This window comes from Rhinolophus ferrumequinum, chromosome 14, assembly GCF_004115265.2.
Source record: "Rhinolophus ferrumequinum isolate MPI-CBG mRhiFer1 chromosome 14, mRhiFer1_v1.p, whole genome shotgun sequence".
Classification (NCBI taxonomy): domain Eukaryota; kingdom Metazoa; phylum Chordata; class Mammalia; order Chiroptera; family Rhinolophidae; genus Rhinolophus; species Rhinolophus ferrumequinum.
The window spans coordinates 24,433,828-24,722,185 of record NC_046297.1 but is presented as its reverse complement, the minus strand read 5'-3'; the positions used below and the strand labels follow the sequence as shown (position 1 = coordinate 24,722,185).

Below are 288,358 nucleotides of genomic sequence, written 5' to 3'. Positions count from 1 at the left end.
TGTGCTCTGAGACTTTTGCTGAGTAGCACTGGGACCAAACCAGTGTCTACATTAACCTGGTGACCACAACTCTTCCCACTCTACCAACTCCTTGAGACCCTGCCTCACCCAAATCATGTATTGCATAAGGTTTAGTCAGTGACTGAACATAAGGGAGACAGCATGTGGCAGCAGGCCTTGAGGTGTCCTGTCTTTTTGTAGAGCTACCCCAGGCCTGGTACTGGTGGCAGCCATCCTTGGTTCACAGTGTGGCCTCTCCTACATGCCTCCAACTTTAGCATAGGCAGAAAACAACTGTGGATCACTTTGTAACTCCTACCAGGTAGTCCCTGGCCAATTGCAGACAGTGTGTGACCTGGGCCTGCCACAGAGCCCCTCCCAAGATGCCCCAGAACCAACCCATGAAGGTTAGCTTCCAGCAGAGCATCATCCAATTAGCCACATAGGTGGCACACATGGCGGGGAGGGGTGTCTCAACAGGCACCATCTGCTGGGATCAATCCCACTCAGTGAGGTAAGCCACACACACAGCAGCCTGTAAGCTGTGGACATGGTCAAAGCCCACAGCCAGTCAGCCTGAGGGCCAGTCCCACCCACTGACATGCCAATAGCAATCAAGGCTCAACTATAACAGGAGGGCACACACAACCCACTCAAGGGGCACTCCTGGAACACCTGGAGCAGGTGACCAGGGAGGCTGTGCAGGGCCCCACGGGACAGCTACTACATAAAGCCACCAAGCCAAGACTGGAAGACTTAGGAGATCTACTTAATACATTGAAATAAACACACAGAGGCAGCCATAAAGAGGAAACAAACAAACAAAAAAAGTCCCAATTGAAAGAACAGGAGAAAACTCCAGAAAAAGAATTAAATAAAATGGAGGCAAGCAACCTACCAGAGACAGATTTAAAAACGATGGTTATAAGGATGTTCAAGGAACTTAGTGAGAACCTCAACAGAGAGATAGCAAGCATGAAAAAGGACATAGTAACCTTGAAAAAGAACCAGTCAAAAGTGAAGAATACAATAACTGAAATAAAGAATGCTCTAGAAGGAAACAACAGCAGACTAGATGAAGCATAGGATCGAAACAGTGATTTGGAAGTCGAGGATAGCAGAAAACACCAAATCAGAACAGCAAAAAGAAAAAAGAATTAAAAAAAAAAAAAGAGGATAGTTTAAAAGACCTCTCAGACAACATCAAGCATAACATTCACATCATAAGGGTACCAGAAGAAGAAGAGAGAAAACAAGGAATTGAGAACCTATTTGAAGAAATAATGACTGAATACTTTCCTAACCTGGCAAAGGAAATAGACATACAAGTCCAGGAAGTGCAGAGTCCCACACAGGCCCACACCAAGACACATTATAATTAAAATGGCAAAAGTTAAAGACAAAGAGAGAATGTTAAAAGCAACATGAGAAAGACAACTACTAACTTATAAGGGAGCCCCCACAAGGTTGTCAGCTGATTTCTCAAGAGAAACTTTGCAGGCCAGAGGGATTGACATAAAATATTCTATGTGATGAGAAGCAAGGACCTACAACCAACAGTACTCTACCCAGCAAGGCTATTATTTAAAATGAAAGGACCGATAAAGAGCTTCCCAGACAAGAAAAAGCTAAAGGAGTTCATCACCACCAAACCAGTATTACACGGAATCTTAGAGGGATGTCTTTAAGATGGGAGGGAAAAAAGATCAAAATTATGAATAAAATGACAATAGCTACGAATCTATCAACAATTATGTTCAATGTTAATGGATTAAATGATCCAATCAAAAGGCATAAGAGGGCTGAATGGATAAGAAAATAAAACCCTTATATATGCTTCCTACAGGAGACTCACTTCAGATTGAAAGACACACACACACAATGTAAAGGGATGCAAAAAGTTATTTCATGAAAATGGAAATGGAAAAAAAAAATAAAGCTGGGGTAGCAATAATTGCACCAGACAAAATAGACTTCAAAACAGTTTATAACAAGAGACAAAGAAGGACCCAGTAACCCCACATCTGGGTATTTATCCAGAGAAACCCAAAATGCTACTTAGAGGGGACCTGTGCATCCATATGTCTATTGCAGCATTGTTTACAATGGCCAAGATGTGGAGACAGCCTGGGTGTCCATCGATGGATGAATGGATAAATAGGAGGTGGTACTTACATAAAATGGAATATTGCTCGACCATGGAAAGGAATAGGTTCTTGCCATCTTTGGCAGCATAGAGGGGCCTGGAGGGTATTGTGCTGAGTGGAGTATGTCAGACAAAGACAGATGCAATATGATTTTGCTTACATGTGGAATCTAAAGAACAAAATGAGTAAACAAACAAAACAGAGACAGGCTTATAGATACAGTGAACATTTTGATGGTTGCCAGATGGAAAGGGGGTTGGGTGTAAGTGAAAAAGGGGACGGGATTAAGAAGTGCAAGTTGTTGTTAAAAAATAGTTATGGGGATGAGAATATACGAGGTCTGACAATTAAGTTCGCGAACTTGTTGCAACAATGTTGCTAACCTTTTTTTGATATCAATGGGATTATTCATTATGAATTTGTACCAACTGGACAAACAGTTAACCAAGTTTACTATTTGGAAGTGCTGAAAAGGCTTCGTGAAAAAGTTAGATGACCTGAACTTTTCACCAACAATTCATGGCTCTTGCAGTACGACAGTTCACCAGCTCACACAGCACTGTCTGTGAGGGAGATTTTAGCCAGTAAACAAATAACTGTATTGGAACATCCTCCCTACTCACCTCATCTGGCCCCCAATGACTTCTTCCTTTACCCAAAGATAAAGGAAATATTGAAAGGAAGACATTTTATGACATTCAGGACATCAAGGGTAATACAACAGCTCCGATGATCATTCCAGAAAAAGAGTTCCAAAATTGCTTTGAAGGGTGGAGTAGACACTGGTATTGGTGCATAGCTTCCCAAGGGGAGTACTTCGAAGGTGACTGTAGTGATATTCAGCAATGAGATATGTAGAACTTGTTCTGGGATGAGTTTGAGAACTTAATTGTCTGATTTTGTAGCATAAGGAATATTGTAATAACTATGTATGGAGTCAGATGTGTATTAGACTTGTTGAGGTGATAGATGGGAAAGGATTGGGGAGCTGGGTGAAAAGGTGAAGGGATTAAGAAGTACAAATTGTCATAGGAATGCATAGGGAATATAGTCAATGATATTGTAATAGCTATGTATATTGCCTGGTGGGTACTAGACCAGTCATAAGGATCACTTCTTAAATTATATAAATGTCTAACCAGTGTGCTGTACACCTGAAATTAATAATAAAATAATATTGAATGTCAACTGTAATTTAAAAATTAAAAAGAAGGGGTTGTTGAGGGGAATAAGACATCCAAATTTTGAGGTATAAAACAAATAAGTTATGGGGATGTAATATACTGCATAGGGAATATCGTCAATAATATTGTGATAGCAAAGTAGGTTGTCAGATGGTTGCTGGACTTATCATGGTGATCACTTCTTTAGGTATATAAATGTTAAGTAACTATGGTGTACCCCTGAAACTAATATAACACTGTATGTTAGCTATATTTTTAATAAATATCTTTCAAAAAGGATAATTATAAAGCAAACCCCTCTGTAACTACCACACATGCCAAGTAATTGTGCACCAGAGCCCTAGAAGTAACCTCTCCCTCCTGCATCCTTCCCAGACCAGTACTTTCCTCCTCCCGCTTGGAGGTTACCATTATGCTGACTTTTGTGATGTTAATTTCCTTGCTGTCTTTAGTTTTGTTACCTCTGTGTATATCCCTAAATAATGTCCTCTGACTTTTCCTGGTTTTGAAAGTTGTATAAATAGAATTATACTATATAATTTTTGGGTGCACATGTGTTAGTGTGGGTCTTGCTAGTGTCACTCAACATTATATTTGTGAGATTTATCTATGTTAAAACCACATAGTTTGCTCATTTTTATAATGTATAAGATTTCATTGGATAAATTTATGAATGAACTTGTTGGGTATTAGGTGTAGGGATATTCAATTCAGGAAATAATGCCAAACTATTTTCCAAAGTAGTTGAGTAAATTTATCATGTCACCCAGCAGTGTATGAGAGTCCCTGTTGCTTTATATTTTCAACACTTGGTATTATCAGTCATTTTAATTTTGCCTATCCATCCAGTGAGTATATAATAGAATCTCATTGTGGTTTGAATTTGCATTTTTCTGATTATCAATTAGTATGATTTTCTTTTCCTCTGTAGTAGCTATTTATATATCCTCTGGCAAAATACCTGCTCAAGTTTGCCCACTTTTCCTTTGGATTTTCCATTCTATTTATTTAAAGGAACTCATTATATATTCTTGATACAAGCTCTTTCCAGATATATATACACATATAACTTTTCATTCTTGGTGGTTTGTGTCTTCACTATCTTTAATGGAGTCTTTTTAACTTTTGATGAAATCTGTGCTGAAGTTTAATGTATTGAATTTTATCAATTTTTATTTTTGGGCTAATGGATTTTGTGTCTTTTTATGAAATCATTCCCTATGCCCTAGGTTATAAAGATTCTCTCTTAAGATTATCTTCTAAATATTTTTATTTACTTTTTACATTTAAGTCTTTAATCCAGCCAGAAGTGACTTTTTTATACAATGTGAAGTAGAGGTCCATTAGGATATCCAATTGCCCCATCATCATTTACCAAAAAGACTTCTTTCCCCACTGCTCTGTAGTTCCACCTCTGTCATATGTCAATGTACTCCAACTTTTTTTTTTTTTTTTTTTAAGGAGGGTGCAGCTCACAGTGGCCCATGCGGGGATTGAAACAGCAACCTTGGTGTTATCAGTACCATGTTCTAACCAACTGAGCGAACCAGCCACACCTCATATATCAATGTCAACATGTGCCTTGGCCTCTTCTGGGCCCTCTATTCTGAATTTTTAGTCCACGTCTCCCATTTTGACTGACTGACAGAGGTAGTTACAACATACCTCAAAACCATGTTATACATCTTGAAAACTTGCCTAAGTGGTTATAAGTCTGCCTCTAAATGAGTTAAAATATATGTAGAACACAATATATCACTTCTCTTCCCTTGCCCAGGACAAACAATATCTGTCCATTTCCTCTCCACCCTCACAAAGCTTCAACCATTGCTTCCTATAGGGAGCTGTCCAAACCCCCCCCCAGATCAGATGAGATGCTTAACTGTACCCATACCTGTACTCCTACAGCATTGCTACCTCTAATGGAATAACTAGATTAATTGTTTTCATTTCTAGGCTCTCAATTCTCTGAGGGCAGAAACAGGGATGTTCTCATCTGCCATCTTCAATATCCTCAATATCTAATGCACTGCCTGAATATCGTAGGTGCTCAGGTAAGTTTTTTGTGGTGAATGAGAAGCACCAATCTCAAATGCCCATTTAATACAGTACTCCAGGCAGCCTTCACCGAACAATTAAAGTTGACACAGGAGTTGAAATCTCCTTACCATGAAGCAATTAGTACACCTAATGAGAAGGCAACTCTCACTAACTGTGGTTGGCATGAATTTATCTTTCAAGTATTAATATTTCCAAATAATACATGTGGTGATAAATTAAATTTGTCTTCTAGAAGAGCAAATGGCTTATTGTCTGCCTCGTTTTGCTTCCCCTGAGAAAATCTATTCTTCATTACAGTTATAGATGCAGAGGCAATATAAATATATTCACATGTTCACCTGAAAGATAGTTAGATCTTCACACACATGCTCTAACTAATAAGCAGGTTTAACTGCTTCATAATAGTCCCCAGAATTAGTGAGTTCTAACACAATTGTTGCCTGGATTTTCAAATCTTATTTAATGTTATTAAGTTCCTTTTACTGCTAGGGGATATTTTCATATTTCCAAAGGAAAGAATTCAGTATCACCTTAGAAATGGAGAAATGCATACTTAAAAAGGGATAGAATGGTAAATTTTACATTATATGTTTGCTGCAAGAAAACTGGGCAGAAGAGATGAGCATAAGGAATTTTCAGCATTATTGTTGCCTTCTTTGTTGCCTTCCTTGTTGCCTAAACTAGAATTTACTCATGTGAAAAATTTGAGCCTTGGTTTCTTCATATACAAAATATTAATCATAGTGCCAGATTCACAGTTATTTATTTGAATAGAAAAAAGGCGGGAGATGTATATAATTGAATGCACAATCTAATTCCTTCCCAGGGACTTGGACACTTCTAATTAATCTGAGTGCTTAATCCGCTGGCCAGGAATTTATCTAAGGCAAGATAAGACCAGGATGCTGCTAGATCCTATGTGTGTGTGTGTGTGTGTGTGTGTGTGTGTGTGTGTGAAAAGGGGGAGGGGTTAAGGAATTGAATCATGCAATCATGGGGTCTAAATCCAAAATTTGTGTAAGCCAGTAGGCTGTAGACCCAGGGAAGAGTTGATGTTGCAGCTCAAGTCCAAAGGCAGCCTTTGGGCAGAATTCCTCCTTACTCTGGGACCTCATTCCTTGCTCTTAAGGCCTTCAACTGACTGGATGAGTTGCATCCGCATTGGGCAAACAGTAGGTTTTATTCAAAATCTGCTGATTTAAATATTAATCTCATCCAAAAAGTACCTTCACAGTGACATCTAGACTGGTCTTTGACCAAAAAGTGGGTACCATTTTTCAAATAAAATTAACCATCACCACATGGTACAGGTGTAAGCAACTATTATGATTCCTGGTAGGATTCACTGAGCATAAGGTTTGCTACAGGTCTTGGAAGTCCTGAATTTTATACTTTTTTTTTAAATTAAAGTTTATTGGGGTGACAATGGTTGGTAAAGTTATATAGGTTTCAGGTGTACAATTCTGTAATATATCATCTACATATCACATTGTGTATTCACCACCCAAAGTCGGTTCTCCTTCCATCATCATATATTCTATAGTTTTAACTCAACCTCCCCCTCTTCCCTTCTCCAAGACCCTGCTCCATGGTAAATAAGCTGCAATAAATTATTCTCCAAATTCTCCCACTCACTCCTTTTCTCTACTGAGACCCAACCTTCCTGAGTTTCACACCAGCTATGAGACACTTGAGCATCCTGCTTATGCTCCAGTGCCCATAAGCCTAGGAGGCAGGGTATATCTGGGTCCTTCTCAGTCCCCATTCCTCTCGCAGTTATGACTCCCTCACTAAGTGAAAAGCCTTGTTTCTTTTAGGTTCCTGCCATTCAGCCATACCACCTTCTGGTTCCACCCCAAAGACTGAGACACTCAGTTCAGACCATTCTTTCTACCCTCCTCTATCATCCTGGGTGTTTTTCATATGCATAAGGGCAACCATCCAACAAGCTGGCTTCTCAGCCCTAACTTGCTAATTCCCATGCCCTTTGCTCTTCCTCTTCTTTCACCTTCATGCCCATGAAGACACCTGAGAATTGTCACCACTTAGAAGTGCTCCACATTTGAAACCATAAATTTAAACATACTTCCCTCTCACTGTGTTGACTTAAACTGCAGTGTTATTCATCCATTATTTCCTCTATATATACTTTATTATCTCATTACAACTTCTAGGTTGCTGACCACTTTGACTTAATCCAGTCTACGAATCCCCTCTCAGCTTTGCCTCCTTCTTTGTCCAGCTATGTACGTATTTCAACCCTTCTACTATAAGTCCTCCCACTCTTTCCTTCCCTGTTTTTCCCTAACCACTTCTCAGTAGAACCACAGAAGCCTGCCGTCTTTCACCTGTGGAGATAAAGCCACCACAGGGACTCTCCTCAGCTCACTTGGACCTAAATCATTGATTGCTAGGGGTTTTATGTTTCCCCTGTTTCCATGGTAACTGGTTCAGATGCTTTCCTCTGGTCGGGTTATCCATTTGCAAAGATTCCTAGTTAAGTCCTATTTTCTCATTTTTAATAATTTTATTTATCTGGTTAACACTGTTTATTTGTTCTTAAGATTTAGTGTGTCTAACAGAAACAAGCTAAATTCTTTCTAGGTCAATTATCAATGCTATGTGAGAGAAGAAGAACATCTGCCAAGCTCGGGGTCGACAAGTTTTCATTATTAATGCATTATTATGTTATCTTGTAGGCTTGGACATCTAGCACTTTGTCTGGTTGACTCCATATGTGAAAAATAAAATTCACTGTGAAAATTGGGAGGAAGAGCAAGTAAAATGTGTTGCAAAGTTACATGAAAATACAAAGCACCAAGCCATTCAAAGCATGACAATTATTCTGCTGCTGTTGTCTCCCATTGTCCTCTCTGTGGTATTTGAAGAAATAATTAACCTTATGAACTCTGATAAACTCATAAAAGATGGAAAAGCTAATAGTTTGTATATCAGGGCTAAATGAGTATTTGAAGATAAGTAGCTAAAGGACCCAGAGCAATCAAAAGAAAAAATATATACCTGCAGGAAGAAATAATTATCTTGTATGCTTCAAGGGCATTGAAAATATCTGGCTAACCTATTTTAAGAGAGTCCTCTTTATCTGGATTTTTCAGCCAGAAATCATATCTGCTTTGTGCAGAAGCCAGTACCATGAGCTTCTATATGCTGGGATTTCCTTTCCACTCTTTCTGTTGAAATGGGTACAAAACTTACTCTCAATATAGGAGGTAGTTTATCCTGAATCAAGAGGATGCCAAGAAGATACATAATTCTCATGTGTTAGACTAATCAGAGACCAGGCTTCTGCCTTTACATTCCCATCAAAAATCACTCCCAGTGGCCTAGGCTGTCTCCCATAACCTCATTCATTCCCTCTGTGTGGTTCCCCCAACTGCATTTCCATCAGCTCACACTTCTGTCTCTACCTATGAGACAGAAATGCCTCCCTTATTCAATATACCAGACACTCATAGAAGCAAGTTCAATAGATCATAAACAATTTTCAGGCTCACTTTCTTGTCAACTCCTAAATCAGTTGGAAATTATAGAAATGAAATTTGACTAATACAGAAGGAATTTAGTAAATATTTAGTTGCTCAAAGTATCTCTAGGGGGTTGTAGAACAGGTGGCTAAGTTTACACAGCCAAGCAAATATTCCAGAATAATGCCACAAACTGTCCCATAGAGATCTCTCCACTGCCACTGTCTTCCTAGCTGCCATCCTCAACATCAGGCCCTGGACCCTTTGCAAGAACCCCCACTGCTATCCTTGGAAGTGGACACTTCTCATGCTGCTGCCCTTATCAGAAAGAATTCCCTGTGGCCCCTGATTCTTTGGGATACCGTATCCTGAGGCAAAGGCTGGCCCAAGGGCTTGTGATGGAGGGAATCAAGGTCATTGTGATGGATAATTTTGTGTGTCAATTTGACTAGGCTAAGTGCCCATTTGTTTGGTCAAACACCGATCTAGTCATTTATCTGAAGGTGTTTTTTTAGATGTGATTAACATTTAAATCAGTAGACTTTGTGTAAAGCAGTTACTCTCTGTATTGTGTGTGGGCCTCATCCAATCAGTAGAAGGTCTTAAGAGAAAAGACTGAGATTCCCCAAGGAAAAAGAAAAAGGAAGTCTGTCTCCAGATTGCACATAGAAATTCTGCCTAAGTTTCAAGACCTTGGACTCAAGACTGTAAGATCAGCGTTTACCTGAATCTCTAGCTACCCAATAGATTTTGAACTTGCCAAACCCCATAATCACATGAGCCAATTCCTTAAAATAAAAATGCTTTCTCTCAATCTCTCTCTCTCTCTCTCTCCTCTATATGTACACACACACACACACACACACACACACACACACACACACACACACGAGGTCTGACAATTAACGTTTAAGAACTCATCCTAGAGAAAGTTCTACATACCTCATTGTGAATATCACTAGAGTCACCTTTGAAGTATTCCCCTTGGGAAGCTATACACAGATGTCAACACCTAGTCCACCCTTCAAAACAATTTTAGGAATCTTTTTCTGTAATGTCCATCAGAGCTGTTGTCATATTACCCTTGACGTCCTGAATGTCATCAAAATGTCTTCTTTTCAATATTTCCTTTATCTTTGGGTAAAGAAAGAAGTCACTGGGGGCCAGATCAGGTGAGTAGGGAGGGTGTTCCAATACAGTTATTTGTTTACTGGCTAAAAGCTCCCTTTGCTTTTGTTCATAGGTGAGGTCCTTCGGGATCATTTTTACACACATCTTTCTCATGCCAAGATATTCAGTTAAGATATTCCTAACTATTTCTCTATCAATGTTTACTTGGTCTGCTATGCTTCTCACAGTCAGTCGATAATTTTGACACAATTCTATGAATTTTTGCAACGTTTTCATCAGTTCTGCTTGTTACTGGCCGCCCTGACCTCTCTTCATCAGTGACATGTTCTCTCCCCTCAGAAAAACGTTTAATCCATTTGTACACTGCTGTTTTCTTCATGGCATTATATCTATAAACTTGGACTAACATGTCCCTGATTTCACTCCCACTCTTGCCAAGTTTAACAAGAAATCGAATGTTTACTCTTTGCTCTAATTCAAGCTCAGACATTCTCGCAACCATACACAAAAACACGCAACAACAATAATGAACGCCACTCAGCAAGATACCACCACACGTCCACACAAACACAGCTGTGAGACACTGATATACCAAGATTGTGATACCTTACCGAACTGTATGTACAATGCTGCCAATGTAACTGCACGGTGGCAAGTTCACAAACTTAATTGTCAGATTGAGTGTGTGTATGTGTGTGATTGTGTGTGTAATATATATGATGTGTATGTATGTGTGTATCTTCCCACTAAGATTCTGAGAAAAGTATGCTAAGCAGCCAGAGAAAATAGTAAATTACACTGCTTTTATTCTCTTGTAAATGTCATATGCAAAAAAAAAAAAAACCTAAGAGTTTTTCACTGTGCAAGGTTTGCAGCTATAATTATTTTAAAAGTTTTTTGAGTATCCAGTTTTTTGGAAACTCAAAAACCTGGTCCCCAATGACTTTCTTGAAGCATGGATTTAAATTGCCATGAGGCTGCAGGATTCACTCAGCTGGAGGAGAGCATGACCTGGTCAATAAGTACATCTCAGTGTTCGCCCACTGTTTTTTGCAAATCACAAGATTTAGCAACTCTTGTGAAGGGAGGTTTGGCTTCTTTATGAAATAGCCTCCAAAAGAAAGTCAGCTTTTAGGTTGCTGATGAAAAAGATGAGGTAGAGTCATGAGATGATTCACATTTTAGAGCCAGAAAATGGAGGCTTTTTTTTTTCAACCACTTTAATTCCAGGCTTGTCATTTTCTATTTTGGTGAGAGAAAGACATCTGTGTGATCAGATAAAGTCCAAGTGTCTTAGCATGATTTAAAAATCCTTCTATGATCTGACCTCTAATACTTGCCCAGCCTATCTCTCAGCCTCCCCAAGCTCATACTCCATAGTTTAGCTTAGTAGGTGTCTCATAGTTCTTGGAAGGTTCCATGCTTTTTTGATTACTTCATACATTCATATAGTTCCTTCTGCTTTTGATAAACAAATAAAATCAAACAGACATTGAATACGTCTTACATTTCTCCCCTAAAGTCACCACACTCTCCATAAAGACAATAAAACAGAATTATTGAAACTGGCTCAAGAAGTTCTCAAGGCAAGGAAAAACCTGCTTATCAAATGAAAGATCAAAATTTTAGTGAAACTTGAAAGGTTCATCAATTGGTGATATAAGGAAGCACATGACTAATGACTGAAATGTATTCCCAAAGAAAGTCAAGGATCAAGTGTTCTGAAGTGTGGGATTAATGAGTGTTCAGATGTATTATGATAAGACCTACATACCAGGCGCTGTTTCTATGGGCTTAACTTGACTCATCTCATATAAGCCTCCAAACAAACATGGGACAAATATCACCATCATTATCATCACCATCATCATGATCAACATGATTTCTGGTGAAGGATCTGAAGTTCAGAGAAATTAATTCAATTTTCCAAACTTGTGAAGCTAATCAATTGTAGAGCCTGGATTTAAACGCATACAGCCTACACTCTGACCACCACACCATACTATACCATCTCTTTTAAAACATGTTCAAGTATCTCTAGTGAATGTCAACTATAGCTAGCTTTCTGGTTTATATCCTGTTCGTTTCATTAAGTGTAATTCTTAAATCAGTATCATCCTATATCTGAAAGTAATATAATTTCATATGTCAATTTTATCTCAATAAAAGTAAAATTTGAAAAATTAAATAAAAGACAGAGATAGAGGCTGTTTGTCCACCTTGAATCTGAGCTGACCTCATGACTTTGGGACAATAGAAGAAGTGACATTGTGTGAAGTCTGAGCCTAGGCCTCAAGAGACCTCACATATTTCCATTCCCTCTTTTGGAACTCTGCCCAGCCACCACGTGAACAGACCTGGGCTAGCCTGCTGGGTGATGAGACACATCCCACATTGCCCCAGCTGACAGCCTGACAATGGCAGACATGTCAGTGGGTCCATCCCAAATCATCCGATGGCCATTCCCAGGATCAATCAAGATTGGCCATCACCCGTAGCCATCCACCAGCTGACATGAGTGGGCCCAGCCGAGATCAGCAAAGCCTGACTCAGATCAGCAGAACTTCTAAGCTGACCCATAGACTCATGAGCAATGATACGTGGTTGCTGTTTACCACCATTTCATTTTAGGGTGATTTGTCACACAGTAATAAATGATACACAAATATAATCACAACTATTAAAACTGGCTCAAGAATATGAACTCTGCTGGCACCACCTCCTTCCTTCTTCCTTTTTCACTTTTGTTTCCCACTGTGTATATGGGCTAGGGATTTCCAGTCACCTTGCCACAAAGCAACATACTAAAGGTGATGGAGCAGGATGGTTGTGGTGGTGGTGGTGGTTGTGGTGGTGGTGGTATTAAGTTCTCTCATCATCCCTGGACTGCTCACCTCTTAACATTATGTGAGACAAATAAAACCTTTTATTTATTAAAAAAAATCACCACTATCCAAGTTAACTTCAATGTTTATTTAAGTTTTGATCCCATGTCATCTGTAGGTTATGCAACACTCCTCAGTATATGCAAAAGATACACTCTACATCTGTTAGTGGATATTGACCTCTACAATCAAAGATTTCTACCATTATAGGTATATTCTTACCACATGTGTATGTAGATATGCCTCTACTCTGAGGATGAATAGGTAAGTAGGTAGATAGATCAAGAGATCAATAGATGATAGATAGATAGACAGATGATAGATAGATAGATAGATAGATAGATAGATAGATAGATAGATAGATAGACTCCCCAACATGTGTTATTTTTAAAACTCCAGTCATGTATGCATGAATGAAGAAGGTGAAATTTATCCATTGGGGAGATTTGATCTCTGTCATGAGAAGGACTATTTTTGTGATCAATTTTGCTCATACATGTACTAGCTGGTGTTGAACTTTGGTGAGGTAATCCAAATGTACATGCCTCTGACTCTGTTTAGTTTATTATGGCTAAATGTGGAAAAAGTTACTTCTTTTGTGTTGGAATGCATCTTGATAAGATAATTATGAGGTAAGAGATTTGGTTCCCACTAACAGACATAATTAGGAGTCCTGGTATTCTGTGGGGAGGAAAGACATGATTAGGAGGCACACCATCCATACCTGCCACCCCTGCAGAGGAATTTGAGGGAAAGGGGGTTTCAGTACAAAAGGATTCTGAGGGTACAGTTAATAATTATGAGGATAAAGAGGTGTAACCCATCTCTTGTTCTGGGTTATAATTCTGCTGTATCACCTCCAAGCCTCCACACCAGCCTCATTCTATTTTGTTGACTAAGGGGATGGGGCTGGTTCAGCATTTGGGGCAAGAATAAAATAGATGGAGAGATTCACAGATACAGTGACATTGTACATGGCCAGAGATTGAAGACAAACAGCTAGAAGTCACTTGAAGTAAGAAGAAACAAGTGACAAACAGGAAGAAACCCTAAACATATCAAGAACCTTCAGAGACACTCTTTGGGATGGGACCAAACTTGCTGCAGTCATGCGAGATAAGGTCTCAATTATTTTGTTTAAATGTTATATGGGAAGTTGACTCCCAAGGGCTAGAGAGTTCAAGGACAGAGACACTGAAGTATATCTAAAGCACATGTTTTCAGTGAGGAGGCAAATAATGATTACTAATTAAAAGTTGATAATCAAATTTGAGAATAAAAGCAATAAGTCTAAACCTATTTTCAGATGTGTGAATGGGAAATAAGATTTTTAGATCTTTAGAACTGAATTTTCTCTAAAGCAATAATACCATGCCAAAACTCATTGCAATAACAAAATTCTCCCAAGTTATTGCTTTATTAGAGTATAATGTGTATCCCTAAGGAACTCAGCAATGGGATTACTGCTAAAATCACCTAAACGGTGATTTTAGGTGATTTTCATTTGGCATTAATGATTACAGCTGTGAAATATAGACATAACTTTAAAAGATTATGATTAGTCATTCAGGATTGTTTTACTAATGTGTCAAGACACTGTGTGGAAATAAGAAATTGAATGACTTTTCTTATCCCCCCTCAACCCAGAATCACTCAAGACACAGGGCTTTGCCTTGGAAAGTGTGATTTAAATAATGGGCAGTTCATCAAATGTCCTTTAAAACTGAGAGGCTGCAAGTGAGAAAGCAATAATAATAAGAAGAAGAATAATAAGAGAAAAAAAAACAATTAGAAACAAAACCGGGCATTTTCAGAGGGCAACATGAAAGCCTGAGTAAATATCCATTGCACTATTACTGTGCAATCATATGGAGGGATTTTTAGAAAAATCCATGTGGTTTTTAGAAAAGTGAAAAATCTTCATTTGGAAAGGTCTTTGAAATGAGGACATGATCAAGTATTGGAGGACAAGTGATCTCAGATTTCAAATGTAAGAAGCCGCTACATGAGTTTTCCCATTTGCTACTGAAATCTTCACAATGTCTCTGAGGCTCTACTCCGTGTCTGGTTCTGTGTCTGACCTGTTTAAGGTAAACATGGTCAGGATGTATTTCTCCAAGCCCTAGCTTAAAACAGTCCTCCAAACTGAGCTCCCTCGAGTCACCAAGTCCTCTTCCTCCAAATCAATGTTTCCTAATACCCAATAACTCGATGTGGCAGCCAAGATTTGAGACAAGAGTAAGAGGGTACGCCAGACCACATCGTGTCTCAGGAGCATCTAGATGGCTTTCATTAGCAAACTGATCTGCCCTGGACCTTGCACTGATTGGGAACAAGCATAGGTAATGATTTAACTTTGGCTCTTACTCACATGCTGAGAGCTCTCAATGGGACTGTCAGCACCAGGTGTAAACTACCAGTGGTGAAAACGAGGTCTTCACTCTACACAGGCTTTTTTTATAAGAGTGTTTACTGTAGCTTTGACATGATTCTTTTAACTCCTAGATACTAGAAAAGCCATAGAGTTGGATATCACCTATAAGGTCAACTTCATGAGTGTATTTTGATATTTGTAAACCTACGATTTCTTTAATGAGCATAAACATTTTACATGCAATTTTCTCTTACTTGCCCTTTTTATAAAGGAATCACTGTACATAATTGTAATAATGTAGTTAGTCCTGTAAATTAAACGTTAAATTGAAAGCATCCAACAGCTATTCTACCACCAACTATGTTCTGGGCAACCCTCATTCTTCTACCTATCAGAATGGCAGTTCTCACCCTCCTTTCAGTTAACCTTCTGTGAGGATCTATGAAGACAATTGCTTGCATAGTCAGGGTAAAGAGAGTCACATATTAAATGACCATCTCATCCACACTTTGCCTTTCTTACTGAGTTTAAACGGGTTCATAGATGAAATTGGCAATGCCCATTGTGCCTTCTGGGTGGCCGACAAAAACGAAATCTGAATACCAGATCATATCAGCAAGAATCTTATGAGCAGCCCTTTCTGTTTTTGGTTATATGTTTCCCAAATTTATTCATCACTTTGTAAATTTTAAATTTTCTTTTTGCCCTTTTCAAGATAGGTTCTAGGCAAGAAAACACAATTCAAAAGAAGCCTAAATTAGCCTCACTGGATCCCAAACTTAAGTGCATGTAAAGTAAAACCATTTTTTTTTTTTTTTTAGCTAGAGTTGAAGGCACAACTCTTTTTCTCATTTTGTTTGAGAGCACGAGGAAGGAAAACTAAGTGGAGGATTAGTCAAATCGTTTGCATGAATAAACTCTGCTAAAGGAAACATTTACATTTTATCTATATTGAATAACCCCACATTGGCAAAGTTAGACAGAAAAATGAATTAGATAAATTTGGAATAATCGAGAGCCAGAGCCTTTAATGATAAAAAGAGGTCTCACTACTTTGTACTCTGAAAATGTACAACTGATTCGTTTTCTAATACATTGTTTTATATTTTTATTGAGGCATAATTGACATATGAGTTCTGACAATTAAGCTCATAAACTCATCCTAGAACAAGTGCTATATACATCATTGCTTTTTCACGCAACCTTTTCAGCACTTGCAAATAGTAAAGTTGGTTAACCCATTGGTACAAATCCATAATGAATAATCCTCCCTCTTATACCAAAAAAGATTAGCAACATCATTGCAACAAGTTCGCAAACTTAATTGTCTGTCTTCCTATAACATTATATTTGTCTCAGGTGTACAACATAACAATCCAATATTTGTATATATTATGAAATGGTCACCACAATAAGTCTAGTCACCATACATACTTATAAACTTTATTTCTTGCGATAGGACTTAGAAGATTTACTCTCTTGGTAACTTTCAAAATGCAATACAGTATTATTAACTATAGTCACCATGCTGTACATTGCATACCCAGGACTTATTTATTTTATAACTGGGAATTTGTGCCTTTTAATTCCCTTTACCCATTTCACCGATCCCCATCCCTGCCCCTGGCAACCACCAAACTCTTCTTGGTATTTACCAGCTTGGGTTTTTGATGTTTGTTAGTGTATTACATTCCACATACAGTATTTGTCTTTCTCTATCTGACTTATTTCACTTAGCATAATGCCCTCAAGGTCCATGTATGTTGTTGCAAATGGCAAGATTTCATTGTTTTTATGACTGAATAATATTCCACTGTATACATGTACCAGGTCATTTTCTTTATCCATTCATCTATGAAGGACACTTAGTTTGCTTTCATATCTTGGCTATTGTAAATAATGCTGCAATGAACATGGGAGTGCATATATCTTTTTGAGTTAGCGTTTTTGTTTTCTTCGTGTAAATAGCAGAAGTGAATTGCGGGATCATATGGTAGTTCTATTTTTAATTTTTTAAGGAGCCTCCAATACTCTTTTCCATAGTGACTACACCAATTTACATTCCCACCTATAGTACACAGGGTTCCCTTTTCTCCACATCCTCATCAACACTTGTTATTTCTTGTCTTTCTTTTTTAGGTATAAGGTGATATCTAATTATGGTTTTGATTTGCATTTCCCTGATAATTAGTAGTTACTTTGAGCATCTTTTCATGTACTTGCTGGCCATCTGTATGTCTTCTTTGGAAAAATGTCTATTTAGTTCCTCTGTCCATTTTTTATTTAGACTGTTTGTTTTTGTTTATTTTACTACTGAGTAGCATGAGTTCTACTAATATCTTGGATATTAACCATTTGCCAGATATAAGATTTGCAAATATTTTTTTTTCCCATTCAGTAGGTTATCTTTCATTTTGTTGATGGTTTCCTTTAGTCCCACTTGTTTATTTTTGCATTCATGCCCTTTGCTTTTGGTGTCAAATCAAGAAATCATTGCTAAGACTAGTGTCAAGGAGGTTACTGCCCACAAGTTCTGACAATTAAGTTCATGAACTTCTTGCACCGATGTTGCTAACCTGTTTTGATATCAGAGGGATTATTCATTATGAATTTGTGCCAACTGGACAAACAGCTAACCAAGCACTTTCTATTTGAAAGTGCTGAAATGCTGTGTGAAAAAGTTAGGCAACCTGAACTTTTCGCCAAAAATTCATGGCTCTTGTATCACAACAATGCACCAGCTCACACGGTACTGTCTGTGAGGGAGTTTTTAGCCAGTAAACAAATAAGTGTATTGGAACACCCTCCCTACTCACCTGATCTGGCCCCCAGTGACTTCTTTCTTTACCCGAACATAAAGGAAATATTGAAAGGAAGACATTTTTATGACATTCAGGACGTCAAGGGTAATATGACGATAGCTCTGATGGCCATTCCAGAAAAAGAGTTCCAACATTCCTTTGAAGGGTGCACTAGGCACTCGCATTGGTGTTTAGTTTCCCAAGAGGAGTACTTCGAAGGTGACTGTAGTGATATTCAATAATGAGGTATGTAGCACTTTTTCTAGGATGAGTTTCAGAAGTCAATTGTCAGACCTCCTATGGTTTCTTCTAGAAATTTCATGGTTTCAGGTTTTACATTTAACTCTTTAATCCATTTTGAGTTATTTTTTGTGAATGGTGTAAGAGTGGTCCAGTTTCATTCTTTTGTATGTGGCTGTCCAGTTTTCCCAACACCATTTATTGAAGAGACTATACTTTCCTCCATGTGTATTTTGGCTTCTTTGTCAAAAATTAATTCACCATATGTGTGTGGATTTATTCCTGGGCTCACGATTCGGTTCCATTGATCTATATGTTAGTTTTTATGCAAATAACCTACTGTTATTAGCATCCAGGACTGTGATGCTTCCAGCTTTGTTCTTTCTAAAGATTGTTTTGGCTATTTATTAGGGGTCTTTTATGGTTCATTACAAATTTTAGGATTATTGTTTAATATATTTCTATGAAAACTGCTATTGGAATTTTTAAAGGGATTGCATGGAATCTCTAGATTGCTTTGGGTTATATGAACATTTTAATATTAATTCTTCCAATCCATGAGCATGGAATATCTTTTCATTTATTTATGTCTTCTTCAATTTATTTCATCCATGTTTCTTGGTTTTCAGTGTTCAGGTCTTTCACTTTCTTTGTTAAGTTTATTACTAAGTATTTTATTCTTTTTGATGCAATGGTAAATGGGATTGTTTTCTTAATTCTCTTTCTGATAGCTCATTATTAGTGTATAGAAATGCAACAGATTATTGTATATTGATTTTTGTATCCTGAAACTTTACTGAATTTGTTTATCAGTTCTAAAAGGTTTTAGTGGAGTCTTTAGGGTTTTTCATATATAGTATCATGTCATCTGCAAATAATGACAGTTTTACTTCTTCCTTTCCAATTTGGATGATTTTTATTTCGTCTTCTTAACTGATTGCTCTGACTGGCATTTCCAATACTATGTTGGGTGAAAAGGTTGAAAGTGAGAATCCTTATCTTTTCCTGAAATTCATGGGAAATCTTTCATCTTTTTACCATTTTGTGTGATGTTAGTTGTGGGCTTATCATATACGGCCTTTATCATGTTGAGGTACGTTTCTTCTATATCCACTTTGTTGAGAGTTATTTTCATAAGCAGATATTGAATTTTGTCAAATGCTTTTTCTGCATCTATTGAGATGATCATATGATTTTTGTCCTTCATTTTGTTAATATGATGTATCACATTGATTGATTTTTTTCAGATATTGAACCATCCCTGCATCCCCGGAATAAATCCCACTTGATTGTGGTGTATAATCCTTTTAATGTCTTACTGAATTCAGTTTGCTAATATTTAGTTGAGAATATTTGCATCTTTATTCATCAAGAATATTGGTCTGTAATGTTATTTACTTAAGGCATCCTTATCTGGTGGTTTTATCAAGGTAATGCTGTACCCATAAAGTGAGTTTGGAAATGTTCCCTCCTCTTATATTTTTTGGAAGATTTGAAAATTGGCATTAATTCTTCCTTGAGTGTTTGGTAGATTCTACCAGGGATACTGTCTAGTCCTGGACTTTTGTTTGTTGGGAGGATTTTTTTGTTTTTTTTAATTGGTGATTTAATCTCCTTACTAGTAATAGGTCTGTTCATATTTTCTATTTCTTCTTCATTTAGTCTTTGTAAGTTGTATATTTCTAAAACTGTATCCATTTAATTTAGGTTGTCCAATTTGTTGGTACGTAATTGTGTATAGTAGTTTTTTATGATCTTTTGTATTGTGGTATCAGTAATGTCTCGTCTTTCATTTCTGATTTTATTTATTTGAGTCCTCACTTTTTTTTCTTACTGAGTCTAAATAAAAGTTTGTCAATTCTTTTTATCTTTTCAAAAAACAAGCTGTTATTTTTGTTGGACCTTTTTTATTGTTTTTAGTCTCTATTTTAGTTATTGACACTGATCTTTGTTATTTCCTGCCATTTACTAATTTTGGGTTTTGTTTTTCTAGTTTCTTGAAGTGTAAAGTTAGGTTACTTACTTGAGACTTTTCTTGTTTCTTGATGTAGCTATTTATCACAATGAACATCCCTCTTAGAACTGCTTTTACTGCATCGCATAATTTTTTGTATGTTGTCTTTTTATTTTCATTTGTCCAAGATATTTTTTGGTTTCTCTTTTAATTTGTTCTTTGACCCATTGGTTTTTCAATAACATGTTGTTTGATCTCCACATATTTGTGAATTTTCCAGTTTTCTTCTTGTAATTAATGTCTAGTTCCATGCAATTGTGGTCAGAAAAGATGCTTGATATGACTTCAATCTTCTTAGATTTATTATAACTCCCTTTGTGGACTAATATATGATCTATTCTGGAAGATATTCCATGTCCACTTGAGAAGATTGTGTATTCTGTTGCTTTTGGATGTTCTGTATATATATCTTAAATTTATGTGACCTTATAAATGTATGTCATTTATGGCCAATATTTCCTCATTGATTTTTTTCTCTAGATAATCTATACACTGATGAAAATGAAGTAATAAAGTTCCCTGCTATTATTGTATTGCTTTCTATTTATCCTTTTATTTCTGTTAATATTGTTTTATATATTTAGGTGTTTCTATGTTGGGTACACAAATATTTATAAATGTTATTATGTCCTATTGTTGGATTGAACCCTTTATATTTATGTAATGCCCTTCTTTGTCTCATATTACAGACTCTGTTTTACAGTCTATTTTTTCTGAAATAAGTATAGCAACCCAGCTTTCTTTTGGTTTCCGTTCACTAGGAGTATCATTTTTCCATCACTTCACTTTTAGTCTGTGTGTGCCTTTATACCTGAAATGAGTCTCTTGTAGGCAGCTTATAGATAGGTCTTGTATTTTTATCCATTCAGCAATTCTATGTCTTTGGATTGGAGAATTTAGCCCATTTATATTTAAGGTAATTATAAATAGGTATCATTTATTGCCATTTTGCAATTCTTTTTTGGCTTAAGCCCCACTGGCACTAGAGCCAGGTGACCTAGAGGTGTCCCCAGCAGCAGCCACAAAAATTAGGGCATCACATAAGCTCCTTTCTGGAATATATTATATTGGCGAGCTAAAGCTAAACAGAAGGAAAGAGCAAAGATGTCGCCCCCTGTCCTCCATTCTCTGAGAGCACTCTCATAGGATCCTAGATGTATGCCAGACAAGAAACCTGCCCCTCAGGCTGAATCTCCTGAACAAATTGGCCCCTTTCACAGAAATATTAGGGGTGTGTTCCAGTCTGCTATCTGTGCAGTGCCCCAGGGACGATGACCTGCTAATAATGGTCTCTCTGAGATCATATCAAAGAGAGCTTGTGGGCTCAAAACCAGGCACTCTTAACACTGTGGCCAAAGATTGAAGTTCTCCATAGGATGTAATTGTCACTCAATAGTGCTATGTTTTCCTTAAGACACATAAGATTTATCAATGAATAGTGATATGGGAAAGTAAATAAATGTCTCCAAAGTTTTAAAAAAATTGTCTGTCTAATTGTTACAGTCCCATGAGACCCAGGACTTTCTTCACATACTTCAACCAAAACAACAAATTGCATCTGACTAAATGCAGAAGTTGATATGAGAATCCAGCTGCTTTCCATTAACACAGAAAGATTCAAGAGATTTGTAAAAATGTAAACAATGTCACTCTTCTCACTATTTTTTTATTTTCAAAAATGTAGTTATTTTCATTAAAATGCTATTCATGATAACATGTAAACAGGTGTATTATAGTTATTTTAAAATGAATTAATATTTTTAAATCATTCAATGTTAATTTTTGATATGGTAAATATTGCTAGATATAACCCACATAGGCAAATGTCCTTTCATCAATAATTTCTAAGAGCATGAAAATGTCCTAGAACAGGAAGTTTGAGAACTGCTGCCCTAGAGAAACTATTGCCCTATACACAGTATTTCTGGAAGTATATCCATAGCTGCACTGGTTTGAGGAGCAAGAAAATGGAATCAACCCCAATAACCATCAACTAGAGAAAAAAGTTAATTGTGATATATTCAACTAGTGGATCATTACACAGAACAGATTGGAAAAGAAGGAACTCAGCTATAATCATCAATGTGGATGAATCTTTGGAAAATAATATTGACATTTGAAAAATATGTTGCAGAAGAATAGTTACAGTGTGATTCTATTAATATAAAATGTAAAAGCATGCAAAACTGAATTTATTTATTGATTAGGGACACACCTGAAGTAAACCAAAAAGAAAATCAAGGAATGCTAAACACAAAATCCAAGATCATGGTTACTAGTACGAAAGTGAGGGAAGGGGAAGTTTTATAGAGAGGCCCAGGGATCCTTGAAAGACCTGGTAATGAGCTTTTCCTTAAACTGGTGTGTGGGGGGGTGAGGTGTCCAGGTGTTGTTATTTTTATTATTATTGCAATATTATGTATATCTTTAAAATATATATAAATATATTTTTGTAGGTATCCAATATTTGATACACAAAAATGTTTATGACTCAAAAACAGAGACAAAGAGAGATGTCAGACCCCATGCAAGTAAAGAGGTTGTGTTAGTTCTTAGTACTTCAGCTACATCATTAGAAAGGCAGAAAACACAAGTACCCTCTGCTTGGCTGCCCAGGCATCAAATCTTTCTGGCCTCTTGTTTTACAGACAAGTGAGATAGGGCAGGTGATGCTCCAGAAACCATGTGAGCCTGGGGAAGGGATGCAAACCCATCTCCCAATTACCAAGAACATTGTGAGTGAGCGCCTTTTGGTGGCTCCTGATATTGGCCTCCTCTGTACTTTAGGGAAAGTAAATATTAGACCACATATGACTTCAAAGCAGCCACTTTCCACAGAAGAAGCTATCTCATCAGTGCTCTGGCAGGAGGTGCCACCCTCAGCTTACCTGCAGGTTGGAGAACTGTGCAGTGAGCATAGCCTCCAGGTGGAACCAGAAGTAAAATGACTGCGTTGCGGCATTTGAGTTGAGGCCATAGCAGTTCCTGGGCTGAAACACTTATCTTCAAATACATCCATTGACTTTAACCTGACATTCTCCTGGGCAAGATCTAGGGACTTCTGAGCCAGGGGCCTCATCAGCAAGGTGCCTGCTCTCCCCCTCCTTCCTACTCGCACTAAGTCCAGAGATAGGAGATGTGCAGAGAAGATAGGTGGGGGAGAGGCTAAGGCGGTCCTCAGCACTGCCAAGGTGACAATGCAGCTGTTAGTGAGCTGAGCTTCCGCTCTGCAGAAACAGAACTGCCTTTCTGATCCCCCTGACTCAGCTGCCTGCTGCTTGGATCCTCAGAAGCTCAGGGCTTCCCAAAGTGTGGGGCCGGGACCGTTTCACTCCCCTCGACACTCTCTTTTTTTTTTTTTTTTATTTAAATTTATTGGGGTGACAATTGTTATTAAAATTACATATATTTCAGGTGTGCAATTCTATATCACATCATCTATAAATTACATTGTGTGTTCACCACCCAGAGTCAGTTCTCCTTCCATCACCGTATATTTGATCCCCCTTACCCTCATCTCCCACCCCCAACCCCTTTACCCTCTGGTAACCACTAAATTACGTTCCCCAGATTAATTTTCAAACCCCGTGGCCATCCTGTGGTCACCGACTGCCCTTCAATCCCTTCACCCGCCCCCCCCCCCTTGCTTTTGTGAACTGTGCTGTGCTTGGTTCAAAAGGAGCTCCTTGTACGGAGCTGAATGGGAAGAAGAACAAAAAAGGACAAAGAGAGAGAGTTCAGTTAAGTGTTGCTTAGCAGCAGCAAACAAAACAAGCCAATGTGATTAGAATAAATTATCACCGGAGGAAGTGGAAGATCATTCCCAGAGACCAGGGAGACAAATTACCCATTAGAAATGGGTTACAGGCAGTCGGGCTTGAAAGCAGAAGACGAAATAAAATGGCTGATGGAAATTTAGCCTTGGATTCTGGGGCTGTATGAACAAAACACAGCTTTATCTCCTGCTTAAATTCCTATCTTCAGCCTGTGACTCTCACTTATCATGCATCCTGGAAGAGTCAGCTGTTATTAATGATGCTGTGTTTCATTAGAATTCAAAGAATCAAGAACTGGCAGGGCCATCAGGCACTGATGGCTGGGGTTTATTTAGCACTTCTACAAGCTCTATTCTGAAGTCTTGTATTCTTGCATGTACTCCTAATAACAGCCCTATCAGTTGGGTACTCACATTATCACCATTTTACAGAAGCAAAAACAGTAGCACAGAGAGGTTTAGTCACTAGCCCAAGGTCACAGAGCTATTAAGTGGCACATCCTGGATTTACACCCAAGCTGACTGGCTCCGAAGCCCAGGATTTAAAACACACCACTTTGGCAAAGGATATAACAACATGTGATGGTGCACCATGAGAGTGAGGGAGGGGAAATAGATTCTCTCATGCAACATCCCTGGAGTTGATACAGTGGAGTCAGTACAAATGCAAATGCTAGCCTCCTGCAGGGCCACCAGTCACTGAATATTAGGATGGCTCATTGATGCCAATGAATGAATGCTCCTGAGTGTGCCCCAAGTGAGGAAACCCCTACACAAAGCAAGTAAAATATTTCTGGTAAACCTCACTTGGCTCAACAAAAAGACCCTGATCACAAGCATGTAGAATTTTTCACCTTCCAGCTGATGTAGCCTGGCCCACATACTGGCTTTTTGAGCATAACCATCCACCTCACCCACTTCCCTGCTAGGAGCCCATAGCAAACCCCACAAGCAATGCCTTATCCTAGGTGTCCTGTCTCTCCTTCCTGATTCTCAGTCTCTTGACTGCAACAGCTGATTTTTCTATATGTTTCCCTGGCCCTTTATTTTAAAGGTCCAGTTAGACTCCATTCCCTGCCTTTTGTGATCTGTCTGCCCTACCCCACCCCACCCCCCAACTTCTCCTAATCTCTTTATTACAGCAGCACCTACAGAACTGAGTAGGACATACCCCACCCACATCTCCAACGCTCCCCACTGTTGGCCTGGGGTCACCCAAGTGCATTTAAGGGAGCAGATGAGACTACAGTAAAACTACTAGAAATGCTCCATCAACTAATACTCTATGGTGCCAAGCATGGGTGTGAAAGGCTCAATTTGATGATTATGCTATACTAAAATATAATATGTGTTACTGGTTGTCCTCATTTTATCTATATTATTTTCTAGCATAAACAACTTGTCTTTATGAGTTGTTTGCTCATTTGTGAAACTGGTAAACAAGGGTTGTCAGAGCATTAATCAAAAATCTCAAGCCAGAACCAAAGGATTCAGCCAAAAGCCTGCAGTCTTTACCTCCACCTTTGTCTGCCGTCCTGTCTTTCAGATACCAATCTGAAAGGAGCGGGGGACAGAACTCAGTCACATCAAGCTCTATTATTTGTTTGCCCCATTTTCCCTTCTGTGCAGTGACAATTTTCTTTCCTCTATTGTGAAGATTGACTTGACAATTCAAATGATGTTTATCTTCAATGCACCTTTGAAAAGTATAAGAAAGTGCAGTTTTCCACTCTGCTTTCAATTTGTCCAGATGTGCACATAAAAGCAAAAAAGCAAGTGTACTAAGTGTCATTTTCATTGTCTTCTTCCCTGAAAGGAAGAGCAGAGATTTCACTTGTAGGTCAGGGTTCTAGAAAAAAACAAACCAGCTATTGGAAATGACATGTCACGATGTCCACCCACAAATCAGTGACCAAAACAAGGCCATGATATTCAACTCCAGGAACCCATTCACATTAGTAGAAATATGAAAAAAGATCCCTCTGTGTTTTATTCACCTAAATTAACATAGCAACAGTAATTGCTGAGTGGTATTCAAAGAGCAGATATTGGCAGGTAACTAGAAAAACAACCACGCAGCTTGAGAATTTAGGTCATGAGAAAGTAGTATAGAATTAATAATTACAGACCAGTGAGAGCTTCAAGATAATGGCTCCCAAATCTGATTCTAAACTAAATTGTACATGATGGTTGTGGAGGGCAGTCCAATCTTGGCAAGTCTCTCTTATAAGATGATCTCACAAACTTGCTCCTGGTTATTGGAGTAAGTAATTGAGTACTACCTATGTGTAAGGATCTGTATAAGCCCTTAACTCACATTCAAGGTCTCATTTCACCTTCATAACAATGCTATCATATAGGCATTAACATCATTTTATTGATGGAAAACTGCAGCTCCAAAAAGTGCTTTGCTCCAGGAAATGCAGTGCAAATTATCATCCTTTATTGGAGGCATCTCACTAACCCCTCTCAGGCCTCCCCAGCCCTCCTGCCTGTGAAAGGAGAAGAAAACAATGCATTTCCTACCTCTGGACTACTGAATAAAGAATCCAATTTCATCCCAAAGTGTCCCTTTTTTCCCATTGTTTAATATCTCTGCCAGTCAATAGCTGAATGCTCACCAGTCTGGCCCCTTCCACCCCTCAACTGCAAATTGGAGCCCACACCACTGTGTGGACCCAAACTCATCAAGATTTTCCTAAGGTTCTAAAAGGAGGTGGGCCCTGGAATCCCTCCCCTCTCCTTCTTCCCTGAGATGGCTTCATTTTTTAAAAGGCATTTCTTGATTACAAAAGTAATTAATTTTCATAAAGAAAAATTGTATAAAATATAAATGTATAAATAGCAAATTAAAATCACCCATGATCCAACCCTACAGAGATAAATGCTGTTGAACAACATGATCATTTATTCCTTGATAAGTTTTTTTTTCTTGTACGTTATTTCACACCACACACATTAGGCATCTACTGTTTACCTGGGGCTGGGTCAAAGGCATCCTCTGCTTTAAAGTATCTCATACCCTCCTTTAAAGCAGAGGATGCCTTTGACCCAGCCCCAGGTAAACAGTAGGCAAGCAAAAAGCTCACAATGAAAACATAATTATAGATTGTCATCAAGTTACTGAAGGAAAGTAGAGACTGCTGTGATCACGAATAATGGGAGAATACTAATTAGACTCGTGTCAGGGAAGTCCTCTTGGAGGATATCAGTCGGCTTTGAGGAATCTAGTAACAAGACTAGGGTAATGAGCAGTTGTCCCCAGGAGAGAAACGAGAGGCACCTAGCAGGGAGCTCTGGAGCTGGTTTGGTGAAAGAAGCCAATCTCCAGCCAGGTCAGCTTTGGAACTGGACCCTAGTGAAGCAGGGTGCATGGGAGAGTCTAAGCACAGAGTGACATGCCCAGACCCAGAAACTCTCAAGTGAATTGGACAGGGAACCAGGCAGGGCAAAGGGGGTGGTCATGAGATCAAGAGAAGCCACTGATTCAAACTACATTCCGTAGGCAAAATCAGAAGGAATGTAGAAGTGTATAAAGAAGGAAAAATGAGTTCCAATATTTAATATTCAGCCTTAAAGTCACCATTAAAACCTGTAGCATTAATTAAACAAGAAGACCATTAGACTGAGGTGGTCCTAATGCCTTAGCAGCCATGTAAACAAATCAAGTTCTAAGCCTGTAAATGCCTCAAGCTTAACAAATCGAAAACTAAGGACAACTAATCACAAACACCCTGCTAGGCTTTCCGCTATAGCCATTCAAAAATGTCTTTGCTTGCTCCTTCTCTGTATAAGCCTCTCTCTGAGCTCCTGTCAGCAAAGTGCTCCTCACCATTTCCAGTTAGTGCTGTCCTGATTCTGGAGCAGGAAAAAATTCAAGCATGAGCAAGACAAAAGACCAAAAGCAGTTTATTATGAGCTGGTCCACTCCACAGACAGAGTAAAGGCTGTCTTTAGGCAAGACGTAGCCCCGACCCTTCTTACAGTTGTGGTTTTTATTAGTTAAGCTTTTTAATATGGGAATGGGGGAGGAATATTCTTATTAGTTCTCTGAAGTGGTGGGCTTTTCCAGGAATTTGGAATATACCCCTTTTTTGTCTTTATTTGGCTCTCTACAGAGGTGTCATTGTGCTAGTGGGTGTATCATTTAGCATGGATACGTATTATAATGACCATATGATGTGGATGGAATTTACTTGGAGGTAACTCTTCGTTGCCATCTTGGTCTTGGCCAGTTGTGGCTGATTTCCTTGTCTCATCTTGATGTACTGGCCCTTTGTCTTCCACTGGCCATTAATGGTTTTCTTAGAGGCCCACCCACCCCATGTCAATTCCAAATGATTTTTGCTCAAATAAACTCTTAAAATGTTTAACATGTCTCAGTTTATCTTTTAACAAACCAAAGGACACAATTTCCAAAAACAATTAGTTGGAGCTTTATTACCTTCAGGATGCACTGACTTAGTTTTTATGGTCTGTTTTAGAGAAAAGAAAGAATTCTAGAGAACATGAGCAGTCAGATCTCCTGAAAACACTGAAGATTCTTTGAAGTCGTGTTTATTTTTCACCATTAAATGAAGTAATTTACTTAAAACAAATACTGCTGGAAGCTTATAGTCTAATCAAAATGGTTAACTGTTATTCAACTTTTGGTCTTGAGAATGTAATAGCCACTCTACTTGTTCGTGAGAAATTTTATTTATTGTATATGTGTTATTAAAACTTAAAGTTATTTGTGAAACATGTGGTAGCTAATTTAATTTTGACATTATTGGCCTTGTTTAAATTGACCCAAATGACAAAATAAAATGTATAGATTTTCTTAGAGTTATGAAAAATTATTTGTAAGGTTTCTTTCTTCCTAACATATGAAGGTTGGGCAATTAAGTTCGCGAACTCATCCTAGAAAAAGTGCTACATATCTCATTGCTGAATATCACTATGGTCACCTTCGAAGTACTCCCCTTTGGAAGCTATGCACCGATGCCAGCTCCTAGTCCACCCTTCAAAGCAATTTTGGAAATCTTTTTCTGGAACGGCCATCAGAGCGATCATCATATTACCCTTGATGTCCCGAATGTCATCAAAATGTCTTCCTTTCAATATTTCCTTTATGTTCGGGTAAAGAAAGAAGTCATTGGGTGAATAAGGAGGGTGTTCCAATACAGTTATTTGTTTCCTGGCTAAAAACTCCCTCATAGACAGTGCCGTATGAGCTAGTACATTGTTGTGATGCAAGAGCCATGAATTGTTGGAGAAAAGTTCAGGTCGTCTAACTTTTTCACATAGCCTTTCAGCACTTCCAAATAGTAAACTTGGTTAACTGTTTGTCCATTTGGTACAAATTCATAATGAATAATCCCTCTGATATCAAAAGAGGTTAGTAACATCATTGCAACAAGTTCGCAAACTTAATTGACCTCATACACTATAAAAGTAAATTGTGATCATACCAGATCCAAATTTTAAATACAATGCAAAAGCTGGACTTGTTTTTCTATAAATATACTCGTATGTATATAGGCATATATCAAATCACATAATTAAAATTATAATCCACACTTTTATTATTATTTTTGCACCTAAAATATCATGAAAAGTTGCCTTGCATCATTAAGAATTCTTCAACAAATTTCCAGTGATTGTGTAGTATCCTAGCATACAAATGTTTCTTGACTAACATATTAAATTTCCTATTAACTGTTTAGATTTTTTTCAATCTATTACAATAGCTATTCCATGAATCTCTGTGAGCATCACTTACAGTTTCCTTCAAATAGGCTCTTATAAATGGAATGACAGAATGACATTTATAAGATGTCATTGAAATTTCTTGATTTCAATGAAGATCTTGAAATTTATTGCTCTATCACTTTCCAAAGCAGGGTATCTAATTACTCCCTGCCTCCAACCCAGCAGTCAATATAAGTTCACTTTTCTCTTGCTTTCTCTTCTTTTCCCCACTTGGCCAGCACTTTCCTTCCATTCCTGAGAAGTCTGAGGGATGTTCTTCATCCTATGTCTTATGACTTTTTTTTCGGTTCTGTAGATTCCACATATAAGTGAGATTATATGTTATTTGTTTTTCTCAGTCTGACTAATTTCACTTAGCATAATATTCTCTAGGTCCATCTATGATGTTGCAAATGGTAGGATTTCATTCTTTTGATGTCAGAGTAATTAATACTCCATCGGATAAATATACCACAGTTTCTTTATCCAATTGTCTACTAATGGACATTTTGGTTGTTTCCATATCTTGTCTATTGTGAATAGTGCTGCAATAAACATAGGAGTGCATATATTTTTTTCTAAGTAGTGTTTTGGATTTCTTTGGATAAATACCCAGGAGTGGAATTGCTGGGTCATAAGGTAGTTCTATTTTTCATTTTTTGAGGAACCTCCATACTATTTTCCATAGGGGCTGCACCAATTTGCAATCCCACCAACAGTACCTGAGGGGTCCCTTTTCTCAACATCCTCGCCAACACTTGTTGTTTGTTGATTTATTGACTATGGCTGTTCTGACAGGAGTGAGGTGGTATTTCATTGTGATTTTTATTTGTATTTCTCTAATGATTAGTGATGTTGAGCATCTTTTCAAATGTCTGTTGGCCATCTGTATGTATCAAAATGGATTAAAGACTTAAATGTAAGACCCGAAGCCATGAGTCTCCTAGAAGGAAGTTAAACTTTCAGACATTACCCTCAATAATATTTTTACTGATACATCCTCTCAGGCAAGGGAAGCAAAAGAAAAAAATAAACATATGGGACTACATCAAACTAAAAAGGTTTTTCACAGCAAAGGAAACTATCAACAAAACAAAAAGACATCTTACTTAATGGGAGAAGATATTTTTCAATGAAACATCTGATAAGGGGTTGATACCCAAAATTTATTTAAAAAAAAAAAAAAACTCATACAACTCAACACCAAAAAAACAAACCAACCAATTAAAAAATGGGCAGATGACATGAAGAGGCATTTGTCGAAAAAGGCCATCTTAACTATTTTTAAGTATATAGTTTAATTTTTATTTTTAAACTTAGACAAGCTACTTAATGCCTATTACTTTGAAGAAGCTGAATCTTGAGAACACAGAGAAACTCAAACCCATCTCTAGTTTGCAAAACTGAGGAAGGACAGAAAAATATTGTGCCACAGAGATGTGAAAGCAGCTAGGTCTACATTGAGTTCAGGGGTATCCTGGGAACTCCTCTGCATCCTATGGCACCAGGATGAGCACAGAGGACAGTGATATAGTCCCCAGAGGGCAGGAAGACAGTTTAATACTACCTGCAATACAGCATGCCATGGAAGTTAAAATGGAGCAAGCCGAAGAGATAGTGACTGTCTTCTCCATGCCTTTCTTTCCATAGATTCTAGTCACTTTTCTGTTTTCATACTCGCAGTAAACTCAACTTCAAGTTCCTTTTTCCTGATAAAATTTTATTCTAGAATTTGTACCATCTTTGAGGTTATTACAGAGTGAAAAATTAATTTTATAAGCTAAAAACTTATAAATTAAACTATATAGGTTAGAGTTGAGAATAGAGTTAATAATTATCATAACTAAGAATACACTGGGATTTTAGGATAGGAATCGTGGCAGCAAGGTGGTCTATATGAGGTCTCCTACTGAACTTACCACAAATTGAACATCTATAACCCATCAAAGGAATCTCTGCTCATCACACAAAACAGCTAAGAGACTAGTACGAGGATTACTTGAAGGTGGACAAATTGGGCGAGCAAGAGAAGAGGGAAGAGAGCAGAGCAGAGACCCAAGCCCACTTCCCTGGCTGCGGAGATGCAGGGGGTGCCAGGACAGAACAGAGACCACAAGAGCCAGGAGGTGGGCTCTTTCTCTGTGTCCCACAGCTGACTTCTCCTACCAAGAGAGCAGCATATCCAGCATTGGAGGTAGTAACCTCAGCTGAGACCTCCAGCTGGGCCCTAAGTCAGACAAAGGATATAAACACCATACCTGGGCCTCTCCCCCACTCTCCCAATCCTACCCCTGCCTTTCCAGAGACTTAAACTGGCCACTAAACTGAGGAATAGTGTCAGATTACAGAGAAGCCCTAGCAGTCAGGAACTGGGAAGACCCAGCTTGCAGCTCTGACCCAGGAAAGAGGCTGGGAAGAGTGTGGTGATACAGCAGGGCTGGGAGAGAGAAGACTCCTCCATCCCATGTCCCCACTTTTTCTGGCCTGCCTAGGGCAGGGCAATTACAACTGCAGAGACACTCCCAAGAGTCAGCAGTAGGCAGCAGACGCAGCTCTGGGCTTTCAGCAGCTCAGAAATCTCCCAACCTACACACACACACACACACACACAGAAGAAGTGCCCTAAGACTCAGGAGACCTGGGCACAGGGCCGGTTGTGTTACTCTCAGTGCGCATATGTGCGGGCAAGAGCAGAAACTGCACTAACTTTGTAAAAACTACCATCCAGACCCCATAGCCCCATTCATCTAAAACTGCAGTCCCATGGTCACTCTGGGCACCAGGTGACAGGCTCTTCCTGCACAAGACACAGAGGACTGTTTGGTACAGTAGAGCACAACCTGGAGATTACTTGGTGGTCTTAAGCCAAGACTGGCCCTGCTTTTTCTGTTCTGTTTTGCTTTTGTGTTTTTGATATTTTTGCTTGTGTTGAGTGTGGGTTATTTGTTGTTTTTTACATGTGAGTGTATTTGGCTTTTTCCTTGTTGTTGTTGTTGATGTTGTTGTTGTTTTTGTTGTTGTGCGTGGTGATTTGCTTTGTTCTGAAATTGCCCTAAACCAGGGCCCAGCTCTAGAGACATAAGAATCAACACACCCAGAGGCCAACTCCAGACCAAACCAGAGTATTACCGGGTATGACCTACAAGTGACACACCCAGAAGAAATTCTCTACAGGCACAAGAGGCCATAGGGGCCAAGCCTCATTTGAGTGGTCAACCCTCACACAGCAGAACATCCACTGTGGGCAGAGTCAAGTCTCACAACTAGTCAGCCTAGGAGTCAATCCCACCTACTGAAAACACGAAAACAATTAAAGATCAACTGTAACAGGACAATATACACAACACAAGAGTCACCTTTGGAGCACACGGGCAGGAAAAGAAGGAAGTCATCATGCAAGTCAAATATAGAGGACACCTACTACATAAAATCACCCAAAAAACGAAGAACTCCAGGGAATCTACCTAATACGTTGAAGCAAACACAGAGAGTCAGCCAGAATAGGGAAACAAAGAAACATGTCCCAAATAAAAGAACAGAAGAAACCTCCAGAATTGGAACCAAATGAAATAGAGGTAACCAACTTATCAGAGACAGAGTTCAGAATACTGATGATAAGAATGTTTAAGGAGCCTAGTGACGATATAAAGAAGGATCGAGAAATCATAATGAACAATCAGTTAGAACTAAAGAATACAATAATTGAAAAAAGAACACATTTGAAGGAATTACCAGCAGGCTAGATGAAGCAGAGGATCGAATCAGCGACTTAGAAGACAAGTTAGCAGAGATCACCCAAACGGACCAACAAAAATAAAAAATAATAAAAACTAATGAAAATGGTTTAAGAGACCTCTGGGATAACATCAAGTGCAACAACATGCACATCATAGGAATACCAAAAGGTCGAGGGAGCAAGGGATCGAAAACATATTTGAGGTAATAATGACTGAAAACTTCCCTAACCAGGTGAAGGAAACTGACATACAAGCCTGGGAAGTGCAGAGAGTTCCAACCAGGATAAACCAAAACAGGTCCACACCAAGACACATTATAGTTAAAATGGGAAAGGTTAAAGATAAAGAGAGAATCGCTTCTCAGCCTTTTGGCTAAGATCAAGTGTAAAGACAAAGAGAGAATACTAAAAGCAAGAGAAAGACAGCGGGTTACATGCAAAGGAACTCCTATAAGACTATCAAATAACTTTTTTACAGAAACATTGCAGGCCAGGACGGAGTGGCAGGAGGTACTCAAAGTGATGGAAAACAAAGGCCTACAACCTAGAATGCTTTATCCAGCAAGACTATCATTTAAAATTGAAGGAGAGAGAAAGAGCTTCCCAGAAAAGAATAAGCTAAAGGAATTTATTACCACCAAGTCAGCATTGCAGGAAATATTAAAAGGGCTTCTGTAAACAGAAGAGATGAAAACAATCTAACTACAAATAAAAAAATGGCAGTATCTATGTACCTATAAATAATCACATTAAATGTAAATGGCTTAAATGCTCCAATCAAAAGACACAGATAGGGTGGCTGAGAAAGCAACACCCTTGCATATGCTGTTTACAAGAGACTCACCTCAGATCAAAAGACACACACACAGGCTGAAAGTGAAGGGTTGGAGTAAGATATTTCATGCAAACAGAAATGAGGAAAAGCTGGAGTTGAAGTACTTATATCTGACAAAATAAACTTTAAAATGAAGAATATATTAAAAGACAAAGATGGGCACTATATAATAATAAAGACGTTGATCAAATAAGAGGACATAACCCTAGTAAACATCTATGCACCCAACATAGGAGCACCTAAATATGTAAAACAGACATTGACTGACATAAAGGTAGAGATCAACAGTAACACTATCATCGTAAGGGACTTCAACACACCTCTGACAACAAGGGACAGGTCTTCCAGACAGAAAATCAATATGGAAACAATGGCCTTAAATGACACATTGGACTACTTGGATTTGATCGATATTTTCAGAGCATTTCACCCCAAAGCTGCAGAATACATGTTCTTCTCAAGCGCACATGGAACATTTTCCAACACAGAACACATGTCAGGCCACAAAACAAATTTTGATAAATTTAAGAAAATTGAAATCATACCAGTAGTCTTCTCTGACCACAGTGCTATGAAACTAGAAATCAACTACAGGAAAAAAACTGGAAGACACACCAATTCATGGAGAGTGAATAACATGTTACTACATAATGAATGGGTCAACCATGAGATTAAGGAAAAAATCAAAAGATATCTCGAGACAAACGAAAATGAAAATGATGACCGAAAATCTATAGGATGCAGCAAAAGCAGCCGTAAGAGGAAAATTCATAGCAATTCAGGCCTACCTAAAGAAACAAGAAAAATCACGAATCATCAGTTTATTTCACACTTAAGGGATCTGGAAAAAGAACAGCAAAATAAGCCCAAAGAGAGTACATGGAAGGAAATAAAGATCAAAATGGAAATAAATGAAATAGAGACCAAGAAAACAATACAAAAGATCAATGAGTCCAACAGCTGGGTTTTAAAGAAGATAAACAAAACTGAAAAACCTTTGGCCAGACTCATCAAAAAAAAAAAAAAAAAAGAGAGAGAGGACCCAAATTAATAAAGTCAGAAATGAAAGAGAACTGACAACAGACACCACAGAAATACAAAAAAATTTAAGAAATTACTATGAGCAACTATATGCCAACAAATCAGACAATCTGGAAGAAATGGACAATTTTCTAGAAGCAGACGATCTTCCAAGGCTAACTCAAGAAGAAACGGAAAACCTGAATAGACTGATTACCACCAGGGAAATTGAATCAGTAATCAAGAAGCTCTCAACAAACAAAAGTCCTGGATCGGATGGCTTTACAGGTGAATTTTACAAAACATTCAAAAAAGAATTATCACCTAGTCTACTCAAGCTATTCCAATAACTCCAGAAGGAAGGAAGCCTCCCAAAAACTTTGCACGAGACCACTATCACCCTGATCCCAAAATCAGACAAAGACACTACAAAAAAAGAAAACGACGGGCCAATATCTCCACTGCGCATAGATGCAAAAATCCTCAACAAAATATTAGCAAACAGAATTCAACAATACATTAAAAAGATCATACACCATGCTGAAGTGGGATTCATTCCTGGTATGCAAAGGTGGTTTAACATCCACAAATCAATTATGTGATACACCACATTAACAAACTGAAAAATAAAAATCATATGATCATATCGATACATGCAGAAAAAGCATTTGACAAAATCCAGCAGCCATTTAGGATAAAAACTCTTAAGAAAGGGGGAATAGGGGGACCATATCTCAACATAATAAAGGCCACATATGATAAACCCACAACTAACATCATACTCAATGGGGAAAAAATAAAACCATGCCCTTTAAGATTAAAAAAAAGGCAAGGTTGCCCACTTTCTCCACTTCTATTCAACATAGTGCTGGAAGTTCCAGCTACAGCAATCAGACAAGAAAAAGAAATAAAAGGAATCCAAATTCGTAAGGAGGAAGTAAAATTGTCACTATATGCAGATAACACGATACTATATATAGAGAACTCTAAACCAAAAAACTATTAGAACAGATAAATCAATTTAGTAAAGTAGCAGGATACAAAATTAATATTCAGAAATCAGTTGCATTTGTATATACAAATAATAAAACATCAGAAGGAGAAATTAAAAAAACAATCCCATTTACAATTGCTTCAAAGACTATAAAATACCTGGGAATACGTCATTGACAGCTATGGATAGATCATCCAAACAGAAAATAAAAAACGAAATAGCAACCCTAAATGACAAATTAGATGAAATGGACATAATTAACATTTGTAGAGCATTTCATCCTAAAGCATCAGACTATACATTTTTTTCTAGTGTACATGGAACATTCTCAAGGATAGACCATGTATTGGGACATAAAACTAACCTCAGCAAATTTAAGAAGATTGAAATCATACCAAGCATAGTCCCTGATCACAAGACTTTCAAATTGGAAATCAACTGCAAAAGGAAAGGATGAAAAACCACAAATATGTGGAGATTTAACAACATACTTTTAAAGCATAACCGGGTCAAAGAAGAAATTAGAGGAGAGATCAAAAGATACATAGAAACAAATGAGAATGAAAATACATCCTACCAAAATTTTGGGCATGCAGCGAAAGCAGTTTTAAGAGGGAAATTTATATCATTACAGGCCTATCTCAAGAAACAAGAAAAATCCCAAATAAATAACCTAATGTTACACCTTAAAGAACTAGAAAAAGAAAAACAAATGAAACCCAACGTCAGCAGAAGAAAGGAAATAATAAAAACCAGAGAGAACTAAATGAAATAGAGAACAAAAAGACAATAGAAAAAATTAATGCCACAAAGTGCTGGTTCTTTGAAAAGATTAACAAAATTGACAAACACTTGGCTAGGCTCACTAAGATAAAAAGAGAGAAGATACTAATAAACAAAATCAGAAATGAAAAAGGGGAAGTTATCACGATGCCACAGAAATACAAAGGATCATCCAAGAATACTATGAAGGACTATATGTCACCAAATTCAATAACCTAGAAGAAATGGACCACTTCTTAGAAACATATAGCTTTCCTAGGCTGAACCATGAAGAACTGGAAAATCTAAACAGACCGATCACCAGTAAGGAAACTGAATCAGTCATCCAAAACCTTCCCAAAAGCAAAAGTCCGGGACCAGATAGTTTCACTAGTGAATTCTACCAAACCTTCAAAGAGGAACTAATGCCAATCCTGCTCAAATTCTTCCAAAAAAATTGAAGAAGAGACAGTACTCCCTAACTCATTTGATGAGGCCAACATTACCCTGATACCATAACCTGGCAAGGACAACACAAAAAAAGAGAACTACAGACCAATATCTCTGATGAATACAGATGCAAAAATCCTAAACAAAATTCTAGCAAATCAAATGTAACAATGCATTAAAAAGATTATTCATCACAACCAAGTGGGATTCATCCCCGGGGCACAAGGATGGTTCAACATATGCAAATCCATCAATGTGATACATTACATAAACAAAACAAAGGACAAAAATCATATGATTATATTAATTGATGCAGAAAAAGAATTTGACAAGATACAACATCCATTTATGATTAACACACTTAATAAATTTGTATAGAAGGAAAATACCTTAACATAACAAAGGCCATATATGACAAACCCTCAGCTAATCTCATAATTAATGGTGAAAAACTCTACGTTCAGGAACATGACAGGACTCTCCCCTATCCCCTATGCTTTTCAACATAGTATTGGAAGTCCTCACCAGAGCAATCAGGCAAGAGAAACAAATAAACGGCATCCAAATTGGGAATGAAGAAGTTGAATTGTCACACTCTTTGCAGATGACACGATGCTGTATATAGAAAACCCTAAAGACTCCACCAAAAAACTATTAGAAACAATCAACGAATACAGTAATGTGGCCAGCTACAAAATCAACGTACAAAAGTCCATTGCATTCCTATATACTAACAATGAAATCTCGGGAAAAGAAATAAAATAAAACAATTCCTTTTGCAATTGAAGCATAAAGAATAAAATACCTAGGAATAAACTTAAGCAAGGATGTGAAAGACCTATATGCTGAAAACTATAAGACATTTTTAAAAGAAATGGAAGAAGACACAAAGAAATGGAAAGACATTCCATGTTCATGGATTGGAGAAATCAATATAGTTAAAATGGCCATATTGCCCAAGCAATATACAGATTTAATGTGATCCCCATCAAAAACCCAATGACATTTTTTAAAGAATTAGAACAAAAAATCATCAGATTTGTATGGAACCACAAAAGACCCTGAATAGTGAGAACAATCCTAAGAAAAAAGAACAATGCTGGAGGTATCAAACTCCTTGACGTTAGCTTGTACTACAGGGCAACAATAATCAAAAGAGCATGGTATTGGCAGAAAAACAGACATGTAGACCAATGGAATAGAATTGAGAACCCAGAAATAAAACCACATAAATATGGAAAGGTAATATTTGACAAAGAAGCAAAAAACATACAATGGAGAAAAGACAGCCTCTTCAATAAAGGGTGCTGGCAGAATTGGAAAGCCACATGCAAAAGAATGAAACTGGATTGCTATCTGTCACCATGTACCAAAAGTAACTCAAAATCGATCAAGACTTAAGGATAAGACCTGTAAAAATAAACTGCATAGAAAAAATATAGGTACTAAACTTATGGACCTTGGGTTCAAAGAACATTTTATGAATTTGACTCCAAAGGCAAGGGAAGTAAAACCTAAAATAAATGAATGGGACTATATCAAACTTAAAAGCTTCTGCAAGCAAAAGAAACCGTCGACAAAATAAAGACGCAACCAAGTGAATGGGAGAAGAGTTTTGCAAATAGTGCCTCCGATAAGGGGCTAATATCCAAAATATAAAAGGAACTCATGCAACTCAACAACAAAAAAACAAACAACGCAATGGAAAAATAGGCAGAGAACCTGAAGAGACATTTCTCCAAAGAGGACATACAAATGGCAAATAGACATATGAAAAAATGCTCAACATCATTAATCATCAGAGAAATGCAAATAAAAACCACAATGAGATCTCACCTCACCCCAGTTAGAATGGCTATCATCAACAAGACAAATAGTAACAAGTGTTGGAGATGTTGTGGAGAAAAAGGAACCCTCATACACTGTTAGTGGGAATGCAGATTGGTGCAGCTACTGTGAAAGGCAGTGTGGAGGTTCCTCAAAAATTTACAAATAGAATTACCGTATGACCCAGCAATCCCTCTCCTGGGTATCTACCCAAAAAATCTGAAAACATTTATCCATAAAGACAAGTGTGCTCCAATGTTCATTGCAGCTTTATTTACAGTGGCCAAGACATGGAAACAACCAAAATGTCCTTCGATAGATGAATGGATAAAGAAGTTATGATATATATACACAATGGAATACTATTCGGCAGTAAGAAAAGATGAAATAGGACCATTTGTGACAACATGGATGGATCTTGAGGGTATAATGCTAAGTAAAATAAGTCAGACAGAAAAATCAGAAAACCATATGATTTCACTGATATGTGGTATATAAACCAAAAATAACAAAAGAACAAGACAAGCAAATGAGAAACAAAAACTGATAGACACAGACAATAGTTTAGTGGTTACCAGAGGGTAAGGGGCGTGGGAGGTGGTAGGTGAAGATAAAGAGGATCAAATATATGGTGATGGAAGGAGAACTGACTCTGGGTGGTGAACACACAATGGGATTTATAGATGATATAATACAGAATTGTACACCTGAAATCTATGTAACTTTACTAACAATTGTCACTCCAATAAACTTTAATTAAAAAAAAAAGGAAAAGCCATAAGAAGAAAAAAAAATTAACCAAAGAAGTAAAAGATCTGTACTCAGAAAATGATAAGACAATGAAGAGAAAAATTAAGAGGATAAATATAGATGGAAACACATACCATGCTCATGGATAGGAAGAATTAATATAGTTAAAATGTCCATACTGCCTAAGACGATATACAGATTAAACGCATTTCCTATCAAACTACCAAGGACGTTTTTCACAGAAATAAAACATATAATCCTAAAATTTATATGGAACCATCAAAGACCCCGGATAGCCTCGGCAATCTTGAGAAATAAGAACAAAGTGGGAGGTATAACGATACCTGACATCAAATTATACTACAAGACTATAGTAATCAAAACAGCATGGTACTGGCATAAAAACAGACACATATATCAATGGAACAGAATAGACAGCCCAGAAATAAATCCATGCCTATATAGTCATTTAATCTACGACAATGGAAGCAAGAATTTACAGTAGGGTAAAGACAGTCTATTCAGTGAATGGTGCTGGGAAACCTGGACAGACACATGCAAAAAAATGAAGCTGGACCACCTCCTTACATCATATACAAGAATAAATTCAAAATGGCTTTAAGACTTAAATGTAAGATCTAAAACCATAAAATTCCTGAAAGAAAATATAGGAAGAAACTTTACATACATTAGCCGAAGTAAGATTTTTACTGGTTTATCACCTCGGGCAAGGGAAGTAAGAGAAAAAATAAACATGTGGGATTATATCAAGCTAAAAAGTTTTCCACTGCAACAGAAACCATCAATAAAACAAAAAGGGATCCTACTGAATGGGAAAAGATATTTGCCAATGATATATCTGATAAAGGGTTAATATCCAAAATTTATTAAAAAACTCACTCAACTCCACTCCTAAAACACAAACCCAATTAAAAATGGGCAGAGGACATGAAGAGACATTTTTCTAAGGAGGACATACAGATGTCAAAGAGACATATGAAAAAATTCTCAACTCCACTAACCATTAGAGAAATGCAAATAAAAACCACAATGAGATACACCTCACCCCAGTCAAAATGGCTATCATCAATAAATCAACAAACAACAAATGCTGGAGAGGATGTGGAGAAGGGAACCTTTGTGCACTGTTGGTGGGATTGCAGATTGGTGCAGCCACTATGGAAAACAGTATGGAGGTATCTCAAAAAACTGAAAATGGAACTACATTATGACCCAGCAATGCCACTCCTAGGTATCTATCCGGAGAAATCCAAAATTCTAATTCGATAAAATTTATGCACCCCTATGTTTATTGCAGCACTAAAGACAATAGCCAAGACAAGGAAACAACCGAAATACCCATCGGTAGACGACTGGATTAAGAAATTGTGGTACATTTATACAATGGATTATACGTAGCCTAAAGAAGAAAGAAATCTTACCATTTCCAACAGCATGGTTGGACCTAGAGAACATTATGTTAAGTGAACTAAGTCAAACAGAGAAAGACAAATGCCATATGATCTCACTTATGTGTGGAATCTAAAGAAAAGAATAAATGAATGAACTAATCAGAAACAGTCTCAGAGACATAGAGGAAAAATTGAGGATTGCTAGAGGGGAGGGGCAGTGGGGATAAGACGAAGATGAGAGGATTAGAAAGCACAGTCAGTAACCATTAGATTGCCACAGAGTTATGAAAGTCAATTTGGGGAACGTAATCAATAATGTAAAGATTTTGTAGGGTATCCGATGGACACTTGTCTCGTTAGGGAGACCACCTCAAGGAAGATGTAGATGCCTGATTACTACACTGTACACCTGAAGCTGAAACTGTACAATAATGAATGTCAGTTACAATTTTATATATATTTACAAGAAGTGGAGTACAGCATTAGGAATAGAAACAGTGGAAATGTAATGGCTGTGTGCCATGTCAGAGGAATAGTGGATGGCGGGAGGGGGTTTGACACTGTGTGAGGGATATAAATGATAAATGTCTAACTATTACATTGTTTTGTGCACCTGAAACTAATAAATAAATAAAAAGTAAAAAAAAAGAGAAAAAAATAGCACATACTGACTTAGCATTTAAGAATTATTTTAAATCGTCTATTGGCTGACAATTCATTTAGGTTCCATTTCAATTATGTTGAAAGCAAAGATTTGAAAATCACTTGACTTTCAAAATGACTTGTTACCAAATCATTCTTTTTCTCAATATGGGGAAAAAGGAAATTTTAAAAAAAAGGCTTTTTATAGACTTATCAAATGGCTTTATTGTCTAACTTAGAAACACCTAGTTTCTGTAGCTAATATAAAACTAGAATGAAAACAAAACATACAAAATTGAATACTACACATTTTAGAATTTTTCACATTAGATATGGACTAAAACATATAGCTTCATATTAAATTCCCATATTCTTTGTTGTGTGCATCTGCCTTAGAAAGAAATAATTAATGTAAAGAAAATACTTAGAAATTATTATATATAAATAAACAATAGTTAATAATTTTAAATGGTTAATTTTAAATAATGAATTTGACAGAATTACAAGAATGTGCCAAGACTTTAATTATATCAAGAATTAACTATAATTAAACTGGTTTTCTGAGGTTCAGGGTATTGATTGGATATGAGGGAGATTTTGACTCTATTCATGCTTAAGATGGTCTATTCTTAAGAGTATAAGATAATCTTCTCTGTGGAAATAAAGAGCAAAAAGAAGAGCTGCTACTGTGTTGCTGGTAGGTATGGAGCTTACAAAAGATATATTAGTGATTTTTATTAAGTGCAATGTTCTCACAGCCTCCAGTAATGTAGCAACATGAATGAAAATGTTTTTTCCTATGAATCTGAATAAAAGTTTGTGAAAATATAAAACAATTATGCATCTCTGCTGTATGTGTATTTTTTATAAACTTGCAACATTTATCCACCAGAAGTAAACATGAATCTTTTCACCTCTTCTTCCTTGAAATCATGCCACATTGGGAACTGAGATACAATCCAAGAAATGGGTTAATGAGGGTGGTCTCTCTCATTCCTGAGAGTGGTGACAATGCAGAGGGCTTGTTTGGGGGTGGATGATGCTTCCCAGCACGTTTTTCACAAATCTTTAATATTGGATGCTATGGATACTTCAAATACAGGCCAGAGTTTTGTTGTTAGCTTGTGTCTGGATGGATAAGATGCCTGGCATCATTGCCTTCAAACCTTTCATGATATTCTCCAAGCCTTGCTCTCAGGGAGCTCTCCCTAAGGAGGGATGCTTAGCAGTAGTCAGGCCATGAAAGACGAGGTCACAAACTAAAAATAAGCATCCTCACATTGCCTCATTCTCCAATATATCTGAATTCAGAACATCCCAATATTGACAAAAGTACTGTTTCTAATGTCATCTTCTTTCTTAACAGAATTATATTTAAGGCAGGGAATGCCATAAACCCCCACATGGGTTTATGGAACTTTGATGAAAAGAGCTTCGCCAACATCAATATCTCAGATGGTTTCTGTGTTTTGCGAAGGGGGAGAAAGGGGAAATGAGAATGAACAGTCATGGTTTCTAAGGCACAGCCCACGTGAAGGGTGCTGTCATAACAGGCAGGTGGGTGCTGAGACCACTGTCTGCTTCCTCCTCACCACGAACCCATGATGATCTCTCATCTTTTGTTCGGCTGGCCTGGTCTGGGTCCTCCTCTGTGGGTTCCAGGGTATTTATGTCCAGCCAGTCTGGAATGCCCATTTCTAGTTGAAGCATTTTTTTTCAAGGTGCCATTTTTAATAGTTGCATCTTTCTTAATGATCCCACGAGTGGTTGTGCAAGGCTACTAAGTGAGCTCTTTCATCTGAGCACAGTGGCTCCCTGTCTCCTGAGTGGGTAGGAGAGCTCTCTTCCTGCTGGGATTAGAGTCAAAGCTGAAAATGGACCATCCTCAAAAACAATGGGGTAGTTAAGAATGACAATGCTGTGAAGTCTATTTGTATGAGGGCCGACAAGATTTAGCAACAACAATGTCATATATAAAGTAATTGAGAGTATTTATATTGGGAGGAGTGCAGTAGGAAGCCAGGTGACAGTGAGCTGAGGACTTAGAAAAAGTCTTATGGAAATACTACAGACTTCAAATCTCATCATTTCCTCTTAAATGTTTTTCCCAGTTTCTCCAAACTAAAGCAATACAGTATTCCTGGCACCCACATTAACCGTTTTAAATTTTTCTTATAGTGTTCATCACGTTTGCCTTAATTCATTTCTTTATGAACTCTTTGAAGACAGGTACTACCTCTAACACATTGTTTTATTCATCCACCATACACACACACACACACACACACACACACACACAAGTGGTTAGATCAGTCTTGCACACAATAGTTTTTAATAACTGTTAGTTGATTTGAATTGAATTAATGTATTATACATCAAAAATTACTAACATTTTAAAAAATAAATATTCTATTCCACTGATTTATTGTCAGATTATATAGTGGTGATACAGAAACTCTGTTTTTTGTTTGTTTGTTTTTTAATTAAAACTTATTGGGGTGACAATTGTTGGTAAAGTTACATAGATTTCAGGTATACAAGTCTGTATTACATCATCTATAAATACTATTGTGTGTTCACCACCCAGAGTCAGTTCTCTTCCCATCACCATATTCCATCCCCTTTACCCTCACTTTCATCTACCACCTCCATACCCCCTTACCCTCTGGTAACCACTAAACTATTGTCTGTGTCTATCAGTTTTTGTTTCTCATTTGTTTGTCTTGTTCTTTTGTTGTTTTTGGTTTATATATCACATATCAGTGAAATTGTATGGTTCTCTGCTTTTTCTGTCTGACTTATTTTGCTTATTAGCATTATAATCTCAAGATTCATCCATGTTGTCACAAATGGTCCTATTTCATCTTTTCTTACTGCCGAATAGTGTTCCATTGTGTATATATACCGCAACTTCTTTATCCATTCATCTATCAAAGGACATTTTGGTTGAGAAACTCTGTTCTTAATCATTTGATTTATTCCCATCTCAATGTCATGTTTTCACTTCAAAATAAAACTTAATTTGAGTAAATCTGCACCAGAAATTAATCATATGCTTATTCAATATCCCTTTGAAGCTTCAATATGTACAAAATGTCTTTAGAGATCAATGCTTATGTTAGTTTCACTTGAATGTCAACTGAATTTTAATATACTTGGCAAACAGTGGTCTAAGGATGATGTGAAGATCGATCACACATGTCTCAGCTTGAAGTGGTTTTTGTCAAGGCAGCTGGGCCTCTCAAAGTTGCACCTTTCTCAGATACCCATATTCCAAGATCTGTTCCTCAACTTTTTAGTACCTAAACAATGATTTTACCAAAACATGGAAAGCTCATCAGCCTTTTGAATGACCATCATTCAAAATGCCAGTTCACCAGTTTAGAAAACCAAATGTCCAGGATTCAAGACATCCACCATTCTAGACCAACACATTTTCTTCTTCAGCCTACAGTATTACTCAATAGTTTTTCCATGATCTATAGCAGAATTTCTCTTCCACCTGGCATGGGACTGGTTGGGAGTGAGGGAAAGCCACCAGTGAGTACTCCCTAAAATTAGACTGGGCTATAATCCCTGTCAGCAGACTGAAAAAATGGTCTAGTGTCTGGTCAGCTGGTGAAGCCACTGTCCCCTGGATGATGCTGAGTAAGTCATCTCTGTTCACGCAGTCTGCTCCTTTATTCTCTCAGTAAATACGTTTAGACAGGTGCTGTGCAGCGCACAACCCAAATATCAGCCAAGACTATACCTTGGCCTCTTGAGTTCAGGACCCAGTTATGTATTATTGTTCAAAATTTAAATTCCTTTGCTGCCTTTGTTATTACATATAATATGTATTACTGATTTATAATTGGCCACTTATGCCCACAGTAATATCTGTATATGTATAAAGTTTCCTCTGTGAATTATAACTTCTCTTATTATAATATTTGAGAGACCAAAAATTTGTTGAGTTTTGTAGAAGCCAGAATTAAGTTGCAGGAAAGAGATTTAATAAAGGGAATTAGCTGCTTTGCCAAAAGTATGGCAGCAGCAAGTTCTTGGAAGAACCTTCAGGAATGACTCTTAGAACAAGAATGCCAGGTTGTCACCACCTCTGTCACTGTCAGGAATTTGGGGAGTCAGAGGCCGCCAGTGGGTTTATTGCATTCAAGAGCACACACTATACCTTCAGCCGGAGATCAGGAAAGCACTGTGCTCACTGCAGCGACCAGCTTTGAGAGCAGGATGTAGGTGCTGCTGCAGGAATGCCCAAAGTCCCCACAATGAGGACCAAAACACCAGGAAATGGGTCTGTTGCAACGGCATCTTTCAGATCACTTCTAATGGTAAATCCTCACTGTCATCCAGAACCCTAGCAACAGGTGCTTTAAAATATAGTGTATTAATAGAAAATTTGTAGTATGTGAAGGCCAACAGATTAGGAAATGACTAACAGTTCCCAAGAGGCTGGAGCACACTACACCAAGCAGTGCCACAGGGAAAAACAACAATGTTAGTTGAAGGCAGAGAGAAACAGTGTGCAAGAATGACCCTTTAGTGTGGTTTCCTCTGAAGAAATAGCCAAAGAGTAACCAGGATTAAAACTGACTGCTCTGAATAATTTCAGCAGGCTGTGGTGTTAGTTAGAGTCTATTTGTCCATAGTTGTCTAGGGTGATTAAGGCAGGTACACTGTGGCCCAGAATGTGAGTCCATTAAAGGAGGTGGTTAGGATCTAAGCTTTGGATTGGTTGGTTTGCACTTGAAAAGGCACAATGGTTGGTGAGTTGTTCACTATCTCTGAGAACTGGCTAGCCTTGAGAGGGGTAGTCCCTCCAAGTCAGCAAGGTCTCAGATGTCAAAGCATCAGAACACAAAAAAATAAAATACATGGTTAATACTGTACAGCAGAATGTCCAGAGAGAATAGACTTTGGCTTTCCAGCCTCTGCTGATAAGGAATTCACGCTAACAACTATCTCAAGTTGAAGGCAACGCACCGGCCGGCCCAAGGCAAGACCCTTTGCAAGGCAAAAGAAAGACATGACCCTCATGTTCAGGTGTTCACAGCCAAGGATGAGATGAGAGAGAAAGCAGCACACAATGCTAATCTGAGGCAAAGTCAGAGAAGGGACACCAGAGTGGCACATGTACTTACGTGATCTTAAGGGGGAAAGCACACCCATCTGGGGCGACCAGAAAAGGCTACAGAAGTCACACTTGGACTCGGCTTTGGAATATTGGCAAGACCTGAAAGATAGGGGCAAAGGATATTCCAGGTAAAAAGAAGAGCCAGAGCAGAGGCACCAGAGGGTTAAAATGGGATTCGTGTTTAGGGAACAGATCTTTTGTCATTAGGGTCATTAGCTGCCATATGAAAGCAGTGTGGACTCTGGGCTAGACTGGTAGCTAGAGACCATACTGTAAAAGCCTTTGGATACCAGGATTAAAAAGTGATAGGAGAAAAGATTTTGGGAGAGAAAAAAAAAATCTCTCTCTCTCTCTCTCTCTCTCTCTATATATATATATATATATATATATATAGAGAGAGAGAGAGAGAGATAGATAGATAGATAGATAGATAGATAGATATAGATTATGATCAGCTGTATTATGATCAAATACAGCATACAGAATTGATTTGAGTAAAGAAAATGACAAATTAGAAAGTCAAGTAAGCATCTTGGCAATTCACCAATTGAGATGTCATAAAACCAAATTACAAGAGCAGCAACTGGAATTGAAAAAAGACAGGCTGTGTTTTAACTTGAAGTGCCAGATCTTTGGGACTAGACTATGAATTCCTCAAGGCACAGATTAAATCTTATTTATCTTGGCAATGTCAGCACTTTGCACAGTGCCAGAAACATGTGCAGGACATTGTAAAATAGGTTCTACATGACTTGTTGGCCATGTGTGCTGGTAGGAAGTGGGCTAGAGATGCTTTTGTTTTATGCGAAACCCTAGGATAACAGTTCCGGCTCATAGGGGGATAGCCATGCCTAAGTTTATTGTGTGGTTGGTGTGAATGAGTGTGGTAGGAGCCCTAGTAGATTTGTCGAGCTGATAAACAGAATGAGAGATATTAATATTAGAGTTCAGTTCTGGCCTTTGGGGTTGTGAATAGCCATTACTTGTTTTGATGTCATGTGGATTAATCATTGTTGGATGGCAATAAGACAGTTGTTAATCGATTTGTTGAGGGGAATAGGATGCTGGGGAATATGATTAAGATAACAATGGGGAAACCCATTATCATCGGGGTAATGAAAGAGAATAAATTTTCGTTCATTTGGTTTCTCAAGTGGTGGTGTGTTTTGATGATTTGACTTATACGGGTTCTGGGTTGGAGTGGAAAGAGTGTTTTGAGACTTTCAGCTGTATTATGATAAATAGGGTGAGGATCATGGAGATGATAGTAATTAGTCATGTTGATGTGTCTAGTTGTGGTATTTCATTAAGGAGGGGTTAGGTTTTCAGTCTTTAACTTAAAAGGTTAACGTTGCTTAGCTTCTTAATGACTTTATGCTATTGATGATAACCATTTTTCAAAGTGTTTTAGTGGGACTAGCTCGAGGACAATTGGTATTAAGCTGTAGTTTGACCCACCAATTTCGGAGCATTGGCCATAGTAGAGACCGCGTAGGGTAGACAAGAGGGTTGTTTGGTTTAGGCGTCCTGGGATAGCCTCCGGTTTTAGGCCTAGGGAGGGTGCAGCTCATGCATGTAGGACGTCCTCGGATGAGATCAGCATGTGAATAGTTATTTCTATAGGTAGTACAACTCGATTGTCCACTTCCAGTAAGCGAAGTTCGCCTGGTTTTAAGTCAGATGTTGGGATTATGTATGAGTCGAAGTTTAGGTCTTCATAGTCTGTGTATTCATAGCGTCAGTATCACTGATGGCCCATGGTTTTAACGGTTAGGGATGGGTTGTTGATTTCATCCATTATGTATAGAATTCGTAGGGATGGGAGAGCAATTATAATGAGGATAATGGCTGGGGGAATGGTTCAGATTGTTTCTACTTCTTGTGAGTCCATTGTGCTGGTGTGGGTGAGGCTAGTTGTCAGTATAAGTGAGATAATATATAGCAATAGGGAGCTGATTAGGAAGACAATTATTGACGTGTGATCGTGGAATTGTAGTAATTCCTCTATGATGGGTGATGTGGCATCTTGGAAGCCTAGTTGGAAGGGGTACGCCATGGATATATAAAGGATTTTAACCTATAATTTAACTTTGACAAAGTTATGTAAATTTTACTAATATCTCTCTGCAGAGAAAGACATAATGTATATGATGTTGGCTTGAAACCTATATAAGGGGGTTCAATTCTTTCCTTTCTTATTTTGGGTTTACGTAGGTGAGCTCTTCGAATGTATGGTAGGATGGGGAACACCTGTGTATTCATTTGAGATTTGCTGTTGTTAGTTCCACTGTTGATACTTCCTGTTTTGACGCGAAAGCTTCTCATACCATGAATACTATGAGGATTACTGCTGTAAGTGAGATAAATGATCCTATAGAGGATACTGTGTTTCATGTGTGTAGGCATCTGGGTAGTCGGAGCATGGTCGTGGTATTCCAGATAGACCCAGAAAGTGTTGGGGGAAGAAGATCATGTTGACTTCTAAGAATATAATGAGAAAATGGATTTTTGCTCAGGTTATATCTAATGTGTAGCCCGTAAATAGCGGGAAACAGTGAACAAAGCCGCCTATGATAGAGAATTCGGCTCCTAAAGACAGGACATAGTGGAAGTGTGCTACGACATAGTATGTGTCATGGAGTACGATGTCTAGCGACGAGTTAGCTAGGACGATTCCGGTAAGGCCTCCTACTGTAAATAGGAAGATGAAACCAAGGGCTCATAGTATGGTGGGTGGTCATTTAATATTGCCTCCGTGCAGGGTTGCTAGTCAGCTAAAGACTTTTATTCCAGTGGGGATGGCGATGATTATAGTAGCGGAGGTGAAGTAAGCTCGTGTGTCGACGTTCAGGCCTACTGTGAATATGTGGTGGGCTTTGAGGTTCAAATTCTGAGGTTTTGAACCTTCGTGACTGAGAGAATGGTGTGCCTCACACAGACAGAGGACAGAGGTGCATTTGGATAAGGTGTGAGTCAATTTGTGCTGAGTCCAAGCTGCTGACATCAGGGTGGTAGCAAAAGTGGTACTAAATTTTGTAACAGAACAGGGTCAAAAGTTTGAATGCCAAATCTGCACGAATAAAGAGAGCAGTGGGAGCTTCAGGACACAGCCTTGAGGTGAAGGAGGAAGAAGAACTAGGAACAGAAAGAGCCAGGAGAAAACCCCAGTTCAAAGTCCTGGGCAAGAACTTCAAGCCAAGCAGGACATCCTGTACAATGTTGCGGAAGGATTGAGGGAGCTCTGGGGTAAAAGCAATTGATCTTGTGGTTAAGAGGGCATTAATGATTTCTGAGGGAGCAGTTGTAGTAAAGCAGTAATCCCCAACCTTGGCAGCATTATTGTCATCATCTGGGAGTTTAAAAAGGATCGACGCCTCAGGACGATCCCTAGAGATCCTGGCTTAACTGGTCTAAATTTTTAAAAAAGGACATCAGGATCTTTGAAAGTGTTCCAGGAAATTTTCATAAGCTGCCCAGCTAAGGTTGAGAATCACAGCACTAGAGTATTGAGAGAAGAAACAAATTACAAGCACTAAGGAGAGTATATTGGGGAAATGGAGTGCTCCCAAACAGGAGGATGCATCAAAATTGCCTAGAGAGATTGTTTACCACAAATTGCTGGTCTTACCTCCAGGGATTCTCATTCTATAGGAGGGAGTAAGACCCAAGAATCTGCATTTCTAACAAATTCCCAACTGATGATGATGCTCTGGTCTGGAGATCAAACTTTGAGAAACATTGGTATATTAACTATTCTTTCAAGAATTTTGATGAGAAGAAAAATTTTTTAATGTGGTCCGTGGATGGGAAGTTTGAATCAAAGTAATAACCCCTGCAGAAAAGGGCAAAATTGCATTACTCAGTAGGTCAGTGAGCTGAGGCAAGGCATTTCACCTAGATTTCCAATGTTGCCTGCGCCTCACTATCACCTGAGAAGCCTCTCATACATATCAATCCCCAGGCTTCACTTGCATAGATTCTGATCTCTGACCTGAGGTAGGGACCAGGGTTTTTTGAAGCTCACTAACTCAACTTCCAGTGGCGGTTTCTTACTGAATAATAAAAATGTCACTACTTGGTCAACTGTCCAAGTTGTTTGAAAGAATAAATGAGGTAATAGTTATATGCACTACACAAACCTGTAGAGTGCTATTCAAATGAGAGCTATTACTCACTTCTTTCAGACAAAAAGTTTTCAGACAAAAAAAAGTAAGCAGGGACATGGAGGAGTGGAAGACTTGAGCATATTTGAGGAATGGGAAGAGGTGGATAAAATATGGCCAGATTTCTGAGGCTTTAAAGGTAGGAAACAATATAGAACAAATAAAAGTTTTGGAGCAGGGAATGGCATGATGAAAGTGGTAATCAACGATGAGCACATCTAAATCCAAGTGGTCAATCAGGAAGCAGCTGCTATGTTGCAGACTTTGGATGACAAGGGCAGTGGCAAGAAAAATGGAGAGAAAGATAAAAGAAAAGGGGCAGCAACTAATGACTCTCTAGAAAGAGGATAAAAGTAAAAACACGAAGGCAGCATGCCTGGGTCCATGAGTGACTCTGAGACACACTGCTCTGCTGCTAGACTCCCTGGGGAAATAACCTGGTATCTTATGGTCTCTATTAAACCACAAGATGGAGAGGAAGGGTCTTAAGGTATAAGTAAAGTACATCTCCCAAAAAAAGATGTGTTCAACAACAATCAGGTCACCCTCATAATTCTTACCCCAGTAGCCTCCTGCTGAAGTTTGTCCTTCTCCCAATTCAGACCTCATGAAAACCTGACTCCTGGATCCATCAGGGAATAAGGCTCAGGCAATGACAGATATGATCTGGAAAGAAAAACAAAGGAATAAAAAGGACCAAAAAAACCCCATAATAAATCTAACCACACACTTCTAATTTTTTTTGCTAGGTTCATAACATGAAATGTGACTTTACCCCTGCAATTCATTTGAACTCCTAAATTGTAGCATTGTCCTGGGTTCACTACGGATGTAACCTGCAAGGGGTTGTACAAATAGATATTTACTGACAACTCCTATTTTCCTCTTGCCTTCTTCACTCAGCCTGAGGCCCTGACCCAGGCTGTTTCAATAACATGGCCTTCTTAGACTGCCACTTTGGGGAGATGGAGGAGATGTACTTTTCCCTATTCCTCTCACCAACTTCAACTAAAAATACTGGCCAATACATATTTTTTAAATAAAAAACTGTGAAAGGTGAAGAGAAGAAGGCAAGTCTTCCAGGGACTTCAGGATTCAAGGAATAACACAGTGGTGAGTTTCCTAAGTTTTGTTTTTGCCTCATAGGATTCAGTGAAACAGAATTCTTCATACCAGTAAGAGCCAAACTGAATGAAAAGGACAATCAATAGATGCCACACCAAGATGACAGAGCTATTATTATAATCTGATAAGATTTTAAAGTAGCTATCATAAATGTGCTTCAATGAGCAATTACAAAAACACTTGAAACAAATGAAAACCTAGAAGCTCTCAGAAAAGAAATTTAAAATATCAGCAAAGAAATAGGAGATATGAAGGAGAAACCATGAAAATTTTATAACAAAAAAATACAATATCTTAAATATATATGTAAAAAAAATCAATGGGTGAGTACAACAGCAGAATGAAAGGGACAGAGGAAAAATCAGTACACTGGAAAGTAAAACAATAGATATTACCCAATCTGATCAACATGGAGAAAATAAACTGGAAAAACAAAATTGAGCAGAGCTTCAGAGAATTTGGGGACTATAACAAAGATCTAGCATCCATGTCATTGAAGTCCTGGAAGTGGGGAGAAAGAAGACAGAGCTGAAAAAGTACTCAAAGAATTACTAGCTGAAAACTTCCCAAATTTGTAAAAATACATAAGTCTAAAAAGTAAAAAAGCTTATGTGAATTGTAGGACATCCAGTTAGTGTCAGAGAACTGTTGATGCAACACAAGGACATTATATAATTGTAAAAGGATCAATTCACCAAGAGAATATAGCAATCCTAAATTTGTATGCATCAAACAAAAGAGCTGCAAAATATGCAAAACAAATGCTAATAGAACTGCAAGGAAAAAGTAAATCCACTAAATTGTGGATTTGTCCATACTCCTTCCTCAACAATTGATAGAATAACTAGATAGATAATTGGCAAGGATATAGAACACAACATCACCAACAGCCAACAGGATCTAAATAACATTTGTAGAGCACCCCATCCCAAAACTGCAGAATACATATCTTTTCAAGTGCTCTTGAATTGATGTGCTCTGACCATAATGGGAAATAGAAATTAATAACAGAACTATAACAGAAAAATCGCCAACACTTAGAAACTAAACAACACACTTCTCAATAATCCATGGGTCAAAGAGAAAATATCAAGGAAAATAAAAGACGTATGGAAATACAACATACCATAATTTGTAAGACATTGTTAAAGGATTGCTGAGAGAGAAATTTATAGCACTAAGTGCTTACATTAGAAAAGAAAAAACCTCTCTAATCAATAATCTAAGCTTCCACCTCAAGAAACTAGAAAAAGAACATTCGAATAAGCCCAAAGGAAACAGAAGGAAGGAAATAATAAAGATAAGAGCAGAAATCAATGAAACTGAAAAGGAAAACAGTAAAGAAGATAAATTTTAAAAAGAGCTGGTTTATTGAAAAAAATCAATAAATCAGCAAACCTATAGAAAGATGTAATGACGAGCAGGGAAAAGAGAGAGGAGGGATGCATGCTAGAGTGGGGCTAATGAATTTATTGAATATCTAATCAATTTATTTAGCAATATGCAATAGCAAAAGACAAAGGCAATTAATAGAATGTCCTAATGACAGAAAGTAAAGGTGGTTAAGACTAAACTATATACATTGATGACAATGTCATGTCAAAGGAGTATACATACATAATTTTAAGAGATCCCAACATATGTTTACTATTGGTCAAAAATCACTTGGCTAAATACACAAATAACATCAGTAAGGAGTATCCAAAAGCAGTAATAAGCTTTATAGGATAGTAACAATTAACAGTAGATGTCAAAAGCTCACCAAACTGGGGGAGAATAGCACTGGAAAAGTCATAAATCAAAACATTGCCAGGTCTGTAGCTGAGAGAAACTCAGGTTTCTCCCACACTGCTGCTTGCTAGTTCCCAAGACTGCTTTTGTTGTTGTTGTTTTTGTTATTGTTGTTGTTGGAAGTTAGGAAGTCTTCTGATGCTGCAAGTTGCAAGCTGCATACAAGTTCCCAAAGATTCTAGAATGATGACAATTCATCAACAAAAGAAGTCTCTACTGTCCATTGAGGAAAGTTCCGATCTCTTACTCTGAAATAATCCAATCCTGAAAAGCAGTCCTGAAACAACAAATCTTCTGAATAGCAATCTCTTAAAACATCAATCAATATCAATATGCCACCTGAGGTCTGTCATATATATCTCTTTAGATGCACCCCAGAGCCAAGTTTTTGTTACTGCCTCCCCTCTCAAGGAATAGCCAGTTCCAGGAGGATTCAGGAGTTAATGATAAGAACGTTGCACATCCAGCTGATGAAAATAATACCTACTGTTTTCACCTGGGACCATCGGCCCAAGGCCTTCCAAACCTTGGCAACGTGCCTGTCATGTCATTCTGATATAACTTAGCTACTTCTTCACTTCATCTGTTGAGGCGGGCAAAACAGACAGAAAGCAACATCATCTCATATCTCCCCTACTTAGGAAAATGTGACCAAATGGGGAAGTTACTCAACCCCTAATCACAGCACAGAAATCTTTTAACCCTAAGCTAACCATCACCTCACATGCAATAACAGACAAAAGCTAATAGGTAAAAGCTCACATCAACCAGTGAAGGCAAATTTTCCTCAACATCTTCCCTACAAAAGACTAACAAAAAAAGTCACAAATTACCAATATTAAGAATGAAGCAAGGAATATAACTACAAATTCTTGAGATACCAAAAAAGAAAAATGAGGAATATTATGAATAAATCCACACACACACAAATAGATGAAATAGACCAATTTCTTGAAAAACAACTCATCCAACTTGAAATAGATAATTTTAATATCCCTATAACTATTAAGGGAATTGAATCTATGGAAAAATAAATCAAAACGTCCCCTAAAAAGAAATCTCCAGATCCAAATTTTTCAGTATAAAATTCTATCAAACAGTAATTACCACCATTTCTATATAATCTAATCCAGAAAAATTAAAGAGGAGGGAATGTTTCATTTTATCAGACTAGCATTACCCAGATTTCAAAACAAGACAGTTTTTTTAAAAACAGGAAGAAAATTTGAGTCTAATGTTCCCCATGGCCAAATTTCTTAACAAAATAATAGTAAATAGAATTCAACATTGTATAAAAAAGATTTGTATGCCATAATTAACAAGCTGTATGCTAGGAATGCAAATATAGTTCAATATTCAAAAATCAATCAATGTAATCTACCGTCTTAACGGGCTAAAGAAGAAAAAATCTTATGTTCATATCAATTGATGCAGAAAAAAACATTTCACAAAACTTAGAATCCATTCATGATAAAGACTCTCAGAAATTGGAAGGGAGGGAAATTTCATTAAATTGATAAAGTACATCTACAAACACAAACACACACTCACTCACTCACACACCTTAAAGCTAAATTTTACTTGATGGTGAAGACTGGATGGATTTCTCCTAAGACTGGAAACAAGACAAGAATGAGTGCTCTCATCACCTCATCATTCTTATTCAACAGGGTGTTTGGCATTCTAGTCAGTGCATAAAACAAGGAAATGAAATAAGCAATATATAGGTTATAAAATAAAAAATAAATCTGTCCTTACTTGCAGATTATATGAGTGTCTCCATAGAAAATCCCAAGAAATCTTTTGAAAAAACTTCCTTATATTAGTGTGATTTTTGACAAGGTTGCAGGACAGAAGATTGATATAAAAAAATAACTATATGTCTATATACTGGCAATGAACATGTGGAAGCCAAATATTTAAAATGCACTATACCATCTACTTTCACTCAAGAAAAGTGAAAGATGTAGGTATAAACTGAAGAAAATATATATGGAAATGTACAAGGTCAGACAAGTTTGAGAACTTGTTGCAACGATGTTGCTAATATATTTTGATATCAGAGGGATTACTCATTATGAATTTGTACCAACTGGACAAACGGTTAACCAAGTTTACTACTTGCAAATGCTGAAATGGCTGTGTGAAAAAGTTAGATGAAAATGACCTAAACTTTTCTCCAACAATTCATGGCTCTTGCATCACAACAATGCACCAGCTCACACAACACTGTCTGTGAGGGAGCTTTTAGCCAGTAAACAAATAACTGTATTGGAACATCCTCCTTACTCACCTCATCTGGCCCCCTATGACTTCTTTCTTTACCCAAAGATAAAGGAAATATTGAAAGGAAGATATTTTTATGGCATTCAGGACATCAAGGGTAATACAATGACAACTCTGATGGCCATTCCAGAAAAAGAGTTCTAAAATTGCTTTGAAGGGTGGACTAGGCACCAGCATTGGTGCATAGCTTCCCAAGGGGAGTACTCCAAAGGTGACCATAGTGATATTCAGCAATGAGGTATGTAGCACTTTTTCTAGGATGAGTTCTTGACCTTAATTGTCAGACACTGTATGCTAAAAACTACATGAAAAAAAATCATATGATACCAAAATAAATAGAGAGATATACCATGTTCATGAATTGGACAACTCAATATCACAAGATATTAATAATCCCAAATTGACACACAGGTTTAAAGCAACTCCTATCAATATCTGAGCAAAATTTTTATAGATGTAAACAAAATTATTCTACCATTTATTTGGAAAGGTAAAGGAACTATAATACCTACAGCAATTTTGAAAAAGAAAAATAAAGTGGGGAAATGAGTCTACCCAATTTCAAGACTTAATTTATAGTGCTAACAATCAAGGCTGTGGTATTGGTGAAAAGACAGACATATACATCAGTGGGATATAACAGAAAAAAAATGAAACAGACCTAAATAAATGTGCTCAACATTTTTTTTTGACAAAAGTGCAAAAACAAATCAATAGGGAAAGATAGCTTTTTAAACAAATAATGCTCAAGGAATTAAACATACATAGACCAAATTTTTAAAAAGAATCTCAATCTAAGTCTTATTTCATACGAGGCTTGATTAAAAGACATGGTAAATGTTTAAAAAAAAAATTACAATAAAAGACACATTGCCATTAATACCTGTCAAAATACTTCCCCTTGTTTGAACACACTTACCTCATCATTCTTGCCACTTTCTGAAGCAGGGAAGTCCTCTTTTATGAGTGTCTTTACTTCATCCTCCATCATGACAATGCTCTGTGTCACACATTGCTTCTGGTATGGTAATTTCTGTCAAATCAAAACATTATGCTGAGGGCGAAGCGGAGATCCACAGAGACCAGGAGGTGAGCTCTTTCCCTGCGTCCCACGGCTGATTTCTCCCACCGGGAGGGCAGCCAGAGGGCCCTAGGGCAAATAAGAACACAGTCTCCATACCTGGGCCCCTCCCCCGACCCGCTCTTCCAATCCTACCCTGCCCTTCCAGAGACTTAAACCAGCCCCTGAACTGAGGAGTGGCGTCAGATTACAGAGGAGCCATAGTGCTTAGGCTCTGGGAAGCCTGACGGGCAGCCCTGACCCAGAGAGACTGGGAAGTGTGTGTGATTTTGGCTGCGCTAGGAGAGAAGAGACTCCTCCACCCCCAGCCACCACCTTTTCTGGCCTGCGGGAAGAGGGCGACGCGCGGCTGGGCTGGGAGAGTGAAGACCACTCCAACCCCAGCCCCCACCCTTCCTGGCTTGCCTAGGGCGGGGTGGGTGCAGCTGCAGAGACACACCCGGAGATCAGCAGTGAGGCAGGCGCAGCTCTGGGCTTTCAGCAGATCAGAAATCTCCCGCCCGCACTTATACACATACACAATAAAGAAGTGCCTTAAGACTCAAGAGTACTGGACACGGAACTGGTGGTACCACTCTCAGTGTGCATATGTGCCACCTCTCAGAGACAGAGACAGAGAGGCAAGGGCAGAAACTGCACTGACTTTGTAAAAACTATCATCCAGACCCCTCAGGCCCACGCAATTAAGTCTGCAGTCCCAAAGTCTCTCTGGGCACCAGGTGACCAGCTCTGCCTGCGCAATAAGCAGGGGGCTCTTTGGTACAGCAGAGGACAACCTGGACATTGCTTGGTGGGCTTAGGCCGAGACTGTCGCTGCTTTTTGTTTTGCTTTGTTTTGTTTTGTTTTGCTTTGTCTTTATATCTTTGATATCTTCGCCTGTGTCGAGTTGGGGTTATCAGGTGGTTTTGCATGTGAATGTATTTGATTTTTTTTCTTTGTTGTTGTTGTTGTTGTTGTGCTTGGTGATTTGCTTTGTTCTGAAACTGCCCTGCCGGGGCCCAGCTTATGAGGCACGGTCAGCAGATCAGAAATCTCCCACCCGCACCCATACACACACACTGAAGAAGTGCCCTAGGACTCAGGAGTTCTGGACAAGGGGCTGGTGGTGCTACTCTCAGTGTGCATACGTGCAGACAAGGGCAGAAACTGCACTGACTTTGTAAAAACTATCATCCAGACCCCTCAGGCCCACGCATTTAAGTCTGCAGTCCCAAAGTCACTCTGGGCACCAGGTGACCGGCTCTGCCTGCGCAATAAGCAGGGGGCTCTTTGGTACAGCAGAGGACAACCTGGACATTGCTTGGTGGGCTCAGGCCGAGACGGTCGCTGCTTTTTGTTTTGCTTTGCTTTGTTTTGATTTGCTTTGTCTTTATATCTTTGATATCTTTGCCTGTGTCGAGCGGGGGTTATCAGCTGTTTTTTGCATGTGAATGTACTTGATTTTTTTCTTTGCTGTTGTCCTTGCTGTTGTGCTTGGTGATTTGCTTTGTTTTGAGGCTGCCCTGCCGGGGCCCAGCTTGAGAGGCACGGGACTCAGCATATCCAGGGGCCAACTCCAGACCAAACCGGAGTGCTGCCGGGTTTGACCTGCAGGTCACACACCCAGAGGGGGTTCTCTGCAGGCATTGGAGCCCATAGAGGCCAAACTACATTAGGGTGGTCAACCCTCAGGCAGCAGAGCAACCTGCGGGGGGCAGAGCCAAGTCTCACAACGGGTCAGCCCAGGAGTTAACCCCACCTACTTACAAGCAAAAAGCAATTAAAGATCTTCTTGAACGGGACAGTGTACACAACACAAGAGTCACCTTTGGAGCACACGCAGAGGAGGACGATGTGGTGCGAGTCAAATATAAAGGACACATACCACATAAGATAACCTACCAAGAACTAAGAACTCTAGGGGATCTACCTAATATATCAAAATAAACACAGTCAGCCAGAATGGGGAAACAAAGATACACATCCCAAATAAAAGAACAGAAGAAGCCTCCACAACTGGAACCAAATGAAGGAGACGTAACCAACTTCTCAGAGACAGAGTTCAGAACACTGCTGATAAGAATGTTTAAGGAGCTTAGAGAAGATATAAAGAAGGATGTAGAAATCATAACAAACGAGCTTAGAAAAAACATAAAGAGGGATGTAGAAATCATAAAGAACAACCAGTTAGAACTAAAGAACACAATTACCGAAATGAAGAACTCACTTGAAGGAATTACCAGCAGGCTAGATGAAGCAGAGGATCGAATCAGCGACTTAGAAGACAAGGTAGCAGAGATCACCCAAACGGAACAACACAAAGAAAAAAGAATAAAAAACAATGAGGATGGCCTAAGAGACCTCTGGGATAACATCAAGCACAACAAGATGCGCATCATAGGAATACCAGAAGGTGAAGAGAGCAAGCAAGGGATTGAGAATATATTTGAAGTAATAATGTCTGAAAACTTCCCCAACCTGATGAAGGAAACCAACATACAAGTCCAGGAAGTGCAGAGAGTTCCAGCCAGGATTAACCCAAACAGGTCCACAACAAGACACATTATAGTTAAAATGGCAAAGCTTAAAGACAAAGAGAGAATCCTAAAAGCAGCAAGAGAAAGACGGAGGGTTACATACAAGGGAACTCCCATAAGGCTATCAAATGATTATTCTACAGAAACATTGAAGGCAAGGAGGGAGTGGCAGGAGATTCTCAAAGTGACGGAAAACAAAGGCCTACAACCTAGATTGCTTTATCCAGCAAGGCTATCATTTAAAGTTGATGGAGAGATAAAGAGCTTTCCAGAAAAAAATAAGCTAAAGGAATTTATTACAACAGAGCCAGCATTGCAAGAAATACTAAAAGGACTTCTGTAAATAGAAGAAAGATCAAAACAACCCAACTACAAATTTAAAAATGGCAATAACTATGTACCTATCAATAATCACTTTAAATGTAAACGGATTAAATGCTCCAATCAAGAGACATAGGGTGGCTGACTGGATAAGAAAGCAAGACCCTTGTATATGCTGTATACAAGAGACTCACCTCAGAACAAAAGACACACACAGGCTGAAAGTGAAGGGTTGGAGTAAGATATTTCATGCAAATGGAAACGAGAAAAAAGCAGGAGTTGCAGTATTTATATCTGACAAAATAGACTTTAAAATGAAGAACATACTAAAAGATAAAGATGGGCACTATATAATAATAAAGGGATCGATTCGACAAGAGGACATAACCCTAGTAAACATCTATGCACCCAACATAGGAGCACCTAAATATATAAAACAGGTACTGACTGACATAAAGACAGAGATCAACAGTAACACTATTATAGTAGGGGACTTCGACACACCCCTGACAACAAGGGACAGGTCTTCCAGACAGAAAATCAATATGGAAACAACAGCCTTAAATGATACATTGCACCACTTGGATTTAATCGATATTTTCAGAACATTTCACCCCAATGCTGCAAAATACACGTTTTTCTCAAACGCACATGGAACATTTTCCAAGATAGATCATATGTTAGGCCACAAAACAAGTCTTGAGAAATTTAAGAAAATTGGAATCATACCAATTGTCTTCTCTGATCACAATGCTATGAAATTAGAAATGAACTACAGGAAAAAAACTGGAAGACACACCAATTCATGGAGGCTGAATAACTTATTACTAAATAATGAATGGGTCAAGCAGGAGATCAAGGAAGAAATCAAAAGATATCTCGAGACAAACGAAAATAAAAACACGACGACCCAAAGTCTATGGGATGTCGCGAAAGCAATCCTAAGAGGGAAATTCATAGCTTTGCAGGCCTACCTAAAGAAACAAGAAACATCACTAATCAACAGTTTATCTTCACATTTAAGGGATTTGGGAAAAGAACAGCAAAATAAGCCCAAAGGGAGCACAAGGAAGGAGATAATAAATAAAGATCAGAGCAGAAATAAATGAAATAGAAACCAGAAAAACAATACAAAAGATCAATGAATCCAAGAGTTGGTTCTTTGAGAAGATAAACAAAATCGACAAACCTTTAGCCAGACTCATTAAAAAAAACAGAGAGAGGACCCAAATTAATAAAATCAGAAATGAAAGAGGAGAAGTGACAACGGACACTGCAGAAATACAAAAAGTTTTAAGAAGTTACTATGAGCAACTATATGCCAACAAATTTGACAATCTGGAAGAAATGGACAATTTTCTAGAGGCGTACAACCTTCCAAGGCTAACTCAAGAAGAAACAGAAAACCTGAATAGACTGATAACCACCACGGAAATTGAATCAGTAATCAACAGTCTCCCAACAAACAAAAGCCCTGGACCAGATGGCTTTACAGGTGAATTTTACAAAACGTTCAAAAAAGAATTATCATCTATTCTCCTCAAGCTCTTCCAAAAAATCCAGAAGGAAGGAAGACTCCCAAACACTTTTTACGAAGCCACTATCACCCTGATCCCAAAATCAGACAAAGACACCAAAAAAAATAGAAAACTACAGGCCGATATCTCTAATGAACATAGATGCAAAAATCCTCAACAAAATATTAGCGAACAGAATTCAGCAATACATTAAAAAGATCATTCACCATGATCAAGTGGGATTCATCCCTGGAATGCAAGGGTGGTTCAACATCCGCAAATCAATTAATGTGATACACCACATTAACAAAATGAAAAAAAAAATCACATGATCATATCAATAGATGCAGAAAATCTTTTGATAAAATCCAACAGCCATTTTTGATAAAAACCCTTAAGAAAGTGGGAATAGAGGGATCTTATCTCAACATAATAAAGGCCATATATGACAAAGCCACAGCTAACATCATACTCAATGGGGAAAAGCTAAAACCATTCCCCCTAAGATCAGGAACAAGGCAAGGTTGCCCGCTATCTCCGCTTCTATTCAACATAGTTCTGGAAGTTCTTGCCACAGCAATCAGACAAGAAAAAGAAATAAAAGGCATCCAGATTGGTAAGGAGGAAGTAAAGTTATCATTGTATGCAGACGATATGATACTATATATAGAGAACCCTAAAGACTCCACCAAGAAGCTATTAGAGCTGATAGATGAATTTAGTAAAGTAGCAGGATACAAAGTTAATATTCAGAAATCAGTTGCATTTGTATATACCAATAATAAAACATCAGAAGGAGAAATTAAAAAAACAATCCCATTTACAATCGCTCCAAAGACTATAAAATACCTGGGAATAAATTTAACCAAAGGATTAATTTTGGTTAATTAATTACTCAGAAAATTATAAGACACTGAAGAAAGGAATGAAGGAAGATATAAATAGATGGAAACACATATCATGTTCATGGATAGGAAGAATTAATATAGTTAAAATGTCCATACTGCCTAAGGCAATATACATATTCAATGCAATTCCTATCAAACTGCCAACGTCGTTTTTCACAGAAATAGAACATATAATCCTAAAATTTATATGGGACCATAAAAGACCCCGAATAGCAAAGGCAATCTTGAGAAATAAGAACAAAGTGGAAGGTATAACAATACCTGACTTCAAATTATACTACAAGGCTACAGTAATCAAAACAGCATGGTACTGGCATAAAAACAGACACATAGATCAATGGAACAGAATAGAGAGTCCAGAAATAAATCCACGCCTATATGGCCATTTAATCTACGACAATGGAAGCAAGAATGTACTATGGAGTAATGACAGTCTATTCAATAAATGGTGCTGGGAAACCTAGACAGACACATGCAAAAAAATGAAGCTGGACCACCTCCTTACACCATATACAAAAATAAATTCAAAATGGCTTAAAGACTTAAATGTAAGATCTGAAACCATAAAATACCTAGAAGAAAATATAGGAAGAAACTTCTCAGACATTACCCGGAGTAAGATTTTTACTGATATAAACCCTCGCTCGAGGGAAGTAAGAGAAAAAATAAACATGTGGGATTATATCAAACTAAAAAGTTTTTTCACAGCAAAGGAAACCATCAATAAAACAAGAAGGGATCCTACTGAATGGGAAAAGATATTTGCCAATGATATATCTGATAAGGGATTAATATCACAAATCTATGAAAAACTCACTCAACTCAACTCCAAAAAAACAAACGATCCAATTAAAAAATGGGTAGAGGACTTGAAGAGACATTTTTCTAAAAAGGACATACAGATGGCAAACAGACATATGAAGAAATGCTCAACCTCACTAACCATCAGAGAAATGCAAATAAAAACCACAATGAGATACCACCTCACCCCAGTCAGAATGGCTATCATCAATAAATCAACAAACAACAAGTGCTGGCGCGGATGTGGAGAAAAGGGAACGCTTGTGCACTGTTGGTGGGACTGCAGATTGGTGCAGCCACTATGGAAAACAGTATGGAGGTATCTCAAAAATCTGAAAATGGAACTACCCTATGATCCAGTAATTCCACTCCTAGGTATCTATCCGGAGAAATCCAAAACTCCAATTCAAAAATCTTTATGCACTCCTATGTTTATTGCAGCACTATACACAATAGCTAAGACATGGAAACAACCAAAATGCCCATCGGTAGATGACTGGATTAAGAAACTGTGGTACATTTATACAATGGAGTATTACGCAGCCATAAAAAAGAAAGAAATCTTACCATTTGCAACAACATGGATGGACCTAGAGAACATTATGTTAAGTGAAATAAGTCAGACAGAGAAGATAAGTACCATATGATCTCACTTATTTGCGGATTCTAAAGAAAAGAATAAGTGAATGAACTAATCAGAAACAGTTTTGGAGACAAAGAGGAAAAACTGAGGCTTGCTAGATGGGCGGGAGGGGTGGGGGGTGGGGGGGGGGAGGGTGAGGGGATTAGAGGGCAGTTGGTGACCACAGGATGGCCACGGGTTTGAAAATTAATCTGGGGAACGTAATTTGGTGGTTACCAGAGGGTAAGGGGGTTGGGGGGTGGGGGATGAGGGTGAGGGGGATCAAATGTATGGTGATGGATGGGGAGCTGACTCTGGGTGGTGAACACACAGTGTGATTTATGGATGATGTGATACAGAATTGCACACCTGAAATCTATGTAATTTTACTAACAATTGTCACCCAATAAATTAAAAAAATAAATAAATAAAATTTAAAAAAAAAAAAGAAGAAGAAGACAGAACCTGGTACTTCATCTAGCTAAGAAAACAGGTTGCTTTTGTGCTATTTGCAAATAAATGCTTGTATTTTATCTGCAAAAAGAAAAAAAAAAAACCTTATGCTGTGTCTTCATTCACCTTATTCATCAGATCTGGCACCCTGCAACTTCTGGCTCTTCCCCAAAGTCAAAATGACTACAAAAGATAAAAGGTTTGAATAGATTCAGGACATTGAGGCAGCCTCGAAAGCAAAACTAAAGATACTTATGAAAGAGGACTTCTAGAACTGCTTCAGAAAGTGGCAAGAATGATGGGATAAGTGTGCTAGAAATGAGGGGGAGTATTTTGAGGGGGATTAATGGCAATGTGTCTTTTACTGTAATAATTTTTTTTTTATTTAAACATTCACCATAGTGTTTGATCATACCTCATATCTTATACAAAAGTTAACTCAAAATGGATCATGGACTTAAATGTAAGTTTTTCAGAAAAAAAGCATGGGGGAGCTATCACAGAAAATAGTGGAATAGGGAGCACCAAGATTTAGTCCTCCACTGAAACAACATTAAGTTGCCAAAAAATTACAGAATCAATTTTTTCAGAGCACAGGACATCTAATAAAACTCTTACAGCAACCAGGGAATTGCTAAATAAAGGAATAGGGTGCTAATTTTGGCAATTAAGGAAAACTGTCAGGTCACTGGCTGATTGCTAAGATAACTGAACAGAGACTTCAGTGATCACATATGACAAGGAATACAGTCTTTGCCAAAGTATTTTGGAAAAGTTACTAAACAGATAATTGCAGCTCTCAACAAGTAGAACAGCAAATGCTGGGGAAGAGGGAAAATCTGATTTCTATATTTACCACATTATAAGATTCAAATGTCCAATTTTCAACAAAAATGATGAGACATAAAAAGAAACAGGAAATTATGGTCGCTGCACCGGGAGGAAAAAAAAAAAAGAAAGAAACTGCAGGTACCATCCTGAGGAAACCTCAAGGACGTTATTGGACTTCCTGGATGAAGACTGCCAATTAACTGTCTTAAATATGCTCAAACAGCCAAAGGAATTTATAGAGAAGCAACTAAAGAAAACCAGGAGAATGATGATATATGAACAAATACAGAATATCAAATAAAGAAATAGAAATTATGAAAAGGAACCAAATAAAAATTCTGGTGCTGAAAGTACAATAACTACAATGAAAAATTTGCTAGAAGAGTTCAATAGCAGATGTGAGCAGGTAGAAGAAAGATTCAGTGAATTTGAAGATATGACAATTAAAATTATCCAATCTGAGGAGCAGAAAGAAAGAATTTTAAAAAAGAAAAGAAAAAAAAAGCAAAACCTGAGGAACTTGTGCAAATCCATAAAGAGAACAAAAATACATATAATGAGAGTCCAAGAGGAGAGGAGGGGGCAGAAAGAATATTTGATGAAGTAATAGCCAAAGATTTCCCAAATTTGATGAAAAACATGAATCTACACAACTAAGGTGATCAATAACCTCTAAGTAAGATAACTTCAAAGAGATCCACAATGAGACACATTATAATTAAACTTTCAAAAGACAAACATAAAGAGAGAATCTTGAGAGTAGCAAGAGACCAGTGATTCACCATGTACAAGGGATGCTCAATAAGACTAACAGACAACTTCTCATCAGAAACCGGAAGTCTGTTGACCTATTTAAAGTGATGACCTATTTAAAATGCTGGAAAAAAAAAATCTTAATCATGCATTCTATATATTGCAAAACTATCCCTCAAAAATAAAGGACATCATAGAAATGGCACTGGTGAAGTGGGCTTTTTGAGTTCTCCACTGGAATTAACCACAAACTGAACATCTATAACTCATCAAAGGATTCTCTGCTCATCACACAGAACAGGTAAGACACACAGGAAGATTACCTGAAGGTGGGCAAACCAGACGAGCGAGTGGGGGAAGAGGGAAAGGAGAAATGTGGAGATGCAGCCCACATCTTCAGCTGTAGAGATGTGGGGTCCCAGGATGAAGACTGCAGATCACAACAGCCAGGTTTTGGGCTCACTCCCTGCCAAGGGATCAGCATGAAGGATGGCTGTGCCCAGCATTCCAAACAGAGACTTCAGCTGGGAACTGCAATCAGAAAGAAAGCAAAGAAAACAGCATACCTGGACCCCTCTCCCATTCACCCACAGCTCTCCTTACCCTCACCCTTCCAGCGTTTTAAACTAGTCCCAGATTAGGAAGAAGTAGTGTTAGATTACAGAGAAGCTGCAGCCCTCAAGAACTGGAAAGAGCTGGTTTGCAGCTGTGACCTAGGAAAGAGGCTGGGACCATTGTGACACTAGTGGACTGGCCAGGGAGACAAAGGCGACTGCCTACCCAGCCCCCACCTTTTCTGGGTGGCTCCCAGTAAGACAATTAGAGCTGCTGAGACACACTCAGGTGTCAGCAGAGGGTGGCAGAAGCAGCCCTGGGTTTTCAGAAGCTCAGAAATCTCACACCCTCCACACCTCCTGACAGAAAAAGGTATCCTAAGACCCAGGAGACCTGCAAACAGGGAAGAAGCCCACCTCCCGGTGGCTGGCTATGGTGTTTCCCATGCCCATTTGTGCAGGCAAGAGCAGAAACTGCAATGACTTTGTAAAAACTACCAACCACACCCCATAGCCCCACCCATCTAGAACTGTATTGCCAGTGCCACTCTGGGTACCTGGTGGCCGGCTCTGCCTCCACAAGGCACAGAGGAGTTTTTGCATAGCAGAGGACAACCTGGAGATAGCTTGGTGGACTCTAGCCAAGACTGGTGCTCTTTTTTGTTTTTTTGTTTTTTTAATATATATATATAGTTTTCTCTCTCTCTCTTTCTTCTTTTCTTTTTTCTTTTCCTTGCGCTATTTTTCCTCCTTCTTTCCATTATTCTGCACTGATTTTTGTGTGTATGTATTGCTATTTTTTGTTTTGTTTGTATTGTTTTTTGTATTTTTAATATTTTTGTGTGTGTTGAATGTTGGTTATTGGTTGTTTTCATACATGAGTGTATTTGTTTTTTGTTGTAATTGTTGTTGTTATTGTTGTTGTGCTTGTTGGTTTGTTTAGTTCTGAAGTTGCCCTGCACAATGGCCCAGCCCAAGAGTCACAAGAATCAACAAACCGAGAGGCCAACTCCAGACCAAACTAGAGCATTGCCAGGTTTGACCTACAAGTGACACACCTAAAGGGATTTCTCTACAGACACAAAAGCTCATAGGGGCCAAGCCTCATCTGAGTAGTCAAACCTCACAGAGCAGCTCATACATTGTGGATATAGCCAATTCTCACAGCTAGTCAGCCAGGGAGGCAATCTCACCCACTGACAAGCCAAAAGTAATTAAAGCTCAACTTCAACAGGAAAATATACACAACACAATGGACAACTCTGGAACAGAAACACAGGAGAATAGGAAGACTGTGCAATTCAAATATAAAGTACACATACTACATAAGTCAATCCAGCAAAGACTGAGAGACCTAGGGGATCTACCTAATACATCGAAGCAAACACAGTCAGCCAGAATGAGAAAACAAAGAAACATGTCACAAATAAAAGAACAAAAGAAACCTCCAGAAATAGAGGAAACCAACCTATCAGAGACAGAGTTTAAAACACTGATTATAAGAGTGTTTAAGGAACTTAGTGAGAACATAAAAAAAGATACAGAAATCATAAAAAAACAACCACTTAGAACTAAAACATACAATAACTGAAATAAAGAACACACTCAAAGGAGTTACCAGCAGATTAGATGAAGCAGTGGATTGAATCAGTGATTTAAAAGACAAGATAACAGAGATCACCCAATCAGAACAACAAAAAGAAGAAAGAATAAAAAAGCAATGAAAATAGTTTAAGAGATGTGTGGGTAAACATCAAATGCAACAACATTCACATCATAGAAATACCAGAAGGAGAAGAGAGGAAGCAAGGGACAGAGAACATATTTGAAGTAATAATGACTGAAAACTTCACTAACCTTATGAAAGAAATCGACTACAAGCCCAGGAAGTGCAGAAAGTTTCAACCTAGATGAACTCAAATAGGCCCACACCAAGACATATTATAGTTAAAATGGCAAAGGTTTTGGCTATGAATCCTAAAAAACAGCAAGAGAGAATCCTAAAAGCAGCAAGAGACAGACAACAAGTTACTTCCAATGGTGCTTCCATTATATTTTCAGCTGAATATTCTACAGAAACTTTCCAGGCCAGAAGGGAGTGGCAGGAGGTATTCAAAGTGAAGAAAAACAAAGGACTACAACTTAGATTGCTTTATCCAGCAAGGTTATCATTTAAAATTGAAGAAGAGAGAAAGAGCTTCCCAGAAAAGAATAAGCTAAAGATATTCATTACTACCAAGTGAGCATTGAAGGAAATGTTCAAACGGATTCTTAAGGCAGAGGAAAGATGAAAGCAATCTAACTAATGAGGAGCAGAAATACAAATAACAAAATGGCAATAATAACATAGATATCAATAATCACTTTAAATGTAAATGGATTAAATGTTCCAATCAAAAGATATAGGGTGGCTGAGTGGATAAGAAAACAAGACCCTCGTATATGCTGTATACAAAGGACTCACCTCAGATCAAAAGAAAAACACAGGCTGAAAGTAAAGAGATGGAATAAGATATTTCACGCAAGAGAAAATGAGAAAAAAAGCTGTAGCAGCAATACTTATATCAGACAAAATAGACTTTAAAGTGAAGAATATAATAAAAGACAAAGAAGGGCACTACATAATATTAGAGGGATCAATCCAACAAGAGGACATAACCCCAGTAAACATCTGTGCACACAATATGGGAACATCTAAATATACAAAACAGATACTGACCGACATAAAGACAGAGATCAACAGCAACACTATCATAGTAGAAGATTTCAACACACCACTGACAAAAAGGGACAGATCGTCCAGACAGAAAATCAATATAAAAACAGCAGCCTTAAAGGACACATTAGACCAGTTGGATTTAGTAGATATTTTTAGAGCATTTCACCCCAAAACTGCAGAATATACATTCTTCTTCAGTGCACATAGAACATTTTCCAAGATAGATGACACGTTATGCCACAAAACAAGTCTCAATAAATTTAAGAAAATTGAAATCATTTCAAGCATCTTCTCTAACCACAGTGCTATGAAATTGGAAATCAATTAAAAGAAAAAAATTGGAAAACACACAAATATATGGAGGCTGAATAACATGTAATGAAAATTTTAATGGATCAACAATGAGATCAAGGGAAAAAATCAAAAGATACCTTGAGATGCACAAAAATGAAAACACAATGACCCAAAATTTATGGTATGCAGCAAAAGCAGTCCCAAGAGGGAAATTCATAGCAATGCAGGCCTAACTAAAGAAACATGAAAAATCTCAAATCAACAGTTTATCCATACACCTAACGGAACTGGAAAAAGATCAGAAAAGTAAGCCCAAAAGCAGTACAATGAAGGAAATAATAAATATCAGAGTGGAAATAAATAGAGACCAAAACAAACAAACAGACAAAAAAAACAATACAAAAGATCGATGAATCCAAGAGCTGGTTTTTTGAGAAGATAATCAAAATCAACAAACCTTTAGCCAGACTCATGAAAGAAAGGAAGAAAGAAAGAAGAAGAAGGAAGGAAGGAGGAAGGAAGGAAGGAAGGAAGGAAGGAGGAAGGAAGGAAGGAAGAAAGAAAGAAAGAAAGAAAGAAAGAAAGAAAGAAAGAAAGAAAGAAGAAAGAAAGAAAGAAAGAAAGAAAGAAAGAAGAGGAAAGGAAAGGAAAGGAAAGGAAAGGAAAGGAAAGGAAAGGAAAGGAAAGGAAAGGAAAGGAAAGGAAGGAAGGAAGACAGAGAGAAAGAGACAGAGAAAGGACCCAAATTAATAAAATCAGAAAAGGAAGAGGAGAAGTGACAACAGACAACACAGAAATACAAAAAAAAAATTTAACAAAATACTACGAGCAACTATACACCAACGAATTAGACAATCTGGAAGAAATAGATAATTTTCTAGAAGCATACAACCTTCCAAGGCTACTCAAGAATAACTGGAAAATCTGAATAGACTGATTACTACCAAGGAAATATTGAATCAGTAATCAACAAGCTTCCAACAAACAAAGGCACTGGACCACATGGCTTCACAGGTGAATTTTGCCAAACATTCAAAAAAGAATTATCACCTATTCTACTCAAACTATTCCAAAAAGTCCAGAAGGAGGGAAGCCTCCCATAATCTTTTTATGAGGCCACTATCACTCTGATCCCAAATCAGACAAAGACATTACAAAAGAAGAAAACTACAAGCCAATATCCCTTATGAACATAGATGCAAAAATCCTCAACAAAATATTAGCAAATAGAATTCTCCAATACATGAAGAAGTTCATACAGTATGATCAAGCGGGATCCATTCCTGGTATGCAAGGTAAGTTCAATATCCACAAATCAATTAATATGATAAACCATATTAACAAAATGGAAAATAAAAATCATATGGTCATATCAATAGATGCAGGAAAAGCATTTGACAAAATCCAGCAGCCATTTATGATAAAAACTCTTAAGAAAGTGGGAATAGAGGGACCATATCTTAACATAGTAAAGGCCATAGATGATAAACCCAAAGCTAACATCATACTCAAAGGGGGAAAGCTGAAACCATTCCTCTTAAGATCAGGAACAAGGCGATGTTTCTCACTTTCTCCACTTTTTTTCAACATATTTCTGGAACATCTAGCCACAGGATTCAGACAAGAAAAAGAAATAAAAGGCATCCAAATTGGTAAGGAGGAAGTAAAATTGTCATTGTATGCAGATGACATGATACTATATAGAGAGAACCCCAAAGACTCCACCAAACAAACTATTAGAACTGATAAATGAATTTAGTAAAGTAGCAGGATACAAAATTAATATTTGAAATCAGTTGCATTTGTATATACCAATAATAAACTATCAGAAGGCAAAATTAAGGAAACAATTCCATTTACAATTGCTTCAAAAACTATAAAATACTTAGGAATAAATATAACCAAAGAAGTAAAAGACCTGTAGTCAGAAAATTATAAGACACTGAAGAGAGAAATTAAAGAAGATACAAATAGATGGAAACACATACCATGTTCATGGATAGGAAGAATTAATATAGTTAAAATGTCCATACTGCCTAAGGCAATATACAGATTCAACACAATTCCTATCAAACTACCAAGGACATTTTTCACAGAACTAGAACATATAACCCTAAAATTTATATGGAACCATAAAAGACCATGGATAGCCATGGCAATCTTGAGATATAAGAACAAGGTGGGAGCTATTATGATACCTGACATCAAATCACACTACAAGGCTATAGTAATCAAAACAACATGGTACTGACGTAAAAACAGACATATAGATCAATGGAACAGAATAGAGAGTCCAGAAATAAATACATATCTATATGGTCATTTAATCTACAACAATGGAAGCAAGAATTTACATTGGGGTAAAGACAGTCTATTCAAGAAATGGTGCTGGGAAATCTGGACAGACACATGCAGAAAAATGAACTTGGACCACCTCCTTACACCATATACAAAAATAAATTCAAAATGGATTAAAGACTTAAATGTAAGATCTGAAATGATAAAACTCGTAGAAGAAAATATAGGAAGTAAATTTGCAGACATCACTCTTAGCAATATTTTTACTGATATATCCCCTCAGGCAAGGGAAGTAAGAGAAAAAATAAACATGTGGGATTACATCATAGTAAAAAGTTTTTTCACAGCAAGGAAACTATCAATAAAACAAAAAGGCACCCTACTGAATAGGAGAAGATATTTGTCAATGACACATTTGATAAGGGGTATATTGTCAAAATTTATAAGAAAACTCATTCAATTCAACACCAAAAAAACAAAAAACCCAATTAAAAAATGGGCAGAGGACATGAAGAGCCACTTTTCTGTAGAGGACATACAAATGGTCAACAGACATGAAAAAATGCAAATATGAAAAAAAAAATGACATAGAGAAATGCAAATAGAAACCGCAATGAAATACCACCTCACTCCTGTCAGAATGACTACTATCAATAAATCAACAAACACCAAGTGCTGGCGAGGTTGTGGAGAAAGGGGATCCCTCATACACTGCTGGTGGGATTGCAGATTGGAGCACCCACTATGGAAATCAGTATGGAGGTACCTCAAAAAACTAGAAATGGAACTACCTTATGACACAGCAATTCCACTTTTAGGTATATATCCAGAGAAATCCAAAATGCTAATTTGAAAAAATTTATGTACCCCAATGTTTAGTGCAGTGATATCCACAATAGCCAAGATGTGTAAACAACTGAAATGCCCATTGGTAATGACTGGATTAAGAAATGTGGTACATTTATACAATGGAGTATTATTTGGCCATAAAGAAGAAGGAAATCTTACCATTTGCAATGATATGGATGGACCTAGTGAACATTATGCTAAGTGAAATAAGTCAGACGGACAAAGACAAATACCATATGATCTCACTTATATGTGGAATCTAAAGAATAGAATAAATGAACAAACTAATCATAAACAGTCTCAGAGATATAGAGAAGAATTTAGGGTTGCTAGATGGGAATGCGGTGGGGATGAAAGAGAAGGTGAGGGGATTAGAAAGCACAAATTGGTAACCACAAGATTGCCACGGGAATATGAAAGATAGTTTGGGAAATATAATCAATAGTGTTGTTAAGATTTTGTAGGGTATCCAATGGACACTTGTCTTATTAGGAAGACCACTTCAAGGATGGTGTAGATGCCTGACCACTGAGCTGTACACCAGAAGCTGAAGCTGAATAACAATGAATGTCAGCTATAATTTAATATATATGTGGTCACAGGATGTGGATACAGCATAGGGAATAGATTCAATGGAATTGTAACAGCTATATATGATGTCACAGGGGTAGTAGATTGGGGCAGGGGGCTTATCACTTTGTGAGAGGTATAAATATCTAACGATTACATTGTCTAACTATTACCTGAAATTAATTTTTTTTTAAAAAAAAGGAGGACAAATTAAGATTCCCAGATGAACAAAACTTGAAGGAGATGATTACTAAGAAGACTGCCTTAAAGCAATACTAAAGGGACTCTTTCAAGATTAAATGATAAGACACAATACTATAATTCAAATCTACATGAAAAAATATGTAAGACCCATAAAGGCAAAATATGTAAGACCCATAAAGGCAAATACCAAATATTGGTAAATATAAAGCCAATATTATTATATTTAAGGTTTTTAACTGCTAGTTGTGTTTTCTACATGATTTAAAAAACAAATATTTAAAAAGTATCCAAAAAACAAATTCAAAAAGAATAATTCAAAAGAAAAATTATAAATTGTATGTTAATTAGTACACAATGTATAAAGATAAATTTGTGACAATAACTTAAATGGAAAGTGGATGAAGCTCTGTAGGAGCAAGGTTTTCTTGTGTGTTTGTTTTTTTTTTAACTAAAGTTTATTGGAGTGACAATGGTTAGTAAAGTTACATAGGTTTCAGGCGTACAATTCAGTAATACATAACATTGTGTGTTCACCACCCAGAGTCAGTTCTCCTTCCATCACCATATATTTGATCCTTTTTACCCACATCTGCCACTCCCCTGCACCCTTATCCTCTGGTAAACACTAAACTATTATCTGTTTCTATGAGTTTTTGTTTCTTCATTTGTTCATCATATTCCTTTGTTGCTTTCAGTTTTACATCCCATATATCAGTGAAATCAGATGGTTCTCTACTTTTTCTGTCTGACTTATTTGACTTAGCATAACAATCTCAAGATCCATCCATGTTATCACAAATGGTACTATTTCATCTTTTCTTATGGCAGAATAGTATTCCATTGTGTATATATACCACAATTTCTTTATCCAATCATCTATTGGAGGACACTTTGGTTGTTTCCATGTCTTGGCCACTGTAAATAAAGCTGCATTGAACAATTGGACCACGTATACCATCCTGGGTAAATGTAAATATTTTCAGATCTTTTGGGTATATACCCAGGAGAGGGATTGCTCAGTCATATTGTAATTCTATTCTTAATTTTTTGAGAAACCTCCACACTGCTTTCCATTGCGAGTGCACCAGTCTGCACTCCCACCAACAGTACCATGTATCCTTTTTCTCCACAGCCTCTCCAACACTTGTTATTATTTGTCTTGTTGATGATAGCCATTGTAACTTGTGTAAGGTGATAGCTCATTGTGGTTTCATTTGCATTTTTCTAATGATTTAGTCATGTTGAGAATCTTTCCATATGTCCATTGGCCAATTGTATGTCCTCTTTGGAGAAATTTCTATTCAGATCCTCTGCCTATTTCTTAACTGAATTATTTGTTTTTATGTTGTTGACTTGTATGAGTCCCTTATATATTTTGGATATTAGCCCCTTATCGGAGACGTTGTTTGCAAAACTCTTCTTCCATTCAGTTGGTTGCCTCTTTATTTTGTCGCTGGTTTCTTTTGCTGTGTAGAAGCTTTTTAGTTTAATGTAGTCCCATTCATTTTTTTTCCAGTTTTTACTTCCCTTGCCTTTGGAGTCAAATTCATAAAATCCACTTTGAACCCAGGTCCATAAGTTTAGTACTTATGTTTTCTTCTATGCACTTTATTATTTCATTTCTTATGTTTAGGTCTTTGATCCATTTTAAGTTAATTTGGTACGTGGTGACAGATAGCAGTCTAGTTTCATTCCTTTGCATGTGGCTTTCCAATTCTCCCAGCACTATTTATTAAAGAGGCTGTCTTTTCTCCATTGTATGTTTCTGGCTCCTTTGTTGAAAATTATCTGTTCATATTTATGAGGGATTGTTTCTGGGTTTTCAATTCTATTCCATTGGTCTGTGTGTCTGTTTTTCTGCCAACACCATACTGTTTTGATTATTGTTGCTCTGTAGTACAAGCTCAAGTCAGGGACTGTGATACCTCCAGAATTGTTCTTTTTTCTTAAGATTGCTTTTTCTGTTTGAGGTCTTTTCTGGTTCCATACAAATCTGATGATATTTTATTCTACTTCTTTAAAAAATGCCATTGGGATTTTGATGGGGATTGCATTAAATTTGTGTATTGCTTTGTGTAATATGGCCATTTTAACTGTGTTGATTCTTTTCAATCCATGAACACAGAATGTCTTTCCATTTCTCTGTGTCTTCTTCAAAAAAAAGTTCTTCTAAAAATGTGTCATAGTTTTCATTGTATAACTTTTTCACGTCCTTGATTAATTTTATTCCTAGGTATTTTATTCTTTTTGTTGCAATTGCAAAAGGAATTTTTTTAAATTTCTTTTTCTGAGATTTCATTGTTAGTATATTGGAATGCAATGGATTTTTGTATATTGATTTTGTAGCTGGAAACTTTACTGTATTCGTTTATTGTTACTAATAGCTTTGTGATGGAGTCTTTAGGGTTTTCTATATATAGTGTCATGTCATCTGCAAAAAGTGACAATTGAACTTTTTCATTCCCAATTCAAATGCCTTTTATTTCTTTTTCTTCCCTGATTACTCTGGCTAGGACTTCCAATACAATATTGAAAAGCAATGGTGATAGGGGACAGCCTGTCTTCTTCCTGAACATAGAAGAAGGGCTTCAATATTTCACAACTAATTATGATAGTAGCTGAGGGTTTGTCATCTATGACCTTTATTATGTTAAGGTATTTTCCTTCTACACCTACTTTATTAAGTATTTTACTCATAAATAGATGTTGTATCTTGTTAAATGCTTTTTCTGCGTCTATTGATATAATCATATGACTTTTATATCTTATTTATGTGGTGTATCACATTGATCGATTTGTGTACCTTGAACCATGCTTGTGCCCCTCCATTTTGTCATGTTGTATAATCTTTTTAATACATTGTTGAATTCAATTTGCTAGAATTTTGTTTAGGATTTTACATCTGTATTCATCAGAGATATTGGTCCGTAATTTTCTTTTTTTGTGTGTGTTATCCTTATCAGGTTTTCGTAACAAGGTAATATTGGCCTCTCTAAAATGAACTTTCTAAACTCCGTAAAATGAGTTAGAGAGTATTGTCTTTTCTTCAAGTTTTCAGAAGAGTTTGAATAGGAAAAGTATTAAATCCTCTTTTAATGTTTGGTAGAATTCACTAGTGAAGCCATCTGGTCCCGGACTTTTGCTTTTGGGAAGGTTTTGGGTAACTTGTTCAACTTCCTTACTGTTGATAAGTCTATTTAGATTTTCCAGTTCTTCATGATTCAGCCTAGGAAAGCTACATGTTTCTAAGTACATGCCCATTTCTTCTAGATTATTGAATTTTGTGGAATATAGGCCTTCATAGTATTCTTGGATGATCATTTGTATTTCTGTAACATTCGTGTTAATTTCCCCTCTTTCACTTTTGCTTTTGTTTGTGTCTTTTCTCTTTTTACTAGCCAAGGGTTTGTCAATTTTATTAATCTTTTCAAAGAACCAGCTCTTTGTCACATTAATTTTTTCTTTATTAATTAATATTAATTAATTAATATTAATAATTAATTAATATTGTCTTTTTGTTCTCTATTTCATTTAGTTCTGCTCTGATTTTTATTATTACCTTCCTTCTGCTAACTATGGGTGTCATTTGTTCTTTTTCTAGTTCTTTAAGGTGTAACGTGAGGTTGTTATTCTGGGATTTTTCTTCTTTCTTGAGATAGGCCTGTAATGATATAAATTTCCCTCTTAAAACTGCTTTCGCTGCATCCCAAAAATTTTGATAGGATGTATTTTCATTGTCATTTGTTTCTATGTATCTTTTGATCTCTCCTCTTATTTCTTGTTTGACCCAGTCGTTCTTTCAAAGTATGTTTTTTAATCTCCACATATTTGTGGTTTTTCCTGCTTTCTTTTTGCAGTTCATATCCAATTTCAAAGCCTTGTGATCAGAGAATATGCTTGATATTATTTCAATCTTCTTAAATTTGTTGAGGCTCATATTGTGTCCCAATATATGGTCTACCCTTGATAATGTTCCATGTACACTAGAAAAGAATGAATAGTCTAATGTTCTAGGATGAAGTGCTCTATAAATGTCAATTGTGTTCATTTCATTTAATGTGTCATTTAGGGCTGATATTTATTTATTTTCTTTTTGGATGATCTATCCATAGCTGTCAATGATGTATTTAGGTCCCCTACTATAATTGTGTTTTGGTCAATTTCTCCCTTTAGTTCTGTTACTAGTTTTGTTTTGTTTTAAATATATTTTGGTGCTCCCTGATTGGGGGCATAAGTGTTGATGACTGTTATGTCTTCTTGTTGTATAGTCCCCTTTATCATCACGAAATGTCCATCTATGTCTCTTGTTACTTTTTTTATCTTTAAGTCTGTTTCATCTGATGTCACTATGGGTACACCTGCTTTTCTCTGAATACCATTTGTTTAGAGTGTCAATTTCCACCCTTTCACTCTGAGTCTATATCTGTCCTTGTAGCTGAGATGCGTCTCTTGGAGGCAGTATATGGTTGGATTTAGTTTTTTGATACAATCTGCTACTCTGTGCCTTTTTTGGTGAGTTCAATCCATTTACATTTAGTGTAATTATTGATATATGAGGATTTCCTATCATTCTATCTTTTATTTTGTGGCAGGACAGTGTCTCCACTGTTTCTTTGCCTTTTTGTTTCTATCTGTTCCTTCAGTGTGGTGGTGTTCTATGACTTTCCCCGTTTCTTGTTTTTTTGTGTTATATATTTCAGTTTTCTTTTTTTATTTTTTTGAGTGATTACCATTAAATCTATATAAAAGAAAGTTTCATATTAATAGTATATCATTTTTTCAGCATACTTCCTTTCTCCATTCCCCTTTGCCGGTTCAGACCTTTTACTCTCTCCCATTTTATGTTTTTGCTGTCACAAATTATCCCCCATTTATTCTGTGAGTTGATTTCTGCATTGCAGTAGCAAGTTGTATTTTTCCTCTCTTTTTGTTGTTTCTTAGTTTAGTTTTTTTTTTTCTTTTTTAGCCTATATGTTTAAATGTATAGTGTCATATTTGGTGTAAGGGTTGCCATTTTCTACTTCTGTCTGTCCATAATTCCACTCATGGTTTTGTATTCTTTTGCTTTTTTGTTTCAGATCAAATAGCCTCCTTCAATATTTCTTGTAGTGCAAGTCAGGTGTAAGAAAATTGCCTCAGCTTTTGTATGTATGGAAATGTCTTTATTCCTCCTTCATATCTAAAGGATGTCTTTGCTGGATACATTATTCTTGGCTCATAACTTCTCTCTTTCAATAGCTTGAATATTTTATTTCACTCACTCCTGGCTTGCAGAGTTTCTGCTGAAAAATCTGATGATAATCTAATGGGCTTTCCTTTGTAGGTTACCATCTTCTTTTCCTCGGATGCCTTGAGGATTCTTTCCTTGTCGTTAATATTTTACAGCTTCAGTACAATGTGCCTTGGAGAAGGACTGCTGGGATAGAGGTAATTAGGTGTTCTATTTATTTCTTGGATTCGAGGGTCCAGTTTTTTCCACAAGTTTGGGAAGTTCTCATTGACAATTTGTTTGAATATGCCTTCTGTTCCTTCTCTCTTTCTTCTCCTTCTGGTATGCACAGTATTCTTATATTGCTCTTTCTGATGATGGAGTCAGAAAGTTCTTGCAGAGTTCTTTCATTGCTTTTAATTCTCAAGTCTCTCTCTTCTTCCATCTGTGTCATTTCCAGATTTCTATCTTCAATGTCGCTGATTCTTTTCTTCATCTGGTCAGCATTATTACCTAAGCTGGCTATTTCATCCTTCAGGTTTTATTGAGTTGTTAATCTCCAGAAGTTCTATTTGGTTCTTTTTTAAAATTTCAATCTCTTTGGTAAAATGTTCATTTTGTTCTTTGATTGTGTTCTTTGAGTTCATTAAACTGCCTGTCTGTGTATTCTTGCATCTCATTGAGTTTTTTCAGAACTGCTAACTTGAATTCTTTGCCATTTAAGTCACATATTTCCCTGTCTTTAACTTCATTTTATGGAGATTTTGAATTTTCTTTCTGAGCTGCCTTGTTACCTTGGTAATTTATGGCAATTAATGAATTATTATTTCTCTTCCTAGGCATCCACAGAAGTGGGTTCTGCAGCAGGTTGATAGGAAGAGGTCTCTCATTTGTTTTCCAGTAGGTGTTGGTGGAATATTTTGTTTTCTCTCCTACTGCAGCCTTTTATTCTCACACTGTAGTGTTATATTTTCTCTTACACTGTTCTGGCTTCTACACAATGGGCGTGTTCCCTGGAAGGTGGGCTTCTTTTCTGTGAACAGTTCACTTCAATGTCAGGGTACTACCACTGTGGGGAGATATGGAGTGCTTCTGAGCCCCAATGCTCTTCCTGCAACCATATTCAGAGCCTGAGTGTTTCTGTGGTTCTGTTTACATAGGCAGGGGTCCGCCCAGATAGGTGGGTACAGGGGCAAGGTGAGTTGTGAGAGATGGCTCTGAGCAATGGTGGCTACAAATAGCACAGTTATCTTGCACCCAAAGTTCTTTCCCCTTCATCAGAAATATCTAGGCTGTGAGTCTCAGGCTGTGAGGCTACAGCCCTCAGAGCTGTAAATATTCTTTTCTTTTGATCTAACACTACTACCATTCTGCCTCTAGCACTGGGAGGGAGAAGAAGGTAAATTATGGGAGGGTGGTTACGGGTCAGCTAGGCTCCGTGCCTATGTCTTCTGTCCTCTGCTTGGCAGTAAGGGCTTTAGCCACCATTCTCAACCTTCTTCCCTCAGTCTTTGCTCCAAGGTCTCTGCTATGAGCGTTGTGTTTATCTGTGTTATATGTGGATCCCTCAGGCAGGACTGTGGGCCATAAGGGGAGCACTAGCAGTCTGGATTCTTCCCTCTCCCATGACCACTGTAGCTCCAGAATGCAGAGAGCTCTGAGCTCCCGTCCACGTCTCCACAGTTCCCCCTACACTCCTCCCCTGCTAGCCCAATTTGCCCACCTTTAGATGATTTTAATTGCACAACTCTTGGGCTTGGCTGTCTGTTGCGCAGTGAGTCCTCTGTGGAATTATAGCTGTTCAATTTGTTGTAAATTCCAGGTATATTTCAAGGAACTCACCTCATGCCACCATCTCTGTGATGTAACTTGTAGCAAAGTTTTTTTACTATTGAAGATAACTTGGTACCAATGCAAACTAGATTGCTATAAATTTAGGATATTAATTATAATGTCCAGTGAGTGTGTGTGTGTGTGTGTGTGTGTGTGTGTATGACTATGTATAAAGCAAATATATATATATATATATATATATATATATGAAAAATATATATAAAGGAAATATACATATATAAAGGAAATATATACATATGTATAAAGGAAAATATATATGAAATATACATATGAAAAATACATACGTAGATATAAAGGAAACACACACACACACACACACACACACACACAAAGTTCTGACAATTTAGTTCGCGAACTTGTTGCAACGATGTTCCTAACTTTTTATTCATGTCAGAGGGATTATTCATCATGAATTTGGACCAACTGGACAGTTAATCAAGTTTATTTGGAAGTGCTGAAAAGGCTGCGTGAAAAAAATTAGATGACCTGAACTTTTCGCCAATAATTCATGGCTCTTGCATCACGACAATGCACCAGCTCACACGGCACTGTTTGTGAGGGAGTTTTTAGCCAATAAACAAATGACTGTATTGGAACACCCTTTCTATTCACCTAATCTGGCCCCCAATGACTTTCTTTATCCGAAGATAAAGGAAATTTTAAAAATATATACATATTACATCACACACACACACACACACACACACACACACACACCATGAAGTTCTGACAATTAAGTTCACGAACTCATCTGAGAAAAAAAATTCTACATGTCTCATTGCTAAATATCACTGTGATCACCTTTGAAGTACTCCCCTTGGGAAGATATGCACTGACGCCAGCACCTACTCCACCCTTCAAAGCAATTTTGGAACTCTTTTTCTGGAATGGCCTTCAGAGCTGTAGTCATATTACCCTTGATATCCTGAATATTATCAAAATGTCTTTCTTTAAAAATTTCCTTTATCGTCGGATAAAGAAAGTCATTGGGGGCCAGATTAGGTGAATAGGAAGGGTGTTCCAATACAGTATACAATACTATATATATATATATAATATGTTACACACACACAGGCAGAGGGTGCCAAAAAAATAAGTACACATTTTAAGAAAGGAAAAAACTGTATTAATTGTAATACTCAGTATATACCAATAATACAAGATGAATACAAGTCATGTTTGACTTCTGCAATTATAAAATGTGCTCAAAGTAGTTACCATCAACATCCAGACACTTCTGATTATGGCGAATTACTGGTTGAGCCTAGGTTACATCTCTTAAAATGTATATACATTTTTTGGCACCCCCATTTTATATATATGCTGGTTGAGCCTAGGTTACATCTCATAAAATGTATATACATTTTTTAGCACCCCCATTTTATATATATAAAATGAGGAGGGAATCAGTGTGGTATACTAGAAAAAAAATTAATCAAACACAAAAGAAGGCCATAGGAAAAATTTGAAGAACATCAAAGATATATAGAAAACATATACAAAACATATAGAAGACATATAGAAAACAAAGAGCAAAATGTCAGAAGCAATTCTGTTCTTATCAATACTTACTTTAAGTGTGAATGATTTAGACTCTGCAATTCAAGGAAAGACTTTGGCAGCATGGATGAAAAGTATTGTCCAACTATATGTTATCTACAGGTGACTCACTTTAAATCCAAAGACACAAATATGTTGAAAGTAAAAATATGGGGCAAAAAACTTTTCCATGTAAACAGTACTATTTTTTACCATGCAAATAGTAATTAGAGAGCTGAGGTAGCTGTATTTATATCAGACAAAATATATTTTTCATCAAAAATGTTTTAAGATGACAAAGAAGGACATTATATATTGATAATTATAAACATATATTCATCACACAGTAGATCCCAAAATATTGGAGCAAACATTGACAAAATTAATGGGGGGAAATAGACAGTTCTAAAATAATAGTTGGAGACGTCGATACCACACTTTCAATAAATGAATATAACATCTAAATAGAAGATCAGTAAAGAAATAGAGTACTTGAACAATACTATAAACCATCTAGAACTAACAGACATTTATAAAACAACCCACCTAACAACAACAGAATAAACATTCTTCTCCAGTGCACATGGAACATTCTCCAGGACAGATCATATGTTAGGTCAGAAACAATTCTCAGTAAATTTTAAAGATTAGAATCATACAAAACACGGTTTCCAACCACAATGGAATAAAGCTAGAAATCAATTACAGAAGAAAAACTGAAAAATTCACAAATATGTGGAAGTAAACAACATGCCCCCAAATAATTAAGAGGTCTAAGGAGAAAACAGTCACAAAGGAAAATAGAAAATGCTTAGAGATTAATGAAGATTAAAACACAACATACTGAATGTATGAAATGCAGAAAAAGTAGTACTCAGAGGGAAATTCATAACTGTAATTATCCACATTAAAAAGAAGAAAGATCTCACATCAGTAAGCTAACTTTACACCTTAAGGAACTAAATAAAAAAAAAGCAAACTGAATGCAGAGCTAAAAGAAGAAAAGAAATAATAAAGATGAAAGCAGTAATAAATGAAATAGAGTATAAAAAAATAATACAGAGAATCAACGAAAACAAAAGTTGGTTCCTTGAGAGGATCAACAAAACTAACAAGCCTTTAGCTAGAATGACTAAAAATAAGGGAGAAGACACAAATAACTAAAATCAGAAATGAAAGTGGAACATTCAACTTTATAGGAATAAAAAGGATTATTAAAGAATACTATGAACAATGATAAACTAGCAAATTAGATAAACTAGGTGAAAAAGATTTCTAGAAACACACACATTACCAAAACTGACTCAAAAAGAAATTTAAAAATCTCAGCAGACTATAAGAAGAGGTTGAATCAGTCAAAAACCTCCCAACAACAACAACAACAACAACAAAGTACAGGACCAGATGGATTCATTTGTACATTCTACAAAAAATTTAAAGAATTAACACTAATCCTTCTCAAACTCTTCCAGAAAATGGAAGAGGAGGGAACACTTCCTAAACTACTCTATGAGGCCAATATTACCCTTGTATGGAAGGCAAACAAAGACACTACAAGAAAAGCAAACTAAACACCAGTACCCCTTATGACAATAGAGGCAATAATCCACAACCAAATACTAGCAAATTAAATCCAGCAACATTTATACAACAATGGCTAAGTGAGATTTTTCCCCAGAATACATGAGTAATTCAACACAAGAAAATTAATAAATGGAATACACCACATTATTGAAATAAAGAGGAAAAAAAAATGTGATCTTTTCAATTGACCCAGTAAAGACATTTGACTAATTCAACAGCCTTTCATAATTAAATCACTAAGCAAATAAAGAATAGAAAAGAACTTCCTCATCATGATAAAGTCAATTAAGACAAATCCACAGTTAACACTGAAAAACATAAACCCTATGGGTTAAAGACTGAAAGCATTCCTCTTAAGATCAGGAACAAGAAAAAGATGGTCCCTTTCACTACTTCTATTCAACATTGTACTAGAAGTTATAGCCAGAGCAATTAAACAACAAAAATAAATAAATAAATGGCATTCAGATAGGGGAAGAAGAAGTAAAACTATTTTGATTCACAGATGACATGATCCTACACATAGAAAATCCTTTAGAATGAATCCACACAAAAAAATTATTATGGCTAGTAAATAAATTCAGCAAACTTACACACTATAATATCAACACATGAAAAAACAGTTGTGTTTCTATACATGTCCAATAAACAATCCAGAAAGAAAATTAAGAAAGTAATTCTATTTACAGTATTACCAAAAAGAAATAAATGCCTAGGAATAAATTGAGCCAAGGAGGTGCAAGATTTATAAAATGAAAACTGCAATATATTGCTGAAAGAAGTTAAAGAAGACTTAAACAAATGGAAAAACATCTCATATTCATGAATTGAAAAATAAGTATTGTTAAAATGGCAATACTCCCCAAAGTATACCTCCAGATTCATTGCAATCCATACCAAAATCCCAATGACCTCTTGTAGAAATGGAAAAGTTGCTCCTAGAATTCATGTAAGATTATAAGGAACCCCAAATATCCAAAAGAATCTTGACAAAGAACAACATTGGAGTTCTCACACTTCCCATTTTCAAAACTTACTACATACTGACAGTAATCAAAACAGTGTGGCACTGGCATATGAATAGACATATAAATCAATGAAATAAAATTGAGAGTCCAAAAATAAATACATGTATATATGGTCAACTGATTTTCAAAAAGAGAGCAAAGACTTATTCAGTGGAGAAAGAATAGAGTCTTCAACAAATGAGATAACTGGATATTCACATGCAAATGAACCAAATTGGACCTTTACGTCACACCATATATAAAGATTAAGTTTAAATGTACCAAAGAGCTAAATACTGTAAGAGCTAAAATCATGACACTCTTAGAAGAAAGGCTAGCAGAAAATCTTCAGGACTTTGGATTTGGTGAAGGTTTCTTAGATATACCAACAACACAAACAACAAATAGTAAAATAGATAAATTGAACTTCACTAAAATTAAAAATGGTTTGTATCAAATGATTGTTAAAAATGATTTAAAAAGACAAAATTGGGTGACATAAACAAACCTTGTTGAATACTTCATAAGGTGGACAGTCTCCTTTCAGAGAACTGCAAAATGCAGAGGAAGGCAGAAAGCTTTTGTAGGATAATGAATAAAGAACAAGAAAGAGAAAAATAGAAAATATCTGATTGCTGGGGCCACATACTCAACTTTGTTTTGGGTGAAAAGGAACAAAGAGATAAGTATAAAGCACAGAGTTGGTTTGGCATTGGTGATTGGATGACTGGGTACACTGCATTTCTGGTCAAGCAGAGCATTTACAGGGATGTGAATGTTATCTAAGTTTCAGAGTTTATTGATATGTCACCACAGCAGGAGCAGCTCCATGTTGGCCCTCGAAAGTTATTTGAACATGACACTATCAAGAAAATGAAAGGAAAACCCACAAAATGGAAGAAAATATTTGAAAATCATATGACAAAGGGTCTAGTCTATAGAATACATGCAGAGTTCTCACAACTCAAGAACAAAAATACAACCCAATTTAAAAATGAGCAAAGTACTTAAAAAGACATTTCTCTGAATAAGTTATGTGGGCACACAAAAAGAATTAAAAACAGGTGTACAAACAATACTTCTGTGAATGTTCACAGCAGCCCTATTTACAATAACCAAAAGATAGAAAGATCATTCAATTGATGAACAAATAAAGAAAATGTGGTATATCTGTGCAATTGAATATTATTCAGCCATAAAAAGAAATTAAGTATTGACACATACTACAATGTAAATGAACCTTGAAAACATTATGCCAAGTGAAAAAAAAATAACACAAAAGGTCACATATTGCATTATTCCATTTATATGAAATATCCAGAGTTGGCACATCTGTTGATATAGAAAACAGATTAGTGTTTGCCAGAGGCTGGTGGAATGGAGAGAGAATGCTTAATGGACATGTGATTTCCTTATGTAGTAATAAAAATGTTCTGGAACTAGGTAGCAGTGATGGTTACATTATGAATGTACTAAATGTTTAGAGGAAAAGAATCCCGTTTTGCATCATTTCACATAATATTAACTGTAGGTTTTTAAATAAATGCCCTTTATCAGTTAAGGAAGTTTCCCTTTACCTCTAATTTGTCAATTTTTATAGTAAAATGGTATTGAAGTTCATCAAATTCTTTCTTTGTATACACTGAAATTATCTTTTTTTTTCATTTAGTCTGCAAATTTGGTGAACTACATTGATTTTTGAATGTTAAATCTACCCTAAATTTCTGCAATAAAATAAAATAAAAATTTATTGCTATGTTTTCAGGATTGCTGTTCTTTTCTGCACTGTCTAGTGTGCTGTTAACGAATCAAGTATGTATTTCATCTCTGATATTATATTTTTTTATCTCTGCAAGTCCCATTTGGATCTTTTTTAATATCTTTGCATTGTCTCTTCATTGCATTTGTGTTTTCCTCTACATTCTTGAACATTTGAAAAATATTCTAAAAATTTTTGTTTTTTAAATCTTTGTCTGCTAATACTTTTATCATTGCTGTTTTTTTTGTTTTGTTTTTTTGTTTATTTTTGGTTTTGTTTCTTCACTGAATGATTTTTCTTGTGGTCCTGGGTCATTTTATTCTTTTTTAAATTTTTTATGATTTTTTAATTGGATGCCAGATATTGTGACCTTTACGTTGCTGTGTACTGAATTTCATTTAAGAGGGTGGCACACAGGATATTTGGGAACAGTGATCCTTTTAAAGCTTCCTTTGAAGATTTGCTCGGGTAGAACTAGAGAAATCTTTAGTCTAGGGCTAATTTAACCCCACAACTAAAGTGTGACGCCTGAGGACTTGACCTGATTTTCCACATATTACAAGTTCTCTCCCTCCTGCAGCAGGGAACACAGACTCTTCCCAGCCCTGTGCAAGCCTTGGGAACTTCCCAGCTTCCTGCCTTAACAGCTTCCTGCCTTGTGGAGCTGTACCTCATACACTTAGTGAAAACCTGAAGGGATCCCTCCATAGTTCTTCAGATTTCAGATTTTACTTTACTTAGGTCCCTCCTCTCCAGTATTCTGCCCACACTTTCTAGCTGCTTTGGTCTCAACAAATGCTAACCTTTCTCTTCAATTAAGTAGAATTTCTGGTCTTTGCACTGTGGCCTAGAAACTGCCTCTAGTCGTAGGGCATACCTCGCTTCCTTGTCTCAGGGGTCATGTTCCTGTAGAGATGTTTTATATGCTTTTGTCTCATTTTCTAGTTGTTTACAGTGGGAGAGTGTGGTGAGAAGACTCTAGCATGGTCCCCATGATTCCCACATCCTGGTTTTACACTGTTGTCTGATCCTTTCCGTTTGAGCATATACAGGACCTGTGACCTTCTTCTAACCAATAGGATTTGGCAAAGATGATGAGATGTATGTGATCTGTGTCACATAAGATTGTAACGCCTATCTCTCTCCTCTTATGGCTTTGAATAAACAAGCTGCCAAGTTTTCAGCAGCCAATTGAAGAGAGCCACATGTCAAGGAGTTGAGGAAGTCCTCTGGCCAAGCCATCAAGAAACTGAATCACTCAAACCAGAAGCATATAAGGAACTAGACTTTTCAAAAACCCATGTATGTTTGGAAGTGGGTCCTTCCCCAGTCACACTTTGGACATCTACTGCTCCGGACAACACCCGCTTGTGAAACTCTAAAGCAGAAAACCCAGCTCAACCATACCCAGACTTCTGACCCATAGAAACTGTGATATAATAGCTGTGTGTTTTTGCAACCTGCTGAGTTATGGTAATGTTGTTACACAGCAATAGATAACTAATAATAAATCTAATTCCCAAAGCAGTTAATATTGTAGGGGCAGAAGCAGAAATCCTATTCTACTTTTAAGAGGAAAAAGAATATACATGTTAGGGTGGCCTGGTGGCTCAGGCAGTTGGAGTGCCATGCTCCTAATGCGGAAGGCCACCAGTTCGATTCCTACATGTGCCAGTGAGCTGCGCCCTCTATAACTAATACTGTGAACAATGACTCCCTGGAGCTGGGCTGCCATGAACAGCCAGAAGTTGCCATGGGTTGTTGTGGGCTGCTGTGGGCTGCTGTGGACTGCCGTGGAATGCCATGGACTGCCGTGGACTGCCATGGGCTGCTGTGGGCTGCTGTGTGCTAGCGTGTGCTACTATGAGTGGCTGGTGGTCATGCTGGTCGGCAGCTGGCGTGAGCGGCCAGCAAACATGAGTGGCTGGCAGGCGGCGTGAGCGGCCAGCAGCCCACAAGAGCTACCATGAGGTGCTGTGAGCAGCTGACCCACGACTGGCGACCGACTGCCTCAGCCAGGGCAGCACAAGTCTCATAATACCACATGGGCCAGGGAGCTGCACCCTACAACTAGACTGAGAGAAACAATGGCTTAAAAACTGGGGGAGGGAAAAAAGGTGGGGGGCGAGGGAAAAAAACGAAAAGAATATATGTGTTTTTCTATTTCATCTAAAATAATCCAAAAGTCCATAAACATACTGTTTTCTGTAGAGGATGTAATGAGTCTCATTAAAATAAGAACAGTATGTGTGAGGAAGTGATTGATGAATACTTCAGATATAAAAATCTTTACAGGGTAAAGATCAGACATACTGACTTGAGTTTAAACCCCAGCTTTGTGCCTTATGACTTGCTACATCATTACCTCTCTTAACTGTAGTCTTCTTATCTCTGAAGTGAGACTAACACTTGCATTCTTGTGGGTGTACAGATGGGGCAATTCATGTAAAACATCTAGCACAGTGCCTAGTACATGAGAGTTTAATACATTTTAGTTTCTATTTTTGTGATTTCTAGCAAAGTTATCAAAACTACTTGACATTTTCATAATCTGTAGTAATCAATAGTAGGGACAGGATAGATCCAGAGGACAATTCCATCAACATCCATGCAGCAAATATTTATCAAGATTTTCTTGGACTTAGCTATAAATTGGTGAATAAAACAGACTTGGTCTCTAATCTCATGATGCTTACAATCTAGTGTGGAAAAGATAGATAGATGATAGATGGATGGATGGATAGATAGATAGATAGATAGATAGATAGATAGATAGATAGATAGATGTTAGATGATAGATAAGTAGATAATAGATAGGTAGACAGATAGATAGATGACATGTGATTGGTTTGATTGAGGAATCCCACTGAAATACATAAATAAGATGATATAATTTTTCCAGAAACTGTTCCTATATAAACAACCTGATCAACATGTCAATCTCACAGTCAATTAAAATTACTCTTCGCTTCTCCCCAGTGCCCCCTCCTGCGGAGTGCACAGCTCCTATTGCTGGAGGGGTGGGATGCAGATTCTGCTGTGTCTCACCCCTTTCAACTGCTTGCCGCTTTATTGTTGGAAAGAGGAAGGTGAAAAATGATACTTTCCTACATGGTTCTGCTCATGTTGAGTTTGCCAAGTTACTTTTTACTGCTAATCCGTTATAAAAAGAAGTACATGGTGAGGGTGAGACAGCTGCTACATTTTATTGATTATAATTGTCTGAAATTAGTTAATTGTCTGTAGAATTGATGAGGATGGTTCCCCCAAAAGACCCATGGACAGATGAATCCTCAGCAGCTCCCCTATTTATAAGTGATTCTTTAAAAGATTTCATGTATCTTTCAGCTGGCCACACATGGTCGCATCATGCAAAAAGTCTCTGCCTACTTTTCTGTCTACCTACTTTTCCAACACTGAGACAATCTCCAGCAAACCTGCAGCTTCTATCTCACCTGCCTCCACGGAGCCAACTCCTTTACCCTAAGAGAATCTTGCTCCTCTTTCTACTTGGCCAAACTCTCACCTCATTTCTCAAGCCCTTTGCCCAGGTCCAGTAGTAAAAGGGATGATCATCTAGTGCAGCAGTTCAGGGGACATCCAAATGGAAAATGGAAGTATTCCCTCCTTTCAACACCCACAAACTGTTTAAGCTGGTTTTAGAGAAAGGAACCCTCTCACCTGCCCTACGGGATAACTTCTTTTCATGAACACTACAATCTCCCTAAAGGCTGCTTTTCTCTTGTGTCCTCTTCCAGACTCCCATTTTTATCTCTCATTTCAGAAGGCTTCAATACGTGGCCTTCTTAGTTGCCAAACTAAGGGAAGAGAGGCTAGAGAAGCTACCATGGGCTTTTTACAGCCTCAGTATGGAAGTAATATATCATTTCCCCTCAGCCCATTCTATTTACTCTCTCCAAACAGGGAGAGGGCTGGGAGGAACAGTCTTCCATTTGCTCCAAACGTGACCACCTCAGGGGTGATGTAGATGCCTGATCATTGCACTGTACACCTGAAGCTGAAGCTGAACAATAATGAATGTCAACTACAATTTATATATATATATATATATATATATTTACAAGAAACGGAGTACAGCATTAGGAATAGAGACAGTGAAAATGTAATGGCTGTGTACAATGTCAGAGGGATAGTGGATGGGGGGAGGGAGGTTATCACTGTGTGAGGGATATAAATGATAAATGTCTAACTAGTACATTGTTTTGTACACCTGAAACTAATTAAAAAAATGTTATAAAAAACAAAAACAAAATGTGAGATAGTGTCTACCTCTAAAAGGAAAGGAAGGAGCTAATTTCCATGTTAAAGACCCTGGATGTCAGTCTTTATTGATATCTCTAAATTCTAATAATTGATTTCTGACGTTTTAAAATATATTTTTAGACCGCTTGTTGGGATTCCAGAAATAGATATTTACATAGTTTCACAGAGGTCAATCATTTTCAGATAGACAGATTATTTTCCTTTTCATATATGTAATTTCCCATAATACAAAGGTTCACAACATCCTAACAGGTAAGATTCATCCCATCCCCTGTTGATGAGAATGCCCAGGTGTCCACCAGGGTTGAGGAACAGCAGGGTAGACAGGCCCTAAAAGACAGAAAAAGCCAAGGATGTGGGATCCAGAAAAATGAAAGAACAAAGAAAGTGTAGAGGTGAGGTACTTTTTCAATTTGGTCAGTCAATAAGACACTTCTTCTAGTAACTATTAACAGTGATGTAGAGCCACTGCACAGCTATGGTTTTCTAAAGGTCTCATCAGAGAAAGAGCCAGTTTTTTGAAAGCCCTGGTCAATAATCTTTGATTTTCTTAAATCAGTGGCTTTTCCACACCACCACTTCTTCTGGAAAACCATGGATTTGAGGTGCATGTGGCTCTTACTGCATCCAGAGCATCAAATAGCTTCAGAATGGAGATGGGCATAAGCTTTTTGGCAATGCTCTAGACCTTCGGAATTCATCTCTATTTATAAAAGATACTAGTGATGTTCTGATCAATGGCCTGGTATGAACCAAACCCAGACTCTTAAATCATGGGAGCTCCTAAGGAATTGTTTTCTCATTCTTGCACTTTAGTAAAAATGTTAAAACTGTTATTGTCTGAGAGGTTAGGTGAGGTTGATTCTTATTGAGACAAAAACAGAGAGAGAAGGCTTCAAACTGAATTGGATGCTGAGATTTCTGAACTGATGGGAATGCTGACATCTCCTTATTAACAGGAAGGGTCCAGCAGCAAGCTGTCTATAGGGATTTATGAGTCACTCCAACTTCCATTTCAGGCAGCCCCGCAGCTCAGTGTAGTTACACACAACATAGTGTCAGTAGTAGCATCTTGACAACTTGAAGTGTATATAAAAATCTTTTAATATTTAGCACAAAAAAACTCGCATACAGCAAGACCATTTCACTGCCCTAATGTACAGCTCACACGAAATGCTCTGTCATCTTAATGTAACAATTCAGAAGTGAAGTGCTAGATAGTAAGCCACTCTTATCTCTTTAGCAGTCAGTACACAAATAATATCTTTTGTTGGACTTGTTATTCACAGAAACCACATATGATTATTTGCCAAATTATAAATTAACAACAACAAAATAATTGGCATACTTGAGTGATTTGGAAAGGCAGTTACAACTTCTATTTCCAAAGGAAAAAAGAAGGTTGTTTCCATGAGCAAGTAGACATGTTTTGCCTGCAATGGTTTGTTATTTTGTTTGTTTGTTTGGGTTTGGGTTTGGGTTTGGTTTGGTTGATGTTCTTGTTATGGTTGCAGTTCCCCAACAACTAGTGGAATCAAACCAGCTTCTACTATTAAAATGCAAAGACACAAAGTAGATGTTGGGAATATTTGCAGAGGAAGAAAGAGCCAGAAGAAAAGGAAATGGGACAGCCCAAAGAGGTCCCGAAAGACTCGAAACCAATTTCTGGATTTTTAAACTCAAGGTGGCAGCATCATCATTGATGCTGAATGCATGAAACCTACTTTCTTTGACTAGAGATATGTGTCTTCTGTTATAAACACTTAACACTAAACTAATCCAGGAAACAATGGCATAATTCCTGATAGGAGTATTTATTATAAATTCTAATAATAGTATTACTAGTATAATTTCTAATAATACTATTTCTATGCTTATCTGGGAGACATTTTGTGACTCCCTACCTCCAAGATGTGGTGTATATACTTGTCTTGAGTTCTTTAAGTAAACGAGAGAGAAATTACTCCAATATGCAAAAGAGTACTTGGGTTTATTTTATGCCATTCTTCCTGTTAAAGCCAATAAAAAAAAAAAAGGAAAGAAAGAAAGAAAAAGAAAAAGTGACCTCATGCTGCTCTGTGGTAGGAGGGACCTGCTGGCTCTGCTCAGCCAACGGCTGAACACGAAATTACTGACAGCTTCACCAGGAAAGTACTTCACTCTGAAATTACCTGTGATTTGGATTTGGCAAGAAGATATTTCGAATACACATATTTCATGTGCTGAAATCTCTTTCCTCCCAAACATGGAATAAAAGCTGAAAAATATAGAATTAAGACTTCTGAATCTATACCAAGTGATAATCACCTCTCAAACTTTCCCAGGATTCAGGAAGATCGAATTAGAATAAATAAATAAATAAATAGAAGCACAAACATTCGTGAGACACACCCCTTCCCTCACATCGCTGCTCTCACAGTCTCCATGGCAGATAAACCAGCTCCCTTCTCTACTTGCCACATCTGATTCTACTTTTAAATCCTACTAAACCAACTCCTGCTTAATACCTGCATCAGTTCCTGTTTCTCCTACTTTGAGTCTTCTCCCAACAGAGTGTCATAAAAATGTTTACTAGAAAAATACCAACTCATCAGAAATACCCACTGATTTAGTCAATGGAAAGGGCAGAACCTTGCATGGACTAGACACCAAGAGAGCTGGGGTTTGGAATGAGTGAAGATAGTCCTGCCTGGAGAAGTTTGAGTGTAGTCAGGAAACACACACACACACACACACACACACACACACACACACACAATCACAATATCGAAACTTCTGCCAAACTCTGAGCTCAAGTTCCTGAAAAGACTGGCTGGCAAAACTTTAGCTGGTAAGATAAAAGTTTTAAAGAAAGGGAGGTAGGAAAAAAATTAAAATTATATAACATATATGTAATATGTATATATATATATATATACACACACACACACACATTATATAATACACACACACACACACACACACACAGATTTTATATACGGTTATGCAGATTTTTACCACGCCATGAAAATTTGAACTGTTGCACATATGCTAGCAAATACACAAAGAGGCACTCCCATCAGCTACAGAATTACTCTTGTAGGTAACCTTTCTCCTGAATTAAATTCTCCAAAGTCCAGAATATTGCCCAACGACTGACTGCTTCAAGCTTCTCTGCCATACAGACCTCTTTTGAAAGTCTCTGAACAAAATATTCTTGGTTTTGAAATTTCATTTATTTTGCCCTTTTATTCTTCCTTGTTTCTTTTCCTCTCCAAAATGACTCTCATCAGTCTGTGGGGCCACCACTCTCCACAGTGCCCATGGGGAGTGGACTGGGCTCTGGGCAGTACAGGAGGGGATTTATGTGATCTGCACAAACCAGTTTCAGAAGCTTCAATTTGGCATGCAAATACTTCAATCCTATAAAACTCAAGGGGGAAAAGGTACTGGAAGCCCAGGAGTGTTCCAGAGAAAGGAATCAGTGGGCACCAGATGTGTGCGTGTTGTCAGGGGTGCCACAGATAGTTCAACATGGAGCATGAAGTTCAAGGGATCCTACCATCACCCAAGTATCGACATAAAACCAACCTGAGACTAGTGTATGTTGTATTTAATGGAGGACAGCAATAATTATATTGCATACAAAGAAAAAAAAAGCATTATTCTATTTCTGAAGCCAACCTAACTTCTCCAGATGAATGGGTGCTCCCAACTCTGAAGAGCTAAATTTGGTCTGTGACTGACTCTATATGCTTACTTTGCCTTTTTGGAGGTTCTTAATATTCCATATATCATTTCTCCTTCCTGGCTTTCAACAGGGTGGTAGTTTTCTTACAAGAAATGATTGTGCTTTCTGAATTTTTTTATATGCCACTTGGTCTTTGACACAGTGAAGTGGGAGTGTTTTTGAAGCTGGGGCCCATTTCAGAAAGCCACTGCTGACACTGGACCCAGCCCCAAATATCAAAGTACAGGACAAAAGCAATTGTAGTCATCAGCTGTCGATAAACTCCACACCACTTTATTCACAGGTGTTAGCACGGAGCAGGGCCATCCCAGGCTCACCCAGACCTTGTGGGTTCTGCAGCCCCAGCGCCACACCAGGTACCAGTGTTAACACCTCTCTTGAGTTCTAAGCAAGACAATGTTGGCAGGCAGCCCATCATGGAAGTCATCTTTTATGGCCTTCTTCTTGTATCTTATCATTGAGGAATGAAGTAAGTTTTTTAATAAAAATCTGTGCATGTACCTGATATTTTGTGAGGTTAAACACATCCTATTTTAGGTTAATGGGTATTGGAAAGTAAGTTCCAGCCTTCTTGTTTGATTTTTCCTGTTCAAATTCAGCAAGGTGCTTAGTGTATGATAAATATTCATTCCTTGATAATCATTTATATTTAGCAGTAGTTTAGGAGACTTATTTCTTACTTTGAAAATTTAAATGTACCAATAAAAAACGCATAGTAACTGCATAATTATGTACAGTCATTCAGACAGCTTCCTCTCAGAACAATTTTTATTAAAATGGCATTTTATAAAATGGGATTTTCGTTTGTAAATATGGCTTCAATATTTATATTCTAAGAGATTGTTTTTTGAAGGGCTGTATTTTATTCAGTCTTATTAGAAAGTCTGCAGCCATCATGGAAGGAGACCAAGCCCCACCATCTCTTTAATCCCTGGGTACCCCAACATGGTGCTAGGGGCATGTGCCACCCACACCTGTGCTCACAATGACAAACGACAAATATTTAAGAATGGAATCCAAGGCTGTGAGGAGACAGGATTGCTTTTAGAGGAAACTCATCAAAGTAGTACCTACCAAGAACATCATATCTTTTGTACATCTAAAAATATTAAGACCCAAATCCAGTAAAACATCTTAATGTTTGTGGATTATACTCGCCTAGCTTGAAATGTACCTCTGAGTTCCTTCCCAAAAGCCAGGAATAGATTTCCCTCGGTATAAGTGCACCATGTAAAAGACTGAAAGTTCAGACGGGTGCTTCCAAACACAAAGCTTCAGCCTCAGGAATACACAGCCGCCCCTCACAGACATGTATTCATGGAGCATCCTTCTATGGTTCTGTCTTGTTGGAAAATGTGTTTGGAAAAGAAGGCCAGGGTCTGCAGCATTGCTTTTCTAAGGTTGTCACATTAGGTTCTGCAAGTGATGAGGAGAAGACTGGGTGGGTATTCCAGAGACAAGGCTGAGACAGCTGCAGTCATTTTTAGGATAAGCTTTATGTATGGCCCAATCAACTTCCATTTTAGCGTCATCCTTCTCAGAGTCTCTTCTTCTTGCAAACTCAACACTTCACTTCCTTAACCACTGGTTCCCCAACAGCTCTGCCTGACAGAGAAACTCATGATGGAGAGCACCTTTTGGAAAGCCCCAAGTATCAGGCTGATGGGTTCTGGATGCAGACCATGGATTCCACACTTGAAAACCTGCTCACATTAGGTAAGAACAGTGCATACTGAATAAATATAACCCAAAATAATGATTATAGATACGAATACAAAATGATGATTTTTATCTGAATTACTGACAACATACCCTTGTTGAGGAAGGACAGGTGAACACACAGTAGTGGCTGTACTGATAACTCTTTTCTTATACTGGCAATTATGTAACTAAAATTCCAGGCCTATAAGAAGAATCCTGACAAGGGCCCTAACTTCCTTCTGATCCTCCAAGCCTTCTATGTGGGTTACTCTGCCTGACATCCCATAAGCAGGAGTCCTTCTGCTGTGCACCTGGGTACCAGCCCAGTCCTCATTCATTTCCTCACTTCTCCTTTGCCAGTGAAAGCTTCATTTTGTTCAAGACAAGATGGTAGTAAAGATAAAACAAAAAAAGAAAATGAAGACCAATACCTCTGATGAATACAGATGCAAAAATCCTAAACAAACTTCTAGCAAATTGAATGCAACGACGCATTAAAAAGATTACACTAAGTACGGTTCATTCCCGGGGCACAAGGATGGTTCAACATCTGCAAATCCATCAATGTGATACATCACATAAACAAAATAAAGGACAAAAATCATATGATTATATCAATAGTTGCAGAAAAAGTGTTTGAAAAGATGTAACATCCATTTAGGATTAAAACACTTAATAAAATAGGTATAGAGGAAAATACCTTAGCATAATAAAGGCCATAGATGACAAACACTCACCTAATATCATAATTAATGGTGAAACCCTGAAGCCCTTCGTCTAAGTTAAGGAACATGATAGGGCTGTCCCTAACACCTCTGCTTTTCAACATAGTATTAGAAGTCCCAGCCAAAGCAATCAGGCAAGAGAAAGAAATAAAAGGCATCCAAATCGGGACTGAAGAAGTTAAACTGTCACTTTCTGCAGATGGCATGATGCTATATAGAGAAAATCCTAAAGAATCCACCAAAAACTATTAGAAACAATAAACAAATACAATCAAGATGCCAGCTACAAAATTAATGCACAAAACCCATTGTATTCTCATATACAAACATTGAAATCTAAGAAAAAGAAATAGAAAAAAAACAATTCCTTTTGCAATTGCAGCGAAAAGAACAAACTACCTAGGAATAAACTTAACCATGAATGTGAAAGACCTATACGCTCAAAACTATTTTTAAAAGAAATTGAAGAAGACACAAAGAAATGGAAAGACATGTTCATGGATTGGAGAAATCTACATAGTTAAAATGGCCATATTACCCAAGCAATATACAGATTACTGCTATCCCCATCAAAATCCCAATGGCATTTTTTAAAGAAATAAAACAAAAAATCGTCATATTTGTATGGAACCACAAATATACCGAATAGCCAAAGCAATCCTAAGAAAAAAGAACAATGCTGGAGGTATCACACTCCCTGACGTCAAGTCACATCGTGCTACAGGGCAACAATAATCAAAACAGTATTGGCATAGTATTGGCAGAAAAACAGAAACACAGACCAATGGAATAGAATTGAGAACCCAGAAATAAAACCACATAAATATGGACAGATAATTTTCAACAAAGAGCCAAAAACATACAATGGAGAAGTGACAGCCTCTTCAATAAATGGTGCTGGCAGAATCGGAAAGCCATGTGCAAAAGAATGAAAGTAGAATGCTATCTGTCACTGTATACCAAAATTAACTCAGAATGGATCGAAGAACTAAGCATAAGACCTGAAACAATAAACAGCATAGAAGAAAACATAGGTACTAAACTTATGGACCTTGGGTTCAAAGAGCATTTTATGAATTTGACTTCAAAGGCAGGGGAAGTAAAAGCTAAAATAAATGAATGGAACCATATCAGAAATAACAAAGAGGCAACCAATCCAATGGGAGAAGATTTCTGCAAACAATGCCTCTGATAAGGTGTTATTATCCAAAATAAATCAGGAACTCATACAACAACAAAAAAACAAACAATCCGATTGAAAAATGGTCAGAGGACCTGAATAGACATTTCTCCAAAGAGAGCAATAGACATATGAAAAGATGCTCAGCATCAATAAACATCAGAGAAATGCAAAGAAAAACCACAATGAGTTATCATCTCAAACCAGATAGAATGGCTATCATCAACAAGACAAATAGTAACAAATGTTGGAGAGGCTGTGGAGAAAAAGGAACCCTCATACACTGTTGGTGGGAATGCAGATTGGTGCAGCCGCTATGGAAGGCAGTGTGGAGGTTCCTCAAAAATTAAAAATAGAATGACCATATGACTCAGCAATCCCTCTCCTGGGTATCTATCCACAAAATCTGAGAACATTTATCCATAAAGATATATGTGCTTCAATGCTCATTGCAGCTTTATTTACAGTAGCCAAGACGTGGAAATAATCAAAGCGTCCTTCAATAGATGAATGGATAAAGAAGTTGTGGTATATATACACAATGGAATACTATCGGCCTTAAGAAAAGATGAAATAGTGCCATTTGGGACAATATGGATGGGTCTTGAGATTTTTTTTTTTTTTAAGTTTACTGGGGTGATGATTGTTAGTAAAGTTACATAGTTTTCAGGTATACAATTCTGTATTACATCATCTATAAATCACATTTTGTGTTCACCACCCAGAGTCAGTTCTCCTTTCATCACCATATATTTGATCCCCTTTACCCTCATCTACCACCCCCCTCCCAACTTCCCTCTGGTAACCACTAAACTATTGTCTGTGTCTATGAGTTTTTGTTTCTCATTTGTTTGTCTTGTTCTTTTGTTGTTTCTGGTTTATATACAACATATCAGTGAAATCATATGGTTCTCTATTTTTTCTGTCTGACTTATTTTGTTTAGCATTATAATCTCAAGATCCATCCATGTTATCACAAATGTTCCTATTTCATCTTTTCTTACGTCCGAATAGTATTCCATTGTGTATATATACCACAACTTCTTTATCCATTCATCTATCAAAGTACATTTTGGTTGTTTCCATGTCTTGCCCACTGTAAATAAAGCTGCAATGAACATTGGAGCACTCTTTTCTTTATGGATAAATGTTTTCAGATTTTTTGGGTAGATACTCAGGAGAAGGATTGCTGGGTTGTATGGTAATTCTATTCATAATTTTTTGAGGAACCTCCACACTGCCTTCCATAGCGACTGCACCAGTCTGCATTCCCACCAACAGTGTATAAGGGTTCCTTTTTCTCCACAGCCTCTCCAACACTTGTTACTATTTGTCTTGTTGATGATAGCCATTCTGAGTGGGGTGAGGTGATATCTCATTGAGGTTTTTGTTTGCATTTCTCTGATGATTACTGATGTTGGGCATTTTTTCATATTTCTATTGCCCATATGTATGTCCTCTTTGGAGAAATGTCTCTTCAGGTTCACTGCCCATTTTGCAATTGGGTTGTTTCCTTTTTTGTTGTTGAGTTTCATGAGTTCCTTGTATATTTTGGATATTAGCCCCATATCGGAGACACTGTTTGCAAAAATCTTCTCCCATTCAGTTGGTTGCCTCTTTATTTTGTGGATGGTTTCTTTTGCTGTGCAGAAGCTTTTAAGTTTGATATAGTCCCATTCATTTATTTTAGCTTTTACTTCCCTTGCTGTTGGTGTCAAATTCATAAAATGCTCTTTGAACCAAAGGTCCATAAGTTTAGTACCTATGTTTTCTTCTATGCAGTTTATTGTTTCAGGTCTTATACTTAACTCTTTCATCCATTTTGAATTGATTTTGGTACATGGTGACAGATAGTAGTCCAGTTTCATTCTTTTGCACGTGGCTTCCCAATTCTGCCAGCACCATTTATTGAAGAGGCTGTCTTTTCTCCATTGTATGTTTTTTCTTTCTTGTCGAAAGTTATCTGTCCTTATTTATGTGGTTTATTTCTGGTTTCTCAATTCTATTCCATTGGTGTATGTGTCTGTTTTTCTGTGAATATCATGCAGTTTTGATTATTGTTGCCCTGGAGTACAAGCTAACGTCAGGGAGTTTGATTCCTCCAGCATTGTTCTTTTTTCTTAGGATTGTTCTCACTATTCAGGGTCTTTTGTGATTTCCATACAAATCTGATGATTTTTTGTTCTAATTCTTTAAAAAATGCCATTGGGTTTTTAATGGGGATCACATTAAATCTGTATATTGCTTGGGCAATATGGCCATTTTAACTATATTGATTTCTCCAATCCATGAACATGGAATGTCTTTCCATTTCTTTGTGTCTTCTTCAATTTCTTTTAAAAATGTCTAATAGTTTTCAGGATATAGGTCTTTCACATCCTTGGTTAAATTTATTCCTAGGTATTTTATTCTTTTTGTTGCAATTGCAAAAGAAATTTTTTTTTTTATTTCTTTTTCTGAGATTTCATTGTTAGTATATAAGAATGCAATGGACATTTGTACATTGCTTTTGTAGCCGGCAACTTTACTGTATTTGTTTATTGTTTCTAATAGCTTTTGGTGGAGTCTTTAGGATTTTCTATATATAGCATCATGCCATCTGCAAAGAGTGACCATTTAACTTCTTCATTCCCAATTTGGATGTTTTTTATTTCTTTCTCTTGCCTGATTGCTCTGGTGAGGACTTCCAATACTATGCTGAAAGCAGAGGTGATAGGGGACAGCGCTATCGTGTTTCTGAATGTAGAGCAAAGGGTTTCGGTTTTTCACCGTTAATTATTATATTAGCTGAGGGTTTGTTATATATGGCCTTTATTACGTTAAGGTATTTTCCTTCTATACCTGTTTCATTAAGTGTTTTAATCATAAATAGATGTTGTATCTTGTCAAACGCTTTTTCTGCATCAATTGATATAATCATATAATTTTTGCCCTTTATTTTGTTTATGTGATGTATCACATTGATGGATTTGCGTATGTTGAACCATCCTTGTGCCCCTGGGATGAATCCCACTTGATCGTGATGAATAATCTTTTTAATGCATTGTTGCATTCGATTTACTAGAATTTTGTCTAGGATTTTTGCATCTGTATTCATCAGAGACATTGATCTGTAGTTTTCTTTTTTTGTGTTATTCTTACTGGGTTTTGGTATCAGGGTCCGTTGGCCTCATAAAATGAGTTAGGGAGTATTGTCCCTTCTTCAGTTTTTTTGGCAGTGTTTGAGTAAGACAGGTATTAGATCCTCTTTGAAGTTTTGGTAGAATTCACTAGTGAAGCCATCTGGTCCCAGACTTTTGCTTTTGGGAAGGGTTTGGATGACTGATTCCGTTTCCTTAGTGGTGATCAGTCTATTTAGATTTTCCACTTCCTCATGGTTCAGCCTAGGAAGGCTATATGCTTCTAAGAAGTGGTCCATTTCTTCTAGCTTATTGAATTTGGTGGCATACAGTCCTTCATAGTATTCTTGGATGATCCTTTGTATTTCTGTGGCATCCGTGATAACTTCCCCTCTTTTATTTCTGATTTTGTTTACTAGTGTCTTTTCTCTTTTTATCATAGTGAGTCTAGCCAATGGTTTGTCAATTTTATTGATCTTTTCAAAGAACCAGCTCTTTGTCACATTAAATTTTTTCTATTGTCTTTTTGTTCTCTGTTTCATTTAGATCTGCTCTGATTTTTATTATTTGCTTTCTTCTGCTGACCTTGGGTTTCATTTGTACTTCTTTTTCTAGTTCTTTAAGGTGTAATGTGAGGTTATTTATTTGGGATTTTTCTTGTTTCTTGAGATAGGCCTGTAATGATATAAATTTCCCTCTTAAAACTGCTTTCACTGCATCGCAAAAATGCAGCCCAAAAATGGTAGGATGTATTTTCATTGTCATTTGTTTCTCTGTATCTATTGATCTCTCCTCTTGTTTCTTCTTTGACCCGGTCATTCTTTAAAAGTATGTTGTTTAATCTCCATTTGTGTTTTTCCCTGCTTTCTTTTTGCAATTGATATCCAATTTCAAAGCCTTGTGATCAGTGAATATGATTGGTATGATTTCAATGTTCTTAAATTTGCTGAGGCTGGTTTTATGTCCCAATATATGTCTATCCTTGAGAATGCTCCATGTACACTAGAAAAAAATGTACAGTCTGATGTTTTAGGATGAAGTGTTCTATAAATGTCAATTATGTCCATTTCATCAATGTGTCATTTAGGGCTGCTATTTAATTATTTATTTTCTGTTTGGATGATCTATCCATAGCTGTCAATGATGTAGTTAGGTCTTCTACTATAATTGTGTTTTGGTCAATTTCTCCCTTTATTTCTGATAGTAGTGGCTTGGTATATTTTGGTGCTCCCTGATTGGGGGCATAAGTATTGATGACTATTATGTCTTCCATATGATATAGTCCCCTTTATCATTATAAAATGGGATCTTGAGATTATAATGCTAAGCGAAATAAGTCAGACAAAAAAAGTAGAGAACCGTATGATTTCACTGACATGTGGTATATAAAACTGAAAACAACAAAGCACAAGACAAACAAATGAAGAAACAAAAACTCATAGACACAGATAGCAATTAGTGGTTAACAGAGGGTAAGGGGGGAGGGGAGTGGTAGATGAGGGTAAAGGGGATCAAATATATGGTGATGAAATGATAAATGACTCTAGGTGGTGAACACACCATGTAATATATAGATGATGTATTACAGAATTGTATACCTGAAATCTCTGTAACTTTACTAACAATTGTCACCCCAACAAACTTTAATTTAAAAAAAAGAAACATATAAAAAAAGAGAAACGTAAGAAAAATAATAAGTGCTAAATAAATAAACAAATCAGCAACTGAGTGTATTGTACTGCAAAGACTAACTGATTTTTCTCAATGCATCCCAACTCCAATGTCCCTGGGAGTGGTTACCATAGGAGCCTGTCATCTTTGGGCAGTGTGACAAGATTGTGGAGTACCCACTTACATGCCAGGGTTCCTTTGTTGGGTGGGAGTAGGGGAAAGCTCTGGAAGAGAGGGAGCTAGAAGTCATTGCTATGGTGTATCTAATGAGGCAAGTAGACTTAACAGTCACTGGGATAAAGCTCTGTATTTAGAACTTGTCAGAAACTCCACCTTCTCATAAACCTAAGGAGAATGGAGGCCATTCTCTACACAATCACTGCAAAGTCTCGGAAGCACTTAGGTCTCAGTAGCAATAAAAAGAACTGTGATAAGGTAATTCAGAAGCGGGATGGGGGAATGGATTGACGGGCGGAAACATGGAAAGAAAGATGAATTGACAAAAACATAAGCCTCCCTTGATGGCAAGGAAGGGTTTTGAACTCTTCTGCTGTGACCCTGCAAAGTTCACTCTCAAACAAAACCATCCTGGACTCTTGCCTTTGCAAATGACAAGAATCTGGTTTTCCCTGAACAAGCTTATCCCATTTTTCATTATGCAAACCTGATTGCAGTATCTTCTAGTCAACCTAACGTGGATTAAGTCCACACAAAAGACACTGCACATCTTCCAGTGTGTCAGGTTCCTTACGAAGGAACGCTCAGGTTAACTAGGTCAGTGGGAACAGGTAAGTGTACCCTGAGAGGCAAGCAAGGCAGGAGACAGCCTCTGCAGAAGCCAGGTAGCACTCAGGAAGGGCCTCGCCAGAGCAGCTCCAGAGGTCCTCAGTCAGCTTGGTTCCCAAGGACATAGATTTTCTGCCAGGCTGATGACTCAGCACCTCTCTACCTCCCTGCTGTTCTCACCCAGCTGTCACCCAACTGGCCTCTTCACTCGTCTCTCTGCCTCATGGGTTTTTGTTGAGGGTTTTTATACTGCCTCTTTATCTCTCTAGGTATCTCTTCTGTTTAACGTCATCTCACTGCCTGTCGCTTTAGGTAAGTCTTATATGCCAATGACTCAAAAGAGAGGTGTGGGTCACTCAAAAAAGAGGTGTGATTCATCTCCTGAGCCTGCACCTGGACTGGGCCACCCGAGATGGTGGTGCCACAACTCCTGATTAAAATTTAAGTTTTTAATTTTTAAAAACCTAAAAGTTATTAGGTTTATAAGACATTCAATTTCTATAAGTTCTGGTAACCAGAGACACTGCCATCTTCTTAATTTTATAAGTACACATTGATTCTTTCATATCATTCTGATTTTAAATATGTATTTTAAATCTAACTACATTTTGATTTTAGTTTCATTTTGCATAACCATGTAGTTTTAAAATAGTTATCAGTGACAATCATTCTGGTGGAAATTGTTAGTGTTTCATTCCCAAGAAGTGTTTTTGTACATGGGAAGCAGTACTCCCATGTTTTTGTGTTTTAATTATTATCCCATATCAAAATTAACTATTTCTAGTCATCTTTTTTTTCCTTTAAATCTTTACTCAGCTGACAGAACTTAAAACAGCTATAACCACAGTCACTTTTATTTTTTTGTTTAATGCTTTTTATTAATATTCAATGATTAAATCCTTCTAAAACTTTAATACCACTTACATGTTCAACTAAACTGCAAATACCTAACAGAGTAGACTTATGAATCTGACAAAATCAAAATAGTTAATGCTTATAAATCTAATCAGGAATATATAGTACTAATAGAATAAGTTTTGTTAAGCATCTTAAAAAACAGCCTAAACAAAGACCACAATGATTACAAAATGTGTTATTCCACCTGTATAAACACAATTTACACAAAAAATCAATATTATAGTTTTGAAGAGTTTCTTCATTTTCTCTGTATGTCTTTTTATATATTTCTCTTTTAAAATCCTTTTGTGTCTCATTGACCATCAATCTGTTCTCAATTTGTCAGAAATAATTTCACAAAAAGTTGAAATATACTAGAGAAAACTGGGTGTAGTATTTAGGTATTGTTTGATTGGATTTCTTGTGGAGGGAACAATGGGTTCTACAAAGTTTGACAGGAAACCCATCTAAATAAACCACTTTCTAAAATATCCATTAATCATTTATAATAAAATTAACCTTGAGTAGATATCCACAGCAATTTAAAGCAGGGAAAAATCTTTGGATTTTCAGACCTTGAGAGACACATAAACATTCACACTAAAGGGAAAACGAAATAGTGCCTTCCTTTTTAGAAAACTCCTTTTTGGAGTCTTGTTGACCCTTATATTTTAAAAGATGTGTGAGAAGAGCCTTCCCATTTGCCAGTGAAGCTTGTTCCCACACATTGCACCTGCTCAGTCACAAATATCATATTTATAGAATGTATCCAATTAAAAAAACTTCACATTTCCTTTCTGTTTAGTCACAGTAGAGTAATTGAGGTTAATTTTCATATAATTAAAATTTAAATAACTTTACAACCTCTAGATGTCACTTCTTGGAAAGCACAGAACCAAATTTTAATGCTTTTGGTTTATTTTATAATTGTTTAAAAGATTCTCTGTTCTCATTCTTTGCCTTTGAAAATAAAGAATATTTGAGACTAAATTTTGGAACCAGTTAGTAGGTGTTAAATCTGAACCTTGTGATGAAATCACTTTTTAGTTTGAAAGTCCTCTCTTGCTGTACAAAATGTTCTGTTCTACTTAAGAAATGTGGCTTCTTTAACTTTCGCAAGAAGTTTCCAATGGAAAAGTCAGTTGGCAAGAAGAATGAGCTGTGAATAATGTTACTTCAATATTTAGGCAAATCTGACACCACGTTCTCATTCTCTTTCAGTTTTTAAAAGAGAAAGTATTGAGTACTCTTCCAAAAATAAAATAAAAAATGGAAGATTTCTATGATGGAAGGAATACTGATTGTCGATGCTTTCCCTTCCATTAACTATACCTTTGTCTTTTCTCCCCTCTCAAAAGAAGAAAGGCAATAGCAGGTTGAAAGAACCAATGTACAAAGATTACAGAATCCAATGTAATATAGGTAGAAATAAAATATATTTGCAACAATAGCACAGATGTTGCAGGGAGGAGGAGAAACTTACTTTTGTAAGTTTCTTACATTATACATAAAGTGGGATAACAATGTAAAGTAGATTGTGAGGAATTAAGAATGCATATTTAATTCATTAGAGCACCCACTAAAACAATAAACAAAGCATAGCTAAAGAGCCATTAGTGAAGATAAAATGGAATACTGTAAATAGATTGATTAACCCAAAAAGGACAAGAGAAGAGGAACAAAGAAGAAAGGGGACACAGAAAATAAGTAGCAAGAAAACAGACTTAACCCAACAATAAAAACTACACTCATGGGAGGAGTCTAAGACTCTCACCGTTACATATCCAGAATTTGAACTGTTCAGCACTGCCACCTCCAGGAAACCCATTGCTTCCAGTTCCCAAGATATGGGGAGAGGGGATGTTCTAGAGTGCTAAGTAGCTTGTTTCTGTCCCTTCCCCATTTTACCCCTTTGTAGACAGTTAACAGTGGAAAAATCAGCAACCTAAGTCAGTTACCATTTGTCCATCCACTCTTCAGCTTCCAAAATGTTCTTGATAGCATTTGCTGTCATCTCTTTTGTTTACTATGTCCTTGTGGGTTTATTGCTTTCTGTTTGTTCTTTGTTTATTCTTTTTTGTTTGTTCCCTTTTTTATTTTGTTTATTCCTTTATAGCCTTTCAGGTAGAGTTGGGGAAGAAGCAGAGATAAATGTATGTGTTTAGTTCACCATGTTTAACCTAAAGTCCCAAAAGTGGTATTTTTAATCAAAGTTGATGTGAAGGTCCATATTAGAATAAGTCTAGATTAAATTTGCGGGAGTAAGAGAGCAGATGTGACAGAGTCTGTGGATTCAGAGTTGCAAGAATTTTAGAGGCTGTCTATTCTAACAATACCTAACATCGGAGTTGTGAGAATTAAAATTAGTTTGTGACAAGGATTGAAATGTATCGTAATTATTACATGTGATTATGTTCCTTGATAGACAGATGGGGTATCCTGTCTCTTAATTTATACCAGTGACAGACAACCTGTTTCATTGCAAACAACTCTAGTTAGAATGTTTTCTTTCTTTGAGCCAGTATTAGTTTCTAGTAATTTTCAAAATTTGGGCCAAATTCTATGTTTGGAATAATGTGCAACAAGTCTTATTCTTAAGATTCTACTTTCTTTTAAAACATTTATTCTAAAATAGTAATTCCTTATTTTTGTCATTTAAAATGCTCTTATTTGAATGCTAAACGTTTTAGATCACCTTTTGGCAGAAAGGTGAAGCAAATGTGGGCCACGTGACATGTTAATCAGCCAGTGTGACTGTGACTCTCCTCCCCAGAGAGCTTAGACCTTAGGAGGAACCATTTGGAGAAATGATTGCAAAAGTGAGGTTTTCAATTGGTTGGTGGTAACAAAACCAATTTTTTTCTCTCTCTTGGGAATTGAGTGTTTTATTTTTATTTATTTTTTAATTAAAGTTTATTGGAGTGACAATTGTTAGTAAAGTTACATAGATTTCAGGTGTAGAATTTTGTAATAACAAAATCACTTTCAGGCATTTGCGTATGTTCCACGTGGCCCTCTGTGGGCCTGCTCTCTAAAGAGAGCAGCTGTACCCTTAATCACCATGAAAGGAGTGGTCTTGATAGGCTCTGTGCACAGTTGTTGCTTTGGTAGTGCTCCGCAACCTCTGCACAGCACAGCTAACTGGACCTGAGGTCGGAGTCTGACCCAGAAGCAGCAAATCAGGAGATGTGGCACCACTATCTCGGGTGGCCCAGTCCAGATGAGGGCTCAGGAGATCAATCACAGTGACCCACACCTCTCTTTTGAGTCATTGGCATATAAGACTTACCTAAAGCGACAGGCAGTGAGATGACGTTAAACAGAAGAGATACCTAGAGAGATAAAGAGGCAGTATAAAAACCCTCAACAAAAACCCATGAGGCAGAGAGACGAGTGAAGAGGCCAGTTGGGTGACAGCTGGGTGAGAACAGCAGGGAGGTAGAGAGGTGCTGAGTCATCAGCCTGGCAGAAAATCTATGTCCTTGGGAACCAAGCTGACTGAGGACCTCTGGAGCTGCTCTGGCGAGGCCCTTCCTGAGTGCTACCTGGCTTCTGCAGAGGCTGTCTCCTGCCTTGCTTGCCTCTCAGGGTACACTTACCTGTTCCCACTGACCTAGTTAACCTGAGCGTTCCTTCGTAAGGAACCTGACACACTGGAAGATGCGCAGTGTCTTTTGTGTGGACTTAATCCACGTTAGGTTGACTAGAAGATACTGCAATCAGGTTTGCATAATGAAAAATGGGATAAGCTTGTTCAGGGAAAACCAGATTCTTGTCATTTGCAACGGCAAGAGTCCAGGATGGTTTTGTTTGAGAGTGAACTTTGCAGGGTCACAGTAGAAGAGTTCAAAACCCTTCCTTTGAACTTGGCTTGTAAAATGTTATAGTCTGCTCTTCTGGTGTCAAATGGCAACATGAAGTCAATTAAAAAATTCTGGAGGTTCACCCAAGGCTGCCTATGAACTCTCTGTGACCCAGGCATCAGGAAACCCTGACAATAGTGCCTGTGGCTGGGAATACAAAATGCTTGTTGCGTTCCACACTTTAGTAGAAGCTATCATGGAAACATTGTTGGAGGTATGTCTACACATTCACTTTCATCTTGACAGCATCACTATAAAGAGGGAGAGGATGGAGCCAGGGAAAACAATAACTTGCTCAGGTGCAAGGTGAGCAAATTGTCTGGCCAGGGCTCAGATCCTATTCTTTTTCCATTGTGATGTGCCTAGCCTCCAATAAGAGCCTAGAAGCTGCAGAAAGCAGACACTGTTCCTGTTTTTATAGATCAGAAAATAATTAGCAGGTGTGAACAATTTTTTCAGGTTAAAGTTATGTCACTGTCAGGCAAAAAAAAAAACACATTAATATGTTAACATGAAAACTGATCCTTTGCTAATGCAGAACGTGTAATTACCACAGAGGAAAGTTCTGTATAGTTTTTTTCCCATATGTTGGAAAGTAAAAAGATCTAGGTCTAAACAATTTAAAGAATTTAAAACTTTCAATCAAGAAAAATTGGTTTGATCAGATTACCTATTTTCTTGGCAAATATGAAATCAACTCTTTAAGAAAAATCACAGAAAAATCACATGAACTTACTGACCAAGGAAAACATCCATCATTGTAAATAACTTGTCCCACACAATGTCTACGTTGAAAATGAAACAATTTTTGATCCTCAAAATAAGTATCCTTCTACAGAAGAAAAAACTTACCAAAATAGTTTATTAGCCTTAATACATTTACTCAACTTGACAGCCCGAAAACTGCTAGGAATGAGAACTGAAAATAAAATGAAACTCAGAGAGACCAGGTGTTGAGGTTAAAAAACAAAAGGCTTAGATTTGGGATGGAGGGGATCCCATGTATGCCCTGCTGAAGGCCTGAAGCTCCAGAATAAAGATGGGAGTGATAGAAATAAAATATCGATTGGCAATACTTAAACAAAAAAGTATTAAAAGAAAACAGATTTGAGGTACTAAAATCCAAGAGTAAAAGTACAGGAAATAAATGAAATAAAAACAATCTAACTAAAATTCTTCATTGATGTCCATAAGCAAATCTTTTGGACCATAGCACCATATTAAAAATTAATTTGATATTTCAAAGCTTTCTAAATATTAGCAGAAGCCTGCAGCAATGTGTATGTATGCACGGGTGGGTTGGAGGATGGATGGATGGATACATACAGATCCATATAATTTCAAAACATATTTGCCATTCATTACTTTGCAACAATTCTCCCAATTTCATTGAGACAACAGAGATATTTGTTAAAGTCCAAGCAAGGAACTAGTAAAGAGAAAACTATATTTGGAGTGAGAATCCTTTAATAACTGTATTAACTTCCAGAGAACAATAAATACAGAAATTACAAGCAGTATATGTAACAGTAATATTTTCCTTAGATAGAGAAAGCATCTACTTTTGTACAATTTAATGGACACTTTTATCATATCAACAGTGGGAAAAGCTATATACCAGAAGAAAATTATAAGTAAAATGAAAAATTATGTAACTACTGAGATTCACACTCCAGGTGTTCTGTCACAGATTAAATGGTAAGGTTGGAGAGCACAGTTCAGCTTCGGGCAGCAGCAGTCTGAGGCTGCTCAGATTGGAGCTGTTTCCCAAGATATTCCCTAGAGAAATAAGAATAAAATAACAAGGTAAATTAGAATTTAAACGACAAAGAATCTCTTTCAAAATCAAGGCACAATATACACTGTCATATACTTTAATACCTAAAAATTAATCAACTAGCTCTAGAAAACTAATCTTTTCCAAATTTCAGAAGTGTCTATATTATATGAATTTCAAACACTCTATTTGCCTTACACACACAAACAAGTAATTCCACGTACGATTACAAGGCAATGTAATTGTTTCTTGGGTAGTCTACTTTACTGTTTAGGTAAAAACCTGGTTTACTGCTGCTGCCACATCTGTAATTTAAAAATCAACTTAAGTATGATTCCAAGTAAGTGGACTGATACAAGAAAAACAAACTTCCTGATGTTAGAGAATACATGTATTTATACCTAAGGATGAATGCCAGAGCACAAACCACCAAAACAAACCACCAAAAATAACATGGGAGCTGCTTGTTACGGAGCACTGACTCGGCATGGCAGACTAAAACCTCTCTAGGGGGTATCACAGCTGGGACATCGTGTTGTCCTTCACAAATACACTGAATGTGTACCCACTACTGTATATGTGTACTTCTCTCTAAATTACACACACATCACTGTTAATTCCAGGATAAAAAACAGTCTTTTCCCTATTTTTCTGCAGAGGACTTGCCCAAACTTTTGTTTATGAACTACCTAATAAAGACAAGAAGCTATTTTTAAAATAATATTTTAAAGGATCCCTCCTATAAAAAGAAAAAAGCATGAGTTTTGGAATAGAGACCTGGGTTTGCATTCCAACTCTGCCACTTCGTGGATGTGCTGGCTCTAGAGGTTGTCAGACAAGACACTGCATAGTATTAATACGAGACCTACCAAGGCACTGAGCATGCGGGCACTGGGCCCAAGGACAGTCACGGGGTCTATGTCAACCCTTCCTCTCCTCATCAACTGGTCTTTCAACCTATCCTGGTCTGAGCATCTCCAGGAAACGACCTTTGGGTGCCACCAGCATCTACTAATAAGTGTGATCCTGCCTTTCGCCACAGAGGTACAAACTAAGGAGAGAGGGATCTAAGTGTTTCACTGCCCTGGTCTCCCTGTGCTGTATCATACCTTAGCCCAAAGTAATCAAAGATGTGAAGCAAGAGTAGACTAGGAAAGTGAGAGGGAGGTCTGTGAACTCACGTAGGTGAGGGGTCGGGCCCTCCAGAAGGCATACAAAGGTGAACTATGATTTGAAATACTGAGACTGACTGAAACTTTCTATGGCATGAAAACGGTTTATGGTCTTTTTTTAAACCTTACAGGACAGTTCTTGCCACTGACTCATTAATTATTACGTTAACTAGGAACTACTCTGACATAATTTGACCACGGGGATCTTATTTTCAACCAACAGTAAGTAAATAATTCTAATTTATGCAAAGGCCAAAGGGAAAGCCATCGTATAAATTTTATCAGACAGGAAAAAAAAACAGGAGTTTATGTTCTCTAGCCATGCCACCACTCTGGGAAGCCCGCCACTAGGGAATATTTGTGACTGCGTAGGTTTGGTTTGGTTTGGTTGGGGGAGTAGGGGCGCGGGAATGGGGGTGGAATATAATATTACATAATTTCCAGATCTTATATTTTCCTACATATACCTAAGGAAATAAAATATCTGAAATCAGTTATGCTTCATTTCAACAGGGCCGTCAAATATTCCAGTTTTGAACATTAGACTATTAAGTGTAAAGGGCAGCAGAACATGTCACCCTCACACATGCCACTTTGGCATGTTGATTATTTTCAGCTGTAGGCACTTGAAACACAGCAAATGCAGGGAGAGGTTTTCTCTGAACTCCCCTTATCTGTTGACTATAGACAGATCCTTCATACAGGACTCAATTGTCATAAACCCCTCCTCAGGAGTTTCATCATCCAGAGAAGACTGACTCTTATGAGAGAAGAGACTAGAAGTCCACAGCACACCCAGACAAACTTTGTCACAAACTATCATTCCTCCCATTTATTCTTCTAAGGGCCTATCCATCTTCCCCAAAACCATTAAAAACTGTTCCCCTTACCCCTATTAAAATGGAATTTAAGCTTAAATTCTAAATCTACCTCTTAAGAGTTCATTTATTTCCTGGGTATCTCCCATGTGTATAAGAGATATACACGTTAATAAATTGTTTTTCTCTTGTTAATCTGCCTTTTATTACAGAGGTCTCAGCTAAGAACTCAGAAGGGTAGAGGGGAAATTATTTTTCCTCCTATATAGAGTGATTTCTTAGAAAACATTGAAAAGGTGTACTCAAAGACATCATGCCATCCTTCAATCATAATCAGCTGTAATTCTTTCAGTAAAGGACAAATGTCAAGGACCATGTTGTAAATGTAAGTTTCCAAGACAACTGGTGAGAGAATGTGGCTAAGCCTCCCAGAGCTCTGTGCTGTGAACTGTTAAGTGACCGGAAAAGGTCTTTGTGGAATTGGTCACACACAGAGGGTCGCATCTGCTCAATTCTTTTCAGAGACATGAAGATTGATTCATTTCCTATACCAGATTTAATTTCTGTTTCGGAAAAACAGTGAACACCTGGAGGTGGGGACAATGACTAATTTCTTCACAAAAGAAACATGTTGAAGTAGACTCAAAGTAGAAGGATATTAAAACAGAGTAAAGGTGAGTTGTTCTAGCAGAGAATTTAAAAACATGACCAACCATGGCTTCTTACCCACCCATCTTCTGCTCTGTTGTTTTCCTGGTCAAAGGTATTTATCACGGATAATATGCTCTACTATACTCTTTTACCTACATGCAAAATGGCCATGAGGTATTCACTTCTTACCGACTTTAGGGCCTGGCTGTAGATACCATGGCCTCCTTACCTCTGTTTGCTAAATAGGGATTATGCAATCTAGGATTAAGGTAAAGGACAAGCACACATGTTGATGTGAAGTGTTCAACTGGAAACTTGCACATCAAGAGTCACAGATGGAACTCTGTGGACCTAACTTGAGGTATTGTAGGTAACAAAAATCTAAAAAGACTTTCGCAGGCCAAAAGTCTAACAGGAAAAGAGCCCATATGGGATTTGTGGAAAAAAGAATCAATTTTCCTCCTCAGGCTTTCTTGAAATTAGTATGTCTGCTGTGGCATGTGGGTTGTTAAAATATCAGAGCTGAACCATGGCTCAACTGAAAAAAGATACCGTATTATAGAAAGAGAACCTCGACTATACAAAGCTTTGGGGAAAATGTGCTCCTTTGAACTTGGCTTGTAAAATGTTATAGTCTGCTCTTCTGGTGTCAAATGGCAACATGAAGTCAACTAAAACATTCCCGAGGATTACCCAAGGCTGCCTATGAACTCTCTGTGACCCAGCCATCAGGAAGCCCTGACAACAGTGCCTGGGGCTGGGAACACAGAATGCTTGTTGCATTCCACACTTTAGTAGAAGCTATCATGTAAACATTGTTGGAGGTATGTCTACACATTCACTTTCATCTTGACAGCATCACTATAAAGAGGGAGAGAATGCAGCCAGGGAAAACAATAACTTGCTCAGGTACAAGGTGAGCAAATTGCCTGGCCAGGGCTCAGATCCTGTTCTCTTTCCATTGTGATGTGCCTAGCCTCCAATAAGAGCCCAGAAGGTGCAAAAAGCAGACATTGTTCCTATTTTTATAGATCAGAAAATTATTAGCAGGTATGAATAATTTTTTCAGGTTAAAATTATATTACTGTCAGGCAAAAAAAAACTATTATGGATTTTGTTTCAGGGGATTATAATGTATCTATAACAAAGGACTCAAGAAAAGTTATTTTAAATGAATTAATGTGAATACTCAGTCCTCCTCTCTATACATGAAGATCAATATACAATAATAAAAATTAAACTTAAAATTCACTCATAAAGTGCCCGATTTGTACCAGCAATTTACAGGAGTTTTACATTAAATCTTTGGTTCTACTACCTACAAACAAAATTTTCTTCTCTTTATCTTCATTCATAACTTAAATCACTTGGGATTCAACTATGTCTGAAATTGAAAAAAGAGGCACTCTGAAGATCCACTCCCCTTTTTAAAAACGCAAGTACAAAACAGCTCACAAAAGAAATTATGATGTATGCTGGGAAAGAGTTTACATGTAATTAAGAAATACTTATTTCATTCTCTTATCAGTGGCCTTAAAAGATCTATACTTCAGCTTCTATTATAATACTGCTCTCCAGTTCCTATGAGGCACCATGGAGAAAGCTGAGATTTGAAAGAAGTGGTCTGAAGATGATGTTAACTATCTAGATTCTATTCTATCTAGGTTAGAAGCTAGGGCACCAGGAAGCATTTACCTGGCCTATATTACCTCTTAGAACAACAGAAAGGCCTTCACCACATTACAATAAAGTGCCAAACCTTCACTATGCTAAGGGTTGTCAAAAATTATTATTCTTTCTTTAAAACTGTAGTGGAAGGCACCACGTTATTATTAAACATGCTAATTTCACTTGTATAATTTAAACACATGGTAATTTCAGCTACATAATTTAGTGCCAGAAACCACATGGTAATTTCACCTACATAATCTAGTGCCAACAAAAAAGTGAATATTAATCCATGAAACATATTAATCTATGAAAACTATAATCTCCTTCATTTTTCCTTTTTGCCTTGGCTGCCAAGAAGCTAAACAGAAAATCTGTTACTATCATATTTGTATTATTTTCTCTAGTCCTCTTTTAGTGTGTAAATTTTCGTAACTCAAATTATAATGAACCTAGAATTCTATATCCCATGTTTTTCTTTGAGTCTTTCACAATAATTACTAAAAGTAGAATAGGGTAAAAGGGGTCAAATATATGGTGATGGGAGGAGAATTGACTCTGAATGGTGAACACACAATATGACATATAGATGATGTATTACAGAATTATACACTTGAAACCTATGTAATTTCACTAACCATTGGCACTCCAATAAATTTAATTTTAAAAAAAAGTATAACTGAGTCATAATTATATTTCTCTTAGCCTTTACCTAACCTGTTTTGGAAAACAAGTGGGTATAATATTAATCATAAATGAAATATTTCTCTCTGAATGTATTAAAACAATTTATCTTTAACTATAGACTTTATAGACAATACAGATTTTTATTTGGTAAAGAGAAAAAATAAACTTTAAATATTTTATACAGTCCTGTTTTCTTTAATGCTAACTCACTATTGTTTATGTATAAACTTTTATCATGATTTTGAATATTACACACAAACAGCAACTTTTCTTTTTATGAACTGATTTTCCTATGTAACAACTGAACCATGTAAAAATCACAATGCTCTCTCTCATCTGCATCTAATTTACAGAAACATATTTAAATTCCAAAAGTAAGTACATATAGTCAAACTGTTTCCACAATACTTTAAAATCTCAGCCTAGGAAAAGCAGTGATCAAAAGTAGTGATCACAGTCACAAAAGGTACCATATTTTAGTACCATATTTTAGGTACCATATTTTAGCCTGCTATTTACTAAGCACTGTACTGCTAACGGCTTCGTATATATTTTTTAAAATTTACTCTTCACAATAAAATCCATAAAAGTTTCAGATGAGCCCCATTTTATAGACAAGGAACTCGCGTTTAGCAATGTTAAATGACATGTTATAATGTTAGGAGACCAGTGGCAGGGAGGGTATTTGTACTCAAGTCTGTCTGACTTTAAAACTCAAGAGTCTTAATCACTATACATTACTGCCTCAGAGTACATTATTCTACTGCCCAGTGGCTGAAGATATATTATTGTAGAGATGAGAAAATAAAGACCTTAACAAAATCACAGTGTGACTCCTCAATTTATTTTCTCAAATATATTTTCATAATCATTAGCCATTTATTTTCTTTTTCTTTTAACACAAATGGACACCTTTATTAATAGCATATGATTTAAATAAATAAATCCCTTCAACTTCCTGTACCCTGAGGGCTCTTTCTCCTTGCAATGTCATTCTCTCCATAATTAACTCTGGGCCCCCAAAAGTACTCTAAAGCATGCTGGCAGAATTTTCATAGGAGTTAAGGGGCAAGGTGCACATTTAAATGACACCTCCTTTTCTATTACTGTGGCAGAGATTCTGTAAGAGTTCAGGAATTGGATGTCCCCATCAGAGAGATTCTTTCCCACGGCAGCACCTTTTTAAAAAATTGCTATTATTAAGTCTCTGGAGAGCCATTGAGCTAGCACCCCCCCATGAAAAACAGAGAAAGGTCTTGTCCTATCTATGTCTTAAAGCTAACAATGCACAGAGGATACTTAGTCCTCTAAGTATATTCATTTGGAAAATCTGCCTTTAACAGCTGTAAGGTGCCACTTCATTTTCTAACAGTACCTAAATTCAAAGATTAACAGATTAGCAGTATCCCTAAAGAGGTGATCCATGGAAAAAAAGCCAAAGAGGTCAGTGATTCTAAAAGTGCAGTCTATTTGTATGAGTTCTGGTTCTAAGGGGGGCAGGGAGAATGTACATTTTAAAAGCAATTGCATCAAAGTCTGTTATAAAAGCAATTTAGGCAGAATTAGAAATAAGTTATTTCTCCTATAGGAACTGCAATAATAAAAATCTTCTTAAATTAGTTATAAAATCTAAATATTAGCTAAATTCTGTTTCCTTATCTCTAGTTTATGATCAAGAATAGTCCCTATTTACCTATCACTACCAGCTTTACCATTAGATCAGCAGTGTCTTGCATACTTTATCATTTTTCTAACATATGGTTATGATACGTGTACTTTTGGGCCACTCAAAGCATCAGCAAATGCTCCTTTTCCTTTTATTTATCCTTTATATTTTAAGACTATTTTTAAGAGCCATTTCACAACAAAATTGAGGAAGGTACAGAGATTCCCATACGTACCCAGCCCCCACACATGCACAGCCTCCCCTATTAGTACCACGAGAGTGGTACATTTGTTATCAAGGATGAACCTACATTAACACAATCACCCAAAGCCCATAGTTTACATTAGGGTTCGCTCTTGCTATTGTTCTTTCTATGGATTTGGACAAATGCATAATGACATATATCCATCATTAAAATATCATACGGAGTATTTTCACTGGCCTAAAAATCCTCTTTGCTCCACCTGTTCATTCCTCCCCCAACACCCGCTGCAATAATTCATCTTTTTACTGTCTCCATAGTTTTTTTTTTTTTTTTTGGTTTTTGCCTTTTCCAGATGTCATATAGTTGGACTCATACAACATGTACACATTTCAGATTGGCTTCTTTACATAGTAATATACATTTAAGGTTCCTCCATGCCTTTTCATGGATTGCTAACTCGTTTCTTTTTAGTGCTGAATAATTCCACTGTCTGGATGGACTACAGTTTGTTTATCCATTCACCGACTGAAGGACAGCTTAATAGCTTACAAGTTTGGCAACTATGAATAAAGATGCTATAAACATCTGTGTGCAGGTTTTTGTGTGGTTCTAACTTTTCAGCTCCTTTGGTCAATATCAAGGCACACAACTGCCGGATCATATGTTAAGAGTATGTTTAGTTTTGTAAGAAACTATCAAACTGTCCTCCAAAGAGGCTGCCCCATTTTGCATTCCCATCAGCAATTTATGAGGAGTTGCTCCACATCTTCACCAGCATTTGGTGTCGTGTTTCAGATTTTGGCCAATCTAATAGATGTATAGTAATACATCATTCTTGTTTTAATTTGTTTTTCCCTTATGACATACGATGTGGAGCATCTTTTCATATGCTTATTTATCATCAATATATCTCCTTTGGTGAGATGTGTGTTAAGTCTTTGGTCAATTTTTAATTTGGTTTTATTAAGTTTTAAGAGCTCACTGTATATTTGATTAATAGTCCTTTATCAATGTGTCTTTCAGAAATAAATATTTTCTCCCACTCTGTAGCTTGTCTTCTAACTCTCTTAATGTTGTACATCACAGAGCTGAAGATTTTAATTTTAATGAAGTTCAACCTCACAATTATTTCTTTCACATATCAAACTTTTGGTGTATGTAAAAGACAACACCATACCTAAGGTCACCTAGATTTCCTCCTATATTTTCTTCTGAGTTTTATAGTTTTGTGTTTTACATTTTGAGTTAATTTTTGTGAAAGATGTAAGGTCTGATTTTTTTTTTTTTGATGTGCAGTTGTTCTACCAACATTTGTTGAAGAAACTATCTTTGCTCCATTGTACAGCTTTTGAAATACAGTTATAGGGCCGGTCTGGTGGCTCAAGTGGTTGGGGCGCCGTGCTCCTAACACCGAGGTTGCTGGTTCAATTCCCATATGGGCCAGTAAGCTGCGCCCTCTACAGCTAAGACTGTGAACAACGGCTCTCCCTGGAGCTGGGCTGCAGTGAGCTGCTGTGTGCTGCTGTGTGCTGCTGTGTGCTGTGGTGGGCCTGTGCTGCCGTGGGCTGCCATGAGCGGCCAGTGGCCAGCGTGAGAGGCCGGCAGTTGGCAAGAGCTGCCATGAGCAGCCGGCTGGCGACCAGCGACTGACTGCCTCAGCCGGGGGGGAAGAGCAAGGCTCATAAAATCAGCATGGGTCAGGGAGCTGTGTCCTACACAACTAGACTGAGAAACAATGACTTGAACCGGAGTGTGGAGGGGGAAGCAGAAGAAGAGGAAAAGAAAAAAGAAAAGAAATACAATTATATTGCCTTTGCAATAAAATTGCCTTTGTTAAAGATCAGTTGACTATGGTTATGGGTGTCTATTTCTGGGCTCTCTATTCTGTTCCATTGATCTATTTGTTTATTCTTTTACCAGTATCACATTATCTTGATTATGTAGCTTTGTAGTCAGTCTTCAAATCAGGTAGCACCAGTACTCCAACTTTGTTCTCCTTTAATGTTGTGTTGACTATATACTATCTTTTTTGCCTCTCCATGCAAACTTTACAATCAATTTGTCAATATCCACAATCTGCCAAAACTCTTTGGTAGAATGTTCATTTTATTCTTTGACTGTGTTTCTGAGTTCATTAAACTGCCTATATGTGTTTTCTTGCATCTTGTTGAGTTTTTTTCAGAACTGCAATCTTGAATTCTCTGTCATTTAAGTCACATATTTCCGTATCTTTAAGTTCATTTTCTGGAGACTTTTCATTTTCTATCTGAGTTGTCTCCTTACCTTGGTTATTCATGGCAATTAATGATTTATTATTTCTCTTCCTAGACATCTACAGGAGTGGGTTCTGCAACAGGTTGATAGGAAGAGGTCTTTCTTTTGTTTTCCAGTGGATGTTGGTAGAATGTTTTATTTTTCTCTTCGACTGCAGCCTTTCACGCTCTCTCACACTGCAGTGTTATATTTTCTCTGCCCTATTCCAGCTTCTCACATAATGGGGGTATTCCCTGGAAGGCGGGCTTCCCCTTTGTGAACAGTTCGCCTGGGTCATAGGACACCGCGTCCCTGTGGGGATGCGGAGAGCTTTTCAAGTTCCAAAGCTCTTCCTGCACCAGATTCAGAGCCCGTGTGTTTCAGCAGTTCTGTTTACTCCTGCAGGGATCCACCCAGATAGGTGGGGACAGGGGAAGGGTGGATTGTGAGAGATGGCCCAGAGCCATTGCACCACCTCAGCCAGGCCTCCTTCCGCAGCTCCCTCCACTTTGCCAGAACTAGTTAGGCTGCGAATCTGTGGCTGTGGACCACAGTTCTCAGAACTGCAAATATTCTGTTCTTTTGATCTGACACTGCTACTGTTGCACTTCTAGCACTGGGCAGGTGGGGGCGAGGGAAGCTCTGGGAGGGTAGAGAAGGGGCAGCTAGGCTCAGTGCCTAAGGCTTCCGTTTTCTGCGGCAGTGAGGGCTTAAACCACTGTTTTCAGCCTTCTTCCCTCAGTCTTTGCTACGAGTTCTCTGCTGTGAGCGTTGGGTTCAACCGTGTTATATGCTGTCCCCTCAGCCCTGTGGGCCATAAACAGAGCCCTAGCAGTCCGAGTTCTTTCCTCTCTCGCAGCTGCGGTAATTCCAGGATGCAGCAAGCTCAGAGCAGTGAGCTAGGTCCGCGTCCTGTGCCCACGTGCACCGTCTCTGCACTTCTCCCTTCCCTCCTCTCCCGCTCGCGCAATTTGCCCACCTTTAGGTTATTTCAGTAATGTGCCTCTTAGTCTTGCCTGTCTCCTGCGCAGGGAGTCCTTTGTGGAGTTACAGTTGTTCAATTTGTTGTAAATTCCAGGGGAGATTTCAAGAGGCTCACCTCACGCCACCATTTTTATGATGTCACTCCCAAACAATATATTTTAATCTGGTATTTGCATTCCTCAATACCACTCTGGGGCACCAGCTGCCATGCTGCTGGAGTAGATCAGGTAAGCCATTTTGCACCTTGTGTCCCTTCTGGAAGTCAATCGTTGGCAGGGCACGTGCACACCATCTGCCAAAACTAAAACTGGAAAAAACAGATGATCCGAGCAGACAGATGGTATCTTTCAAAGAATCAGTCAATCTAATCTAGGTTATCAAATTCGTGGACTTAGAGAGTTGTTCACGGTATTCCTTTTCCTTTTTTCTTTTTTTTTAATTAAAATGTATTGGCATGACAGTGGTTAGTAAAATTACTTAAGTTTCAAGTGTACAATTCTGTAATACATCATCTATATCTCACATTGTGTGTTCACCACCCAGAATCAGTTGTCTTTCCATTGCCATATATTTGATCCTCTTTACCCCCGTCTACTACCGCTCTCCCTTATCCTCTGGTAACCACTAAACTGTTGTCAGTGTCTATGAGTTTTTGTATCTTTATTTGTTTATCTTGTTTCTTTGTTGCTTTCAGTTTTATATCCCATATATCAGTGAAATCTTATGGTCTCGACTTTTTCTGACTTGCTTCACTTAGCAAAAATCTCAAGATCCATCCACTTTGTCGCAAATGGCACTATTTCACCTTTTCTTATGGCCGAGTTGTATTCCATTGCGTATAGTATATACCACATATTCTTTACCCAATCATCTATCGAAGGACAATTTGATTGTTTCCATGTCTTGGCCACCATAAATAAAGCTGCAATGAACATTGGAGCACATACAAGTACATCTTTATGGATAAATGTTTTTAGATTTTTGGGGTATATACCCAGAAGAGGGACTGCTGGGTCATATGGTAATTCTATTCTTAATTTTCTGAGGAACCTCCATACTGCTGTCCATAGCCACTGCACCAATCTGCATTCCCAACAACAGTGTATGAGGTTTCCTTTTCCTCCACAGCCTCTCCAACACTTGTTATTATTTGTCTTGTTGATGATAGCCATTCCAACTGGTATGAGGTGATATCTCATTGTGGTTTTTGTTTGCATTTCTCTGAGGATTAGTGACGTTGAGCATCTTTTCATATGTCTATTGGCCATCTGTATGTCCACTTTGGAGAAATGTCTATTCAAGTCCTCTGTGCATTTTTAAATTAGATTGTTTGTTTTTTTTTGTTGAGTTGCATGAGTTCCTTATATATTTGAGATATTAGCCCCTTCCTTTTCTATCCTTTCAGCTTCCATGGGATTTGTAGTGATGTCCCCTCTTTCATGTCTGATATTAGGAATTTGTGTCTTGCCTTTTTTCCTTAGTTAGCCTGGCTAAAGGTTTATCAATGTTACTGATTTTTTCAAAGAACCAGCTTCTGGTTTCACTGGTATTCTCTATTACTTCCTGTTTCAATTTCTTTAATTTTTTTATTCTAATTATTTCTTTTCTTCTGTTTACTTGTATTTAATTTGCTCTTCTTTTTCTCATTTCCTAAGTTGGAAATTTATATTATTAATTTTCAAGCTTTCTTCTTTACTATTCTATGCATTCAATGTTATAAATTTCCTTCTAAGCACTTATTTCACTATATCCCACAAATTGATGAGTTGTGCTTTCATTTTCATTTAGTTTAAAATGTTTTTTTTTTTTTCCTCTTGAAATTTCGTCTTTGACCCATGTGTTATTTAAAACTGTGTTATTTAACAACCACGTTTTGGGATTTTTCCAGTTATCTTTCTGTATTGTTTTCTAGTTTAATTCTGTTGTGGTCTGAAAGCAAACATTGCATGATTTCTATTCTTTAAATTTGTTAAGATGGGTTTTATGGCCCAGAATGTGTTCTATCTTGGTAAATGTTCCATATAAGCTTGAGAGAAACGTGTGTTCTGTTGTCGTTGGATGCAGTAGTCTGTAGATGTCAATTATATACAGTTGATCAATGGTTAACTATGCCCTTAACGGATTTTCTGCCTCCTGAAGAATCTGTCCATTTCTGAGAGGAGTGTTGAACTGAACCAACTATGATAGTAGAATTCATCTATTTCTCTTTACAGTTCTTTCAGTTTTTGCCTCACATAGTTTAATGCTCTGTTGTTAGGTTTACACATGTTAAGAATTGCTATGTATTGACCCCTTACCATTATATAATGCCCATCTATACCCTGATAAACTTTTCCTTACTTTGAAGCCTGCTTTGTCTGAAATTAATATAGCTACTCCTGCTTTCTTTTGATTAGTGTTAGCATGGTATATTTTTCTCTATCCATTTACTTTTAATCTATATATATCTTTATAAGGGTTTCTTATAGAAAAAATGTATTTGGGTAGCGTTTTTTTGATCCACTCTGACAATCAATGTCATATAATTGGTGCAGTAAGACCACAGACATTAAGGTCATTATTGATATACTTGGATTAATATCTACCATATTCATTACTGTTTTCCATTTCTTGCCCTTGTTCTTTGTTTTTGTTTTGTCTTCCACTCTTTGTCTGCCTTTTATGGTTTTATCTGAGCATTCTATCATTCCATTTTCTCTCTTAGTATATAAGTCACAGATTTTTGTGTGTTTTTTTTTGGGGGGGGGTTTCTGTTTTTGTTGTTGTTGTTGCTATTGTTTTTACTTTTTTTAGTGGCTGCCCTAGAGTTTGCAGTATACATTTATAATGATTCCATGTCCACTTTCAAATAACACTATACCACCTCATGGGTAGTGTAAGTAGCTTATAATAACCAAATAACATAACATAATCCTAATTCCTTCCTCTACCCCTTTAAAACATTGTTGTTGTTTATTTCACTTATATATAAGCATAAATAAATGTATGTACATACACACACAAGATAGGCACACGTACTTGAATACACTGTTAGCATTTTGAACAAACTGCTGTTACATCAATTAAAAAAACCCAAAATTATACTTTTTCTTCATTTATTCCTTTGGGTAGATCCGAGTTTCTGCCCTATATACATCTTTCTCTCCAAAAAACTTCATATTTCCTGTAAGGCAAATCTACTAGCAAAAAATTCCCTCAATTTTTGTTTATCTGATAAAATTCGAATTTCTCCTTCACTTTCTAAGGATAATTTCACAAGGTATAGAATTCTAGGTTGTTTTATTTTCTCAAAACTAAATATTTCATATCTACTCTCCTCTTGCTCACATAGTTTCTGGAAAGTTGGATATAATTCTTATCTTTATTACTCTATACATAAAGTTTTGTTTTCCTCTGGTTTCTTTCAGGATTTTTTTCATTATACTTGATTTTCTGTAATTTGAAAATTATATGCCTAGTGTGGGTCTTTTTTGTTGTTGTGGTTTTTCATATTTATCTTACCTGGTATTTCCTGAGCTTCCTGGATCTGTGGTTTGATATCTGACATTAATTTAGGGATTTTCTCAATCATTATTGTTTCAAGTATTTCTTCTGTTCCTTTCTCTTATATTACTATTATATGTATGTTATACACCTTTTGTAGTTTTCCAAACACAGTCCTTGGATATTTTGGCTTTGTTTTCTTTTTCAGTCTTTGTTCCTTTTGCCTTTCAGTTTTGGAGCTAAGAGATTCATTCCTCAGCTATGTCCAGTTTAGTAATAAGCTCAGCAAAGACATTCTTCATTTCTGTTACAGTGTTTTTGACTTCTAGCATTTCTTTTTTGTTCTTTCTTAGGATTTCTATCTCTCTACTTACATTGCCTATCTGTTCCTCTATGCTGTCTGCTTTATCCATTAGAGTCCTTAGCATATTATTCGTAGTTGTTTTAAATTCCTGGCTTGATAATTCCAAAATCACTGCCATGGTTAATTCTGAGGCTTACTATGTTTCTTCAAATTATGCGTTTTGACTTTTTGTATGTCTTGTGATATTTTCTTGATAGCGGGACATGATTAATTGGAAAAAAGGAACTGAGGAAATAGGTCTTTAGTAATGTGGTGATGAGGTCAGAGGAGGGGAAACATCCTATAAAAGACTCAGTCTTTTAGTGAGCCTATGTTTCTGGACTGTGAACTTCATAAGTGCTTCTCAGGGCTTTTTTTCTCTCCCTTTGGGTAGCACAGGATGGCTAGATTCAGCTATAGTTGGTTATTTCCCTTCCTCAGGTCAATTAGAGTCTGATAATATCCCAGCAGATAAGGCTCTGGTCAACTAGTTTCCCCTAAAGACAGGCCGTGTTAAGAACAATAGAGTGCTCTGGTGTATTTCAAAATGGTTCCTTTTCCCCTTCCCAGCTAGTAGCCCAAGAGAATTTTTCTCCAATATTTATTGTGGGAACCTGGTCCAGCTTATGGTGATAAATCTCACTCTGGTGGGGACCCCTATGATTTGGTCCCCCTGGAGTTTTTAACTCAGATTTGTACACAGAGCTTCCTGCAATTCATCAACTATAGTTCAGGTTCTCCTACCCAGATATTGATTTTGTCATTAGTTTTCACATGTGAGTCTCTGCTCCAACAAGCCTCAACTCCCTTTACCCACCTGTCTCTCCAATTTTGGGAGGAGTGGTTTGTCCTGTGTCCTCTCCCCTCTCGTATGGATCCAAGAAGAGTTGTTTATTTTTCAGTCTGTTCAGCTTTTTACTTGTTACAATGGAGTGGCAACTTCAAAGTTCCTCACACACAGAACTGGAAACCACAAGTCCCTCCTTTTCCTTTTAAATGCTGGTACATGATCACCAAGTAGTTACAAACCAAAAAATCTACAATGCAGAGTATAGACCCTAAATGACCCCTTTACATAAAAATCTAGTTATGCAAGTGCAGTGTGGGAGAACTGTTTGTGTTGTTATGAGGACTTTTAAGAATAAAGTTTATTTTACATTAGTAACAAAGGTAGTATGCAAGCAAACTCCATATTTAATGCTGATAATAGACTCCTTTTTCTTGAATAATATTTAGAATGTAAGACTCTTCAGTGGATGTGAGAGGAGAGGATGTCTGATTTATCTTTCTCCAGTATTTAGATCAGTGCCTAACGTATTATAGGATCTCAATAACTGTCAAATGAAAAATAGTTGAAGAATCCTACAGGGAAGTTAGAACCTGAAAAAAGATGCGTTTTTCTCCTATGGAGAAATGTATTGAATCACCAGAAGACACAAAAAACGCCAGCAGTTAAAACTACCAAATATTCCATAATCTAAACCACTTACTTACTAGAAAAATGATAAACAAAATTTTAAATGATTTTAAATTAGTCTGCCTATAGCACAAGAAATCTCAATTAAATCCACAATAAAGAAACAATAATTTGGAAGACAAGTTAAATGTTTTAATGATATGTAGTGGAAAGTGAATTAAATCAACTTTATAATTAAGCTTAAAAGATCTCCTAGCTTATAAAATTATTTTTTAGAGAATTATTTCCCCACAAGATATGCAAAAACTAAAATAAACCAAAACATGTGCACCATTTGTTCCTCCAGTATGAACTGAGTCTCAGAGCTAACTAATGAATAAGCAGATTATACAAATTTGGAATGCTACATATAAGGAGATAAAGGCTTTTGGTTTGATTATGTTTGTAACTAAAAATATCAATTATATTGGATTTCTCATCAAGATGGCAGAGTAGGTAAATGCTGTGCTTGCCTGCTCTCATGACCACATCAAAATTACAACTAAACTACAGAACAACCATCATTCAGAATCATCAGAAGTCTAGCTGAACCAAAGTCCTATAACTAAAAATATACAGAAGAAGCCACCATGAGGCTGGTAGGAGGGGCAGACGTGTAATGGGCACTTGCATGTGACCACTAAAAAGTGGGAGGGATATCTCAACTGTAGACTGGTACCGCTGGAGGAGCTAGGAGTACCAGTCCTACACCAGGTTCCCCAACCCATGGTTCCAGGGCCAGGGAGAGAAATCCCCGTAACTTCTAGCTGTGAAAATCAGCGGAGACTGTGGCTGTATGAGATGGAGTGCTGCTGGAGTCCCATGCGCTCCCCTCAAAGGGCCCATGCACAGACTCACTTGCTCTGAGCTCCAGCACTGCAACAGCAGCCCAAAAGGCACCATGGACCTACAAGGAGGAACTGAGTTGTCTGGCTTCAGGGCAAGGGCTGGAGGGGTGGCTTTCTCCCAAACAAAAGTGCTGGCATAATCTATTGTTTCTTGTTGAGCCTTTCCCACTCCAGGCATGCAGACAGCAGGCAGATGCTATGTCTGAGTGTCCATGAACCTGGCTAACACCTGTTGTCCACACTGCCCTGGTGATTCCCTGAGACCCTACCATATCCAACATTCAGGCACACCCAAGCCACTTCCAGTGGCTTTTCCATACAAATGGCTTGTCTTGGATCATGTTTCAGATTTTCCTAAAAGTCTCTCAAAGGTTCACAAAATCCAAACAAGCAGCATCTGACTTCAGCGTGTCCCATACCTGATGCTGAGCAGCCCCAAGCATGGGACTAATGCCAGCCAGCCTCGGTTCATGGCTTGGCCTCTCCAGGCATCTCCAAGCCAGTACAGGTAGCTGTAATCTGCACAATGCTTTGTTACTGAAAACAGATGGCCCCTGGGCAGAGACCAGGCTAAGGCTGAACTTGGCTTGCAGCAGGGCCCCTTCCAGGAGGCCACAGGGCTGTCACACCCGGTGGCCAGCTTCAGACTGAGTTGGAGCATCACCAGGCAAACTCCAAGAACGTGCACACCCAAAGGGCAGACAGGGCAGGCACAAGAGCCCTGCTCTGTAGGGTCAGGCCCTGGACAACTGCTCCTCCACTGTAGTCATGGCCAGTCCTCACAACCATACAGCCTGAGGATCAATCCCTCCCACTGACATGGAAACAGCAACCAAGGCTCAATTACAACATGACTGCACACACAACTCACACAAGGAACACACCTGGAGAACCCGGCTCAGGTGACCAGGTACACTATACATGGCGCCATAAGATACCTACTATGTAAGGCCACTCTACTAAGAGAGGAAGACATAGCAGGTCTACCTAATACACAGAAACAAACACAGGGAAGCAGGCAAAGTGTGGAGACAAAGTAACATTGCAAACAACAGAACAGAAAAGAGCTCCAGAAAAAGAACTAAACAAAATGGAGACAAGCAATCTACCAGACACAGAGTTCAAAACACTGGTTATAAGGATACTCAATGATCTCAGGGAGAACTTCAACAAAGAAATAGGAAACATTAAAACACAGATAGAAAACATAAAAAAGAACCAGTCGGAAATAAAGAACACAATAACTGAAAGAATACATTAGTAGAAATCAACAGTAGATGAGATAAAGCAGAGGACTGAATCACAATTTAGAAGACAAGGTAGCATAAAACACCCAATCAGAACATCAAAAAGAAAAACTAATCCAAAAAAAAAAAATGAGCACAATTTAAGGGGCCACTGGAACAAAAACAAGCATACCAACATTCGCATCATATGGGGTACCAGAAGGAGAAGAGAGAAAGCAAGGAATTGAAAATCTATTTGAAGAAATAATGAGAGAAAACTTCCCTAAGCTGGCAAAGGAAATAAACATACACGCCCAGGAAGTGCAGAGTCCCAAACAAGATGAACCCAAAAAGGCTCAAAGACACATTATAATTAAAATGCCAAAGGTTAAAGACAAAGAGAGAATCTTAAAAGCAGCAAGACAAAAGCAGTTAGTTATCTACCTGGGAGCTCCTGTAAGACTATCAACTGATTTTTCAACAAAAACTCTACAGGCCAGAAGGGACTGGCAGGAAATATTCAAAATGATGAAAAACAAGGACTACAGCCAACATTAATCTACTCAGGAAAGCTACCATTAAGAATCAAAGGACAGATAAAGACCATCCCAGACAAAAAAAAGCTAAAGGAGTTCGTCAGCACCAAACAGTATTACAATGAGTGTTAAAGGGACTTCTTTAAGAAGAAAAAAAAAGGATAAAAAATATGAATAATAAAATAGCAATAACTACATATCTAAAATAATTACTTTAAATGTAAATGGATTAAATGCTCCAATCAAAAGCTATGGTGGCTGAATGGATAACAAAACAAAACCCTTCTTACATATGCTGCCTACAAGAGACTCACTCCAGATTGAAAGACACACGCACAGAAAGTAAAGGGGTGGAAAAAGTTATTTCATGAAAAAGGAAACAAACAAAACTGGAGTAGCAGTACTTATACCAGACAAAATAGACTTTTAAATCAAAGGCTATAACAAGAGAGAAAGAAGGACCCAGTAATCCCAGTTCTGAGTATTTATCTGAAGAAACCCCAAATGCCACTTTGAGGGAAGGTTTACATCCATATGTTCATTGCAGCATTGTTTACAATGGCCAAGATGTGGAGGCAGCCTAGTGTCCGTTGATGGATGAATGGATGAAGAGGAGCTGGTACATAAATACAATGGAATACTGCTCAGCCATGGCATGGAATGGGTTTTTGTCATCTGTGGCAGCATGGATGGACGTGGAGGGTTTTGTGCTGAGTGGAGTGTCAGACAGAGAAAGATAGATGCAGTGTGATTTTGCTTATATGTGGAATCTAATGAACAAAATAAACAAACAAAACAGAAACAAACTCATAGATACAGAGAACATTTTGATGGTTGCCAGATGGGAAGGGGATTGGGGGTGGTGTGTGAAAGAAAGGAAGGGATTAAGAAGTACAAACTGGTTGTTACGCAGTAGACATGGAGATGTAGGTACAACATAAGAATTATAATCAATAACATGTTAATAACTATGTATGGTGTCAGGTGGGTACCAGATTTATCGGGGTGACAGATGGGAAGGGTGTTGCATGGCAGTGCGAAAAAGGTGAAGGGATTAAGATATACAAATGGTACTTACAAAATAGTCATGGGGATATAAAATATAGGCAACATATAAGGTGTGATCAAACAATAGATAAATGTTTAAATTTTTAAAAATGTTTTACAGTAAAAGACACCTTGCCATTAATGCCCCTCAAAATACCCCCCTCTGTTGTTTTGAACACACATCCCATCACCCTTGCCACTTTGTGAAGCAATTCTAGAAATCCTCTTTCATGAGTGTCTTTAGTTGCCTGTCATGGCTGCCTCAATGTCCTGAACTTTTGACTTTGGGGAACAGCCAAAAGTCACATGGTGCCAGATCCAGTGAATAAGTGGATGAGGACACACCATAATGTTTTGATTTGACAGAAATTGCCATATACCAGAGTAGATGTGTGGCATGGAGCATTGTCATGATGGTGGATGATTTATGGCATACTTTAAAACACACCTTCTCTCAACTAGCTCACACCCAACTAACTGCACCGAACAAGTTGAAACAAGTCACGCACTGTTACTAAGGTTCAACACGCCGCTCCCCATATTGGAGATCCCTGTCTTTCTGTTGGATGGCACTCAGCAGTAGCATTCACTGTATGTTTTGATCACAATGGAAAGGCTTCATGTCTTATATCGCTCTGGTACGGAAATTCCTGTCAAATAAAAAGATTATGGTGTGTCCTCATCCATCTTATTCACCATATCTGGAACTGTGCAACTCCCGGATCTTACCCAAAGTCAAAATGACCATGAAAGGTAAATGTTTTGAATCAATTCAGGACATCAAGGCAGCCACAACAGCGGAACTAAACACACTCATGAAAGAACTTCCAGAACTGCTTCAGAAAGTGGCAAGAATGATGGGATCAGCGTGTTTGAAGCGAGTACTTTGAGGGGGATAAATGGCAATGTGTCTTTTACTGTAATAAATTTTTTATTTACACATTCACCATATTTTGTGATCACACCCTGTAGTCAACAATATGGTAATAACTATGTATAGTGTCAGGTGGGTACTAGACTAGTCAGAGGGATCATTGTTTAAATTATATAAATGTCTAATCACCATGCTGTGTACCTGAAACTAATATAAAATAATACTGAATGTCAACTGTAGTTGAAAAATTTGAAAAGTGAGGGGGAGGTGAAGGGGAATAAAAGGTTCAAATTTCCAAGTACAAAACAAATAAGTCATGGGGATGTAATGTTCAGCTTAGGAAATATATTCAACAATACTGTAATAGCGTGGTATGGAGTCAGATGGTTGCTAGAATTATCATGGTGATCACTTTAGATATTTAAATGTTGAATGACTATGGTATACACCTGAAACTAATATAATATTGTATGCTAGCTATATTTTAATAAAAAATTTAAAAAGATTATAAACCTTAAACAAATTATAAACCTATACATCAATCATAGAACTAAAAAAATAAAGTGTAACAACAAACAATATAGAAAATCTTGAGCAATCCAGAAAATAGTCAGCAAAATCAAAGTAAATTATGAACATATAATAATATGTTGATCTTCTCTCTTTTATTTTTTCCCCACCTCCAACTTGCCTCCAGGTTTTACAGATTCTATCCTCTTCCACCCCTGATTCTGCCTTACTAAGTGAACATCCTCATAACCCATGGCCTAAATTGAATCTGCAGTCTTCTTACTGGCATTTCTTCCTCAGTCTTACCTAACTCCAATCCACTAGCCCCTGCTGTCTCTAAAACAGTCTTTCTCAAAAGACCCTTACTGTTTTTTCTATCCCTCTATAGTTTTCCACAGTCATCTGGAAAGATTTCAAACTTCTGAGCAAAGCAAAGATGGTTTTTCATGATCTGGCCACTACTTATGCCTCCATCTCTATTTTTAGCTTCATAACCAGACTTTAGCTGTCCGGAAACACTGGTAATTCTCCAAGTGAATGACGATCTCTCTGACCTCTCTGTCACTGGAATCTCCCCCAACTCTCCACTCCCCTTTTATTGGCTTCCTCCTCCTAATCTGTTAACAGCTCCTACATCCTCTCTGCCCAGAACCTTCCCAGTTCCAGGTCTTCACTAGGCCCACTCTCAACATGGTCATATAACCTTTTCCCATGAGTATGACAATGAAGCATGTGCTTGTCATACTCTAACACAGGATGGCTGACATGCCTCACACATTACACAGGTGGCATTAAATACTTATTATTCAATGAGCAGTCTATTTTCCCCCCCAAAAGATAATCAGTAAAGTTAGCTGTTTATATTTGGAAGTTCAATATACATTTTAAAAATACATGATTAATGTACCTACCAATTACCATCACCAACCTCCTCTGTCATAAACTAGTCCATCCATAGCTATGAAGATGAGGGCCACACCCTAGGAATGGCAGCACACTGAGTTGGAAGAAGTCTGGATCCCTGAGCACTTACGATTCTGGACTGCCGAGCCCCACATGTTTAATGTGAGATAGAAACAAACATCTATCATGTTTAAGCTATAGTTATTTGGGGTTTCTCTTATATTGTTAGCTGAAACTATCCTACCAATCATTGCTTCTCTTGAATAAAAATACTAGAATCTATATTAAATGTACACTGGTTTTAATGCAAGTTTATTCAATCACCTGTCATTTAAAATATGCTTAAGTAACAGCTTCCCTACAAACTTAATTCCAGACAGATGGCAGTCGAACTCAATTTTTTTCAAATACTGACATTCTGAAACTTTGCTCAATATAAAGCAGTCCTGACACAATTTCCACTGGATAGCTCATCTATTATTTGTTGCCTCCACTTCTAATTCTCATCCATGTGGATGAGAAGAAAGGCTGTGATATCAATCTAGAACTAACAAAATAAACTTTAACAACAAACAATACAGAAAATCCTGAGCACCCAGAAAATAGTTAGCAAGGTCAAAGTAAATTGTGAGCATATAATAATATCATCTCCCACTGAGAGACTAGCACATTATCCAAATAATAGAGGACAGTAGAAAACAAAACAAACAGAACAAAAAGCTTTTTTAAAAGGCAGCATATGATAACTTACTTTTATATTATCCTTTGGAAAGAGATCTATGTTTCGAATTAAATGTTGATGTTTCTAAAAGCATAATATATGAACTTGGTCTGAAGAGCATTCTCCACTAACAAGAAATCATTTTAGTGGAGGAAAAATAGAATGTAGATTAAATCAAAACTCTCTGTTTTAAACATTTTAAACCACAACTTACATTCAAAACTATGCCAAAGATCATCCAAGTAAAAAAAGTAAAAAAAAAAAGTTACCTATTTTTCCAGAACTATGCCACAAATGAGAACATTTTAAACAACAGTTAATATTTTGTTCTGTAGACAAATCTATACATTTTCTTTTATACATAATAATCATGATTTAAAATAATTTCTACTAGTAATTTTCTCCAAATTGGGAGCTCTATTTTTCAATTTCAGGAAACTAATTAGTTCCTATTTGTCACAACATAAAAAGTCTATTTTTACAGTTCCAATTTTTAAAAAGTATATATTTAATATTTTAAATCCAAGGTACTTAATTCTTTTTATTTCTACACAGGTAATAAGTAAAAAAGGTTAAAGTAAATCATGGCTACCAAATTCTGGGTAGATATTATTCTAAGGCTACCAAGAGGAACTTCAGAATATTATTTAAAGAACAGAGGCCCAAACAACTGACATATTCTGCTATCACCCAACAAATAACTTCTATATACTAGAAATCCTAAAGCATTAAAAAAAATTAGAGAAGCATGAGAAATATTACTTCAAAGAGATTACAAGTGATAAAAGGTGTACTTTTTGTTTGTTTTAAAAGTATGATGATGAATAATAAAACAGATACTTCTAAATATAGGTACTTGGATTGGGGTAAGAGAAACAAGTCTTGAAATTGCCAGGTTATAAATCACTACTTGTATAAACCTTTTAAACGGCTATTTAACCTAAGCTTTTAAATGTTTTAAACTAAAAAAATAAACTAAAACCACTTTAAACTAACTATAAACAAAATTTATATTTAATATTAAGTTACATAAATCATTTTCTTGACTTCACCGTTAAATGGGCATAATGAGCAAAGTGATTGAGAGAAAAATCACCTACATGATTTAAAAAGCCAAGACACCAAAAGAATAAATAAATAGGATTAATTTAATCTGTAAAATTTAAAGGCTAAGAAGAAAGCTAGATATACCTTATTAAAATATTTACAACTCCTAAGACTTAGGAAGTCAAGCAAAGTTTTCCTTAGAAGTCATTTTCTTGACACCTCTGAATTAAGTCACTTTCCCTCTCAGTGGCAACAGTATCATCACTCTAAACCTTAAAGTCAGCTCAGGAAATGGAGGTGGAAAAACATCTCTTTCCATCAACAAAGAGCCAGGAGCAGTAGGCAGTGATTAAATGAAGCAAAAAGAAGGGAACGCCAGGTAATCAACCTACTGGGGCTGATCCATTAGTTCCCATGAGGAGGAAAGGAACATCTGATTGCTGGGCAAGATCCACACATAGCCGCACAAAAGCCAGAGTGCGGGAGGAACAAAAGGAGAGTAGAGATTTTTAAAAATTAAATAATTCAGCAAACTGCAGACATGGTAGCTGAAATCAGATAGAAATAGCAAGGACTTGAAGGGAAAAAGAAAAAGAATGACCTGGACAGTAAGCAGTAGACACTGACCATGAAAACAGGCAAAGAAGAGACAGAAGATGGGCCAGCTGCACAGCAATGCTACCTGAATACTAAAGCAAAGCCCTGACAAGTGTCTTGTAAAGAAGAATTTTTACTGTGGATGGGAAGTATGAGCAACTGCTCACCCATTAGGCCAAGTACGCCTTACTGAATAGCATGATAGAGAAACACCGCATTTGGAATTTGGGGTTACACAGACACACATTCAAATCTAACTGCTATAAAATGAAGAACGTGGGCAATTACTTAACCACATTTATGCAGTGGACTTCAGATCTGTAAAAATGAGAACAGTAACATCTATCGTGCAGAGATGTGTGAAGATTAAAAAAGATAACATATGTCCCTGGCTAATGTCTCAATAATGTTCATTTTCTTCCCTCTCATGGTCTTGGATAGGGTTGTTCCACTCCACCTCCATCTATTATCTGTAGCACTCCCAACAACTGATAAAGAGTGGGAAGTACTCTGAACATTTTTAAAGAATTGTACTGCTTCCTAACCACTACTATGCCCACCTCACCCTCAAATTAAAAGTTTAGAGCATAAAAAATTAAATCTTTAGTTATGAGGAAACATTTATTCAGCATAAATTGGATACCTACCATCCCCAATTTACCAATGCATGTCAATGAATATACGAGTATATTTGTTAAATTAGTCCAGATATCAGAGTTTTAATCTCATCAGTAGAAGGGTTATTTGGCAGGGAAGTTCATCAACATATTTAATAGTAGATAGTCCCTACCTAATAAGTAACAATCCAATCCTGCCTCTTCAGGGCCTTCCCTCCATTAATTACTCAGCCCTTGAATCTTCAATTTCTCCCACTCTAACTCGCTTAAGGTACCATTTAAACATCTCCTATTTTAAAACAAACAAATGATGACAACAAAAATCCAATCTCTACCTCAGGCCCTCCACTAAGCACTGTCCTTTATCCTCCCTCTACTAATGAAGCCCAAATGAAGCTTCTAGAAAGAGATGACCCCAATAACTTCCTTTTCTTCTTCACCATTGTCAGCCTGCTGCAATCTGCCTTCTGCGGCCACCAAGGGCCCTGGCCCAGGTCACCAACAGCATTTTTGCTGCCACATTCAAGGTACACTTTCAGTCCTCTTCTTCTCTGTCCTCTTAGCTATATTTTACACTGCTCACCACTTACTCAATTCTTCTGAAATATACCCCCTTTCTTGTATTTCCCTAACAGCATATGTTCCTGATTTTCTCCTAAATTTCCAGCCATTTCTCCACTGAATCAGCCAGTTTTTCATCAACCCCACCCTCCTTGTGTAAAATCTACTCTTCTTCTGTTGGGCCCTTAAATGTTTTGTCTCATTCTCTAACAGTGGTTCTCAACCTTTTCTGGATCACAGACTTCTTTGAGAATTTAATGAAAAGCATGGAACCTTCCCACAGAAAATATTTACGCATGCATTTTTGCATATAATTTCAAGGAATTAATCAAAAAACCTCCTAGGTGAAGAGGCCCTATTCTACACATGCTTGTTTGGGGTAATCTCATCCACTTCCATGTCTTCAATCCTCTCTCTATAGATTACTTTAGAGCTATCTCTCTAGCTTACATCTTGATCCTCATTTCCAAACCTATATTTCTGACTATCTTTTTTATTTCTCCTTGGATATAATTCAGAGACATCAAATTCAATATGTCAAAAAAAAACAAAAAACAAATCAGATCCTCACTGCCATTCAAATCCTGTTCCTCCTTCATCAGGTAAAGGAGAGACTAATGACCAAGGAACTGGCCTGGCAGGAATTAAAGGAACTTCCCACGCCTGGGTATCTGGAAGGGCATACCCAAACTGAGCCAGCCAAATGCAGGAAGCGCAACTAGAAAATCATGAACACACTGAGGTTTAGCATGCTTCTGTGGAGCAACATGACAGGGTTGTAGGGCAGGAAAGCCAGTGTACAGAAAAGAAATAAGCAGAAGGACTACAGATGTGAGAAACCATATGGCCAGAAGGGAAGGGAGATGGAAAAAGTTGCTGCCTTGCTTCCTACTAGCTTTCTGGTTCCCAGTTTCAGTGGAACTGTGTGACTTCACCTAGCATCAGATTCTGTGAGCTACACTGACATCCTTATATCTTCTTATATTTAAGCTAACTTGAACAGGCTTCTGTTTCTTGCAAACACACCATTCCTGGTGAAGATAAGGAACAAGAAAAAAATGTTCAGACCGTAGTTTACTAAGGTACTCTTTGACTAGTAGAACCAAGTATATTCCTGTTTTGTTCTGGCAGAACTATCTAGTGGCTAATTTATTTCTACAATTTTATCATTTACATTACTTCATGTGTAGCTTCTACTTAAATGTGTAGCTTCTATAAAAACAATGAAAAGATTTTTTTTTATTATCATTTTAGGATAATTTTTTACCATCCCTTCAACTTCATCAAAAATGTAAGTTAATAAATCAGAACACACATTCTTAGTTAAAATATCAGTTCTGACTATTAGGTTTGCGAACTTGTTGCAATGATGTTGCTAACCTTTTTTTTTTTTTTAACTTCAGAGGGATTATTCATTATGAATTTGTACCAACTGGACAAACAGTTAACCAAGTTTACTATTTGGAAGTGCTGAAAAGGCTGTGTAAAACAGTTAGACGACTTGAACATTTCGCCAACAATCCATGACTCTTGCATCACAACAACGCATAAGTTCACAGGGAACTGTCTGTAAGGGAGTTTTTAGCCAGTAAACAAATAACTGTATTGGAACACCCTCCCTACTCACCAGATCTGGCCCCCCTATGACTTCTTTCTTTACTTGAAGATAAAGGAAATATTGAAAGGAAGACACGAAATTCAGGATGAAATTCAGGACATCAAGGATCATATGATGACAGCTCTGATGGCCATCTGGGAAAAAAGAGTTCTAAAATTGCTTTGAAGGGTGGACTAGGCGCTGGCATCAGTGCATAGCTTCCCAAGGGGAGTACTTCGAAGGTGATCATAGTGATATTCAGTAACGACGTATGTAGCACTTTTTCTAGGATGAGTTTGCAAATTTAATTGTAATACCTCGTAACATACTCGAGAGAAAAACAGCAAAATTGTCCTAGGTTGTTAAAAGACGATTAACTGGATATACTTTATTTTAAACATGCATAATATACAAAAATCTTAGGGGAAAAAAAGACCTATGTATGTATACACACATACACACACACACACACACACACACACACAATTTTCTTATGTAGGCAGAACAAAATTAGACAAATGGAAAAAGTGGAGTCTCAAAATATGCTAATTATTTTACTAACATTACTAATATACTAACCATGAACATAATCACCTTATCAAATAAGATCTCATTCACTTACATGACTAATAACTGAAGAAAACAACCTTATGATTAAATTTCTTTAAATTGTCTTAATGTTGGAGAACACTCACTCTTGCTATGCCAAATAAAACCTCTAGTACTGATTTCTGATGAAAAGCATGGTTAGGAGACATTTTTCTATTAGTTTTATAACATCTATCATAAAAACACTCTAGAAGAAATCAAAGATATAATGTCATTTTCAGAAAATCATAACTTAGAAAGCTGATATTGACTCACGTTTCTCTCAAGATTACTACCTGAAGTGAAACTTACCAAATATTACTTAAATGCTAGGAGGAAAGAAGAAACAGAAATAGATAAAATTTTTACTGGCTCAGGAAAGCTAAGCTCTGGAATGCGAAGTGCCTGGCCATTCTCTCCTCCTCCTCCAGTCTCCCAACACAGCCTAGACAAAATGTTTTAGTGATTGTTACATTATCTCTTCTTAAGATTCAGTTTCCTATGCACTGATGAATACACACTGCTGATGCAAAAGCACTACCCCTATGAAAAATAAAGTCCTCCAAAATATTTTGCAATCTTTATAGTAATGATCGACTCAGGTAAGAAACACCAATGGATGCTAAAAAAAACCAAAAAAATAAAAACAAAAACACAGAGTGAAAGTTTGTTGGGAAGCACAAGTACTTAGTCCCAAAATACCTTACTCATAACAAAAGGGGAAAAGTTCATTACAATGGAGAAACCTAAGATACCACTTGAAGCAGGTGATCAAAGTTAACACCATCAATAATAGGGCCAACTGATTCAAGAGCTTCCTTTATAAAAACACTGAGAAGGATACAAATCACTTTTGTGGTGTTCTAGCCAAAAATGCATGAATGACCTGAATCCCATCAGAAAGACACATCAGATTTATGAAATTGAGGGACATTCTGTGAAGCAATCAGCCTGTACTCTTTAAAAATATCAATGTTAAGAAAGACAAAGAAAGACCAAAAAATTATTCTATTTAAAGGAGACTATTTAAATGATAACTAAATGCCATGTATGATCGTGGATTGGACAAAAAATATTTGCTATAAATAAGGAACTTGAATATGAGCTATACATTATAGTATTGCATCATTATACCACTGTTATGTAAGAAAACTTCCCTGTTCTTAGGAGATATATGCTTAAGTATTTAGGGCTGAAGGATCATAAGGTCTGCCACTTAGTCTCAAACAATTCAGAAAGAGAGGTTGAGAGAGAAAAGACACAAATGTGGCAACATGTCAACAACTGGTGGTGAATCTAAGTGAAAAGTATACTAATTAATTGTACTGTTCTTGCAGCTCTTCAGTAGTTGAAATCCTTTCAAATTAAAAAATTTAAAAAAAGGACAAATCCTCCTAAGAAAACCTTTTTCTTTTCATACTCCCCTTTTCCATTGCAAGCAGGAGGAGAAAAGCTACATACTAAGGACAGAAGAGCAAGAAGGCTGAAGGATCCCGGTTCTTTTATAAGCTGAGTTGTACCAGCTCTGGATTTGCCAATATATACTATAGTTTACATGACATGAGAAAGAGAAATCCCTTACTTATTAAAATTTTTAAAAATCCTACAAGAAACAATTGATATTCAGATTACTGTGATGTTAAATCTTCCTGAAATACTAAGATAAAGCACATGACTTCAAAGATGGCCTTTTAGTATTAGTTCAGCCACTCGCAGATTCCCAATTTTGGTTGTGGTGACATTGCTGTGCTTTCCACAAACAGCATGCTCACAGACTGCAATTATCTAGAAGTCCTTCCTATAGTCCAACCTCATCTTCACCAACTAACTCCTTCTTGATCTTTCAGACTCAGTCTGAGCATCACCTCCTCAGGAAACTTTCCCTTTTGAAGGTACAGGGTAGATGAGGCACAGTCCCCAAGCTCCTCTGACACCTATTCTTACTTCTGTCATCACCCTCATGACACCACACTGAACCTCTGTGCTGTGCCTTTATTTTCTACTTCATATCTCTACTTTAGTACATATTGAAGTATCTAATAAATATTTCTGTCCCTGCCTAAATTTGAGAGGGGAGGGCTAATTACAGGGATAAAAGTAAACACTCCTTAATTGTGAAAGTAGATACAAATGGAACACCACAATGTTTTAAACAAATACTAAAATGTTTTTTCATAAGGTATTTCTGGGCTGTTTAAGCAAGGTAGGAAAAACTGTCATACAAGAGACTATTTTCATTTTCAAGCATCTACAAATACCTAAACCTGAAGATACGAGAAGTACAGGGAAGTGTTCTAGAGCTTTGATACTGTGTAGGTGTAAGAAATATGATCTTTTAGTAAAACATCTGGCCCTCATATTAACACTTTGATACTGCTGTACTAAATTCATTTTTTAAAATATAAGTAAGGACTGACAGTAAACTTTAACTCAGATAAGGGGATTTAAATTTAGGGTAGGTACCTACTGCACCACTGTATAACTCTTTTAAATGTAAATTTAATTAAAATTCAAGTAAAATATATTTACATCAAAAGATGTCTTTCTTAAAATGACAGGCTTATCACCAGTTTTTAAGTTGATTCCTCAAGTTTTCAGGGGTGACAGAAATTTATCAATACATTTTTGTGAACCCATGAGATTTTTTCCCCCCATCAAAATGTAATATCTGGGTGACATACATAAAAAGAAACGAAGAAAACAATTCAAAAGAATCACTTAGATGAGTAACTATAGTTTGCTTAATTTTTAATTTTTAGCATACTCTATTCTATTGAGGTCTATTTGATTATTTAAAGCACATGCACACACACACATGCGCGTGCACATACACAAAGTCCATTAAATGAAATATTCATGTGTGACCACAAATATAATTGCCCTGACCACTGAAAGGGAAAGGAGAGAAAGCATTTAAAAACAAAGCAAGTTAGTTCATTTTTCTCTGTCTCTTCATTCTAGACAAGACTTTTGTCTGTGCTTAACCAATCCTTCAAAACGCAATTCAGGTATCTGTACATCTAAGAAGCCAATCCTAATTGAACAAATTCACAACATAAACTTGATCCACAGATACTTACATCTTAGTGACATGCACCTACATTGAAATCTAGATTTGATTTTTTTATTCAATTATAAAGTACACAGACTCTATTATCCATCACTGGGTTTATTTTCTTTACTGTTGAAATGCTCATTATTTAGGCTGGGACTTTGAATCTAAGATTTATGTTTTGCTGGTATTTCCAAACCAATTGTAATTAAGTGATAGACAGTATCCAGAAAAATAAGTTACTACAGCCTCAAAACATCTCTACCAAAGTACAAGCAACTATAGACTGAGGGGCCCGGAGTTGCTCAAGTGATAGTGAGACAATAGCCATAAAGATTCCTTTTTACTTGTAATCAGTTTTGATATATTTTTAAAACTCAAGTTATATTTGTTTTTGAAAAATACACAAAAGATACGTCCTTAAAGACATTTTCAAAGGTTCCTCCACTAAAAATATCCTAAGAATAATGTGGAAAATTCCAGGTACTGAAAGAGAAAATGCACTTCTCTAAATTAATTCTGAAAAATGTTAAATCTGGAAATGTTATATGTTTATTAAAAATCACATGGGATGTTTTAGTAACATGATTATTAATACTAAAAAGGTTTTTTTGCTTCAATTCAGTTCATAAGTAACTATTTTATTCACTATACTTATGGTAATATACTTACAGAATAACTAAAATATCCTAAGCAGATATAAACATCACGGAATAAAGCAGTATCACCCATACACATAGCATGGTGAGTTCTTCTCTGTTACATTATTTACCTACACATGAAAGATCTAGAGAAGGTTAACACTCTTATAACTTATTATTTTGCTTGAAATGAGGGTGGAAAAGAATCTAAAAATAAATTGAAAATTCTACAAAATATCCTCTACCTACAAAATTCAGTGTTTCTTTCTTGAAGTCCTGAGCTGTCCATATGCACATATGGTTGCTTCTGAATTAGAGGCTGATACATTTAAAATCATTCTGTAGGAAAAAAATGATGACACTTTATTATGTTAAATTATAAAATATAAACTGAGGGTATATATAAAAGTTCTCTAGAGTAAGCTGTCACTGTTAACAAAGTGTGATCAAACAATATAGTGAATGTTTAAACAAAGTAAAATTTATTACAGTAAAACACATTGCCATTAATCCCCCTCAAAATATGCCTCCTCTCTTCGAACATACTTATCTCATCATTCTTGCCACTTTCTGAAGCAATTCTAGAAGTCCTCTTTCGTGAGTGTCTTCAGTTGTGCTGTCATGGCTGCCTCCGTGTCCTGAATCATTTTGACTTTGGGGAAGAGCCAGAGGTCACACTGTAACAGATCTGCTGAATAAGGTGGATGAGGACACACATAATGTTTTTATTTGACAGAAATTGCTATATAACAGAAGCAATGTGTGACATGGAGTGTTGCCATGATGGAGGATGATTTACGGCACACTTTAAAAACACACCTTCTGTCAACGGTAGCTCACACCCAACTGACTGCACCGAACAAGTTGAAACTTGTCACACACTGTTACTAAGATTCGACGTGCCACTTCCCATATTGAATATCCCTGCCTTTTCATTGGATGGCACTCGGCAGCAGCATTCACCATATGTTGTAATCATAACAGAAAGGCCCCATGTCACACATTGCTTCTGGTATGGCAATTTCTGTCAAATAAAAACATTACAGTGTGTCCTTATCCACCTTATTCACCAGATCTGGCAAGGTGCAACTTCTGACTCTTCCCCAAAGTCAAAATGACCATGAAAGGTAAACGTTTGAATCGATTTAGGACATCGAGGCAAATACAATAGCACAACTAAAGACACTCATGAAAGAGGACTTCCAGAACCGCTTCAGAAAGTGGCAAGAACGATGTGATAAGTGTGTTCAAAGCGATGGTGAGTATTTTGAGGGGGAATAATGGCAATGTGTCTTTTACTGTAATTAATTTTTTTAAATTTAAACATTCACTGTAGTTTTTGATCATACCTTGTATATATTCTGCCAAGTTTATGAATATAAAAGTTCAGCACTGCTCAAAAGAACAATGTGGCTACACAGGAATGCACAGTGGCTACAGGGAGATCAGAGCTGCGTGTATCATTTAGGAGGGCTGTGAGTAGTAATGACCTGCCCCAGGCCTCCTGAACTGAGGAGGAACCAGTATGCCAACCATTCCCTTCCTCCCTAGCAACTCTATTCTGCCCCCTCTACCCCTCCAAATCACTTAGGGTTACTTGTAATCCATTATTCCATCTAAATACAGATGTCACGTGGAAGGGGAGAAACACTAGTTACTCTATTAGACTTGTAATTCACAAAAATAATTTTGAAATTAATCATAAAATTGTGAAAAAGAATTAAGTATTTTCATATGATACATAAGGGTACTCTGTATTATATAAACCAGAGATAAATCCATCTCTACATTATCAAGAAACATAATTTTTAACTCCTTAAAACAAATCAAATCCAGATCCAGAGACAGCCCAGTTCTATAATTTCAAAAGTATCCAATTTACACTTAAAATGTAATTTTAAACTTACACTTAAAACAAAACAAAAAAAATTCTCTGCAATAAAAAATGTGAACCTTATATCCAAAATTATAATTAGTTTAATAACCAAAAAACTAGGAATAATGCAATATCAAAAATCTAAAAATCATTAAAGGTAGAAAAGTAAAAGAAAATCAAGAGTGTGCTATAAATCTGAAAGCATGGCCTAAGAGCAAAACAACGATGACAGATAACGTGCAAAATTTTCACGAAAAGCTGTGGCTGCTTTGCCATTCAGGTGGACTTTTATTTTACTTTTATCCCTGATTATATTTTAATTACTGTCAACTAATTTATTTAAGTGTATAGTGCTAAAATATATCACTTATAAAAACTCATTTTAATTAAATCAAAACAAAATGTTAAGAGGAAACAAAGTCAACTGTGTTTTCATATTTTTTTACTTGGTATAAAACATCTTTAGAACACCAGTACCATATTTTAGGTTAAAAAAGAAACCTCTACTTTAGGTAAGTAGAAAAGCAGTCTTTACCAGCATGATTTAATAAAGACAACTTGGTTACCTGCATAAAGATATTGATTTAAAATCCTTTTACATTTGGGGATAACACAGAAAAAGATTTATTTTCCTATGGCACTCTAATTGGTCTCATACTGATCTGATGTTGAAATAAATTGCTATAATTTGAGCAATTTTCATTCTCTGGCACAAAGAGCCATAGAAATGTATGGCACAACAAAATCTATAGGTCACATGTGAATTCTAGTCTTTCTACATATGAAAATTCCTTTATAAAGAAAGTACAGGAAAATACTGACACTAACCTTCTCCATTAAATGGATTTACCATAACGAAAACATTGAATTAAAATAGCTGGGTACATAATTAGAGAGGAGGGGAATTAGAGAGCTATTCTCTCAGCTAGTCATTGATTAAGAGCAAATAAACCATTTTCTGGCTATAAAGACATTTACTTTTCCTTTTGTACTCATACATCAAAAAATATACTATGAGACTAAATCAAGTTCCTAAATTCAAAGAAAAAAAATCCAAATTTTAAATGTTTCACCTTCAATGCACAATCATGTGAACAACAAAAATATTTTCTCCACTGGCAATGGGACAAGGTCAATATCCTTTCATAACTATCTTTTCTTTCACATCAGAAATATACATTTTTTTATAAAAGCTAAACCCAGCAATAAATTCTTCAAGATAATTATTAAAATGGAATTGGTTTTTATTAACGAAACAAGAAAATTATACTCCAGCAACTCTAATTTCAACAAAAAGGGGAAATGAAATTGTGTTTCACAGAAACTTTAGAAAAACACCTGGCAAATATAAGCTCGTTGGTTGCAGCAATCTCAAACTCTATTAAATGCGAACATTCTTTAAACTAATTTCATGAAAGAGACATAAATCAAGAGATATAAACTTACTAAATCATTTATGTTGAAAAATGTGGCTCAGGGTAAAGTGAAACAAGGGGGGAAATCCAGGTGGAACAGTCTTGTAGGGAAGATGTTGAAGAAAATTTGCCTTCATTGGTTGATGTGAGCTTTTGTCTATTAGCTTTTATCTGTTTCTGTATGTGAGGTGATTTTTGTGCTGTGATCAGGGGTTGAGTAAATTCCCCTTTTGGTCTCATTCTCCCGAGCAGGGGAGACATGAGATGAGGTTTTCTGTTTGGTCTCATTCTCTCCAGTAGGGGAGATATGAGATGATGTTTGTTGTTCTGTCCGTGTTGTGAGGTGATGGTTAGCTTAGGATTAAATAAATTCTTGATCAGGGATTGAAAGAATTCCCTCTTTGTTCTGTTTTGCCCGCATAAGCAGATGAAGTGAAGAAGTAACTAAGTTATATCAGGATGATGTGACAGACACGTTGCCAGGTTTTGGAAGACCTTGGGATGATGGTCCCAAGCAAGAACAGTAGATATTGCTTATCCGGATGAATTGGCCCTTTGGCTGGATGGGCAACATTCATGTCAGTAACTGCCGGACCCTCCCAGAACTGGCCATTCCCGGAGGGGGAGGCAGGAATAAGAAACATGGCTCTAAGGTAAATCTGAGAAAATACGTAAGACAGACCTCAGTTGACAGTGTAAATAATTACTGTTTCATCATTTGGTCATTTTGTCATTGATGATTCCTCATTATTCTAACATTTTGAAGACTTCCAGCAACATGCAGCTTACAACACCAGGGGATGTCCTGACTTTCGGCTGTGAACCTGGTGAGATCTGGCTGGTTCCCGGCCTCTCCAGTGTTGTTCCCCACGGTTAGCCTTCTTGAGAACTTGTTAGCATCTAAAAAACTTGTATGCAGCTTACAGCTTACAACATCAGAAGACTTCTAACAACAACAACGACAACAGCAACATTCTTCATTGTTAACACCTTGAAAACTTATATGCAGCTTGCAGCTTATAGACTCCTTGGTTTCTAACAACAACAACAACAACAATGCCAACAACAGCAGCAGCAGCATTCTTGAGAACTTGTAAGCAGCAGTGTGGAAGACGCCTGAATTTCTCTCGGCTACAGACCTGACAAGATTTTGATTTATGACTTTTCCAGTACTGTTCTCCCCCAGTTTGGTGAGCTTTTGACATCAATTGTAACAGTTACAATCCTATAGAGCTTATTACTGCTTTTGGATACTCTTTACTGATGTTATTTGTGTATTTAGCCAAGTGATTTTTGATCAATAGTAAACATATGTTGGGATCTCTTAAACTTATAAATATGTGTACTCCTTTGACGTGACATTAGTATCAATGTTGATATTGAGATGTATGACTGGTTTTTTGTCATTATTATCTCAGCTTAGTTATCTGGGCCTACTCAGAGAGGCCTTCTTTAATCATTCTATATAAAGTTACACCCACTTTCATCATATCAATAGCCCAGGACTTCACACAGTGCAAAGTAAGTGCTCAAAAAGTAGTTATTGAAAGAATACATAAATGTCAGTATTTATGAGAAAGAGCTTAAGTTGCAAGATCATAAAAATTTAACACGTAATGCCACAGCAGCACCTCCTGGACACTCTCCTATACTGTATTTGCCTGCATCTTTCCAATGCACATATTCTAATGCACATTAATTCTTTTGTACCATAATCCTTTCAAAAAACTGGTAGTATTATTGTCAGTTATAGGCAATATATGAGGTGTGATTAAAAAAATACAATGGCTGTTTAAGTAAAAAACAATTTATTACAGTAAAAGACACATTGCCATTAATCCCCCTCAAAATATTCCTCCTTGCTTCTAACACATTTATCCGTCATTCTTGCCACTTTCTGAAGCAGCTCTGGAAGTCCTCCTTCGTAAGTATCTTTAGTTGCGCTGTCGTGGCTGCCTTGATATCCTGAATTGATTCAAAACATTTACCTTTCATGGTCATTTTACTTTGGGGAACAGCCAGAAGTCACATAGTGCCAGGTCCAGTGAATAAGGTAGATGAGGACACACTGTAATGTTTTGATTTGACATAAATTGCTATACCAGAAGCAGTATGTGACATGGAGCCTTTCCATTGTGATCAACAAATAAGGCGAATGCTACTGTAGAGTGCCATCCAATGGAATGGCAGGGATCTTCAATACAGGAAATAGCATGTCGAACCTTTGTAACAGTGTGTGACAAGTTTCAACTTGTTTGGTGCAGTCAGTTGGGTGTGAGCTACAGATGAGAGGAGGTGTGTTTTAACTCTTTTCCTGCGTTGATTTCAAGTTTTTTTCCCCAAAAGTGTGTCAGAAATCCACAAAAAAACAAAAAGTTGATATTTTGACTATTTTATGCATTTAATAATAACAACTTGAGCTGCTTTGCATGCAAATTACATTATTTTTATATAAAAATTTACGGAAATATTCATTTGGATACATCTGACCATCGCGGCAAAAGGGTTAAAGTATGCCATAAATCATTCTCCATCAGGACAATGCTGTGTCACACATTGCCTCTGGTATACGGAAATTTCTATCAAATAAAAACATCATGGTATGTCCTCATCCAGTTTAGTCACTGGCTCTTTCCCTAAGTCAAAATGATTCAGGACATCGAGGCAGCAATGAGAGCGAAACTAAAGACACTCATAAAAGAGGACTTCCAGGACTACCTCAGAAAGCGGCAAGAACAATAGAATTGAATGTGTTTGAAGCGAGGAGTATTTTGAGGGGGATAATGGTAATGTGTCTTTTACTGTAATAATTGTTTTTTTAAACAAACACTGTATTGTATGATCATAACTTGTTTATTTGTTCATTGTGCCTTGACAAAAATAGTCCAACATTAGAGTATCCTTCCACAAGGTGGGGAACAGAGAGTCATTTGAACTATTCAAAAAAGTGCTGAAAGCACCGATCCTTCAACCTACAGATAAAAATGCAATGGCAAAAGGAATCTGGTATGAACCATCATGTATACAAATAGCTCACCATTACATGTAAACGGTCACTCTTTATCTTCCTTAAAGTGGGTACAAAAAGATTAATAATTTTTATTTTTAGAAAGTGACAGAAAAACATGACTTTGGTTATTTCAAAAGCAAGAGGCTATAATGAATGAAATGTGAGAGTTAAATCTTAATAGATCAATTACTTTTAGTGTTTTCATGTGAACTGGTAAAAATCCACGAAGGTTAACCATACGCTGAATACATCTTGCAAAATCATAGAGTCTCTAAATAGTATAGTCCAACTGAATTTCATTCAAATCCAAAAAAGATTGATTCACTTATGTCACAAGGGTCCTTTCAGTTACTTCTGGAGTGTGTTTGATATAAGTACTTTGAATATACATACATTTCTTCACAACATTAATGTAGTTGTTTTTTAAGTTATGTCATTGCTCTGGATTGCTAAAATATATTTCTAGATATGTAATCAAAATAACTGATTTTAAAAACTATCATTCATCAGAGCATTAACATAAGAACTTTCGGAATCGATAAATGAGATCTCTCAGACCAGTGCATGAGTGGGAAGAGAAAGCTGAAACATACCAGTTGTGCACCATGAGCTTCTGCACGGCCAGCAGAGCATTGTAGCGAACTTGCTGGTCTTCATGGTGCATGTGGTTCATCACCAGTTGCTTCCCACCAAGCTGTTCAATAACCCTGCAGGACAGAAGCCACTTTGTGAAGATACTGCAATTATTTTCAAACTCATGCTGTTAGTCAACAGAAAGCCCAAAACCCAAAGTGCCAAGGGATTTTAAAAAGAAAAGTTACAATATGGTAAGTAAACAAACAGGTGTCTTTTTTTATACCCTTTTCTCCAAATCACAGATTTAAAGTATTCAAGTATTTTCTTTTGACTTCCTAATAATAAATTCAATTGCTATTCTTATTTCCTAATTTAGGCAAATATCATCTACCTGGACATCTCACAGATTAATATAGTATTTTAGACTATAGTTGAGTATTAAATTCTTTATTACCAGTATTTCTAGCTTGTTTAAAATCAGTATACTGAATGTCACCCAGTATCCGTAATGATATCAGATCAATCTTATTGTATTTTGCCATGTATAATGTGATCCCATATATAATGTGCACCCATGTTTTTGGCCAAAACTTTCAGGGGGAAAAAAAATCATTCGTTTTAATATTTTAATTCAAATTTTTATTTGTTTATATTTAGGTACTTGTTTTTTGTATTATAAAGGAATTTTAGCATTCATTTTTTAACACATGTGGTATAGATATTTTAGGTAACAAATAATTACAAAACACAAGAACAGATACAACATCATAGGAATGGCGGCAGCGAGGTGGTCTTCTTGAGTTCTCCTCCGGAACTTACCACAAATTGAATATCTATAACCCATCAAAAGACTCTGCTCAGCACACAGAACAGCTAAGAAACTCTTACAAGGATTACTTCAAGGTGGGCAAATTGGGCGAGCAGGGGAAAAGGGAAGGGAGTGGAATGGAAACTCATCCTTGGCTCCAGAGATGCAGGGGGCCACAGGAAAGAAAAGAAACGACAAGAGCCAGGAGGTAGGCTCTTTCCCTGCATCCCACAGCTGATCTCTCCTACCCAGAGAGCAGCATATCCGGCTTTTGAGGCAGTAACCATAGCTGAGACCTCTAGCTAGGCCCTAGGTCAGACAAAGGACATAAATACCTTACCTGGGCCCCTCCCCCCACTCTCCCAATTATACCCTCGCCTTCTCGAGACTCGAGCTGGCCCCTGAACTGAGAAGTAATGTCAGATTATAGAGGTGTCCTAGCACTCAGGATCTGGGAAGACATGTTTGCAGCTGTGACCCAGGGAACAGGCTGGGAGGAGTGTGACACTGCAGGGCTGGAAAACTCCTCCATCCCCAGCCCCCAACCTTTCTGGCCTGCCTAGGGCAGGGCAATTACAACTGCGGAGACACTCCCAAGGGTCAGCAACAGGTGGCAGAGGCAACTCGGGGCTTTCAGCAGCTCAGAAATCTTGCTCCCTCCACACACACACACACACACACACACACACACACACAGAAGTGACTTAGGACTCAGGAGACCTGGGAACAGGGCTGGTTGTGTTACTCTCAGTGAGCATATGTGCAGGCAAGAGCAGAAGTTGTACTGACTTTGTAAAAACCACCATCTAGATCCCATATCCCCACTCATCTAGAACTGCAGTCCCAGGCTCACTCTGGGCACCAGGTGACCGGCTGAGCCTACACGAGACACGGAGGACTCTTTGGTACAGGAGAGGACAACCTGGAGATTATTTGGTGGGCTTAAGCCTGGACTGGTGCTGCTTTTTTTGTTTTGTTTTGGTTTTGTATTTTTGATATTTTAGCCTGTGTTGAATGTGGGTTATCAGTTGTTTTTACATGTGAGTGTATTCGGTTTTTTCTTTGTTGTTGTTGTTGATTTTGTGATGGGTGATTTGCTTTGTTCTGAAATTTCCCTACACCAGGGCCCAGACCAAGAGGCACAACATTCAACACAACCAGAGGCCAACTCCAGACCAAACCAGAGTATTACCAGGTCACATCCTGAGGGAATTCTCTACAGGCACAAGAACCCATAGGGACCAAACCTCATTTGAGCAGTCAACCCTCATACAGCAGATCATCCACCGTGGACAGAGCCAGGACTCACAACTAGTCAACCTAGGAGTCAATCCCACTTACTGACAAGCCAAAAGCAATTAAAGTTCAACTTTAATAGGACAATATACACAGCAGAAGGGTCAACTTTGGAGCACACGCACAGGAGAATAGGGAAGTAGTGCAAGTCAAATATAAAGGACACATACTACATAAGATCACCCAGCAAAAACCAAGAACCCTAGGGGATCCACCTAATATATTGATGCAAACACAGAGAGTCAGCCAGAATGGGGAAACAAAGAAACATGTCCCAAATAAAAGAACAGAAGCATCCTCCAATACTGGAACAAAATGAAATAGAGGTAACCAACATATCAGAGACCGAGTTCAGAACACTGATGATAAGAATGTTTAAGGAGATTAGTGATGACACAAAGAAAGATAGAGAAATCATAATGAACAACCAGTTAGAACTGAAGAATATAATAACCGAAATAAAGAACACCCTTGAAGGAATTACCAGCAGGTTAGATGAGGCAGAGGATCGAATCAGCCATTTAGAAGATAAGTTAGCAGAGATCACCCAAACGGAACAACAAAAAGAAAAAAGAATAAAAAACAATGAAAATGGTTTAAGAGACCTCTGGGATAACATCAAGCGGAACAACATGCGCATCATAGGAATACCAAAAGGTCAAGACAGGGAGCAAGGGATCGAGAACATATTTGAAGTAATGATGACTGAAAACTTCCCTAACGTGGTGAAGGAAACACACATACAAGCCCAGGAAGTGCAGAGAGTTCCAACCAGGATAAACCCAAACAGATCCACACCAAGACACATTAAGTTAAAATGGCAAAGGTTAAAGACAGAGAGAGAATCCTAAAAGGAGCAAGAGAAAGACAGCGGGTTACATACAACGGAACTCCTATAAGACAATCAAATAACTTCTACAGAAATTTTGTAGCCAGGAGTGAGTAGCAGGAGGTACTCAAAGTGATGAAAAACATAGGCTTACAACCTAGATTGCTTTATCCAGCAAGGCTATCATTCAAAATTGAAGGAGAGATAAAGAGCTTCCCAGAAAACAATAAAGTAAAGGAATTTATTACCACCAAACCAGCAATGCAGTAAATATTAAAAGGGCTTCTGTAAACAGAAGAAAGATGAAAACAATCTAACCACAAATTAAAAGATGGCAATAACTATGTACCTATCAAAGATCACTTTAAATGAAAATGGATTAAATGCTCCCATCAAAAGACATAGGGTGGCTGAGTGGATAAGAAAGCAAGACCATTGCATATGCTGTATACAAGAGACTCACCTCAGATCAAAAGACACACACAGGCTGAAAGTAAAGGGTTGGAATAACATATTTCATGCAAATGTAAATGACAAAAAAGCTGCACTTGCAATACTTATATCTGACAAAATAGACTTTAAAATGAAGAATATATTAAAAGACAAAGATTGGCACTACATAATAATAAAGGGTTAGATCTGACAAAAGGACATAACCCTAGTAAAGTGCTATGCACCCAATATAGGAGCACCTAATGTATAAAACAGATATTGACTGACACAAAGAGAGATCAACAGTAACACTATCATAGTAGGGGTATTCAGCACACCTGTGAGAACAAGGGACAGGTCTTTCAGACAGAAAATAAATATGGAAACAATAGCCTTAAAGGACACATTGGACCAGTTGGATTTCATCGATCTTTTCAGAGCTTTTCACCCCAAAGCTGCAGGACACACGTTCTTCTCAAACGCACATAGAACATTTTCCAAGATAGACCACATGTTAGGCCACAAAACAAATCTTGATAAATTTAAGAAAATTGAAATCATACCAATTGTCTTCCTGACCACAGTGCTATGAAATCAGAAATCAACTACAGGAAAAAATACTGGAAGACACACAAATACACGGAGGCTGAGTAACTTGTTATTGAATAATGAATGGGTCAACAATGAGATCAAGGAACAAATTAAAAAATTAAAATCATATGATCATGTCAATAGATACATAAAAAGCATTTGACAAAATCCAGTAGCCCTTTATAAATACTCTTAAGAAAGTGGGAATAGAGGGAACATATCTTAACACAAAAAAGGTCTTATGTGATAAACCCACAGCTAACATCATACTCAATGGGGAAAAGCTAAAACCATTCCCCTTAAGATCAGGAATAAGGCAAGATTGCCCACTTTCTCCACTTTTATTCAACATAGTGCTGGAAGTTCTAACAACAGCAATCAGACAAGAAAAGAAGTACAAGGCATCCAAATTGGTAAGGAGGAAGTAAAATTGCCATTATATGCAGATGACCTGATACTACATATATAGAAAACCCTAAAGACTCCATCAAAAAACTATTAGAACTGATAAATGAATTTAGTAAAGTAGCAGGATACAAAATTAATATTCAGAAATCAGTTGCATTTGTATATACCAATAATAAAATATCAGAAGGAGAAATTAAGAAAACAATTCCATTTTCAATTGCTTCAAAGACTTTAAAATACCTGAGAATAAATTTAACCAAAGAAATAAAGATCTGTACTCAGAAAATTTTAAGACACTGAAGAGAGAAATTAAAGAGGATACAAATAGATGGAAACATATATCATGCTCATGGATAGGAAGAATTAATATAGTTAAAATGTCCATACTGCCTAAGGCAATATACGGATTCAACGCATTTCCTATCAAACTACCAAGGACGTTTTTCACAGAAATAAAACATATATTCCTAAAATTTATACGGAACTAAAAAAGACCCCAGATAGCCTCGGCAATCTTGAGAAATGAGAACAAAGTGGGAGGTATAACGATACCTGACATCAAATTATACTTCAATTCTAAAGCAATCAAAACAGCATTGTACTGGCATAAAAACAGACACATAGATCAATGGAACAGAATAGAGAGCCCAGAAATAAATCCGTGCCTATATGGTCATTTAGTCTGCAACAATGGAAGCAAGAATTTACGGTGGGGTAAAGACAGTCTATTCAATAAGTGGTGCTGGGAAACCTAAACAGACATATGCAAAAATGAAGCTGGACCACCTTCTTACACCATATACAAGAATAAATTCAAAATAGATTAAGACATAAACGTAAGATTTGAAACCATAAAACTCCTGGAAGAAAATATAGGAAGAAACTTTATAGACATTACCCAGAGTAAGATTTTTACTGATATATCCCCTTGGGCAAGGGAAGTAAGAGAAAAAATAAACATGTGGGATTACATCAAACTAGAAAGCTTTTCACAGCAAAGGAAACCATCAATAAAACAAAAAGGGATCCTACAGAATGGGAGAAGACATTTGCCCATGATATATCCAATAAGAGGTTAATATCACAAATTTATAAAAAACTCACTCAATTCAACTCCAAAAAATCAAACAACTCAATTAAAAAATGGGCAGAGTACATGAAGAGACATTTTTCTAAGGAGGACATATAGATTGCAAAGAGATGTATGAAAAAATGCTCAATCTCACTAATCATTAGAGAAATGCAAATAAAAACAACAATGAGATACCACCTCACCTCAGTCAAAATGGCTATCATTAATAAATCAACAAACAAATGCTGGCGAGGATGTGGAGAAAAGGGAACCCTCGTGCACTGTTGGTGGAATTGCAGATTGGTGCATCCACTGTGGAAAACAGTATGGAGTTATCTCAAAAATCTGAAAATGGAACTACCTTATGACCCAGCAATTCCACTCCTAGGTATCTATCTGGTAAATCCAAAACTCTAATTCGAAAGAATTTATGCACCCCTATTTTTATTGCAGCATTATACACAATAGTCAAGACATGGAAACAACCGAAATGCCCATCAGTAGACGCCTGGATTAAGAAACTGTGGTACATTTATATAATGGAGTATTACACAACCATAAAGAAAAAAGAAATCTTACCATTTGCAACAATATGAATGGACCTAGAGAACATTATGTTAAGTGAAATAAGTCAGACAGATAAAGAAAAATACAATATGATCTCACTTATATGTGGAATCTAAAGAAAAGAATAAATGAGCCAATCAGAAACAGTCTCAGAGACACAGAGGAAAAACTGAGGGTTGCTAGATGGGGGGGCGGTTAAGAGGGAAGGTGAGGGGATTAGAAAGCACAATCGGTAACCACAAGACGGCCACGGGGATATGAAAGTCAATTTGGGGAATGTATTCAATAATGTAAAGAGTTTGTAGGGTATCCGATGGACACGTGTCTCATTAGGGAGACTACCTCAGGGATGATGTAGATGCCTGATCACTGCACTGTACACCTGAAGGTGAGGCTGAACAATGATGAATATCAACTACAATTTTATATATATATATATATGTGTGTGTGTGTGTATGTATGTATTTATTTACAAAAAGTGGAGTACAGCATTAGGAATAGAGACAGTGGAAATGTAATGGGTGTATGCGATGTCAGAGGGGTAGTAGATGGGGGAGGGGAGTTATCACTGTGTGAGGGATATAAATGGTAAATGCTTAACTATTACATTGTTTTGTACACCTGAAACTAATTTAAAAAAAAAAAAAGAACAGATACAAGGTACAAGAAATTTTATGTACCAGTAACAAATTTACGATTTTTACCCATCATAGACGGCCAAGAACTCATCACTGCAAGTTTGTCATAAGTTTAACAAAACTGATTATCATATTCCAGGGTATTATTTTGCATATGAATATTGTTATTGATTTCTAGAGTTACACTTTTAAGTCATAAGCATAAATAAAAGTATTGAAAACATTCACTATATAGATACAGAATTAGTACTACCCATGTATAATGTGCATCCTTATTTTTCCCTCACAAATTTTGGCAAAAAAGTGGATATTATACATGGCAAAATATGGTAAGTCCACCAGTTGCTATGCTGTGAGAATATTGCTTGCAATGCTTAAAACAATGGTTGACAAGGCCTTTCACAGTCTGACTTGGAGCCACTCCTGTGCTTCCTAGAGCAGAGTCACACACCCTGTGCTGTCTGCACTCTGACTCCACTGGCCTCCTTTCAGGTCCTCCGGCCACAGGGTCTTGGCACATGCTATTTCCTCTCCCAGAAGCTTTCCCACTCCTCTTCCTGTAGATAACTTCGATTCATCATTCAGATCTTGAGTCAAGTGTCACTTCCTCAGGAAAGACTTCTTTCTACCTATACTATATTAACCCCAATATGCCCTTTTCATGGCACTATGTATCTCTCCTTCATTGTATTCATCTGAATTGAAATTTTATACCTGCATGATTATTTTAAAAGTATTAAACTTATTTATCCCATTATATGGAGACATCCATGAGGGCCAAATTATGCTTGGTTTTGTTTACCCTATGTTCCCAAGGTTCAAGGCTGAAGGAACTCATCAAATACCTATTATTTTTATTGTTACATTAATATGTACTGTATCAATAACAATTATGTTTTATTGTCCAATTTGTTTCTTAAAATATCATCGTTAAAAGACAAGCAGCCTTCAAAAAAGACAGATCTTTACTACAGCAAAACTGCTGAGGGTAACCCTTCCTTAACCGCTATAGCATACTATTACTAGAATTCCAAACAATAATAATAGCAAAGATTTACATAGCACTTATTATCTACCAGGTAACTTGTCTTAGCACTTTCCATTATTAATTATTTTAAGAATTGTGAGTAGCATAGGATGGACATGGGAAGAAATGATAAGAGAATAGAGATTTAAAAGAAAAGTATACAAATAAGGAGTAACATTCAGAAAAAAGAAAGTCACAAGGTCCAACATGCCTCATTCTCATGTGCTTAGAATTATAATTATCTATTGCCACACTAGGAAATATTGATCTGCCCAAGCTGATGAATTATCTACCCTAAACATCAGTTTACCCAACATCTTTGTAATCATGTTAATTTTTTAGAACTGTTGAAACTGATATGTACACATGTAAATAACAAGCTAATAATATGCAATTCCCTCTGACTCAGTTTCAACTGAGATGACCAATTACAGATATCAGACATTAAAATCAACCTGTGAGAAAATATTATATGCTGAATTTACAAAGAACTCTAACAATTCCTAATCCCCTCGGGAATTCTATTGCAAATGTTAAAGAATCCAAGTAGGGGGAGGGTGATTTGTAAATGTTCTATAAAGGTCCACACACTGAAAGGCCCCGCCCCACAGAGAAGAAAAAGGTGGTGATGGCTTCTTACCACGTGCCAAGGAAGCCACATGCATAGGCAGGAGTGTATTCCCTGCAGTTGGGAGGACACTGGACTGTGCCTGACAGTGGCACAAGCCTAAGAGGTCACAGCTTTCAGAGGAGAAAGCACTGGAACAGTTTTATCCACATACACCATGTACATGTGAAAAGTAAGGCTAATGATAAGTTGTGTTTGTTTCTTGGAGATCATATTATAATCTTAAAGGTTATGGGTCCTTTACAAGAACTGAATTGGCCAGTACAGTTGGTAGGATAAATTCATTTGGATAGTTTATTTTCATTGTTACTTGCATTTATTGAGGATAATTATGAAATTGACAATGGGGGGAGCAATTACTGTTGTGTTATGCTCACCACTTGAATTTACAAAAACAGGTTAATGGATCAAAAGTGCCTCTCTGAATTATAAAAGGAGTCATGAAAATCACAAATATGTAAAACAATAGTGAATAGGACTCCATTTTGAATACCATTTATGTAAATCTGCATGCTGAAACAAATCTGAGTGTGATAAATAGAAAATATGATATTTAGTATCTAAAATTTTATCACTGGACCAGTAATATATTCACCTGTAGTCTCCAATATTTTTGATGCAAAATTTTGTCAATTGGTAAATTTTACTGTTTGAGATGGAAAAAGAGACAAAACTCAAAAAGAGACAACATTCTGAAAATGATCATTACTGGCTTTCTGATGAATGAGACAGCACTTTTATTGATAATACCAGAAAGGATTCTTTCCATTATTTTAAGCAACTTAACAATAAAGTCGTTACCCTAAATAGGTTAAAAACATCCATAAAAATATCTCCTGTTCCAATTATCAACATCAAATTTGAGATACCAAAATAATTTTTAGGATGACTGAATTGTAGTGAAAATGAATATATCACTGAAAGTTTAATTTTTTTCAAATCTTAATGTTTTTACTTTATTCATAGAGGAAAAACATAGTGAAGACTATAGTTAAAAACCACACCCACTTTTTTTTATTTCATTAAAAGAATTTAAAGAAATACTGTAACATGGCTGAATGCAACCACAGAGTAAGTTGGGAATCTTTTTGCCTGTATCTCACAAGTGGCAACATTCAGTTTTCTTGCTTCTACATAGAATGGCTGGTCAACTTAGTGTCTGATGAAATACTGAAGTAGACTTTAGTGAGAAGTTTTTCCGGGTCCACATGTGATCACAATATCCAAAACTATCTGCAAGAGACTCTAAACTCTTGTAGGCATTCCTGCCAATTTACAGTAATGAGTTAGCATTTTCTAATTTAGTAGCAATAAAGAATACGGAAAAAAAAACTGATTGAGTGTGGAACATAACTTATGTATGACTCAAACATTCTGTTCTAGAGTAATTTAAGCTGTAATTAATTTTTTTGAGTATTAATTAATCTTTTAAAATATTTATTTCAAATTGTTGCTCTGAAAACCCAGTGAAGACCTATTAAGCTGGAGACATACTCCTGTGAAGGGAGAGACAGGAATGACTTCACAGAGAGAAAATGCTACCTTTTTTCAAGAAGGGCAAAAGAGAATGAGAGCCTTCAAGGGGCTCTGTGATGAGGAGAAAATAATTTGAAAACATATCTCAAAGAAAGAGCAGGAGATTGCACAGAATTTAAATTACTCTTAGATATACTATTTATGGGCTTCAGAATAAAAATGAATATACTTGTCCATAGGTCCATATGAGTCACTGGAAGGGCAAAGAAAAAAATGTAACATGGCCAGTTTTAGGCAAAAAAAAAGACTGTTTTAGGAACTGTGTTAGCACTGAGGACTAAGTGCAGCGGATGATACCAGCGGTAGGGAGCCTGCAGAGGGTAAACCATGGCATGACAGATAATCCATAAGAGGGGAATAAGTAGGGAAGGGAAAAAAGAAGGGATGGAGCAACAGAAGTGGATTTTGTGAAGGCATAACAGGCTTCTGATTAGACAATACATGTGGTGCAAACAGTGTATCCAAAATATACATCTGAAACACTAGCTGGCTCCTGATGTAATAAGTCAGTACTGTGAAAAACTAAGTTCTTAAATAAGCTTTTCCTTTTTATGGTTTTTAGAATTAAGATATTTTATCTAGATTTCCTTTATACCTTCCATTTCCAGAGTACTATAAATAAGCCCACTTATACATCTAAGAAGGCTTTATGAATCATCGATCTTCCTGTCTGTTTGGCATGTTAAATATATCTTGGATGAGTTAGGGACCTTTGCTAATACCTACATTTATATAAAAGTAAAACTTATCTTTGTCTTACATAAAGGTCTTCAATTTTTCCATAATAAAATAGGCTATGTTTTAATGGTATTAATGTCAGATGGTTCTTGATATCACATTGTCAAGGACTATGAAAGATTTTAGCTTTTATCTTACTTGTAAGCTAACAAGTAAACCTGCTATAGTTTCATGGATGCTGGTAGAAGGCACAAGACTCCCGGGTCAGAGACAAATGATAGAGTATTACTCATAGCAATAACAGTAGCAAGAATATTAGCATTTTGTTTTGTTTCCCCAAGACTTAATTGGCAGAGGAAAATGTGAAGAGAGCCAAATGAGTCCTGCACACACAGTGGGCAAAGGAGGAAACCTGATCTTCAGGAACCTTAATCTCATTATGGGCAGTAAACATGCCTGCCCTTTGCTCCGAGGCAGACATAGCTCTTTGAAAAGGGAATTTATTCAGTGCCTCAATGTGAAAGAAGTGCAGAAAGGTGAGCGATATCTCCCCACATAAACACCCCTCAATTCTATACTATCTTGCCGTCTGGGACCAGACAGGATCCAAGCCCACCTGAGACCCCAATAACAAACCTGCCAACCATGGACCCCACTGTACATACAGTAGCACCATCGCAACCAGCTCTAATATGGTATGAATGCAATTCCAGAGGTAATCCGATCAGCCCAGGGAGCAGAGAGGAGGTCAGTACATACTGAAAACTGTCTTTAAAGACTAGAAGAAGTATTTGCTCCTTCAAATGCACAGACACCAATGCAAACCTACACAGATCACAAAGAACCAGATAAACTGACACCACCAAAGAAAATTAATAAAGCTTCAGTAAACAATGCCAAAGAAATAGAGATTTATGATATTTCCTGACAAAGGATTCAAAATAATTATCTTTCAAAAACTCTATGAAAGGCAAGAGAACACAGATAAACATTTAAACAAAATCAGGAAAACAATGCATGAACAAAATGACAAGTTTATCAAGAAATAGAAACCATACAAAACACCAAACAGAAATCTTAAGCTGAAGAATACAATGACAGAACTGAAAAATGGAGAGTCAACAACAAATGCGACCATGCAAAAGAATCACTGAACTTAAAGACAGATCATTTGAAATTAGCAAAATTAGAGAACAAAAAGAAAAAAGAATAAAAATGAATGCAGAAAGCCTATGTGAATTATAGGACACCATCAAGTAAGTGAACATTTGCATCATGGCATTCCCAGAAGGAGACCAGGATAGGGAGCAGAAAGCTTATTTAAAGAAACAATAACCGCATTATGTTATAAAAATGGCGCTGTGAGGTAAGTCCCCTGAAATCTTCCATCGAATTTACAACAAATTGAACAACTATAATTCCACAAAGGATGCCTTGTGCAGCAGACAGGCAAGACTAAGAGGCCCACAACTTAAATCACCTAAACGTGGGCACATTGGGTGAGCGGGGGAGGAGGGAAGCGGGAAATGCAGTAACACAGGCTTCACAGGCACAGGAAGCAGACCGGAGCTCCGAGCTCGCTGCATTCTGGAACTGCTGCAGCCACAGAAGGGGGAAGAACTCCGACTGTTAGTGCTCCGCTTACGGCCCACAGTCCCACCTCAGGGATCAGCATATAACACAGCTGAACCCAACACTCACAGCAGAGACCTCGGAGCAAAAACTGGGAGAAGAAGGGTGAAAACAGCCATTTAAGCCCTCACTGCTGTCAGAGGGCAAAAAGCCTGCCAAACGGAAGGTTTAGGCACTGAACCTAGCTGCCCTCCTCCACACCCTCCCAGAGCTCACCCCACCCCGATCCTCCCAGTGCTAGAAGCAGAATGGTAGCAGTGTCAGGCCGAAAGAACAGAATATTTGCAGTTCTGAGAACTATGGCCCGCAGCTGCAGACTCGCAGCCCAACTACTTCCAGCAAAGGGGAGGGAGCCATGGGTACAAGACTTGCTATGGTGGTGGTTGCCGTCATTGCTCTGGGCAACATTTCACGACTCACCCTGCCCCTGGACCAACTGTCTGGAAAATCCCTGCAGGAGTAAACAGAGCCATTGAAACACACAGGCTCAGAATCTGGTGCAGAAACAGTTTTGGAACTTCAGAAGCTCTCCACATCCCCCCACAGAGACGGTGCACGGTGACTCAGGTGAACTGTTCACAAAGGAGAACACATCTTCCAGTAAATCTCCCCATTGTGTAAGAAGCCTGAAGAGTGCAGAGAAAATATAACACTACATTGTGAGAGAGAATAAAAGACAGCAGTCTGAGAGAAATAACACATTCTACAAAAACCTATGCGAAAACAAAAGAAAGACCTCTTTCTATCAATCTGATGCAGAACCCATTCCTGTAGATGCCTAGGAAGAGAAACAATTATTCATTAATTGCCATGAATAACCAAGGTAACAAGACAGCTCAGAAAGAAAATGAAAAGTCTTCATGAAATGAAGATAAAGATATGGAAATATTTGACTTAAATGACAGAGAATTCAAGATTGCAGTTCTTAAAAATTCAGTGAGATACAAGAAAACACAGGCAGATTAATGAACTCAGAAACACAATCAAAGAAAATGAACATTTTACCAAAGAGATTGAAATTTAAAGAAATATAAAAAACCTAACAGAGTATCTGGAGATTAAGAACTCAATAAAAGAAATCAACAATGAAATAGCCAGCTTACGTAGTAGAGTTGACCAGATGGAGGAAAGAATCAGTGACATTGAAAGAATCAGTGACAAGATAGAAATCTGGAAATGACATAGATGAAAAAAGAGAGAACTTGAGACTTAAAAGAAACGAAAGAACTCTACGAGAACTTTCTGACACTATCAGGAGGAAAAACATAAGACTAATGGGCATACCAGGAGAAGGAAAAGAGAAGGGAACAGAGCGTGTATTCAAACAAATAGTCAACGAGAACTTCCCAAACTTCTGGAAAGAACTGGGGCCTCGAATCCAACAAGCAAATAGAAGACCTAATTATCTCAGTCCCAACAGGCCTTATCCAAGGCACATTGTATTGAAGCTGTCAAAAATTAATGACAAAGAAAGAATCCTCAAGACAGCCAGTAAAAAGAAGATGGTAATCTACAAAAGAAAGCCCATTAGATTATCATCAGATTTTTCAGCAGAAACTCTACAAGCCAGGAGGGAGTGGAATAAAATGTTCAAACTATTGAAAGAGAGAAATTAGGAGCCAAGAATAATATACCAAGCAAAGATATCCTTTAGATATGAAGGAGGAATAAAGACCTTTCCACACATACAGAACCTGAGGGAATTTTCTAATACACGACCTGCACTACAAGATACACTGAAGGAGGCTGTAGGATCAGCATAAATAGGGATAATTTGTGACAACAAAAACATAAAAGGGGGTGAGTAAAGGCCTGAACAAGAATACGGGAATTGAGAAAGTAAGCATGCTGAAGAAAATGGAATACTCTAAATATAAAACTATCTTTTACATAAACTTAATATTAACCATGCAAAAAAAATCCAGACCTGAAAGGCAGAACATAAAAAAAGAAGAGAGGGAAAAAAAATCATAGAATACCATTTTCTAAGAAAATCCACAGAAATAATAGATAGCAACAAAAAGGCAAAGAAACAATGGACACAAAGTCTTACCAGAAAACCAAAAACAGAATGGTAGGAAACCCTCATATATCAATAATCACCCTAAATGTACATGGACTCAACTCACCAATGAAAAGGCACAGAGTAGCAGACTGGATCAAAAAACTGAACACACATATGCTACCTGCAAGAGACACATCTCAGCTACAAAGAAATATAGACTCAACTGACACTCCAAGAAACTGACACTCCAAGCAAATGGTATCCAGAGAAAATCAGGTGTGGCCACACTGATATCACATGAAACAGACTTCAGGGTGAAAAAGGTAACAAGAAACAAAGACAGACATTTCATAATGATAAAGGGGACTGTACAACAAGAACACATAACAGTCATCAATATGTATGCCCCAATCAGGGAGCACTGAAATATACCAAGCAACTACTAACAGAACTGAAGGGAGATTGACCAAAACACAATTATAGTAAGGGACCTAACTACATCACTGAAAGCTTTGGATAGATCATCCAAACAGAAAATAAAGAAAGAAATAGCAGCCCTAAATGACACATTAGATGAAATGGACATAATACACTTACAGAGCATTTCATCCTAGAACATCAGACTACACATTCTTTTCTAGTGTACATGGAACATCTCAAGGATAGACCATATATTGGGACATAAAACTAGAGTCAGCAAATTTAAGAAGACTGAAATCATACCAAGCATATTCTCTGATAACAAAGCTTCGAAATTGGATATCAACTGCAAAATGACAGCAGGAAAAACAACAAATATATGGAGATTAAACAACATATTTTCAAAGAACGACGGGGTAAAACAAGAAATAAGAAGAGCGATCATAAGATACATAGAAACAAATGAGAATGAAAATACATCCTACCAAAATTTTGGGGACACGATGAAAGCAGTATTAAAAAGGAAATTTATATCATTACACTCTCTCTCAAGAAAGTAGAAAAAAAACAGATAACTAACCTCATGTTACACCTGAAAGAACTAGAAAAAGACAAATGAAACCCAAAGTCAGCAGACGGAAGGAAATAATAAAAATCAGAGGACAACTACATGAATTAGAGAACAAAAAGACAATAGAAAAAAAAACACATTTATGACAAAGAGATGGTTCTTTGAAAAGACTAACAAAATTGAGAAACCTTTGTCTACACTAAGATGAAAGGAGAAAATACACAAACAAAATCAGAAATGAAAGAGGGTAAGTTACCATGGATACCACAGAAATACAAAGGATCATCCAAGAATGCACTGAAGGACTATATGCCACCAAATTCAATAACCTAGAAGCAATAGAAAAGTTCTCAAAAACATATAGCCTTCCTAGGCTGAATCACAAAGAATTGGAAAATCTAAATAGGCTGATCACCAGTAAGGAAATTGAATCAGTCATCTGAAACCTTCTCAAAAGCAAAAGTCTGGGACCAGATGGCTTCACTAGTGAATTCCTACCAAACATTCAAAGAGGATCTAATATCTACCCTACTCAAACTCTTCCAAAAAAACTGAAGAAGAGTCAATACTCCCTAACTCATTTTCTGAGGCCACATTACCCTAATACTAAAACCTGGTAAGGATAACACAAAAAAAGAAAATTACAGACCAACATCTCTGATGAACACAAATGCAAAAATCCTAAACAAAATTCTAGCAAATCGAATGCAACAATGCATTAAAAAGATTATACATCACGACCAAGTGGGATTTATCCCAGGGGCACAAAGATGATTCAACATACACAAATCCATCAATGTGATACACCACATAAACAAAATAAAGGACAAAAATCATATGATTATATAAATTGATGCAGAAAAAGCATTTGACAAGATACAACATCCATTTATGATTAAAACACTTAATGGAATAGGTATAGAAGGAAAATACCTTAAGATAATAAAGGCCATATATGACATACCCTCAGCTAATATCATAATTAATGATGAAAAAACTAAAGCCCTTTGGCTCTACGTTCAGGAACACAACAACGCTGTACCTGATCACCTCTGCTTTTCAACATACAATTGGAAGTCCTAGCCAGAGGAATCAACCAAGAGAAACAAATAAAAGGCATCCAAATCAGGAATGAAGAAGTTAAACTGTCACTCTTTGTAGATGTCATCATGCTTTACGCAGAAAACCCTAAACAATCCACCAAAAAGTTATTAGAAACAATAAACAAATATAGTCAAGTTGTTGGCTACAAAATCAAGGTACAAAAGTCCATTGCATTCTTATATACTAACAATGAAATCTCAGAAAAAGAAATAAAAAAGAACAATTCCTTTTGCAACTGCAGCAAAAAAAGAAAAAAAAAAATACCTAGGAGCAAACTTAACCACGATGTGAAAGACCTATATGCTGAAAACTATAAGACATTTTTGAAAGAAATTGAAGAAGACACAAAGAAATGGAAAGATATTCCATGTTTATGGATTGAAAGAATCAACATCATTAAAATGGCCATATTACCCAAAGCAATGTACAGATTTAATGCAATCTCCATCAAAATCTGAATGGCATTTTTTTAAAAAAATAGAATGAAAAATCATCAGATATGTATGGAACCACAAAAGACTCTGAATAGCCAAAGCATCCTAAGAAAAAGGAACAATGCTGGAGGTATCAAACTCCCTGATGAAATACTTCAGCTTGTACTACAGGGCAACAATAATCAAAACAGTATGGTATATGGTATTGGCAGAAAAACAGACACACAGACAAATGTAATAGAATTGAGAACCCAGAAATAAACCCACATAAATAAGGACAGATAATTTTCGACAAAGAAGTCAAAAACATACCATGTTTCCCCGACAATAATACCTAGCCGGACAATCAGCTCTAAAGCATCTTTTGGAGCAAAAATTAATACAAAACCTGGTCTCATTTTACTATAAGACCAGGTATAATACAATATAATATACTATAATACCGGGTATAACATAATATGATATAATACAATACTGGGTATATAATATAATATAACATAATATCATATAACATAATATAATACAATACCAGGTCTTCTATTAATTTTTTCTCCAAAAGACACATTAGAACTGATTGTATTGCTAGGTCTTATTTTCAGGAAAATACGGTAAATGTCAAGATGTACCAAAATTCACTCAAAATGGATCAATGACCTAAACATAAAACCTGAAACAATAAACTGCATAGAAGAAAACATAGGTACTAAACTTATAGACCTTGGGTCCAAAGGCAAAGGAAGAATAAGCTAAAATAAATGACTGGGACTATATCAAACAAAAAAGCTTCTGCACAGCAAAAGAAACCATCAACAAAATAAAGAGGCAACCAACTGAATGGAAGATTTTTGCAAACACCACCTCTGATAAGGGGCTAATATCCAAAATATACAGAGAACTCATACAATTCAACAACAAAAAAAAACAAACAATCCATTAAAAAATGGGCAGAGGAGGGATCATATCTCAACATAATAAAGGCCATATATGACAAACCCACAGCTAACATCACACTCAATGGGGAAAAGCTAAAACCATTCCCCCTAAGATCAGGAACAAGGCAAGGTTGCCCACTATCTCCGCTTCTATTCAACATAGTGCTGGAAGTTCTAGCCACAGCAATCAGACAAGAAAAAGAAATAAAAGGCATCCAAATTGGTAAGGAGGAAGTAAAATTATCATTATATGCAGATGATATGATACTATAGAGAACCCTAAAGACTCCACCAAGAAGCTATTAGAGCTGATAGATGAATTTAGTAAAGTAGCAGGATACAAAATTAATCTTCAGAAATCAGTTGCATTTATATATACCAATAATAAAACATCAGAAGGAGAAATTAAAAAAACAATCCCATTTACAATTGCTCCAAAGACTATAAAATACCTGGGAATAAATTTAACCAAAGAAGTAAAAGATCTGTACTCAGAAAATTATAAGACACTGAAGAAAGGAATGAAAGAAGATATAAATAGATGGAAACACATATCATGTTCATGGATAGGAAGAATTAATATAGTTAAAATGTCCATACTGCCTAAGGCAATATACATATTCAACGCAATCCCTATCAAACTACAAACGACGTTTTTCACAGAAATAGAACATATAATCCTAAAATTTATATGGGACCATAAAAGACCCCGAATAGCAAAGGCAATCTTGAGAAATAAGGACAAAGTGGGAGGTATAACAATACCTGACTTCAAATTATACTACAAGGCTACAGTAATCAAAACAGCATGGTACTGGCATAAAAACAGACACATAGATCAATGGAACAGAATAAAGAGTCCAGAAATAAATCCATGCCTATATGGCCATTTAATCTACGACAATGGAAGCAGGAATGTACGATGGGGTAAAGACAGTCTATTCAATAAATGGTGCTGGGAAACCTGGACAGACACATGCAAAAAAATGAAGCTGGACCACCTCCTTACACCATATACAAAAATAAATTCAAAATGGCTTAAAGACTTAAATGTAAGATCTGAAACCATAAAATACCTAGAAGAAAATATAGGAAGAAACTTCACAGACATTACCCGGAGTAAGATTTTTACTGATATATTCCCTTGTGTGAGGGAAGTAAGAGAAAAAATAAACATGTGGGATTACATCAAACGAAAAAGTTTTTTCACAGCACACGAAACCATCAATAAAACAAAAAGGGATCCTACTGAATGGGAAAAGATATTTGCCAATGATATATCTGATAAGGGATTAATATCACAAATCTATGAAAAACTCACTCAACTCAACTCCAAAAAAACAAACAACCCAATTAAAAATGGGCATTGAAGAGACATTTTTCTATACAGGATATACAGATGGCAAACAGACATATGAAGAAATGCTCAACTTCACTAATCATTAGAAAAATGCAAATAAAAACCACAATGAGATATCACCTCACCCCAGTCAAAATGGCTATCATCAATAAATCAACAAACAACAAGTGCTGGCGCGGATGTGGAGAAAAGGGAACGCTTGTGCACTGTTGGTGGGATTGCAGATTGGTGCAGCCACTATGGAAAACAGTATGGAGGTATCTCAAAAATCTGAAAATGGAACTACCCTATGGTCCAGTAATTCCACTCCTAAGTATCTATTCGGAGAAATCCAAAACTCCAATTCAAAAATCTTTATGCACTCCTATGTTTATTGCAGCACTATACACAATAGTTAAGACATGGAAACAACCGAAATGCCCATCGGTAGATGACTGGATTAAGAAAATGAGGTACATTTATACAATGGAGTATTACGCAGCCATAAAGAAGAAAGAAATCTTACCATCTGCAACAACATGGACGGACCTAGAGAACATTATGTTAAGTGAAATAAGTCAGACAGAGAAAGATAAGTACCATATGATCTCACTTATATGCGGAATCTAAAGAAAAGAATAAGTGAATGAACTAATCAGAAACAGTTTGGGAGACAATGAGGAAAAACTGAGGGTTGCTAGATGGGCGGGAGGGGTGGGGGGTGGGGGGTGGGGGGGAGGGTGAGGGGATTGGAGGGCAGTCAGTGACCACAGGATGGCCACGGATTTGAAAATTAATCTGGGTCACGTAATTTGGTGGTTACCAGAAGGTAAAGGGTTTGGGGGGTGGGGGATGAGGGTGAGGGGGATCAAATGTATGGTGATGGAAGAGGAGCTGACTCTGGGTGGTGAACACACAGTGTGATTTATGGATGATGTGATACAGAATTGCACACCTGAAATCTATGTAATTTTACTAACAATTGTCACCCCAATAAATTAAAAATAAATTAAAAAAAAAAAGAAACAGTTTTGGAGACAAAGAGAAAAACTGAGGGTTGCTCAATGTGCGGGGGGGGGGGGGGGGTAACGGGGAAGGTGAAGGGATTAGAAAACAGTCAGTAACCACAAGATGGCCACGGGGTTTTGAAAATTAATCTGGGGAACGTAATCAATAATGTTGTAAAGTTTTTGTAGGGTATCCAATGGACACGTGTCCCATTTGGGAGACCACCTCAGGGAAGATGTAGATGCCTGATCACTGCACTGTACACCTGAAGCTGAACAATAATGAATGCCAACTATAATATTATATATATATATATATATATATACACATATATATATATATATGTATATATAGTTATGTATACACTTACAAGAGGCGGAGTACAGCATTGTGAGTGGAGACAGTGGAAATGGGTTGGCTCGGTGCGATGTCAGAGAGATAGTGGATGGGGGGAGGGGGGTCCACAGTGTGAGGGATATAAATGATAAACTAAGTATTATGATAAATGATAAGCAAGTCTAAGTATTACTTTGTCTTGTGCACCTAAAACTAATAAAAAAAAAATTGAAAAAAAAAAAAAAGAGCAGAGGACCTGAAGCAACATTTCTCTACAGAGGACATACAAATGGCCAATAGACATATGAAAAGATGCTCAACATCACTAATCATCAGAGAAATCCAAAGGAAAACCACAATGAGATATCACCTCACACCAGTAAGGATGGTTGTCATCAACAAGACAAATAGTAACAAGTGTTGGAGAGGCTGTGGAGAAAAAGGAACCCTCATACACTGTTGGTGGGAATGCAGATTGGTGCAGCCACTATGGAAGGCAGTATGGAGGTTCCTCAAAAAATTAAGAATAGAATTACCGTATGACCCAGCAATCGCTCTCCTGGGTATCTACCCAAAAAATCTGAAAACATTTATCCACAAAAACATGTGTGCCTCAATGTTTGTTGCAGCTTTATTTACGGTGGCCAAAACATGGAAACAACCAAAGTGTCCTTCGATAGATGAACGGATGAAGAAGTTGTGATATATATACACAATGGAATACTATTCGGCCATAAGAAAAGATGAAATAGTACCATCTGCGACAACACGGATAGATCTTGAGATTATAATGCTAAGTGAAATAAGTCAGACAGAAAAAGTCGAGAACCATATGATTTCACTGATATGTGGCATATAAAACTGAAAACAAGAAAAGAACAAGACCAATAAATGAAGAAACAAAAACTCATAGACATAGACAACAGTTTAGTGATTACCAGAGGGTAAGGCAGGAGGGAGCTTCTAAAAGAGGGGAAATGGGGTCAAATATGTAGTAATGGAGGGAGAACTGACTCTGGGTGGTGAACACATAATGTGAGATATAGATGAGGTATTACAGAATCGTACACCTGAAATCAATGTAAGTTTACTAACAATTTTCACCCCAATAAACTTTAATTAGAAAGAAAAGAAAAGAAAAGAAAAGAAAAGAAAAGAAAAGAAAAGAAAAGAAAAGAAAAGAAAAGAAAAGAAAAGAAATAATAGCCAAAAATATCCCAAATCTTGGGACAGCTATGGACATCAAGGTACAGGAAGCTGAAAGAATTCCAAGCAAGAGGAACCCAAAGAAGATTACTCCAAGACACACCATAATGTTAAAAAGACGAGGAAAGCAGTTTAAAGCAGAAAAAAAAACTCATCACATACAAAGGAACTCCCATGAGGCTATCAGTGGATTTATCTGCAGATACTGTAGGCTGGGAGAGAGTGGGATGATATAGTCAAAGTGCTGAAAAAAAAAAAAACAACTGCCAACGAAGAATACTATACATGGCAAAATTTTCCTTCAGAAATGAAGGAGAAATAAAGACATTTTCAGACAAACAAAAGCTAAGGGAGCTCTTCAAATGGACCTGTAGATCACCAGTAGACCTGTCTTGCAAGAAATGCTAAAGCGTTTCATTCCTCTTTATGGTTGAGTAATACTCCATTGTATAAATGTACCACAGTTTCTTTATCCAATCATCTATCAATGGGCATTTCAGTTGTTTCCATGTCTTGGCTATTGTGAATAGCACTGCAATAAACATAGGGATACATATATTTCTTTTTGAATTAGTGTTTGGGATTTCTTTGATAGATACCCAGGAGTGAAATTGCTGAGTTATAACGTAGTTCCATTTTCAATTTTTTTGAGGTATTTCCATACTGTTTTCCATAGTGGCTGCACCAATCTGCAATCCCACCAACAGTGTACCAGGGTTCCCTTTTCTCCATATCCTCACCAGCAGTTGTTGTTTGTTGATTTATTTATGATAGCCATTCTGACAGGAGTGAGGTAGTATCTCATTGTGGGTTTTGTTTGCATTTCTCTAATGATTTGTGACATTGAGCATATTTTCATAGGTCTGTTAGCCATCTGTATGTCCTCTTTAGAGAAATGTCTCTTTATGTCCTCTGCCCATTTTTCAATTGGGTTATTTGTTTTTTTGGGTGCTGAGTTGTATAAATTTTTAATAAATTTCGGATATTCACCCCTTATCAGATGTATTATTGGCAAATATATTCTCCCATTCAGTGGGATACCTTTTTGTTTTATTGATGGTTTCCTTTGCTGTGAAAAACATTTTAGTTTGATGTAATTCCACATGTTTATTTTTCCTTTTGTTTTCCTTGCCCAGGGCATTATATCAGTAAAAAATATTACTAAGTGTAATGTCTGCAAATTTATTTCCTGTATTTTCTTCTAGGAGTTTGATAGTTTTGGGTCTTACATTTAAATCTTTAATCCATTTTGAATTTATTTTTGCATATGGTGTAAAAAGGTGGTCCAGTTTCATTGTTTTGCATGTGTCTGTCCAGTTTTCCCAGCATCATTTATTAGACAGACTGTCTTTACCCAGGTGTAAATTCTTGCTTCCGCTGTCATAGATTAAATGACCATATAGGCATGGATTTATTTCTCGGCTCTCTATTCTGTTCCATTGATCTATATGTCTGTTTTTATGTCAACACCATGCTGTTTTTATTACTATAGCCTTGTAGTATGTTTTAGTCTCAGATTGTATGATACAAAATCTTACCATTTGCAATGACATGGATGAAGAATATTATGCTAAGTATAATAAGTCAGATGGAGAGAGACAAATACCATATGGTCTCACTTATATGTAGAAGCTAAGGAACAGAATAAATGAACAAACAAAACAGAAACAGACTCAGAGATATAGGGGGGAAAAACTGATGGTTGTCAGTGGGGAAAAGGGTGAAGATGAGGGAGAAGTGAGGGGACTGGAAAGCAGAAATTAGTAATCACAAAATTGTCATGGGGATATGAAATACAGGTTGAGGAATATAATCAATGATGTTGTAAAGATTACGTAGGGGGTCAGATGGGCAATGGACTTATTAAAGAGACCACTTCATAGACTGTGTAGATACCTGACCACTGTGCTATACACCTGAATCTGAAGTTGAATAATATTGTATGTCGACTATAATTAAATACACACACACACACACACACACATATATAGAGTCACGGGATGTGGAGTACAGAATAGGGAATATAGTCAATGGAATTGTAACAGCTATATACAATTTCAGATGGGTAGTAGTAGATTGGGGGAGGAGGGGGTTTATCACTTTGTGAGGGGTATAAATGTCTAATTATTACAATGTTTTGAAAACCTGAAACTAATTTTCAAAAAAAACTTCAAAACAAAGAAAAAAAATGTTAAAGAGAGTTCAAGTTGATATTAAAGGGCACTAAATAACAACATGAAAACATGTAAAAGGATAAAACCCACTGGTAAAGGTAATATGCGTATACGTAGTTGAATGCAGAATTTCCTAATACCGTAATGGCAGTGTATAAATCACTTTAATTTTTAGTATACTCATAAAAGTTAAAAAACAATAATATTAAAAATAATTATAGCTATAATAATTTGTAAATGGATGCACAATGTAAAAAGATGTAAAGTACGTCATCAATTACATACAATATGGGGGAAGAAGTAAAAGCACAGAGTTTCTATATTAAAGGTAATTTGTTATCAATTTGTTGCAATTAAAGGTAAGTTGTTATCAGCTTAAAGTAGATTGTTATATCTATAAGATGTTTTATGAAAGCCTCATGATAACCACAAAGAAAAACATATAATAGATACTCAAGAGAGAAAGAGAAAGGAATTGAAGCACACCACTACAAAAAATAAATCACAAAGGAACAAAGTTAGATTTTAAAAAGTCATAAAACAAGTAACAAAATAGCAACAGTAAGTCCTTTCCTATCAACAATTAAACGTAAATGGACTAAATTCTCCAATCGAGACAAAGTGGCTGAATGAATTTAAAAAAAAAAATCCAACAATATGCTGCCTATAGGATTCACTTTAGCTTTGAAAACACACATAGGTTGAAAGTAAAAGGACAAAGATATTCCTTGTAAATGGTAAAAGATAGTGGGAATGGCTATATTTATATCAGATAAAAGAGACTTTCAGTAAAAATCAATCACAAGTGACAAAGAAGGTGACTGTATAGTGTGATAAAAATTGATTCACTTAAAGGATATGAAAATTGAAAATATTTATGCACCTAACATAAGAGCACTTAAATATACAAAGCAAATATTAACAGAGTTGACGGGGGAAATAAACAGCAATACAGTTGTAGTAGGGGACTTCAATACCCCACTTTCAACATTGGACAGATCATCCAGACAGCAAAACTGGCAATCTGGGTAGTACGGGTTTGATCAGCGCTGCAACTGGTTTCCATAGTTCTCAACTTAAAGAGAGGTGTCTCTAATATGCTAGTCTACTCTTTTCCAAGCGGCAAACCAAGAAGCTAGACCACTGACAATAGTCCAAGAGTCTCAGTAAAAACGATAGTTCATCAAGAAGATGATGGGCAGAGCTACAGGAATGGGCTAGAGTCTGCCCACTGAGTGGAGCAACCATACCTAGGTTTGGTTCCGCATAGCTGGTACTAAGCTGTGTCAGGGAGGTGACACACCCCAAGGGTACCCATGGGTGGAGGTTGCCTTCTGCTGTCAGTGGTTCCAGTTGGCAAAATCATCAGCCACAGACCACTGATCAAAGGGGTCACATGGGTTATGGAGCCACAAAGGTAGATAACGTGTCACAGTGCCAACGGCTCTCAGTGCAACTAGCTGGTCTGGGCCCTCCTCAAAGGCTGCCCGTTTGCAGGTTAGCTGATATAAAGGACCAAGGAGAAAGCCAACGTGCAGCCCATACTGTTTCAAAACTCAGAGTCCATACCTTTTGGTAGTGGGAGTTGAAAAGACAGCAGTTTCTCCTTGAGTGCCAGAGGAATTAAGCACTGTTAATCTGTCTACATAGTCCTAAGAAACTACCTGGCAGGCAGGCCCCTGGTATTGGTGGGGGTGTATCACCCACCTCTGCTGTTAGAAGTGTAATAGCTTTGCATCAGGGCCATTGAGATTTTGGCTTCTGATTTGCCAACCAACACAACACCATCTGTACAGTGGAAATTTTTGCCATTACAGGGCAGAGGCACTTGTACTAAATCCTCACCATTCCAAAGGACAGTGGGAAGGATTTGTGTGTTCCTATAGCACTTTTCTACATATGTCTCTTCCCAGCTGCGAGTACCTTCTCCCATACTCGTGGCATAGGAATGTGCAAACATATACACATGAATTCTCCATATACATTTAGATATAGAAACAGCAACAACAGATCACTGAATTGGCCCATAAAATAGTTGTTTCCCTTTCCCATTTGCAATTAGGAAATACACAATCTATAGAGAAAATTGTAATCCTACAGATGAGAGATAGCCACTGTCAATACTTTTATTAATTTATTTCATGTAATATGTGTGTGTTCATATCTAATAACTGCTCAGCTTATTGCATGTAACAAGCATTTTCCCATCTCATCATCAAAAATTCCCATTATCATTATGTACGTATGTACCATAGTGTTTATCTATGTCATTAATATTGCACATTTACATTATTTTCAAAATTTGTTGCTATTATAAATAATGCTGCAAGAAATAAGTGCTGAATCCTTTTATGCTTTTCTTTTATACATATATGGAGTGAGGCATGAATCTAATAATTGCTTTTGGTTTTTTTGTTATTATTTTCCCCAAAAAAGCTTTTTGCATACCATTCTCCATTTGTTTTTGAAGCTTCTTATAATGTACTAAACTCTTTTACTCACACAGACTTATGTATCTGTTTGTATTTATGCCATCTGTCTTCTGAAGTGCACCTAAAATAAAGTCTATGCAAGATCTGCAACAAGGGTTTGCTGAGGCAGAATGAAAACATCCTGCAGTTCAAACACTGAGGAATTTAGTACACTAAATTATTTTCTACTTTCCCTGAAATATATACCAATATCCTGAGTAGTGTTCCATATGCCATTACCTAATGTTCCTTCTCTCATTTATCCCTAAGAAGAGCACCAACTGTGAGGTAGACCCATCCCTCCAAACCTAGAAGTTACCATGCTTCACTCTATACATTTACCCATCACGTGGAGTTGAGAGATGTTCATGGTCATTATTCCAACCCAGAAGAAATGCAAGAGAAACATTCCCCTTCGCTCCAAAGGGACCTGAATTATAACCTCTCCTCCTTACATCTGAACCCAAAAGTGGGTTGCATCTTACTCACTCCAAGCCTAGTTCTCCATATAATATTGTCAATCCTGATAACTCAGTATGTGACCAACATGATATTCCACAGCACTGGCAAATTCTGCCAAATGAAATTGTCATAATTTTGGAGTCTACCAATACAAAGCAGCCTGAGCTACCATAAAGCAAATATAGAAAAAACAAGATAAAAATATAAAATAACATATTCCATGGACACTTGGGAGAAAAAGGTAATTGTCTGCTTGAAGGGATGCATCCATCTAGTCATTGACATGATGTTTTATGATATTTAAATATTTATGCACAATAATGACAAAGAAGAAGTCATGAATTGTGGAATATTCAAGTCTATAACTACAACTGTGGCTCTGCCAATTCTTCTTCACATTCTAAGAAGTTCTGGGTTTATATGATACTGGTTTATGATAAATAAGATAAATATTATATATCTTCCTTATAGGTAGCTTCAATGAATATAAAATATTAACATTAATAATAATAATAGTAGCTAATATTTATTGAGAACTTAGTATGTAACTACTAGCACTGTTCTAATCACTGTATTTGGATTGACTCACATCAACTTCATGAGAAAGGAATATGATTATCATCCCTGTTTTATAAGTTAGGAAACCAATTAGCAAGTGGAAAAGCAACAACTGAAACCAAAGCACTATCCACTCCTGCTTTTTCAAACAACCATAAAACTGCCGCGTCCCATGTAATGTTTTCTCCCTCAATATTGGCACTTTGATCTCTTATTTAAAAAAGGTAAGGGGGAGGGAGGGTTTTAAAAGAGGGTAAAGGGGGTCAAATATATGGTGATGGAGGAGAACTGACTCTGGGTGGTGAACACACAATGCAAAAGATAGATGATGTATTATAGAATTGTAACCTATATAATTTTACTAACCAATGTCATTCCAATAAATTTAATAAAACTTTAACAAAAAGAAAAAAAATAAAGTGACTATTAGAAGATTTAAAGTTAAAATAAATAAATAAATAAAAAGCCTATCTTTTTGTTGTTAATGAATCTAAGTGATTTTAAATTAAATTATGTGGGCAGTATCACCTCTCTGTAAAGTCTTACCTGTCTCCTCCCACAAGGAATCTCTCTCTTCAATGTTCTGAAATACGTATATTAATTCCATTATTATGCACTTACTGTAACTTTTCTTTAGGTGTTGTATTTCCTTTTATACTTTAAGCTTATTTAGTTCAATAACAATGTCTAATTCATCCCTGTAACTATATATACAGTAGTTGAAAAATAACCAGAACTCACAAAATAGCTACTGAATTAAATTATACGAACCAAAGAAAATCCTGAACATTAAATTTCTAATGTGATCTCTGTTGGCTACTACACTATGGTATATTATACATGTGTAGTAGTATATTATATAGATGTACTTATATTTTTATACTACCCATTTTAATTAGGTTTATCATAATTCCTAGCATTATGGTAAGCTTGATTTCACATACTCCATTAGTTCCTCTGCTAAACTACTCTATTTCAGATAAGCACATTAGTTACGATTCTATACTGAGTGTTTCAGGAAACCCAAATGAAATTAATGGCTTGTCTCGTACCGTTTGCCTCGTGGATAATGCCGCACATATTCTCCAACATCATGAGCAGCAACAGCTAAGACTTGTGGATCATCTGACACCTCCAGAAGTTTTGTCAAAATTCTGAAATAAATTTAATCCAAAGAGAGATCAATTTTTGATTCTTCTATAGAGCACAACGAAGCATAGGTACAAGGCAGATATCTTCCTGAAAACAGACATATATGAAATATAAATAAAAATAGACATTTATAATCTTATTTCCTATAGATTTCACTATTACGCATAGCACATTACACATAACATGTTACATATAAGTGAGCACTTTTCAAATCTTTATCCATATATATAGCAGGTTACTTTCATGTTCATAATGTATACCACGTAAAGTTCCCAAAATATCAGGGACTCCCTCTCCTGCTCTCTTAAGAAAGACAACTCTAGTGTGAGTAAATGTTATTTTAATGTGTAACTACCAGCAGATCCTTGCTAATTATATTTTGAAAATAAATCATTTGTAAACCTTTTGTTAGTATTAACAGAAAATTACTTTCAGCTGTAATCAAGATGGAGCCTGAGCAATAAGCACACACATCTCTCCTTTCTCCTGCTCCAACTCTCACAAAAGACTTGAACATATACTTTAAAAACATAACTAAATCCACAACAGCAAGCAAATGTTTCTGAGAAAATGGCAGGTCAAATTCACAATCCTGACTCCCCTGCTCTCTTAGCTAATACACTTTCCAGAGTAACATACAAGCAGAGTAAAATGACTACTGATGCTTGATGGGTGCTTCTTGAGAAGAGGAGTCAACTACCAACAGCAGAGAAAGCTCCCCTCTACTGGGAGCCTAAATGAGAACACATCCCACGTTCATGGATCTGAACACTGAATATTGTTAAGATGGCAATACTGCCCAAACTGATTTACAGCTTCAACACAATCCCTAACAGAATCCCAACCAGCTTCTCTACAAACTTGACAAGGTTATTCTAAAACTCATATGAAATGGCAAGGGATCCCAAAGAACCAAAACCATCTTGAAAAACAGACTGCCAGTTTCCCGTTCAACATGTAAAGAGTTTGGACGTTATCACTCTTGTCTTCACAAGAAGAAAAAGCTGAACAAACTAAAAATCAACACCTCTTCTTAGATCCAAGTGAGAACTGAGGTCCCAGGGCAAACCACTACCACATAAGCTAAAGAGACAGGCAAATACAGCGACTCACAGATAACTGGAAGCAGAAGCTGTTGCTGGATCCATCAACTAGTAGGAATACTTAAAGGATAATTGACTAATTGCTGGAGACTGAGTACAGACTAGCTTGAAAGATAAAAACTGCTAGTGACCCAGCCATATGGGGGTCCTCACAGTGCTCATCCAAAGAAAAAAAACATAATCTAAATAGGTATCTTTAAAATATATATATATATATATATATATATATATATATATATATATATATATATATATATATCTGCTAAAGACATAGAAGCAATAACTGTTAAAGAAATTGAAGTAATAATTAATAACCTTCCAAAACAGAAAACAACAGGCGCAGATGATCTCACTAGTAAATTCTACTGAACAATTAAGGAAAAAATGATACCAATTCTCTACAATTTCTTCCAAAAGAGAGAAGCAAAGGGAACACTTCTTAACTCATTCTATGAGCAAGCATCTATAACACCAAAATCAAACAAAGACATCACAAGAAAGAAAAACTACAGACGATATCACTCATGAATATGGATACAAAAATCCTCGACAAAATAGCATCAAATCAAATATAACAGTGTATAAAAGGAATTATGTACTACAACCAAGTCGAATTCATTCCAGGTATGCAAACTGATTGAATATTCAAGAATATATAAATGTAACCCATCACATCAACAGACCAAGAATAAAAATCACATGATCATATCAATAGATGCAGAAAAATCATTTAGCACAATTAAATACCCATTAACGATTAAAAAAAAAAAACTCTCAGCAAACTAAAAATAGAATAGAACTTTCTCAACTTGCTAAAGAACATTTTTAAAAAACCTACAGCTAACATCAAACTCAATGATGAAAAACTAGAAGTTTCCCTGTAAGATCAGAAACAAGGCAAGAATTACCCCTCACCAGTCCTCAACACATACTGAAAGGACTCACCAATGCAATAGGAAAAGGAAATAAAAAGCATATAAATTGGGAAGGAAGAAATAAAACTGTATTTGCAGATGACATCATGGTCTAAGTAGAAAATTCAAAAGAATCAATTTTAAAACTCCTGGAATTAATAAGCAATTATATCAAGGTTGTAGGATACGAGGTTAATATACAAAAGTTGAACACTTTCTTATATTACCAGCAATGAACAAATAAAATTTGAAATTTAAAACGTAATACATTTCCTTAGCACTCCCCAAAAAAGAAATACTTAGGTATAAATCTAACAAAACATGTACAAAATCTACATGAGGAAAACTACAAAACTCTGATGAAAGAAATCAAAGAAGAACTAAAGAAATGGAGACAGATTCCAGATTGATGTCAGTTCCTCTCAACTTCATATATAGATAGATTCAATGCAATTCCAATCAAAATCCCAGAAAGTTATGTTGTAGCTATCAAGAAGTTGATTCTAAAGAGGAAAAAATGTAGGCAACATTGGGGTACGGCGATGACTTTTTGGATACAACAAGAAAGTGTAATCTGTGAAAGAAAAAACACTGATAAGTTGGACTTCATTAAAATTAAAAGCTTCTGCTCTGTGACACACTATGAAAAGATTAAAAAGGCAAGCCAGAGATGGGGAGAATATATTTGCAAAGAACATATCTGATAAAAGACCTCTATCCAAAATACACAAAGCACTCTTAAAATTCAACAAAAAATAAATAACTCAATTTAAAAGTAGTTAAAAGACCTGAACAGACACCTCACCAAAATAGATAAACAGATGGCAAATAAACATATGAAAATAGGATCAACACCATGTATCATTAGGGAAATGCAAATTAAAATAATGAGATATCACTACACTCCTACTAGAATGGCCAAAATCCTGAACACTGACAACACCAAATGTTGGAGAAGATGAAGAGCAACAGGTACTCTCATTCATACTAGAGGGAATGCAAAACAGTGCAGTCACTTCGGAAGACAGTTTGTTACTTTATTACAAAACTAAACATTATCTTACCATATAATCCAGCAATCAAGCTACCATGATATTTACCCAAATGATTTGAAAACTTGTCCATACAAAATCCTGTACATGGACATTTATGTCAACTTTATTCATAACTGCCATACTTTGAAGCAATGAAGATATGCTTCAATGGATAAACAAACTATCATACAGTCGTAGAATGGAATATTCAGCAATAAAAAGAAATGAGCTACCAAGCCCCCCCCAAAAAAAAACATGGAGGAACCTTAAATGCATATTTCAAAGGAAAAGACCGCAGTCTGAAAAGGTTACATACTATTTGATTTCAACTATTTGACATTCTAAAAAGGGCAAAAATATAGAGATAGTAAAGAGATCAGAGATTGTGGGGTTCGGGAAGGGGGAGGAAGGGAGTAATGAATAGGTAAAATATAGGGAATTTTTGAGGCAGTGAAACTATTCTGTATGATACTGTAATGGGGGATATGTAATATTATGCATTTATCAAAACCCAGAATGAACTGTACAACAGAAAGCATGAACTTTAATGTAAACTATGAACTTCATTTACAATAATGTATAAATATTGGTTCATCAATTGTAACAAATGTACCTCACTAAGGGAAGGTGTTAAAAATAGGGAAAACTGTTCGTGTTGGGGAAACAGAGGATATATGAGAATTCTATGTACTTTCACTATAAACCTAAAATTATGCTAAAAATTAAGTCCATTAATTTTTAAAAGTTACAGAAGTTGTATATTTAGTAATTCTTACATTGTTTGTAACAGCAAAACATGGCATCAATAAGAGACTGATTAAATAAATTAAGACACACACAAAAAGAACAAGAAAGTGGGGGATTCACACTTCTGGATTTTAAAACATACTATAAGGCAACAGTAATCAACACAATGTGGTACTAGTATCAGAATAGTTATATAGACCGATAGAATAGAATTGAGAGTCCAGAAATAAACCTGTGTGTCTATAGTCAAACTGATTTTTAATAAGAATGTCAGGACAATTCAATGAGGAAAAGAATAGTTTTTCAACAAATGTTACTAGGACAAATGGGTAGCCACAAGAAAAAAAAAAAAAATGAAGTTGGATCCTTACCTCACAAAATGGATCAAAGTCCTAAATATAAGGACTGACAATAACAAGTGTTGACAAGGATGTACAGAAATCACAACCCTCATACGCTGCTGGTGGGAATTTAAAATTGTGTAGCCACTTTGGAAAACAGTCTATCACTTCCTCAAATGGTTAAACATAGAGTTGCCATATGATACAGCAATTCTACTCCTGGATATCTACTCAATAAAGAAAAATAAAAACATATATACATACAAAAACTTGTACACAAATGTCTATCACCAGTATTTTCCATAATAATCCAATGTCCCTCAACTTATGAGTGGATAAATAAAATGTGACATATAATTGAATATTATTCGACCATAAAAAGGAATAAAGTACTAAGTGCTACAATATAAAGGAAACTTGAACATATTATGGTAAATTAAACAAAGTAACTAATATTATATGATCCATTCATGTGAAATTTTCATAATAGGCAAATCCATAGAAACAGAAAGTAAATTAGTGGTTGCTTAGGGCAGGGTGGATGGGTGGATAAAGATGTGACAAATGAAAAATCCAAGGTTTCTTTTTGAAGTGAAGAAAATGTTCCAAAATTTTGTTGATGGTTACACATATTGAGAATATAATAAAAACCACTGATCTGTACACTTTAAATTGTGAATTGTGTGGTATATAACATACATCTCAATAAAAAACAAAGACACTTGCATATATTTGGTCATTTTAATATGAAAAAGGGAACCCTGCATAGCACTGGGGAAAATGTTATTTTCAATAAATGCTGCTGGTTCAAGATATCTATGTAACAAAAACATGAATCTTGACCCCTACTTTATGCCTTATCCCAAAACCAATTCCAGAAGAAATGGAGATCTAAATATCAGAAGTTAAACAATAAAACTTCTAGCAGATAACACAGTCATATATCCTTATGACCTTGGGTAGGCAAAACTTCTTAACCAAGACACAAAAAAGCACTAGCCGTGAAGGAAAAGATTAATAAAATGAGCTACATTAAAATTAAAGAGTGAAACATCATGTGACAATAGGAAAAAAATAGTTGTGATGAATATATATACAAAAAAACTCACGTTCAGAATACATACAGAACTCCTTTAAATTAAAAAAATAAATAAATAAAATACTTGAACAGGCACTTCTGGAAAAAAAGATATCCAAACAGCCAATAAGTGTATGAAAAGGTATTCAACCCCACTAGTGAGCAAGAAAGTACAAAATAAAATCATGGAATATTTAAATTTAAAGAGTGACAAAAACGTGTTTGTGACAACATGGAAAAACAGGTATTAGAGTGTAAACTGGTATTTAAAACTTACTTCAAGAGCTCATAATTCTTCTCATTTAATCTCACAGCATTTTCTCTCCAAAATTTCTCAGATTTGTGCACAGGACTCCATTCCAATCTTCCAGATTTAAGTTCTGAACTGTATTCATCAAATGAGCTACAAAAAATTTCAAAGAAACCAAAGTTTATAAGCATCTGAGAGATCCTTCAAAATTAAGCAAACTACAACATCTTCTCTGATGATTTAACTACAAAGACTGACCATCCATGTACATTAATTAACAAACTACCACTAAATAAAGTTTAAACAGCTTAAATAAGCTTTATAAATCACATGAAATTTACTCAGGATAGGTATTATTATACCAAGGTCCAAAACTCCTGACAAATTTGAATGCTCATCATGAGATATTAAAGGGAGCACTTGTTTTCAAAATCCCTAACTTAATATGTACATAAATAAATGTATATCAGTAAAATATCTGATAATTGAGCAGAGTTTCTACCACATCACTTATAATACTGTATTTGCCAGATCACTAGATACATTAATATAAATTTAGGTAAAAGTACACAACTTGAACATAAAATAAAACAGTATATTCTCATATTATTACACAATAAAGGTCATAAACTAGGAAACTGTGACAAAATCAAAAACACACATATCAGTACAATATTTTACAATGCTGATTACCAACAGTGAAGAGGTAATTCGTTGGTTCAATTGACCTGCTCTAAATTAATTAAACACAAAAAAACCTCTGTACATATAAAAAACTGGAATGCACTTTAATTCAAAAATCATTCAGTATGTATCGAGTTACTTAAGTATTCAATTAGCTAGTGGATAAATATCACAAGATATACTTGGACTTTCACGTAAAAATTTTAAAAAGTAGCCATTTAATACAAAATGGTAATTTAATATAACCAGGGATTTAAACTGATCAGTGTCCTGTTGAATAAAGTAGTAATTGACTTTAAGGTAAACCTAGTTAGAATAAGAAGTACACTAGTATTGCTAACATTAATATCCTAAAGCTATAACAGCAAAAACAGAGACAAATCTCTTTCAACTATATCCCTATTTGCTCTACGTAATTAGCAATATTTTTCAAATTACCAAATTCAACATGAAAAATCAGTAAGTACTAACTGGCTAATGTGGATTAAATAATTTGGAATGCTAACTATTTTCAGTATTGTTTATTTTTAAAAAGGACCTTAAATCATTATTCCAGAGGAACTAATGATAAATTTCAAAATAAACATAATAAAATAGGATTTATAAAAACAGCAAGCCTATTGCTAACCTATTATATTAAAATCAACTTATTCATATTTGAAATTATAAAAGACAAAAAATCATGTCTCCCTCCACAAAACTCCATTACAAACCACTAATATGAGTGATACATCCCATCTCCATAAAAGATTTTGGGTATTGGGGTTATAGGCTACATTGAATTATCTGGTAAATACATTTCTAGAACACATACTATACTGAAGGCATTTGCTGGACACTTAAAACTTCACAACAATCCTACAAGGTTACAATTTTTATTGCTAATTGACCAAAAGGAAAACTGAGACTTTAAAATATCAAGAATCTTGTTCAAGGCCACAGATAGAGAGCGCAGCCAAACAATTCAAACTAGAGTCAGCCTGGCTCCCAAATCCAATCCACCTACAGAGAAAGACCTATTTCTAAAGAGTAATTTCTTTTAAAAATGTATCAATAGTTGAAAAATAAAAAAAAAAAATACATGGGTTAATGGGAAAGATCATGAAGATATTATTAAATAAGGGGGAAAAAAGTCCAAAACGATATATAGAACCCCATTTGTGTGTATGTGTGTGTTTGTGTGCATGTGTGTGTGTGAATGCACAAGTATGCACACAAGCCAGGTAAAGAGGGACTAGGAGATTTTTGGAAGCACACAAAAGACACCAGGAGAAAGGGAGATGGGACTAGGTCGGAAAGAGTGGAAGTGGCATGGAGTCCCTTCTGTACTGTGTAAGGATGTTTTTTTTCTTTATATCATTTGCATAATGTTTACTATAATAAAATAAAAACAGCGGGAACTTCAAAAGAGCAGGAAAAAAACACTCTTTCCGTATATCGGCAAGCTTATTCCATAAATTAACAACCATTACTGCTTAAAAAGATTCTAAACCAAAGGAGATTCTCAAAGGGTTCTGTGGTGGTGCCAACAAGCTGTGGTAACAGCCAGTCAGATGTGAGAAACCACAGAATGGTGGGAATCTCCCCAAAAGAGAAGAAATAATACACAGCACTGACCTACTGTTGCCATGGTGATGAGCCAGTTTTTTTCCATATCCTCCAATGTTTTATAGATGATAAAACGTTTTAGTGAAATCTTTTGGGTTTATACTTAGTAACAAATTTAGATTTCCCTAAAATACTAGACAAGCCAAATGAAGCCCAATATATCCGGCCTATGTGAATTAAAAAGAGTAACATACAAGAGTTCCAGTAAAGACAGCAAAATAGGTAAACACTGTCCTTGCCTGCTCTCTTGACCACATCAAAATTACAACCAAACTACAAAACAACCATCATTGAGAATCGCCTGAAGTCTAGCTGAACATAAGTTCTATAACTAAGGAAATACAGAAGAAGCCACAGCAAGACTGTTAAGAGCAGAGACACAGAAGAGACTAGTCCCACACCCATGAAAGGCAGTTAGAAATTGGGAGGGATACTTTGGCTGCAGAGGTTCCCCCCGGAGGAGGGCGGGGACCCAGATCCACACCAGGCTCCCCATGCCAGGGGTTCCAGTGCTGGGAAGAAAAGCCCTCATAGAACTTCTGGGTATGAAAACCTGCTGAGATTGTGGCTGAGTGAGACAGAGGGCAGTTGGAGTCCCAAGCGTTCCTCTTAAAGGGTTGGCACCTGGACTCACTCACTCTGAGCTCCAGCACTGGGGCAGCAGCTCAAAAGGTGCCAAGTACATAGGGGGAGAAATTAAATTGTCTGGCTGCGGGGTGACGGCTAGAATGGCAGCTTTCTCCTACACACAAGTGCTGGCGGAAACCACTGTTCCTTTGTTGAGCCCTTCCCTTACCGAGTCTTCAAATATAGGCAGGTGTCACCTCTGAGTCACCATTAACCTGGCTACCACCATTCACAACAGCCATGGTAACTCCCTGGGACCCTGAACCCCAACTTGCAGGCACACACAAGCGGCTTCCAGTGTCTTTTCCAGACAAGGGGTCTGTCTTGGCTCATGTTGCATACTTTCTAAAATCTCTCAGTTTCACAAACCCCCAAACAAGCAGCATCTGGCCTCAACATGCTTTGTACCTCTTGCTAAGCAGCCCCAAGCCTGGCACTAGCAACAGCCTGTCTCAGTTTACAGCTTACCTCTCCCAAGCACCACCAAGAGCAGCACAAGTGGCAACCATTTGTAGATAATTTTGTAGCTCATACCAAGTGCCCCAGGCGGGACAAAGGCAGCTGCTGACCTTGGTGTGCACCAGAGCCCCTCCAAAAAGGCCCCAGAACCAACACACACACCTCATGGCCAGCTTCAGATCAAACCAGAACACCAGTCAACCACCTCCACAAATGACACACAGAGGGAAGACTGAGCAGGCACCAGAATTCTACTAAAGCAAATCCTGATATGTAGAGTCTGCCACTGCAAAACACTTCTTCCACTGTAGTCATGGCCAGTCCTCACAACTAAAACACATGAAGGTCAATCTCTCCCACTGATGTGGAAACAGCAACCAAGGCTCAACTGCAACAAGAGGGCACACACAACCCACACAAGAGACACACTTGGAACACCTGGATCAAATGAACGGAGTGTGCCACTGGGCTCCACAGCACACCTACAACATAAGGCCATTATACCACGACGAGGAGACATAGTAGCTCAACCTAATACAAACATAGAAACAAATATAAGGAGGCAGCAAAAGTGAGCAGACAAAGAAACATGTCCCAAATGAAAGAAAAAAACAAAGTTCCAGAAAAAGAACTAAACAAAATGGAGACAAGCAATCTACCAGAGGCACAGTTCAAAACACTGGTTATAAGGATGCTCAGTGACCTCAAGGAGAACTTCAACAATGAGATAGGAAACATAAAAATGGAGATAGAAAACATGAAAGAAAAAAAAAACAGTCAGAAATGAAGAATAACTAAAATGAAGAATTCCTACAGGGAATCAACAATAGACTAGATAAAGTACAGGATCGAATCAGCAATTCTGAAGATAAGGTAGCATAAAACAGAACAGCAAAAATAAAAATTAAAAGGAAAAAAGAGGACAGTTTAAGGGGCCTCTGGGACAATAGCAAGCATATCAACATTTGCATCATAGGGGTACGAGAAGGAGAAGAGAGCAAGAAATTGAAAACCTATTTGAAGAAATAACGACACAAAACTGCCCTAACCTGGGGAAGGAAATAGACATAGAAGCCCAGGAAGCATAAAGATTCCCAGACAAGATAAAGCCAAAAAGGCCAACTCCAAGACATATCACATTTAAAATGCCAAAGGTTAAGACAAAGAGAGAATCTTAAAAGCAGAAAGAGAAAAGCAGTCAGTTTTGCCTATAAAGGGAGCACACATAAGACTTTCAGCTGATTTCTCAACAGAAACTTTGCAGGCCAGAAGGAATTGCCACAAAATACTCAAAGTGATGAAAAGCAAGACTTACAACCAAGATTACTCTACCCCACAAAGCTGTCATTTAGAATTGAAGGACAGGTAAAGAGCTTCCCAGACAAAAAAAGGCTAAAGGAGTTCATCACAACCAAACCAGTATTACAAAAAACGATAAAAAGATTTCTTTAGAAGAAGAAGGGGGGGAGGGAGGGATAAAAAGTATGAATAAAATAGCAACAACATGTATCTATAAATAATTACTTTACATGTAAATGGATCAAATGCTCCAGTCAAAAGATATAGGGTGGCTGAATGGAAACAAAACTCTTATATATGCTGCCTACAAGAGATTCACTTCAGATTAAAAGAATCGTAGACTGAAAGTAAAGGGATGGGAAAAAGACATGAAAATGCAAATGAAAACAAAATAAAACAAAACAAAAAAACATGAGGCAGCAATATTTATACCAGACAAAATAGACTTTAAAACAAGCACTATAACAAGAGACCCAGTCATTCCACTTCTGGGTATTCATTTGAAGAAACCCAAAACAGTACTTCGAACAGACATATGTACCCATATGTTCATTACAGCATTATTTACAATAGCCAAGATATGGAGTCAACCCAGGTGTCCATCAAAGGATGAATAAAGAAGAGGTGGTACATATATACAATATTACTCAGAATAAAAAAGAATGAAATCTTGCGAACTGCAACAACATGGATGGACCTAGATGGTACTGTGCTTTGAGTGGAGTATATCAGACAGAGAAAGACAAATGTCATATGATTACACTTATATGTGGAATCTAGAGAACAGGATAAATGAGCAAATAAAACAGAAACAAGCTCATAGATACAGAGAGCATTTTGATGGTTGCTGGATGACAGGGGTAGGGGTATGAGTGAAGGGGGGAGGGCATTAAGAGCTTCAAATTGGTAGTTACAAGATAGTCATGGAGATGTGGAGTACAGAATAGGGAATATAGTAGTGTTGTAATAACTCTGTATGGTGTTAGTTGGGTAATAGATTTATCAGGGTAATCACTTCATAAGTTATGTAAATGTCTAATTACTATGTTGCACAACTGAAACTAATATAATATTGTATGACAACTATAATTGAAAAATTTAGAAAACTTAAAAAATAAATAAATAAAAGAATACATACCTAAGATCCTGGACACTCTCACCAAGTTTTTCCAAAAGAAATTTTATATCTTCACTGATATCTTCATCATCATACTTTTGCTGTTCCAAGTTCTCCAACTGTTTCAGAACTTTGCACTGAATCATAGCCAGAGCATATTCCTGGCGAGTTTCTCTTTCAGTTGATTTTTCTAAAAAGTTCTGGGTTAGACAAAGACATAATGAGAAACTATATAATTTGTTATCTGATTTAGATAATTTGTTATCTCAGACCTCTGTACTTCCTTTTATACCCTCTCTCCTCCTCCTATTCTCAGGTTAACTATCACCTTTAAGGGGATGATTGTATTGAAAATCATTATTTCTTTTCTAAGATCTGTCCCATATCAGAAGTGTACTCCTAATTCCTTGTTTATTTACTGTCTTACTAAACATTTTAAATTATTGACCCATACAAGCCTCAAAACACTGAACATATTTACAATGAAATCCATCACAACTCTTTCTGACAGCCCTGCTCTTGAGCACATGACAGTGAATTCTCTATTCACTGGCCACCTAGAGAACTTAAGATACTACCATAAGAAAAAAATGTTTCTTCAAGTATCCCTCTAGTTTCCAGGCAGTCACCTTTCTCCACCTCCAATCAACCTATAAGTGTACAAAGAACAGCAATAAAAAAAAAAAAAAAAAACAAAAAAAACAAACAAACAAAAAAAAAAAAACTCCCTTGCTTGAACAATTTTCAGAAAAGTTTTGTGAGGGTCGGACGGGTGGCTCAGTTGGTTAGAGCACAAGCTCTGGGCAACAAGGATGTCGGTTAGATTCCCACATGGGCAGGTGAGCCGTGCCCTCCGCAACTAGAATGAAGTCAATGAGCTGCCGCTGAGCTCCCAGGTGGCCAGATCGCTCAGGTGGTTGGAGCACGTGCTCTCAACCACAAGGTTGCTGGTTCGACTCCCACAAAGGATGGTGGGCTGTGCCCTCTGTAACTAACAATGGTGACTGGACCTGGAGCTGAGCTGCACCCTCCACAACTAAGATTGAAAGGACAACAACTTGACTTGGATGGAGCTGATAAGTCCTGGGAAAAACAAACTATTTTTCCCCAATAAAAAGTCCTGGAAATACACACTGTCCCCCAATGAAGTCCTGTTCCCTTTCCCCGATAAAATCTTTAAAAAAAAGAAAGAAAAAAAAGTTTTGTGACATCATGCAAATTCCCTACCTTTCTTCTGTGATTTTTTTCATTTTTAATAGTACTTATGAAAACAACAAAGTAATCTAAGTACTTATAAAGATAAAATGTTCATAGAATCAATGAATATTTCTAAGCAAGGACCAATTTCAGGCCCAGGGAAAAGAACAAGAAAGCTCTCGAAAAAGCTACTTTCGCCAACTTGGTAAAGAAGGCCTGTCAAATGCATATCCCTCCCCCCCTCAAAAACAAAAATCCTGTAATAACAATTCCAAATTAACAATTCCAAATTTCAATTCCAAAATTTGAAATTTATTTATTTTTGTAAGCAAGTTATATTCCTAGAAACTATGTTAAATAAACACAGAAAGAGATTTAGCTTAGCATATTGAAATTAGTGAAATCAATCCCTACCAAAATTCCAATGGCATTTTTCACAGAAATAGAAAAAAAAAATCCTAAAATTTGTATGGAACCACAAGAGATCCCAAATACCCAAAGCAATCTTGAGAAAGAACAAAGCTAGAGGCATCATACTTTCTGATTTCAAACTACAAAGCTATAGTAATCAAAAACAGGATGGTAATGGCATAAAATAGACACATAAACCACTGAACAGAATAGACAGCCCAGAAATAAGCCCCCACACATACAGTCAACTAATATTTGAAAAGGTAGCCACGAATACTCAATGGGGATAAGGTATGTTCAATAATGGCATTAAGAAAACTGGATTAACCATATGCAGAAGAATGAAACTGAACACTTATGTCACACCACTCACAATAATTAATTCATTAAAGACTTAAACATAAGACCTGAAACTGTCAAACTCCCAGAAGAAAACATAGAAACAAAGGTACTTGGTCTTAGCAATGATTTTTTGGATATGACAGAAAAAGCACATGCAACAAAACCAAAAATCAACAAGTAGAACTACATGGAACTGAAAGCTTTCTGCACAGCAAAATAAACAATAAACAAAATGAAATGGCATCCTATAAAATGGGAGAAAATATATGAAAACCATGTATCTGATAAGAGGTTAATATCCAAAATATATAAAGAATGCATACAATTCAATAACACAAAAAAACAAACAATACAATTAATAAATGGGAAGAGGATCTGCATAGACATTTTTTCAAAAGAGACATACAGATGGCCAACAGGTTCATGAGAAGCTTCTCAACATCACTAATCACCATGGAAATACAAATCAAAACCACAATGAGTTATCACCTCACTCCTATAAGAATGGCTATTATCAATATATCAACAAACAATAAGTGTTGGCAAGGATGTGGAGAAAAGGGAACACTTACGCACAGTTGATGGGAATGTAAACTGGTTACAGCCATTATGGAAAACAGTATGGAGGTTCCTCAAAAAAGTAAAAATAGAACTACCATCTAATCCAGCAATTCCACTTCTGGGTATTTATTCAAAGGAAACAAAAACATTAACTGGAAAAAGATAATATGTACCCCCAAGATCACAGCAGCATTAGTCACAATAACTAAGATATGGAACCAATCTTAGTTATTGAGGGATAACTACGTGCCCATTGAGGGATGAATGGATAAAAATGGGATATATACAATGAAATATTATTCAGCCATAAATCAGACAAGAAATCTTGCCATTTGTGACAATATAGATGGACTTAGAAGGCATTATACAAAGTGAAATAAGTCAGACAAAAACAAATACTTTATAATCTCAGTTATAGGTAGAAACTAAAAACAAAAAATTAAAATTAAAAAAAAAAAATGAACTCAGATATGGAGAACAAACTGGTGTTTGCCAGAAGTGAGGGGTGAAGAGTGGGTAACATGGGTGACGGTGGTCAAAAGGTACAAACTTTCAGGTACAAAATAAGTCCTGGGAATGTAATGTCCAGCATGGTAATTACAGTTATTAATACTATATTGTATATTTGAAAGTTGTTAAGACAGTACATCTTAAAAATTCTCATAACAAGAAAAAAAATTGTAATATTGTGTAATAATGGATGTTAACTAGACTTAATGTGGTAATCACTTCGCAATACATACAAATATTGAATCATTATGTTATATACCTAAAACTAATATAATGTTATATGTCAATTATATCTCAAAAAAGAATTAAGGTAAAATAAAACTATTTTTAGATATTAAAAACTAGAATTAGTTGCCAGCAGACATGTAGTAGAAGACATATTAAAGCAGGGACTGGCAAACTTTTTCTAAAAATGACCAAATAGTAAATATGTCAGGTTTTGCAATCTCTGTCATAGCTATTCAATTTTGTAATTATAGTACAAAAACAGCCATACAAAATACGTAAAGCAAATGAGCATAGCAGTGTTCCAACAAAACTTTATTTACAAAAACAGGTGGTGGACCAGATTTTGTCCAGGAGCTACTATAGTTTGATGACTCCTGGGCTAAAGGAAATTCTTCAGGTGATGGGAAATAATACTGCCAAATGGAAAGCTGACTAATCAGGTAAGAAGGAAGAACTGTAGATATGGTTAAGTAGCTGGATAAGTATAAAAGACAACTTTTCCCTCTTAACTTCCATAGTATAAATTAGATTTTTAAAAGAAGAGTTAAAATACTATATTACAGGGTTTCTAACATATGTAGATACAATATAATAATATAACAACTATAGAATAAAGAGGAGAAAAGACCTATATGATTATATATTCTTACATTTTACATAAGACAGTACAATTTTAACTTTAAATATAACAGAAAATGTTAAGAATGCATATCGGACACCAAAACAATCTCTAAAAAACAAAACTACAAAAAACAGTTTAAAAGACAACACCAAGTATATAGACATTCACATCATGGAGGCACAAGAAAGAGAAGAGAGAGACCAAGGAATTGAAAACCTGTTTGAAGAAATAATGACACAAAACTTCCCTAACCCAGAGAAGGAAATAGACAAAGAAGTCCAGGAAGTACAGAGAATGCCAAACAAGATAAAGCCAAACAGGCCAACACCAAGACACATCATAACTAAACTGCCAACGTTTAAAGACAAACACAGAATCTTAAAAGTAACAAGAGAAAAGCAGTCAGTTGCCTACAAGGGAGCTCCCATAAGACTGTCGGCTGTTTTCTCAACAGAAACTTTGCAGGCCAGATGAATTGGTCCGAAATATTCAATGTGATGAAAAGCAAGGACCTACAACCAAGATTATTCTGCCCAGCAAAGCTATGATTTAGAATCAAAAGGTCAGACAAAGAGCATCCCAAACAAGAAAAAGATAAAGGAGTTCACCATCAAACCAGTATTACAAGGAATGTTAGAGGGACTTCTTTAAGGTGGGGAAAAAAAAAAGACCAAAAAATAAATAAAATGGCAATAACATATATCTATCAATATTTACTTTAAATGTAAATGGATTAAATGCTTTAATCAAAACATAGGGTGGCTGAACGGAAAAATAAAAGTTCTGTCTACAAGAGACTCACTTCAGATCAAAAGAGACACAGACTGAAAGTAAAGGGATAGAAAATGTATTTCATGAAGATGGAAATGAAAATAAAACAAAACAAAAAGGTGGGGTAGCAATACTTATACCAGACAAAGGCTCTAACAAGAGACAAAGAAGGACCCAGTACTTCCACTTCTGGGTATTTATCTGAAGAAACCCAAAACACTAGTTTGAAAAGACATATGCATCCATATATTCATTGCAGCATTATTTACAATTGCCAAGATATGGAAGCAACCTAAGTGTCTTTCAATAGATGAATGCATAATGAAGATACAGTGTATATATACAATGGAATTTTACTCAGCAGTAAAAAAGAATGAAATCTTGCCCTTTGAGAAAATTTGGAGGACCTAGAGGATATTACGCTAAGTGAAATAATTCAGACAGAGAAAGACAAATACTGTATGGTTTTACTTACATGTGAGATCTAAAAAGAAACAAACAAGCAAAACAAAAGAAAAACAGGCTCATAGAAACAGAGATCAAACTGATGGTTGCCAGAGAAAATGGAGATGGCGAATGGGTGAAAGGGAATACAGTCAGTAATATTGTGATAAGTTTGCATGATAACAGATGATTACTAGCTTTAGTGTGTTGATCACATTGTAAAGTACATAAATGTCAAATCACTATATTGTACACCTGAAACTAATATATTGTATACCAACCATACTTTAAAAAATAAATTAAAACATTAAAACATAAATCCAGCCACACCAATTCCTTATGCCAGTGAACTAAACACACCAGTTAAGAGGCAGAGAATATTAGAATACATAAAAATTCAGGACCAAAGTATGTGTTGTCTAAAATAGACAAACTTTAAATGCAGGATATAGATAGGATGAAATGAAAAGAGGGAAAACCATAAGCATAAAAAAAAGCTGGTATGTCTACATTAATTTCAAATAAAGAAGATATCAAAACAAAGAGCATTACTATAATAAAGAAGGACATTTCACAATGATTCAAGGGCTACTTCATTAGGAAAACGTAACATAAATATATTAATAACAGAGCTTCAAAATACATGAAGCAATAATTGACACAACTGAGGGGAGAAATAGACAAACCCACAATAATATTATAGCTGGAGATTTTAACAAGTCTCTCTTAGCAATGTTAGAACCACTAAACAAAAATCAGTACACAGGATCTGAATATCACTATCAACCACCCTGATTTAATTGGCATCTATAGAACACAATATATCTGCAAAAGTGTACAAGGCACATTCACCATGACAGACCACAAGATGAGCCATAAAACAAGTCTCAAATTTCAAGGAATTAAAACCACATAGAGCATGTTCCTGAACCACAATGGAATTCAATTGAAAACCTTAAACTGTGAGGAGTCCTAAATTCTGATAACCTCACCCTTTATGAAACTCTTACCTTCTTCCTTTGTTTTGTCAGATTTTACTTATTCTACTAAGTTTTCTGTTACTACCTTTTCCAGTTACTGTTCTTATACTGTCTCTTCCAACTTAAGAAACATATCGAAGCTCTGTTGTTCTTATGGACCTTTGTAATTTTTACTACATATTTGCTGACTGAAGAGTTAAACTTCATAATTAAGATATTATCATAACTAATGGTTTCAACTACAACCTCAACATAGAATAGCCCTATCGTATTCTTGTAAAACCACCTCTCCTCTCAATTATCCAAGATAATAGCACTTCAAAACTTAGTAATTTGATTCTCCCCTTTTCTTCAACATTATGTCAAATCAGTCAATAAGCCTTATCTATTTTTCCTTCAAAACATGTTTTAATTTCATCTCTCTGTCTCATTATAAACAATAGGTTATAAAAAGAACTTAAGAAACTAAATTTGCCAAACACAAACTTAGAAAATATGACAGCAAAGTTTTTATTATTAATATTATCACTGACATACAATTTATATTAGTTTCTCTGTTTGTATCTATGTATTACTGTGTTTCCCCGAAAATAAGACCAAGCCAGACAATCAGCTCTAATGCATCTTTTGGAGCAAAAATTAATATAAGACTCAATATTATATTATATTATATTACATTACATTCTACCTGGTCTTATAGTAAAATAAGACCGGGTATTATATTATATATTATATTACATTACATTACAAGACCCGGTCTTATATAATATAATGTAATGTAATGTAATTAATTTTTGCTCCTTAAGACACATTAGAGCTGATTGTCTGGCTAGGTCTTATTTTCGGAAAACACAGTAGTAGATCTGCTATATCACTCAGTCTTGGCCAGATGGCCTTATTTCGTTGGTGTCCTGTGGGGCACAGTGGCACAATCTCCCTGGTCACCTGAGCTGGACACTCCAGGAGTGTATCGTGTGGGCTGTGTGTGCCCTCCTGCTATAGTTGGGCCTTGATTGCTATTGGCATGTCAGTAGGTGGGATTGACCGTCAAACTGGGGTTTGGCCACATCTACAGCTTATGGACTGCTGGGTTTGAGGCTTTCCCCCACAGAGTAGGATTCACCTCAGCAGGCTCTGGTGCCTGGTGAGACCATCCTTTTAGTGTGCCAATTGTGTGGCCAATTGGGTGGTGCTCTGCTATGGTCTGAAGCCAACCTCCAAGTATGTTGGTTCTAGGGCCTCATGAGAGGAGCCCTGGTGCAGGCCCAAGTCAACCACTGCCTGTGACTAGCCAGGAGCTATCTGGTAGGAGCTACAAAGCAATCTGTGGTTGTTTGCTGCCTGTGCTAAACCTGGAGGCTCATGGGAGAGGCCATGCTGCAATATGAGAGCAGCTCCACCAGTACCAGGCCTGGGGTAACTATGCAAAAAGCCAGCATACCTCGAGTACTGCTGCCACCTGCCAGCTCCCTTAAGGTACAGCCACTGATAAAGACTCATGCAGTACATGAGTTGGGTGAGGCTGGGTCTCAGGGAATTATTAGAGTAGGAAGAGCTGTGGTCACCAGGTTAATGTAGACTCTGCTTTGGGGCCTTTGCTGAGCCGGAGCAACTCAGCCAAAGGCTCAGAGCACACCAAGGCCTGTTGCCACCTGCCTGGGATCCGTGGACTCTGAAAGTTTTCCAACACACAGTGCACTCTGGAAGTTTTCCAACAAACAGTGCAATGTGGGAGGGGCTCGCTGCTCATGAAGAAAGTGCCTCTGGCAGTGTGCGAGTTGAGTGGGGTGGGGTCTTAACTGAGTCAGCAGGGCAGAGCAGTAGAGCTCACCAGGCCAATCAAATTCAAATTTGGCCTGTGGGGCCGGGCTCAACATAGGAGAGATAGCACTGACCTGCTGACTGTAAGGGAGAGGAAGAACTCCTCACCAGAAAATTGTCGACTGTCCTCCAATCCTCCCCCCTATATGTCTCCAAGGCCCCCTAAGTCACTGCTGGAGTCCAAGGTGAGTGCCTGCAAGCGAGTTTGTGCTCAGGCTGTTTAAGAGGACATCTGGGTTTCCCACAGCCTTCCGCCCAACTCAAATGGTCAGAATCCTCACTGTTTTTCATAGCCAGATGTTGTGGGTGCTCTTCTTCCTGGCACCAGTACTGCAGGCTAAGGGTACTGGGTCCCTCTCTCCTCCAGGGGAAACCTCCAAGGCCAAGATATCCCTCCTGATTCTCAACCACCACAGGGTGGTTTGGGGCCTGTTCAACCTCTCTGCCATTCCTACCAGTCTTGATGTGGCTTCTTTGTACTTTTAGTTATAGGACTTCTGATCTGTGAGACTTCAGATGGTTCTCCAGGTTGACTGTTATATAATTTAGTTGTAATTATAATGTGTTCACGGAAGGATGCAGGTATGCTGTTTATCCACTCTGCCATCTTGAATCTCTCGAAGTTTGTACCTCTTAACACCCTTCACCATTTTGGCCTATTCCCCCACCCTGCGCTCCTCTGGCAACCATCAATTTGCACTTTGTGTCTATGAGTCTGTTTGTTTTATTTGTTCATCTGTTTTGTTTTTTAGATTCCACATATAAGTAAAATCGTTATGGTATTTGTCTTTCTCTGTCCTTCAAAAGACCTTAAAATTCAATGGCATCTTCACCTCAACAAAATCAAGTGTACCTATCACTTTGGCCTTTGTCCAAGTAATGATGCGGAGGGATCTTGACTACATTAAGAACAAGTTGGAATCAAATGATAATTCAGATCTTTCCTTCACCAAAAGTGCTAGCCTCAGAAAACATACGTTAAGGCAGTGCTTCTCAAACCATCTGTGGTAAAGACCAGTTTTGTTTTTTAATTTCCAGTCATGAATGAATGACTTTTATAAACCACAATGAAAATGAATTTATAGGAAAATAAATTTTAAAAGACATGCAAAATACAAGCTCAAATTTATATTATTAGATTTGAAACATACAATTATTCTGTCAAATTACTGTTAAAGTTTCAATGCTTACTCTCACTTTCTGTACTTATCCATTGCAGGTTGCTAACCAACAGTTCACAGTACTACCTGACATGTGGACCACACTTGAAGTATCACTGTATTAAAGGAATCAGTCCTAGATTAAAAATATCTCGGTCTTACTATACCTTATCCAAACCTCACATCTAACGAGTAAGTGAGAAATTATTGAAATAAAAGATAAGGGATGACTTGGGAATAAAATTTCTTGATAGCAATACTTCGATCCCAAAGCAGTGGGCAAGAGACTCATACACTCAAACTAGAGTGGATCACTTTGAAAGGGTTATGACTATGAATTGTCTGCACAGGATGCATATATGTGCATGTCTGTGTCTGTGCGTGTGTGTATGTGTGTGAGTGTGAAATTAAACATGATTAATATAAATAATGAAAATTTAATTTGGTGATATTTCTTTCTAAGCCCTACTGCTGAAAGTCATAGCTGTAAAAATATAACGTATCTCATTATCTGATATATAATGTAGGTTCTTAACTAAGCAAAGCCAAAAAAGAGAAATAAAACAACAGATGTCAAACTCTAGACAAGGAATATGATCTTCAATGTCTTTTTCAGTTACAGCTTCAAAATATTTTAATCTATTTTAGGAACTAAAGATTGACAAATCAATTTAACCAATAAAATAACATTTGCAGAGACCTAGAGTGCAGCAACTGCTACGAATAGTGAGATTGACATTTTCAAAAATAAATTAATCTAGCCAAATGGGAAAAAAAAATTAGCAGCTGCTAGATTTCTTCAACTCATAGCAGCTCAGCAAACTTCCTAAAGACATCAGTATAGAAATTTCCTTCCTGAGTTTCAGGATGTGGAAAAGTATATATAAGTAAACCTTCCTCAAACAACTTTATCAGTGAAATCTTTTATAAGGTTTATGGGAATTTGAGAATGATAAAGAAACAAAAAGACACATTATTTTTTTCCCCACGTTTTTGATGGTCTAAATCAAACGGCTTTACTACGTCCTTCCTAATGGCTCAATTTTCACTCATTTGTGTACATCAAAGTTCTGGATGTCTAAAGATGTCTTTCTGATTTTCAGCCCTCAGTATACCCACCTAAAAAGTATAATGTACCAAATTTAGAACAGGAGAGCACATAAAACTAATATTCCTGCCAATAGATTGGGTTTATTTTAAATAATCTGAAATCCAAATTAGAAAATAGAAGCCCAGAGAAGGTGATGTAAGAAAGCATCATGGCAGAGTGAGAAGACTCCTTTGTTTCTCCCCTTAATTTTACAAGTTGGACCATAACTCAACAAAGGATCCCCTGCTCAAAACATAAACCTGCCTGAAAGACCCATACATCACTACATCTGAAGATGGGTGTATTGGAATGAGCAGGGGTGGAGAGATTAGGGGAAGAATAGGTACTATGGTGGTTGTCGACACAGTTCACATTCACAGAGGCTCCAGTGAGCATGGCTGTGGTAGAGAAGTTCAGCTGCAGTCCTCACACTATGGACTGGGACTGTAAGAGGAGCAGAAGCAGATTCCTCCTGGAAAAGGCATCTCGCTTCCTGGCTCCCCATCATGGCAGACCCTAGCAGAGATGGCTGTGAAGCCTTAAACAGCACAGCGGTGCCAACAGATATTGCTGGCAGTGGGGGCAGACCTGTGATATCCCAAACTTGCCCCACCCCTGACCCACTCATCCCAAATAGAGCCCAGTAGAAGCAGTGGAGATGCTTTCAAAAATACAGCAGAACCAGAAACCATTAGTAAAAAGGAGATAGCACTGGGAGCTCATATAACCAGTTCTTCACCACTCACCACATTTCCCCACCACAGTAATGCCCTGTAACTGAGTGACTGGTCACAGAGGGGACACCCACTAACCCAATGTGTATGTCGCATTTTCCTTAATCCAAGTGATGGTGCTCTACTGTAAACCCAGAGGCACAAATTGTGTGGGTAATAAAAAGTGAAAACTTGCACAATAACACCATCTACTAGAAAACAAAATAAATTACTCTACCTATCAACTTGCTGAATTGGTGAAATAAAACAGTATGTAAACAAGAAAAGAGTTTGCCACATCAAGTGTGAAGGCAGAGAAACAATTAAACAAATACTATGAACCACAAAGGAAATAGGGGGGCACAGAAAGAAAATGAAAAGTCTCCAGAAACCAAACTCAAAGTCAGGTAAGACTGTGATTTAAATGACAGAATTTAAGATGGCACTTATGAGAAGTTCAATGAGATAAAAGAGTACTCAGAAAAGCAATTCAATAAGCTCAGGAATAAAATTAATGAACAAAAGGAGTATTTTACCAAAGAGACAGAAACTATAAAAAAAACTAAACAGCTAAGAAACTCAATAAATGAGATGAAGAATGCATTAGAGAGCACTAAAAATAGAGTAGACCAAATGCAAGAGAAAATTAGCAAACTTGAGGATAGAAATCGAAAAATGACCCAGAAGGAAGGAGAGTGAACTAAGAATTAAAAATGATGAAAGAACTCTACAAGAACCATCTGACACAATTAGAAAGAACAACGTTAGGACAATGGGGATACCAGAAGGAGAAGAGAGGAAGAAAGGAACAGAAAGTGTCCACAAAGAAATAACTGATGAGAACTTCCCAAGTCAATGGAAAGAACTGGGCTTTAGAACAAAGGAAGCTAACAGAACACCTAACTATATCAATGCAAAAAGACCTTCTCCAAGATACATTTTACTAAACATGTCAAAAATTAATGATAAAGAAAGAATTCTCAAGGCAGCCAGGGGGGAAAAAGACTGTAACCTACAAAGGAAACCTCATTATATTATCAGCAGATTTTTGAGTAGAAATATCACAAGCCAGGGGAGAGTGGAAGGAAATAATCAAAATAGTGAAACAGAGGAACCATCAGCCAAGAATAATATATCCAGCAAAGTTATCATTTAGAGATGAAAAAGAAAAAACTTTCACAGACAAATGAAAGCTGAGAGAATTTACCACCAAAAGACTGCACTACAAGAAATGTTGAAAGGAGATCTTCTACCAGAAACAAAAAGGCAGAAGTATACAAAACTTTGAATAAGATGATTAACAGAAGATAGAAACAGGAAATTGCAACTGTACATCAAAATAGGATATTAAACAATTATAACATAAATGTCAAAGGGGGAATAAGGGACATAGAAAAATAACAATAATTAATGCAATCTGGTAATGAATGCACAACATTAAAAGATACAATTAGTGACAACAAAATCAAAGGGGAGCAGGAAAAGGACTGAATGTGTATAGGTGAATGGGCATAAGATGCAATCAAAAGAAATAAAAGGCACCCAATGGGAAATGAAGAAGTGAAACTGTCACTATTTGCAGATGACATGATTTTATATAGAAAACCCTAAAGGCTCCACCAAAACACTATTAGAAACAAACAAGGACAGTAAAGTCACAGGAATCAAAAACATTGTACAAAAATCCATTGCATTTCAGTGTACAATGAAATTTCAGAAAGAAAAATGAAACAAAAATCCCATCCACAATCACAACGAAAAGAATAAAAAATCCAGGAATAAACAAAGAAGGTAAAGGACCTGTACACTGAAAACTACAACACACTGTTGAAAAGAAATTGAAGAAAAAAGTAAAGAAATGGAAAGATATTGCATGTTAATGGACTGGAAAAATTAACATTGTTAAAATGGCATATTATCTAGAGCAATATACAGATTAGTGTAATCCCTATCAAAATCCCAATGATATTTCTCACACAAATAGAACAAAAAAATCCTAAAATTTGTATGAAACCACAAAAGACCCCCAAATACCATTGTTTTTCTGGAGAAAAAACAATAAAACCAGAGGTATTACATGCCCTGACTTCAAAATATACTACTAAGCTACAGTAATCAAACAGTGTGGTATAGGCAGAAAAACAGACATGCATACCAGTGAAACAGAACTGACAGCCCAGAAATAAACCCACACATATATGGACAACTAACTTTCAACAAAGGAGCAAAAAACATACAATGGAGAAAGGAAAGTCTCTTCAATAAATGGGTTGGGGAAAGGGGAAAGCCTCATGCAAAAGAATGAAACTAGATTACTATTTGTCACCATCCACAAATCTCAAAATGGACTAAAGATTTTAATATAAAACCAGAAACAATAAAATAAAAAGAAGGAAACATAGGCAATAAACTTACGGACCTTGGTCTCAGGAGGGTTTTTGTTAACTTGACCTCAAAAGCAAGGGAAGAGAAAGCAAAAATAAATGAATGGGACTACAACAAACCAAAGCTTCTGCACAGCAAAAGAAAACATCAACAAAACAAAAAGATAGCCAACTGAATGGGAGAAGATATTTGCAAACAATACTTCGATAAGGGGCTAATATCCAAAATATATAAACAACTCACAGAACTCAGCAACAACAGAAAAACAATCCAATTTTAAAATGGGCAGAGGCCCTGAATAGACACTTTTCCATGGAAACCATATAGATGGCCCACAGATATATTACAAGCTGTTCAATATCATTGCTTATAAGGGAAATCAAAATCAAAATCACAATGAGATACCACCTCACAACTGTTAGAAAAGCAATTATCAATTGGAAAAGAAATAATAAATGTTGGAAAGGATATGGAAAAAAAGGAACCCTCATACACTGCTGGTGGGAAGTAAACTGGTGCAGCCACTATGGAAAACACAATGAGGGTTCCTCAAAAAACTAAGAATAGAGCTAACATATGACCCAGCAATCCCTCTTCTGGGTATCTACCAAAAAAATTTGAATAGTTATTTGTAAAGATATGTGTACTTCTATTTTCATTGCAGCATTATTCACAAGAGATGAAAACAACTTAAGTGTCCTTCAATGGATGACTGGATAAAGAAGATATGGTACATATATACAATGGAATACTCTCAGCCATAAAAAAAGATGAAATATTGCCATCTGCGACAACATGGATGGACCTAAAGAATATTATATTAAGTGAAATAAATCAGACAGAAAAGGACAAAAACCGTATGACTTAACTCATATGTGTAATATAAAACAAAAAGCAACAAATGAACAAATAAAACAAACATAGAAACAAGCTCATAGACACAGACAATAGATTATTGGTTACCAGAGGGGAAGAGGTGGGAGGGTGAAGGGAGGGAGAAAACAGCAAAGGGCGTAAAATATATAGTGACTGAATATGTAGGCTGATTGGCTGTCAATACTGGCCAAGACTACAGTGGAAGAGCTGTGGTGCAAGACCTGACCATACAGAGCAGGGTTTGCTGTAGCAGGACTCTGGTGCCTTCCCAGGAGGCCCCAGGGCTGGCAACATCAAGCATGTGGGACAGCTTTGAACTGGACCAGCACATCAACCAGCCACCTCCAAGGACAACACACCAAAAGAGCAGACTGGGCAGGCAGCAGAGCCCTGCTACAGCAAACCCTGCTCTGTAGGGTCAGTTCTTGCACCACAGCTCTTCCACTGTATTCATGGCCAGTATTCGCAACCAATCAGCCTGACGATCAATCCCTCCCATGGACAACATCAAGCATATCAACATTTGCATCAGAGGGGTACCAAAAGGAGAAGAGAGAGCAAGAAATTGAAAAACAGCAATCAAGACTCAACTACAACAGGAGGGTACACACAACCCACACCAGGGACACACCTGGAGCACCCAGCTCTGATGATTGGGGAGATTGCACCACTGGGTCCCACAGGACACCTATTACATAAGGCCACTCTAATAAGACCAGGAGGGCATAGCAGCCCTACCTAATACATAGAAACAAACACAAGGAAGCAGCCTAAATGGGGGGGGGGGGGGAAAAGAAAAATGACCTCCCCAAAAGAACAAAACAAAGCTCCAGAAAAAGAACTAAACAAAATGGAGACAAGCAATCGGCCAGATGCAGAATTCCAAACAATGGTTATACGGATCCTCAGTGATCGCAGAGATAGGAAACATTAAAATGGAGACAGAAAACATAATAAAGAACCAGTCAGAAATAAAGACTACAATAATTGAAATGAAAATTGGAGGGAATCAATAGTAGATTAGATGAGGCAGATTTAGAAGGTAGCGATCAGAATCAGCGATTTAGAAGGTAGCAGAAAACAGCCAATCAGAACAGCAAAGAGAAAAAAGAATTTAAAAAAATGAGGATAGTTTAAGAGGCCATTGGGACAACATCAAGCATATCAACATTTGCATCAGAGGGGTACCAGAAGGAGAAGAGAGAGAGAGAGCAAGAAATTGAAAATCTATTTGAAGAAATAATGATGGGAAAACTTCCCTAACCTGGCAAAGAAAATAGACATACAATCCCAGGTAGTACAGAGAGTCACAAAGAAGATGAACCCAAAGAGGCCCACACCAAGATGCACCATAATTAAAATGCCAAAGGTTAAAGACAAAGAGAGAACATTAAAAGCAAGAGAATAGAGGTCAGTTACCTACAAGGGAGCTCCTAGAAGAGTGTTAGCTAATTTCTCAACAGAAACTTTGTAGGCCAGAGGGATTGGCATGAAATACTCAAAATGATGAAAAGCAAGGACCTATAATCAAGATTACTCTACCCAGCAAAGCTATGATTTAGAATTGAAGGACAGATAAAGAGCTTCCCAGACAAGAAAAAGCTAACAGAGTTCCTCACCACCAAACCAGTATTACAAGGTATGTTAGAGAAACTAAATATAAAAAATTTAGAAATCAAATATATAAATAATAAAATGGCAGTAACTACATACCTGTCAACAGTTACTTTAAATGTAAATGGATTAATAAATGCTCCAGTCAAAACATAGAATGGCTGAACAGAGAAGAAAAGAAGACACTTATACATTGCTGCCTATAAGAGACTCACTTCAGATCAAGACACACACAGACTGAAAGTAAAGGCATGGGAAAAAGACATTTCATGAAAATAGAAACAAACATAAAAGTGGTAGCAATACTCATGCCAGACAAAATACACTAAAACAAAGGCTATAACAAGAGACAAAGGACCCACAGTAATCCCACTTCTGGATATTTATCTGAAGAAACCCAAAACACCACATCAAAGGGATGTGTGCTTCCATATGTTCATTACACCATTGTTTACAATGGCCAAGATGTGGAGGCAGCCTGAGTGTCTGTCAAAGAATGAATGGATAAAAGAGTAGGTGGTACATATATACAATGGGATATTGCTCGGCCATGGAAGGGACTGGGTTTTCGCCATCAGTGGTAGCATGGACGGACCTAAAGTATGTCAGAGAGCGAACGACAGATGCAATGTGATTTTGCTTATATCTGGAATCTAAAGAACAAAACAAATAAACAAACAAAACAGAAAAAACAAACATACATAGAGACAAATGAGAATGACAATACAACATATCAAAGCTTTTGGGATACAGCAAAAACTGTAATAAGACGAAAGTTTATATCATTACAGGCCTATCTCAAGAAACAAGAAAAATAACAAATAACCTAACATTACACCTTAAAAGAACTAGAAAATAAGGAACAAATGAAATCAGCAGAAGAAAGGAAATAATAAAAATTAAAGGGAGAATTAAATGAACTAAAGAACAGACAACAGAAAAAATTAATGCAACAAAGAGCTGGTTCTTTGAAAAGATTAATGAAGTTAGCAAACCCCTGACTGGACTCACTGAGATAAAGAGAAAAAAGACACAAACAAAATCAGAAATGAAAGAGAAGCTATGACAGATACCATAGAAATACAAAGGTCACACAAGAATACTATTAAAGACTATATGCCACCAAATTCAAAAGCCTAGAAGAAATGGACAAGTTCTTAGGAATATATAAACTTCCTAGACTAAATCACAAAGAACTGGAAAATCTAAATACACCAATCAACAGCAATGAAATTGAAACAATCATCAAAAACCTCCCCAAAAGCAAAAGTCCAGGACCAGATGGCTTCACTAGTGAATTCTACCAAACAATCAAAGATGATATATTACCTGTCTTCAAACTCTTCCAAAACATTGTAGAGGCAATACTTCCTAACTTATTTTATGAGGGCAACCTTACCCTGATACCAAAACCTAGTAAGGATAACAGAAAAAAAGAAAACTACAGACCAATATTTGATGAATGCAGATGAAAAATCCTAAACAAAATACTAGCAAACTGAATACAACAATACATTAAAATGACTATCCATCATGATCAAGTGGGGTTCATTCCAGCGGCACAAGAATAGTTCAACATCCAAATCGATCAATGTGCTATGCCACATAAAGGTGTACACAAAATAAAATATAAAAATCATAAGATCATATCAATAGATGCAGAAAAATCATCTGACAAGATATAGAATCCATTTATGATTTAAAAACTTAATAAAATAGGTAGATAAGGAAAGTACCTCAACATAACAGAGGCCATATATGACAAATCCTCAGCTAATATCATACTTAATGGTGAAAAACTGAAAAGTTTTTCCTCTGAAATCAGGAACAAGACAAGGATGCCTTTTCTCACCATTATGTTATTCAACAATAGTATTTGAACTCATCATACTTTTAAATACAGGAACCAAACAAAGCAATCAAAAATTTAGAAAGGAATTTAACTCATTCAATAAAGAAACTAATAGAAATATCAGTAAATTCAATACCATTATCCTATCCCTATAGAAGATTTTTCTTTAACTTCAATGTTTTTATCAGTCCTTTATATAATCACAAATACTTATTGAGGGCCTACTATGTGCCAAGTATTCATTTACCCAACAATTATTTTCTGAAACAGCATTAACATGTGAGCATATATAAAATCCAATGACAGGTTTAAGACAACTGATATTGCTCTTACCAGACACACATGAACAAAGCTGAAGCATGGAGAGGTTAAGCAACTTGCAGAAGGCACAGAGTCCAGCCCAAGAGCACAGCAAACCTGACTTCCCTGTACAACCAAACTGAGTGCACACCTTTGTAGTAATTGATGCCAAGCATGATCTCAACACATTGTGAAGAAATGAGAATTCAGGCTCTCTCTAACTATTCAGGCTTTCCGTGCCCCCTGCATTCATTCAGAGGGAACAAAAATTCTAAATTATAGGTATTAAATTATCAACAGGCTTCTACATCTGGGAGTGAGACTATGTTTAATTTATACATTTTTCTTAATGTTTTTCTATAGTATCTTAACTTTTTTAGCCCTGAGACCATATTACTTTTATAAGCAGGAGAAAAGATCAAACTATTTCCATTTTTTTAAATGTAGGTGCTTAATTTGGAATAGAAGCGTTTAATAAAATGAAGGCTCCTGCGACTATAGTAGGACAGAAGGGAAGAAAGACAAGTGAGAAACTCAAAACAAGGACAAACAGAATAAGAGGAGTTTTAAGCCTTCAGCAAATAAATATATTGAGTTGAAAATACATAATACGTATTTAACCAAGTAGAAACTAAAGAACAAAATAAATGTGCAAAGAAAACAGAAATAGTCATAGATACAGAGAAGAACTGACAGTTGCTAGATGGGAAGGGGTTGGAAGATGGGGGAGAAGGTGAAGGGATTAGAAAGTACACATTGGTAGTAACAAAATAGACACAGGGATGTGAAATACAGTATGGGGAATATAATCAATAACATTGTAAAGACTATTTAGGGTGTCAAATGGGTAATGGACTTACTGGGGGGAAATCACTTCATAGATTATATAAATGCCTAACTACTGTGCTATAAACCTGAAACTGATATAAAATAATATTGAATGCCAACTATAAATATATATATATATATATATATATATATACACACATATATATATACACACACACATACACACACATATATGTGTATATATAGACATATACACACATGATGTAAAGTACAGCATAGGGAATATAGTCAATGGTATGGTAATAGCTATGCACAATGTCAAAAGGGTAGTAGACTTAGTGGGGTTATCACGTTGTGAGGGTGTAAGTGTCTAATCATTATGTTGTTTTGTACACCTGAAATTAATAATTAAATTAAATTAAAAAAATAAAAGTGGAATCAGCTCTTACCCATGCTGCATCATAGTAAGCACAGCAACACACTAGCAAAAGTAGATCTGACAGAGTCTTATACGAAGGCACTGGGCTTTGATGGGTGATGTCCCAGGACGATGAATACATGTTGGATTAAGTCAATAACAGGATTTGAAAGATTTGTGTTGACTGCACTAGTTCAATGCCCAGAATGGTAATAAAGATCAGTAGAGCAAAAGCTCCATTTCACAGAGCAAGTGTAGTGCAGGGGATCCTGCCGACTTCGCCATGTGTCATGCAGGGCGTCCGGCGGGGTCTCTGGTCCCACTCCCCACATAAGAACGCAGGACATGGCTAGGCCAAAAAGGAACACCCACCGAGCCCTATGTAGGGGAGTCATACCACTATACTCTCACTGGCAGCTGGGTTGGAGACACAGGAACCAGGAGCAACACAATTCTCAACCCTCACTGTGCCGCTTGCAGACTCAGCCACCATCTTCTTGCTAGCTTCCCCTTTCTCTGCTAGCCTAGCCACGGCAGTTATATTCATGGCTAATGGCTCACTGGTTACAGCTGATGGCCATTTGATCACAGTCGATGGCCATTTACTACCTGAGCCAGCACCTTTCTATGTGAGGCCGAGAGCCTGAAAACTGCTTTTTGGGGCTCTGTCCCCACACTCCACCCCTACAGGGTATCGCCTCACAATCTACCTGACAAGTGTCTTCCGCGAGGGGCCCTGTGCGAGGAGCCTGGAGGTGAATGCTATTTCCTGGACACAGACAAGCTCTCTGGTCACAGCCAGGGTTTCTCAGGGCACCACCAGTACTTCTGAGCACAGCCAGACTTCCTGGACTTCTTAGGGTACCACTACTCTCCCCGGGCACATGAGGGCCTCTCAGAGCACTGCGACTCTCTCTGGACACAGCCAGACTTCCTGGACTCAGCCAGGGCTCTCAGGGCACTGCCACTCTCTCTGGGCACAGCCAGACTTCCTGGACACAGCCAGCGCTCTCAGGGCACTGCCACTCTCTCTGGGCACAGCCAGACTTCCTGGACACAGCCAGGGCTCTCAGGGCACTGCCACTCTCTCTGGGCACAGCCAGACTTCCTGGACTCAGCCAGGGCCTCTCAGGGTACCGTGCTGGAACAACAGCGGCTCACAGTCAAGGTGCTTACATATTCTCGATGGCGGCCATTCAAGACACAATAGCAAACATCTGCCAGTTCCACTACATAGTGGTATGTTCCCAAACAAATAGTCAAGCTATCCATTAAATTAGGGATGGAAGGCAATTCCCCATAGTCCATAGTCATTCGCCAGGGCTGTCCTGGGGGTGAGGGATGACCTTGACCTCACCCTCAGCTCCCACGGAGGACTCAGCAAGCCATTCCTCCTGGGACTACAAGTCCTGCATCCAGGCTGCCTCAGGAAGCACTTCCCAGCCCACCGGGCTGCAAGGACCTTTGCTTTCTCCGGCTTTGCTGGTTGGGGAACCGTCCATGTCTTCCCACCCCTCCACGGGGTCCAGCTCTCAGGCAGCTGCTCCTCCTAGTCTTCCTGCAGCTGAGTGTTCATAGGCACAAACTGCTCCACCGTCCTTTGGAGAGCTTTGGCCGACACCGTACCCTGCTCGCTGCGCCATTTGTCGTGCAGGGGATCCTGCCGACTACGCCAAGTGTCGTGCGGGGTGTCCGGCGGGGTCTCTGGTCCCACTCCCCACACAAAAACGCAGGATATGGCTAGGCCAAAAAGGAACACCCACGGAGCCATAAGTAGGGGAGTCATATCTCTATACTCTCGCTGGCAGCTGGGTTGGAGACACAGGAACCAGGAGCAACACAATTCTCAACCCTCACTGTGCCGCTTGCAGACTCAGCCACTATCTTCTTGCTAGCTTCCCCTTTCTCTGCTAGCCTAGCCACGGCAGTTATATTCATGGCTAATGGCTCACTGGTTACAGCTGATGGCCATTTGATCACAGTCGATGGCCATTTACTACCTGAGCCAGCACCTTTCTATGTGAGGCCGAAAGCCTGGAAACTGCTTTTTGGGGCTCTGTCCCTATAGCAAGTCTGTTCCTTCAGAAAGCAAATGACCACCAATACCAGGATTATATCTTAAATGAAGGACTTACATGCTCCATTTATTCCTTTAACGTTCACTTCAGGGTTGGGGTGGAGGGCAGGGTGCAATAATCAATCCTTCTATAAAAACAAATTACTGACAATTCCAGAAGGTCCTTTCTTTACTTAACATTTATCAACCTCTCTCCACCTTTAAACATCTAAAAAACTACTATGCATCTTTCAAAAAACTCATCAAGCCTTTTCCTCTTTGAAGCTTTCCCTAATTCTTACCCTCCACCTCTTTTACTTTTACTCTTGTACACTACCTATCATTGCATTGCATTGACATTGCACTGACATATTCTATCTTCACAAAACAACAAGCCCTTCAACATCAGGCTGTACCTTGGGCATATCTGTTCTGTAATGATTAGCATAATGGGACTGGAATATAAATGGGACTCAGAACTGGTCTGTGAATGAAACTGATCTCTGTGAATCAAATTGACAATAGAAGAAGATTGTCAGAAGATCCTATTTCAAGAATTTTTCATCTTTACTAAATAAGAATGCAGATACTCAAGTAAAGGAAAAAATACATTTAGTTTAGCTATTAAAATACTTCAGAGTGGAGTCTCATTAACACAATCTACTCTAATTTATGGATTGATTTTACTTTATCTGAACAGGACTGAAATTAACCTAAGGTAGACAGTTTGCTAGAAAAACTAATAGTAGAGCTAATACGCTAAGGCAGAGGGGTAGAGAAGGACCACATTTACTTATTTCTTAAGAATACACCTTTCAAGGGCCACAGAACAATTTTTACATAAAAAGCATGTTACTTTTTATAAATAAGGATAATCAAAAACAAATCTAATACACAAAGCAACACTTGGTCAACAATTGACTGGCATTTATCATATCTAGCAATTCACACTTTCAATTCACTTTCCACATTTCAATGGAATTTACACTGAACTTCACTTCTCCATGCCATTAATGACTCACTCAACCCTCGTTAGGCAGCTAGACAAAAACATGGGGTTTAAAGCTTTCAGCTGGTATCTTCAGCAAAGGAATATGAATTCCTCTCTCACATGACTTATGGTTTTCCTTTTCATGGTTTTCTCTCCTTTTAACGCCACGCTAAAGATTCCTCAGAAAATGCACCAAAAAAATTTTAAAAAAGAGATGACAGACTGGTTAAGAAGATAACTGAGATTACATCACAGAAATGGCACCATGGGATGAGCCTCTTGAAATATCCCCTGAAATTTACAACAAATTAAGCAGTTTTAATTCCACAAAGGACACCCTACGTGGCAGACAGGCAAGCCCAAGAGACACACAACTGAAGTCATCTAAAGGTGGGCAAATTGAGCAAGCGGGGGAGGAGGGAAAGGGGAAGTGCAGGGCGTGGTCATGGGCCACAGGAGGCAGAATGGAGCTCAGAGCTCCCTGCATTCCAGACCTACCGCAGTCAAAGGAGAGAGAAAAATTAGGACTGCTAGCACTAAAATTATGGCCCACAGTCCCGCGTGAGGGATCAGCACATAACACGATGAACCCAATGCTCACTGCAAAGACATCAGAGCAAAGACTGAGGGAAGAAGGGTGAGAATGGTGGTTAAAGCCCTCACTGCCAAGCAGAGGACAGAAGACACATGCACAGAGCCTGGCCAACCACTTCTTACCCTCCCAGACCTCACCCCACCCCCACCTTCCCAGTGATAGAAGCGGAACAGTAGCAGTGTCAGCTCAAAAGAACAGAATACTTACAACTCTGAGAACTTCAGCCCTGCAGCCACAGACTCACAGTACAACTAATTCCATTGAAACGGAAAGAAATGTAGGGAAAAGATACCTGAGCTGGTAGTCGGCCATTGCTCAGAGTCACATCTCACAACCCACCCCATCCCAGCCCCCACCAATCTGGGTGGATGCTGAAACACACAGGCCCTGAATCTGGTGCAAGAAGAGCTTTGGAACTTCAGAAGCTCTCTATATCACCCAACAGAGGCACTGCCAAGACGCGGGTTTCCAGACAGGAATTCCCATCCATTCTCAGGAATTTTTTTCACTTTCATTCCTGAATCCCGAGAAAAGTTGGTCAGGAAATCGGGAAAATAGGCTCCTTGGACCCAGGTAGTTGGTAGTATCAGCCATCACTTTGTGGAAACGATTCATCGTGGAGAACAGAAAACAGTTTATATCTCGGGATTCGGGAATGGTAAAACGAAAAAGATTCCTGAGAACCTGGAAACCCTACCTGAGACCCAAGTAACCTGCTCATGGAGAAGAAGCCCAGCTTCCAGGGAATCCCCCCACTGTGTGAGAAGCCAGAACACTGCAGAGAAAATACAACACTATAGTGTGAGAGAGAATAAAAGGCTACAGTCAGAGAGAAAATAAAGCATTGTACCAACACCTACTGGAAAGCAAAAGAAAGACCTCTTCCTACCAACCTGTTGCAGAACCCACTCCTGTAGATGCCTAGGGAAAAAAATAATAATTCATTAATAGCCATGAATAACGACGTGACAAGGCAGCTCACAAAGAAAATGAAAAGTCTCCAGAAAATGAACTTAAAGACATGGAAATATATGACTGACATGACAGAGAATTCAAGATAGCAGTTCTGAAAAAACTCAATAAGATGCAAGAAAACACAGACAGGCAGGTTAATGAACTCAGAAACACAAAGAACAAAAAGAACATTTTACCAAAGAGATTGAAATTTTTAAAAAGAACCAAATAGAATTTCTTGAGATTAATAATTCAGTAATACAAATGAAAAATGAAATAGCTAGCTTAGGTAATAGAGCTGACCAGATGGAGACAAGAATCAGTGACAGTAAAGATACAAATCTGAAAATGACAAAGATGGAAGAGAGAGACTTGAGAATAAAATGAAACGAAAGAACTCTATAAGAAATTTCTGACTCCATCAGAAAGAAAAATATAAGCATAATGGGCATACCGAGAGAAGAAAGGGAGAAAGGAACAGAGAATATATTCAAACAAATAGTTGACGAGAACTTCCCAAACTTCAGGAAAGAACTGGATCCTCGAATCCAAGAAGTAAAGAGAAGACCTAGTTACCTTAATCCCAACAGGCCTTCTCTAAGGCACACTGTACTGAAGTCGTCAAAAATTAACAACAAAGAAAGAATCCTCAAAACAGCCAGGGAAAAGAAGACTGTAACCTACAAAATAGAGGCCATTAGATTACCATCAGATTTTTCAGAACAAACTCTACAAGCCAGAAGGGAGTGGAATCAATATACAAACTATTGCAAGAGAGAAATTAGGAGCCAAGAATAATATATCCAGCAAAGATATCCTTTAGATATGAAGGAGAAATAAAAACCTTCCCCTACATATAGGAGCTGAGGGAATTGTCTAACACATGAATCTGTACTACAAGAAATACTGAAGAAGGTTATTCGACCTGAAACAAAAAGCAAAAGAATAAAAATCCATGAGCAATATTACAAACAAACAGACAGAAATAGGAAATGGGAATACTTACACCGAATAGGACACTATACACTTGAACATAACTCACAGGATAAAGAAGAAAAAAACATTAAAAAAAAAAAAGAGGAAAAAGACAAATAATGTTTTTTTAAAAAACCTTAAAAAAAAAGAGGAAAAAGACAAATTACTGCAACTCAGAAATCAACTCACAGCATAAATAGGGATAATTTGTGACAACAAAAAAATAAAAGGGGAGAGAGTAAAGGTCTGAACTGGCAAAAAGGAATGGAGAAAATGGAATACTCTAAATATGAAACTTTCTTTTACATAAACTTAATGGTAACCATTCAAAAAAAAAAAATCCAGAACTGAAATATGTAACAAAAAAAGAAGAAATAGGGAAAAATCATAGAATACTACCACACTGAAATAATAGACAGTAACAAAAAAGCAAAGAAACAATGGAGACACCATATTATCAGAAAACAAAAGACAGAATGATAGGAAATCCTCCTTTATCAATAATCACCCTAAATGTAAATGGACTGAACTCACAAATAAAAACACATACAGCAGCAGTTTGGATGAAAAACTTAAACCCAACCACATATACTGTCTCCAAGAGACATATCTCAGCTACAAGGACAAATATAGATTCAAAGTGGAAGGGCGGAAATTGACACTCCAAACAAATGATATCCAGAGAAAATCAGGTGTACTCATACTCATCTCAAACAAAACAGATTGCAGGATAAAAAAGGTAATAAGAGACAAAGATGGCCATTTCATAATGATAAAGGGGACTATATAACAAGAAGACATACCAGTCATCAATATTTATGCCCCCAATCAGGGAGTAGCAAAACGTACAAAGCAAACTACTACCAGAAATAAAAGCAGAAGTTAACAAAAACTCAATTATAGTAGGGGACCTAAATAAAATCATTGACAGATATGGAGATAGATCATCCAAACAGAAAATAAAGAAAGAAGTATCAGCCGTAAATGACACATTAGATGAAATAGACATAAATGACATTTGTAGAGCACTTCATCCTAGAACAACAGACTATACATTATTTTCTACTGTACATGGAACATTCTCAAGGATAGACCATACATTAGGACATAAAGAGCCTCAGAAAATTTAAGACTGAAAATATACCTGTTTGGTATACTCTCTGATCACAAGGCTTTGAAAGTGGGTATCAACTGCAAAAAGAAAGCAGGAAAAACCATAAAATAACGTATTTTAAAAGAATGACAAAATATTGTCAGGGTCAATAAAGCAAAAAATAAATAAGAGGAAAGATCAAAAGATACATAGAAACAAATGAGAATGAAAATACATCCTACCAAAGTTATTGGGATGCAGCGATGCAGTAATAAGAGGGAAATTTATATCATTACAGGCCTATCTCAAGAAGGAATGAAAATCCCAGATAAATGACTTCACATTACACCTTAAAGAAGTAGGAAAAAAAGAACAAATGAAACCCAAAGTCATCAGAAGGCAGGAAATAATAAAAATCAGAGCATAACTAAATGAAATAGAGAACAAAAAGACATTAGAAAAAATTAATACAACAAAAGCTGGTTCTTTGAAAAGACTAATAAAATTGACAAACCCTTGGCTAGGCTCAAGATAAAAAGAGAAAAGACACAAACAAAATCAGATGAAAGAGGAGACATTACCAAGGATGCCACCGAAATACAAAGGATCATCCAAGAATACTATGAAGGACTATATGCAGCCAAATACAATAACCAAAAGCAATGGACAAGTTCTTGGAAACATATACCCTTCCAAGGATGAATCACGAAGAACTGGAAAATCTAAATAGACTGATCAACAGTAAAGAAATGGAATCAGTCCTCCAAAATCTTCCCAAAAGCAAAAGTCCAACACCAGATGGCTTCACTAGTGAATTCTACCCAACATTCAAAGAGGACCTAAAACCTGTCCTACTCAAACTCTTCCAAAAACTTGAGGAAGAGACAATACTCCCCTAACTCATTTTATGAGGCAAACATTACGCTGATACAGAAACCTAGTAGGATAACACAAAAAAAGAAAATTACAGACCAATATCTCTGATGAATACAGATGTAAAAATCCTAAACAAAATTCTAGAAAATTGAATGCAACAATGCATTAAAAGATTATACATCACGACCAAGTGGGGTTCGTCCCAGGGGCACAGGGATGGTTCAACATATACAAATCAATCAATATGATACACTGCATAAACAAAATAAAGGACAAAAATCATATGATTATATCAATAGATGCAGAAAAGGCATTTGACAAGATACAACATGCATTTATGATTAACACACTTAATAAAATGGGTATAGATGGAAAACACCTTAACATAACAAAGGCCATAGATGACAAACCCTCAGCTAATATCATAATGAATCATGAAAAACTGAAGTTCTTTGCTCTATGTTCAGGAATAAGACAGGACTGTCCCCTATCACCACTGCTTTTCAACATAGTATTGGAAGTCCTAGCCAGAGCAATGAGACAAGACAAAGAAATAAAAGGCATCAGAATTGGGAATGAAGAAGTTAAATTGTCAGTTTCTGCGGATAACATGATGCTATATATACAGAAAACCCTAAAGAATCCACCAAAAAACTATTAGAAACAATAAACACACACAGTAAAGTTGCCAGCTATAAAATCAAAATACAAAAATCCATTGCATTCCTATATACTAACAATGAACTATCAGGAAAAAAAATCTTTTTGCAATTGCAACAAAAAGAATAAAATACCTAGGAATAAACTTAACCAAGGACGCGAAAAACCTATAAACTGAAAACTGTAAGAATTTTTAAAGAAATTGAAGAAGACACAAACAAATGGAAAGACATTCTGTGTTCATGGACTAGAAGAATCAACATAGTTAAAATGGCCATATTACCCAAAGCAATATACAGATTTAATGCAATCCCCATCAAAATACCAATGGCAGTTTTTAAAAAAATAGAACAAAAAATCAACAGATTTGTCTGGAACCACAAAAGACCCCGAATTGCCAAAGCAATCTTAAGAAAAAAGAACAACCCTGGAGGTATCATACTCCCTGACTTCAGCTTATACTACAGGCCAAAATAATCAAACCAGTATGGTATTGGCAGGAAAACAGACACATAGACCTATGGAATAGAACTGACAACCCAGAAATAAAACCGCATAAATATGGACAGATAATTTTTGACAAAGAAGTCAAAAGCATACGCTGTAGAAAAGATAGCCTCTTCAATAAATGGTGCTGGGAGAATTGGAAAGCCACGTGCAAAAGAAAGAAACTGGAGTTCTATCTGTCACCATGTACCAAAATTAACTCAAAGTAGGTCAAAAACGTAAACATAAGAACTGAAGCTATAAACTGCACAAAAGAAAACATAGGTACTAAACTTATGGACCTTGCGTTCAAAGAGGATTTTATGAATTTGACTTCAAAGGCAAGGGAAGTAAAAGCTAAAATAAATGAATGAGATTATATCAAACTAAAAAGCTTCTGCACAGCAAAAGAAACCATCAACAAAATAAAGAGGCAACCAACTGAATGGAAGATTTTTGCAAACACCACCTCTGATAAGGGGCTAATATCCAAAATATACAGAGAACTCATACAATTCAACAACAAAAAAAAACACAAACAAACCATTAAAAAATGGGCAGAGGACCTGAAGCAACATTTCTCTACAGAGGACATACAGATGGCCAATAGACATGTGAAAAGTTGCTCAACATCACTAATCATCAGAGAAATGCAAATAAAACCCACAATAAGTTATAACCTCACACCAGTTAGAATGGCTATCCTCAACAAAACAAATAATAACAAGTGTTGGAGCAGCTGTGGAAAACAAAGAACCCTTATACACTGTTGGTGGGAATGCAGACTGGAGCAGCCGCTATAGAAGGTTCCTCAAAAATTTAAGAAGAGAATTACCATATGATCCAGCAATCCCGCTCCTGGGTATATACCCAAAAGATCGGAAAACATTTATCCATAAAGACATACATGCTCCATTGTTCAATGCAGCTTTATTTACAGTGGCCAATACATGGAAACAAACAAAATGTCCTTTGATAGATGATTGGATAAAGAAGATGTGGTATATCTACACAATGGAATACAACTCTGCCATAAGAAAAGATGAAATAGTGCCATTGCGACAACATGGATGGATCTTGAGATTATTATGCTAAGCGAAATAAGTCACACAGAAAAAGTCGAGAACCATGTGATTTCACTGATATATGGGATATAAAACTGAAAGCAACAAAGGAACAAGACAAACAAGTAAAGAAACCAAAACTGATAAACATAGACAATAATTTAGTGGTTGGTTACCAGAGGGTAAGCGGGGTGTGGAGTGGTAGATGAGGGTAAACAGGATCAAATATGTGGTGATGGAAGAACTTACTCTGGGTGGTGAACACACATTGTGATATATAGAAGGTGTACAACAGAATTGCACACTTGAAACCTATATAACTTTACTAACCATTGTCACCCCAATAAACTTTAATTTAAAAAAAAGAAGATAGCTTTGAAGCCATATCTCCAAGTCTCGGTTTCCCCACTATATACTGAAAATAATAGCACCTATTGGATTATCATGAAGATTAAATAAGGCAATGCATGAAAATCACCCAGTAAATTATAACATTTATTATTTTCAATATCAAAGACAGGTTAGCATGAAGGTAAAGAGTATGAGTATTACTGCCTGAATTTATATTCCACCTCTGCTGCTTCTTGTCTGTTTTCGCAAATTACTTTACCTCTTGTGGCCTAATGCCCATTGCATGGAGTCCTGGGGAGATTAAATGTGTAATACATTTAAAGCAATTAAAATAGTGCCTCACACAGAATAAACTGTCAATAAACATTAGTTATTACTATTATTAACTACAAACATCTAGAAAAGAGTTCCTACACATCAAATTTTAAAATTTAAAAGGTCACAAATGCTATGAATAAGCAATTTATAGGAAGAATATAAATGACTGATAAAAATACTAAGAGATGCTTAGCTCCACTCTTTATTAACAGAATATAAATTTAAAACAATGATTTCATTTTTCACCTAATGTTTTTTAACAATTGAAAGAAAAATTATATTAAATGCAAGTGAAAAATGGAAAAACATGCATTCTCAATACACAGTTGATGAAAATATAAATTTGCACATCTTTGAAAAGTGATTTGATATAATCCATCAATATAATCCATAAACACATCAAAGTATATTCTTTGACTCAGCAATTCCATCTGTAGTACTATATCCAACAGAAATATTCATCAAAGTAGGCAAACATATGTAAAAGAAACTAGAAGCACCTTACATGCCCAACAATAAGACACTGGTTAAATAAACCACTTCACATCAACATAGTCGGATACAACCATTAAAAAGTACACTGAATTTCTATACATATAAAAATGAAAATATATTCATTACATATTAAGAATAAAGTTATAGGACAGTATTTATCATATGATGCCATTTTTATTTTTAAACAAAACAAAATCATACACCTATTTATATCTCTCATCTCTGCATGCTTAGAAAAATCAAAAAGATGTTAGTGACTATATTTGGCAAATGTGATGATTTTATTTAAATTTTTGCAATATATCTGTACTACTTTTTATTTATGTTTTGTTGGTTATTTAAAGAAAGCATAACAAATAATGCTTAACAGCATATTCTGAAACTAACTTGGATTTGTATGTCTACCACCTACCAGTAAACTGCCCTCTCTGCCTCAGTATCCAGTTTGTATGATGAGACTAACACTAACACTAATGATACCAATATACTAACAATAACAATAATTGCCATATTATATGGCTGTGGTAAGCATTAAATGAGTTAACAAATGGAAAACCTTAGAATGATGCACGGCACAGTGTAAGCACTACATGAGACAAAATCACTATTATTACTCTTGTGCAGCATCCTTAAAGACCTAATTCTCAACCTAATTCTATATATCCTAATAACAACCACAACCTTCATACTATTCATGACCAACTCATCAACCACCACACTATCCCTATCACACCTATGAAACAAAATACCCATACTAACAGCATCTATCCTAGCAATTATACTATCACTAGGAGGCCTCCCCCCATTAACAGGATTTCTACCCAAATGGATAATCATCCAAGAACTGACAAAAAACGACAGCATTATCCTCCCAACCTTAATAGCTATCACCGCCCTACTCAACCTATACTTCTACATACGACTAACATACACCACATCCCTAACAATATTCCCATCCACCAACAACATAAAAATCAAATGACAATTCGAAAGCACAAAATGAACAGCCCTCCTATCCCCAATAATCGTTCTATCCACCCTAACACTCCCCCTAGCCCCAGTGCTGTCAACACTAAACTAGGAATTTAGGTTAGACACAGACCGAGAGCCTTCAAAACCCTAAGCAAATGCATATACATTTAATTCCTGCCAATAAGGACTGCAAGACTTTATCTTACATCAACTGAATGCAAATCAATCACTTTAATTAAGCTAAGCCCTTCTAGATTGGTGGGCTTATATCCCACGAAATTTTAGTTAACAGCTAAATACCCTAATAAACTGGCTTCAATCTACTTCTCCCGCCACGTAGGAAAAAAAGGCGGGAGAAGCCCGGGCAGGATTGAAGCTGCTTCTTTGAATTTGCAATTCAATGTGTGCTATACACTACAAGAGTTGGTAAAAAGAGGACTCAAACCCCTGTGCTTAGATTTACAGCCTAATGCCTGCTCGGCCATTTTACCTATGTTCATTAACTGCTGACTCTTCTCAACAAATCATAAAGACATCGGCACCCTGTACCTGCTGTTTGGTGCCTGAGCAGGAATAGTGGGCACCGCCCTGAGCGTACTGATTCGAGCTGAATTAGGCCAGCCAGGCGCCCTCCTGGGGGATGACCAAATCTACAACGTAATCGTCACCGCCCATGCATTCGTAATAATCTTCTTTATAGTAATGCCCATTATGATCGGAGGCTTTGGCAACTGACTAGTCCCTCTAATAATTGGTGCCCCAGACATAGCATTCCCACGTATAAACAACATAAGCTTCTGACTCTTGCCCCCTTCCTTCCTACTTCTACTGGCCTCATCCATGGTCGAAGCTGGCGCTGGAACCGGCTGAACCGTTTACCCAGCTCTAGCAGGAAACCTAGCCCATGCAGGAGCTTCTGTAGATCTAGCTATCTTCTCCCTCCTCTTAGCAGGGAGGGGTCTCCTCTATCTTAGGAGCAATCAACTTCATTACTACAATTATTAACATAAAACCCCCTGCCCTCTCCCAGTACCAAACACCACTCTTCGTGTGATCTGTCCTAATTACAGCTGTGCTCCTTCTACTGTCCCTTCCTGTCCTAGCCGCCGGAATCACTATGCTACTAAACGACCGCAACCTAAACACTACCTTCTTTGACAATGCAGGAGGAGGAGACCCCATCCTGTACCAACACCTATTCTGATTCTTTGGCCACCCCGAAGTCTACATTCTTTTTTTGCCCGGATTCGGAATCATATCCCACATTGTCACCTACTATTCAGGTAAAAAAGAACCCTTCGGATATATGGGCATGGTCTGAGCTAACTAGGTCAGCCAAGCCATCCCTCAGAAGCCCCCTTAAATTCTAAGGCAACCAACAAAATTATCAAAAGACAATTGTTACAGCAAATGTACTGGCTCTGAGTAACCACAATTAACAATACTTTATTCTGTGTTACAATTGCCTGGCAGACAGAAGACCTAGTATTCAGATTCTAGCTCTGCTCCCCTCTTGCCTCAACTCCCTCATCTATTCAAAAGAGAAAGTTGACTTAGATAATCACCAAAAATTCTAATATCCTAATAGAATAACTTTGCTGTTCAAAATAATTATACATCTTTATAGCTGTCTCAGAAATACTGCTAGTCAATAAATCCAGAATCTAAAATAGAACTCCATACTACACTAAGGGCACCATAAGAGAAAAACCTCAATAACAGTCTCTTGGAAAACTGCAACAAAAAGGGACTTCCTCTATCTGAATTATATTTCCTTACAAGCATTCTATAACTCATACATTTCATCCAATTAAATCAGTTCCTCCCGCATGCCATAAATACAAATTAGTGATATTTTACTCTATCTTCACCAACATGCCATAGTTTCATAACTACATAGAGAACAAGCAACTTTTTCCCACCCCCTAAAAGCCCTCAAATATACTCACAGTGAAAATGCCTCTGTCCCGGCTTCTCTCTCTCTCTCTCTTCTCTCTCTCTCTCTCTCTCTCTCTCTCTCTCCTCTCTCTCTCTCTCTTCTCTCTCTCTCTCTCTCTCTCTCTCTCTCTCTCTCCCCCCCCCACACACACACACATACATGCGCATGCACCATTAAAAAAACACCACAGAACACTTACACGGAATGCTGCCAGGATGATTCTTGTCACTTTCTCTTTGACGGATTCTTGAAGGATATCGGATAGAACAGGAATGATGTTATAGCGCCGCAGGTGTTCACACATTTGAGGACTGAATGCCAGGAGCCATATTGAAAAAATCATTTGATACTGGAGTTGAAAGCCACACTTGTTACTCAAAACTCCCATTATGCTGAAAAGGAACACATATTAAGAAAACATTTAATATAACAGTGCAGCAAAAAGAAATAATTGATCACTCTTTTTGCACTAATGAAACAAAATTATGTCCTCAGTTTCTTTTCTGCCAGCAATAACAAGCAAGCTAGTTCCCTACTCATGCAGAGCCATTTGCAGCACAGATTCACTTAACCCTCTCCAAAACTCACAGGACTTGGGCAAGCAGCAATTGCTGCAGAAAAGCAATGAGAAAGAGAACACAGATTTGCAACACGGCAGTCGGAATGGGAACAAGAATCTGACAGACATTAAAGGAGCTAAAGTCAACAGGACTTGGAGAAACATGGATGACACAAAGTACATCATGGTGAAGACAGATGTTATATCAAGATTTTGAGTCTTGACGACCAAGAGGATCATTTACAGCTTTAAAAATATTTAGGAAACTCAAAGAAAAGAGGGCATGCGATTGGAAAAACCCATTATAAGTCTGAATTTAACATAGCCAATCATTGAATTTCAGGGTTAGAACCTCAGAAGCTTCTAGTTCAATCTATTTTACTGATAAGGAAAATGGAAATGAAAGAGATTACACCAAAGAAGAGTGCTAAGGAAATTTCTCTGGGGAACGCCTACATTCACACAACAAAGGACAGAAACATTTTGAATCGATCCAGTCAACCCCGACAGCGCAACTAAAGACACTCACAAAAGAGGACTTCTAAAACTGCTTCAGAAAGTGGCAAGAATGATGGGATAAGAGTGTTTGAAATGAGGGGGCGTATTTTAAGGGGGATTAATGGCAATGTGTCTTTTTACTGTAATTTTTTTTATTTAAACATTTACCGTATTGTTTGATCACACTTTGTATGCCTGCCCTTCCATAGTGTTCCCTGTTATTAATGTCTTGCATTAGTATGCTACATTTGTTTCAATTGATGAACAAGTACTGATATATTCTAACTTCTACAGTTCACATTAGGATTCAGTTTTTATGTTGTACACATTTTGAGTTTCCCTTAACCCCACTTTGCTCATTTTTCAGTCGTCTAATTTGATGGTTTACCTTTCATGGTCATTTTGACTTTGGGGAAGAGCCACAAGTTGCACAGCGCCATATCTGGTAAATAAAGTGGATGAGGACACACCATAATGTTTTGCAATACGTGACACGGAGCATTGTCATGATGGAGGATGATTTATGGCACATTTTAAAACACACCTTCTCTCACAACCGTAGCTCATGCTCAACCGACTGAACCAAACAAGTTGAAACTTGTCACACACTGTTACTAAGATTTGATGCACCCCTTCCCATATTGAAGATTCCTGCCTTTCCATTGGATGGCACTCAGCTGCAGCATTCACCATAGTTTTTGATCACAACAGAAAGGCTCCATGTCACACATCACTTCTGGTACAGCAATTTCTGTCAAATCAAAACATTACAGTGTGTCCTCATCCACCTTATTCACCAGATCTGGCACTATGCAACTTCTGTCTCTTCTCCAAAGTCAGTATGACCATGAAAGGTAAACATTTTGAATTGATTCAGGACATCGAGGCAGGCACAACAGTACAACTAAAGACACTCACGAAAGAGGACTTCCAGAACTGCTTCAGAAAGTAGCAAGAACAATGGGATAAGTGTGTTGGAAGCGAAGAGGAGTATTTTGAGGGGGATTAATGGCAATGTGTCTTTTACTGTAATCAATTTTTTTTAATTTAAACATTTACCGTATTGTTTGATCATACCTCATATATGGGAACTTACTGCACTTTCAATTTTTCTGTAACGCTAAAACTGCTCTAAAAAATAAATCTACTACTATAAATAAATTTTAAATTTAATTTTACAATCTATAACTAGTAGCCTACTGGAAGATTTATATTTGTGCCATTTCACCATTTTTGTCATTTGCATAGTTACAAATTTGCTGAATTGTCCTTAATTATCTCATGCATGATTTCTCCTATGAGTCTTCTATATTTGGCTATTGTGTAAGACTTGCTTTTATTTAATATTGATGTCAATACTTCAACAGGTGTAAAATCATGTAATTTTATTCTGTTAGTACCCTAATACCCAGTTTCCTTTGTTCTCTGATTATTTCAGTTATTAAGGTAAGCCTTTTACCCTTCGCTTTGTGATGTTCTGGCTGAGACATTAAGCCACATATCTACTTTACCAGCTGGCTCTGCCGATAGGAGATGCTAGAGGCTGACTGCAGGATAGAGGAAGAGAGACTTTCTCCTGTTGGCTTCCTGTGATCACTTCTGCAACATTTCTTCACCCTGGCAGCAACCGTTCTTTCCCATGGCAGCAGTTGAGTTCATTTTCGCAACAGCTCTAGCAGAACAAGCCTCACTGCACACCTTAAGAGACACCAGCACCAGCCCTCTGAGTCCCAACCTATATGACCCTTCCTCTGAACTCAGAGACTTAAGTCTCGGATAAGCAGTACTCCTTAGTCTAATATTCTAATTGACAGCTTCACACAGCCCCTCCTTGAAGCGTAAATTTAGTAATTGCAATTTCTTACCTTTGCTACCCAGCTTTAGGAGTATCTGTACTTCCTATCTTTCTGACACTTGAGAATCCTTGTTTGTTTCAGAAACCTAGTTAACAGTTCTTCACATTAAACTATCTCTGTTAAAGTGAAAAAAATTTAACCACCAGAGGGATTAAGGAGAGCTCAGGACCAATATTCTATTGCTGAAACAAAGACAGAAAGGTTTCAAAGGAAGGAGTGGTCAACGATGAATGCTGCAGAGAAGTTTAAGCGAGTTTAAAATTAGTCAACTACATATATATATATGATTACTGGAGAAGTCTTCTATATCCAAATATTAACCATAAGAAATACTCTAATGAAGCAAAATAAAGCTCCTGTTTACCAGAATAAGGAAGGGATACCCTTAGGTGCAGAAGCCCTAACTCTGAATACAGTGGAGCATAAAAGACATGCTAAGGAGATAATAGTACTTTAACAAATATATGTTGTACGGTGCAAGGCATGGGGGATATCGTTGGAAAAACAGACAATGCCTGTGCTCTCAAGGAACTTAAGTCTAGTGCAATGGAGGGAAGGATTCAGAGGAAGTGGCCCTGGAGCTGAGACCTGAAGAATGAGTGGGCAGGCATGAATTACCAGTTAGGTTTCTGCTAACCCTCTCAAATTGGTGAGTTTAGTGCTACTGTTAAAGTCCCTGAAAAAGTTATTAAATGATGTTGTAGACTCCTAAATGCTACCTTTGTTAGGTATTTAATCATACTTGCCAACAAGACTGTAAATTTCTTAGAGGAAAGGACTATGTATGTTTCCTGTTCCCATAATATATAGTACAACATTATGCAGAGAGCTCAAAAAATACAAATTGTCAAATCCAAGATTAGAAAGAAGGACAAGGTCCATGAAGCCAAAATAACTATTTAGTGTTCTGTTTGTCTTTTAATCAAGGTGTTTTGTTCTGTTTTTTTCCAATCAAGCCAATGCAGGGAGTAGGGAGAAAAAGCAGCTAGTTTACTGGCTGATTTGTACACTTTTAGCTAGCAGCTGCTCTTCAAACCCATGAGCACCTCGCACCTCATCACGCAATGTCACCCAATAATGTAATGGTCTGATGTTTTTTAAAAAACTTAGCTTTCATTTATATGCTACTTTATACTTTCAAAATATTTCAAATATTGGGGTATGAATGTTCATAAGTGCCTGATGAATTTGTGGAGGGAATTACCCCAGTAAAAGCCCCCTTTCAGCTCCAGGATTTTTTAAAAAATCAGTGCTAACTTTTAGACTTTCTAGTGAAGTCAACAATACACAAGACAATGCAAAGTATATTTTTGTTCTTATATGGGTATACAAACATTCAGAAATAGTGTTGTGTCATTCATGTAACAGGTTTTTAACCAAAAAAGAAAGAAAGAAAATTATATAGATAAAAATATACCGGGGTTTTAAAAACATCAATTCTCTTCTACTCTCTTCAAACAGGCTACACTTGAAAAGTGTTTCTGCTCGTATGATTCTCCTTGTGATTTGAGAAATACGAGAAAAAAAATATAAGAAGAAAACTTTCAATCCTAACAAAAGATACTGAAAAGTACAAAGTACACGTTTCATTTCTTAAAAAATGAAGACTAAATGACTTTTCTAAATTGCTATACCATCAGCAAGTTAACATATTATATCTTTATTAATGCCTATTCTCACCCTAAATGTCTCTTTATTGATTTGATTATTGCTAATCTTGTTGTAGTCACTACCACACTAAAATGTGTAGGTTGAACATGAAATATTCTAAATTGTATTTATCCCTGCTCTTGTTGCTAAACTGAATAGTTAATATTGCTTACTGTCCTCCAAAATACTAAGTGCCAGTAATTAGAACAGCAGCATTTGGTTATTCTTGATTTTACAGTTTATTGAACTACATTTTAGTATTTGAGTTTATTTTTTGAGCAATTATAACTATAGTTATAACTACAACTATAACTTTGTATAAATTTGTTTCATGATTTTTATTCTCTTACCAGTCTTCCAAAGAACAAAAAGAAAATCTACTTTTTGTTTCATAGAATAGAATTCCATTTATTTTGCAATCATCATACAGATCTATTTTAAACCTAAGGTATGTTACGGAAACTTTGAGATTTTATGCTATATATAATTTAGAGAATTACACTATTTCATCATCCTTGATATTATTTCATCATTATCCATTCATTATTCCGAACTATGCTAAAAACATTTAAAGACTAAACTTATAAGAAAGTTGGAGAATAATGAATCACTTAGGAAGATAATATAATACTGATCAATAGATAAGTAAATAATTATCCTTTTTTATTGTATTGCCCAAAATATTGCACCATTTTTTAAGAAGGTAAAAAGACTAGAATCACCATCTTTCCAGTCTACCTTTATTAACATCATCATCCTATGACTGTTATCCTTAGAAAAGACTGCCTGCAAAGCTGGCCCTTGGCTGGCTGTGGGAACTTAACTGGTCAACAGTTCCCCACCCTGATACAAAACTTTTCCTAAATGATAAGGGTGGCTCACTGTACCTAAACTGTTTGCACAAACAATGTTTATGCTGAACACCTGGCCTTGCTTCTGGAGTCTGGAATTTTGCAGTGTGTTAGGCAGAGGGTGCCTACCTAACAAACCTCAATAAAAACTGTGGGTGTGGAGTGCCTAGTGAGTTTCCTGGGCAGAAAACTTACACAAATGTTGCACTTTCATTGCTGGGGCAAGAGTGTGCTATGCAATCCCCTCATGGAAGGAAGAGCACTAAGAAAGCTTTACATGGATTCCTCCAGACTCAGCCTTATGGTCCAGCTGTGTATCCATACCGTCTCCGTAATAAATCTCAGCCATGAGAACAACTAAATGCTGAGTCTTCTGAGTCCCTCTGTTGAGTCTGCTGACACAGTATGAACACAGCTGAGAATTCAGAACTTTTTATTTCCTTCCTATAATGACAATTACCTGAGGAAGGCATTTCACTATTAGATAAATTGGAAGTTGAAAGCAAAGAGACAGACAGCAAGCATTCCATTCTATAACAATGATGATGAAATTGGTCACATAAGTGAAATCTTCAACTGTGAGTCTTCATATGACTATATCTCAAACTAGAGAATCGATGAGTGAGCAATATATTTCTAAGGACAAAAAGATAACATGGTATTCTCACTTAGTTAGCCATTCAACATGAAAAACATCAAAACAGTATTGCCAACAACAATCTGGACCATTCCTTGCTAAAAGGACATATGATGGTTTTCTTTCATCTTTTATGATGTTTGTGCACCAAAATTTACTTACTAAAAAAAGGTATGCTATGTAAAAATTCTTATTAAAATTTCTAATGGTTGTTTTCTACTATCTCTTTTTTCTTAATTCTATTAATTATTCATAAAATGATTAAATATATATTTTACAAAGGATCTAGATAGCAAATTATGACTATTTTTCCTGACATACTGGGGATTAAATACGTATAAATAGATAGAAATTTTGCAGATTATTATAAGATTACTAATTTATTGAGTTGATGGTTATAGTGTAGCTTATGACAATTCAAATGTAATTCATAAGAACAGTCATTTGCAGAGGTCACCCACCCTAAGAAATCGCATGCAAATATTGGCTGAGAAGATCTAGGGTATATGGTCCCTTTGGCAGGTATATTCCTAAACTGGAGATGGACGCGTAAGACTACCACAGCGTCAGGATCATTCAGTCAACTCTTCTGCTCTCAAGCCTTGCTCACCAAGCAACCTTCTGTTGATAAACTAGCTCCCTGTATAGATTTTCCAATAGATAAACAATGTCTTCACTAACTGAAAAGAATATTTGGTTAAAGAGCAGTAAGATCTCTCACTATAAATAAATAAATTGGCTTTCTGGTAGTAAAATAATTTTATTTCTTTGTTTTGGGGGTTTATGGGTTCTTTGTAAAAACACATTGTTAAACCTGAAAAGACAGCTCCTCAAAGTTTCTGGACCTGCAAATGAGGACCCCACAAAGAATGGACTGATTATATAGCATTACAAAGAATGACTGATATTCACTCTTTTTGGCATAAGACTTTTTTTATTGTTGATTTTTGCCTGTATTTACCACATTTTTAAAATTGTTTTTCTGAATACTTGGAATTTGATCTATCAAGATTTGGTTTTTAGGAATCCTTCGCCTCTTATTAATAGCACAGACCATGCAAGAAAAAGGGGAAACATTCCAACTGGTAGTTATTATTGATTTCTAGGAATGTTAGCATAATCCACTGTAAACAGACATGAGAAAATTAAAATACTTCTTTTGGGTGATTAACAGCATTAATTTCTTTGCAAATGTCAAGGAGAGATGCTTTTAAATGTTGTTCTACATTAAAAGTAAATAATCACTCACCAGTTTACCCCATCTGCTTCTACCCAGGCAAAGCGGTACTCATTGACCCGAAGCATCAGCTGCAGACACCCAGCAACACACTGAACATACTGAGAGCTCTATGCAAGAAGAAGTACAAGTTTTTAAAATCGGAACGTATTTAAAGTCATGAGATTATACATATACGAAAAGACTGGAATTTTTTTTTTTTTTGCTAGAATTTCTTATCATCAGAACAACCAAAAATCGTAGTCTTTTTTTCAAAAGTCAATCCTCATTTTTGCTTTTCTCTCTACCTCTTAGAAATAAAGCTGATGTTCTCTGCCAAATTAAACCTATACAGTTCAAGACTATTTAACACACATATGCATAGTTAGGGAAATGAAGGGACAAAGAAATTATATCTTTGATATGGTTTGATAATTACTTTGCCTGTTTCACTTCCTCTGAATACAGGCACTATATAGAGAATACTGCTCTTCAAAATTATAGAAATATCAAAGAACAACAATAAAATTAAAAAGATAAAAGTGTATGCTTTGAGACAGACCTATATTTGAATGATCTTGGGCAAGTTACTGAACCTTTCCAAATTCAATTTCTTCATCCTTAATGAGGATGACACCCCAAGTACCCCAACACCCCAAGAAAAGGTATTGTTAGAATTAAGTAAAGTAATTCGCCATACAGCTAGACATTTCCTAGAAATTCAATAAATGGGAAGCTTAAAAAAAAAACTATACCACACATAAAAAGTGTGATTAAACACTTAAAAAAGACTCTCTATCACTTGTAAAAACTATCAGTTCAAAAGCACTGTCTTAGAAAAGTTGTGGTTAAATCTGAAACTTGAATTAAACAGGAATAATATCCCCAGGAAGTAGCAGACTCCTCCATTTTAGCAAAGCTAGTAATAACACCTGGCCCAGGCTCTTCTATAAATATTTACCATCAGCCTTATATCTATAAGAAATGGATAAACAAGACTAAATTTCAGACTCTAGCCTTAAAGAACATGCTAATAAAAAAAATGAAGTTAAGAAAGGAGAGAATATGGATGTTCTATAAATTCACAAAATCTAATATACACAATGCTAACCTCTGTGTTTTAATTTAAACAACGTCTGTTAAAACTTAATACTTCTAATACTTCAAAGAAATTCCAGGCACTCAAATACAAAAACACAATGATGTAAGTACATACAGTAGAATAATCAAAAGTTATCAAGAAAAGGTTACGTTAGATTTTACCTAGAAAGTAGTGAACACAGTTGCCCGAAAGCACAAAATATCTAGTAATAATTTGCATCAAAACTCAAAACGTTAGCAGAAATTAATGACCAAAAACTAGTGAATTTTCAGCTCTAAAACAATCTTCCATGATGGGGGGAAAAAAGTGTATTTTTTCCAATTAAGTCAGCAGGTAGTATTCCCCGTGCAAGAGGAATTCCATTAAAGAGACAGACTAAGCAAGGTTTCTACATTTCATCAATAAAAAGGCAACATAGGGCACTCTCTTATCTTCCATTTATCAACAATTTTCTCTCAACACAAAAATTTCTTGATTCACTGTAAGTCTTTCTTTTCTGTGTCCATTTACCATATTACTACCAACCATGACACATTTCAAATATGGACTCTTTGCTGTTATTTATAGCTTCAAGATTCACATCATAAGTGAGCATATAAAAGATGCTGGTTCTAAAACTGTAACCTCTCCTATTGTATACTCTGACCTAGTCCAAATATCATTCCAGAAATTACTTTCAAAATACATAGTGAGGGCAACACTGTCAAATGATTGAAGTATTGCCTTCAATTAAAGTAAATTGCATCACTTCTTTGTCTTTCACTTACATTGCCCTATTAGTCTTATGTATAAATTATTCGATATTTCTTAAGAAAATAATCAGCCTTCAATCTAACCCATTTCTAATACTACACAATGGTAATTCAATACTGCTGCAGCCAATAGAACAACCATGCAAAGCCCTCAAGCAATTCTAGTCTGTTCTGCATTCCCCAGAGTCACTGTCACATATTAACTACTATCCTATCCTACTCTCTTCCCTCACTCTCAATAGTAAGAGAAAAAATAGACCATTAGTAAGAGATTCACTCAGTTACATTTCATTCCCCAAATTGAACTCCATTTATAGCCATTCTTACCTCTCTCTCACATGAGAGACAAGTAGACTTTTTCTTGTCCAAGATCTATAGCCTCGTCTATATCCCATTCCTCCAACATAATGCTCCATCAACCAGACCCCTCTCCTGTATCTTCAATCTCTGGTTTCCTCTCCTCAGCCTCTAAATATACGCAATCCTTACTCATCTTTAAACTATCCCTAAACCTGTACCAATCTCTGCGTCTTTCTTCCTCCCAATACATGAAGGTTTCTTGAAAGAATTATCACCAAAATTTTACCTCCCTTATGTCTCATCACCCCACTTAACATAGCAAATGCCTTGGTGACCTTAAAGGATCTTCGGTGACCTTAAATTACCAGTTCCAACAATCACTTTAACTGAGAATTAGATCTCTATCTCCAACTACTAACTGGAAAGCTCTTTCCCCATTCTCCTCTCCATTTGAATCGACTTACCTGCTGCAAGTCTTAGATCAAATATTAACTCCTCCACCATGAAAATGCATAGTATAGTATAGTATAGCATAGTATAGCATAGTATAGGATAGCATAACGGTTAAGAACAAAGCCTCTAGAACCAGCTGGCAACACTCAGCCACTTGCAAGCTATGTAAGCTTGAATGAGCTTTCTACCTATAAAATGGGGATAACAGGGCAAATGCCTTGGGGTGTGGGGATAATTTCATTAGTTAATGTATGAAAGAGTTTTCAATGGTACCTGTCATATAATATTCAACACGTTTCCTGCGTATCTACTATTGTATTCTGATTTTTCCAGATAGAATTAATCACTTTCGTAGTGCCACATATAAATCTGTTTTCTCTATCTCTGTTCTCTCTCTCTCTCTCTGTCTCTCTCGCTCTCTCTCTCTCTGATCCCCATTAAGCCAGAAAGCAATAGAGGAGTGTTTTTTAAGTTCATCATTTAAGCACAGTCCCTGGTAAAAAACAGCACTTTAAAAATGCTTGTTTTGCTAAATGAATAATTAAAAATTCACTGCATTTGATATTTTTTTCTACTTTGCAATTTGGCTAAATATATTTTTAAATATATTTTCTCCAAGTGAAGTTATTTTTGTATTGTGCCTAGCAAGATAGTGTATATATATATATATATATATATATATATATATATATATATATCTCCAAATTCCATATTATCATTACCCTTAAGTTGATTTCCAGGACAATAAGATATAAATATACTACTATCCTTCATATTGCTCAATGCAAACACTAACCTTGATCTTTTCTTGCTCTACGTATTTTTCTTTTTGATAGAATTTCCTATTCTATTCACACACATTACAACCTTTGAAAAAGTATTCTTTGAAATAGGTGTAATTGCTAATAGAAAATCCAGAAATCTTACAAGATTTCAAAGACAAACTGAACAAGAACTGAAAAGCAGAGAAATCATCTATCTTATAGGACAGTATCAAGAACCATCAAAATGATGAGGTAGTATTTGATATGATCAAATACTGCTCCTTCCAAACAGAAATGTGGCAAGAAACAAAAAAATAAGGAATCACATTTCTGTGCCTTCCCTCAGAACCTCTCCTTTCCCAGGTGGCCTCTCCCTGAGTCTCCTATGCTCAGAACTCCCAAGGAGGGTGCCTATATGATCAGCTTTGGGTATCAAGTATAGTTATAAACCAGAAGTATGACTTGACAAGTTGTATGGAACCTTATTAATGTTTGTGTACATGATTTTTATTGACCTGAGTTTTACATGAGATGCTTTGTACATGTTTATCATAAAATATCCAATAAGTATAGAACTGCATAAAATAAAATGTCAGTCTTATCATCTCTCACTCCTAAGATATAACCACTATTCTGTGTAACACTGCAGAAATTTTCTGTGCATTACATGTACATCTTTTTTTAAAACTACCAATATGATTATACTCCTTGTACACTCTCAAAGGACCTGTGCAAGCATTGCCACATTGTACTAAAATAATCGAAGTGTGTAATAACTTGTCTAATGCTGTCCTCCCCAGAATACAAGGCAGCCCTATGAAGGCAGGAGTCATGCCCATCTTTTTCAGTTAGGCTTTCAGCACCATGCACTGGACCTAGTAGGCACTCAATAAATATCTCTGGAATGAACAAAAAAAAATACAAACTTCATTTCTTACACTAATTTCAAATGAATGGGGCTTTAATAGATATTGTTCAATAATTAAAAGTTTAAAATTTTTATACTGATAATATTCAATACTGAAAAATATATATAACATAAAGCTATTATCCTATTTCTTTTTGGAGCCAAAAGTAAATCTGTTTGGTAATTATGGATTGTACATAACCAACTAGTATTTGTTTTTTATTTAAGTCATCTCAATTTGAGAACTAATGTAAGTTGCTAATCAGTTTTGGCTACACCTTATGTCATCCTACTTTACTAGAAAATATTTATGGTAAAAGAGCTCAGTTAGCCAGATTTAGTTTCCATTTAAATTACTAAAGTAATTCATTTATCCAATGACAAAAAAGCTACCTGTATTTAGACTGACTGAACAAGAATGTATACATGCAAAAAAGATGTTTTAGATACTCATTATATTGTTTCCCAAATACTATTTGCTTGAATGTCATTCAACCATAGTTCTTTGATGTAAACTTCTGTTTTTTCCATAGTCAAAATGGATCTTTGAACTCTCACAACTAACCAAAAAACTGTCGAAAAAGAAAAAAAGAACTTTATTTTAAGACAACTTATTAACATGTATGTAATATTTTTCAGAGTACTTTCAATCAAAAAATTAAAATTTTAAATAAAAGGGAAATACTATACCATTTTTTTGTTTGTTTTTAGATAACTAACCCAAGGCTTCAAAAGGTGATACAATTTTGTTAAAATTAAAATAGTGAATTAAATCTTGGATCAGCATTAGGAGTCCACTCTCTTGATCAGCATTAGGAGTCCACTCTCTTCATGTTTGAGCTAGATCTCTTTGTGCTGCACCAGACTCTGAACTGGACACAAGATGCACTCTCACTGCAGCAAACCTCAATGGCAGAGAAAAACTATTTTTACTTTCAATACCTTTAAGAGAGTATCATTTGGATAAATTTTCCAATGTTGCTGAAAATGCAAACTCTCCTATAGTATGATAGAATCATCATCATAGGGAATACAGCAACTGACAGACTTTACCTTCCTGATGAATATGGTCTCAGAGACCCATATTCTGCAGAATTACAAAGTAGTTCAAGAATTGAAAGATTACAAAGTAGGAAACAAAAGATAAACATAAAAACTTCAGTGAAATTGTACCAAAACAAAACTAATGTTATAAAAATGTTTACAAACAAATTTTCAATATCCGTCTCCATAATGCAGCGACTTAAGTACAAACTAAATAAGAAAGAGTGAAGATAATATTTATATAAATTTTGGAATCATGGTCACTTGAAAACAACCAGTCTGCACTTCAGTAAAAAGCATCTGACCCACAGAGAGTGAAAATGCACAGTACAGGGGTATATCAGTGAAGAACCAAGTTGAACTTTTCCAACATTTAATTAACTAAAATAAACTCCAGAAGCCAGTTTTACATAAAATGGAGGACTGCTAATTAACAGTCCCAAAAGTATTTAATGTTTCATGATTATTAAAGGAATCTTTTCTTGTAGAACTAAAACGTGAGTGTGCACACATGTATGTGTGATTTTTGCCCCTATCATTCACCTTAAAAAATAACGATAATATGAAGCATCAGTAGGCAATTGCAACAACTGGAATTCTCATACTTTGTTTATGGATACAGAAATTGGTTTAGAAAACTGACTGGCAATATATACGAAATTTACATATAACCTAGTGATTCTATTCTAGAATTAAGTGCTCCCGACCTGTAAGTGATTACATCTACCAAAAGACATGTACAAGAACGTTTATAGCGAGCATATTCACAATAGCCAAAAATTAGAAGTAACCCAAATATTCATCGATAAGAGAATTACTATATAGCAATAAAAAGAATGAATATTCATTTAAGAGATTACTACATAGCAATGAAAAGAATGAATTACTGCTAAATGCAACATGAATGAATCGCATTGATACAATACTGAGCAAGAAATTCAGACACAAAGGAGTTCATATTATTAGGTTGGGGCACAAGTAATTGCAGTTTTTGCAATTATTTTTAACCTTTTAAACCGCAATTACTTTTGCACCAACCTAATATATATGATTCCACTTATATGGAGTTCAAGATTAGGCAAAACTAACCTATAGTAATAGATATCATAATAACAATAACCTCTGTGGAAGTTGAGGTGAAGGAAAGTATTGAGTAGGAGGACACATAACATATAATTTCATTCAGCTGACATTTAAAATATGTGCATTTTACTTTATATAAATTATGACATAAAAAAAGAAAGACTGAAAAAAGGAAGAGAGGAGAAAAAGGAAGAGGTTTTGCTAATCAGAAGTTTTGCCCAATTATCTTTGGCAACTCATTTAAACTCTTCAAAACTGTTTTCTCATCAATAAAGAAAAATAATACCAGCCCTACCAAAAAAAAAAAAAAAAAAAAAACGCTGTTACTCAAATTTGAACTCAAATCAGTTTCTATAAAGCACAAAACAATTCTAAAGTATACTATTTTATTACCATTTCATATTCAGGAACTGAAATTCATATATAAGCCCAAGAATTCACTGGTAGTTGGCTTATTAAAAACGATTAAGAATCTTTACCCTAGCATCAGTCAGGAAGACTCCAAGTCTGTTAGCAAAAATTTTCCTGCCATGTATGTTCCACTCTTCCTCAACTATCTATAAATCACCCATTTTCAATTCTGAATCTAATATCCCTTCCCCCGCTTTTCTCCTTTATCCAAAAATATTTTATACACCCAATGTTGCCTCACGGTCTTTGGAATTTTCATTCTTATGTGAATTCCCCATGTGCATGTACTAAACATTTGATTTCTTCCTATCTCTGTTAATTTGATTATTAGCCCAGCTAGAACTTAGAAGGTGGGAGGAAAAGCATTAATTTTTTTTTAGCCTCCATAACTTCAAGTCATATTGACTTCATGTGAGGACAGGAAAAAACTGAGTTACAATTCTCTCTGTTTTTGGCATTATAAAGTGGGAGATCCAAATCTTGTTCTAATCCTATTTGCCTTGTAGTTACTAAAAAGGACATTTCTCCTAGGTTCTTACATTAGATTTGTTGTCATTTCTAGTTTCTAGTTTTCAGGGTTTAAAATTTTTCTTCCTATTATTGCCATTTTAGGTGAACTTAATGTTTATTGTTTTTATTGTTCTTGTTATATAAAAAATATAGGCTCACTGTAGAAACTTTGGGAATGAAATAAATGAAAGGTAAATAAGAATCGCCTCTAATCCTATCACCAATGGCTACAATTCTTAACATTTGTAAAATATCTCTTTTTCCATAAACATGCATTAAGACTGGGAGAAAATATTTGCAAAAGTCACATCTGAGACTGTTATACAAAATATGCAAAGAACTCTTAAAACTCAAAAATGAGAAAACAACCTGATTAAAAAATGGGCAAAAGGCCTGAACAGACACTTCACCAAAGAAGATATACAGATGGAAAATAAAGATATGAAAAGATACTCAACATCACATATCATTAGGAAATTGTGAATTGAAACAACAGTGAGAAACCACCACCCACCTATTAGAATGGCCAAAATCTAAAACACCGACAATAATGAATACTGTCAAGAATGTGAAATAATAAGAACTTTCATTCATACTGGTGTGAAAGGATTTCAATCTAAAATGGATCAGAACAAGGCCTTTGAGCTGCGGCCCTTGAGCCGTTTCTCTTTGTGCTCGGGCCCACTCCCAATTCTTTGGAGTGTACTATCTTTTCTAATAAACTTCTTTTTCACCACTTTAAAAAAAATAGATAAATAAATAAAATGGATAGAACAACAAGAAATGGAGACTGTCGCACTGCCCTCAGAAGAACAGAACTAGGAACCAAGAAACTGATTTCTATTAAATGCCTGATTTATAGGAGACCAAGACTTATCGCTTAACTAATGAACATCACCCCAAATCTCTCCCCATCCTTACGACGATGAAATTACTGTTTAGACTCTGGCTGTACTCCTCCGGCTTTCTACTCCTTGCCTATAAATATAGCCGGTCCCAAGCCCTCAGTGGATTTGCTTGTAGCTTGCTACAGCATGTATTTGCCGAGTTGCAATTCATCAGCTGTTACTGAATAAACTCAATTTCCGGTAAAGTGAAAGAAAAAAAAGATCCTCTAGTCAATACTCATAAAATACCTAGATTAAATTAACTTAAGTAATTTAGTCTGAGATTTGTCTTACGAAAAAGGAATTTCACTACTAATTTACAAATTCATAAATCTCCTTCAAGTGTTGCTTTCAATCTAATTTGCCTAGTCATGTAATCAATTACATGACTACTGGGATTCTATATTATGAGGAAAAATTATTGTGGACTTAAGAAAATATCATTTACTTTATAAATTATTGCTTTGTATACAACTTTGAAGAACACATCTCATGTACAATATTTAGTTACTTCATTATTGTTGGTGTTATACTTTGGAAATGATATGTAAAAACAGTCTTGTACTGAAATTCCTTACCATTTGATTTTCTTTTGCATTGCCAGAATATACCTCCAGGTAATCCTTCCAAAAATCTGATCACAAAAACAAAATTCGGAGGTTCTTATCTTTCTTCCTTTTCTTAACACTCATTCTGTGCATCTATCTTAATGACCCCCAACATTTAAAATGTATTCATTTTGTGATAAGATAAAAGGCAGTCGAACAATGACAATCATCTAAGAATTGCTCTAAATAACAATGCTCATGAAATTGGACAGATATATAATTGATAGTGAATTACTTGGAGTCCTCACAGACTACAACTCACCAGCTACAGCAGACAATTATCAGCCCTAAAAGATGTGAACTACTGATGCAGCTCACTCATGTCTGCTACTTGTGCAGCACTTTTGATGTACTTATCAACAAAGTAATAAATAACTAAATTACTAAAGTACTCTACCCCTTCTTCAAGACTAAGAAGTGTCACATCAGCACAGCATTAAAGCAAAAACAAAAGCCAAAGAAGTAAAACGAACCTCCTATCTACAAGGATATTAGAACTGCCAAGGAAGCAATTTAAGGAATTTGGCCAAAAGCCAAAAAAGTTAAATTTCTAAAATGTTGGTATTATGTGCTAAAACATGAATGATCTTGAAAACACTATGCTAAGTGAAAGATGCCAGTCACAGACAATCACATCCTATATAATTCATTCATGAAATGGCCAGAAGAGGCAAATCCAGAAACAGAAAGTAGACTAGTAGTTGCCAAAGGCTGGGAGCAGAAAGCAAGAATGGGGAATGTGTACAGACAGGTTTTCCTTTTTGAAGTGTTGAAAATGTTATAAAATTAGATTGTGGTAATGGTTGTACACGTCTGTAAATATACTAAAACCTACTGAACTGCAAATAGATATATTTTACGGTTGTGAAATATATTTCGATAAAACTGCAAAAAAAATTCAATACAACTGAAAATTTACTTACTCACTCATACTTGCCACATTTCCGAGTGCTCAATAGCTGTGTGTGGTTAGTGGCTACCATAACGGACAGTGCAGATATACAGAACATTTCCATCATCATGGAAAGTTCTACTGGACAGAACTGCTCCAGAACAGTAAAGAACAACATAAACTAAGCAATAGAAGACCCTGGCAATTTAATCAAGTTACTTTACTACCAGTAAAACAATGTTCATCTAGCAATAACTGATGCTAGACTAGGTCTACAACAAAAATAGCCAGAGAACAGGCCCCGGTCAAATGCAGGAGCTAGGAGTCACCCTGTGACCCTACACACATGTATAAATGAAGCTGTGCAAAGGAAAAAGAAAACAAACAAACAAACAAAAATTTCCCAGATTCTTTATAAATCCTCCAAATTTGTGAGAGATCACAGTATTCCTCGTTTTGTCAGGGCATCAGCACAACAATCAACTTTCAAGACTGTGTGGCTTCCGATCGATCCTTCACATACAAGAACCAGTATAAGAACTGAACACAGTAAGTACATATGATTTGATGTCATTTATTATTTTCACACTTAGCAAAGACAATTAATGCATCTTAAGGAAATTCCATTCATGTAACGTCATTTAAATAAAACGTTTGTAATTATGATGATGCTTCCATGGCCATTTTAAAACTTAAGTCTGTCGTTGGGTCATGTTTATTTCGCATTTTGCAGTGTAAAACTTTTTGTGTTTTATACTGACATCAAGTGGCAATATTGTGTAAGGCACTTTGCCAAACTGCTTTTGTATGCTCTCTGAAAACCTAAAGGGATTTTAAGATAGAATGTCAGTATTTTCAAAACTCTGAGTAGGTTATGAGTTTTGAATGCCTAACGATCCAACTCCAGTACAGTTGCCGCAAAAGTAATTCTCTCAGTAAGTAATTCTTTAGTGGTTTTGCCACTCATTAGCTGAATGACCTTGAGCAAACTGGTGTGCCTTTTAGCGCAGCCTCACTGTTCATAACCATAAAACACAGCTTATAGTAAGACCTATGTCAAAGAGGGAGTGTGAATATTCATGGAGATGTAAATGTAAAATGAGTAAAACAGTGCCAGGCACATAGTGAGAGCTCAACAAGTATTAGCTACCATTCAGATTCCCCTATTAAAATATGACTAGCTATCAAAGAAAAGCTAACACCCTCAACTTACTGAAGTTGATAGCCATTTGAAAAAGTGAGAACCTTCAGTAAGAGTCAGAGAGTATTTTCAGATTTGAAGGGCACTAAAGGGAAAAAGTGGGAAATCAAAGGCAATCTTTTCCTTACTTACAATCACCCCTGATGCTAATTTCTTTTGGGATGTATGTGTATGCGTCTACTAGATAAACCACTTTGACTAATGCACTGCCAATTCAATTAATCAGTTTTCTTTTTCCAATATAATGGACAGAAAAGAGCAAAATAAGAATGTCATGTCAGCAGAGCTTGTACCTCATTATCTAAGCTTTGATAACTTACAAACATTTTAACAACCAGTCAAATTAGTTTGTAAGACATATGATCTAAAACACCTTTTGAAAAATTTACCAATAAGTCAAATACACCAGTTAAACAATTTTTCAAACTGGTGAAAATCATATAAAACAAAGATTCCCAATTTAATTATCTGCTTATGTCTGAATATCTAGACTTCGAAGTCACTACCTTTGTCCCCCACCCTAGCCTCAAGATTGCTCATCTAGTTGCTCTGATTCCATTTCAGAGGGCTAATGGCCATATTAGCCATATTCTGACTTAAAACACTGTACGTCAAATCCTTCAACGCATGCCCCAAGAGAAGCCCCTCTCTTGGCTTTGAAAATGGGTTCTGCTGCCATCTATAGTCTCAGACTGACCACACATAGAGGTACATTTCATGCAGAATAAGGAAGTATTGGTAATTAATATGGACATTAAATGGTTTCTACAGAGTTCCTTCTAGGTCTAATATAAGCAGGTTGTAGATCCTATCCTCTAAAGATGCTTTCCAGTTTCCCAGAGATATTCCCAACAAATGAAGTTAGATGTACTCACCTACATTTCTAACTTCCCCCCCATCTTTCTCTCAACTGACTCCAATCATGCCAGCCCTTACTTGTCCAAACTTATTACCAGTTTTTGAGCTATTCTGAGTACCTCAATAAAGTTAAACTATTCCCAAATAGGGAAAATAATTCTAACCAAGAAAAAAACTTGGGGACACATGATTAGTTTTAACCTTTAAGCTTTTGGCTCTACAAAAAAAATGTAGGGAGAGAATGGCCAAAAAAAGTGTGTGGGGGCTGTTCTGGCCACCATGTAGCCCCACATAAAGCCTTGAGCAACACAGTACAAGTTAACAAGTTTTAGTGCCATCAGATAACTGAACTGTTTACAAATGCTTGATGAAGTGACAACATGTCTATTAGACAGATATTAGCTTATCAGACAAATCAAGCTTGAAGAGACAAACTTTATAATTATTCGCTCCAGTTGTATATCTAAATTCACACTCTTGCTTTGATTCTCATGTCTGGGACAAAGTGGCCTGAAAAGAAGAGCAACAGAGAAACTCAAGTCTCATGTCTACCCTAAAAAAGGTGATCACTATAGACCATAAATGTTTAGATATAGTTTTTACAACACCATTAACCTAACAGGAGGTGGGCTCAAATACATGGATTTACATTTGGGGAACGGGTAACCATCTTCAAATTTTTAAATGTCTCTGACTCAAAATAACTTATATTCAGGTTGTTAGGAGGCCAGTGAATTAAGAAGGAATGTACTTACATCACTTGAAGAGACTGTTCCTGTTTCAGCAGGGACACCGCTACCACGCAGTTTCTATTATAAAATAAATAACTTATTACTTAGTTTTGTTTTTAATTTTATCCTAATTTATCAGTGTATGAAAGGGACCTAAGCAAATTTTAGAATTGTTTTCCTAATCCTACTTAACGGAGTATCATCTAATAAAAAGCATGAGTGATATGAAATATTCTAAATATCATTACACTCTTCCAGATAATGTCTTAATAAATTATTAAAGATGGAACAATAATAAACCAAATACTAAGCTCTAGCTAGATTTCATAAGTGAAGCTGGTGTAAATTTCTAAGTCTCAGAATTTACTATCTGAATTACTTTTCCAATAAGACAACTATCTTAAGCTGAACTATCTGCACTATATTCTGTGATAAAGTTTTTGAAATAGGTGCCTGATGATGGGTAGATACTACACAAAACTTAAGATGGGATTATCCACAGCAATACTAACAAGTTATAATGAAAATCAAAATCTCACATGTTATAGAAAAATGAACAAAGAAATTTTAAGCTTGTGAAAGCCAAATGATGAATATGCAAGAAAAAAGCGATAGTGAATTTCTGAAAAGAAATTTTTTTATTTTGTTTTATTCAGTAACTATTATCTAAGTGTCAGGCATGAACCCCCATAACCCACGTATAATGCTTAAACTACCAAAAAAGGCTCTTAAATGACTGTAAGCCAAATAACAAAATATACAAACTTGCAACTAATTTGGATTTTTGAAAGTTTATTTCTATTAGAATCAGAAGTTGTGATCCTTTTTATGAGGAGAAAACATGACAAAGAAAAAGAGACATTCCAGATACAGTGTTATCATGTGACATTTAAGCAAAGTATCAAATAAAATCCCAAATAATCCTATGTTTCATTCTTTATACAAGAAGGTAATCTGATCCTGATAAAAGGCTATAGAAGGTGTCTGCCCACAGCAAGAGCAACAGTGCAATCCAGAGCCCAGCAGAAGCAGTGACTAGACTCTGAGAAGCAAAGCCAGAGAGGGCCTGGCCATCTTGAAGAATCACCCTCCAGAAGGGCTCGCAAAGCAGAAATGCCGTATCATTACCAAACAAAGCCAAAGACTCAGTGATAAAAAAGAGTGTGCTAGAAAGATATAGACGAGGTCTTCAAGAGTAATTATTTAATGCCAACAAGCTCAACTCTAATGAAAACTGTTCTAGACATTGAAATATTTGCTTCCACTACTGACGACAGAAATATTTCCCCCAATTGCTCGACAAGGTTACAACCATAGATATTAATTCCAAAAGTGACAAAATGTCTCTGAGACACAATATAAATGTTACTCCTATGAGGAATAGTGTAAGATGAAACAACCCAAAATGTTCGTGGCAAACTACAAGTATACATTCTTTCCTACCAATTTTCATTTTATGAATCTAGCTATAATAGAGCCTCATTACCACACTACCATAAAGCTAACATAACAGTAAGCAGAATGAAGTTTGCTCAAAGAAAAGAATTAATTTCAAAATAGAAAGAAAGGGGGGTGGTGGTGTTACCTATTTAACTATGGTCCCAAGTGATATATACTTAGAAATTTAAAATCTCATCCTCAAAAGATGAGATTTTCATGTTCTAAATAACGTTTTTGAAACACCTCACAAACACCAAAATCTGCAAACTTGTGGCTCTTGTAAAAACACTTTTAAAAAACTAAGCCAAAAAGTGTTAAAATTTATGATACTGACATAAAAAATACTTAATTTTGTTTAAAACACTCCAAAATATCCTTATCCAAATATAAAAAGCAATTAGGCTCCCCCAAAAAAGACAGGCAATGATAAAACAAAAAATAAATCTAAGCAAATGCCATGGTGTCTTAATGTCTTATGCTTCAAATTAAAATCTATTAAAATAATAAAATCTAAATGACAACTTTCCAAAAATGGATTTCAAATAGACATATATTTGTAATCTAACACTGATAACACAGTAACCACCAATATTACTTCTCCTGGTCCCATTCCTCCATGTCACCATCTCCATACCAAAATCTCATTCTCTTCTACCTTTTCTTCCCCAAAATACTCCTGCCCCCACACCCATGCCATCATTTCACCCTTTTCTGATGATCATTCCCACCATGTCTCCCACTTACCACCTAATACTTAGTCACTGAAAGACTAAAAGAAAGAAATACTCCGCTGAGCCATCATAACTGTCCTGTCTTTTGCCCTGTTCTAGGGAACCATGAAGACAAAAACAGAAAACTTGCCATTTTCCCAGCCATTAAACCAGAAAGCTATTTTCCTCCATGGGGAACTAGAGCTAGAGAGACCTGAAATCGACAAGATGACCAATAAGCAGGCTTCATATTTAACCTTAAGCCTAAATGTTCAATCCCACAATGATACAGTGAAATCCTGAGGAGTCACTGGGTGAGACAGTTATGTCACTCTGGACCGAGTAGCTCCAGGCTTACCCAGGGGCGCCTAGAAGCCTGGTACTGACTCTTGGCCAAGACTAGGACAAGTGGATTGACTAATGATCTATAATGTGCTAGTTGCAGTTTGAAACGCCCCTGGTGGGACCCAAAGCCAGTTTGTTTATTGGTGTAACTGGTTAGACAGTTTGGCCTGATTGTGTGACCAAAAGGGCATGAAAAGATCACACTAGAAACTTTTGGAGAGCTCTCTCAAAACCAACATTCCTTACACAAATCTTAGTGGTTCCCAAGGCAGACATGGGAGCTGCACCTGGAAGTCTCTCAGCCCCACTCTCTCCCGCTGTACAGTTTCTTTTCCTTTCCTATTAGCCTGACATGAGTATGCTCTTTGGAGTTGTAAGAATCCTTTCAACCTCTGATCTGTGTGATCTCAGCAGCCACCTGAAGGAAGGTACTCCCTGCCCAATGAAAAGCATGAATGGAAAATCCCAAGTGGCAGAAAGGACAGAAACGCTTCAGTTGAAGCCAGTCAAAGAAAGAAAAAGTGAAGCATACCACCATACCTAACAGTAGTTTGCCCTTCTTATCTAGTTCAAAATGGCATTATTTTAATATAACATTTTTGTAATTTCACATAATTAATGTGAATAATTAACTTTAAATATCTTACAATTTTATTTGTCAATTATACCACAGTAAATCTGAAATATATATTCACACACATATGTGCACACGTGCACACATACACACACACACACACACAAAAAAAAAGTAGGCACTATAAAACACTGCTTCACACACAAACACAATTTAATACTCTTTCAGTACTTTCTGAAAGCAAGTCAGTGTTTTAAATAAACACTGAAACTCGAATTATTCAGCAATTATGTGAAATAATTACACATAAGAAATGTCCTTCACCTGTGAACTCAGCTGAGTTTTTATCCAATTGAAATAGTAATTTAAGTCACTGCCTTCCATCAGTTCTTTTCCCCAAGCTGCTAATTTGGCAATAATTCTTGCTGCCTGAAAAATAAGAAATACATCTGAATACTATATGAATTCTAAAAATCACATCACATACCTTAAAAACCAGGACTAATAACCATTTTGCTGCATGATTTTTTTAAACACTCAACTCCTCAAAAAATAAGTTAATATTTCATTTTTTAAGATGTATTTTAAATATAGTTCAAAATGTATTTTCAAGTACTTCCATTAAAGTGAACCAAAATTAGTTGTTAAATTAAGAATTTCATGACATTCCCTGTATTATTTTGAGTTTTAAAAGCAAGGTTGAGATTCATTAGAAGACCAGCAAAAATCAAAAGAACACAGTAAACTTTCTCAGCAGCAGACTTTCACCAATATCATTTGCCAGAGTTCTGAGTAATCTTTGAAACAAACTGACAGCTACTACCTTGCTCCTTCTAAGCCCCTTGTTCGTTCTCATATTTAAAAATCTGTGTCATGGTATAAAACATATCCTGGTATTAAACAGCCATCTCTTGATATATAAAAACATGTAAACCCTTTTCTCCTCATTCAAAGGCTTCTTAATTTTCTTCAAGCTATAAAACTAATCATAAATTTTTTTATTAAATAGGCAGTAAATGTATGACGTGTGACCAAACAATATGGTGAATGCTTAAATAAAACAAAATGTATTACAGTAAAAGACCATTGTTATTAATCCCCCTCACTTTGAACACTTATCCCATCGTTCTTGCCACTTTCTGAAGCAGTTCTGAAAGTCCTCTTTTGTCTTTAGCTGTGTCTTTAGTTGTGCTGTCATGACTGACTCAGTGTCCTGAATCATTTTGACTTTGGAGAAGAGCGAGAAGTCACACGGTGCCACACGCGGTGAACAAGGTGGATGAGGACACACATAATGTTTTTATTTGACAGAAACTGTGGTATACCAGAAGCAATGTGTGACACGGAGTATTGTCATGATGGAAGATTATTTACGGCACACTTTTAAACACACCTTCTCTCAACTGTAGCTCAACTGACTGCACGAAACAAGTTGAAACTTGTCACACACTGTTACTAAGGTTTGACACACCACTTTCCATATTGGAGATCCCTGTCTTTCTGTTGGATGGCACTTGGCAGCAGCATTCACCGTATTTTGTGATCACAATGGAAAGGCTCTGTGTCACACATCGCTTCTGGTACAGCAATTTCTGTCAAATAAAAATATTACAATGTATCCTCATCCACCTTATTCACTGTGCGACTTCTGGCTCTTCCCCAAAGTCAAAATGATTCAGGACATCAAGGCAGCCATGATAGTGCAACTAAAGACACTCACGAAAAAGGACTTCCAGAACTGCTTCAGAAAGTGGCAAGAACGATGGGATAAGTGTGTTCAAAGTGAGGGGGAGTATTTTGAGGAAGATTAATGTCAAAGTGTCTTTTACTGTAATAAGCTTTTTTTATTTAAACATTCACCATATTTTTTGATCACACCTCATATATCAAATCATCATGTTGTAATTAAATATCTTATAATTTTATTTGTCAACTATACCACAATAAACCTGAAAAAAAAATATATATATAAACACACACACAAAAGTAGGCAGTATAAAATACTACTTCACACACAAACCCAATTTAATATTCTTTCAGTACTTTCTGAAAACAAGTCAGCATTTCAAAACTCCAATTATTCAGCAATAATTAATCCAAGTAGAGAATGGAAGGCTGAGGTTAGCTAACCCCAAAATAATTCCTGTGCTGGTGGACTGATGTTTGTTCTTATACTTAGATACAGCTGAGCCAAGTGACGGAAGCATACTTTCAAGGTCAGAATGTCAGGCATTCAAGCATCATGGCATATCTGGAATTCTACACCATGGAGGGCTAACAGCGCACCTTGACTCATTCACTAAGTTGTGACATATGGGCATTTTGATTTGTTTACCTAAGTGAATTCACAGATATATTTCTACTTTAAAGTGGCCTAACTTTCACAAAATAGGTAAGTGACTTGAAAAGACTCCTGTAAGGAAACAGGGGTTGAAAATATTATCAGCAATGTAAGCACAATCAAAATGGAAAAAACAAACAAGAGACTTGACATTTCTACTCCCAGCATAAGATCGTCATCAGCACATGGTAAACCAATGACAATCTGACCCTCAAATTTTAAAAGATTAGCCAAAAGTAATTGAAATCATGAAGAAATTAAAACATGGATTTGGCTACATAATTAATGATGAACCTTACCCTAAATTTATATTTGGTCTTTATTTGTCAGTTTTATTATAAAACCATCAAAATTAGGAAGACGTTTAAACCTGGCATCCAGACAATGAAAACAAGCTGCTACAATTTAAAAGAAAAATATTATTGGTTTTTTAAAAGTATTCTTTAAAAATAGTTTATTTCATAAATCTTCCTTTTTAACTTCTCTTTTCCTAAATGTTTTATAATATATCCAATACATGAATATACTAATATATAAATATAGATATATAAGGAGAGAGGAGAGAAAGAGAGAGAGAGAGAAAGAAAACACACATGCCCAAATTATTTCACTGACAGTGGTTCTTGATTTGAAAAATTTAGACATCTACTGAAATGAGCAGCTTCAGGAGCTCCCCCCCATTGGAGCTCACTCCACATCGGGAATAGAAGAGGCTTGGTCAGATTTATTCCCTCAACTCTCCTCTCATAGCTTCTCCACATACTCCTTAAAAGATTCTTCAGTGTTACGGCTTCCAACGATAGGCTTTCAGGAAAAGTTTAAAACAGGAGTTTATTTAAATATTAAAAAGCAATTAATAATTACTTAATTAAAATAATAATTAAACACAGTAGCTGCTTCAGAGCAATATTTAATTTCTATAGTAAAATCAGGTTAATCCTGTCTTAGATATCCAGCACTATTTGTACATGTGAATTACCAGGCTTTTATGCTAATGAAATCATCATCATATTCTATAAAACTTTAACTGTATCAGAGCAACCCTATCTCCTTTGTCTTTCCCATATCCCCACATTATTAAACACCAATAAGGAAACAGAGCTGTGAAAAGTTAACATCACAGCAGTTACTACTCTGGGAACTGGGAGGTTACCCAGTCATAAATGGCCCAGGTGTGTTTCTTCCCTAAATCAGAAATTTGCTCAAGTCAAAATTTACCATATGAACAGTGAAGAGATCCTGGCGATTCAACATTGGCAGAAAGTAGGACCACGCAGTGTTCTTGCTACGTTTAGCATAGTCAAAGAAAATGCTAACACGCTGATGATTTTCCTAAAAACGAAAAAAATAGTACCACTAATCAGAATGTATTTTCCTAAAAAATGTAACAATTGTGCACTGCTTCTCAACCTTTCATTTTATGTCCCATCAATCTATGTGTTTTCTTTTTCCAGTATGTATGAGATTTGTCCTCATGTTATTATTATAGGGTAGGAGGTGGTGATCGGGGCAGGGATAGATATTTTAAAAATAAAATCACCTTTAACTATTATGATTAGTTTAATTCAAGTGAGCCAAGATAACAGATCCCGGCCTTCATGGTACAACACTCTAAGTTACATTTCTTCTCAGCCTGCACCTCTGACCTCCTCTTCCCAATGTTGTCTCAACATCTCTCCCCTGCTTCCACACAAAGAAAATCAGAAGGTGGAAGAAAGCTCACAAATTAGCTCTAGGTAAAAGGATCAGCAGGAAGCATCTCAAGCTACTTACAAGCAGGCAAGGAAACAGGGAATTAGAAAAATCTCAAATGCTCAAAGTTACTCCTAGCATATTGTGATAGAAAAATCAGGGCAGATAAAGACAGCCAAAACCAGCATGTCACACTAGCAGGTGGATTTAGGATTTGAGGCATAATAATTAATTCTTAGTTCAAATCATGCAAACTCTACCTCTCACCTAAATTTTCTCTGCATATTAGTGGCTGAAATCCCCTTTGTGTTTCACTAAGTGAATACGGTTTCTAAGTAGTAATATTTGGTAAAATCACAAATAACCACATAAACAATCATTTTCATTTTCAGATCAAGATTTAATTCTTTTTAAATATACTGGTTGTAATTTTGGTCTGTGTTAACAGTTACTCATTTCAGGAATAGACTACCATCTCCTTAACTAATAAACATTATAGTTTAGAATAACAATGGAAATGGAGTCCTTTCTCAAAGGACTCAAAATTCAGGCAGGTCATTATTAACTCCATTAGTGGACAATTTCCACAGTTAAAATGTTAATTCTCATTGTGCATGTAGATGAACAAAATACCCTACATACATAAAGAGTAGAAACTATTTTATACGTTTTAATTAAGTTTAAAACCCATCTTCCTCAACTAGTCCTTTGTGGTTTCAACTTCTACTTAAAAATGTACCACCAGCCATCATCGTCCCAGACACCCCTGTTACAAACCTTTAAGAGAATATGGATAAAGCCCTTCTTCTTAAAGTACATAGTTTTGTATAAAAAAAAAAAAAAAAAAAAAAGCAAAACAAAACAAACAAACAAAAACAAAGAGGGGAATATATACATGTATCTGCCCATTTTTGCAAAAAAAAGAAAAGAAGGATAAACCAGAAATCTAAGATATTGGTTACCTACAAGAAGTAGATGGGAAAGGGGTGAAAGGGATAAGGGAGGGGTTGGTGACATTTCTTTAAGTATATTTTTCTGTATAGTTTTGCATTAAATAAAGAATATACCTACCTGCAACATATCATCAACCATAGTTAGTATGTACTGAACTGTCTGTTCTTTGGAGATATGAGTCATCAGATTTATAAATGTTTTAGCACACTAGAAAAAAAATGAAATCCATGTCAATTATTGTTTTCAACCACAAACACAACGTATTAATGGAATTTAATGGAATTTCAGTAAAATATTTCGCTGTCCTAAATTAGAATACAAATGCTATTAACATTTCAATTACAGGAAATGCAGAATTTTAACAAATATTGTGATGAAATATGAGAGGACCATACTATAACTTGCATCAGATTTTCAATAATTTCTAGTGATAAATTTCAAAATGTTTACTATTTTTAAAAAGACCAAAAATAAATAAATAAAAGACAAGACCTAGCCACTATCAACTCATAATTACCCGTAACATAGATTATGTTATATAGACAATCAAATATTATCATTGTGTGTTTTTTTTTCATTTTGCATTTACTAGGAAGCAGAACACTAGAGCAACAAGAGTACTACAGATTGGAATCAGAAGGATTTGTTTGACCTGTCTCCATTTTACAACTTATCGACTACCGAGGCTGCCAAAAAATGTATATACATTTTAAGAGATGTTATCTATGCTCAAGCAGTAGTTCACCCTAATCAGAAGTGTCTGGACGCTGACGGTAACCACTTTGAGCACCTCTTGTAATTGCAGAAGTCAAACGTGACTTGTATTCATCTTTTGTTATCGGTGTATATTGAGAATTACAATTAATACAGTTTTTTCCTTTCTTAAAATGTATATACATTTTTTGGCACCCTCTGTAAATAACAATCTCTCTGGAATTCAACAAAAATTGGCACCAACAACACATTTCCTAGGATTATTGTGAGAATCAGACTCAGTTATGAATGAGCTCCTTAGCCAATCAAGGCCCCATATCAGAAAATCTCATGGATGGCGGAATTGCATACTATTCTGGTGAGAATACAAAGTGAAAAAGTTACCTTAAAAAAAAAGTTAAGCAACTTTAAATAAAAAAAAAATCATATACTTTGAAACAGTAATTTCCCTTCTGGGAATCTATTCTAAGAAAATTTTCATTAATGCAGAAAAGGGTAAAAGAATACACATACTCAAATAACATTTTTTCCAAAGTTAACAAAGAATACTGGAAATCACTCAAATGTCTTCAAAAAAAAGGATTTGTAGTTAAATTATGATGCATACCTAGAATGAAATATTACAGTCATTAAAAAACATTAATGATAAAGAGAAGTGTTCATGATATAATGTTTATATTGATCACCTGACTGCCTTCAGTTTGAAGCATCTCCTGCTTTTCCTCAGGGCTTCTTTTCATTTCAAATCTTTGAATGAATTCACAATCTTCAGCAGAAATCATCTGCCCCCTAGAAAGTAAGAATAAGTTGTTTTTGTTCAGTAAGAGCTGAATAGTCACTGTGAGTGAGTGATATAGGAATTTCGGGCTTTATCCTCTCTCCTCAGTCATAAACCATCAGGGCTGACATATAGGCTCTTCCATCAAACAGACCTGAGTTTGAAGCTTAGCCCCAGCACTTACTAATCATGTGACATCTCTGGACCTGAGTTAATTTATCTGCAAAATGGCAACAATAACCACATGGCCTTTAGAGGGCTGAACTGATGATGAAATTAAACAATTTGCATAAGGTGGTTAGCACAGTGCCTGGTCCATAGTAAGCACCCAATAACGTGTAACCTCTTAGCACTATCCAAAGCCTCACCCTTATTCCCCTCCCAAGCCAAACAATTTACTTGGCCTCCTAAATTATCAAGATCAAAGCCACTTTATATGAACTTCTACAATCATTTTCTCCAGCATATTCTTTTCCTCCGACTCAGACAAAATGTGATTCTCCCCCTCTCTGAAAAAAATAACCTCTCCTTCTGGATCTCCTGACCCTCCAGCAATCACCCCACACTATCTTGTTTCCTACTTCCTGGGGTCCCTTCTTCAATGGCTCTTTGCTCTTCAGGGCTCCTCCACATGGCTCAATCCTTGGAATCTCACTTTTCTTTCCCAAACTCTTTCCTTCAGTGAGATTCAAACCAAAAGTCCTGTCTTCTCTCTTTCCCAAACCATCTCCAACTGTCTTCTATCCTTAACCATTTTCACAAATTCCACATCATCACAACTGAACCTGTCACCTTCCGTTCCAACCCAGCTTGATCTCCCAACTGCTACACTCGAAGGACTCAAACGCATCACAGCAAACCCCCTGTCTGACCCTACCTTGTGAAAGGACATGCCAGCAGAACAGTCTTGCTAGTCTCTGTGAGACTGGGTACTTCAGGATATATGTCAATTCTTTCAGACCATCAGTATGATAGGAAAAGCATAGAATTTGAGTCAATTTGAGGAAGAGTTCCAACTCCAGTTGTGAAACTTTGGCAGGTCACTACCCCCTCTGACCACTATTTTTCACACCACTAAAAAGGCAATTACAATACTACCTGCCCTACTCCATGGAGTGGTTACGAGAAAACACAAGAAAAAGCATTTGGTGTGTATAAGCATAGAGTAAAAACATGCTGGGGGAAAAAAGATCTTTTTGTAATATGCTTTGTCATTCAAACAGCATCAATATATATTTTTTTAACTGAGTAGTTTAAAAAGCTGCCCTTCAAGTCCCCTTCCCACAGAGTTTGTTGAGGGACTAGTGTTCCACAAAACCCAACCAGGGAAACACTGAATTTGAAACAGGTTTCCCAATATGCATAATTATAGAAGTGGTCCTTTTTCAGAGCTGCCTTGGGTGGAGTTCCCAGGGGCAGCAGACCATGAGATGAGGATTAGCGTGCAGGCAATTTATGAAGAAAGTGCTGCCAGGACAGCCCAGGGATGGAGTGGGGAACACAGGACATGGAAGTGAGGAGCCCAGGAGGGGTTCAGGCAAAATCCTGAAGAGCACAGGTTCTCTTACGTGCACAAGAGAGTGGGAAGGTGAGGTAATCAGAGCTTTCCCCTTCCCAAGACAAAGGAGCTGAACTTTCATACCTCCTGCCACCCCTACGCACAACACCAACCTCCTCCAAAGATCTTGATTTTCATGTATTCAAAATCTCAGTGTTTTACTTTGTGCCTCCTGGGTTTTGTTTACGCTATTACTATACACTATTATATACACTTTTAATTTGCCTCTGGACTTTGTACTCCACTGTTCTGTCTTGTATCAGTTTCACAGTTGTAAGCACTGTAACTTCATTTTCATATTTGCTCCTTCATTTAACATGGCTTTTTTTTTAACATGGCTTTTTAAAAAACTATTCCCATGCATTGATTTTTCCAATGATCCCTTCCTTACCAACCCAAAGGAGAATTTTGAATCCTAGTCTTTCTAGATGTCTAAGGCAGGTGACAATGTGGCTACTTCTTGATACTCTCTTCCTTAGATTTCGGATTCCTCTCATCATCCTCACGCTATTCCTCGCCTCTTCAGTCCTCTTCATTGACTCCTCATCTCCTACCCTGTGCTCAAGCTGTGTGACAGGCTCTCTTCATTTTGTACTCTACGGATTCTCTCCAAGTGCTCCCCTCTACCCTAAGCACTGGGTAACTCACAGTCTGACCTATGGGTCAACCTCTCACAGCCCCCGCTCATGTGTGTGTATTTAACCTCTTCCACAAATCAGAGGCACTCCAGACCCTACAAGGGCAGACTGAGATCACTAACATTTATCCCCACACACACTCCAACCCCAGCCTGGCTAATGGGACAGTGGAAGCAAAAAAAAAGATACTTTATCCTGTTACCATTGTGACTAAGTACATCACATACCAGTAAAGACAAAATGCACTCTGCATCCTGGGTCAAACCAAGATAACAAGGTCATCCTGTCTGTTTCAGGCCCCAAAATAAATGAAATCTTTTTTCATAAACCTGAACTCCTAGCTAAAACCATTTTACCTCCAAATTTTGCTGTGCTAATGTGTAAAAGCATGTCATAATCTTTGTAAATAGGATCATCATGTGAAAAAGAGGTAATATTTCTACCACTGAGGAAGGGTAATATGAAGATTACACGTGGTAATCTTGTAATTTTTCAATTTTCTTTTCCACTTACCGTATTTTGCCATGTATAATGCACACTTTTTTGCCCAAATTTGTGATGGAAAAACAAGGATGTGCATTATACATGGGTAGTACTAATTCCATTTCCCTGAAAGTTTGGGCCAAAAACGTGGGTGCACATTATACACAGGAGTGCATTATACATGGCAAAATACGGTATGTTTTTATTTGGCAAGCCATTCCTTCTAAAGTCAGACTTCTTGCACTTCTTGCAAGAAAACCTTTTTTTTCTTATTTAAATTATTTTCTACCTGAGTCTTCCTTTGACAGTCCTGTAAATTGCAGGTTACAGACTCTGGTGTCTTCCCTGACAACGCACACCCCATCAGGCACCAGTCCTAACAATTCTTCTACCTAACATCACTCTCCTCTGGACTTACCTGCCTCTGGAGTTGCTCAGCCGTATGGCAATAGTCCACCAACGTGTTTCACTGTTTCCAGCCCAAACTTCCTCCACGTTCTCTTACCTGCTACCCGACAGCTTTCTCAAGCACAGGTGATCATATTACTCCTTTCAGACAAGGTGTGATCAAACAATACAGTGTTTGTTTAAATTAAAAAAAATACTGATTACAGTAAGAGACACATGGCCATTAACCCTCCTCAAAATACTTGGAGCCTTTCCATTGTGATCACAAAATACAGTGAATGCTGCTGCCGAGTGCCATCCAACAGAAAGGCAGGGATCTTCAATATGGGAAGCAGTACGTTGAACTTTAGTAACAGTGTGTGACAAGTTTTAGCTTGTTCGGTGCAGTCAGTTGGGTGTGAGCTACAGTTGAGAGAAGGTGTGTTTTAAAGTGTGCCATAAATCATCGTCCATCATGACACCACTCCATGTCACATACGCTTCTGGTATACAGCAATTTCCCTCAAATAAAAACATTACCATGTGTCCTCATCCACCTTATTCACTGCATCTAGCACTGTGCAACTTCTGGCTCTTCCCCAAAGTCAAAATGATTCAGGACACTGAGGCAGCCATGACAGTGCAACCTAAAGATACTCACAAAAGAGGATTTCCAGAATTACTTCAGAAAGTGGCAAGAATGATGGGCAAGAAGTGTGTTCGAATCAAGGGGGGGGGGATATTTTGAGGGAGATTAATGGCAATCTGTCTTTTACTGTAATCAATTTTTTTTAAATTTTAACATTCACTGTATTGTTTGATCACACCTCATACAAACTGTGAATCTGAATAGTAGTTCTACCTACCACTTGGGCAGAGGAATGTAATAAAAATATTTTTAATCAATTGACTAAGTAAAACCTATGTGAGGTTGTGGATGCTACTTATCCTATCTAAACAGCTATCTATTCATCTTTAAAATAAGGATAGAGGAGAGACAACCAAGATGGCACAGTAGGTAAATGCAGTTTTTACCTTCTCTCACAACCATATCAAAATTACAACTAAACTACAAAACAACCATTATTGAGAATCACCTAAAATCAAGCTGAACTGAAGCCTTTCAACTAAGGAATTGCAGAAACAGTCACCTCCAGACTGGTAGGAAGGTCAGAGACACGGCTATTGTGACTATTAAAAATCGGGAGGGCTATTTTGGCTATGGGGGTCTCCCCATCCCCTAAAGGAGCAAAAGATACCAACCCAACCCCAGCACAGGGTTCCAGTGCCTGGGAGAGAAGTCCCCATAATTTTTGGTTGTGAAAAACAGCGGAGATTATGACTGAGTGCAGCTGCACTAACAGGCGTTCCTCTTAAAGGGACTGAGTACAAACTTATCCACCAGTGGAATCACTCGCTCTGAGCTCCAGCACTGGGGCAGCAGCTGAAAAGGCGGGAGGGACAAATGGTGGGGAACTGAGTTGTCTGGCTTGAGACAGGGGCTGGAAAGGCAGCTTTCTCCTGAACGGGGAAGCTGGCAGAGGCCATTGTTTCTCTGTTGAGCTCTCCGCCTTCCCAGCATGAGAACACAGGGAGCCTGCTGTTCATTTGCCCGCCCTGGCAATTTGAGACATGGCCCCACCAAACTTTCGAGCACACCCAGGCTGCTTTCAGTGGCTTTTTCATGCAGACCGCTTGCCTTGGTTCAAGCTGCAGACTTTCCTAGGGTCTCTCAAAGGTTCACGGAACCCAGACAAGTAGCATCTGGCTTGAGCAGGTCCTGCACCTCTGGCTGAGCAGCCCTAAGCTAGCAGTAGTGGCAGCCGGCCTTGGTTCATGGCTTGCCCTCTCAAGGTGCTTCCAAGCACAGCACGGGCGGCAGACATCTGCAGATTTCTTTCTGGTTCCCGCTGGGTGGCCCCTGGTGGGGCAAGGGCTGTGGCTGAAGTAGACCTACAGCGGATCCCCTCCAAGGTGGTTCTGGGGCTGGCGCCTCCAGTGGCTAGCTTCAAAACAAGCCAGAGCATCACATAGCAGTCTCCAAGTACAACACACCCAAGAGACGGTTTGGGCAGGCACCAGAATCCTGCTGAGGCAGATCCTGCTCTGTAGGATCAACCCCTGCACAACTCTTCCATTGTAGTCTAGGCCAGTCCTCACAACCAGTGAGCCCAAGAGTCAGTCCCTCCCACTGATGTGCACTGATCAAGCAAGGCTCAACTACAAGAGGAGGGCACACACAACCCACACAAGGGACACACCCGGAGCATGTGGCTCAGGTAAGACTGCACCACTAAACCCCACAGCACACCTACTATATAAGGCCATTCTACTAAGACCGGAAGACATAGCAGCCCTACCTAATACATAGAAACAAACACAAGGAGGCAGCCAAAATGAGGAGATAAAGAAACATGTCCCAAATGAAAGAACAGAACAAAGCTTCAGAAAAAACACTAAGCAAAACAGAGATAAGCAATCTATCAGACACAGAATTCCAAATGCTGGTTATAAGAATGCTCAATGATCTCTTAGAAATGGACATGGAAACCATAAAAAAGAACCAGACAGAAATAAAGGATACAATAATAGAAATAAAGAATATATTACAGGGAATCAACAGTAGATGAGATGAAGAAGAGGATCCTACCAGTGATGTAGAACATAAGGTAGCAGAAAACACCCAACCAGAACAGCAAAAAGAAAAAAGAATCCAAAAAATTGAGGAGAGTTTAAGGGACCTCCGGGACAATATCAAGTGAACCAACATTCGCATTATAGGGGTACCAGAAGGAAAAGAGAGAGAGCAAGGAGTTGAAAACCTATTTGAAGAAATAATGACAGAAAACTTCCCTAACCTGGTGAAGAAAATAGACATACCAGTCCAGGAAGCACAGAGTCCCAAACAAGATGAACCCAAAGAGGCTAACACCAAGACAAATCATAATTAAAATGCCAAAGGTTAAAGACAAAGAGAGAATCTTAAAAGCAGCAAGAGAAAAGCAGTTGTTACGTACAAGAGAGCCCCCATAAGACTGTCAGCTGATTTCTTAACAGAAACTTTGCAGGCAAGAAGGGAGTGGCAGGAAATATTCCAAATGATGAAAAGCAACGACATACAACCAAGATTTCTCTACCCAGCAAGGCTGTCATTTAGAATTGAAGGACAGATAAGAAGCTTCCCAGACAAGAAAAAGCTGAAGGAATTCATCACCGCCAAACCAGTATTACAAGGAGTCTTACAGGGACTTCTTTAAGATGGGAGAGGGATAGGACGGGTTAAAGGGGAAGGGATTAAGAAGAACAAATTGAGTGTTACACAGTAGTCATCGGGATGTAGCTTATAGCATAAGGAATATAGTCACCAACGAATTGTAATAGCTAGGTATGGTGCCAGATAAGTACTAGATCTATCAGGGTGATAGATGGGAATGGGGTTGGGGTCAGGGTGAAAAAGGTGAAGTCATTAAGAAATATAAATTGATAGTAATACAGTATGAGGAATATAATCAACAACGTTGAAAAGATCATATAAGGTGCCAAATGGGCACTGGACTTATCAGGGGGATCACGTCATAGACTGTGTAGATGCCTGACCAATGCACTATACACCTGAAGATCTGAAGCAGAATAATATTGAATGTCAACTATAACTAAATATATAGGTACATATATAGTCACGGGATGTGGAGTCGATGGGAAGATAGTCGATGGTATTGTAACAGCTATATAAGATGTCAGAGGGGCAGTAGCTTGAGGGGTGGGTTATCACTTTATAGGGGTTTAAATGTCTAACTATTACGTTGCTTTGTACATCTGAAACTAATAAAAAACAATTCAAAAAAAATAAAAATAAAAAATAAGGATAGAAAAACTTATGTCACAGTACTGCTATGAAAATAATGTGAAACTGTATGTTACTTACCAAGTATATTACTTCCTTTTCCAAACACTCATCTCCATCACTTCCCAACATGTACTCTACTCATTCATGATTTAATCAGCCAATATCAATTGGTAACCTAGTATGTGCCAGGCACATTTAACAACAGCAACATCGCAATGAATTAGACATCCCTCTTTGAGCTCGAATTCCAATGGGGAAAATAGAGAAACACAAAAATAAATACTTTTTTAAAAATATACAAACACACACACAGACACACACACACACACACACACACACTTATAATGCCAGGATTGTAAATGCTGTGGAAAAAAATAAAAAATGAAGCTGGGTAAAGAGTTAGAAAGTAACCACAGAGAAAAAGACACATTTTAGCTGGATTTCAGAGTGGGCCTTTCTGAGGTCACCTACACAGACACCTGAGTAAAATGAGTTAATGAGCCAAGTGATCTGGGGAAGGAATTTCCAGAGAGACACAAGTACAAGTCCAAAGACTTTTATGTAGCAATAAGCTTGCTATGTGAAAAAGAGCAAGAACGGCAGAGGAGCTAGAGGGTTGTGAGCAGTATGGCATGGATTTATATATTTTTAAATGATTCTCACCGCTGTGTAAAGAATTGCTGCTATAGGGGAAATGTTAACGCAGAGCCACCAGGCAAGAGGCTCTAACAAGAGAGCATGTGACAGATGATGATAGCCTGCATTAGGGTAGGAACAATGGAACTAGAGAAATGCAGTCAAATCCAGGACATGCTTTGGATATACAGCTAAAAGAATTTGTTAACGAACTGGATATGGATGGTAAGGGAAAGAGAAGAGTCAAGATGGCTCCTAGGTTTTTGGCCCACAAAACTGGTGAATAAAGGTGCCACAAATTGGCCTGTAGCAGCCTGCAGGGAGCCACACCAAACTCTCTGAAGCCCGCAAAGCATTGCATGTTCTTCCAAGTCTCACTTCCTGCCTGGAGTTTCCTTCACAGAAGCCCCCAGCTCCTCTGCGTAGACAACTCCTAAAGTATCTTTTATGTTCTGTGAAGACATTCCCAATGCTCCCAGGTAATTATTTATGCCCTATTTCTGTTATCTGAGAAAACTTTGTATATACCTTCATTTTTTAACGCTTACCACAAGTTATTATTTAATTTTTTAATTAAAAATTTGTTTCCTCATTAAACTTTAAAATCAAGAGGAAGGATGGTATTTTATGATTCTTGTATCCTTAGGATACAGTTTGACTGGAATACATTTATGTGCTGTCTAGGTGAATTATTAATTCATTTATGTACTATCTAGGTGAATTCATTTTTAATTAAAATTTATTGGGGTGACAATGATTAGTAAAATTACATAGGTTTCAAGTGTACAATTCTGTAATGCATCATCTATGTGAATTATTAAGAAAAAGTTTAATCAAATATAAATATATTTTAAAACACTATATTTTCACAATAACGTTAATTTATGAGGGATAAAGCATTATTAGCCTTTTGACATTGAGGAACTCTTCCACAGGTTTTATTTTATCAGAATATAATGTGATATAAGATTCACTGATAATTCATGTCCAGCCCCTAACAATCTGTAGGATTTTTTAGGGGAGGCACATTTCACACACACTAGTGTCCCCACAACAACCAGCTCAACAGCCGGCACACAGTGAATATTTGGTGAACATTTGAGCATCGACATACAGAGCAGAGGAGTTTCATAAAAGAAATTCATGAGATGGGCAATGGAATAAAGGACAGAAATAAGAGAAAGGGAGAACACAACTTACATAGTACAGAGGCCATGAACAGGAGGAACAGAAGAGAAAGCAATTAAAATTCTCCGTGTAACTAAAAATGTTCCAAATACCAATGCTAGGCAACTTCTGCCAGTCAGCCAGTACTTTATGATCAATAATAATATTATTCTATTTAGGTTATAAACAGAACCAGGCTTTATAAACATGAAACTCCTTGTCCTTTAACCTAAATGCACTCTGAACTAAAATTAGAAAACTGAGCTCAAAATCCTAATTGCACAGGGAATTTAAACAATTAAGCAGATATAGATGAACAAAAAAAACATCAGAAAGTCCCTCCTCCTGCTGCCCTGGAGTCAGTGAGCCCCCAACAATCCATTCTCTTCTGGGCGTCCAGAGTCATCCTAGATTCTTTTTCACTCTCACACATCAAATCAATCACTAAGACTTTTCTAAATCTATTCAATTCTATCAAACAACCGGAATACTGCCATAGCCTCTCCCTAGCTCTATGCTTGCTATCCACAAATCTACCCTCTACATTGTCAGTAGAACAATCCAACCAAAAGATAAATCTGATCATCTAACTCACACTTTACAAACTCCAGTTGTTTCCAATATCTACAACAGTGATTTTAAAACTGTGCTCCTTGGGCCCAGAAATAAACCCCTACATATGCATATATGGTCAACTGATCTTCAACAAAAGTGCCAAGAACACATAATGGGGAAAAGACAGTCTCTTCAATAAACAGGTTTGGGAAAATTGGACAGACACATGCAAAAGAATGAAACTGGACCCTTATCTTACACCAAACATAAAAATCAACTCAAAAATTGATTGAAGAGAAATGTAAGACCTAAAACTGTAAAACTCCTACAAGAAAACAAAGGGGGAAAGTTTCCTGACATTGGCCTTAGTAATAATTTCTTGGCTGTGACACCAAAAGTGCTACATCAAACTAAAAAGCTCCTGCACAGCAAAAGAAACAATAAACCAAATGAAAAGGCATCCTACCAAGTGGGAGAAAACATTTGCGTATCTGATCAGGGATTAATATCCAAAATATATAAAGAACTCATAAAACTCAATAACAAAAAATAAGCTGATTAAAAAATGGGCAGAGGATCTGAAAAGATATTTTTCAAAGAAGACAAACAAATGGTAACAGGAATATGAAAATACGTTCAACATCACGAATCATCAGGGAAATGCAAATCAAAACCACAATGAAACATCACCTCATATCTGTTAGGACAGCTATTATCAAAAAAGAAAAGATACTGGGCTGGACCAGGGGCTCAGGTGGTTGGAGATCCGTGCTCCTAACGCCGAAGGCTGCCGGTTCGATTCCCACATGGGCCAGTGGGCTCTCAACCACAAGGTTGCCAGTTGGACTCCCACAAGAGATGGTGGGCTGCGCCCCCCTGCAACTAACAATGACCTGGTGCTGAGTGCGCCCTCCACAACTAAGATTGAAAGGACAACTACTTGACTTGGGGAAAAGTCCTGGAAGTACACACTGTTCCCAATAAAATCCTGTTCCCCTTCCCCAATAAAAAAAAAAAAAAAAATCTTAAAAAAAAAAAAGGATACCACTGTTTTCAGAGTTGTGGAATAAGGAAACCCTTGGCACTGATGGGAATATAAATTGGTGCAGTCACTATGGAAAACAGTATGCAGGTTCCTCAAAAAATTAAAAATAGAACTACCATGTGATCCAGAAATCATACTTCTGTGTATTTTTCTGGAGGAACTGAAATCAGGACATCAAAGAGATTATCTGCATTCTATATTTATGGCAGCTTTACTCACAATAGCCAAGATACGGAAACAACCTAAGGGTCCATGGATGAATGAATAGGCAAAGAAACCGTGGTATTTACATACAATGGAATATTATTCAGTCTTTTTAAAAAAAGGGAAAACTATCATTTGCAACAACATAGATGAACAAACTAAGCCAGACACAGAAGAACACTACATGATCCTATTTATAAGAGCAATCTAAAATAGTCAAACTCATAGAAGCAGAGAGTAGAATGGTGGGTGCCAGAGGCTGGAAGGGAGGGAAAAATGTATCAAAGGATACAAAGATAAGTCATACAAGGTAAGTCCCACAGTGCTACTGTCACAGTTCCTACAGTTAACAATGTTGTATTTCACGTTTAAAAATTTGCTAACGGGGAAGATCTTATGTTAAGTGTTCTTATCACAAAATAAAGTAAAATAAAAAAAAGAGGGTGGGAGGAAACTTTGAAGCTGATGGATATGTCTAAGGAATAGATTGTGGTGATTGTCTGTCTCATGAGTGTACACTTATCTCCAAACTCATCAAGTTGTATACCTTAAATATGTACAGGTTTGTGTATGTCAACCATATCTCAATAAAGTGGTTTTTAAAAATAAAAGAGAAACTGCTTCTTGGAACTCTGATGAGAATGACGAATGGTCTCAAAAGAAGGCTCTGAGATAAGATACTCCCATATCCATTCAGCCATCATTTTCATCTGTTTTACATGCTGAGCTTCCTTATTGGACTTCTTGTAAACCATGGGTTTCACAGCTTAAGAATTGGCTTAAAAGGCGCTGACTGACAGGATCAAGTCCAAACTCCTTCCAATGGCACACAGGGCCTTACAATTGGCTCCTGGCTGCCTCTCAAGCCTCAGCTCTTCCCATGGCCCACCTCCAAAACATGTACTACTCCTCACCTAGCATGCTGTTTTTAATTCCCTACCTTTAAACATCCCCTTTCAAGAAAACTTTCTGGAGGTAGGATTAGCTGTCTTTTTTCTGTGCACTCATCATTCCCTGTGCACCTTTCTATTATCACAGGTAACATACTGAAGTAAAATGATGTTTCTATATCTAACTTCCCTACTAGATTAAGAGTTTATCTTTTTGTAGCCCCAAAGCCTGGGAAAATGCCTCAAACTTGACATGCAGTTAATAAACATTTGATGAGTGATGAAATTAACAGAAATAAATGGATCATTTTTATACATTTTTGTAGCCCTCTTACAACAAAGCAAACTGCTAAATAGAAACTAAAGATTCCTCAATTTGTTTTTCAAAATGTATGTGCAAATCTAAACTGAATTTCCTTAATAACTCACTTTTATAAATATACCAAAATAAATAAATATGAAGTAAAGTCAATATGATAAAAATATAGTCAAGAATAAATGAACACTTAAGTTACAGATAAATACAGAATAGCAGCATGCTAAATCTTAATATACACAAGAAGGAAGGGGGGAAAAAACTGAAATTTATTGAGAGTATATTCAACATACTAATGCTTGTATTCAACTGTGCTAATACCTTAAAGACTTTAATGAACTTCAAAGAAGTTAAGAGATTTGCCTAAGATCACCAAACTAGTAGAAAGAACCAGAATGCAAACCGAGGTCTTGTAGTCAAACGTCTACATTTTTTCCTGGTTGTATGAGCCATTCTGCAACACCACCTGTTCCCACATTGATCACCAAGGCACAATGAGCTGGTGGTAGGCTCTACACATTATCCTCTTCCTCCTTCCACAGCCCACTAACACTCGCCCCATGTTTTCTACTCATTCAAAAAGCACAACTTTCTGGACAGAGGAGGTCAAAAGTGCTATGAGCAGCTCTGCCTCCTCACCAGAGCCCCAAAGGGTTTCCACCACACTACGGTATCTCCCTATGACAGCTAATTATTCTAAGGAAGTATTTTCTTCCACATTTATTAGTATTTTTCCAGTATTTCTCTCATAAAAACATGACCACAAAAAACTCTGATGCAAAAGCACATGATTACCCATGATTCACAGCAAATCTGTACTTACTGAAGGTAGGACTGCCAGTTCACTTTGTTTGCACGAACTTCTGCAGCCTTGGCAGCAATAATGTTGGTTGGAACAGCAGCATCCACAGCACCACGGATATCCATTTTGGTCATCTAAATCTTATGATTGTGAATGTTTTCCAACAGATTTTCAATTCTGATGCAACATAAAACCAGAATATCAGTTGTTATTATTGTTTAACTATTACTATTATAAATATCATCATTATCACCTTACTCTCCTCAGGCATTCAACTTAAATAGCAAATATCCTAAATAATAAATATTATTATATTTCAAATCTTGCCCAATTATGCGCTGCTTCATGAAAGTGTTCTCTATAGATCTTTACTTTCCCAGGAATGTAATTATTGGCACAACATTGCAGTAAGAGTTTTTTGTTTTTGTTTTTGTTTTTTTTAATAATTCCAAAGTTTTTATTTCCATTGTCCGTATACCCACATTCAAGCGATTGTTAAACATGCACATACATTTTAAGACTCAAGGGTTATTTTGAAGAAATTCTTCCACAGATCTGCATAATTGGCATTGAGGCAGAAGAAATCTTTTTCAGTAATATAGTATATACAACATTATTCACATTATGTCCTTCCAAGCAACAAGAGTTTTTAAGGTAACCATTTAAAATACGGACATCAAAAATCATGCTTAAATAGAATAGGCATACAAAATAGCAAAGTATTTTAAATGTATACAATTGGGATCAACTTTCCGCTTCAGACAGGAAAAATAAGAACCTCTATAGTACAGAAAGGACTAATTATTTTATTTACATTTACTAAGCATCATTTTGAAGTAACATGAAAAACCTGTAAGTACTGTCTCAAATTACTCAATCAAATTAAAATACCCAAAGTGGGAATGTAATTTCTTAGAAGACAGAGCTTTCTTTTTTCAACTAAAGTTCATAATATTTTCTAAATCAATTTTAGGAGAAATTTTTGGAACAAATACCAATTACTATTTAGGTACAGCCAAAAATGGGAGTCCAGTCTGACTGCAAGAACCTACAATAATGAGCTTTTAAGCAATTTTCACTCCTAAATTAACAGATAAAAGATTAAGCCTGTTTTTATCACCACACAAAATATAGAGGTTCCTTTTCATAAAATATAAGCTCATGGTTATGGCCACAAAGAAGCTAAAATTCTATTCCAGGATCCCAATGACCTTAGTCAGTTTGGAACTTAATCTCTACGTTTGAGGATTGCTGCCTAAACAATGAAGAGCGAGGTGGACTGGCAGGGCCCAAATATTAGAAACTGGCTCCATCCGGGACAAGGTGGAACCCTGGAACTAAGCAGGTTCAGCCCCAGAGGCCCCTCCTGGGAAGCTGAAAGGTTCTCAGTTCGGTCATCTTGGTCCCTGAACAACTGGAACCTCCAGCAGGCCAGGGCCAAGGCCCAATCCTGGGGAAAGTATACCTTTGATCTGTCTTCCCTCTCTCCCAGCTTGCCTCCCTTCACGTTCCTTGCCCCTGCGGGGAAAGCTCTGGAGTTTCATAAACCTAGTTGAGGCCTGAACGGAAAAAAATCTGGGAAACCAGAACCGGAGGAGGATAGGAGGAGCCTAGGCGGCAAAAAAACAGCACGCACCAAGGGAGGTGGAGAAACCGCAGGTTTCGCTTCACTTCGGCTGGTGACAGAGACGAAACAACCTGAATGAGGCCGTACTTCGCGAATCCTAGATACCTTACAACGCACCCAATGGCTGCAGGGAGGATGCGGCAGTCGGTCCGGAACGTCAGGGCCTCCTCCAGGCTGGGCGCCGAGTCAGAACCTCTCCTGTCCGGTCCGGAGGCCTGAGCGGCGGCGGCACACTCGGATACCGAAAAGTGAAGAGGTTCCAGCACCAAAGAAACGTTGAGGGCTGCACAGGCAGAAGCTAGCGCGAGCGGCTGAAGTAGAATGACAGGAACGCCGGTCACGTGAGCAGAGGCATGTGACCGCCCAGAAGCGGAAGTCGGGAGGGTCCAAAACAGCCAGCGGAGGGGCGTTGCGCTGTGGATGGACTAGCTTGGATCCCGCAGTTATCTTGGAGAAGACCAGCAGAGTAGGCGTTTAGGAGGAGTGCAGAGGTGGAGCCGGGGCTGGCGGGTCTGATGGGAGGGCAGTGCGGTGCGGCGACGTGGGGACCCCGAAACCCAGCGAGCCGCCAGAGGCAAAGAGCCAGGCCAAAACTCATTTATCTTAACTTTTGTAAAGTTTGATTTAGTGCTTTTAAGTAGCTTGAATTTCACTTGGGTTAACAGCTCAGTAAAGCAGGCCTTCTTATTCAGATTTTTACTAACGGGAATGAAACTAAGGCTGAGACGTGGGTCAGAAAAGACATCTTGCCCTGGGGTTGCAGGTTTAGCAAATAATGTATCTTCCATGCAATATTTGCAATCATGCTTTAAAAAAAATAATTCATGTTTTTATCTAAAATTTAAATGTAACAGTATTTTATCTGACAATACTATCTTGAGCCCAGGTTTTCCCCATTCCAGGCCTCAGCTACCCTCTTTGTTTTAAGATAAAGAGTAATAATACTACACTGCAACTACTGGCCAGGTATGGGGGGTGGGGAATGCCAAAAATAATGTGTACTCATGACTTGTATTCGTCTTTTGTTACTGGTATATATTGAGTATTACAATTTTAATACAATTTTTTCCTTTCTTAAAATGTGTATACATGGTTTTGGCACCCTCTGTACATAATAGCATATTTTTGTTGACAGCACTAGAAGAGATTTGTAAGTATAACCAATACATTTCTACTAAAAATTTAAAGTTAGGTCAAGTTTTAAAACAATCAAAACCAATGTTACACATTGATTATTAATACCTACAAAAACAGTATATAATACTGCATTATGTTCTATTGCTGCTGTAACAAATTGCTACAAATTTTCTGGCTTAAACCAAAACAAAATATCTGACGTGGGTTTCCCTGGGCTGTTTGGCAGGGCCGAGTTCCTTTTGGAGGCTCTAGAGAAGAATCCATGTCCTTGCGTTCTCTGGTTTCTGGAGGCTGCTTGCATTTCTTGGCTCACAACCCCCATCCTCCATTTTCAAAGTCAGCAACATTGTCTCTCTCTCTCTCTTTCTCTCTCTCTCTCTCTCTCTCTCTCTCTCTCTCTCTCTCTCTCTCCCCTTCTCTCTCTCTCTCTCTCTGACCAGCGCTGGGAAGGATTCTCTGATTTTATGGGTCCACCTGGATAATCCTAACAACCCTCCCATCGCAATGTTCTTCACTGTAATCATATCTGCAAACTTAGTTCCCTTTTGCCATGTAAGTTAACATTTTAACAGGTTCCAGAGGTTAAGACATAGACACCTTTGGGGGACCATTATCCTGCCTATCACAAATATAAAGAAAAAGATAAATACTAATTTAACATAAGTTTGTTGAGGAAAGATACAAACTGGTGCGCTATATACCTATATTATAGTTACAAAGTAAAATTTTTGAAAGAACTCTACCTAATGTTGCAAAATGTTAAGCTTTTTAAATCTGAGTAATGAATACATAGGTAGGTATTCTTTATATTCTGTTTATTTGAAATTTTTTAAAATAAAATTGGTGCTATATGTTGAGTCCATTTTTGTATATGTGAAACTCTAGCCTAAGTTAAAGATGGACTTGCTTACCAAACAATAGTTGGAATTAGAATCAAAGTGGAATAAAAATCAAAAAAAGATTGCAGATAACTAACCTCAGTGATAGCTTAGTAAAATAACTCATTAGTAACAAGCCTATGGGTCACAAAACTTTTTCCTTTAACAATAACATTTTAAACTTGATACATGTTTCAGAAATTCTGGAAGTGGGGAAGGTGTTCCCTCAGCGGTCTTTGAAACTGTGTGGGACTTTGGGGGTTATTGCAATGACTAGAGATAGGAGTGCTACTGGCATACAGTGCCCAGGGATTAGGAAAAATAAATTTTTCGTAGAGATACCACCACAATGACACACACAAGGCATTTTCCAGCTGAAAATGTCAGTAGTGCTCTGTGGAGAAAGTGGGTGGATGACTGTTTGTACCTGATTAATTTGTCATTCCAAATATGAAGGCAGATTCCAGGCTATGGTATGAACATGGCCTTACTACAGAATGAGATCTTTATGGAGATCTACCCAAATGTTAAATGTCCACACTCCATAACCAAGTAATCAGGCTTCCAGGAATCTCTACTGCAAAACTATTAGCATGAGTATGCAAATGTACCAGGAATTTCAGTGCAGTATATTTTATAATAGCAACAATTTTTTTTTTTTTAAATAGAAAGCAATTTGTATTTATCAGCTCAGGCTGCCGTAACAAAATACCATAGCCTAGGTGGTAAATAACAGATATTTATTTCCCATAGTTCTGGAGGCTGGAATTCCAAGATCAAAGTCCTAGACATTTCAGTTCATGGTGAAGGCTCTCTTCCTGGCTTACAGATGGCAGCCCTTTCCCTGTGTCACATGGTGGAGAGAGGAGCTCACAGGAGAGCTCCCTCCTGTCTCTTTATATAAGGACACATCCTATTGGATCAGGGCTCCCCTTTGTGACCTCAGTTAACCTTAATTAGCTCTATAAAATCTTAATCTCCAAATATAGTTACACTGGGAGTTGGGGCTTCTTCATATGAATTTTGAGGTAATTTTAAACATTCAGTCTGTAGCACTATCCAAATTTAGTCCATCAACAGAGGAATGGAGAAAATAATACAATATCAGGCACTGAAGTATTATGCAACTATTAGAAAACAATTTATATAGAGCTTTAAATTCTGACACAGGAAGACATTATGTTAAATGAGAAAAGCAATCTCAGATAACACGTACATAATATTTTTTTGTTCAACTGTATATTTATGTGTGTCTGTGTATACGTAACAAAAATCTATAATGACACACATCAAAGTGCTTTTAAACAATGGATAACTATAGAGAGTGAGTTGTGATATGCTGACTTTTGATTTCTACTTTAAACACTTCTGTGTAATTGCATGTGTTTCAATCAGCATGTATTAATTTTGATGGTTAAAAATTGAAGACTCAAAATTCACCAGGAAAGTCATCTGGACCTGAAGTTCTTTTGGGGTGTGGGAAGGTTTTTCGTAACTACAATTTCAATGTCTTTAATAGATTTAAGGTTATGTAAGCAATCTATTTTTAAGTGAACTTTGATAGTTTGTCTTTCAAAGAATTTTTCCATTTCATCTAAATTGTCAATTTATTAGCATAAAGTTGTTCCTAATATTCCCCATTATTAATATGATATCTACAGAATTAGTGCTGAGGTTACCTTTCTCATTTCTGATATAGTCATGTGTTGCACGAGCATATTTCTGTCAACAGCAGAATGCATAAACCATGGTGGTCCCATAGATTAAGATTATAATGGAGCTGAAAAATTCCTATCACCTGGTGATGTCATAGCCATCATAATGTCATAGTGCAACACATTGCTCACATGTTTGTGGTGTTGTTGGTGCAGACAAACCTATTGTGCTGCCAGTCTTTTAAAAGTAGAGCTATACCATCGAGGTTTGTGTAAGTATACTTTGTGATGTTCACACAGCAAAGTCACCTAACAACACATCAGAACATTATCCCCATGTTAAGCGGCACATGACTGACTATATTGATAATTATAGTGTCTTTGTTTTCTGATCTGTCTGGCTAGAGGCTTATCAACTTTCTTGATCTCATAGAAACAGCTTTCAGTTTCATCGATTTTTTTCTTCCATTTGATTTCTTTTCTCTACCTCATTGATTTTCTGATCTTTATTATTTCCTTCATAATATATTATTATTTTTGCTTGAAACAGTCTCTTAATGAGATTACTAAAGTTTTATTCTGCAATATCTAATCTGCCAGTAATTCCAGCAAGTGAATTTTTCATCGCTAAGAGTTTGATTTGAGTCTTTTTTACATCTGCTATGTGTCTACTTAATATGTTCCGTTTTTCCTCTAGCCTCTTGAATACATAGAATACAGTTATAATAATTCTTTTAATGTCCTTGTCTATGACTTCAACATCAGTGTCATTTTGGGGTCAGTTTTGATGGATTGGTTTATCTACTCATTATGAGTCATACATTCCTGCTTCTTTGCACATCTGGTAATTTTTTCTTAAATGCCAGAACTGATGAGTTTTACCTTCTTTGTGGCTAGGATTTTTTTTTTTTCTGTTAATAGTTGCTTTGTACATTTCGGTGCTCTGGTGCTAGGACATTTTTTTATTCCTATAAATATTCCTGAGTTTTGTTACCCACGCTTTGATCCTTTTTTGTGTCTTGCTTTTAAGCTTTGTTAGGCAGAACCAAAACAATGCGGTCTAGTATTAATTTTTCCCAAAAACCCTTATGAGTTCCAAATAGCCTTTGAGAACAGGTGCTATCCCAAGCCCAAGTGTTATTTCCTGTAAACCTTAGGCCGGTTCTTTCCCCGGCCTCAACTATTCTCTTTACACAAGTACACTGATTGGTGCTCGATGCTTAAGGGGAGGGACCCTCTGAAATCTCAAAGTTCTCTCTCTATGCAAGTCTTCCTCTCCAGTACTCCAGTAACTGCCTTGGCCTCTCCAGACTCCTCACTCCATCTCCTGACCTGAAGGAGGCCACTGGTCTCCACCCAGTTTCCCCTCCCTGAACCAGAACCTGGAAACTTTCTCAAAGCAGTAAGTAAGCTAAGGCATCCATCCACAGGGCTCACCTCATTTGTTTCCTGTTCACTTGGGGATCGCTGCCCTTCATTGCTTAAATCCAATATCTTGAGCAGTATTTTCTCATGTACTTAGTCAAGTTTCTTAGTTGTTTCTGGTGGGAGGGTAAATTCATCCAGTCATTCTGTCTTGGCCAGAAACAGAAGTCTGTATTTCCTTTTGAAAGCAAATATAAGAGAAAAAACTTTCATAGAAAGAGGAGAAGAAAAAACTGATCATATACTAATAAACATTCAAAAGCTGAAACAGAGTTAATGTTATTTTTTAAATCACCAAAATATTTCCTGTTTCACTTCTAGCTCATGACTTAAATGAAAAATTAAGCTTTCATCAAAATGTATTTAATTTCTTTCTTCTTAAAATGGCTCTCCTTTGGTCCTCCAGCGTCCTGCGCTTTCCCGTGTCATCATTATTTTTAGTCCACACTTATGAGGATACTAGTTTCCACTATTGAGATATAAAATATATATCTCAGAGCCTCTAATTTTGAAGAAATCTTGCAATTCATGTCATGGTGGGTGAGTTAAAGACAAAGAATGGATGCAGAACTCTGGAATTTAAAGAACATAATGTTGTAAATCATGAGACATCAACAATTTCTGAGAAGAATATGATTTGAACCATACACTGAAAGACCAAATACAAAACTCTCCCGTCTTACCACTTTTGTTAATAATTTAATTATGGGATGTGGGTTGCTATGTTGAGAAACCTGATATAGGATGAAATTGGCATATATATTATAAAACGCCCAAGGGTTCATCTATAATATCCATGTAAATTTTCTTTCTGTAAATCAGTTTGAAAGTAGGACACAGCCTAATCTCTCTTGACGCCTACTAGAACCAAGAGGATAGCAAATATATTTTAGAAAAACTGATCTCTATCTTCTCAAGACTGCCCTCAAATTTTAAATAAAATAGACTTGTTGGAGCGAGTAATTTGGACATGTTGAATTTGAAATTCATATGGAACAACTAGGTGGAAGTGGCAAGGACTCCATTAAATCAATCTTGCTAGAGTTCAGGATGGACATCTGACTGGAGATATGATTTGAATATTATCAGTGTGGAAATAAAGTCAAGTCCTGAGAATGGATGCAGTTGGCAAAAAAATTAGGAATTGAAGGAGGCTGAAGGCAGAATCCTGAGGAAATATCATTTATGGATCAGGAAGAAGAAAAAGAAAAATGAAAAGAAGTTTCCAGATACATAAGGGGGAAAAAGAATCTATGGAAAGGACAGAACAAGGACCAAAATACTCAGTAATTAGATCATTCCTGACCTTGGTGACAGGTTTCAGGGCAATACTGGAGGATGATTACAGTTTTATAGAATTTTTTAGAGGCTTTATGCATGATTAAAGAGCCATTTATTTAACTTGCTTGGTATGACTAAATTCCAACAACCAATCATTTAACTTCTCTTTTATATTTCAAAGGGCTAATATCTGGCCCTAGAAATTTATGAAGATGTCTTGTCACTACTATGAATTAATTTTATTTATTCACAAGCTGGGTTGTAAAGTAAACCAAGTGGAGAGAATTTTCCCTTTATTCATGCAGATTTTTTTTTCCTGAGGCATTCAGATAAACAGGGACTTTCACCTAATCACACCCAACATACTTTCTCCAATTATCCTGTTAATTCTGAAGTGGAAAGAGGCCCATCTTTCAGGGCTCCAATTCATGTCTTCATCTTCAAAGTATTTTCAAATATCATACTTTAGATAACACAAAAATGAATTTTTATGCCGTTTTACAGAAAGGAGTAGAATGTCATTGGTAGATTCTAGAAATTATTCTAAATTGTGCTTATTGTATATGTATATTTTTGGTCACAGTAGAGAAAATAATAAACCAGAACAAGTGAGAGTACCATGAGTAATTTTCATATATATATATATATATATATATATATATATATATATATATATATTTTTACAAGAGAACAAATCCACTTTATTTACTTTTCAGTAAGTTTAAATCCTTGAGGGGTACAGCATTACACGGATTCTGTGTCCTATGGCTTTAGCAGGAAGGTTGCTTCGGAATTTGACACGAACCATACCATTGTTTCCATGAGCACGAGTTACCTTTCCCCAGATTACTCTGGTTTTGTTCGGTTTGCCACCAGGAGTCACTGTGTTATTCTTTGCCTTGTACACATAAGCACATCTCTTGCCTAGATAGAATTCAGTTTCATATCGAGCATAAACACCTTCAATTTTAAGAAGAGCTGTGTGCTCTCTCTGGTTCCGGAGACCCCGCTTATAGCCAGCAAAAATGGCTTTGGACCACAGCCTTCCAGACATATTTGTCGTTTTAGAAGTCCTGTTCCCAGCAGGCCTCCCCAGGCACCAAAATGGCGGAAAAAGGAATTTTCATATTTTGATGCATTAACCCAAAGTTTAACTTGATAGAGATCAAGGAATTCAAATTAAAGTATTTTGATTATAATAAAATGTCATTAATTTACACATGTAAAAAGGGATATAACAGGCTATCATTTTAATAAATAGTTGAAAATCCTAACCTTACTGAATTGTAAAGATGAAAGGAGATAGTGAAAAAAATCTATCATAACTTTCTTGTAAATTGTATCTGAAAGTATTTAAGTGACAATATCAATGTGTCAAGAGTGCAGATACTGGAGGTGGGAAGATGGCGGATTAGGTGACCACTGTGCCTACTGCCTTCCAGGATCACACCAAAATTGCAGATAAATTATAGAACAATCAACCTTAGGATTCATCTGAACACTAGCTGAGCAGAATCACTATAGCTAAGGATTTAAAGAAGAGGCCACGTCGAAACGGGTAGGAGGGGCAGAGACACGAAACAGGCTGACCCCAAACCCACAGTGAGATGGTGAGTGCTGGAAGGACACCTCAGTGGCAGAAGTACCCCCTGAAGAGGGAGGAGCCCCCCGCCCCATGCTGGGCTCCCCAGCCCAGGGGTCCTGTCCAGGAAGAGGAGTTTCCATGGCATCTGGCAGTGAAAATCAGCAAGGATTCTGCCCTTCCCAGTGAGGGGGAACACAGCTGGAAACCCAGACGCCCTCTTGTAGAGCTGGTACACAGACTCGTTTGCTGGTGGGCACTCACCTGGTCTCTGGCAGAGGCAGTGGCATCTCAGAGGTCCCAGGGACGTGCAGGGAAGGACCGAACTGGATGCCTTTAGCATGGGAGCTGGAGGGAGTAGGCCATTTTTCTCCCTGTGCAGAGCTGGCACATGTGTGGCTTCCAGGGGATCGCCATCTTTTCAGCATTGAGCATTGCCCCAAAGGGCCAAGTCTGGGACCACTTTTGTCTGGTGGAATCTGCGCTCCTATGCACTGCCTTGGTGAGGCCCTGGGTCCCCGCCCTCCACACAACTGGTGCTGCATTGCCCTAGAGACTCTTGACTGCTGGGCTGCTGGCCCCACCCCACAAGCTGCCGATTGGGGCAGGTGGAGGACCTGAGGCAGCAGGGAAAGTGTCTGCTGGAGGGTGTTAGGCCAAGATCTGTGCTATAGCATAGACAGGTGGTGGCTGGCCTTAGTGTTCTCAGCGCATTTTTTGTGGGTGCAGGAGCAGAAACTGCACTGACTTTTTGGAAACCACCAACCACATCCCATAGCACCCTGGAAACTTGCCCAGCCCATCTAGAGCTGTATTGCAGGAGCACTCTGGGTGCCTGGTGGCCGGCCCCGCCTACACAAGCCATGGAGGAGGTTATTTTAAAGCAGTGGACAATCCAAATCGGCCTGGGGAGACTGCTGGAGGGGGTTAAGCCAAGACCTGCATTGCAGTACAGAGGGGCGGTGGCTGGACTTAGAATTTTTTTTCTTTTTTTTTTCTTTCTTTTTTCTTTTTTTTTCTTGTTCTTTTTCTTTCTTTTTCCTGTTCTTTTTGTTTGTTTGTTTGTTTTTCTTTTTTGGTGTTTTATAGTTTTTTTATGTTTTTTCATTTGCTTTGTTTTCTAGAAACCACTGACCACACCCTTTATCCCCTGTAAGTCTGTCCTGCCCACCTAGAGCTGCATTGCTAGGGGCACTCGGGGCCTGGTTGACTGGCCCCGCCTCCACAAACCACAGAGGAGATTTTTTACAGCAGTGGACAACCCACAGCAGACTGGGGAGATTTTGGTGGTGCACAGTGACCCCAAAACTCACTGCAACCACTCAGGAGCATCTCTCAGGAATTTGCGAGCCTGAGGTCGATGCTGGCTGCAGTGTCCTTGGGGTGCTGTACAAGGTGGTCACAGATCAGATACTGGCGTAAGAGCTCAATCTGCATTAACATTGCAAAAACCACCCATCACATCTCCTGACTCCCTTGAACTCCACCCCATCCAAGTAGTGCTGCATCACTGAGGACACTCTTAATACGGGGTCAACCAGCCAGACATATGCACCTAAGGAGCCTCTTTCAACATTTGGGACTTACAGGTAGCTGACAGGTGGCAACAGGCCTAGGGGGCCCTCGGCCTTTGCTACAAGCTGACTCAGGCTCAATATTGGTAGCAGCCAGTCACAGTTCACAGTGATGCTACCCCCACATGACTCCAGATCTAGCATGGGCAGCAGCCAACCACATACACCTTCGAGGCACCTACCAGGTAGCCATGGGCTGGTGACAGGCAGAGCTGAAATTGCCTTGCATGAGAGCCCCACCCAAGAGACACCAGAAACAACACACCCAAGAAGAGGTCAGCTTCAGACCACACCAGAGCACTACAAGTGGCACACCCAAAGGGGCACAATCCATAAGTGGCACACCCAAAGGGGCACAATAGGCACCAGAGCCCACAGAGGCAAAGCCTCCTCTGAACAGTCAGCCCTCACACAGCAGTTCATACACTGAGAATTGAGCATAGCCAATCCACATAGCCTGGGAGTCAATCCCACCGACTGACAAGCCAAAAACAATCAAGGGTCAACTACAACAGGAGAACACAAACAACACAAGGGACACTTCTGGAACACATACACAGGAGATTAGGTAGACTGCACAGTTTAACTACACAAACTACATAAGGCCACCCAGAAAAGACTGAGGGATATAAATGAACTACCTAACACATAGAAGCAAACACAGAGCAGCAGCCAGAATGAGAAAACAAAGAAATATGTCCCAAATAAAAGGACAGAAGAAACCTCCAGAAATGGAACTAAATGAAGTGGAGGCAACCAACCTGCCGGAGACAGAGTTTAAAACACTGATTATAAGAATGCTGCAGGAACTTAGTGAGAATTTCAACAAAGAGATAGCAAGCATAAAGAAGGACACAGACCCAGACAGAAAGGAGTTGTATCAGATTACAGAGGAGCTGCAGTCTTCAAGAACTGGAAAAAGCCAGTTTGCAGCTGTGAGCCAGAGAAGAGGCTGGGAGGAGTGTGATACTGCTGGGCTGGCAAGAGAGACAAAGGCACCTGCCTACCCAGCTCCCACCTTTTCTCGGCGGTTCCTGGTAGGGCAATTAGAGCTGCTAAAACACATGCAGTTGTTAGCAGTGGCTTGCAGAGGCAGCCTTGGGCTTTCAGAAGCTCAGAAATCCCACGCTATCCACGCCCCCCAATGGAAGAAGTGCCCTAAGACCTAGGCGACTTGCTCACAGAGAAGAAACCCACCTCCCAGTGGCTAGCTGTGGTACTCTCTATGAGCATTTGTGCAGGCGAGAGCAGAAACTGCACTGACTTTGTAAAAACCACCAACCACACCCCATAGCCCCACTCATCTAGAACTGCGTTGCCAGGATCACTTTGGACACCAGGTGGCCAGTTCTGCCTCCACAAGACAGAGAGGAGATTTTCTACAGCAGAGGACAAACTGGAGATAGCTTGGTGGACTTAAGCCAAGACTGGTGCTGTTTTCTTCCTTTTCTTTCGTTCTTTTTTTTTTAATTATTATTATCATTTTTAGTTATTTATACATTTACTTTTTCTCCCCCCTTTCTCTCTTCTTTTCTTTTTTCTTTTCCTTGCTCTACTTTTCCTCCTTCTTTCTGTTTTTCTGTATTGATTTTTTTTTGGTATTGCTGTTTTTTTTTGTTTTTTGTATTTTTGAAATTTTTGTTTGTGTTGAGTGTTGGCTGTCAGCTGTTTTTATTTGTAAGTGCATTTATTTTTGTTGCTGTTGTTGTGCTTGTCAGCTTGTTTTGTTCTGAAATCACCCTGCATGAGAGTCTAGCCCAAGAGGCACAAGAATCAACACACCCAGAGGCCAACTCCAGACCAAATCAGAGCATTACCAGGTATGACCTACAAGTGACAAACCTAAAAGGAATTCTCTACAGGCACAAGAGGCCATAGGAGCCACGCCTCATCTGATGGGTCAACCCTCACACAGCACCTCATACACTGTGGTCATAGCCAATTCTCATAGCTAGTCAGCCTGGGAGGCAATCCCAGCCACTCACAAGCAATCAAGATTCAACTACAACAGGAGACGACACACAACACAAGGGATACCTCTGGAACAGCACACACAGGAGAATAGGAAGACTGTACAATTCAAATACAGGGGACACATATTACATAAGACAACCCAGCAAAGACTGAGAGATATAGGGGATCTACCTAATACATAGAAGCAAACACAGAGAGACAGCCAGAATGAGGAAACAAACATGTCCCAAATAAAAGAACAGAAGAAACTTCCAGATTTGGAACTAAATGAAACAGAGGTAACCAACATATCAGAGACAGAGTTTAGAACACTGATTATAAGAATGTTTAAGGAACTTAGTGAGAACAAAAAGAAGGATACAGAAATCATAAAAAATAACCAGTCAGAATTAAGAATACAATAACAAAAATAAAGAAAACACTGGAAGGAATTACCAGCAGATTAGATGAAGCAGAGGATCGAATCAGTGATTTAGAAGACAAGGTAACAGAAATCACCTAATCAGAAAAACAAAAAGAAAAAAAAAAAGAATAAAAAACAATGAAAATAGTTTAAAAGACCTGTGGGATAACATCAAGTGCAACAACATGCACATCATAGGAACACCAGAAGGAGAAAAGAGGGAGCAAGCAATTGAAAACATATTTGAAAAAATAATGTCCAAAAACTTCGCTAACCTGGTGAAGGAAATCGACACACAAGCCCAGGAAGTGCACAGAATTCCAGCCAAGATGAACTCAAACAGGCCCACACCAAGACGCATTATAGTTAAAATGACAAAGGTTAAACACAAAGAGAGTTACTTACAAGAGTGCACCATGAAGACTATCAGCTGACTTTTCTATAGAAACTTTGCAGGCCAGAAGGGAGTGGCAGGAGATATTCAAAGTGATGAAAAACAAAGGCCTACAACTAGTCACCCTCACCCATCAATAAGGGCCCAACCCATGACCTATCTATAACCCTGACTATCTGTATCATTCAGTTGCTACTTAATCCAAACCTTAAACACTTCTCTATATTTTTATATTAATCTGATACCATAGTTTACGTATGTTCACACCTCATGCATTTATTCAACAGATTTTGGAGATTTTTCTATGTATCAGAATGTGTTAAGGTCTCAGACCTCAAAGCATTCATAGTATTGTTGGGGAGAAAGAAAATTTCAACCTTTAATTTATTTAATAAGCCTTATGTTAAACCTCAACTATGTGTCAGAAACCATGCCAAACACTGGAGAATGAGAAAGATGACTTATGGGAAAGAAAGGCATGTAGTACCTTTCTTTGTACTACCATATGATGCATTGTTGTATAATTTGTTTATGAATTGATGAATGAAGAACAACGAAATATTGCTTCCTACTTAGATTGATCTACAGTAAACAGATGGCATCAGGGATCTGGCTACCAAAATGCTAACATTGGTGCACATCTACTATAAATAATAACTCTGAAAAGGCACTATTTCCATAGTTCCCATTTCCATATATATATGCTTGGTATAACATCCAGTTTTATTATTTAACAGGAATTATTAAACAGGAATATTACAGAATTAGGACAAACTTCAAGGCTGGTTGACTCAACCATTCCACAATGTCATCAAAACCCTAGATTCTTGCTGAATCTCCTCTCTATCATCTTCATAAAAACCCTCCTGGTTATGAGATGGTTGCCAAAAGAAATCAAGGCTACTTCCTCATTTACAACTGACGAAAGTAGTTGGTTTCAAATGGCTTGGTCTTAAAAGCAGAGAAGCCTCTTGTTCAGAAGTCTCCTGCAATCCTCTCCCTACATCTTACTGGCCTAAACAAATGTACGCATGCCCATGCCCAAACAGACTATTTCCTAACAGGCAAAGGTGATGTAATTACTAAGACTGACTTAATCAAGTGGAGTGCAGTGGGTGATAGAGAATTAGAATATGATGCCAGGTACTGAGGAGAACTATGAAGGAAAAACGAACACATTGCATTTGCCATCTGTTCACTTGCCATATAATATTTTTAATAATTCTTATTAAAGAATTAATAAGTCAGGAAACTTATGTAAGTTGACCAAGAAGTTGCATACTGACATATAATAGCTTTTACTCTAAACATACATTTTTAAAAGATTATTAAGTCTAAATTTTCATTGATTCTGTCTATATTGTCAATGCTTCCTTCTCCTAGTAATTGTCTCCTTTTTAATTACTTTCTATAGTTCTAGACCATGCATTCTCAATGGAGACTGTGAGGAGGAGGTTAATATTGCCTCCAAGGTGACAAAAGTCGTCCTTGAGGTGGAGAAGACATTAGGTATAACAATGGTCTGTGACCCACAGTAATTCAACCCTACCTGACAAAATTTTATTCCTTAGTATTTGTCTCCATTTGTTAGGGATAAATTTAATTTAATTTTAAATTTTAGTTTAATTTTTCTCTTTAGGATTGGGCAGCAATAAAGAAAAGGTTGAAAAGCTTCATACAAGTAAAGAATTTCTGACTATATTAGCTTCCTAACAAATTATCATAAACTGGAAGGTTTAAAAAAAAAAAAAAAAAAACAGAAATTACAGAAATTTATTCTTTCTCAGTTCTGGAGGCCAGAAATCTACAATCAAGGTATCAGCAGGACCACATTCCCTCCCAAGGCTCTGAGGGGAAATCCATTCCTTGCCTCTTCCAGCTTCTGGTGGCTGCTTGCACTCCTAAACTCATGACTACTTCATTCTAATCTCTGCCTCCATGCTCACATTGCTTCCTCCTCTTCTGTGTCTTATAAGGACACTTTACATTGGATTTACTGCCCCATGGATAATTCAGGATGATCTTACCTCAAGATCCTTAAGTAACTACATATGCAAAGACCCCTTTCCCAAATAAGAAAACATTTACAGATTCCTAGGATTTGATGTGGACATACCTTTAGGGGCCACCGTTCATTCATAACCCTGACAAATAACAATCCTAATTAAAAGTAGGCAAAAAGTGGGAAGCAGAGCATATCCAAGAGTGGCCTGGACTGTTGCCTGACTCCCTAATTTGTTATGAACTCATGTGTCAGCCAGAGTTGATTCCCAAAGGTAAATAATGCAGTGTGTTACTGTTAAAGTAATTAAAGGAGGCCATTAGATGGAGATGGCTCTAATACCTCGCTAGCCTATATAAGCAAACCAAAACCTAGGTCAGAGTCAATTCCTATAAATGCACTTGTGTGGGGATAGTCCCAGAGAGCAGTTTCCAGGCTCTTGGCCTCACATGGAAAGGTGCTGGCTCAGTTATTAGATGGCCATAAACTGTAATCAGATGGCCATCCGCTGTGGTTGGGTGGCCATCAGCTGTTACTGGTTAGCCATTAGCCACGAATATAACTGCCATGACTACGCTGGCAGGTGGGTTTGTTGGCAGAGAAGCGGACAGCAGATTGCGGATCATGTGGTTCCTGCTTCCTGTTTCTCCAACCCAGCCGCCAGTGAGAATATAGTGATATGACTCCCCTATCTATGGCTCCATTGGTGTTCCTTTTTGGCCTCACCATATCCTGCCTTCTTGTGCAGGGAGCGAGACCAGAGACCCCGCATGACAACTTTTATGCCAGAAAATGAAACTTAAGAACAACCAATCACAAACAGCCAACTAGGCTTTCCCAAATTAAGCAGCTGTTTAAGCTCTAGCCAATCAAACAACTTCCTTGCTTTGCTTCCTCATTGCTCTATAAAAGCCTTTTTTGAGCTCCTGTCAATGGAGCACTTTTGGCTTGGTACCGCCCAATTCAAATCAATGTTTGCTCAAAAATACACTTGAAATTTTTTTTATTTTTTTTTTAACACAACACATTCTTTTTTTTCTAATTTTTTGTTTTTGTTGGGGAATAGTGTGTTTCTCCAGGGCCCATCAGCTCCAAGTCCTTCAATCTAGTTGTGGAGGGCACAGCTCAGCTCCAACTCCAGTTGCTGTTTTCAATCTTAGTTGCAGGGGGCACAGCCCACCATCCCATGCGGGAATTGAACCAGCAAACTTACTGTTGAGAGCTTACGCTCTAACCAACTGAGCCATCCAGCCACCCCAACACTTGAAATTTTTAATGTGCCTCGGTTTATCTTTTAACATAATAAACTGAATGGTTGTGTCACCCTCAAAATTCATGTGTGTAAGCCCTAATTCCAAATGTGATGGTATTTGGAAATGGGGGCTGTAGGAGGTAAAGTTAGGTGAGGTCTTGGGGGTGCGGTCTTTATAATGGGGTTAGTGCCCTTCTAAGCAGAAACACAGGGCGGGGGGTGGGCAGCATTTAACATGTGCAAGTACTGAGGAAAGGCCATATGAGGACACAGAGAGAAGGCAGCTGTCTGCAAACCAAGAAGAGAGTTCTCAAAAAGAAACTGACCATACTGGAATTCTGTTCTCAGCCTTCAGAACTGTGAGAAAATAAATTTCTGTTGGTTAAGCCACCCAGTTTATGGTATTTTGTTATGACGGCCCAAGGAAGTGACTACACAATACAAATTAAGCCACTTCATCACACCACCAGAACAAAGTACGAATAAACATCACTGACAACAGAAAAAGATAAACAAACAAATAAATAAATAAAAACACCCTATGAACAGGTACAAATGCAATAGCAAGCATGTTTAATCCCTCTTCGTCCCATTCATTGGAGACACATTTATTGAGTGAAGTCCAATTTTGTCAGGCACTCCAATTTTCTTTGGGATTTCTTTGAAGTAGCTCAGAGTCAAGTTGAGGAGCATAAATGTATTCAGATAATTCCAATAAGCGCAATAATTGAGGTACCACTCTATGTGCCTAGAAGAGGAAGCCAATGCTGCTGCTCAGAGAGGAGGAACTCTTGTACTAGCCACTTGCACTAGTCCTAAGCAAAGCAGGCACATTAAGAAACAGGCAAAGGGCATTCCAGGCAAAGGAGAGGAAGTATGATTCCCAGATTGTGAATGAGTCCCTTTCCTTCTTTCTACTTGTCATGCAGGGACTCATGCGGGGTCTCAGGTCCTGCTCCCCACATAAGAACACAGGATATGGTGAGGCCAAAAAGGAACACCCACGGAACCATAGATAGGGGAGTCAAACCACTGTAGTCTCACTGGTGGCTGGGTTGGAGACACAGGAAGCAGGAGCCACACGATCCACAACCCGCCGTCCGCTTCTCTGCCAACCAACCAACCTCTTGCTAACTGCAATCCGCGCTTGCCAGCCACCATCTTCTTGCTAGCCTCCATTTGCTGCTAGCGTAGCCACAGCAGTTATATTAGTGGCCAGTGGCTCACTGGTTACAGCTGACGGCCAACTAGCCACACCTGATGGCCATCCAATCACAGTTGATGGACATTTACTACCTGAGCCAGCACCTTTCCATGTGAGGCCAAGAGCCTGGAAACTGCACTCCTGGCTCTGTCCCCACACTACTCTTGACCCATTTGAAAATGTCACTTTTCTGATGAAATAGTTTACTTTATGGTTAAAATTCAGGGCATATTTCTCTATAAATACAGAAAGCTGGTGATCAGGTTTGCTCGGCATATCATCTCTGCACCAACCCATGCCATCTCAGCCACAGACCTGTCATGGTGTGGCAGGTTTCATCAGGTTCCATGGAGCTCTCCTCAGAGGCAAAAGGAATGGAACAAAATCAGGAATGATGCAGTTAGTAGAGAGGGGCTGCTTCACAGCTCACCTGGGATGGCTTTTTCTAAGCATCATGGCATTATCAGCTATTTTCTGGCATTAGGGAGAAGAGGCAGATGTACCCTGGTGACATCTCCCTTACATTATTTGTTCAACACATCTATTGGTGATCACAACTAGTTTAATTATATGTTATAGTGTATGTAAGATATCCTTTGAGCTGCTTTGTAATTTCCTAGTAATTGAGCTCCAGAGTTGTTATTTAGAAATGACATAAGGGAAATAAGATAAAACTGTACTGACAGGAGAAAAATAACAGTAATAATGAATGTATTCACCAAAATTAGTTAATATCTCATATCCTTAACAATTTTTTACTAGAATAGAATCATATTATATGTTTGGAGAAGATATACCCCTTGGAAATGATCAGAGGGTAGAAAGATTATGAAATTTTAAGGAATTTCTTTAGTCTAAAATATATGGAAAGTTACAAACATCATCATTTCTAATCTTTCCTTTCTAAATGTGGATTGAACTTCCACATGCCCATAGAAATAGAGGAGTTTTAGTCAAAGGAAATTGTGGGGACAGAGCCAGGAGTGCAGTTTCCAGGCTCTCGCCCTCACGCGGAAAGGTGCTCACTCGAGTAGTAAATGTCCATCAACTGTGATTGGATGACCATCAGCTGTGGCTAGTTGGCCATCAGCTGTAACCAGTGAGCCATTGGCCACTAATATAACTGTTGTGGCTATGCTAGCAACAAATGGGGGCTAGCAAGAAGATGGTGGCTGGCAAGCGCAGATTGCAGTTAGCTCAGCGGATTGCAGTTAGCAAGGGGTTAGTTGGTTGGCAGAGAAGCGGACGGCGGGTTGCGGATCATGTGGCTTCTGCTTTCTGTGTTTCCAACCCAGCCACCAGCGAGACTATAGTGGTATGACTCCCCTATCAACGTGTCATGCAGGATTTCATGCAGGGTCTCAGCTCCTGCTCCCCACATAAGAACATAGGATATGGTGAGGCCAAAAAGGAACACCCACAGAGCCACAGATAGGGGAGTCAGACCACTAGTCTCGCTGGCGGCTGGGTTGGAGACACAGAAAGCAGGAGCCACACTATCCGCAACCTGCCATCTGCTTTTCTGCCAACCAACCAACCCCACTTGCTAGCTGCAATCCGCTCTTGCTAGCTCAGCCACCATTTCCTTGCTAGGTCCCATTTTCTGCTAGCATAGCCACGACAGTTATATTAGTGGCCAATGGCTCACTGGTTACAGGTGACAGTCAACTAGCCACAGCTGATGGCCATCCAATCACAGTTGATGGCCATTTACTACCTGAGCCAGCACCTTTCCATGTGAGGCCAAGAGCCTGGAAACTGCACTCCTGGCTTTGTCCCCACACTATGGCTCCGTGGACGTTCCTTTTTGGCCTCACCATGTTCGTATGCGGGGAGCAGGACCAGAGACCCCTCCTGTCACCCTGCATGACAGAAATCCTGTTCTAAAAGATAATTTATCATGAAAATCTTACTATCTCCTAGTGAAGATTATGTTTCCAGCCTGCCTTCAATTGAACAAGGACTTTGAGAAATTTTTGCACCTTGCTGAATAAATCATTAGTGTAAGAATAGTTCTTCCATTCTTTTTCATACAATAGGCATTTGCAAGAAGCTGACTTACTTTGGCCCAGCAGTAACTGAGTATTGACACCATGACCCCTTTGCAAAATACCCTAACCAACTACCCTAGCAGCCTCTGATTGCATTGGTATTGCCAAAGCAGGTCTAATTGATCACACAAGATTTTGCTTATGCACTGTATCAGTGCCCCAAATTCTTATGGCAACCAAGCTTCAAGATTTTCCAGGTAGGTTAATTTTATTATACTGCAACATTGACCTCAGAAGGACAATCTCTGCAATTTTAAATTTAAAAAATATGGTCATTGTGGTAGGCAGCTTCTAAAATCACTGTTAATGATCCCCACCTCGAAATGATTCATATGATGCATACCCTTCTGTAATTCATTCTCCTTGTGTGTGGGTTATACCTACTTTTTTTCTAAAGAATAGCGTGCAGCAAAAGTAAGGGATGTCACTTCCAAGATCAGATTATGGAAGACTGTGACTTCTGTCTTGCTTGCATTCTCTCAAGTTCTTCTCACTTATTTACTCTGGTGAATCAAGCTGCCAAGTTGTGAGCTGCCCCATGGAGAGGCCATGTAACAGGAGACGAAGGCAGCCTCCAGTGAACAATCAGCAAAGAATTGATGCCCTTAGCCCACTAGCCTTTGAGGAACTAAATCCTATTAACTCTGGAGTAAGCCTTGAAGTGGATCCTTCCCCATTGGAGACTTGAGAAGACTGCAGCCCTAGCTGACACCTTGATTGCAGCCTCACGAGAGACACTGAACCAGGGGTTGTAGACACTGGTACATTGCGGCTGATTACTATTTCTGTCAGAGGATAAATGTTATCTTAATCCACTAAGTTTTGGGGTACTTGTCATGCAGCAATAGGTAACTAATGCAGTTACCAAAATAAAATAATATCTAGCATTTAGCAAGAGTTTATTATGTGCTGGGCACTACAATAAGCCCTGTATATACGCTGCAAGTGAAAGGAAACAGATAAAGCTAGCTTAAGCAATAGTAATAATATTCTCAAAATAATATTTTTTTATTTTTAAGGAAGTTATTGGATCATGTAAATGAAAAGTGTAAGAGTAGATATTCAGGTATATTGAGTGACTTGCTCAAATGATGTGAGGAATCTATTTTTCTCTCTGCATGACTTTCTACTCTGGTTCTCAATGAACTGATTTTATTATTAGGCAAGCTCTATATCCAAGTATTGGCAAAGATATATACACCAATGGCACCAGACTTATATTCTGCTAATTAGTAACCATGGAAAACAAGCACTGCTTTTCTAATTGTTTAGCAGAAGTCCTAGGGCTGACTCTCATTGGGCAGGTCACATGCTTGACCTTGAATAGTCACTGTGGGCAGAGGGATGGAATGCACTAATTGACCAGGTCTGGGTTGTATTGACAGACATGGAGCTGGATGCAGAGTCAGCTATATCCAAATAACACGGCCTGAGAATGGGATAGATGTATTTCCCCAAAGAAAACCAGAGTGCTACTATTAGAAAAAGAGTACATAAATGGTGGGGGGCGGGAAGTCCACTACATTCTTGACAGACCAGCATACACACACACACACACACACACACACACACACACACAGAGGCATACCTCCCTTTTTTTCCATATATACACTTTCAGAAATGCTCCCACTTAACATATCCCACATGAGATTTAAGATGTACTCACTCATTCTAAAAAAAGACAACCCAGAATCTTTTCTACTTACTGCATCTGGATGAAAGTCAAGGATCGTTTGGTGACTTGCAGTCTTTTTGGTCTGGTGTATGTGTGGGTCCTTAAGGCTGTCAATCCATGGTTAAGTGATGCTTCTACACCACTTTCGATACACAGTGATGGAGGAAAACAAGGTAACTGGATTCATGATATACAGCAAAGACAGGCTATTCTATCAATAAAGCAAATGACTTGATCCACAGTCTGAGCTATGACTAATTGTGCAGTCTGAAACCCTCCCTAGTCTTGGTCTTCCATAACTGTCTGAGATGAGCCTCTGTAAGGATTTTCCTCTCTGGATCTGCATATCTTCAGTTTCCTTTACCTAAGGAAAGAGTGTTGGGTGGGCTTTGCCAGGCTTAGGGTTCTCTGATAGTTCAACTCCGTTAATACTTTACTCAATTGGTTTTCAATCCATTTGTTTTCCATCACTGTTATGAGTTAGTAACAAAGTCAGAGTTTTATTAATTGTCCATTAACCTTCCTCCTCTCATCACACTCTGAGATGTTTGTGCTTCTTAGACACAATTCTCCCAGCTCTGCCTGTTAGTTACACTGACACTTTAAGAAATGTCCTTTAACTTAGGATAATGTAGAATAAATATATGTATTTGTCAACAAGTATTTTACTCAACTTTCAATAAATTGTAAAATTCTTTTCTCATGCAAACTCCTCTTACTGCAATTTCCAGGAAACTTTTTCGGCACAGAATGCCAGGAAAGGCCAGTCAATGGTATTGTGCCATTATATGCATACACACACACCTCAAATATGAAAAAATATGTTTACTAGAATCTAACAAACACTGAGTATGCAACATTTTATTAAAGCAAATTAAAGATGAAAGAATTTTCATAGAAATAGTTGCTGAGTAGAAAGAAGTTTCCAAAATAGAGAATCATTACAAGTATGAGGAAAGTGCTAGAGATAACAAATATCCAAATAAAATGTTTCTTCCAAGGTTTAACCCCAGAATAGATGTGCAAAAGTGAAAGTGGGAGCAAGAGGAAAAAAATTCTGGTGGACCTGTGATATTCTTAAAGAAAAAGAGAAATACAAACAATTTGGTTTGCAGAGTGGCACAGAACACTGTGCTCTGTCCCTAGTGTATGGAGATGTGGAGGCTGGTCCCAGCTACAGTATTATATGTAGTCCTTGGACATATCACCTAATATCTCATGTAAGTTCCCCATCCACAAAATGAAGAAGACAAAATGGGCAGGAGGACAAGATGATCTTGATAGTCCTTTCCAGCTCCAAAGATTGCACATGTCAATTTGAGACTATTAATACCACCTGTTCTGTTTTCATTCTAAGAGTCCAGAAACAAATACCAGGTTTCTAGACCCTCAGACCAGTGATAGTTCAACCATATCTTCACTTAAGTGTCCCTGAGAAACATTTTTTTTAACTGTTAAGATATTTCTTGCCCCTACTCTGAAACATTTGGGCACTTGAGAAAGTTTCCTATCTTTTTTAAATAAAAACTTTAGCAGCATTATTGAGATATAATTCACATATTATATGATGCACCCATTTAACATGTACTGTTTATTGATTTTTAGCATATTCACAGGGTTGTGCAACCCTCATTGCAATCAGTTTTATAACATTTTTATCACCCCAAAAAGAAACCTCTTACTCATTAGTCGTCACTCTCCATCTCTCCCCAAACCCTCCTGCCCTAGGCAACCACTAATTTACTTCCTGTATCTAAAGATTTGCCTATCCTGGGCATTTTCTTATAAGTAGAATCATACATGTGATCTTTTGTGACAGGTTTCTCTCACCCAGCACAATGTTTTCAAATTTCATCCATGTTGTAGCATGTTGTAGCACTTCATTCCTTTTTATTGCAGAATAACATTCCATTGTATGGATACACCTCATTTTGTCTATTCATCAGTCGATGGGAAAGTGGGTTTTTTCCAGTTATTGGACATTTGTGTATAAGTCTTTGTGTGAACATATATTTCACTTCATTTGTTTCAGTAGATATCTAGGAGGGAATTGCTTGATCATAAGGTAGCTCTATGGTGAACATTTTGAAGAAGTGCCAAACTGTTTTCCAAACTGATTACAACATTTTATATTCTCATAAACAATGTATGAGAGTTCCAATTTCTCCACATACTCACTAACAGTTGTTATTGTCTTTTTGATTAGAGCCAACTTATTGGATGTGAAATGGTATCTCACTGTGATTTTCATTTGCCTTTCCCTAATGACTAATGATGTTGAGCATCTTTTCATGTGCTTATTGGTGATTTGTATATCTTCTTTGGAAAAAAGCCTGTTTAGATACAACACCCATTTTCACTTGTTTGGGGGTTTTTGTTGTTGTTAGTTGTGAGAGCATTTGAATATTCTAGATGCAAGTTTCTTATTACACAGCTACGACTTTCAATACTTTCTTCTATTTTGTGGGTTTATATTTACTTACTTGATGATGTCCTTTAAAGAACAAAATTTTTTAATTTTGGTGAAGTTCCACTTGCCTATTTTTTTCTTTTATCACTTGTGCTTTTTGTGTTGTATCTAAGAAAGCTTTGCCTAATCCAACGTTACAAAGATTTATCCCTATGTTATCTTCAAAGAGTATAATAGTTTCAGCTTTTACATTTAAGTCTATGATTAATTATGAGTTAATTTTTTTATGTGATTTGAGGTAGAGGTTCGACTTAATTTTTATGCCTACGACTATCTAGTTGTTCCTGCATCATTTCTTGAAAAAACAGTTCTTTCCCCATTGAATTGTTTTTGCACCTTTTTGAAAATCAACTGACCATAAATGTATGAGTTTGTTCCTGGACTCTCAATTCTATTTCATTGATCTATGTATCTATTCTTATGCCAGAACCATAGTCTTAATTACTGTAGCTTTGTATTAAGTTTTAAAATTGAAGGTGTGAATCCTCCAAATTTGTTTTTCTTTTTTGGGATTGTTTTGGATATTCTGTGTCCCTTATAATCTCAAATTTTAGAATCAACTTGTCAATTTTTGGAAAAAAGGGAGCTGGATGTTGATAGAGATTGTTTGTTTTACAGATCAATTTTGAGCTCCTGGGATCATTTTACAAAAGGAAATTTCTCCAGTTCATAGTCCCCAGTAATACACACCTGAGGCCCTTACCTCTGTGCCCCCAGACCCAGCAGAGACAACTCAGACATTAGATAACTTCTTTAAAGAAAGGTATTATGTTCTACCTTTTTGTACTCACTTTGTTTAAAATCTTATTTTTATAAAGTACTTTATAAATATAAAGTATTTATAAATATGAAATATTTATAAAGTACTTTATAAATATAAAGTATTTATAAATATGAAATATTTATAAAGTATGAAGCCAAATTCTTGGCTTAATCATTAGATGACTAGCTGCCTCATAAGAAAATCATTTTAACTAATTCTACATGACATAAATATAAAGAGTGATAATCCTTAACCTTGAGTTTGCATATGAGTTTAGCATACATTTCTATCCACAAAGCTGACTGCTGCTACTAAAATG

The 288,358-nt window shown here is 37.2% G+C and overlaps 2 protein-coding genes and 1 non-coding gene across 5 annotated transcripts; 1 reads left to right on the top strand and 2 right to left on the bottom strand.

Moving 5' to 3' along the window:
- The first annotated feature begins 21,619 nt into the window (after positions 1-21,619).
- Positions 21,620-21,746, top strand: LOC117034240 (small nucleolar RNA SNORA25). The gene has a single exon (XR_004425052.1). It is a non-coding gene; the product is annotated as a small nucleolar RNA SNORA25 (small nucleolar RNA).
- Positions 21,747-109,909: 88,163 nt separating this feature from the next.
- ATP6V1H (ATPase H+ transporting V1 subunit H) lies at positions 109,910-264,704 on the bottom strand. 3 transcript variants are annotated; one of them, XM_033126480.1, is made up of 14 exons: positions 264,437-264,704; positions 262,714-262,869; positions 250,073-250,175; positions 248,790-248,879; positions 247,245-247,358; positions 244,010-244,114; positions 240,641-240,694; positions 228,147-228,244; positions 221,046-221,238; positions 187,959-188,137; positions 182,171-182,296; positions 176,577-176,678; positions 148,380-148,493; positions 109,910-110,736 (listed from the first exon to the last, which is right to left on the bottom strand). In XM_033126480.1, exons 2-14 carry the CDS (start codon positions 262,824-262,826, stop codon positions 110,676-110,678), a joined length of 1,452 nt encoding a protein of 483 aa, XP_032982371.1. In that variant the 5' UTR covers positions 262,827-262,869; positions 264,437-264,704; the 3' UTR covers positions 109,910-110,675. The 3 variants fall into 3 exon arrangements, with proteins under 3 accessions (XP_032982371.1, XP_032982372.1, XP_032982370.1); XM_033126479.1 differs by having other exon boundaries at positions 109,912-110,736; positions 264,329-264,702; XM_033126481.1 differs by lacking the exon at positions 240,641-240,694 and having other exon boundaries at positions 109,911-110,736; positions 264,329-264,702.
- A 6,668-nt stretch (positions 264,705-271,372) lies between these two features.
- On the bottom strand, positions 271,373-271,799 carry LOC117033949 (60S ribosomal protein L35a-like). The gene has a single exon (XM_033126485.1). The coding sequence runs from the start codon at positions 271,747-271,749 to the stop codon at positions 271,417-271,419; it is 333 nt and encodes a 110-aa protein (XP_032982376.1). The 5' UTR covers positions 271,750-271,799; the 3' UTR covers positions 271,373-271,416.
- Positions 271,800-288,358: the final 16,559 nt, after the last annotated feature.

What these genes read in the sequence shown, in the direction of transcription:
- ATP6V1H (XM_033126480.1), bottom strand. Translation starts at nt 262,826, where the DNA reads ATGACCAAAATGGATATCCGTGGTGCTGTGGATGCTGCTGTTCCAACC. An exon ending in AACTGGCAGTCCTACCTTCA is followed by an intron (nt 250,176 to 262,713) that starts GTAAGTACAGAT and finishes CTTACTTTCTAG; the next exon opens with GGGGCAGATGATTTCTGCTG. An exon ending in GAGAGTGTCCAGGATCTTAG is followed by an intron (nt 182,297 to 187,958) that starts GTATGTATTCTT and finishes AATTTTTTGTAG; the next exon opens with CTCATTTGATGAATACAGTT.
- LOC117033949 (XM_033126485.1), bottom strand. Translation starts at nt 271,749, where the DNA reads ATGTCTGGAAGGCTGTGGTCCAAAGCCATTTTTGCTGGCTATAAGCGG.